This window comes from Antedon bifida, chromosome 9 (assembly GCF_963402885.1).
Source record: "Antedon bifida chromosome 9, ecAntBifi1.1, whole genome shotgun sequence".
NCBI classification, from domain to species: Eukaryota; Metazoa; Echinodermata; class Crinoidea; order Comatulida; family Antedonidae; genus Antedon; species Antedon bifida.
In genome coordinates, this window is record NC_136234.1 from 10744335 (window position 1) to 11011032 (window position 266698).

The 266698-nt window shown below is 31.5% G+C and overlaps 9 protein-coding genes and 2 non-coding genes across 16 annotated transcripts; 8 read left to right on the forward strand and 3 right to left on the reverse strand.

The window, feature by feature from the left end:
• Window positions 1-11365: 11365 nt before the first annotated feature.
• LOC144852943 (protein bark beetle-like) lies at window positions 11366-25682 on the forward strand. Its single transcript, XM_078710997.1, has 8 exons — window positions 11366-13535; window positions 14389-16749; window positions 18740-19561; window positions 23085-23257; window positions 23850-24047; window positions 24735-24981; window positions 25258-25443; window positions 25675-25682. Exons 1-8 carry the CDS (start codon window positions 11366-11368, stop codon window positions 25680-25682), a joined length of 6165 nt encoding a protein of 2054 aa, XP_078567123.1.
• Window positions 25683-29166: 3484 nt separating this feature from the next.
• On the forward strand, window positions 29167-30341 carry LOC144852944 (uncharacterized). The gene is made up of 3 exons (XM_078710999.1): window positions 29167-29278; window positions 29447-29723; window positions 30113-30341. Exons 1-3 carry the CDS (start codon window positions 29167-29169, stop codon window positions 30339-30341), a joined length of 618 nt encoding a protein of 205 aa, XP_078567125.1.
• Window positions 30342-30729: 388 nt separating this feature from the next.
• LOC144852066 (uncharacterized) lies at window positions 30730-31788 on the forward strand. The gene is made up of 3 exons (XM_078709759.1): window positions 30730-30871; window positions 31125-31268; window positions 31668-31788. The coding sequence occupies exons 1-3, from the start codon at window positions 30788-30790 to the stop codon at window positions 31773-31775; spliced, it is 336 nt and encodes a 111-aa protein (XP_078565885.1). The 5' UTR covers window positions 30730-30787; the 3' UTR covers window positions 31776-31788.
• Window position 31789: 1 nt separating this feature from the next.
• LOC144852945 (uncharacterized) lies at window positions 31790-41116 on the forward strand. Its single transcript, XM_078711000.1, has 16 exons — window positions 31790-31863; window positions 32373-32512; window positions 32742-32942; window positions 33180-33334; window positions 33781-33910; window positions 34042-34131; window positions 34574-34666; window positions 35054-35143; window positions 35417-35569; window positions 36224-36485; window positions 36861-37030; window positions 37148-38425; window positions 38667-38765; window positions 39020-39159; window positions 39292-39496; window positions 39779-41116. The coding sequence occupies exons 1-16, from the start codon at window positions 31790-31792 to the stop codon at window positions 40006-40008; spliced, it is 3510 nt and encodes a 1169-aa protein (XP_078567126.1). The 3' UTR covers window positions 40009-41116.
• Window positions 41117-41399: 283 nt separating this feature from the next.
• LOC144851919 (protection of telomeres protein 1-like) lies at window positions 41400-55087 on the forward strand. The gene is made up of 16 exons (XM_078709580.1): window positions 41400-41455; window positions 41954-42073; window positions 43505-43651; window positions 44010-44126; window positions 44757-44846; window positions 45508-45610; window positions 46073-46209; window positions 46676-46816; window positions 47611-47777; window positions 48485-48614; window positions 49315-49463; window positions 50098-50255; window positions 51345-51501; window positions 52480-52670; window positions 53501-53589; window positions 54679-55087. Exons 2-16 carry the CDS (start codon window positions 41957-41959, stop codon window positions 54937-54939), a joined length of 2154 nt encoding a protein of 717 aa, XP_078565706.1. The 5' UTR covers window positions 41400-41455; window positions 41954-41956; the 3' UTR covers window positions 54940-55087.
• Window positions 55088-59967: 4880 nt separating this feature from the next.
• Window positions 59968-68818, reverse strand: LOC144851639 (selenoprotein N-like). The gene is made up of 10 exons (XM_078709202.1): window positions 68425-68818; window positions 67926-68051; window positions 67110-67444; window positions 66219-66370; window positions 65343-65443; window positions 64119-64265; window positions 63501-63606; window positions 63017-63188; window positions 61482-61592; window positions 59968-60611 (listed from the first exon to the last, which is right to left on the reverse strand). The coding sequence occupies exons 1-10, from the start codon at window positions 68728-68730 to the stop codon at window positions 60533-60535; spliced, it is 1635 nt and encodes a 544-aa protein (XP_078565328.1). The 5' UTR covers window positions 68731-68818; the 3' UTR covers window positions 59968-60532.
• Window positions 68819-68940: 122 nt separating this feature from the next.
• On the forward strand, window positions 68941-79621 carry LOC144851507 (AP-5 complex subunit mu-1-like). Its single transcript, XM_078709012.1, has 12 exons — window positions 68941-69081; window positions 69570-69696; window positions 71417-71518; window positions 71615-71685; window positions 71847-71925; window positions 72063-72200; window positions 73044-73181; window positions 74029-74152; window positions 74719-74965; window positions 75816-76032; window positions 76391-76487; window positions 77617-79621. Exons 1-12 carry the CDS (start codon window positions 69014-69016, stop codon window positions 77700-77702), a joined length of 1494 nt encoding a protein of 497 aa, XP_078565138.1. The 5' UTR covers window positions 68941-69013; the 3' UTR covers window positions 77703-79621.
• Window positions 79622-93999: 14378 nt separating this feature from the next.
• Window positions 94000-216864, forward strand: LOC144852479 (neurexin-1a-like). 6 transcript variants are annotated; one of them, XM_078710297.1, is made up of 21 exons: window positions 94000-94065; window positions 114110-114937; window positions 125946-125981; window positions 139191-139205; window positions 156407-156439; window positions 161380-161675; window positions 164102-164251; window positions 177710-177886; window positions 178732-178779; window positions 180892-181131; window positions 186450-186822; window positions 189758-189775; window positions 194671-195000; window positions 206603-207364; window positions 207456-207575; window positions 207931-208109; window positions 208333-208510; window positions 208939-209100; window positions 209479-209603; window positions 210778-210874; window positions 211899-216864. In XM_078710297.1, exons 2-21 carry the CDS (start codon window positions 114205-114207, stop codon window positions 212465-212467), a joined length of 4641 nt encoding a protein of 1546 aa, XP_078566423.1. In that variant the 5' UTR covers window positions 94000-94065; window positions 114110-114204; the 3' UTR covers window positions 212468-216864. The 6 variants fall into 6 exon arrangements, with proteins under 6 accessions (XP_078566423.1, XP_078566424.1, XP_078566427.1 ...); XM_078710298.1 differs by lacking the exon at window positions 189758-189775; XM_078710301.1 differs by lacking the exon at window positions 178732-178779.
• On the reverse strand, window positions 105004-105075 carry Trnad-auc (transfer RNA aspartic acid (anticodon AUC)). The gene has a single exon. It is a non-coding gene; the product is annotated as a tRNA-Asp (tRNA).
• A 636-nt stretch (window positions 216865-217500) lies between the features above and the next one.
• Trnay-gua (transfer RNA tyrosine (anticodon GUA)) lies at window positions 217501-217588 on the reverse strand. Its single transcript is given in 2 exon segments — window positions 217501-217536; window positions 217552-217588. It is a non-coding gene; the product is annotated as a tRNA-Tyr (tRNA).
• Window positions 217589-217845: 257 nt separating this feature from the next.
• On the forward strand, window positions 217846-231157 carry LOC144851520 (serologically defined colon cancer antigen 8 homolog). The gene is made up of 17 exons (XM_078709029.1): window positions 217846-217897; window positions 218909-219174; window positions 219446-219586; window positions 219996-220115; window positions 220490-220594; window positions 220957-221021; window positions 221794-221988; window positions 222503-222641; window positions 223662-223814; window positions 224054-224188; window positions 225016-225132; window positions 225875-226003; window positions 226395-226527; window positions 227078-227195; window positions 227601-227775; window positions 228012-228128; window positions 229190-231157. Exons 2-17 carry the CDS (start codon window positions 219172-219174, stop codon window positions 229283-229285), a joined length of 1941 nt encoding a protein of 646 aa, XP_078565155.1. The 5' UTR covers window positions 217846-217897; window positions 218909-219171; the 3' UTR covers window positions 229286-231157.
• The last annotated feature ends 35541 nt before the right edge of the window (window positions 231158-266698 follow it).

Below are 266698 nucleotides of genomic sequence, written 5' to 3' on the forward strand. Positions count from 1 at the left end.
ACTCTAAGCCAAAAATGTTTGTGCCGGCTATACGTCAAAGGTCGAAATTAGGGTTTATTGACAGTTTTATGATTTTTATTACATTAGAACAAATATAAAAATATACTTTGCGAGTAATTTGATACCACAATTATCACTTTCTAACCAGTGGTTGCTGAGATATTCATATGGCCAATTCTTGACCAGTAGTCAAGAAAAGGGGTTTTCGTCCACTTTTAGAAATTTTTGTTTTTTGAGTAGTTTGCCACAAAAACTATTCAAATTCACCAAAGTAGTTACCGAGTTACGCTAAGTCTTAACTTTGACCATATTGACCTTTTGGCCCCTGTACTGACCAAGCATTCTAATTTTTTTTGGCCAACAGCAAAACATTGATTTGTATATGATAGGAAGCAAAAAAAAAACATAGTTTGCTAGAGGGTGCAGGTAAACCCTTTCTGGATCCCTAACTGTTAGGGTTGAGGGATGGGGAAGAGTATGGGTACAAAGAGGACCCATTTTAAAATATATTCTTTATTCACTCAGTAACGAAATATTTGTTTTCATGTTTTACAAACAATATACCACTAAACTCAGTAAAACATTTGCGATAATAATACTTTATAGAAACTGTCATAATCGATTGAAATAGTAAAGTACATGTAACGATACACCACTACGACGTTTATATTTTTAATATTTTTTATATTTAAATTATTAATTAATACAAACGTTGAAAAGCAGCTATCATTATTAACATTTATTTGTATATGTGTTTATACAGTACCCACACTCACAGTAAGAAATTTGCGCTTCAAATTGCGACCAAAAATGGTTTATGTATTTATTGTCAAATTGTGTTATACACTACTTAAACTAACTACAGTATTGCAATACCTAAAGGTTATAAGTTTATACCTCAAGAGCCCATTAATTTACCTATTGTGTTATACCAAATAATTATGGTGACTGAGAGATTGGAATGTTCCATTCATCGACAAGCAATATCTTTTTGTTTGAGATCTGGGGTTTCTTTTATGGGCCAATACATTTAAAGGTGTCTAGTATATTGTGAACAATTTTTAAAATAACTATTTCGCACGTGAGGAAAGCTGAAAAATTACAATTGTCGATTGGCTGCCAATTGTAATTTCACTTTTAAAGATTTTTAAGACACAATATCTTCGTAACTAATTGACATACCCTATCTATGTTTTTCTATTTGAGAGGGCTGTTGTTGTTTATCCCAGAAGACTTGTTCCTCCACCACCAGAACTAGGAGCGAGTCGGCCTCGAACCCTTGCCTATGTTGTTGGCTCTTTAGGTACGGTAAACGGCTCCCATGCCTTAACCGCTCGGCCATTTGATTCGCTTAAATTATAGATTTTTGAGCAGTTATATCTTGATAATCAACTCTCACTATGTATTTATATTCATGCAATGGGTATCCTAGTGAATTAGTGACACACAAGTGAGGTTTTTATATAGAAAGATGCGCTGCACTAGCTGAGAATTTGCTAATTTTATAGATAATTTTGATGTTTTATTTGTTTTTGAGGTGTACGTAGGCCTACATGATTTCTTAGAAAGTGACTTGCCATAATAATATTTATATTCATGCAATGGGTATGCTAGTAGGTTATTGACACCCGAGTAAATTTTCAACACAAAAATAAATGATTATGCAATAACAATATTGTAACTTAAATATTGCATTTTTGGGGGGTTTTAGTGCCAATTTATGCCAGGAGCTTCCATAAAAACAACTCCTTTTTTCTGTTAAACACCAGATAAGTAGGCATACCAGCCCATGTTATATCATGGAGGTTTCCTCTATGGTTATATTGATATCATGAATGTAACTCTTGTGGAGAGAATTATTATTGTTGATAATGATTGGCATATATACACACAATATACAACAAATACCTTGTGTACATGTACCTTATGGTACATGTATTTTCATTTATTTATTTCTTTTGTTTCTTTGGATTTGTTTCCCAATATACAGTGTATATAATCCTACTCTTCTCTATCTACGCCATATCAACATAATTAGTAGTCAAGTAGAAAAGTTGTCAATTTTCAGGCGCGGCATGTAATAATAAATACTATGTGGAATGTCCTTAATATACAGTATGTACATACTAGGTTATTAAATATTGTGCTGTTTGAATAAAATTTGATCAGCAGAGATTCAGCAATATTTGCAGTAAGTATTTTACATTCAGCCAGTTGATGGTAATGGAGTTCATGACAAATTCAAGATGACGACAATTGTTTTGAAGTTGGATGTATAGATATTTGAAATAGTAGCAGTTGCTCCATCATATACCATGTGTTTATCCTGAATGAATATGCTTCAACTACATTTGAAACAAATAATAATTATAATTTAAACATTCTTCTGTACGTATTTCTAATTTGGATGTATACAGATTTATTAATTTGTTTGTACTGGTTAATAATTATTATTCGTTTATACGGATTACTAGTAATTCATTGGATGGGATATTTAGGAATCTAATTGAACCTCGTCTGGTATTTTTAATAAAGTAAAATCTTATTTTATTTATGAAGCTATAATTAAGTTATTATGTTCTTCTTTGTCACCCTTTGAATTAACTTGAAGATTACTTTAAAAATCGTTCACAATGCGTTGCTTTAAAAGGTACTGGATGGTACACAAGTACCTATGGCTATTCCCCGGGGCTTGAAACGCGGGTCTATTATTTATTTTTTAACGATTATCCCGAGACCTGCAATGTTTTCAAAACCATAGTGTATGTCGATGATGACACAACATTTTCAGATAATAAAGTAATACAATCTGATGACATACAAAACATTGAAATTGTATACCTTGTTTTTGTAATGAAAAGGACCATTGTACTTCGGGTTTAGCAATATTTACAAAATACTGAACCAGTTTTAAAGAACTCAATCATTTCCGGATTGTTATACCGGATTCCCACAAAATGTTGAAATTGAAATTCTACTGTAAATATGTAAACAACCTATTGCCTACTTATTCTTAAACTTATTTAAAGTTCATTCTCACACTAGAATAGGCCTACAAAAAATAAAAAATCATATATGCGCATAAAGTGTGGTCTTTTTGTGTGCAGATGCACCTTTCTGAGGTATAATGTATTACCTACTACAAATTGTATTGGTTTTTGTAGCTTGGACAATTCTTATAATATTATACAAAATAGTAAATATTTATGAGTACGATGGAACAAATAACAAATGACGTGATAGAAGAAATTCTATTTTCACAAGGCGATAGCCGAGTAAAAAATAGAATTTCATATTTCACCGAATGGAATTATTTGTACCATTCTACGAATATAAAAACATTAATTTTTTTTTCTAAAGAAATTGTAGTTAATCTTCCATTATTCTGATTTTGTTGAGTTGGGAAGGAGAAATCGCGCCATGCGCGTCGCTGCTCTCGTTCGCAAAACAGACGGTGCTGCTATTGTTTTTTACACAGATTTTGTTCGTACACGTACACTATAAAAGTACTATTACACGATCGTTAAATAGTACGTTCTATTGTACGCAATGTGACCCACAATCGTCCAATCAAATGACAGGAATTTATTTAGATGTTGAGTAGATAATGTTATTTAACAAGCTGACCAAGTCTAGATTTGATTATATATATTTTGAGGGTTCCATTTTTTTTACAAAAATCATGATTATTTATTTGATTCCGTATTTTAAAATTAATTAGTTAAATTAGGTAAAATAAAAACGTGCATAGTCAGCTGAAAGATTAGAAAATATGACATTGAACAGAAAATTAGGATACGAAAGAAAGTAACAAAAGCGTTTAAATATAACTTCAGTCTACAAATCTTGGAGTGCACTAAAAGTCGGTTGATCTCTATCGGTGAGAAGCTGTGTACTATTTTAGTTTAAATGTCAAACCGGTCATATCTAAGCAATGCACCAGGCTTTGAAATATTTTGTTTAGTTATGAACCTTTAAGCAATTTAAATATCTAGGGATGAACTGTATTTTATATCCCTGTATTCCCTTAATTGTTGTGCAACGATGTGTATCTTGATCGCTATGTTTACTTTTACTGGTATATATAGTATTATTACAACTCTAGAATATTAGTGGCACTGTGTGAATTGACTCAAGATCTTGGTTAACTGCAGTACCCGTTGCAGAAATATATGTCTATATAGCCTTATAATATGTATACTGATTTGACGTTCGGCTTGTTGAAACTTAATTGATAATGGAGACACTTAATCACAATTTGTTTTCAATTGTTATCTTTTCATTCTGTTTAAACTTGTCATTTGGTGAAAAATTCATCAATGGACGTATTTCAGAAGATGTAGAGTTTATATCTTCTGATAGTCCTGTATTTGTAACTGACAACCTGTACGTAGAGAGCAATGCTACTGTAACCATTCAAGCAGGTGTCCATATGTTCTTCGCAGAAGGAAAGGGCATATTTATAAATGGAACTTTGATCAGTAATGGAACAGAAGACAATCATGTTATACTGACCAGTTATGGAAATTCAACATTTCTAAAAGAGATGTGGCACCGCAAGTGGTCACACGTACGGCTGGTAGATGGGGATAATAAACATCAGGGCCGTGTAGTAGTCTATAAAGAGGGTAGATGGGGCAGAGCGTGTGTAGGCTACGGTTATGCAAATGCAGCTTTGGTAATTTGTCGTCAACTAGGATATGAAAGTGGATACCACAACTACAGGTTAGATTCAGGACAGGAACCAGTTAATTTGTATGATCTTTACTGTAATTCCAATGAGAAAACCATTTTTGATTGTCCACGAAACAATGGAAGTAGATGTAGTAGTAAGTTAACTGTATTTAATATTTCTATTACTTTGTAGTAAAATATACATTCATAACTTATTTAGTTTTAAAATTACGCTAATTTTCATTTCATTTTTAGCTCATTTGAAAGTTGTTTGTTCTATGAATAGTCCTCATAACTTGACATTCACTAATACTTCGTACTGGGCTGGTTTAAATTGGCTTAAAAGCGAAGTAGTTCAAGCCAAACGAAGCTTCCTACGATACACAGATTTGTCATATGCTGGCGTAGATGTAAATGGTGAAGCTGGTAATCCGGCAATTTATGCAAATTCGATACGCTTTCCACAGTTATCCAATGTTAATATCATTGAGTGTGAAGGATCAGGAATACGTTTTTCTAGTGTTGCCTCAGACATTGACATCAACCAAGTTGTTGTTAAAGGCAATCGTGGTTATGGAATGGAAATGTCTACTCTAGGACCAATTTCAATACAAAATTCAACGTTTGAGGACAATGCTTTTGATGGACTTGCTATGTTTAATGTTGATCATGGTAGTCCACATTTTAGCAACCTGTGTAACAACAGTATAGGGCCTACATTTCTTGATCCTTTCGAAACAAGATACTATCTTGATGACCGTGTGTATTTGACAACATGTCGACAGGTAATTTTTTTTCATTTTCTTTAAAAAATGTTTAAAAATAACAATTAGAACACATGTTTTCCAAATTATTAGCATGAACTGTAAAGGTTTCTAGAAATGTATGTGGATATTCCATGTTAAATTTCTTGATATTTTAGATACGCCAGATTGTACAGCAATACAATATCAAACCACAAGAATATTGCAGGATCGTTTGTCAGACTTAGATTGATATACAGAAAAAGTGTTTAAAACAATTGATAAAAAGACTAAGTAACGTAAAAAAAAAAATATATATATATATAGGTGGCCAAATCTGTTTCTGTGATGGTAAAAAAACACTCCATCGATCCTAAGATTGGACCTCATTTGGCACAGGTCAATCCAGTTCCAGGCAGATTTTATTTCCTACCTAAAATCCACAAAGCAGGCAATCCTGGTAGACCCATTATTTCGGGCAATGGCACTGCTACAGAGAAAATTTCTGAATATGTGGATGATTTACTTAGACCATATGTGACTGATCTCCCTTCATACATTCAGGACTCCACGGACTTTATCCGCAAAATTAACCAAATTCAAAATTTACCTAATAATTCTGTTCTGGCTACATTAGATGTTTCATCATTGTATACTAATATCCCTCACGAAGAAGGAGCCGACGCATGTATTTTAAATTACATACAAATTCCAGGCAAAACGCCTACTAAAGCTCATTTACGAGAACTGGTCATGTTGATTTTAACCAACAACAATTTTATTTTTGGAAATGACTATTACCTTCAAATTCATGGCACAGCGATGGGCACAAAAATGGCGCCATCTTTTGCAAATTTATTTATGGGACAATTTGAGGCCAATTTTCTGTCCCTTGTTTGGTTTAGATACATTGACGACATCTTCATGATCTGGACCCATGGTGAAGATAATTTGGAATCTTTTCTTCTCAATATTAATGCAGCCCACCCAACTATCAAATTTACAGCTACCAAATCCACTAGTAGCGTTGATTTTTTGGACACTATAGTGACCATAGAAAATGGTACACTCAAAACCGACCTATTCCGTAAACCCACGGATAAAAATATGTACCTGCTCCCTAGCAGTTGTCTCCCCCGACACTGTACTAAAAACATACCGTACAGTCAAGCATTACGTATCAGACATATCTGTTCTTCAGATTTAGATTTTCAGAATCGTACCGAAGAACTAACCGGACATCTCCGGAATAGAAATTATAAGAAGGAATACATCGAAACTGCTATAAAGAAAGCAAAAGATATTCCTCGATGTCAAACACTGACGTACAAACCACGTCAGCCAAAAACATCGACCAGAGTGCCATTGGTCACAACCTACCACCCTAGGTTGCCTCCATTACGGGCTATTATTGAAAAACATATGCCCATTCTACAGTCCACAGAACGTCTCAGGACTGTTTTTCCGGAACCACCCATTATTGCATTTCGTAGACCTCCCAACCTTCGTGATATATTAGTCAGATCCAAATTTAAGAGTGAAATTAACTCTCATGACAGCCAAAATTTGGGCAGTCACCTTTGCGGCAAATCTTGCAAAACTTGTTTATTGGTTGATTCTACTGAAAAATTTCAGAGTAACCAAACTGGCCGCATTTTTCGGATAAGACAATCAATTAATTGTCTAACCAAAAACGTCATTTATCTCATATACTGTAATATTTGTGGCAAACAGTACGTCGGAGAAACAAAAAAACACTCTCCGTATGAGAATGACACAACATAGATCAGCTATCAAAACATTAAAGCTTGATCAACCTGTAGCCGAACATTTTAATTCAGCTGGTCACTCGATTGCAAATTTCAGAGTTATTGCAATAGACCACGATATCAAATGGAGCGACAAAACTCGCAAAGACAAAGAAAACCACTGGGAATTACTACTTAAAACCACAAAACCTTTTGGACTTAACATTAGGAACATACTCCCAGATCGGTAAAATTATTCCATTGACTACCAAAATTTAAGTTTCAATATTTACCACCATTTTAGCTTTTTTTAGTTCCATTCCAAAATTGTTTATATCTCTACCAAGCTACCTTCTTTGTTTTCTAGTCTTATTCAGTCTCCACCCACTATTCAACACGCTGTTTCTATTGTTATATTTCTTTTATTCCTGTCCACCCAGGCAGCACTTGCCAACTCATATGCTATGACTTTATCCAAATTCCCTCACTTGCACTGATGAAGGGCTAGTGTTGCCCGAAAGCTCTGGTAACTTTTCTGGCTGTTTACTTTATCGTTTTGATTTAGCTTTTCGCTTTTTTTTTGTATCTCCATTGAGATCCAGCCACTGATACCCACAGCATTGTCATTTTTTCAGTAATTTGCCTTTGGATTTATATATATATAAATCCAAAGGCAAATTACTGAAAAAATGACAATGATGGCTGGATCTCAATGGAGATACAAAAAAAAAGCGAAAAGCTAAATCAAAACGATAAAGTAAAACAGCAAGAAAAGTTAGCAGAGCTTTCGGGCAACACTAGCCCTTCATCAGTGGAAGTGAATATATATATGTATTTATTTAAACGTTGGTGTAATTGTTAAAATTTAACCTGCCTCGAGTCTAAATCACTGCATACAAAAAATATACAAGTATATATTAACTTTATTCAATACATTTTTATCTTATTTTCAACAATATTGAGGTCTTGTTTAAAATATTAATATAATAAATAGCCTATAACAATTGTTTGTATTTCTAGTTGTTTTATGCTGCTGCAGAGCATGGGTACTTGCTGAAAGTAAAACTCATGGGATACTACGGAAATACTAGGCTGAATAGTTTGATCATTTATAATGGCAATGATACCTCAACCGCTGTAAGACATTTATTCACTAAACGAGGAGAGGTATTAACGTTTACAGACATCATGATGGTTACTGTATCTATCGACTGCAGCTATCGCTGTAGATGGGCTAATAATTTCAATATAGTGATTTGGAGTGAGCGTGAGTAGATTTTACTTCATTCAGTTATTATTGTTGTCGTTTCCAGTATCTGCAGTGAGAAATTAATCATTTAAAAATGAATGATAAATTGTTATTTTACAATGAACGAACTTAACCATGTTGTCTACTTCCTTTTTATATACATTATTTTAGTAAATTATATAATATTGCATCGTAAACCGAAACAATTTTTAGGAATTTATAAAAGCAGTTTCAGCGTTAAGGCCAATTTACAAAGACGAGACGTAACGGAAATAAAAGTTATATAATCTATTTTTTCCTTATGGCGATTTACAAAACAAACTAGATTTAATTCGTCACTATGACGAATTATAGGTTATATGCATTGATTTAAATACAGATAATTGATTTTTAAAGATATATTGATTAATTGATTTAGTCAGAATCTTTAATTATTTATAATAAAGAGTAAAGGTTCTAATAATGAAAGTGAATCTAAACATGAATACCTTAACTGGGCTAAAGTTAAGGCCGCTGATATTGACTATTATGCTTCAGTTACTGAATATTTACAGTTGTACTGATGCACTAACATGTAATAATGTTAATTGTAGCAATCAGTGTCATCGTCTTGCTATTGATGACCTGTACAACGATATTGTTGCTTGTCTCAAACGTGCATCTAGTGAATGTTTGAAGACCTCTAGGTCTAAGTCGTATAATATTGTGCCGGGCTGGAATGATTATGTTTCTTATCAGCATTCTGTTGCTCGTGAAGCCTTTTTATTATGGAGAAATGGGCGCCTGTTTCATTCTATGAAAATGTCTCTTTCTCGTTTTAAGAATTTAACTGTGTGGTTAACACGACTCATAAAGCTTTAGAACACTGTCCGCCTGAGATTGGTTTTAATGTCACTCCGGATCTTGTATCTAATTGCATTGATAAACTCTGTGTAAGGAAACCACCTGGACTTGATGGTTTGGGTGGTGAACATCTTAAATACGCTAGTAAACGACTTAATATCTTTATTGAGTATATGCTTTAAGGCTATGCTGTGTCATGGTCATGTAACTAAAGATCTTGCCGGTTGATATTACTAATAAGAACAACTAAAGGCCTATTGTTTTAGCATCTGTATTATCTAAGGTTTTTTAATCTATTTTGATCAGTCACTGCGTTAACTCATTGGAATCCAACGACTACCAATTTGCATTTAAAGCAAAACACTAAAACTAAACTTGTATAAGGCCACTGATATTGACTATTATGCTTCTATATCAAAACATGCCATTGACAACTATCATAGAAATGGTAGCCCAGTTTTTGCCTGCTTTCTAGATGCCAGTTTGATCGAGTCAATCACTGGACTCTTTATAGTAAACTCATTAAAAATGGTAGAAATCTTTGTATTGTCAATTTTCTCAAATGTTGGTATGAGAAATAGCGTTTTGTTATACGTTGGGGTAACTCTGTTTCAAATCCATTTACAGTATCCAATGGAGTTAGCCAGAGTGGGGTTATGTCCCCTCTCCTTCACAACATATATATTGGTACTCTTAACTCTAGACTAAATGGTTTGATTCAGGGTTGCCAATGTAGTAATATTATTTTGAATCATCTTAGTTATGCGGATGACCTTGTTTTACTTGCTCCCCCAGTTGCTGGTCTCTAGCAACTGGTACGTGTTTAAGAAGGGTTTTCTCAAGAGAATGATGTTATATTTAATGATCAACAATCTTTTTGTATACGTTTCTGTCCTCGTACTTGTAAACTTGAATGTAATTCCATTACTAAACTTTTGGTACAAAATTCCTTTATGTTGAAAAAGGTACCTATGTTGGTCATATTCTTATGTGTGATTGCAGTGATGAGGCCGACATTCAAAGTCAGTACAGGTCTTTGTGTATTAGAAACAACTCACTCAATCGTAAATTTATGAAATGCTCTACTAATGTTAAATGTTGCCTCTTTTGATCTTATTGTATTAATCTATATTTAGCTGCCCTTTGATGTGACTATCGTATGAAGACTATTAGATCTTAATGCATGCTACAATAATGCTCTGCGCCGTATACTGAATGTCTCTAGAAGCAGTAGTGCCAGTATGTTTATTGAACATGGTGTCCCTTCCTTTAATGAGTATATGCGAAAATCTATCTATGGTTTCATGCAACGTATGTTGAATAGTTGTAATACTCAATTGTTGCTTTTGTTTTCAAACATATGCTTCATAACTCAAAACTGTATTCTAGATGGAGAAGTATCATAATTTAACTTAGAGTTTGCGAATTTTCTTTTTCTTTTTCTGTTTGTACGTGTGTTGATATGGATGAATTTTTCGAAATAAAAGAAATTGAATTGAAATTGAAAATGAAAAAATGAAAAAGGCTAAAAAACAAAAGGAATGTTGTAGATATGCTTTAAATTGAAGTGCCTAGTCATGGTAAACATTTGAGAGAAATATATTTTTTACATCTGCCATCAAATCTTTGATTATACAGACAACGGCTCTTAACGCAATCCACAAGATAATTTGTTCTTCAACTCAAATCATGGTCTTGACAGAAAAAAGGTGCCCTTTCTTGTGTGTTTTTTTTTGCGTGTTAGTCTTGTTAATTTCTGACTATAGACTAAATTCCTTTTATCTAAAAATGTCATAGTTCTCTGGTAGTTGTACTGTACATTACCTCGAGTTGCAAACAATAAACACTTTGAACGTCTGGATTATTCCAGTACCTACCGGTACCAATGCACCTGCAGGAGTAGAAATTTCAATCCTTCTAAATATTTAATCTTAATATTAGTATTATCTATTATACGATCAGCTAAAGTATACAAAGTGAGGCAATGATTTTAAATCAGTTTTTTTTTTATTCCAGCTATACAAGAATCACCGGAAATAAGCAATTCAGACTTTGTCAAAAACTACGGGAATGGACTGACAGTTCACACGTATATGCCGGAATTAAGCATGGACAATATAAAAGTGATGTCTAACAATGGAAATGGAATTAGCATCAACCAAGTTGACAACATAGTTATTAATACATCGTATGTTTCTGAAAATACTATGAATGGTTTGTTTATAAAATTAGGTGATCTTAAGATATACAATAGTTTGTTTGATGGAAACTCTGATTCTGGATTGGTTGTTGACGATAATCGCCTCAATACTTTGCACATTAAAGGAAATTCGTTCTCTTATAATAACGGATGTGGAATTGTTATCACTGGTACAGATCTAAGCTTGTATATCTATGAAAATTTAGTTAAATTTAATTGGAAAGGTGCATTCCACTTTGGGAGAGACATATCTTTACAGCAGAATATCATCATCTCGGGTAATGATATATCATTTAACACAGGATCTTTTCTTGTACATCTAGAAGATGCAAATAATCGGTACATCAAGAATACTATAACAGTAACTGATAACATGTTTAGAAACAATACATGTGAACGAGTGGTTTCTCTTGCTGCATCATCATATTATCATAATAACGACTATACTTTGATTTTTGAGGGAAACGTTATGACTAACAATCAACCCAAATTGAGATATCCAAACTCTGTGTGGCCGTCATCTGTCTTGTTCCTACTCGACTCAAAAGTGTTGATGAAAACCAATACATTTGACAATCCTGATTTCATGTACGAAGTGGTTGCTGCTGGTCAAGAAGAGCTATCAACAACGGCCATTAACGCTAGCCTGTCTTGGTGGGGATCTGACAACTGTTCTGTTATCAAGTCTCGTATTCTTGACGGAGAAACACGACCATCATACCCAAAGCTTATAATTTCGCCTTATCGTGTTGAAAATGATACCGGTACCGTTGCTGTACTTGCATATCAAGACTGTAGGCGTATTGGTATATTTCAGTCAGGTCGACCGATAGGTGGCAGCATATATGGTAACGTGACTCTACATTCTGTCGATAGTCCGTACATTGTTAATAATGATATCTTAATACATTCAGAAGGTGTATTGATAATTGAAGCCGGTGTAACTTTATTTTTTGACTACTATACTGGAATATTAGTTCGTGGAACACTTTTAGCCAAAGGCAACTACACAGATAGGATCAGAATGTCGCCAATTTATAAAAATACTTCTATTCGATTAGCTAATGGAAAAAATCAATGGGAAGGTGTGTTAGAAGTGTCGAAAGATGGTTATTGGGGTTCCGTTTGCTATTTGTATAGTACATATATTGTTGCTAGTATAGCTTGTCAGCAGCTTGGATTCACAGATGTTCTTGAGTATCGTCGAGTCACTTCTACAAAAATGACCGTTTTAAATCAGTTTGATGGATGCAATGAACACATCCATACAAGTATTTTAGACTGCGGGTTCAACGATCCATCTTATGTATGCCCATCGAGATATAAACTGTATTTGATATGTAATCCTGGAAAATGGAGTGGTATAAAATACACACTTTCTAACAAGCAAAGTTTGCTGGAATTTGCCAGTATTAGGCAAACTGGAGGTGATCTTGAAAAACTTAATATATATTCCAATGCTGCAATTGAAGTTCACTTTAATCATCATCATTTTGAGAATCTTCACCTTTCTAATGTGCATAGAGGCTTCACAGTTTACATAGATAACCCATTCATCGATGGTGATCGAACTACCAATACCGACATTATTTGTTCAATGCCTGGATACGGAGTTACAATGTATTCCTATTCCTACCACTACTCTCATGGATCTATTGACTGTAGTGGAGGTGTTTACGTGTCAACACTGCCGTCGGATGATTTAAATTCTATCAAACATTATACTGATCAACAACATGTTCTTAGTTTCTTAGAATCTCATGAATCGGTGTTTGTTGGAGACATTCTCTATTTAAATGTCTCATTTTCAGATGGTTACCAGGAAATCACACATTCCCGTAACTTTACCGTGCATGATGGACACACAATTGGTATCGTCTCTTATGATTACATTTCGTCTTATGATTCTTTGTCTTTCATCGATACCTCAAATGGAAAGACCCTCCTCGAGTTGGACTCATCTAGAAATTTGCAGGAACGAATTCAAACATTCTCAAATAAACTCACTATTACTTTTAAGTCATATTCAAATAATAATCTTGATGTAAACATTGGAATCGTTCTTCAGCCTCTAAATGGTACGTATTCATTTTGCTTCATATTATAAGTTCAGTCTCAATTGGCTTTTTTAAAATTTTAAGCAATATAATAAACGAAACCATATTAACACGTGTTGGGAGAATTGTGTAATAAATCGGATGTATTATAGATAAACACGTGCACTTATATCGAGTATGTTACGTCGCAGTTGTAAAGTTTGTACTTTGTAATAAAGTAATCGGACTTTGTTATACATTTGTCGAACTTTGTAATAAAGTTGTTGAACTTTGTAGTAAAGTTGTCAAACTTTTAAGGCATTTGTCGCACTGTGTGATAACGTTGTCGACTTTGTAATAACGTTGTCCCACTTTGTAATAACGTTACCACCCTTTGTAATAAAGTTGTCGCACATTGTAATAACGTTATTGCACTTTACGGTAATAATAGTTTATTTTTGTAAGAAAATTGTCGCACGTTGTAATCAATTTGTCGCACTTTGTAATAGCGCTTTCGCACCTTGTGATAATTGTCTATTTTTATAATAAAGTTGTCGCAATCATATAGATGAATAGATTTGTCGCATTTTGTAGTATATGTTACATGCAATTAGGTACAGTATTACAATGTTTGACGTAATAAATGTAATTGACTGTATACAAATATTACATAATATTTCTTTTTTCTAAAAACACACAGGTCAAGTAAAAAACATAACGGACAGTATAGTGTTGGATTCGATTAATTACCGGAACAACAAACAAATTGATCAGGAATACGCAATGCGAATACATTCAAGATCATATTTAAAAGTACTAAACTGTTCACTATTTGGGTACATTAATAGAGGCGAAATTGTATATTTAACCAAAGGAAGTTACGTTTTGTTTGAAGGATGTAGCATTTCTTCGTTTAATGCTAATACTAGACCTGATGGTGTTAGGATTCGTGGTACATTTGAATCAATTACGTTATCTAACTGTGAATTCAGAAACATTAATAGAGGTATATACCATACTCATCAATTAAGTTTAAAAAGGTTAGATATCATTAACTGTTCATTTGTTACGGTTTATACTCCCATAAATATAAATGACGGGACTCTAAACATTGAAGTGTATAAATCAACATTTGAAGACTTTACTTACGGATTGAGTATCGGATATTTTGATAACATACTTATTGATGAATGTGACTTTCAAAATGGAGATCGGGGTGTATACATTTCATCCAGTTATCAAATTGAACACAATAATCATTCAATAATCCTGCAAAACAGTCACTTTCGAAGTGTAAAACGACCAGTTTATACAAATATTGCTATTGATGCAGGCCAACCATTTGTATACGAAGAGATCTATCTAAGTGTAAGCAAATGCGTTATCGAAGATAGTGATCACTTTCTGGAAACATATATATTTTCTGAAACAATGAAGATCGAAATAGATATAAAAAACAATAAGATAGTGCACAATAAAAATGTTATCTCAATAACGATGAATAACTTCATTGATAACACTTATATTGTTAATATTGCGAACAATAGCATATTAAACAACACTGCTGAAAACGCTATTATTTCTATTGGACAACACTATCCAGCTTTCACATCGTCATCAATACAATTTAATTTCACGGACAATATTTTTCAACATAATTTAGTAAGTAGCAACATCATAAATGGTCTATCATGTGCCTTGGAACTTGGTGTTCGTACGGCATCTTTATCTGGGAATGTGTTCGATAACGTTGATATTGATATGGAAGTCTGTAGCGTGCATGTCTTTACTGACCCAGCTCATTATATTGATGCACGGTTTAACCAATGGGGAGATTTTGGAGAAGCCAATAATATACGCCGCATAATCTTTGACAATGAAGATTGGAACAACCTTGTGTACATCAAGACGAATAATGAGGATTCGGAAGATAGTCTGTTGGGTAAATGTAATTCCTCTAGCATCGGTGGACGAATTAATGGCAAATGTCACCTGAAACTAGCAAATAGTCCTTATCTGGTTCAATCTGACATCACAGTTCTGCCAAATGCAGAGTTAATAATAGATCCTGGTGTAAAATTGCTTTTTAAAGAAGATAATGGAATTACAATTCTTGGAAAACTATCAGCAGTAGGTACTGTTTACAACAAGATAACATTTGATTCAATACAATTACCTGCTTTAGGGTCAATAGATAGGGAAACGATACGTCTAATTGAGGGCAATAGCCGAACCAACGGACGACTTCAAGTATATGTGAATGGTGAGTGGAAATATGTTTGGCCTGGATTTTTTGGAGTCACTGATGGCCAGGTTGCTTGTCGACAACTCGGTTTTATCTTTAAACATATCCGTTATGTCCATTATAATGCAAATTCTGAGGTCAGTTGGCGATATGATCTTCAATGTAATGGACAGGAGTTGGGTTTATTTGACTGTCCACGCTACTACTACAGCAACAACTACTACTTTTATGATGATTACACCGTATGGTTGGATTGTAAGAACTCATTTTGGGGAAATATTCAATTTTATATGGATTCAAATTCTGAACCATCTGTCATGAAACATGTTAATATATTCAATACCGGGCGGCTACATAATGTTGATGGTGTTTCTTCGATATATGCGTTTGGACCCGTAATTCCATTCATAGAAGACGTCAATGTTGACAATTGCAACCTCTATGGACTTGTAATTGACAGTTCGACACCGATTGAATTGAAGAGAATTACCATAAAGAACTGTTGGTCAGGTGTTTTATCAAGAATTTTCTCAGATTTCAGTATTTTGGAGAGCTCTTTTGATCACATTTATTCATCTGGTCTAGTAATGTCTTCAAGAATAGAAAGTTTCTTCCCCGCGCAGTCATTTTCTCATCTTAGATGTGGTGGACATCATCTAGTTAATCATGGAGACCAGTTAATGCTTTATGAAAATGTATGTGGACAACAAGACTGTATTACTGTTTATGAATGTGTTCACAACTGTACAATTATTGTAACTATTCAACCAAAGGATTATTTCTATTTCCGCATTTACATTTATGATGGAACCTCTATTCATTCCAATCGTATCGGACTTGTATACCGCCGATATTTTAAGAGTAACGTGAGGACGACGTATATTCCAACTTCAAACGCTGTAACTATACAGATAAAGTATGTTTTACACAGTGAATCTTCGAGATACAATGGTTGTAGACAAATTAATTATTATCAACCCCTAGAAATGCACATCGTGATCTATCAAAAAGGTAAAGTACTATATTTCAATATTAGGCCTATATAATCATAATTGAATGTGTAAAGAATATGGAGCTGAAATAGGTACAAATGAAAAAAAAATTAATAATACTGAAATAATGAATAATAAAATAATAAATCATGAGACAGAACCGTAATAATCTTTTTTATGACCAATCAAATGAGTTTACTTATTCAGTAAAATGACAATGCATTATAATATGATACCACAAAAGTATGTACAAAAGTATTATACATACTCTAAAGCAATAATAAGTACTTATGCACGAATATATCTTGTGTCGTAACTGTGCTCTGTTATTTAACGCGAAATTCGCTGCTTCGCGTTCGGTGTGCACCGGCCTTAAGCGCCACCTCTCGTAAGCGGCCCGGCCACTTTTTTGTTACTACAAATTAGATTTTTTGTATGGTAAATTACCTTCCGTAAGCGGCCACCCGAAAAATTCGTATTGACTTTCCTGTGTTTTTTAGATGAGAAAACTACACAGATTTTGACCGACCGATTTGTCTGAAAATCATAAATAATACTAAGCCACATGATCATAAACAATATCATACAATTAGCTGGAGAATGTAGAGGCCCGTTGCGTGATTTTGGCCCTAGTATCGGCAGAACCTCCCGCAATCAGTCACCTCCCGTAAACGGCCGCTTACGGAAGGTTTAACTACTCAAATTCACGTTTCTAGTTAATTAAATTAAAAGGCATGTGTGACAAAACCAAATGATAAAAAGATACAGTACACTCATAAACAAAACGTTGTGACATTAGGTGACGTTTAGAGAGGAATCATGCTGTACAACATGTGCAGTAGTTACCATTAGTGTTCCGAAAATCTTATTTGCTTAATATGAGCTTTGAAAACAACTAAAACACTACTTTTAGGCCCTGTTCTCCCCCACCCCTCTATTTCAAAATTCTGGAGCAACCACTAGCCTATCTACGCCTTTCTGATGAATTATTATTTTGCTGTGCAGACTCGGTAGTATCTTTACTCCATGGTAGTAGGCCTACCAGATGTCTTAAATAATAATTGAATGCGTCCGTCACTTTGAACAAATCGGATTTCTCTTTATTGGACAGTTTCTCTTTTTTTTGACACAGCAGCAGCAAATTTTCCCACTTTGGAAAAGTTAGATTTCTCTATATTGGACAATTTCTCTATTTTGGTCACTGCACTTCTCCATTCTGGAAAAATTTCCTCATTTTAGACAAATAGAATTTCTATATATTGGACAGTTTCTCTATTTTGGACACTGCATTTCTCTATTCTGGAAAACATTTCTCCATTTTGGACAAATCGGATTTCTCTATATTGGAGAGTTTCTCTATTTTGGATACTGCACTTCTCTATTATTGACAAAATTTCCCCATTTTGAATAAATAAGATTTATTTATTATACTGTATGACTGATGACATCACACATAGTCCTTACGATCCTTGTGATTTAATTGGTCAAATTGAAGCAAATTTGCCAGGTAAAGCGAAAAACTTGTACTTGCTACTTGTACGCGACAAAATTACGATTCGATTTGACGCGTGGCGCTTCGCGTGTAAATTGTTCAGTGTACACCTGCCTTAATCAACCGTTCTCATTTCATTCATTCAGTTCACTTTATTCCGGAACTTCATCATCTATAGACATTACATATAGTTACCAAAGGTTTGACTCAGGAACAGTCCGCTTTTACATATTAGAAACTCGACATCTTTGGACACTAATGTTTTTAAAACATTTATAACCCGCCACAAGCAAATTATCGTTGAGATGGCTTTAAAAATGGAACGATTGATTGATTGATTGATTGATTGATTGATTGAATCCACAAACTAAACGTGAAAATACATTCACAATAGTACAACAAATAATTCAAAGCTACAATATAACAAATAAATGCATATTCATAATTTCCGAAATATTTTCTTTGTATGTACTTTTTTTAAAGATTTGTTTTAACTTATTGTATTTGAATGTCGTAGATTACCCGCAGTCGTCGGTAACTGTAGCAGACTCAACTGCAAACAGTGTCGTTGGATCTTTTCTCTCAATTGTGGACAATGAAATTAAAGATATAATTCCTGTTGATGTCAGCATATCGAGATGTCATTTTGAAAAATGTTCTCGAACAAACCACAGTGTTATAAGCGTTGGACACAAACATGGTAACTGTTCAATAACAGAAAGCTTTTTCAAAGAAAATTATGGTGCAGTAAACATTTTTCAAGGAGGAGCAGATGGTTTAGCAGTAGTTGTTGCACGCAACTATTTCTTATCAACAAAACAGAGTAGCATATTGTACATACAATCTCGTGCTGATTCCATAGAAATACGGGTGTTTGATAATCACTTTATTCACAACCGACCATCAGATCAAAATGATTTAATCATCCTTCAAGGAGGCAAAATTAGTATTATAAACAACGTATTTTATTATAACTACGGGAGACACTTGATATTCGTTAAAGGGGAAACTACAAATGGAAACCATGGAAGCCAATACTTGCATGGGAACATTATGATCTATAACACTGGACAACGCTCTGATGAAACTTTCACAATATTATTAGATAGTGTCAACACTGATATTTCTGGAAATTATATAGTCAATTTTGGAAACGAATTTGAAGTAGCTCTTACGGATCGAGTAACGGAAACGGTTGATGCTACCAACAACTATTGGGGAGTTCGTTCTCTGAATGAGGTGAAACGTAGAGTACGAGATAGAAAGAATATTATTGGTCACGCAGTTATTGATCAGGAACCGTTCCTTACTGAACCATCTGATGTAGCCTTCTTCAGTTGTAAGTTCATTTTTATTATTTTTATTTCATTTTTTATTTTGTTATGTGTTAGGTAACCGCTGAAAAATACTTCGTTTTGTGCATTCAACACGACCACATGTAACATGAAGCAAACATTTTCTGCGAGTACGAGTTTGTATATTTAACTTAAACAAAGCAACAAGAGGACAATCATTAACAGAATTGAAAGAGTTGTATAAAAATACCATATCAACAACAACTCTACGATTTTAAAGATAAATAAGAGAAACATTATAATTAAGACAAGTGCGAGTAAGGAATCTAATAAATTTGATCTGAACAGTAGAGATACGCTGAGATTGTGTAAAAGAAATTGAATTATAAATGACTGAACAGTATTCCAGGTGGGGGCGCACGACTGAACGGTACAATGATGTTAATGCTCGCCATTGCCCATGAATCTACAATTTCTCCACAACAAACCCAGCATTCTATTTGCCTTAGATTCAACATAATTAACATGTAAACAAAAATTTAACTTACTATCAATCACAACTCCTAAATCCCTTTGGAAATTAACACAATCTAATTCCTGATCATTGAACTTATATTTGGTTAAAATCGGCTTCCTCTTCAGGGTGATACATAAAGATTTACATTTGCTTATCTTTAAAGAAAGTTTCCATGTCTCAGCCCATCTCGCAAGAGAATTCAGATCCTCTTGCAGTAGAAGAGCATCGTCAGTTGAAGAGATCGATTACTTTAAACAACTTAAGGTCATCAGCAAACAGAAGTGATTGTGACTTAATTAATTAGCACATTTGTAAAGGGGACATAAAATAAATACCAACATTGTGTTTTGGTAGGACTAATTGAAACCGGTTATTTCTTTTTGACTAAGAATATTAAGGATGAGTATGAAGGTTAAAAGTAAGCAAAGAATACTTTTCTTACTGCAGTTTCATTTTAGAAATGTCATTTTTAAATACAAACTAATCTATCAATATTTTTACTTTTAAAAGCAAATTGTCAGCCGGGCTATACAACAGAAGGAAACAAGTGCTTCAGTTACAAACCGGCTGCCGTCGATTTTGAAATGGCGAAGTTCATTTGCTTTGTATGTATACATTATTTGTATTATATTAACTGTCGAACTAATATTATTATGTTATCTCCTTGGATCTATGTGATGAGTTCGATATAAAGCGGCAATACAGATCTTTCTTCAACAAATTGAGTATGTGTTCTATCAATGAGAAATGTGTTTTATTTAGAACATATTGTGTAAATATGTATTGTGCTACATTATGGTGCAACTATAATCAGGTACCTTGCGATCTCTCCAGGTATGATACAATAATGGTTTAAGAATGTTGTTACAAAGGCTTCAACATTGCAGTGCCAGCCTTGTGTTTACGGAATGTAGAATTCCTTCTTTTTATAAATTGTTAAGAAAATCAATATATGGCCTGATGGGTAGACTAAATGCAAGCGAAAATGTTTTAGTCTCAACGACTATAAGCAACGTCTTAGTTAAGTCGAAGATGCTCTCCAGGTGGAATGCCATCCTGAGATGAGTAGATATAGTAATTAGTCTTGTTTTTTTTTATTTCATTTAAATGTAATTTTTACTTTCTATGGACCAGAGATTCCGAAATAAAAGATTGAATGAATATTAGGAAACAGCATGGGAATTGCTGTAATATAATTCAGATTTAGATTTGCTAATACAGCCTTCCAGATATTTGACTGTATGAAATTGATTTTGCTTTCGCTTATGATTTTAAAGTTTATTTAGGGAATCTTATTTTTATCTAATTTTATTCCTAAAAAGTAGCCTATTTTTACCTTATTTATCGTTTTTTCTGTTTTGATGCCTTTCTTTTTCTAATAAATGTTTATGAACACATTTTTTTCACGCTAGGTCCATTAAATCTAGTTTATAATATAAAAATAATGAATGTTTATTGTGGTAAGAATATTTTATGAATTAAAACATTGACTGCTCTATTTTTAACGAGGCGGAGCCGAGTTTAAAATAGAGCATGGAACAAATTTTATGTTATATAACAAATTATAATTTATTACACGGATATAAAACATTTATTACTTTTCTATAACACACCTACTTTTAACACGAGGCTAGGCCAAGGCCTAAACCATTTAAAAATGCCACGCTTCATTTTTTTACGCGAAGCAAAACAGTTAAAGACGGCGAACACTATACAGTACTATACAGGTTGACTTTTAAACGCGGTTAGTCAACTGAATAGTAGCCCTGTTTCGCTCATTTGTTTCTCATTGCAACAAGAAGAAACGCGCAGCAACACAAAATTCAATGACCTTATACCACAAATTGCATGATTTATTCAATGGAGTGTTATATTATATTATTATTAAATATTTATATTATTATATCATGTGATCCACAATCACCCATAAAGATATATTATTATCTTTTGCTTGTTAGGATAACCGTTTGTTCTGCTATATGCATAATCATATTAAAATATACACAGGCCATTATTTTTTATTTACTAAAAGTTGTATAATTGAAATTGTCGGTGAATATTATTTCACAGTCAGAAAGAAATACAATGTACCAACTAGCTTGCATTAATTGTATTGGACGAGCCAAAATATCAGATGTCGAAGAATTAAAAAGATATTTAATCATGAAAAACAGTGGATATTTTGACACAAGTCGAATTTGGATAGTGGATCATAATTTATATAAAAAGGTAACACAAAAACGATTTAAACACGTAATATATAGTTGTGACATACAATGTAAAACCTGCAGTGTACTCTTGCGTCACTTTAGCTGATTGGGAGACAATACTCCACTCAATTCGATGATCCATGGCAGGTATAAGATGCCGTGCTGTTTTCCAATATATCCATTATTTCTATAATATTAAAATTCTCTACAATTATATTTTTTATGTTTTGCGGGGACAATACATCTTATCCAATTATCTTGTATTTGGTGCAATTTCCTTAAACTTATTATTACTTCTCGGTATTTTTACAACGAAACAGTAAGTGCATACATGTTATTTTTGCAGTAGGGTTCTAAAAAAGTCCCGAGTGTAATCTCTGGTTAAAATGTTCAACTTAAATATCATTAGTGGGGTAAAATGAACCAAAAACAGCATATTACTCAATCTATTTTAATGGTTCATTTACAAATGGCGGCCAACATGTTTTCTTTCTATAATATTTTGTTTTAATTTAATAGAATTGGCCTTCATATAAATTATAATGTGCGACCTATATAATATGAACCAGGTTGTGATCAGTATTATACATTTTATTTAGTGTCGGTATTTGGAAGTAGATTATACCAGTGGTAAACACAATACCGGAACAGCTAATTGTGGTGAACGATACCCGACTGTCTGCGAACGGGAAATAAGTAAGATAAACAAATTACATGTTTCATTTACTTATACCATAATTATAAATAATAATTTATTTATTATTATATATAATAATAATTATAAATTGAAATAATATTGTTCTTACGTTAAATTATTAAAGACAAATGTTTCAACTTTAGTGAATCGATGTCCCAATCAATGTATGGGTAACGGACTGTGCGGAAGAAAATCATGTTTCTGTGACTTAGGGTGGACAGGTAGAGATTGCTCTCAATTTACGTGTCCAGCTGGTTGTGGAAACCATGGCACCTGCCAGGGACCAAATGTATGCCAATGTAAAAGTGGCTGGCAGGTAAAGTATCAAATTCATATTAAATAATAAGCATATCAAAATAATTTACAAACAAATAATATTCGTAAACAGACTAAACCTTGGATAACAATCTCTAATCAACTCCAAATCTCTAACGAATTTAGTAATTGTTTTTCTGAAATTGGTCATAAATTGGCTCAAATAATGAATGCAAATCATGTTTCGTTTTCAACATCTTTCTCCAACAAACCTAAATTCTAAAATTATAACTAACTAACGACGGCTTAACTCTGCTACATATATTATGCTGCTGATTCATACATAATTTAATTGTGATGCCTATAATTCATATGACTAGTATTAATTCTGGTATTCTTTCATTTTCTGGTTCTAATTCTTATGACTGGTATTACTGATGATGATCAATTATAAGACTAGTATTACGTTTGATGCCGATTTGTGTAACTGATATTACTTCTGATGTTATCATATGACTGGTATTACTTCTGATGCTCATTTATAAAACTAGTATTACTTTTGATGCCAATTTGTGTGACTGATATTACTACTTAATGGTATTACTTCTGGTGCTCATTATATGACTGGTATTACTTTTGTCCTTGTTTTTAAGGGGTCAAGATGTACTTCTAGTTACTGCATCCGGTTTAAAGATTGTAAATCTTGTGCACAAGTTGAAGGATGTGGTTGGTGTGATTCCACCCTCAACTGTCTGCCAGGAACACACATAGGGCCAGATGACGCAGTTACGTGTGACGCATGGTTTCATAATTATTGTTTCACCACTGGGATATGTTCAAGTAATATTGAGGTACACCTTTTATTTTGATAAACATAATTTTGATTTAAATGTTTATTATTTTAATATTTATATTTATTAAAATTCACAGCTTATGCAAACTAAAATTTATCTTATATCAAGGGCTTCGTGAACACAGTTATTCATTATTATTATTTATAAAAAAAATACATTTTTGATAACCCAGTAATATACCAGTTATTAAAAAAACCTTTTATAACAACACACTGGTTACTGTCTTGATATCGACAGACATTGAATTGTGAACAAACTCACTGCAACTATGGAAGAGTAAGTTCTACGTTGGGATCATGTCAGAGTTGTATGGATTTGAAGCTGTGTTTTATTAATAAGGTGAGTATAACTGGCATATATTTAGAGTCTCACCACACCACCACAAACAAATTGTATATAGTCTATTTAGTTTAGTAAATTTATTAGGTTAAAAATTATATGCATGTTTGTATAAAATTGTTTTTAAATTATTTGATAAAATGTTTCTAAAATGTATAAACTATTGGATAAAATTTATGGTAAGATAAACTGTTAAAAGCCCACAGTCATCATCTAACCATTATTAAAATGTTCATAAAATTCTATTCTTCACTAAAAATGCCTACTGTATGCAATGTCCACAATGAAACTGATGTGTATTCTAATATCTTGCTTTAAATACACAGTTTTATTCATTAAATTTAGCCTAATGGATGCCATGTCTGGTCTCCAGATAAATGCCCATTTAATTTGGTGAATCCAAACTATACTGACCCTGAAAGGAAGAATAACATTGACATTGACAGCAGAGTTGAATTAATAAACGTTGGTGTGAACTTAACAATTATTTATAAATGCCCAGTAAGAATGCAAGAACATGTGCTGATGATAACTAACAAGAGACTGGATCATATAGATGTTTTTGATGTTCTTGTTTCTAACCAAGCGCAGGGTATATTTCATACTGTAACATCGGTACAACACTTGTGTAAGTATTTCATCAACTGTCTTTTCTTACGATTTTTGACATGTAGGCGTAAGTCAATAATGTGTATGTTTTCATTATCAATATCTTTTTTGTGGGGTCTCTCTTTGACCATTCTTTTTTTATATATAACATACATTTGAATGAAATAATTATTTAAAAAAATAAGGCATGCAATAAATATGTTTTGTTTCACAAGTTTTTTCTCTTGAACCTACATAACATTCCAATTATGCATTTTAGGGAAACATAGTATGATTAAAGCAAGATTAGCAAGGCTGGATGAAGTGTTTTCGTATGCAAATTTTCAAGACGTGTTGGATGTCACTCCAATACCTGATTTAAGTGATATACCTGATCAATCGTTTTGGGTTGACGTCATCAATAATCGAGCATCATATTCAAATGAAGACATTGTCATACTCAAAGGTTCTTACGAAATTTCCCATTGGGCCTATTGTATTAATGTATATCAATAATGTATATCACACACAGTCACTTGATCAAAACTGCTCCCTCTGGGAGACCAGTCTTTGACTAAAGAGGTCAGCCAGTATAAATATATAACACATTTTGTTTAATTACTATTTTATAAGAAACTCTTCAATTTAAGAGGAGCTAGTTTTGAAATAACTCAATGATTTAAATTTTAATCTTTAGATCTATGAAAAGTTAAACTGTAATTTAATAGTAACATATAATTATTATATGTATTCCATTCTTTTCCTAATTCTAGATGTACCATTTTATAAATGCCTTGGAAGTGTAAATGTACCTGAAATAAGTAGTCTCCATTCAACAGTTGTTGTATTGACTCTAGAAGACGCAAGATCCTACAGTATATCCGTTGGCACGGTGCTTGTTATCGATTCTATTGGAAACTGCATCGAATCTGTTGTCAATATTGTTGAAGAACAAAATGCTACTTTTGTTGAAACCATGATTGTGGATTGCAGTAATCAATCAACATGGAAAGAAATGTAATTTTCTTTTTGTTTAGTATATCTAAGTGTTTAACTTGATTTATTCAATTTTGACAAAAATTAACAATACAAACAATACACAGTATGACAAGGATTGTCAGAAGCGACCTAAATAGTATGAAAGCTTTCCTTTAACAGAAATACAAATAAATAAATATGATATATGTAATAATTATTATCATCATTAGTAATATTAATGATTTCTTGCAGCTTGATAGCAACTCCTTCTGCCGTTATTTATGAAAAGTCAATCATTGAATGCAGCGGCGGTGAATATGACACGGGAGGACTTTTTATAATTGATGAAAATATAGAAATAGAAGAAATTGATAATGGCACTACAATTACTGGACGTGAAACAAGTGGTCTGGTTGGCAAGGTTTGTGCCTAATTCCCAAGACATAATATTATCATATAATCATATATAAAGACATATACATCTTTAGTAGGCGAATAGAAGGTACCTTTTATGAATTATTCTGATTTTTATAAGTATTAATTGTTATAGGTTACACATTATAAAGTTCAAGATCATCTAGTGTTTATAGAACTTCTTGTCATACGAGATCATCAGGAATTTGGTGATGTCATAAAAAATGTTACAGAAAACCGGCGGAACTCGTCAATTGACATACGTCTTACTGAACCAATATCATACAACGTAAGTGCTTTTAAAGACGTGTTTTTCATTTTCATCCCTTCTATTGGTTTTTTTTTAAAAGAAGGTTTTACCATAGAAAGTTCAGCCTGAGCAACTTGAATTTATCTTTCCAGTAAGAGATGGGAACCACAGTTATGTGGTTGCAAAATGCTGTTTTGTTTGAAATGTTGTTTTCTATATCTTTTTGATATAATTTTAAAAACGAAAAGAGCTTTATATTTTATGGCTGAGAATTGCCAATTGTGGCATTAAAAAAAACACATTATCATAGAACACGCAGTTTATTAAAACAAATTAAAAGCTGCCAAGTCCAAATGTCGTGATTATTATATTATCATCCATATATATGTATTAGTATTATTGCTGCGTCACGCTTCATTGCTTGTCAATTACAACGCCTACAATTCAAACGCCTGACGACTTAGGCTAAGTTTACAGCTCCTACTTTCTGCGGGTGAAATCAATTATTGCAGGCGATAATGTACACTGCAGTCCGTGGGAGGTCTTTTGTTATTCAATGCACTTCGCAATTTCTAGTCTTTGATTATATTATTTAATATATTTTAAATTATTTTATTTAGGATGGAAACACTTCCTATGAAACTAAGCCAGATTTTACATTCAATCCAACTTTGCGACTAATGTTTCAAAAAGATGTAGCAACATTTAATCGGCTGGATGTGATGTATGAGGGAGCTATTGAGACAGGTATTCTTATGAAAATCAACGCCGGAAACCGGTAAGTGTACTAACCAGCCAATCTATATGAATACTATAGTAAATGTAGGCCTACAGGGTTTGGAAGTAACATTTTGGAGAAAATCTGCTGAAAAAAAGTATCTGAAAACCCGTGAATTAAGCGTGGTTCCTATTAGAATGCAAGCCGTAACTAATACAAATGGCAGATCGAAAGCGATGAATTATTTGAACTGTCGCTGTTGTGATTGGTCAATTCGCTTAAGTTGCGACTTATTTCCTTGTGTTGTTTCCTAGTGGGAACCAAGCTTTTATAGGATAATCTTTCATAATGAAACTTACAGCAATTATAAACAAAGTAAGCCTACTCTATAAGTAGTCTTAAGCAAAAAAAACAAATGCATTTTTTCACATTAAATCTGTGAGTTTTACAATAACAATTAACTGTAGGCCTATGCCGTATTTGTAATTTGTAGATCTGGTTATGCAGCTGAAACTGAATTTGTTGATAAAAGACTTGGTTCGTACTACGTTTCTTTGGGAAATGTAAAAATTCCTTTATCTGTTGATATCCAAGCCAAGTATTCTTTATCAGTTGACTTACCTGTAAGTACATTTAATAATAATAATACAAATTACGATAATATTTATATTGTTTTTTTAAATTTAGGGTGACTTGTGTTTACTATATTATATTTTACAATATTTTACAGTACAAAATCTTGTTGAGTCTTGGAAGTTAATTGTTAATTCTTAATATTTTTAAGGCTTCACTAGAAACAACTTTCGGTGTTACCTCTCAGGGGTACATAAGCATTGGTTCTGGTATCAGACCACAAGAAGATAGATTGGTTGTTCTCCCAATTGCGGTTTGTATAACTAATAATAATATAACTAACGTAACCAAATTTAACCATTAAACAGTAGAAAATGTTAAGAAATCTTAGACTTTAAAAACTGTCATTTTTTTGTTTTGAAAGTTGAAAATCTAATTCAGTCATGTTTTTCTGTCTGTCCGTAAACTCTCTATTTTTAACTATTGGTTAAATAATGGTGTTAAATTTAACTAAATTAAACCTTTTGTTTGTTTACATACTGCCAACGGGTTATTTCTATCATTCATTCAATGTTTTAAACGTTATACGTAAGGGTCATAATTTCAAATTTAAAATGAAAATTTCAATCTTAAAACTTCAGCATCTATTTTCCTGTTTTCAATCATAATATGTCTGTCTGGTGTCCTCATTGTTTGCAAAAAGGTGTATCCTTTGATTATGTTTTTTATGTATGCATATTCAACAATAATCTGATATTAATTACCCTAAGTCCAAAGGATAGACGGACAGTCAGACAGATAATCATAGACACAAAACTAGGTTCAATATCAATAAAGTTGAGGACATGAACACAGCTTTCATGTGGAAATTAAAGACTTTATAGTTGTTAAAAAATGAGAATTGACGAATGGACGAACATTACATTATTGGTTGATTTTTGTTACGTTAGTTGTTAATGTAATTGTTACATTATTGGTTGATTTTTGTTACGTTAGTAGTTTATGTTACGTTAGTGGGTGAAACAGTTAAATAAAAACATTTTTCTTCCGTTTGGTAGCCTATTAGAGGGTAAATAAAGATTAGATTTTTGACCCATCATTCTTAATTTTCACACATTATTTATGTCGTAACATAATGCGTAAGAATATGATAATATTAATTGCTAATCGTTATGTCCTAATTATAGGTAGGTAATTCTGACGTGAGATCGACAAGAGTGGTACATTTAAAACAGATGCAAGAAAAGAATGTTACAATGTCAGTAAATACCACATTGACACCAACAATAGTGTTCACATTTCCAGCTGAACGTGTGATGCCATTATGCAAAAATAAATCTTCCCTGCCTGATTGGCTTGCTAATTTTGGTATGAAAATCTTGGTCTCTCACTCTTCTCTGATGTTTACAGAATCGTCTATATTTACCTACGCACATGCAACATTTTATTTATGTAATATAAAATTGTTTTTTTTAGGTTTAGTACAATGAGGATATATTATAGTGCTCCTTAATCTGTTAATTACTTATAATTTAGTTGGAATTGGTGAGACTAGATGTACCAATAACGCAGAAGAAGAGGAATTATCGTCTGCTTTTCAATTTTCTGCTACCTTCGAAATTCAGACAAACTACACAATTCTGATGTGTGATGATGTTTGTATTGAAGATTATAATCGAACTTTGAATCTACCTAACGCTGATATACTATATGGTGGTCTTACAAACATCGATATGGTCACAATTTATGACCAAGTTGACCTGCCACAAACTACATACAAATCAAAAACCAAAGATATGATGGTTAACACACGGTAACATGCTTATTATTATTCTATTTCAAAGATTCTTTCCATTCTCTAAGCATAATATATCTTTTTTTTGCCAAAATGGCTCGAGGACATTCTTTAGAATAAGAAATATAAATGTTGTGTATAATTACTGATCAACTGGTCCCAGTTCCTAATAGTCACACTTTCAATATCTCACTTTCCATCAAATATTTCTTCCCAATTGTTCTCAATTCCCAACTTTCTAATTGATTTCACTTCTCGGTTAGTCTCACTTCTCAACTAATCTAACTTTGTTCGACAGGTCACTGTCCAGCCGACCTTTCTCACTTGTATCAATTCTAAACTCCAACAATTCCAAGCTGCATCATTGATTAGTTGTAATTCACTTGTTCATTATTTTTTTCCTGCAGAGTTTGCCGAGCACAACCTTCTCTCAGTGTACCTTGTTGTGTTGCAAAAGACAGTACTGAAATACATGAATATTGTCCTGATGGCAAAACAGTCTTTCGACATAACGCTACATTAGAGTGCCCATGTACATGTCCCGATGCTACTCTGAGAAATATGTCTCTTGATGGATCCTGTCCGGTACGTTTGAACATGCACATTGTACAGCATACCTTACAATCTTACTGCTAAATAATTTATTGCATACCTATCATTGCTAAAATTAATACCGCCTCTATGACGGAATAACTAATTTTGCAACGTTTTCTATTATTATAACCCACTTTAAACAATAATACAGAATCTCCAAGAATGGGACAATTAAATATGGTAGAATCTAAATATGAGGGCAATTTAATTTTGTAGAATTATTAAAATTGAGAACAATGATTTTTATGATTGGATAAAAGAATTTAACACACTTTTTTTTTATCAGTGTGCATGTGAATGTGTTGATGGTTCATATGACATCATCGCACCAGATGGTAGTTGCCCATGTGAATGCACATGTCCTGACTGTCAGACTTACAATATTGGTTCAAACGGTTGTCCTTGTCCACCGATGCATGAGATATGCCCGCCATGTTTGGTTGGCGAAGTTCAACTTATTAAGAATTGTCTTTGTCAACGTGTACCAGATGACAAATGTGGAATTCCACCAACGTGTGTGGTTGGACGCCGAGGTGACCAATGTGGTAGACTGGATTGCCAACCATGCCAAGGTACTGTAATCTGTGGTTTCATTCAAATCAATCAATCTGTAGTTTATTCCATCATTAAAAATATAAAAACAATATACATAATAAATACATTACATTAAGTAGTAATTGAGATAATGGCTTTCGTTACTTCAAAGCTTATTAGGAACGTTTAAGTGTGAAGAGCATTGGACATACAGCAACACATTGAATCATTGTGTTTAATTTGGTCAAAAGAAGAAAAATACGCAAAATAATTGTAGGTCATTTTTCTCAGGCTGCTCTGGGAATGGTGTGTGTACTTCAGTACCAAATAGCTGTCAATCACAATGTCAGTGTAATCCGGCTTGGATGGGAGAATGCTGTGATACCAGAAGACCAGCTAGAACCGGTGGAGATCCGCATCTTGTTACATTGGACGGTAAAAACTTAAATTAGTATACCCGCTGAAAAGTATGTTCTGTTTCACTGCCTGTGTATCATGTTTACAAAGTTGTTGTAGCAAGCCAGGTTTGGTTTTAACTGATGAGAATTTGCTGTTTTCTGTTACTGCCAGTCATTCAATAAATCGTTCTAGTTCATAGCGCTATTTCAATGATCATTGCTCATTTCTGCTTCTATAAAGGTTAGGTGGTGTGCCTAATAATATCATTCCATCTTGTTTTGAGGATTTCTACTGCTTGATGCCTGAGATCTTGTTTGGGCTGATACTCATAGTCTTTCTTGAAAGGTGTCCAGTATTTGTGAGGCAATGCTAGAAAATTGAACCATTTTAAGATATTTAGTTTATATTTATCCTGTTGGTATCTGTTTATGGTAGGTCTGGAGTACGATTACTATGGAAACGGTGAGTTCTGGTTATGTAGAAGCATGGATAATGATTTTGGTATACAAGCAAGATTCTATGAAAGCCACAGATCTTCATTAACTGGAGGAATTTCCATGAAATTGAAGAACGATGTTTTGACAATTACTACACCACTTGTTGCAGATTTTGAAACATTTCCAATTCTTAGGTAGGTGATTTTTTCAACTATAATATACCGTACCAAAATAAAAATATGAGAAATTAACTAATAAAAATAATTGCTAATTGAATAACATAAGATGTGCGTGTACTAGGTTATGATGGTGAAACCATCTGAAAATCAGGGATATGTTTCTCCTTTCTTACTTTTCTCATCGTCAGCTGTTTAGCTTTGTACAGCCAAGAATGGCATTAAGACGGTTTACTGTCGAATAGTATAAAAGTAAATGAAAAGACTCCAAGACACTTATAACATCAGAATTAACAGTTTTTTTCACAACTTGACATTTTGACTTTGACGATCTTTTAATTGTTTAATTAACATAATAGTAGTGAATTTAGAGCAATTTTTACCAAGACTAAATACTGTCATAATTTTGTAACCTCTGTTGCAAATTTTCCAAAGTAAACATAATTTACTATTCACAATGTTCAGACCTCACCTACAATAAAACTTAAATTTAATAGTTTTATTTGTTATTGTTTATTTCAATCTAGACTAAATGGTGAATTACTGGATATTAGTACTAAGCAGAAAATACAACTAGCAAATTCAACAGTACTATTGGATGTACAGCTAAGAAACAGCAGTAATTCCTCAAGTCCTGTAATGATTTTAGCATTCGAATACCAATCAGGTGAAAATATCACTTAATAGTCATTTTGTTTTAACTAATTGTTTCACTTTTAAAAATGTTGGAAAATCCCGACCATGTACAGACAGCAGCAAGTACACCTTCAAACAAGGACCACAATTTCTTATGGAGGATTTTTCCATTTTGTAGTTTTAACTCTGTCAAAATGAAGGAACATGCCCACCTACCGCTACACTGTGAATAAGAAGAATATCTTGTGTCTTTCTTTCAGGTGTGTCAGTGGGCATCGAAGCACAGTTTAGCGAGACAATCAAGAGACTATATTTCAACACATTACTCACTCTCACAGCCAGCTTCATTGGAAAGACGGAAAGCCTTTGTGGGTTTATGGATGATGAGACAGACAACGATTTTCTTGGTTCGGATGGTGTCCTCTATCATTTGAATAATGTCACTAAATTTGTTGACACATGTAAGATGCATTAAATTTTAATGCAGCTTTAAGCAAATTGGCCTACATAACAATAGTTTTTGTGATTCCATAATATCGAATACACTGATAGGCCTACTATGTCAGTAGGCCTATCATAATTATTACAATTTGTAGTAAAATGGTGTAACTTTAAATCATACCATAATACAGTATTAAAGATGACTTACCTAGAATTACAAAAAAAACACCCTTTTCTCTTAAATTTTAAAATTATAGGGAAAATTGAGAGTTCTCATTCAAATGGTGGACTATATGGCTCTTGGTCGTGGAATTCATCCAATTTTCATTCTCAAGATGAGTTAGATAGTTCTTACACAAGGATATATGAACCAATTTATAGTCCAGATGACCTTGAGCAAGATATTTTAGAGGTGGGTCTATTCTTAACCATTTAGTAAATTTAAGAATTGCTATATCTTAAATGTGTTATTCTTGCTATTTGATACAGAAACGTCAATCTTGTTGCATTTCACAGAGTAAGATTTGGTAAAAGATAAAAATTGAAACAAGGCACCAATGAGGAAATTGTATGAAATATGAATGACACGTTGTAATATACAAATGTTTCGATTATCCTAAAACCAACCTGTAGGGTGCAAACCTTTTGTTTTACATTCGTTAATTGGAGATAATGTTTTAATTTGTTTAAATATTATTTGACTGTAAATGAAAGAGTTAATTGTGACAAATTGATTAACGTACTTACCAGACTCAATTCATAAACAATTATTTGCGATAAATGTGATTTATTAATTATCATTATACAATTAGGAAGTGTACAAATAGTAAAATGAGTTTCTATAACTTACTAACACAGATGGCAAGGGGCGTATGTTCTAAAACTTTACAAGACATCAATGAAAATGCTGCTCTTTTTAAGTCCTGTGTCTACGACGTTGCTGTTACAAATGATATATCATTCTCAAACCAGCAGTCACTACAAACTGGTAATATCAAGCCTATGATTTTTTTAAAATTTAAAACATAATTTATTTATAGATATGATAGGCTTAAATTACACAGAACAATGTGTATATTGTACGAATGATTAGATTAAATTGTATTTGTCTGTTTATAGGATGTCCACAGCAATGTTCAGGACGTGGAATATGCATCAATAACGTGTGTGAATGTTTAGCAGAATGGTCCGGAGAAAACTGTAAAAACGGTAAGCAACAGGACTGGCATTTATCAATCTTTTGAAGTTTTCATTATCAAACCCATTCATTTTAAGTTGTTCGCTTAGGTTATTTTGAAAACTAACTAAAGCAAAATTTGTTTCGTAAGTGTTCTCGATGTACTTGTATAAAGTAAAGATTTCGTCAGAGTACGGCAAAACATCTGACCAGTTAAAGCTAAATCGTTAACTTAAAACAAAGTTAAGTTGATTATTTTGCTAAGCAAAGAAATATCTTACCACAAGAAAAGAATGAAAATAAAGTTAATGACAACGATAACAGTAAATGAAAATTATTTAAATACACCTTTCAGGTTTATATGTCTTCTGTGATGTTTCTATGTCCACAAAATAAGATTGTATACTCATAATACTCATCAATGTTACAATAGCTGGAACATAAAATACTTTTTTTACGTTTTTATTTTTTTAGGAACATGTGTTTTGAATTGTGTAAACGGAGAGTGCGTATCTGGATTTTGTAGATGTAATGTTGGCTGGGAAGGTGATACGTGTGAAGAAAGAGGTACACATCATATTTTAATGCAGTGACGGCAGGCCTAATCATCAAACTGAATTGTAAAAAAATGAATGTTTAAATATTTTATAGTCAATTCAAGAAAAAAAATGAGGGCAATCATAACACAATAACCTTAAAATAGGAACATTGAAATTATTCAAGAAGTGTGTTAAATACAGGATCAATTATTCTAATTTTAATTAACAAGATCAACTTTTAATTCTAAAATTATTGGACTCGGATATTTGTGCTGTGAACGGACTATGTTTCAGCCTGTTTTAATTAGTAGTAGCTCCATTTGTCGGATGTACATCTTGTACATACAATTTCTGAAATTATGTTTTTGGTTTGGTCCCATGTTGATAAAAATATTAACGTTCCTTTTTCTTTTAGCCACTTGCTATAGTGTTAATAACTGTACAGACGAGAAGCACGGCGAATGCCTTACAACGGATGTATGTTTATGTCAAAAAGGTTTTATTGGTAAGCTTGTGCTCTTTCAATTCTGATATATTTATCATTTGTATTTACTACGTATACAAACATTAAGTCTCCAATTGAATAAATTTGAATTTAACTAAAAAGTGGTATCAATTAGCTGTGCAAATCGTCACAAGAGTCAATTCTCTTCAAGTATGTTCAAGCGAATGGAATTGGTGGGAGTATGTTTTGAAAAAGGGAATGTACTTTGCTGATCGATTGCTTAATTGAATCGTCAATTGGTTTATTTATTAAAAGCAAAAATGTTATTTTCAGGTGATGATTGCAGTATTATTCCAACATGTTATGCGGTGTCTAATTGCTCAAATAACGGAGTCTGTGTGGACTTTGATGTCTGTGACTGCGAGGAACAATGGACGTCTTCAGCATGTGATGTACTCTCTTGTCACAACGTTGACGGATGCTCTGGTAAGATCCTCAGAATCTTGTATTGTTGAACAGCACCCGGTTCTCGGTACTGTATCTAGGTTTCTCCATTATCAAAACCTTCCTGGTCCCACAAATAATACCAGATTGTCAGTGCTGTATCTCAATATACAACAATATTTGCCAAACATCGTAATACAGCATCTTTTCGTCTAGTATCATACAAAATAACCTAACTCTTACTTACCTTACACAATTGTGCACTTTTAATTGTCTGTCTACTTTTCTAATCATAACAACAATAGACACCAAAACATTTAGACTGTGTTTCCTCAGCTAAAAAAAAAAGAAATTATCGGTTAATGTTTAAACCAATAAAGTGCGCATGATCAGTTATTACCAAAACAGTCAGATGTCAATCACAACGCAACAATTTGTCTTCCAGGTCAAGCTTAAAAATTATCACATTTATCTGATAATTATCCGATTTGAATGAGATAATTATCGGTTAATTTTTCTCGAGTGGAATCTGTTAAACCCCGTTTCCATATGCAGTTTATCGGTTCATTTTTATCGGTTAATTTTTGGATGCGGAACACGGCCGTATATATAACAAAATAATAGTGACATTGGTACATTTTTAAATGTTCCTTAATTAACTGCCTATACTAAGTATCTTTATTATAATGATTTTAGGGAATGGTGTATGTGCCAGTTTTGATGTTTGCATGTGTAATAGCGGATGGACTGGCGAATCTTGTGCTTTGCCTGATTGTTCTAAACTGAACGACTGTAGTAACCAGGGGGAATGTACTGGACCAAATGAGTGTAGTTGTTATGTGGGGTATCAAGGAGATAATTGCACCGAATCAATTGACTGTATCGAATTAAACAACTGCAGTGGGAACGGAGTTTGTATTGAGGACAGCTCTTTGGATAATGGAACATTCTTTTGCGAGTAAGTTTAGCACAGGTAGCTGAGAGGTTGATTCAGAGCGTGTGGATAGCATAAGAAAGCGAACTGAAGTGATGTGGTCTCTTAATAATGTTAGCTCAGCTGTGCACCACCCCACCTTCCCTTTCCTTAAATCAAACTCTGATTCCCAGAGAGTAGACATAGTAGGTGTATTTAAAAAAAAAGAATCTAATTTTTGGTCGAGCCAAAAAGAGAAATACCATTTGATGCATACAACTTGCTGTGACTTAAACATCACAAAGTTATCATCAGTCGATTAACTGATACTCATTGGTTTGTAGTTCCAGTCAGTAAATTGAATGTACATGTGTCCAGTGGAATTTAAATTGAAAGATTGTTTCTTGTTTTCGTTTTCAGGTGTTTTAGTGGATATTCAGGCGTGAATTGCTCTGTGTTTTCATGTGAACAGATCAATAATTGTTCTGGACATGGGACTTGTATTGAATTCGACCTTTGTCAATGTGATATCAATTATACTGGCATTAATTGCTCTCTTCCTTCTTGTGAACATCTTGCTTTTTGTTCTGGTAAGTTTGAAACAAAAACACTTGGACTAATTGTTCATATGTACAATAACAATATGGGATATTGAGTTTTCAGAGCATTTTGAACAATAATTTATATTAATTTTATATTCATTGAAGGTAATGGTGTATGTATATCACATGACAAATGTGAGTGCTACTCTTCTTGGTCAGGTGACAAATGCGACATTGCATTTTGTAATGATGACTGCAATGGACGTGGAGATTGCGTTGCTGAAGAAACGTGTGAATGTTATATAGGTTATGAAGGTGATAGATGCCAAGAAGTTCAACAAGAAAATCTAAACCAACCTGTATTTGATGACGATGAGTTGAATGTCACGTTTTTTGAAAATCTTCCTATTGGAACTTTTCTGTTAGCTGTGCATGCGCGGGATAACGATACTGGGAAGAACGGAATTGTATCATATCGATTACTTCAGTCAGAGTACTCAAACCTTTTCTTGATAGATCAAGAAAGTGGAAATTTACTTACTGCTTGGGATTTTGATTATGAAACGCAAACCTCGGATATCTCACTCACAATAATTGCGGAAGATAATGGGTTCCCGCCGATGAGTGCATATGCTAATGTGAATTTAACGCTACTTGATCAAAATGATAACTGCCCTGTATTTCTAGATGATTATCCAGATATAACTATTCCTCTAAACATCAGTAATGCAACTGTCATTAGTAACATTTCAGTCGTAGACATGGATAGTGACGAAAATGGCTATGTTACGTTATCAATGAAGGTCGAAGGTGATGTGTCAAATTCTATTTTTACGTTATTGGACACTGGTGAAATATTGGTCACTGGCGATCTTCAGTCAGGACGATATGTTATCAAATTAATTGCATCAGACAATGCCCTTCAGCCGTGTAAAACTAATCAAGACTTTGCTGTTTACGTTCCATTTGTTCCAAATTATGATTCAACCACGCCGGTGTACACAACAGAAGATTCCAAAACAACTACCCTTGAAGATAATATTATCACAACACGTTATGTAACAACTGAACAAGAGCGTGAAATTACAACATCACAAGGAATTACAGTTAAAGATGTTGTGACAACACGTGACGTAACAACTGAGCAACAGCACAAAATTAAAACTTTGAGAGGAACTACAGGTAAAGACGATGTCACAACACTTGACATAACTGAACAGCAGCATAACATTATATCTACAAAAGGACCTGCGCTTAATGACATCACAACCTCACACTCAACAACTGCTGATACTAGGCCTATTACTTCACAGAGTCATCTAACCAAAATTCAACAAGAGCATACTTCCAGAGACGTGACAACCGATACGCCATCACCAAATCCAGAAGCTAAACTGGTTTCAACCGCTGAGAACAGTCGTTCGACACCAGATCTGACAGAAGGTAAGATTGTTCGAATTAGCAATCTTATCCGCTTATAGGAGTTGAATGTGTTTCAAATCGGGGTTGGTCGGGTTATAAAGCAATGGCAACCCGATTGGTTGTGAACAGATGAATTTCTATTACAGTATACTTTTTTTCTTGATTAATGATTAATCAGCTACTGTATATAGGCCTAATTCTCAATATTTAAGGTTGTGTTGTGTATTTAGCAATAGTTTGGAATATGTTGTGTTTTTTTCAGGTGACTGCACAACTGATGCTGATTGCAACAATGGCGCCAGTTGCTACATCGGTGTTTGTGCTTGTGTTTGCCCATATAGTGGCACAACATGTGATCAAGGTATAATAATAAATTGATTATAATGTCACCACTCCAACCTGATACATGGGCTCCTTAGATTCGTATTTATAATGCACAATAATGTAACAACCGTTTCAAAGTTTGCAATATCACAATCATAATTTTCCTTATTAATATATAATATGCGATGACCAGCATCATAAATTATATATTTTTATGCTCATCCATATTAAACCAAATTCTTAATTATCATATGCTACTAATCGTTTCAATATTCTAATATTATACTTTAGTTGGACAGTGTTTTGAGACGTCTATACGGGTAATTTACCTCCGATCCGTATTTGGTGATACTGAAGCCCAGTTTTCATATGAATTAGAAGATCCTTCTTCTGAGATGTTTCAAGATACATACACAGTGGCTAAGGATACTGTAAGTATCAGTGAGTCAAGGAATAGTGATTAAGGTAGATGCGGCCAAATCCATAGCCGGCTTTTTCAAATTCATATCTCCTCCGTTCTCAGAAGTTTTCTAGATTGTTATGTTTTTTTCTTTTTCACAAAGATGGAAACTGTTGCTGCAAACTCTGATGTTGTAAAAGAGATCAAAATCATTCGGTTTAAACAGGGAAGTCTACTTATGGACATGAGCTTAATAGCTGTATCTGGACAATCTGAAGAACAGATTAAGGACGAGTTCACACAGGCGCTTATGGCTACAGATAATGAAAATATTACGTTTGATCTTAAAACCATACAGGTTAAAGAAAGTATGTTTGAATTTTGTGTAACTTTCTTCTTTCTTTTTTTATATTATGTATTACTCGATTATTGCAATTTCATTTTGGCTTTGAATATTCTACTGTAGAGTGGAATGGTTAATGTTACATACATAATGTAAATTTGTTACATTTTACATAATGTAAAACAGGTTTTGGGTTTGTCGCACGTTCTCCTGCTTTATTTTTGGTTTAAGTGTGCATGCAAGAAATAATAAGTTAACTTCTTATCATAATATATTTTAATTATTGACAAACTATGTTTTTTTACAGTAAGTAATGAAGAAGAAGAATCAAATGTTTGGATTATTATCTTTATCGTGGCTTGCATTACATTTTTGAGTATTTTCATAATTTGCATAGCTGTTTGCACTATGTTCATTTTGAAAATGCAAGCCAGAAAAAATCAGTTGCGAGATATGACCATATCAAGACAGGGTTTCATCTACAGAGGAAAACACAAAGTGGAAAGTGATAATCTAAGAAAGCAGTGTAAAAAATAATAAGGTTTTCATAAGATCTCAAAAGGATGTCATTCAACGAGTAGGCATAATATTAGCTTAGGAAAATTTAAATAAGTACTGTGTACCTACTGTACCTATTTTTCTGAGACATTGACTATTTTATACGAGTTGACGTTACGTTACATAATTATTAGTAAATAGTTAAATATTATTATTAATTCACTTTTTATACCGTAAATCTTTTAATATTAACCCACACTCTAATAGTAACCCCCTTCTAATAGTAACCCACCTTATAAGTCAATCTATAATAATAACACACTACTCACTACTCTAATAGTAACCCATGGGGATTACTATTAGAGTCACAAAAACTGATGCAGCCGTAAAAATAAGGAGATAATGCATGTTGTGGGAGTGGGGGGAGGATTGAGTGTTTTTGAGTTTATAAAATAAAATTAGAGTTCAACCAAATTTGTTTATTACTGTTTTATTATTTTTCTATGAGTTGCTGACCGGAAAAGTTGGAAGTGGGTTATTATTTTCAGTTGCCTAACTTAAGATTAGTAATAATAACCCACTCTAATAGTAACCCCCCTTCCGATAACCCACCCTAAAAACTAATCAAAGAATAATAACCCAGGGTTACAATTAGAAGATTTACGGTATTTAATTATAGTATAGAAAGTAACACTAAACTTTGGAAAGGGTTGTTCCGATCAGTAGCCTAGACTATAAAATACTCATTAATTTGGCGTTATCTTTATTATTAGTGTACATACATCATCAATGTTGTACTACTAACCCGTTTTAAACGCATGCGAAAGGTTTAATGAAGCAGTTTAGTTTGATTATTTTACTGTGATTGATGTGTTTTTTTTTCTTGTGTATTATTTATTCAGAAAAAAAAAGAAAATTAATTTCTTTAACTTGTTAATATTTTACTTTAAACATGTTCTTTTAATGTTTAGCTTGGTTTAATATAATCATCAGAAAGTATAAAGGAAGAAAGTTCATTAGTGTTATTTGTTATGGTTGAATTGTTTTTGAATCTTGCTTTTATGTATACACAGTTGTACCATGGAGGTATAAAAATAGATATTTTTATACCTCCATGGTTGTACGGTATCAGGAAGTAGCCCATAATGTGCGGTAAATTGTAAAATAATTGACTAATGTTTTGCAACCTATATAATAAAAAAATAAATAAAAATTATAGTTTGGAATATTTATTACTGTTTCAGCCTCTAAGAAGTTAACCTCATTTTGGTATTCATTTAGCCAGCCCGAATTAAATTATTGGCAGTTTGACAGATTTTTTTCCCAGAAGAATACAGAGGAGGTCGAGTCTTAAATTCGCCGTTGGTGGCGTTTATCTAGATTGTTTTCAGATCGTTGATTTTTGCCAGTTTTGTGATGGGGGAGCGATATGGCGGTGAAGTTAAAATAATGTTTTAAAAAGTTGACACTTGAAGTTGTGGCAAATGTATGAAGTAATTTTTCAACCTAAATAGCATAATAGTAGATCATATATCATTTATATTTGCACTGTGCAGTGTACTAAGCCTAGCTAGGTCAGGTAGTAGTAGTAGTAGTAGTAGGCTAGGCCTAGGCCTAGGCCTAATTAAGGCCTACTACCTAGGTACACTGCAGTTAGTAGTAAGTAGGCCTAGGCCTAGCCAAAGCCTACTTTAACCAGCCTAGAACTAGGGCCTAGGCCTAGCTGGCCTAGCACTATGCGAGGCCTAGGGCCTATACTTAGTTAATATATAGTAGTAGGCCTAGCTAGGCCTATTTATAAGGCTTGTTGGGTAGGAGGTAGACACCCGTCGTTGGGCGTTGGGAAGATCCACAATGTGAATTAAGCCTAGCTAGGTAGGCTAGCCTAGGCCTAAAAGCTTTACTTTTAGGCCTACATAATCCATGGAGTAATGAATATTACTAAATATCCTCTGATCAACTAGGCTATCATTTTTTTTTTCAGAAAATGGCTAAGTTCAAGTTACTAGACAGTGATTCAGAGTTTGTCTTTCCTTCCCAAGCCAAACAAATATGTATTGGTGACATATCAAGTTTAACTTCTTTACAAAACATGTATATTAAGGTTGTATATCATAGGCCTAGATTAAATAGTACAAGGATATTTATTGACGGTGACATCAAACTATTTTTCCAACGCGCTAGCTAAGGCAATGCTGCCAATCAAACAAACACGCTCTTTGAACACTGTATCAAATTTTTTTATCATCTTAAAAACACATTTATTAATTTTAAAAATTACCTGAACAGTTTTTAAGTCAAAACTCACAAAATGCCCTAAATTAGTTTTTAAAAGAGCATGTTCTATCTATATCTATCTATTTGTTAGGGTTACATGTTTAAGGCACTCGTGCTTATTTTGTATCCCACACCATTATCATGCGTATTGTATTTGTGTATGTTTCATTTTGATCTACTTGGAATAAAAATGTCGATGAATGAACATATGACCTAAAAGTTTGAAATTAACTGCATCAGGATGGAGAAAAATAGTTGCTACTTTTCCTAGCTTGATCTTTTCATAAAAAATAGCAACGATCTAGAAATGCTTGATATTGGAAGTAATTGAATTGCCATCTCTCTAAAAGTCAAGAATTTATTTAAAATCAGTAAAGATATCTTTATATTACCGTATACTAAACAATCTATGTCAACATTCAAGTCATTCTGTAAACAATAACTGCCTGTGGCTAAGAAAATATCGAGGAGAAAGTGTGTCCAGCAAGCATCGAATACACTCGTTATATTCAGACAATTTTTCAAAGCCGGTTTTCATGAAAGACACTTATTAAGTGCCTTAACTTTGATTTTAATAACTTTTCAACCAGTTATATCAAAATAATTTTTTTTGTCTAGTTTCATAATTATGTAAAAACTCATTTTTGTAAATTCCGACTTATACTATCTTTTGCTAGGTGGTGCCACATATGTCAGGTGTTTTTTTTTTATCAATAGGACTATTTGAATTGGAATCGTGGTTCCTGATCTGGGATTGGCTGGCCAGTTGCGATCACTAACCATCCCACTCGTGCTCATTTTAAAAGTAGATGCCTTCCATAATTCATGTCAGCTTAACAGCATATACAGTACGCCGCTAAGAAGCCCTTGTTTATTTTGTAACAATGTGGGCATCTGCACTTTCTTGGTAAAAGAGATGGAATGTTTGATGTCAAACTGATGCATATCCTTGTGCTATTTTATCCATAGTTACTTCATTAAATAAATTATGTTTAGCAGATTCACAAATAAAATGAAACTAGTATACCCAGGCCCTCAAATGAGTTGGGTAACCAAGTGTTTTTGACACTTAACTGTCATACAGAAAGATGCTGTCCACGATAGTGACACTGTGTGTACTACCACAATTGGTGCAAGTCTCGAAGCCTTGTCTGTATTGTGACTATAGGGTATGTTTCCACTGTTGTAACTGCTCGGCCATTTAAATAATAGAAATAATGTATGTAGTAAGTTATTGATTGTTTAAATTTGAAAATAGGCAGTTGTGGAAACCAAGTACAACCTCGTCATCATGCCTAATTATAAAAGGTTAAAAGCTATTCTGCAAGATTGTAAAAGTAAAGATAAGATTACTGTATTTTTGTTTGGCGAGTATGCAGCACACTTTGAAAAGGTCAAGGTAAAGGTATGTATTTCAGAAATTTTCAAATTTTGTAATAACCAAAGAGTTTATATACAGTAAAGGCTAGAGAGTGAACTAAATGACAGCAAAGTACAGTAGGGTAGGAACTCTTCAAATGGCCACCTGTACAGTATATAAAATTATTTTATTTAGTATATAAAATAATCAGCTAAAATATTATAATGTAAATTAATGTTATAATTAAAGCAGATTTATGTTGATTGTGAAAATAGTCAAACTGAAAAAGGAAACAAGTTATTTATATGTTAATAGTATGTTATACTAGCTTTATTTATATGCTATGAATATAATTACGTATTTTTAAAACATGTTTTTATTAATATTTCATTTCTTGTTGCAGTGTGAAGTTGTTATCTTTAATGCAAAACTTGAGAAATCTACCACCTTCAAAACAGACAAGTTGCATGCCTTTCGCTTAAATATCAAGCCAACTGACGTACCATTGGCAGACATTCAGGTTTATTTTTTTACTTTTATGCAAATCTAGTCATAGATTCTTTTATCAAACCAATGGTAAATACGAAATTAGATGTTGTCAGTTTATAGAATACTACAGGGACATGTCCTCAAAGCTATAGAGCCGGATTTTTTATTTTCAAACCTGATGCAGCCATATGACGTCTCGAAGATGGTACCTTGCTGCCAAACAATTTTCGTCGTAATATAGCCGTGTTTGGTGTCATTTCAAAGGTCTTGACTTGGAGAATAAGAATATATACAGTAAAAACTATTTATGATATTGTGACGTCATTTCTGCTCCCAGAAATAACAAAAAAATCAATTTGAGATTTCATAATTTACCGTAATTATGCCATTTCCGGTCATGTGACGTAACTTTTCGGAATATAGCTGTATTTGGTAGCGAGGTTATTGATGTGTATGTGACGTTACATCCCGTCTTATGATGTCATTACAGCTTTTCTGATTCTTGGTTTTGAAGTGTAAAATTCTTTCTCTGTTGTGTTATATTTTCAGTTTCTTTTTTGTGCATTTAAGAAATTTCTTACATAAATTGCAACTTTTATAGGTTAAACGAGTCATGTTAAAACAAGACTAAACTAAAAACCTTTTACTTTACTTCTTTTAGGCAAGGCCTCCAAAACTGGTAATTCAGACTCAAAATGCTTCCACCAGTGCAGTAGTACCAAACACAACCATTCAAAAATCACCTGTTAAGGTTAGTACAGTCAAGGCAATCTGAACAACAGGATGTTGAGCTTCGGAGATCAAAGTGTTTATCTGTGGTTGCGACACAATCAGTTCCACTCCCCTAAATTTGAATTCCTCAATTCTTTGGTTAACAGACACCGCACCGCGGAGAATATGTATTAAGTAGTACAGTACCGTTGGTATTTGTCGCAACCAGACATAAGATCAAAGGACTGTTACAAGCTCCTACCTTGGTAAGGCGAGCTCAGCGTTTTGTTTTAGATTGCCTTGTAACAGTAGAACACAAGAAGGTAAAAGTGTTTCCTAAACATATACAGTACTGCTCATTCGTTTCTTAAGAAAATGTTCCCATTTTATTGTATCCCAAAGTTTTGTCAGACCAGCCTTAATATTGAAATTGTTTGTGACTTGGCATTTGTTCCCATAGTGTAGATTCTTTAAAAATGGAACTTTAGTAGAACTTTATTATATTAAAGCCTAATTATTTCACCCCCACCAGTCCCTTAATAATACAAAAAATTATGTGCCACACTTAATGCCTGTTTACCTAGAGGTTTAATTTTAATAGGGATGTTTCCTAAGCCAAAGGAGGGGTTCTACCTTATTTTTCACAGTTCATATAAAAGGGCCAACTTTCATTCAATTTCTACTTTATGAATATTTATCAGGAATACATATATACCCCACTGGCTGACCTACAGCAAGGAATGATTGCAAATGTGTATGGTGTTGTATCCTATTTCAAGCCACCGTTTAGGGCTAGAGGAACAGGTAATGTCAGCATTTTCATTTTACTTAACATAATGTGAAACTAACTTTACTGTATTTTGGAGAAAACAGTACAGTATGTTTATTTCTGCACACTTCTAAAAGGTTTGGATTTTGTTCTCCATCCAGACACCTTGTTTTAATTTTCATCTCATGGTTTGAGACATCAAGTATCATTTCACCATAATTTATGCATATTTTTTTCATATTCAACTAATCTTGCACACATTTTATGTCAATATTGGCATAGGCAAATTCCGTAACCATGTACGTCACATACGTATTACAAAGCCTGTGTTATGTTACATATGCTTTGGCCAGTGTAATGTATGTAACATGATCAAATTACTGATATCCATAACTTTAAAATCTTCATATTTATGTTTAATTATATAAAGGGCTCACTAACTGAAGCTATCTTTGATTTATTTTCTAATGTTACTGATACTTTATGATTACTTTTAGATTATTGTTTGTCAATGAGAATAATTGACCAATCACTTAGTAACGACGGCTTATCATGCACACTGTTTATGAGAGACAAAGAGTCCCTACCACATGTTCTTTCCATTGGTGATGTAGTACGTATGCATCGATTGAAGGTAAGCAGTAAAATTGTCTATCTTGGGCTCTGAATACATTTAACTTTATAAATAAATGTACTGTTAAAGTGAAGTTGTAGCTACTGTAGTTGTAGCTATGAATGAGTCAGTTAAAACAGTGTATCCGTAATCCTTAGCCTTTATAGCAATGGTTCGAGGCTCTGGTGGTAGAATGGTTTTCTTGGATAAAGACTACAAACCGCAGGTCCACTGTACACAAAATATGTGTGTGCACAAACTTACTATTTTTTTATTAGGGGTTATCCGGTGTACAGCCACTGTCATGAACAGAACAGGTTGTACCGTAGTTGTTAGCGCCGACATGAGGGGAAAAGAAAAGGTGTAACATACATCAAAGTCCACAGCTTATAACTGATCCCTGGCTTCTTAGTCCAAATCCTACATGCTTTGATAACAAGCTCTATGTAAGCATGTATTATTATAAATTATACTTTGTATTTTAAAGATTCAGATGTACAAAGATGCTTTACAGGCTGTTAAGCATCCAGGGTTTGCGTCACTAGTGTTCTCAGGTGAAAAGGGAACTGGTTATAAACCTAGGTCATCCACTCCATTGTACACCATGACAAAAGATGATGAAAAGAAGGTAAGATTAGGATGACTGTCAAGGGTGCATGTAATTAAACATTAGGGTTTAAAGACTTGATTGAATTTGGATGTACATGAGTGTTTCTATAGGCATGATTGGCCATGCCAATAGTCGATTTTTGGGTGTTGAGACTATTGACACAGCTTTGTTTTCTTTCTGCAAGGTTAGAAACAATGCGCGTATATGATCATGCCAGAAGAAAACTTTACATTAAGACAAAATAACAAATTACATGCGGTTGACCATACCAATAGTGTACATGATTTTTATTTTGTTAAAAAAAAATGTTAGTTTGGATACAAGGCCAGATAACGCCATAGCTAATAAAGCAGCCTCCACCTTAAATAATCACAAAGACAAACATGTACACAAGATGCTCTACACAAACAAAGTCTTATTATAAGTCTTTTTCTGTCATGAGAAAAAAATCCTGGCACCTGACAGAGTTGAACCCAGGACCCTGGGATTGGTAGCCGAGCATTTAAACCACCAAGATAGAGCTCCACTTAAGATGTAAATGTTTTTCTATAGTGCCTGTGTTGTTTTAAGCAAATGGGGGTACTAGATTTATGTATGTTTTCAATTATAAGCTCCTTCATTAGGGTCATGAATGTCCATGTTATTTATGTAAAACTTAAAGGGAATTAATTGCAGATCAACTCTATAAAAGAAACATTAACTCAAAATGGATGACAACAAAAATCAATGGTGGTACCTAAAGCAGAAATTGAAAAAATATACTTGACCAAGTATAGTTAACATCTTTGTAATTTTATCATGTAACATTTTAGGTGGATGAGTTACGACAATGGAAGAATGTAGGGGAAGAGGAGAGATGTCTATCGTCCATAAAAGGCAGTGAATATCTTGATATCAGTGTTCAAATAGTGGCCAAAGTGGCAATACCAAGTATCAATTGCATTGCTCTGAAAGTGTGGGATGGTTCATTATTTAACAGGTGATTTGTCTTCTGAAATAGAGTTCTGCGGTGTGACGTCACGATAGATGACGCTGCATGGTTGCTAGCCAACCAAAAAAATGTGTTCAACTCTACTATGTTGATAAACTAGATCTGTATTTCTATCAAAATATGTATCGTAGCTTGATTTTGTTTAACTGTAGTTGGAAGAATAAATAGATTATTAAAAACAAATATTTAGTGATCTTTTGAAATTTTAGTTTGTTTTTATTGAAAATTATTAAGTTTTAAAATGACTACTTCAATAAGCCTATTCCAAACCATTGGTGACCTTGGAGTCACTCAGGCAGGTTGAACGCATTTTTTGGTTGGCTAGCAACCACGCAGCACCACCTACCGTCATGACGTCAGCACTGCAGAACTATAACTATAACTGGCATCATGACGACAAAGTAGGCATTAACTTTAATATTATTTAAATAATAATATTCACTTTCACTGATGAAGGGCTAATGTTGCCAGAAAGCTCTGCAAATTTTCTGGCTCTTTTACTTTTGTTTTGATTTAGCTTTTTGTTTATTTTATTTTGTATCTCCATTGAGATCCAGTCACTGATACCCACTGTCATTTTTTCAGTAATTTGACTTTGGATTTAATAATAATATTTAATTATATATTTTTATACACAAGTTAATTACAAAACTTGTATGTAACTTTTAACATCATTCAACATTTATATTTTGTAGTTCTCTTCGTTGGGTAGACACAGATGAACATGACTTCACATGGGATACTGATTTAGCAGAAAAGGCTAAAGGCTATGTTGTTGATGTTTGGGTGTATGATGACCATGTGGAGTCTGTATCAAATGTTAAGGTGAATTCACATGATATATGAATTGTAGAAAGGTTAATGGTTATGTCACTGTTTGAGTGTATGATGACCATGTGGAGTCTGTATCAAATGTTAAGATGAGTTCGCATGGAATATGAATTGTAGAAATGTTAATGGTTATGTCACTGTTTGGGTGTATGATGACCATGTGGAGTCTGTATCATATGTTAAGGTGAGTTCGCATGGAATATGAATTGTAGAAAGGTTAATGGTTATGTCACTGTTTTGGAGTATGATGACCATGTGGAGTCTGTATCATATGTTAAGATGAGTTCGCATGGAATATGAATTGTAGAAAGGTTAATGGTTATGTCACTGTTTGGGTGTATTATGACCATGTGGAGACTGTATCAAATGTTAAGGTGAGTTCACATGGAATATGAATTGTAGAAAGGTTCAAATTTTAACGTGAGTTCGCATGGAGAATAGTAGAAAGGTTTGTCACTGTTTGAATATATGATGGCCATTTGGAGTCTATATCAAATCTTAAGGCAAGTTCACATGAAATATGAATTTAGTATAAACAAAATTTTGTTTTGAGTTGATATGAGTGAAATTGAATCTGTATCAAATCATAAAGCCAAGTTCGCATGGATAAAGAATGACTAGAACAAGTTAAAGATTAGTTTAATCTCCATCCGAACCTTAGACGAGTACACATGGGTTTTTTTTTATTTTTCAGGTTGGCCAATTTGTAACTATTAAGAATCTACATGTTGTAAACTTTGAAACAAATGACATTTATGAGATTGTTGTGCATGGAGGTACTAAATTTGGTAGAGGTGTCATCTCTATTCCAGAAGATCACCCTGCTGTATCAAGGATGAAAAGGTAAAACACCAAGTAAGAATTAAGAATAAGTAACATTTTAGAACTAGGTCTTCTGCTTCAGAGATCATACAGATCAGACTTAAAACCTGGAAAATCATGGTACCTGTAATTTATTTGAAAAATTTCCGGCCTGGGTAGCCATAGAAAATTTGGCTTTCAATAAAAGGTCATGGAAAAACTTTATTTATAAGATGAAAAAAAGTTCTTTGTATTGAACAGAATTTAAACTATAACTTTTTAACCTGTCATGTAAAAATTGTGTGAATTCTAAATAAAATCCTTCAAGTCTGTCAAAGTTGAGTTGTGATAAGTTGCGTTGAGTTTGAAATTATTAAAGTTCAGTCTATCGCAAATGAGTGCTTGACCACTCATTATTACAACTTTTAGGAAAATTGGAATTGGAATTTTTTTACGTTTTTGTCATAAACTATGCCAAGTATTTTACAAAAGTAATTACATTATCGGTGAAGGTTGTGTTAAGAAAATATTTGACTATTATAAAAGTGAAAATAAACTACTTAATAAGTGTTTTTTATTTGTTAAATATTTTTAGATTTTAGCAAAATTTTGAAGGCTTTTGTTTTTGAATCCGAAAATTCATTCAAGATGCAATTTCATTTCTTTTATTCTTTAGATTATTTAGCACAGCTGAACAGAGACGTCAAGAAAGTGGAATGAATCCCGACGGATTGAGTCTGAAGCAGAAAAAACAACAAGGCTTTGTAACCACTAGTAGTATGCAAGATCATGAAGCAGGCCAAAATGATGTTTGCATGCAGGAATCAGCAACCAGTATGTATGTCTAATGCTCATATAGATTACAATAATAATATCCTGGATTTATAAAGTGCCTAATGTTGTGAAACCTCTAAGCACTGTACATATTATCCCGGTGATTTTTTATTCAAACATGTATAGAAACATACTCCCATAATGCAGCTAGTAATCAGTGCAAATTTGTGTCTTGACATTACCAGGCACCCATTTGTACACTGGGGTGGAGAGAGGCAAAGGTAAGTATCTTCCCTAAGGATACAAGCAATGCAATGCAATCAGTAGTCTAATGTCCAACACACTGCGCCACACGCCCTTATACATACTGCGCCACATGCCCTTATTAAACCATTACTTGTAAAAACAATTAAAACCAGAGTGCTTAACCCTTACACTCCTGGAATTCACTCAAGTGGATTATTCTGGGTCTGAAGTAAATCGTATAAAAAAGCTAATATTCATTTTGTTGTTATTAATGATATTTTTTATGCTAAAAAATAAAGCCACCTTTTAAAACAAATGTTCTAATAGATACCAAGTTCATCTTTCATTTCGGTCAATCTTAGCCTCGTCATGCGTCATGTACAGGCGACTGAGAGCCATCTGATGGCAAATTGCAAGATACAATAAAATGTATTTGTCCTCATAAAAGAAAAAAGAAATGTTTGTTGTACAGCAATTTTGATTTTAAAGGATATGTATATCAACAAACAAATTAAAACACTTGTGTGCGTGGAAGTGAACTAATTTAAGCATAGTCTTAATTTGAACATTTGCCAAACTAGTTTGCTGAAGTTTTTGCTTAGCCAATCAAATCACAGTGTTTGTAGACATGTGTTGCTGCAGATGAAAAAATGAAAGCCTCCAGTAACAGTGAATGTTAGTGTTAAAGAACAAACAGTGCTTAACTCTTAGTTTGCCAATAACTGTAAAGGTTACTAGGTAGACTAGGCTTAGATGAGGCCAATTAGTTTCTAGACATACATTTACCAGTAGACATTTGATTTATTTGAGGAGTACACTGCATGTCTGAAAAAAATACAAGCATGTTTTTTATTTCTCCAATTTTTATATTTCATTTTCGTGTAACAACTTTTTCTTTTAAAGTAATTTCAGGTCACTATGAAATAAAAGTCAAGTCAATCAAGAATGTATTAGAGAAGAAAATTCCCAATTTATCTAAAATCCGTGCAAAAGTGATTAATTTTGAACCATCAGCAGTTAATGAATTTGTTCAATTAGTTTGCCCAAAGTGTAAGCAAAGGTTAGTGTATGTTGATAACCATTGTCTTTTTTCTTTTGCCTTGTGTTTTATGTTTCTATCGATACATCCATGTATTTTAAGCTACTATAAGGTCACAATGGGCAATGTAATTTCCAGAAATTAATTATTATTAATAAATATTGAGGTATCTTCAATAGAAAATAGAATAGTGTACAGACGAATTATTTCTTTTAAAAAAAGAAATTACCTTTATTGTATTTCTGATAACTATAACTGTTGATATTAAAATGCTTGTTTAGCATTACGTTGTAACAATGCTATTATCATATATCTCAATCCTCTACAGTATAGAAAAGGCTTCACCATATTGAGGACGTGTTACTCCATTGACTCAAAATGGCACCATCCATTTCAGCTCTATTCTATCCCACTCTATCTTTTACACATTCCGACAATAAAGAGATTCTTGTTTAATAGGTTCTTTGGTAGTAGTTGGGAATCAAAATTATTCTACTGCAGTATCTACATTTTTTACCTCAATGCATTTTGTAGAAGTTTATCAGGCAGTCATGGCAATAAACATTGTATGCCCACCAAAAAAGCATGCTAAATAATTGCATTGTTAAAAAGAGCAAACACTATGTAGTTACTGTAGTATCTGTAATAGAATAACTTTGATATGTTAGTTCTGTCACTATCAAATTGTATGTGATTACCATTTTTTTGTCACATAAAGATTTTTTTTATCACAACAGAGCTTAAAGTTCTACTGTATCTACACTATCAAAGAGCACAACTTAAAGCCCTGTCTACACTATCAAACTACTGTAGTTTGACAAAAAAAGTATGATTTGCCCACATGATGACATCATCACTACCATATTTGGACACATCACACTTTTTTTGTCATAACTAATTTGGTAGTGTAGACAGAGCTTTAAATTTAATATCTTGAATTTTATTTTTTTTACCTATCATGAGAATCATTTATAAACCTATAAGTTTTGATTGTTACAGAGCAAAATTTCCTACTGTTGAGAAAATTGAGCAAGGACAATTTAAAGAATGCCAAAAATCGATGTTGTTGATGTTGGCGGAGGGAAGGGTAGAAAACGAAGCAAGTACTTCTACACCCAAAAAGGCATCTGACCATCAGAATAAACAAATTAAATTTGAATGCCCGAAGTGTCCAAGAGAAAAAGAAGCTGGTAAATACCAAAATCAAGTCTTTAAAAAAAAGAGAATTAGATTAGATCAAATTTTGTCTTGCTTTAAGGGGATTTTTGAAGGCCTTTGTTTTGAAGTGACGAGTAATAAAATCAGTGGGATGAATGTTAAGAGCTGTGTATTATGCTTTGTTACATTCACTCTTGTGTCGTTTCCAGATAAAGCCATAATACTGTAAAACCTTGAAAAGAAGCCTATGGACTTCTTTTTTAGTACTCTTAAATGGGCTTCTTTTTGAGATGGCCGTTTTTTCTAAATTACTTTTGAACTTCTTTCTTCTAAGTGATTGCTGTAAATGTTGTGAATTGCTACTAGTTCTACAATAAAAGGATTTTTTAGATATTTCCTGCAAATTTTACATATTTGTGATCAAAATACCATTTTAAACTGTAAAATAAATTGATGATATTAACTTGATCATACATTATATCTGCATCAGTTTTCTTGCATTAAATAACTTTGTTCCTTTGATAATCAAAGAAAAGAAGCCCAGTCTTTTGTGAGGTTTTTTTTTTCATTATATTTATAATTATTACACAAGGCGCCTCAGATTAACAAATTAATACAACATTTTTAAACAAAAAATTAACAGAAACATCAATCAAATCTCCAGAATTAACAAGAAATAACAATAAAGCATTTTCACAATTCAAAAGAAGTTATAAATTATTTTCACGGGCAGTAAGGGCGCATACATAAAATAAGAAAGTGATTTTATCACATAATGTACTAGCATAAGGCTGTAGACCTTGCAGTGAACAAGAAGTGCCAATTTACCAACACTAGATATGTTTTTTTACATTTCATTCAGGTCCATTAATGCACTACAGTTACAGCTTCAAACTGATTCTTTATGATTGTAGTGACAAGATAGAAGTTAATGTAAAAAATGAAGCAGCTGTAAGTATTTGCATGATATATTTATATGCTTCTGCATCCTTGCCATTTTGATTGGTTGATATACTTATGTGCCATGAGTTACTTAAATACATCCTCATGATTAGGTGTTATATTGCAAGTATTTTTATGCCATGCTGATGACAAAAACCAAGTCTATATACTGTACACCACAACCAAATTCTGAGCACCATTATATTTTTCTTATAGGCTTTAGGGCCTACAGTATTATAGCCTTCGGAATTCAAAGCAAGTGTGTTATAACACAAATAAAGAAAGTTTTGTACATGTGTAGAGTAAAAAGAATATTTTTTGAGTTGAACTGGTCGACTTTACTCCACCTCGTTAAATAGACCAGTTAAAAGGTTTAGTTTTAAGCATGTTTTCCACTAGACAAATTTGAAAAAAAACATACAGCTTATATAGCTGATATTTTCCAAATCCCTTTCTGCAGGGTGACTTCTTATCTAGTTCCTTGAGTCTTTTGCTTCAGTGAAAATTGTATTTTTAACAGATCCTACTTTTCTCGCTATGCCTTATATAGGCAGTTATATTCAATAGGACGGAAGCATTAGGAAACTGTATCACACCGAACGAAACTTATATTTTACTACAGCTATAATAATAATTGGGTATTTTAAAACTAGAACTGTGCATGCACAAACCCCATAGCACGTCTATGTAATTGTAATATGTAGAAAGTAGTCTGTAAGACCTGTTCAATAAAAAATGTTTTCGTTTTGGCTGTCAATTTATCATTGTAAAACGATCCTTCCTCTATGGTAAATATTTTTGGCGAATGGTGTCTGTGTATAGATAAAGAATTGTTTGATTTAGAAAGTAGTTTGTCAGCGGCTGGGAAATTAAAATGTTTGTATACTGGAATGTTGGGGTATGTGGGTAATATGTACAGTACTAGTTTAGTTAATATTTTAAAAAAGACTTTTAAGGCCACCTTACCTTGTCACTTAGTTCGCTCTTTAACCTATATATAAACACTTTATTTAATCCATTCCTTGCAAATGAGTTGTATTTATACAAGGCACACTCGCTAACTTTCAATAAATTTGTGTTGTCTCTTAAATTTTTTAGGCAGCCTTCTTAAACCTAGATACATCTGTAAGTTTACAGAACTTGATAAGGAAAAAAGAAATGTTGGAAACAATCATGACACACTTATGTCCAATGAAGTTAAAATCTGCCAGTGAAGAGCATCTCAAGAGCATTATACAAGAAGATGAACGGCCATGGCTCGACTGTTGCATAAAAGGGAATTTGTTTAGAAAAAAGGGGAGTGTACAAATGCGCTATCAATTATGTGATACCTTACTTGTATTGGATGATTTTAATTGACATTGGGCCTCCATTTGGTATTTATTACACTACACAATTCCTTTTTAATAAAATAAAATTTTCACTTAATTAAATAAATTAAAATGATTTGGCCATCTAAATTTTACAAATTAAAACATTTTAATATTTTTACTGATAGTTATTTATTTTATTTATATTGGTTATCAATGTTTTTTACAATATAACCATCAGGTTTTATTATTTGGGGCATTCCACAGTATTTTTTTGTTACGGACGGGACATTTTTGAGAATATAACTAGACATATTTTAGAAATAAAAAAGAATACAAGATTCAAAGTAGAATAAATGTATACATATATGGCCAATGTTTATTATGAAAGTCAAAAAAAGAAAAAAGACTGTACAAAAAACAATTTTATTATGAAAATTGTATGCGTCGCGGATGGGACGGCAAATGGACATGACTTTTGAGAAGGTTTACGTATTGTAATATTTCTCCTCATTTAAAAGAGATTTTAAAATTTGTTTTGTATTATTATGTTGCCAGATAGTTGTTTTAGATAACTGAATGTTAATTATAAAAATTGAACTGAAAATTTATTAATAAATATGATTTATATGTTGTTACGGACGGGACATTTCTAACGTCGCGGACAGGACAACTTTGTCCACGTTAAAAAATTGTATAATTTTGCTATTAAAAAAATTTAAAAATAAGTTTTTAACATCAATGTAATCTTTTATTTACAAATCAAAATATAATTCAACCTTTGAAACACTGTTTAAAAGTTTATGTCAAGTGAAAATATTAAAATTCATAAATATGAAATATTATTTATAAAATTAATTATTCGAAGAGTTATAACGAGAAGCAATATTGTAAAATGTTATCAAAATATTTATTTACACTAATATAAAAGTTATGCTTGGCATATTAAACAAGACTTCAAGATATTAACACATTTAAGGCGAATCTTTAAAAATTGGCGTTGGCGTTTGATGTCTGAATTTGTTAGTGGATCCAAGTTGCATCTGAAATTTCCTTCTATCCTTGCTTGGATTTAATAACTGTAGGCCTACTTCTATTAAAATTCAATCTTAATTATTTAGTATCTGATTTATTTATAAAAGGTTCTTGGTTGCAAATTCACCAAAGAATGAAATCTACAAAGCGATGACCGCACCCAATACTCCCATTCATACTGGTCATGTTGTTTTGGATTTAGGTATTGTTCTTTTGTGGATTGTTATTTTAAATACAGACCACAATGTTTTGTGATTAATAAACAGTTAACACCTTTGTACAGTACTTTTCAGCCTACAGTACAAAAACACTTTTTAATTCTTACAATATTGTCATCACATCCATAAAAAAAATGTCCCATCCGTAACATTCAATAAATTTTGATGGTAATGTTTTTTTAATAAAAAAATACAAGTTTTAAAAAACTTGTTTAAATCTATTGCAATTTAATATCCTTAGGAGTTGAAAATTAAGATTTAAAATTAGGAATTAAATAACAATTTTAAAGCCATTACTTCAATAAACACAAGTGAGGAAAAACCCCCAATCGAAATGTCTCAGAAGTAACAATTATGAATTTTGAAATGCAAGTATGAAATTAATAAACAATTTTAATAAAATACTTTATTATGAATAATTGGAGCTTACTTTAAAAAAAAGTAACTGCAGTATATTTATGGGCAAAAATGTTAACAAGATGCATGGTTTTATTATGAAATAAAAAGGATTTAAATGATATGTGCCGTCCTTAACAAAAATGTCTGTCCCGTGCCTACGAAAAATGTCATCCATATATTTTTGAATATGATATTTTCACCAAAAGTTTCAAAATATTTGTTTATAATGTATTGCATATAGTTTTAAAAGGAGAAAACAAAATATTAAATTGTGGTATCAATACTTTTAACTGAAATGTAAAAAACACCATAAAACTACTATTAAAATTTTGCGGATGGGACAATTATGAATTTTGAAATGTACATATGAAATTTAATAAACAAAATATGTGTTATAAAATGCTTGAATATGTACAATAGGGACATAGAGTAACTATATCTGGCAAAAAAATATTTAAAAGATGCATGGTTTGTGAAATAAGTAGGATTTAAATGATACGTCCCGTCCGTAACAAAAATGTCCCGTCTGTAACAATATATTTTTGAAATATGATATTTTCATCAAAATCTAAAATTTTCAAAAAATTTGTTCATAATATAATGAGATATAGTCCTCAGGAGGAGAAAATGAAATATCAAGATTTTTGCATCATTACAAAAAACCGCCTAAAACGTCGCGGACGGGACATTTATGAATTTAAAATGGATGTATGAAATTAATAAAAAAAAAAATTTAAATTAAATACTTGATTATGTATTATTGAGACATAAATTATACTGTTATATCTGTTGAAAAAACAATATTAAGATGCATAGTTTATGAAATAAATAGGATTAAAAATGTCCCGTCCGTAACGCCAAATATGACTTTTTCATATTTAATATTCAATAACTTAAAAAATCAATATCAGAAAAATAAAAAAAATGTTATTTAATAAACTTCAACATGTCTACTTTGAGAAATGGCCAAAAGTTACATCAAAATCATTACAATATAACCATCAGGTTTTATTATTTGGGGCATTCCACAGTATTTTTTTGTTACGGACGGGACATTTTTGAGAATATAACTAGACATATTTTAGAAATAAAAAAGAATACAAGATTCAAAGTAGAATAAATGTATACATATATGGCCAATGTTTATTATGAAAGTCAAAAAAAGAAAAAAGACTGTACAAAAAAAATTTTATTATGAAAATTGTATGCGTCGCGGATGGGACGGCAAATGGACATGACTTTTGAGAAGGTTTACGTATTGTAATATTTCTCCTCATTTAAAAGAGATTTTAAAATTTGTTTTGTATTATTATGTTGCCAGATAGTTGTTTTAGATAACTGAATGTTAATTATAAAAATTGAACTGAAAATTTATTAATAAATATGATTTATATGTTGTTACGGACGGGACATTTCTAACGTCGCGGACAGGACAACTTAACTTAACTATTTAGTATCTGATTTATTTATAAAAGGTTCTTGGTTGCAAATTCACCAAAGAATGAAATCTACAAAGCGATGACCGCACCCAATACTCCCATTCATACTGGTCATGTTGTTTTGGATTTAGGTATTGTTCTTTTGTGGATTGTTATTTTAAATACAGACCACAATGTTTTGTGATTAATAAACAGTTAACACCTTTGTACAGTACTTTTCAGCCTACAGTACAAAAACACTTTTTAATTCTTACAATATTGTCATCACATCCATAAAAAAAATGTCCCATCCGTAACATTCAATAAATTTTGATGGTAATGTTTTTTTAATAAAAAAATACAAGTTTTAAAAAACTTGTTTAAATCTATTGCAATTTAATATCCTTAGGAGTTGAAAATTAAGATTTAAAATTAGGAATTAAATAACAATTTTAAAGCCATTACTTCAATAAACACAAGTGAGGAAAAACCCCCAATCGAAATGTCTCAGAAGTAACAATTATGAATTTTGAAATGCAAGTATGAAATTAATAAACAATTTTAATAAAATACTTTATTATGAATAATTGGAGCTTACTTTAAAAAAAAGTAACTGCAGTATATTTATGGGCAAAAATGTTAACAAGATGCATGGTTTTATTATGAAATAAAAAGGATTTAAATGATATGTGCCGTCCTTAACAAAAATGTCTGTCCCGTGCCTACGAAAAATGTCATCCATATATTTTTGAATATGATATTTTCACCAAAAGTTTCAAAATATTTGTTTATAATGTATTGCATATAGTTTTAAAAGGAGAAAACAAAATATTAAATTGTGGTATCAATACTTTTAACTGAAATGTAAAAAACACCATAAAACTACTATTAAAATTTTGCGGATGGGACAATTATGAATTTTGAAATGTACATATGAAATTTAATAAACAAAATATGTGTTATAAAATGCTTGAATATGTACAATAGGGACATAGAGTAACTATATCTGGCAAAAAAATATTTAAAAGATGCATGGTTTGTGAAATAAGTAGGATTTAAATGATACGTCCCGTCCGTAACAAAAATGTCCCGTCTGTAACAATATATTTTTGAAATATGATATTTTCATCAAAATCTAAAATTTTCAAAAAATTTGTTCATAATATAATGAGATATAGTCCTCAGGAGGAGAAAATGAAATATCAAGATTTTTGCATCATTACAAAAAACCGCCTAAAACGTCGCGGACGGGACATTTATGAATTTAAAATGGATGTATGAAATTAATAAACAAAAAAATTTAAATTAAATACTTGATTATGTATTATTGAGACATAAATTATACTGTTATATCTGTTGAAAAAACAATATTAAGATGCATAGTTTATGAAATAAATAGGATTAAAAATGTCCCGTCCGTAACGCCAAATATGACTTTTTCATATTTAATATTCAATAACTTAAAAAATCAATATCAGAAAAATAAAAAAAATGTTATTTAATAAACTTCAACATGTCTACTTTGAGAAATGGCCAAAAGTTACATCAAAATCAGTAAATGAAATTTTTAAACCCACGGACCAAATACTGTGGAATGCCCCATTTTATAATTAATTAATAATGGTAAATTTAAAACATAATCGTGCTGGACTAGACTCATAGACTAAATTCAGCAACTTTGCCAATTTGGTAGCCCCTGGCGAAATCACACATTCAGTTTAATGAATGTCCAGGAGGTTGTCTATGTAGTTGTTAGTTGCAGACCAGTGTGATCAGTGTTATGATAATCGAGAAGAAACCTGCATCAGCATTTATAAATTATATAGTTTACCAATTATATTAAATTCTGCCCTTGTGTTGTTTTTGTACATATCATTCTTCTTCCTTGCAATGAGTTCAAATATAGTTTAGTTTAATAGTATTAACCATAATTATTTTATATTTAAGTCTATTTAAATAAAACATCAGAAGTATTTTTCTATGAAAATATTTTATTTATTTTAATAGTATGTTTTCTAATAGAGTACATAGCAATCTTTTTAAATACAAATTTGCGTTAATCTATAGCAGAATATTATTTTACAAGAAAGCTATTTACCTTTTTGTCACAATATCAAACTATTTTCTGTATAAAATTATACGTTAAAAAACAGTCGTCATAAAACTATCAGATAAAAAGGTTCCTTGTTACTTAATATTCAAACTATATGATAGTTTTTATGATATTTTTGTAATTTTTTAATTATTAATCATGATTTTTAACAAGCAAAACATAGTTCTGTTTAGAATGTTGATTAACTAATAGCATAGCAAAGTAATAACAAGTTAACTATTCTAACCCGACTAACTTGATGAAAGTACAGCAATAACTTCTTCCAAACAATTCGTTCATAGATAACAAAAAATAAGACTAAACTATTTTGATTTTTTTGGTCTGAAAAGCGTTTTGCTTGAAAATGGTACAAAAATTGTGTCATTCAAATATTCAGTTCCATGACTATTGCCGTATATGAAACATTTACTTAAAACATTACTATAAAAGGTAAAAAATAAAATATTATAAATAAGCCGTTTATGAACTCATCCCAGCTTTGGCAAGACTTTCTCGTAAAAATTTATCGTAGGAACTGGTAAGTGGGTCTGTAAAAATGCTGGAAAAAAACAAAGAAATTAAATTAAAAGAATAGAAATAACAGCTGCGAGAAAATCATTTAAAGAAATTTATTGTCATTGTTCTTTTAAGATCATAGTTGACATCAAACAAATTCTTAATTCAAGTCTCTGTTCTAGTACTAGTATATTAGGGAGGTTTCGCAACGCTACGAATACGATAACAAAAACGGATACGTCGCATATTCGTTTTTGTAAGCCAGTAAAAATCTGTTTCGCATGGCAACGAAATATTGAGGGCGCCGTCCAAAATATGACTGCGTAAATTTGAGCGAAGCGCAGGTGGTACGTACGTGTTGCTTGGCTGCCTAGGCCTAGCGTAACATCAAAGAGAGTGAGGACTTAAAAAACTGCTATTTGTCAAAATTGACCTGGCATTTTAGTAAAATACTTTAGTAAATTACTTTCAATAAATCTATAATTATATTATAGTCATGAATCATTCCTGATTCAAATGCAAAATGTGCAAAATAGATCAAAAACTATACTCGTTTTGTAGTTACGAATATGAAATGGGGATCAGCTCCGTTTTTTTTATCATATTCGTAAGGTTGTTCAATTTGTTTGTATCAATATTTTTAATTTGTGCTTTAGTTTGTATTAAACATTATTTTAAAAAGGAAGCATCACAACCATTACGTGTACAGAATATGCTAATGCTTAACTTTTAACACTATTTGAATTTAATTAAGTCTTAAGTAATTTCAGGAAAGAGTAAAATTACATTTCCCTAGTAATTTATAAGAATTAAGAAGGAAGAAAAGGTCCCAATTGTCCAATTGTGTCAAAGTTTGAAATAGTTATATATGGTATCAACATTATTTGTAAAACTTGCTAGAATTCTTACTAACCTTAGAATATTTGATTCTGAATCACCACTGCTTTTGTCAAGTAAATCATTAGCATTGATATGATTTACAACTGTACCATTTGGAAACTGAACCAAGATTTCTACTGGAAAGCTACAAGAATTATAAATAAAGAAATCATGGTTGGTAACAACTGAAAATAGAAAATTCAGCAATTGACAAACCATTTATTAGATAAACTACATTTTTTAAGTGGTCGTATCCACCAATGACACTAAATAGATGCAAAGTGAGAACTGACTGACTGAGCACCAGAACCAACCAACCAAACTTTCAATTCAATTAATCAACATTTTGAGTTTTTTGTATGACTTTGCGATCGCTATATTTGAGCAGGATTCATCTCATTGATGATTGTTAATATCAATGATAGAAAGAAATAATATAAAGGTAAAGGTTTAATTGTGCAAGTTACAGAACCACTCCGGTTTATCCACCATCCATCACTGCTGGATGTAGATTATTGTATATGTAAAGCAGACTTGGCATACTTAATGTAAAGGCTCATGCACTGAACTATGTGCCGTTTAGCAACGTGATGATAAAGGCATATCTTTGGTAAGTACTGTATTCCTAATAGTACTTACTATTTTGTTGGTTAGTTATTAATTATATGAATATGATTTCTTTGTTTTACTGTACCTAGGTCTGTAAGGTGTGTATCAGGTTCTACTATGGGCCCTTGGTTAACTAAAAGTGATAAATCCTACTTCCAGATCTCCCAATAATTGCAGGAGTTCTCCATCTCTTACTAAAGGTGCAAATTCTCTTGAATTGTTTTAGATACAAAAACAAATCCTAATACTGCATAAATTTACAATTTAGGTCTGACTAAATATGAAAAATGTGTTGGCTGTTCCATTTACAAAACACACAATCAACATCTGTATACACCATTCTTGGAAAGTGTCTGGTATATTTGATCTGAGTTGACTGGTTTTTTAAGCATCAGAGTTCTCAACTTCCTATAAACACTGGAAGCAGTCCTTTTTGTGGTGTGGGTTGTTGATTTGTTCATAATTATTGTGTTTTGTCAGGGGTTTCCCATAATTTAAGGCCAAATTATAATTTTAATAGTAATTATTTTCATAGTACTTGAAAACACTGCCTTTATGTTTGGTAAATGCTAACTAAAGTTTCCTGATATTTCATTTTTCCAAGATGAGACCTCTGGAATACTGTAATCAGATTTGTATTACTATATCTGGAGTTGTCACTAAGAGATAAGAAGGTGAAAGTACTGCAGTGTTTCTTGGTTCAATTGTAAGTACTGTAGTCGCTATTTTATTTATTGTCTTAAGGTTAATAATAAAAATATTTGGATTTTGGAATGTAATGGTGATGGTACACTATACAGTAGGCCTATCTATGAATTACATTAGTGGTTACCCAAATTCAAGTATTTACAGTATACTGTATATAATTTGAAATTTCTTCTGGGACAAGCGTGGCAAAGCTTCTCCCTCACTGGTGCTACACTTGAATTGAATGCTACTGTTATTAGTCAGTATACTTACGTGTAAGCATCTAAAGAGAGTGATGCAAATTGACCAGCTGCCTGGTCAGCAGCATTCTTCTGCAAATTCTTCAATTCATCAACTAACGACCAAGAGCTAATGAAATTATCCTGAAGGAGTTGCAGTACGGGCGAACTCTCGAGAGCACTCTCTCGAAGAGTCCGCCCCGAACCTACAAATAAAACACATGATATAACAATTACAGGAGCTTCAAACAATTATTTTTCTTTCCACTGGGCTACAGTGGTGTACAGTTGCTATAGATTTACGCAGAAAAAACATTCTTATATGCTAAACATGTGAATATTTCACCAGCCCAATACATAGCCACATAGGATGTTAGATTTCTGAATCGAGGATTTTGGTATAACAGTGCATATTTGATATACTGTAGCAGTAGTGCATTTTACCTTGCTGATTTTGGGACCATACCTTGCCCGACACCACAAGATTAAAAGTCAATATTTGTAACTATATTTCATACCTCAGCAGGATTGATCATCTAATGCTCCCCACAAGAGCAGTGAATGCACAAGTTTTTTTTCACTTTCTGCTTTTCTAAATGCTTCTTCAAATGGAAAATAGGAAACCTAAACAGATCAAATTTGTGTATTAACATATTTTCTTGCAAGAATCCAAGTCGAGTTGTACATTGTAAGGTTTGTACATATCAAGTAAAGTGTAGTCTCCCCATACCGACCACTCTTTGTACAGTTTTCTGTGAATGTTGATTTGCATTTTTCCTAGGCCAGCCAAGTTGGGCTTAGCGTTACATACTCATAGAGGTGTATTTTGTCCTCCAACATGATGAAAAATGAAGATTAATAAAACTATTACTACTATAAGATTATTTAGTAGTTTAAATCAAGTTAATCACTTCTATAGGTAAAAAAGAACTAGAATAATGATTTTACTTATACAAATACAAAAATGGTTACATTTTATCAAAAATTCATTGTCTGACAGACAATTTGACTATTTTTTCGTTTAGATTACAGGTTTTCAGGGGGCGGGGGGTCAAAATGAATAACTATTCTTATGTGACATTAAAATTGCATTTTCAGGGGACATTATACCTTTAACATTAAAAAAAGAACTGTACCTTTTTAAATGGATAAAGTTTAACCTCTAATGTTTTTAAAGCTTCTTCTTGTGTAACCTCCTCATCCCAAATTATTTTTTCTAACGGCTGTTTCTGACTCAGGTCAGGCTGATTCAAGATGTTTCCCTGCTCATCATAAAGTGTTATCTAAAATAGCAATCCGGGTTAACAGAAGAGTCAATTTAAACAGAGGAGTGGTAACGGTAAGTGGAAACCTGCATGCTTGCCCCACATAGAACCTGTATCTGTCCTAAGCTTTCTGCTCAACCGCCCATCCGCTTCGTGTTTTGAAATGATCATAAAAAAGAACATAGATTCAATTTTTTTTCTCGCTTACCACTCATCTTTAAATTGCTTTTTAATCTACACTATGTAGTTCATACAATCATGCATGGTGGCTTAGTTTCCGAAATGCCCACATCAGCTAATTCCGTGATGAGGTTTATCCAACTTTTAATATCACTTCTACTATTTTTGTGTTTTAAAGTCTTTGTTCATTTTTATTTTAGTTTCATTAGGTGTCAATTTAGTGTTGTGGGCAGTGTCTTTCTTGATCATGATATATTAAAGAGAAATTAAATGCAGTTTAACATCCCCTATTGAAATATATTGCTTAGACGTCTGTTTCAGTCACAGAGACAATCATATAATAAACCCTGATACTGTTCACTAATTTGAACAAAGATAGTGAACAATGTAGAATTTTAGGATAACATTTTGCTAAAAAAAAATGGGTCTAATTTCAAGATATGGCAGGTTTTGTTTCTAAGCTGAATCTGGTGCTTTTACCAAACTTTTTAACATCATTTGAGAGAAACTCAACAGTTCATAAAACACAACTTTCAGTAGATAAAAATTTTATTATATTTATTTATACCACCATGTTGATAAAAAAAGTACTGTTTTTGTTTATTTCATTGGTCGGAAATTTGTCATTAAAATACTATTGATGATGTACTTTATAATGTCTTATCTGATTATCATATAGTCATTATAAAAGTCTGCAAATATTGCACTGACTTTTTGTACTGTTTATGTTTTATCATTGGGTATAAAATTTGTCATTTAATACTATTAATGTTATGATTTACAATGTCTTATCTGATTGTCATAGTCATTATGAAAGTAAGCAAATATTGTATTAAATTTTTGTTTGAATTTCAGAAATGTAAATAATGTTTTACAGTGTATAGGGAAGTGATTCTAGAACCAAAATCGTAATACCTGCTCTGAAGCCATATCTGCATTTAGTTCCATCTGTGGCATAAAGCCAATGTCAACTTCCATGTTTTCGGTCTCACTTGGACCATTCAACCATTCCATATCTGCATAAAAGATATATCTTGGGAAATTTATGGGATATTGTCACATGTTACAATTCTATATAGGAAATTAGGTTAATGTTAGAGTAAAAACAATATCACATGTGTTTGTTAATGTATTTATGAACTTGCCTGTGATACTGTACTACACAAATTGACATTGCATAGATAAACTAGGAGAATAAGCTGGTAAGAGTATATTTTCTTTAAGGATTAACCTAGTTCAATACTCCACCAATCAATTCACTCTATACATATTATAAATATTTCCTCAATTGGTTGTACCTACTACAATATAAGGAAACAAATGTTTCTATAATTATCACCAAAACTGAAAAACATATATTTAAGTATACAGCACCTCACTTGGCGACAACATATTATTACAGTATATTACCCTTACTTTGGTTACACAACACAGCATCACTTTAGCTTGGACTCAACGCAAGGATGTAAGCTTGCCACAAGTAATTGGACAAATTACGACGCAATGGATCAATGTCATAATACTTGCGTTGCTCATACATTGTTGCTTTACTCATACACTGTTGCGTTTATTGTTGCGTGTATATACAGTCGACTTTCCCAAAACCATACTTTTCTTAAGGTCCAAAAGGTCCCAAAATCGTTTTTAACATTAAAAACACATTCCTAATACCAGGCTTTCTGTAAAACCAGACATATTAGGCCAGCCCAAAGTCTTTGGGATATTTATGTTGCATCCCAATAAAAACCAAGCACATAAGAAACTTATAATCGCAACAAAAGAAAGACCTACCAACATTAAGGCTCTTATTTGTTGGCACATATAGATTAAACGATCTGACATGGGTGGCATCTTTTCGCATTATGATGTTGCCCGTAAATTGTGCGGGTGTAAACCAAAATGGATTGGATGGAGGCACATTTAACTGAAACTCGGCATGTATTCTGAAAAAAATGTGAAAATAAAAACAATTTTAATGGATGTACATAACTATTTTTTTTAAATGAAATCAAGGTCTTTTCTAACTAAACTATCAACATGTCTCAAAAGTTTCAAAACAATGCAAAATCAATATCCTCATAATATATACATTGGGTTAATTTATTTGTTTAAATATTTGTATATTAAAAACTACACAATGGATTGAAATGACACTTTCTTTCACTCATAGTTTCCTCTCTAAATTTTGAAACAAATCTGATTTATTTCTTTTCAGTGCTCACCGCTTTAACATTCATTGTTTGCCAATCTTAGTATGTTTTTCTCGAAAGAAAAAAACATTTTTTTTATGCAGGCCTAAGTTTGTGCAAGTTGGTGGCTGACAAGAACCGTGTAATCTATTTCCCATCACAATATCTTTAAACAAGGTGTCAAAAGTGTAGTTTCTAAACTGGGTTTACAATATTTAAAATACAGAGTTGAGTTGGCCACATTCTTGCATTGCAGAACCTGGGCTACCGCACTACAGCTCACTCATTTCATTTCATTCACATTTATTTGGAACAGTTCAAGAAAAAAAAACAATTTACATGCATTTACAATAAGTTAAATGGTAACAATCGTTAGGAGCTTAAACTTACAGTATAATATTGGAAAAAAATCTTTTAAAATCAGTACTGTGATACTGAAAGTGTTGTATAAAACAGAAATAAAACAAAAATACAGTAAAATGAAAGTAAATACCTAAAGACAACATCAACATAGAAAGCATTCTGGGCCCTGATAAGAGCTACGGCCCCTTGTGGTGCAAACCTTGAACGTACAAATGGCTTTTCATGGAACATTGACATTAACTTGTAAACGATCACCTCTTTTCCTTTTACTTTTGGGGGATAGAAACGATTACTTGATATCTGTGTAGTTAACATGTTTAAGTTTGAAGAAATCACTGTGTATGCTTCTCCTACTGGCAAAACTTGATCTGGTAGAAATGCTTTGAACTTTGACACTGGAAAGCCTTCTATTGGTTTTGCTGCAACCTTCCAGTTGTTTAAGCCGATTAATGAATCTGCATTCATCTTCAAAAACAAATTTCAAATGCCAATGAATCACATAATTTAAATTTAATGAACTCAAACTATTGACATATGTTGTTTGGAATTGGAGGTGAAAAGAAGGGCCTCGCACACCAAGATTTTTTCATTTCTTATGTTTTCATTTTATAGTATTGAGGAGAAATCTCTATTAACAGGACACTTTCTTGTGAAATGAACAAGAAGCAATGGGTAAATTTTAAAACTATCGCAAATCCTGTTGAGGGGACAAGTCTATTAAGGGAACACTATTTGCTTGGTCCTGAAGGTGTCCCTCTAATAGGATTTCTGCTGTCTTGTAGGGGGAAGACAAGGAATAAATACAAACATAAACATTTTTGACAAATTAATAAAATCCGTAATACAAAATAAATATATTAATATAACATTGTCATTAGGTTTATTTCAAATTCATTGAAAATATCAGATCATGTTTACAGTTACAAATATGAATATATAGACTTACAGAATGTAAATCTTTACGTTTGGACATAGTTTCCTGAAGTAAAGGTTTAAAGAAAGATTGGATAGTGAGCACCTCTTCGTTTGGATCCACTTCCTCCTCTTCTATTGAAAACGGTTCATTTGCTTCCTGTAGAAATTACATATTTATATTGGTTATCGCATTCAGGAGCTGAGCCAGGGGGAGCACTGGGGGGCGCACACTCACTTTTTGACAATGACAGGAAATCTATATAGGATTAACTTGTTTAAATCCTTGATCCGCCTGGTCAGTGGTATAGTCTTTTCTTGCTTAGTTGTGCAGATTGTTAAAGTATCGTTTAATCAATTTACATACAAGTTACTATCCAAGGTAAGGAAGTGACTATAGACACAGTCAACTGTATTAATAGACTTCACTCATAGTTGTGTGGGTTTATTTAGGCCTAATATAGATTGTAAATGCGCTACTGTCGTTAATTAATAATAATTATTTAATATTAATAAGTTTTCTCTCTTCTTACCATTTCAACAAGCCTGCCAATGATGGGTTCAAACTCAAATATATCAATGTACCCATCTCCATCGCGATCAAACGATTTAAACATTTGTAAAGCATTGTCACCAAAGTGTGTACTGAAAATTTCCTCCATCTCTTCCACCATTCGCCGGTGTCTTTCGCGTAGGAAAACCCCTACCGAAACTGCCACGATCACAACTAAACAGGCTACAAATAAACCACAACCTGGCCTACGCTTTTGGGAAATTTCTGTATCATTTTTTCCCTTGTTCACTTTATCAGTGTCTACTTTATTCGTTGATTTGACCATTTCACTGAAATGTTAGTCTCTTTACTGATAAAATACTACATTTTACAGTTAAAAAGTAAGTAAGTTTCACTAGCGCACTTCCTCTTTGCTCACTTTTGTTGATGTTTACGGCGTATAAAGGTCAAAGGTTAAGTTGAGTTCGCCCATCCAGAACGACGACTGACCTGGATAATTTTGTCAACAACTAGCCTGCTTTCCAAATTTCAAAGTCTTTGTTGTTGTTGGTAGAGACCTACTCACACTCTAGCCTAGCCTAGCTAGCTAGGCCTCCTTCCTTGCAAACATGAGTATTCGTGCAGTTTGGGTTGTGCCCCTTCCAGGGTTCAGTTCAGAAAAGGTTATATTTTCAAGGTACAAACAAACTATAATAGGCCTAGGCCTAGCCTAGCCTACATACAATTTTTATTTTAGAATAAATTTCATTGTTTTGTTAGGAGAAAACAATTGAACTTCTATCTAGCCTAGGCCTAGAGCCTACTAGGCCTAACTAATAGTAATACTCTAATATTAGTAATTTATAGTTTTGTAAATTTATGTTCATCCTCAAATTGAAGAAATTTGGATTAGATCTTCTACGAACCCACAGAAGCCACAGTGCAGCACCTACCATAAACACCATGCATAACATGAACATTGTTTTGTGACAATTTGTGTATTACTATTAGTTCTTATTAGGCCCTTTTAGTAAAAATGTTGGATCCAAATAAAACACACACACATGCTCCAGAAGACATAAAGGTGACATACCCTGACTTCCGTAGCACGATCATTAGTTTGTATTAGTTCTTACCAGGCCCTTCCTTATAGTAACAATGTTTTTTTAATTTTATTTAACTCAGAACTTTTACCACAGTTGAGCGTAGAGCTAAAGTTTTTGACGATGAAGACCATGTACCTATTCCAAATGAGATAGACTTTTACAATGCCTTGATGGACCAGCTTGGGCTACGCCAGCCACAACAACAGGTTAGTTAAGCCTGGTTTCCTTTCGACGCTTACGCTTGAATGAACGCCCTTGCATCACGTTTATTACGTCTCTTGCAAAAGTTGACCAAGTCAACTTTCGCAAGAGACTTAAGCACAATCGTGACAAGCAACCAATGAGCGACAAGAGTTATGACGTAATGTGTATGACCTTATAGTGAAATAAATCCATACAATAACAACATTTGTATGTATTTACTACTGTAATTTTAGCCCACTTTACGATGTTGTACATACTTTACAAAATGCACAGTAGTTTCAATATAATAATGTTCTAATCAGCGAGTTTACAACTCATATCAAAATATAATACTCTTATTTATGGACGTGCAATAAACAATCAGCATTTCAAAGAAACCGACATTCTTCTGTTCTCTTTGTCGGTAGAAACGTCGCGAAAATGAACATTTGCAACAAGATAAGCTTTCTCTTCTTCAATTCTTTCTGAATCTGTTCTCTTCTTTGTCGTCTTCTTCGCAACATCCTATAGCAGGTTATCATCTTTGCTAGATCTTTACTAATCATCTTTTATGACCAGCCTAGGCCTAGGCTATCTACTGAAAATAATATGTTGGTGTGCTGCACTGACACTGCTGCTGCTACAGGTACAATAACAACATTCAACATTTCGCGCGAAAAATGATAAAACCCGCTCAAAAAGAAACACCAATCAGAGATGTTGTTTTAAATACGTCAGAAATCTGACCGACTTAAGAAAAAAATGTCAACTTTCATAACAACACTAAAATCGACGTAAGCATACGACGTGTGTTTCACAGCAAAAAAACACTCAAATCGACGTAAGCATACGACGTGTGTTTCACAGCCAAAATTTCAACTTTCGGGAGCAGCATAACTACAGATGTTTCTCTGCAGCCCGACACGATCTTGACTAAGGTCAACGACGTCAAGAAACGCATGAAACGCAAGAATCGTTGCAAAATTTGACTTCTTACGTCGACAGGAAACCAGGCTTTAGCTGTACATGATCATGTAATTGTTAACCAGTCATATGGATACTGTTGCAGTTTTATGTTGGCAGAGATCTCTGTGCTGACACCAGAATAAAGAAACATGGTTCTGGTGGTAGAACAAGTCTTCTCAGATAAGGACTATAAACCGTATGTCCAGTGTACACATCTAGCTCATGTGCACTGTAAAGAACCTCTACATTCTATGAGACGAGTAGGGGTTAACCAGGTGTACTAGTACACACACAGCCACTGTCACCCACACATACTGGGCACTGTGGGAGAACAGTAGGTTACTACTGAACAGGCTTCCCAGTATAAAGAATAAAGAAATAAAATAAATCAATAAATACCCGATAGTAAACATTTGTGGCATTCATAACACACCACATTTTCTGTTTTTGTTTTGTCTTTACAAACCAAGAGACAAAATTTGAGGTTGTGAACAGAATCCCATGTATGTTTTTTCCATCATCCAGTCAAACATCAGCTTAAAACTTTGTGTTCATTAATATTATTAGTATCCAAGCTTGAGGATGAAGGATTCGTATTGTGTCGGCCTATATACAAAATATGTATATTTATTTACAGATTCCTGAACTTAAAATCAATACACCTGTGCAGCCATTATAACCATGTCAGATTTTATAAAAATTATTAAAATTTATTTTTAGTAATCCTTAAACTGAAACTAAAATGACTAATCTTTTTTAACTGTTTGTTTTTGACAGTTTGTTGAATCTAGAGATTCTTGTAGTAAAGAATTCCAAAAACCTGTCTTTGAATTGAAGACCAAAGATGGTGCTCTTTGGCCTGTCATCGTCTTTGAACAGGTTTGTTGAAATATATTTTACAACCTTCTGCAAAAATGAGGAACCAATGTGGACAACAAAATGTAGTAATAAGTATCATTCTTTTTTTTTTATTAGAATAGTTTACTGTTCTGTTGCTTGTCATTGGTAGAACAAGGCTGTAAATCACGACCACCACTCATTAACATGTAAGTATGCTGTTGAGTAAAGATGACAACATTTATTATGACTTTTGGTGAAATCATAAAATAAATTTTAATAAAAATAATAACAGAAAATTTGGCTATATAATCAATCAATCAAATGGCAAGGATACACCGTATTATAAATAGAATTGTTACTTTTGCAGCCCAGGATTATCTCAAGGATTTTCTTTACTAGTGAACATGGCAGATTTTCTTGGCCCTGTGCCAAGAGATGCAGATAAAGTGAGTACAATATAATTAGTACAATACATACATACAAAACTGACACGATAATTGATTTGTTCCTGGTGTGGGACTCAGAATAGTCTGATTTTGTTTACAAAAGAAAGAAAATGTATCCAATAATTATGTGCTTTTAGTTTTCAGCTCAAATTCAAGATCTGTTTGTATATATGACTCAGGCAGCACCATTTGGTACACCTATAAACACTAACCCTGCCACAGTTAGAGCGGTACTACTAAGCAAACAGATACCACAAGTACCAAGCCAAAGCAGGGTATGTCTGTATTTATGTATGTCAGTTTGAAGCCTAGTTATTGTATATGTCGTTATTTTCATCGCAGATAAAAAAAAAAAAAAGATATATAGAAACAATAATTTACTGGTACAATGTTTGAATTTATTTGGAATAAACTTTGAATTAAATTTGGTAAAACATCTCAGTTTATATTGTACAGTACTCACTTTATCTGCATCTCTTGGCACAGGGCCAAGAAAATCCTTAAGATAATCCTGGGCTGAAAAAGTAACAATTTTATTTATAATACGGTGTATCCTTGCCATTTGATTGGTTGGTTATATAGCCAAATTTTCTGTTGTTTTATCTTGAATTTGAAGCCTAGCCCTCTTAAATTGGATACATTTAGCACTTTAATACTTCAACATGGTTGCCCTTAGTAATGTAAGCTACTGGCATCATCAAATTCATTTTTTTCCTATTAGCACGGTTAATTGTACATCTAAAGCTCTGTCAACATTATTAAACCTAATGTGGAAAAAAAATGAGATGTACCCATATATGGTTATGATGATCATATCACTACCATATTTGGGCATATCACACTTTTTTTTTCAAACTAGTTTAATTGTGTATACAGAGCCTAATACCTTGCTTTTTATTGGAAAGGTTGACTGTACTGCACCTTATTAATTCTGTTAAAAGAATTAGGCACACAGTCAACCGTGCACACAGTCAACCGTGCCCATAGAAAAGTTTACATTAGATGCGCAGTCAACCGTGGAAAATGAATTAAAAACAAAGCTATACTACCTGATAATGATTTAAACCATGTTTAATTATAGTCATTACATTTATAATGCTCTGCTTTTCATTCCATAGCAACCTGCATGGAAACCTGTTCTGTCAAAGGTGAAGCCACAGCTACAGTTCACAATATCTGAACAGATCCGTGCTGTGCAGTATGATTCAAATAATGTCAAAGATGTATGGGATGTCTATGGTACAGTTACTTGTAAGGTCAGGTTAACAATGTTTGTGGCAATGCACCTATATACAGTAGCTAGATGTTTCAGTCTATTTCATGCCTAGCTTACCTGGATAAACAACATTGGCAAATTCTCTCTGAGAAGAGAGCTACAACTCGATTATATAAACACATTTATGAAACACCCCTGTTAGATAATGGTACATTCTATGAACCCTGCCCTCACGTGGGAACATCCCAACACACTACCATCATCATTTCTTATAGACTACCAACACCACACCACACCTTGTATGTAAGAGAATTTGAGACCAGATACATATTGGTATAACCTTTGGAAAGGTCCAGTGTACAGAATGCATGTGTAAAGGGTCTTTCACACCTGTTCCAGGTTCCAGTCTGGCACTGGTAAATAAAAGAAAAACATCAATTTTTTGTTTTTCACAACACTTCACATGGCTGTGGGCCAAACAATATGTGCTTAACAGCATGAAAACGTTCAATTTGATTTTCTGGTGCCATGCCGGAACAGATGTGAAAGACCATTAAGTGATTGATTTGGAGATCAATGATCGATCCAGGATTTTAAAATATGGGGACACAAAGGCCTAAAAGTTGTGAAATGAACATAAATTTTTACCAGCAAAAAAAGTGTAGACCAACCGATTTAGATTATAATCATATTTATAGATAGGAATAATATACAGAAAATTCTAACATGATAGAGTAGACATGCTTAAAAACAGAAACAGAAAATTAAAGGTAGGGGTTGGGTTAACTTGGGATTATACTCGGCCAATTTTGGTTCATGCAAATGACATTAATGAATGGAAAATATATGTTTCCACTGATGAATGAATAAAAAGTGTTTCTCCTCAGGCTGAGCTTGAAGGTATGATACCAGATGTAAGCATGGCATTATCAGTGCCTTCTGATGCTACTCCATTAGATCATCTGATTGTGAATCCATGTGTTCACCAGGCAGATGCACAAATAGATGGAGGTAAGGGTGCAATCATTATATCTGGAGTTCAGGGGCTGATAAAGTTTAATGGTAAAACAACAAATGCTTTTATTTGGCATTTAATATCAAAAACTTTGTTCAAATGTATATATTATAATATAATATATGTTGATCTCTGTTGTGTGTGCGTACAATTGAGAACTAGTGTTGTTCTACCTTACCACATTGAGATTCGCTATCCAATCAAATTTTAACCATACTATGAAAGCCTCAGTGGTCTAATGTTTGATACTCGCCCTGTAAGCGAGAGGTCGCAGGTTTCAAATCCCACCAGAGACACAACTAAAAATATGGAACTTTCGCCGATGAGCTATGCTCAACGCGATTATGAGATCATGTTCCGAATATGAGCACTGTTTCTATAATTTGACAGTGTAATGCTTATATATCTGCATAATGAAACACAAGATTCTGGGCTTCAAACCGTGATTGGGTTTTTCTCATTCTCACAGATTTTCTCATCTTAATAATTTCAAGTATTTCATTGGGTAGTTTCGGTTTCTCTATGCCTATAAACTTACTATAGTTTATTTTGTTGCATACAGGTATTAAATTTAGTGGTAGACGAGGGAGCACAGCCCCTTTGATGAGAAAGATTAGATTTACCCCTCCTCTGGAAATGTTCACTCTATGTCACTACACCTCGTCTTCTATCCCTCAACTGCCTATTCAAGCATACTATCAAATGAAAGGAGACCAGCAATCTGTTAAGATTCTAATACAACTTAAACTATGTAGTACAGTTAAGAACATGTTTGAGTATTGTGAAGTACAAATTCCATTTTTTAATAGGTAAGTACGGTACCAGTTAGAATGTTCATATTCTTGTACTAGTAAATGTATGACTTTGATTGATAATGTATTAAATAGCTATGCACAACTAGTTCTCAAGGGATATATATATTATTTGTCATCTTTCTATAATAATTTTATTTTAATTATGAACATTTTGTCTCTCTGTTAATAGCATGGACCTTTAGATGTCTACTATGTCAACTGCTATTTTATTATATGTGCATGCACAAGTCGACTGCCAATTTTGAGAACTTGTTCAGTGGAATTTTTCTGTTCATTAGTACATGAGTACGCATAACATTGCAAAAGTTTAACAAAAACCTGGCGGATAACGATCTCGCGGTGATTTTCTGAGAATGTAGAAAAATACATTTCAGTTAAATCGTATTTACAAACTTGGAATTATCGATTTTTATTGGTTATTTTGAATTAAGAGTTTAATGTTACATGTTATGGCATGGGTCTTATCACCCAGCAGCCTTTGTACAGACAATTAAGGATCTAGGTTAGGCCTAAGCTGCACACTTGTGTGTGTTTTTCCACCGCTGCTCTACGGATGAGTGCTATTAGAGATTCAGATTAGAAGGTCAGATCCCAAGGTCATTACATCATACATTTACTGGCATGTCAACGTAAATGTCCACTTAGTATAAACTTTCATATATCTGTCAGTAAGTAACAGTTGACTACGGCCTGAGTCCTTAATAAGTACTTATTCAGAGCAAGTTGTATTTATTACTATGTGTATAGTATTGAAACTCCAGCAGCATAGCTTTAAAACTGTAAAAAAAAAGTTCGTATTTGTTTTTTCCTTTCTCAGTTGATAATGTAATGTTTTTTATTATAGAGGTTTAATTCAAAAGGTTGATGCAGTTCAAAGTATAGGAAGCATTATTACAAGTAGTGATAAGAGACGAATTGGCTGGAACATTGGACAGAAATTCCCATCACGATTATTAGAAGTGTCTTTACAGGCCACGGTAGAATTTGGGGATGTGAGTGAAATTCAAGGCTCCAATGTTTTTGATGATCCATTCTGTGTTGATCTGAATTCATATGCACAGGTAAGAAATAGTTATTACAATCATAGCTGTGCGAATCGAAGCTATTACCACATTACAAATACATTATTTATATTTTTGAAAAATATTTCCTTCTGGATTATATTATGTAGATATATAAAAAAGATAATTCAATAGATTACGTAGTATGTGTGATGTTTCGGCAATGACTAGTTGTTAATTGTTGCTGACAGTAGCATTGCTAGATGTTGTGCAGCGCCATCTATCAGGTTACGGTTAGCATATCAAAACGATTTGTACCACAGTATATGCACTAATTACAATTTGTTACTAGAGTACCATGTGGTTTTTTTTGTATAGTGTAGTAATATAATACAACATTTTGATTCATTTTATTTAGATATTCTTTAAAATTCTTGATTACACTCATAGTCGATGTGACATTGACCAACGATCAGTACAAGTTCACCCCTCAGCAAAGGTCAAATTAAAGACAGGTAAGTCATTGCTGTCTTTGACACAATATTCACATATAATCACACATATTCTACTGTAAGACCACTAAGTCCTTGGGCCAAGTTTATTTTTCGTATAAAAAGATATATATTTCACACATTTATAAATTTACAGAGAGAAACTATAAACCACCCAATCACTTTATGGAAATTAAATAACATTTGTAAAAATGAGAAAAATCCACCCAACCGAGATTTGAAGTCGGAATCTTCAACTTGATAAGATTAAAATATAACATTCTCAAGCTTTTTCCTAGAAAAATGAAATAGGATGAAACCAATTCTGATTCCCTAGTCTATTATGCTAAAAAATATCTCTTCGAAACTTTTGTAGTGTTGAGAATTGTTGGGCACAACAGGTCAAACACTTACTTTTTTCTACTGGTTTTGGTTATATATGGTTACAACAATATGTTAATAGTAAAGGTTTATTTTTGAGAGAATTTAAGTTGCGCTTATGTGATATTGAAAAACAAAAAGGCATTCAAAAATTTAGTTTACATAATAAGTTAAGGCTCTTTTCTCCACTGCAACTGTAATGGAATAATGTATGCATATACATGATGATAGACATAGATACAAAAAAAATAATTCAACAGTTATAATCAATTTGGGCGCTCACATGATGGGCCGAAAGCAATACATGTGTTACTAGTCACGATTGCGATACTGTATAATGTAATATCCTACAGTGGACTGACATATTGACATTGATGTTGTGTGCATTGTATTAAGAAGAAAATCTTTCAGCTCTGAATTGACTAATATGCAATTATTACTGTGTGTCAATGATTAATTTTCAAAGAAAATATTTCTCTGAAAAATTTGTATTTTATTTTATCAAAATCGGAAAAAACAGAAAGTTAATCTTCTTCATTTTTAAATATACAGAATATTACTGAAACATTCACTGCTTATATTTAAATGCTAACATTTTACCTCACAAACCATAATTCTTCATCATTAAAGTTACTCTTTGGAGTTGATAATACTGTATTGTGTAATTGTATTTGTGTATGGTATTGAAACAGCGTTGTGTCATCATTTTAGATTTATTATATTCATGTAATCCCTATTATTGATTCATTGATTTATCTTTGTTTGGTTTCAGTACGTGAATTTTTCTCATCTGATTACAAGGTTTGGAATTGTCATGGTGATGCTCAGTCAGCATTTATGCCAACTCAGTTGCCATAGTAACTATATTGGAAAGAAGTTTAGCCAATCAGTGATCTAGAAATGCAGTTGATTGCCATAATGATTTTCAATGATGTAATGATGAAATGTTTAATACAACTCATCAGTGAGATTGTGATTAATAATCAAAAGTGGTTGGAATTTACATGATAATGTGCATTCAGCCAACTCATTTGTCAAAACAATGATGATGTAATGAAGAATTATGTATGCTATAGATCAGTGAATAGGTCATTCAGCATTCATGATATCTCATACAATGATAATGCATTTATATATGCAGCCATCTTTTGCATTATACAATGTTAAGCTCTGTCAACACTAGTAACACTTTATGTGTCAAAAAATGTCATATGACTACCATATTTGGGCACATCACACTTTTTTGTCTAACTAGTTTGATAGTGTAGACAGAACTTTGGGTCAAATAATGGTAATTCCAAACAAAGAAACAGAACACATATTGAATTTTGTTATAACTGAGTTACCTACATGTATAGCTCTGGTATTTCACATTATACATGCAACCTAGCAGATCTCTTGCTTTTATTACAAAAGCCAATGACAATTTGGGCTGGCCTTCTTTCAATGATGAACTCTTTAGTGCTGATCATTCGGTTAAGCACTGACAACGATCGTCAAATTTCTGTCCTATCATTTTTCCATGGTACGTTATGCACCTACATGTTCAGAGAATCAGGATTCGAATCCAAAGAGGGAGATTTTTATTCAGCAATGATGATGTTTTAATCTGTACAACTTTGCTGAAATTGACCAAATAGATGATACAGCATATAGCACAACACATTAGATATATCATACATTTGATTCTTTTTGCATTTTTGCAGATTAATTTAAAGTTTGGGACAACTTGGAAATAAATCCTATCTAGGGTAATCCCAGATGTCACTAGACATGATTTTATAATTTTATTGTAATATTTATTGAATTGAATCATTGTGGTATAAATAAAAATACATCATTTTTTCTTATATTGCACAGTTATCTACAAATTCGTGCCCAGTTTGTGTCAATACATTAAGCTGAATTTCTGTCTAGAACCTAAGACTAAACAACCTCATACAAACCAATTTCACGATTTATTATGGACACAATATGATGAGTAATTAACTACTTTATAACTTAGCTAGTAAAGAATATATTAATTCATCCAATTTATTATGGACATAACCTGACTAGTTAAAGAATATTAACTATAACTTACTTGTCAATTGTAAATTAACCTGTCCAATTTATTACGGACATAGAATAGTAGTTATAACCAGGCTATAACTTATCAAATAGAGAATTAGAACCAATAAGTGCAATCAAATGAGTTGCTCCTAATTTTCAGATTTCGTGGTTCTAAAAAATACAATCTTTTCTTTTACAAATCATTGATAAATTGGTCGAAAATTCAAAACCAGGAACAGGAGTTCTCAGCTGTATCATTGTTAATATTATTATATTATATATATTTTTATTAAATGTTGTAATTATATATATTATTATTATTCATATAGATAAATAAATGAAACTTGGAATAGATAATTTTTGTAGTTTTAATACAGTTCACTTTATGATATTGATTTCACTTATAAAATTGGTTACTTGGTATTTTCTCTTCTAAAGAATCTCGAACAATGTGCTTCCAGTTTACCATTTTTCCTTTTAAATTAAATGTTTTATTTTTTGGGTAAATGTCCATTATTTATTTTATTAAAATAATAATAATATCCAACCGTCTTGGTACTGTAATTGCGAATGCCCTAAAATAACTCTTGGCCTATTCTACTTTTTTCTCTCCAAAAGTTTAGTAGTGCGCCACCATATAACCAGACTGTTCTATTTTAAAGTGTAATTAAATTATATTTTAAATAGATGGTAATAAATTAGAAGAGCCAATTTGACGAGTTTTATTCAGCAAAATTACAATTAAGTGAATAATAAATAGAATTTAGAGTTTTACACATTTTTAATCTGATTATAAATGTAAACTCAATTGGAGATTTTTTGACATGCGCTCATAAAATAATGGAATCGGCCATGAACTAAGTTTGTTTATTTTCTGTGTTGAAACGGTTAAGCAAGACCGGCTTTGAAAGTGAGATCCTGTCATATGTAGGAACATGTTAACGTGAGAGCGCTTTTCATTGAGAAATCGGAATTTATAAATCTGTGCCTCTTTTTAATCACAATTAAAGCAGGTATGTTAAGCACTTTTTTGTTCTAATAGCTTAAAAAGTAATATGCATGGATAGGTATGCAGACAGTGATGGTCGGCATTTTCAGGTCAGCCAGCCAGTCGTGTCCCAGGACAGCGGAAAATAAACACTCGACACTACGATAGCATGTGGAATGCAATGTGTTTAAACCAGCTTAGACTAACTGCTTCAACATCACTGCATATGTGCTAATTTATATTCTCTAGTTGTGAGATTTCTGTAATAGTCAAAATATATGGTACTCGATCTAAATTACCTGCATAATATAAATACTAACTAAGCTCGCTTGAAGCAAAAACGAACTGAACGATGTTTTTAAAAATCATCTGCTGCATCCTCTTGCGAATATACATATATAGTACTGCTGTGCTTTTTATAGTATTATTCGCCAAAAAGGAAATACATTATTACGGTAATGTATCAAAGAAAGATGCGAAAATGCTTAATAATTTTAATCAATTGTGATAACGATGCATTTAAAATGTTCTTTTAGAAGGGTTTTATTATTATTTAACAACACACAGAGTTGAATTTATTCTTACTATTATCAATTACACACAAATTGATCCCAGAGCAATATCACATCATCATACGATCATTATCATCATCATCGTCATTATTCTTTCTGTAAAATCTAGCTGCAAGGCAATGTAATAAATCATGGTAATAGTTTTTGTGGCAGTAAATGCCATGTATACAGAATTGCATTAGATTTGTGTAGACTTTATGTAGGATTTCCTACCTAGATTTCAATGTGCCGCAGGTAATACTAAAATCACTGGATCGGATGGCTAATGTAGAATTTATTTACCACAGCGGCGACGATAGGTCTTCCTCGATGAGAAGTCCTAGTTTATTACATAGGGGCATAATTTTATAAAATACTAAAGGATTAAATACATGAAAGACATGAAATATGCAACATACTGTAGAAATGTTTTTAGGGTTTTTGAGAATGTTTCCCTCGCATCATTTTTCAGAAAATTAAAATATAGAAATAGTATTTGTCAATTAGATATTATTACATGAATGGTTCTGATCTGAGCTCTCTAATATTAATGAGCAACTTCAATCTTTTAAATTGATTGGTATGCCTTGTTAGCACATCCAATAATAGCTGTACCAGGTGTCTTGTAGGTCAATAGTATTAATTATTTCTACAGTAATTAACCCATCTTATGTTTATATACAGTATTTCTTAAATTAAAGACCCCTTCCCTGCAATTTTGGACGTTTTTTGGAAAACAATACATACATATCACTTTAAAAACATTAAACCATGTCATTCCTTGTCTTAAATGTACGTTTTATGGTAAATTATGATAAAAAGTGAGAAACAATGCACTACCTAAGTGGCTCGCGGCGATCGACCTCTCGTGGACGGTCTTAGGCCTAGCCTAGCTATGCTTAGTTTTGTAGGCCTAGCTGGTAAACATCGGTAACGTACGAACATCGTACGCTAGCTATATACCTAGCCTGACGTTGTATAGTTGCTGCATTAATTATCTTTCTATTTTTGCCAGACTCCATTGATACAAGTTGGGGAAAACCCGGTATTTTCGCTGAAAAGTTAGGTGTCTTCCATTTGTTTTGGCCTCACGATCGATCGAAAAGTGGGCGAATTACAGGTGAAAAACAAAAATATCAATCCGCGCGCAATGCATTTTGAGATTTATAGCTATAATTATTAGAATCGACTTATTTTTCACATTTTTAACCGTTTAAAGACGAAAAAAGTTATCGCAATAGGACCATATAGTATTATTTTTACATTAAATATAGTTTGTGATCTTAAATTAGATCTAAAAAACGTAGGGAAGGGGGCTTTAAGTAATTCATTATTGACTACTGTATATAAAATATGTATCCATGCCGTTCGATTTCTTGATTTTTTATCATATGCCATGCACTATTTTCTCCCATTTCACTATACTACTTCGTAGTCACCTTTTTGATTTAAAACAAATTTATTTACCATCTTTAAAAGGATATCCTTCAATAAAAATGAAATGATATTAAAGGGTCCTTAAGATTATAGGCCTAAATATTGCGCACCAGAAAAACCCACCTGTGGAGTGCGCCTCTGTGGCCAAATTCCGTTGACAATTAATTTGACATGAGGCAGCTAATTAATGGAATACAGTAAAAGTTTACGGTAGAACATAGGTGTATTATAGATTAATAATAAATATTTAAGTCTTCATGGGAAGAATATTTTCATTTGGCTCTACCTCATTGAATAGAAAAGACAATCTTTCAACTCGTAAAAATAGTCTGTATTGTTTTGACCTCTCGTAAAATAAAAGTATGTGCTGTGAACATTTTGACCAAATCTAGTAGATAATTGTGCATATTTTAACCGATTTAGTGCTTAACATTAATACTAATCAAATATTAGCATAATTTGGCAAAATTTAGCATAGTTTTATGATAATTTTAAAACATTTTTTTTTATTTCAAAAGCAGATTTAAAAAGAAAAAACTAAATTTTAAACGAAGTATCATCCTTTGTTAAAATCCTTAATAAACTCATATTAATTCATAATGCATAATGAGTATACATGAGGAAAATACAACTTGGGATTATGAATTACAGTATAACACGGTGTTATTATTTAATGTATAACTGCAAGGTCTTTTGGGGTTGACCTCGGCCCGTAAGACTTGCTAAAATAAAAACGTGTTCAAATTTGTGTTCAAATTTAGGATGTTGTATTAAACATAGCCTTATAGACATTCATTATTTTTATTATTATTTCATACATATTATCTCATAACTCATCTTGGTGCTTATTGGATTATTTATGAACTTCATTAAACATTTATGATATACATTTAATATTGTAAAACATAACAAATTATGATTAATGTTGCTAAAATAAACAAACATGGAATTGCTAATGCATCTTTGTGTGACAGTTGTATATTCTTCAGCAGTTTGGTTCAGTAAAATCAACAAATACACATTTACTCTCTGCCAAATATTTGAGATTCATGTCTACTTATAAAATTCTACAGTAGTGTGTTTATCTTGGATAAGACAAAAATATATAAACACAGTTTAGATGTTACATGAACTCTTAGTAAGCAATTATCAGAATTGACATTAAATAAATTATGTATACACTGTGTAAAACATGATAGTATTATTTTATTACCACTAGTACTGATGGTCTCAATTTGCATTAATGATATTTTTGATTGAACGCTTACAAGACGTAGATAGCGTGTATTCTATATGGCTTTCAGAGAGGTCCAGCTTCACAAATCCCAAGTTGATCATTCTTGTCCAGCAAGACAGAAGCCCCTACTTTTGCTTACGTGCAAGTGGCGCCTATATACTCATCTGTGAAATACAGTTATGTGATAAACGTTAAAATGAAAATAAAACCAAGTCATTTCAATTGTAAATTATTTAGAAATGTGCGCATTCATTTTCAATCAGTTATAAACCTTTAAACATCCATAATCATATGCAGTGTCAGTGTTGTGTGTTACTCCCATTTCGGCTTGTTTGAAATACACTAACTAATCAATATATTATTGACAAATTGTACGTAATTGGGGACACATCTAAAGTAGCGTCATGCATATATTTTAATTGTTATTAATTTATACACCTTCATAATGAATGAATAATTATTTACAAAGAAATGTATATTAGCTACCAAGCAACATGTTTTGACTGATAAATTGCAGGTTGGAATAGTATATAGCATTTATGTTTTAATCAAATTTTTGTATTTGTAATGAATCCTGAAATAAAGTAATACATTAAGCATTCAGAATCTAAATGTGAAATGCGACAGAGGGCGTGCAATTTAATATTTTAGCCCATATTGAAGATACAGATATTAACTCAAGGTTTTAATAAGCTTTGTGACATCACCAATATATTGATTTTCCTAATAATCGATAGTCATTGTTTGCTGGTATAATATTATTTAACTTGTTTAATCATCACCTTTTTTAGTATGCCCTATAGTCTAAATGTTAAGTTTAATAATAAATAAATGTCTAATGAATTATTCACATGAATATGAATATTTACAATAAGTCTTTGGGACATCCATACTTTATTAAGGGCACACCCCTATTAAAAATTGACATTTTTCATAACATATGAAGGTAAATTATATATTTTAACACTACAACTATCCCTCATTAAGAAGACACCTCTATTAAGGGGACACTTTTTTGGATCCTGAATGTGTCCTACTGTATGAGTTCTACTTAGTGTGTTTTCAATTCTTGAACAGTATGCATTTCTGATCTGACATGCCATTTCATACATTTCCCCATCCGTGCTAAATTCAGATTTTTCTTTTTACATTCTGTTGATAACATTTAAAATATCTGCTGTGTTTTATCTGTTACAATTTGTCATAAATGTAAAACATTACATAAAATCACAAAAAATGAGGAAAATATAAATATTTCAACTATAACATCGATTATTATGTGCCATCTATCATTTTTCTATGTGTGGTAAGAAAATTAAATTTTCAAAGCACAGTGCTATAAAATATCATACGCTGAATATTTTGACGCCTGAATGTTTATGTAACAATTATAGAAAATGTCACTGTAGCAGTGTAATTTCCCAGGTGGCCATTTGTAGGTGGAAACAGAGGCTATCGAGGTGTAGATGCACATTGACTAATCTACACCATGTGAATACAAACAACTAAAGGCCTAACAGTTAGTTACTTGAAATAAATATGTTAAAAGAGAATTTTGTTTTTCACAATGTTTTATATTACAACTCAAGGTAACCAATCACTATTGATATTTGCATCAATTTTTTATCATCCGATCAATCAATTTATGATAATCCCTCCTAGCCATCAGGCGTGCTTGTTATATTAATAGTTGTCTGATACAGATGGAATTGTGAAAGTAACTATAGGTGATTAAAACAGGTAATATGAAATTGATTTTCGAGTAGTGTTCAGATTAGCATTGATACTGGTTAATCCACTGACAGACTATTGTTATTTCTATTTATATTAAATCCTTAATCCATCATATTGACATTCACTTGATACGGCTAATTATTCCTACTTGTGAAAACAGTGGTGGATTTAACATAGCCTATACGGCCTTATACCATGTTGAGACACCGGTCCTCATCTGATTACGAATGTTGAGCAACTTTCGGCCCGGTTACGGCTTGGATGCGAGACCATCGGGTGCTATTTAGACAAAAGGAGCTGCATGTCCCATCAGACTTTGAAATCAGCACTGGTGACTCTTATGGTAGCCCCCAGCATCTAGTATCTGCCTGAGACGTATTGGCTCGGCCTTTCCTCTGGTAAAGCCAAGCAATGGACAAGAGAATCCATTGATCAATGATAGGACCAACTTAGGTGCTTTAAACAGTCCTGGCTTAGTTTCATCCATCATACAGATGAATGTAAGACTATAATTGACATTGTCGTTCGCGACAGACCTCAGCCATAAATTTAAAAAAATATTCTCCGCACAAATACCTCTGACCATAATCATCTTGAATTAGTTTATCTTATCATAAATCAAATTTCACACAATTTATTAATTTAATAATTATGAATGTATATTGTTAAATGCTCATAATATTAAATAGTGTTTTATGTTTGATAATAGGCCTTTTTAATTTGTTTTATACTTGCGCTATATTACATCCTCCCCTTCCTGCTTACTGAATTCTGTAGTGTATAGTAGTTGAGATAAGAAAATCTTCTTATGCGGAATGTTACAGCTAATACAAACTTTTGTTTTCTTTTCATTAACTTTATATGAAAATCTTTGGTACATTTGACTTCCAACTCTTTTCACCTTTCAACATGATGACATTCACATTTTCATGTGAATAAAAAAAAACTGGTATGTCAATTACAACATAAATTTGTTTCCAATATAGGTGAAAAGATACTGGGTCAATTTATTAGCAACTTTTTGCCATTGAGCAACAGAAACATCCTATTTTGGGAATTTATGGTTGAATGTACACGTAGTTGCCTAAACTTCAGAATGCATCTCATAATGACGGAGATTTGCGATTGATGAATTAATAGAATTGTCAGCATGAAATATTAGTACATCCACATCTAAATATCATTGGCAAATTATAGATTATATTATCTTTCTTCTACACGCTTCTACCTCCAGGCGATTTCTATGAACATTTTCAAATAATATATTAAAACTATTGACCGGCATACTTTCACGATTGAGCATGAAAAACGTGTCTCATTTAATGAGAGTTAACAAAATACTGAACAGTATCAGTACATTTTTTTAGTATTGGTTTTTTTTAAACAGAATTATAATAATGATACACACCTAACTGTATTCTTGCCATTTGATTGGTTGATTATGTATCACATGCCATGCATTATTGGATCCATCCTCATGATTGCGGTGTAAATTGCACTTTGAGGGTTTTTGTAAAGAATTTTGCTGTTGCAACCAACTTTAGTGTGCAGCCAAATTCCAAGCACTGTAGTTTTTAAATTGGCATAGGCCCTAGTTTTCAACATTCAATGTAAGTAATTTTATAAACAAATGGAGTCTGGTTGAAGAATGGTTATGATTTCTTGGTTTTTGCAGCAAGATTTATTAGTATAAATTGGCTTTCAACTGGTATTTTAAAATGGTGTACAAAATTATAAACACTAAATAAACACTTGTCTAGTAGTGGTAGGCTAGACATACATTAACAATGAGCAAACAGAGGGTATACTTTGTCAATTGAATTGATAAAAGTACAATGTATTTGACTTTTGTTGTATTTACCTACAGTAGATATGATTAGATACTACATTTGATATGATCAATTAGGGGTCTACTGTATATCTCATTGAATTCTTCAGATTTATTTTTAAATTCTGAGAGCATATAATAAAAAATAATATAATATAGAAATGAATAGTCTAATATTTGTTGTTTATTTGTTTGTTTAATTAGTGAGTACCAGTCGTCGTATCACCAATCACAATACTAAACAAGTGAGATTTCCCTTAAATCCTAAGAATTTTCCTTAAATCGAAAGAAAAATTGGATTTACACTAAAGTTCACTAAGTATTCACAAAGGTTTTAAATTTAAGTGAAATCCAATAACTTGGTCTATTTTCCCCTTAAATTTAAATTTAATTTTTTAATTTGTGCTTGTGAATAAAAATCCTCATAATGAAACAGTGAGTATACCTTCCGAACATCTGATGCAAGAGTCGCCATCTCTTGCTTTCTTTCTGACTCAAATCCCATCTTTTTTCTCTAATTTAATTTTTTATTCATTTCTTTTTGGTTTTATAATACACATTTGCATTTGCACATGGTTGTTAGACGGACGGTTAGAGAGATGTTTCACTGTATAATGTGTATCACATTACATTTAAATTACTAGGAGTTGACCAATAAAAAGTGACAGTTTGAATAATCTATCACTTGTGATTGGTTAAATCACTTACATTACATTATCTCCTTGTGTATCTATTGGAAACCAAGCATTACATTGAACATATTGACTATTATGGTAAACTTATATTATATAAGAACGAAATCTTCAATTTTGAGGATGTGTAACTGTAATGAATGTGCTCCATGTGTGAAGTACTTTGTAATTTTAATTACTGCTATAAAAACTAATTTTGTAAATATTTTGGAGTCATTATTCATAATTTTGTAGACAAATGATAAAGTTGTAAACTGAAATAGCATAAATATAGGTCACTGTGGCATATTCCGATAGAGCGTTTCTCAATTTGATTAAACTTTAATAAGTTATAAAACCATGAATGTAGATTGAATATGTATACTAAGAATTATAAATTATTTCATATAGAATATGCAACGATTTTGTAAGATTTATTTGAGAAAATTTCCATACACACAATACACAATTTTGAAATTAAAAATGATTATGTGTAAAGTGGGTTTGGTTTTTCCCTCTACCGTGTAATTGCTTCTGAAAGGTCTGCCTAAGCTAGGAAAAAGCTGATAATAGACGCATGATTTCCTTTTCTATGAAAATAAAACACAACTCCATGTCCCACCCACCACCCACTCTAAAAAACCCGAAAACATTTTATGTCCGGTTAATGCTATCACTTTATAAAGCAATTACTTAGGCTAGTTAGGGTATGATTGATTTATCCCCTGAATCTATGGCTTATCCAGTGACATTGAGTACGTAAATGCACGTGAATATGCTGATAATCCAGTATATTATGTACATTAATTATTATTAACTATTACTGTATACCAGCTAAAATCATGTAATACACAGACTTTGAGTTAAATTTAAAATGCATTTACTGTTTTCTAATCTTTAAAGTTTTATTAAAATTTATGAAATGTGATTGCAACTTGCTTATAGTTTTAAGTGTAAAGTATACCCGTTGGTGACATGTGCAGAATGTGAACGAAACTATAATGAATTCCATGACGTAGAGTTTTATGTGAAAGATTATTTCTCTGTTTTTAGACAACTTGCATTTATTAGTCTACTTGAATATGATGTACTTCATGGGATTATCTCAATGAATTCCAATTCTCACTAAATCATGATTTATTTCTAACCTTGTTTGATACAAAATATTGCTTTAGGACATCAAGGAATTTCATAGAATAATTGAATATAAATTCTACGATATTTTTTGTATAATTTATCACAATATTCCACAATGTAAACCATACACTAAATTTATTTTTGTTATACTTATATAATATATATATAATAATAATATTTTATTATATTGAGGTTCCGACTTCAGTTTTTGGCCATTGGCCCATGGTTTCCTCTTGGACTCGATCATTTTCCAAATTTTAATAAATAAATAAATGGTGTATAATTGAAGTAATAATGATAAATAAATAAAAGTTAGATAAAGCTGAAAAAAGAGGAACAACATTTGACTTCATCATTATTTGTCTGTTAATTATTTATGACAAACTATTTTTAATTAGAATAATAATAAATAAATCTTTATTTTGTAAAGGCTCACTCACAAGGCCATATGCAATAAATACAATGCAAAATTAAATCTGAATAATGACCACACTATCAAAATAACTAAAGGAAGGAATAGATAACATGACTAAGTACATTTTCACATTTTAAAAACTTACCACATGAAGTTTAAAATAAAGTTAGGCAGAAATAAATGTTTTCAAGTTATTGAAAAATAATCAGCATTTGTTTATGTTTAGATAAATGTCATTTTCACTATACTTTCCTTTATGACATTTTGAAGTGACCATTACAATTTTGTACTGATGACTGTGACTGTGTAACAATATTCAATGAATACTGACATGACACATTTTACTGCTTGAAATTATATCATTCAAAATGATGGAATACTGTGTAATGTTGCATTTGACATTTATTTTGAACATTAGATTAATTTTTAAAATTACTAGTAATTTATACCAAACATTTTAATTTACTGATTAGTAATAATGCTTGGCTACAGAACATTGTGTTGCTCAATTGATTGATGACGACTGGTAAAATCTGAGAATATCAATAATTTTACTCAATTCACCTCGTATTCCCGTTTAGTTTTAACAAATCTTAACGTAGACCTGTGGTTAGCATGCGAATAAGAATAGTTTACATCATACATGAACCTTAGAATTATTATTATGTACAATAAATTGTGGCCCATTCAAAAGGTCATTTAGGACTATTGCATTGATCATGTGGTTGACCTATGTGTGTATCATTCAGAAACCTAATGGATGTTGTCAATACGAAAAATTCCCTACCATTTCCCACATCATATATCCACCTTTTTTCACTTGATTCCATAATACAGCATCACATGTGTTTGACATGTATAGCATAACATAACCCTTAACCTTACATGATACAGGCACAACATACATGAGATGTATTATAGAATTTTCCTATGATACTGGGAAAATATTTTCATATGAGAATATACAATGAAAATCGGGTACTTTCTTTGACAAAGTAACACAATTTATAACACAATAAAATTAAAAGTTTAATGTGTTTTAAAACTGTTTTTCTTGTGGCTGAAAACAAAATGACATTATTTATTTTAATGCATAACATTCATTTAACACTTTTATTAAAGCATTTACTCCATAAAAGTAGTGTTAATTGGAAATTAATTGCTGACTTTACTCTGGTAATGACTCTTTATACTCTGATAAGCCTTTGATTAATAGCATGGCTTTGTACAACATTTAACCTTTGCAGGACTTTAGCTGGATGCATACATAGTTTCAAACAGAGAGATTCAAAATCTGTGACAGACTTTACCAATTAACTAGGGGGTGGTGAAGGAAGGAAAATATAGTAGTTGGACTGGTTTAATGGCAGTCTGAAAATAGCGGTCAATTAGTAGTAGGTGTTGGAATGGAATTTAACTTGTTATCACTGTGCAACTTGTAGCTGCAACTCAAAATAACGGTTATATGATGATTTCACGTTTGACAGCCTGAGCGCATTGTATTTTGGGTAATATTTACGTTCGTCGATGAATACGTTATTATACATCTGTTTGGATTCATGGATTAGGTCATATGTCATTATGATGTTTTTGTTTTGCAATACAAACAGAACAACATCTGTAGTTTTATATAACAGACAATATACATATTCACCACCCACTCAATCCTTGGAAGTAAATCGGCGTCATATACACACGATAGGATTTATTAATAATAAATATAAATTGTTAAAACATCATTGAATCAGAAATAATATGACAGATTTCCATAAAATGAATATTGAGCTGGCTGCAGCTAGTGCTACTGCACTAAACACTGTATAATATTATTGAACAGGTACATACACTTTCACCAGTGCAGTTGGTAAGGTTTCCAATTTTTTAGGCCGTTGACAACTCTGTGGCCAACACAGGGATTGTTTCACTTTTTTGCGACCATCACACCACTTTATAATGCTTGTGGCTACAGCACCACTTCAGGCTTTTTTAACTTTATTATCATAACACATAACATTAGCTGGCAAAAAAGGCGGAACAAAATGTGTTAAGACAAACTAATGTACGTGCACACAGTTATTTGAAGAGTTCATACCTTGTAATATTTTGGGGTTTTTTTAACTGTAAATAATACACTGTTTCTTTTTATGGAGTAAAATAAGATGAACAGCAGACTACTGTATACATTGGTTTATTCGCATATCTACCAACCCTATCAATTGACGCAGAAATCTAACAGTTTATTTCATGCCTAGCATACCAGGATAAACCTGACAAAAAGCCTATGTGCTCTTCTGAGGGAGAGTTATGATGCTAAAAAGTTTCTTGAATATCCCTTTATTATAATGAACAAATTTAATCAATTCCTTACTTCCTAGTATGTAATTAATATGTAATTACTTAAAAATAGAAAATCAAAGTCTAGAGTATATTATACAAACTCTGGTTTTAGTAAATATTTTTGTTGGTATTGCCAGGACCTGTATCTGCAGCTGCAATATACTGGTTTTTTAATTAACAAATAAAGTTGTTACAAAAACCGCATTTCTGCTAAATGTTAAACGTTTAAATCAATGTCGTTGATTATCATCATTACCCAAAACATGGTGTACTGTAGTTGACCAAAGTTCAACAGCAGCCATAATAATCATAAACATCTTGATTTTGCAATAATTGGGTGGCTTTCCAACAAGTCAGTTATTTGAAATTTTTCTATGCGTAATATCAGGGACAAATTACAATCAATTTTTCCATTGTCGCTCGCTGTGACGAAGGATTGGCCGATGCAAGCATGCGTTAGTCACGATCGCGATATTACTAAACAGTGACATATGTTATGTGCGTTTATAAAAGGGGAAACCCGAGCTGCGCTGATTTTTTCTTGCCATTGGTTGGTGGATCCGATCAGTTCAATTTGTACCCTCCAAAAAAAGAAATTTTTAAATAAAACAAATTTCAGAATCAGCATGAAAATAATGTTGAATGACAGATTAACAAACAAAAGTGTAACAATACAATCTAATGATGCATCGTTTACCGTACCGGAAGTTAGTATCGGTTGCATTAACCGCAAAATATGACCGTTTTGCTGATTCCTAGTGCGCTATGGGAGTGTCATTTCCGGCCAGCTAGAGATGCCATTTATCATGAATTTTTACATGCGAGAGTACTATTTCCGGCCATCTAGGAGTGCCAGTGAACTAAATTCGTGTCTGTCCAGCATTTCAAATGTCTCAGGTTGGTAACATGTTACACCCTATAATTTAAACGTGTTTGCTCTTTGCTGAAACAGACGCATAGGCCTACAGTCAAATTTAAGCTTTGGTAGATATAAAGCTAGAGCCGCTTAAATTATTATAATCAACTTCACATTTTTACCGTTTAAAGACGAAAAAATTATCACAATAGGCCCATATAGTATTTAATTTTACTTATTAAAATGTAGTTTGTAACGTTAAATTAGATAAAAAAAATTGTAGGCAAACATGTCTTTAAATACAGTATATTAGGAATATTGCAATACCAAAATAGTTATTATTTCATAGTAGTACAGTAAATGACAAGTATCTAAATGATCTATTCCATGTCTAACGTACCAAAGATATACTCTGAAATGGTCAAATGGACTTATAAATAGTTTGAAATGACACTTTAGAGATTTTATGGTTGACTACACAGCTCAGTGAATACCACTAGCTTTACTGCGCATATTCATACACAAACTAATTTGCCTCAGAATATGATAGCAAATCCTCTGATAGTTTGGTTTATAAATACATTGTGTGAAACAAACGTTATGAATGAATGAATATTATTGTTTAATTAAATGTTGCATAATTTGAATCTTTTTCTCTAAGACAATGTTAATATACAGTTACTGCAATTTGATTGCATATAAATATTGCATAGGCAAATCAGCTAATTCTAGAAATGCTTATGCTCTCAAAAAAATGTCTTCTCAAATATGTTTAATGTATTATTACAATAATGCGATTGTTGGACTTTTTGGATCAGAAAATTCTGGTTTTAGAAGAGTTTTGTTTTAAAAGCTGTATCTATTTTGTATATAGAACATATCACATACAGCATCAGTTAGTTAATTTAAAATGAGTGTAAAATAATAATTTGTAAGAATATTTCTTATTAAAAACGTCATGTCATTCAAGTGGACTAATTTATGCCAACAAATAGTTTGCTTTTTGAACTCTCGTGCAATGATGTGGTTGAACAACTTACAGCTAAAATGCATCATTTTAAACTAAAAGCACGATGAAGAAAATCAATATATGTAAAAAAAAATGATGTAGAATTCAAAATGCATCAGTCATCCAGACGACTACATGTTTACGATGAAATTTGATGTATGTACTGCATAGTGATAAATGTGAAATCTTATTTTCAAGGCCTAGTGCAGAAATTGTATGAAATTACAGATAGTAGGTAGCTGATGCCGCCGCCATAGATGATTCATTTGATATTGATTTATTTTATGCAACTAGGCTTAGCCAATATTATCTTTTCTGTGGACACGTTTTCTTGGTTGTTAATTGTATGCTGGAAATATGAATCACGCAGATAAGGGGGTTTACACAGAGGTGGGTAGGGATAAATGGTTTGAATTGAAGGGTACTTTTAGTTGTCTTCTCTTCTGAAATAACCGTCCTCTACTACTACTACTACTCATTTGGTAGTCATTGGCATGCTGTTGAAATATAATTATGTCACAGTCTGAAGAGTATGAAATAAATCTAAACTATTCATCTTTCAATATAATTTGTATCAAGGTATGAAATTAGCTGACTACCTTACAATATCATTTAATTTTTTAAATACTTCATTATTTAATTTTCAGTGTCCTAATTTAGATACATTATTATGTTTGATGATGAAATCATAACTTAAAAAGGGAGGAGCACCCATCATCAATTATCTATAGGACCCCCTGTTTATGAATGTAGTTGAGTCTCATATTGGGCACCAAAATCAACACATTTTGAATATTCTATACCATATTTTTATAGACTGTAATGGTGATACGATAAATGTGTATTTATGACTGGTTTACTACTTAAAATGTTGATTTGATCTACTTTATTTTTTCTTATAGATAATTGATTTTTGGAAAATCTTAAAGAATCATTTGAAGATTCTCTGCGGTCGTGTTTCATCAATGTGTAAGTACAGTATTAAACTTAAATAACATGACTATAAACATCCTGCAGTATTGTGTCTTCTGACAGCAACAGACTCGCACACTTTTCACCTGGACCTCTTCCAGACAGGAGTACAAATACTATAATATTACCTTATATAGCCATACTTTTAATACTGTGATAATTTCTACAGTATGTGCGAAAAGGACTTTATGCATTTGAATACCTCAATATTACTGTACTGTACCTTGTGTTTAGTGGGGTCTAGATAATACACACTGGCTGTTCAATACTGCAATATTGGCATTCAAATACTGCAATATTACTAAACTTGTGTGTCAAGTGGTCTATAGGTACACTGGTTTGCTTTACCTCAATATCGCCATAATTTCTAGTAGAAAATGACGTAAATGCTGAATTTACACTAGCCGAATTTGTTCGCACAAATCGACAGCGTCATCTTATACGATGCATTCCCGCGAACAAATTTGCATACTGGAAAATCGACTTTATACATTAAAATTTTGCAATATTACTGTACCTTTTTGATGGAGGCAATACACTGGTTTATATGTAAGACACTGATTTGCTTTACTGTAATATTGCGATAATGTCTGTGTGTGAAAAGGACTTAAACATAGCCATTTATTATATTTTATTTTCATTGAAAGTGTGTCATTAAATGCTTCCTTTAAGATACTATTCAAACTAGGATATAACTGATGACAGTAATTATTCAATGTGCATAGTTATAATGAATATTTATGGTTATTTTACTCAGTTGCTTAAACAATGTCTACATAACAGTGTAATCGATTATAAGACTAACTTATATTATACGCAATAGTGGAGAAATATAATAGAGTGGTTATTGTGAAGTTTTTATTGTATTCGATATTAGATTATAATAACATTATTTGAGTCAAGTATGTAATTATAGACGGCAGTAAATATTGATTTGCATACTAATTACCTGTATTTATGTGGATCTCAATTGCTTTTATTTCTAGTACTTTAATATACATCTTGATCTAGTATTCAAATTAAACAAGAAATTATGTTTTCTTATATTACACAGTATTTTTTATAGGTAAACTAAACAAAGAAAAGTTCTTCGATTGTATGTAATTATTGATTGAAAGTAATTAACATTTTTGTTATTAAATAAAAAAAAGTGACTAAACTCTGTCCATCATACAGTAGTTCATCATGTGACGCTTTAATTAAAAAAAAAACTAATAGGTATTGTCATTCTGACTGTACTGTAGCACCAGGGATGTCGAATTTGAGATTTTTTGGTGTAGTGAGAGCACTAACAACCCGGGGGTCACTTGTACAGTATACAAACCAAAGGGGGATGGGGGGAGGGGCGGTGCACCAGCCACTTTGAGACATGAGACACTTGCGCTACTTGTTTTACTGATAAAAACTATGGAATTGAACTACCAAGGCCATGCCAGAAAGAGTGCAATATTTATACTGGTTCCCAGCAAAAGGGGAATTGTTAAATGGTGCACCTCCCCATATTTTCCCACACTTGTGCTACCAGACACACGAAAATATTCCTCGTAAATGCTGTACCTCCCCGTATGGAATATTTAAGTGTGACCTTCCCCAAGGACTAACAATGGCACCAGTCAGCCTTATGAAAATGTCATGTATTTACAGTATATTATACTCTCCAATTCCAGATATATTTGGACTGTCAAATGAAGACATGGTATGTTTATGAAGTTAGCGTTAAGTTGGGTTAGGATTAAGATTAGTGTTAGTGTATTCCTGACTCGGCCATAGTGTTCCAGACCTTTAGATGATTGGAATAAATAAAGCACTGGTTAAAGGTTTCATTTAATTAATAATGAACATAGTTCAGATAGTTGAAATAAAAACTAATTCAGTAGTTCACTTGGCTTGTCCACAGCTTTTCAAGCACACAAATCACGACAAACGATGAGCTCATTAAATTATGCATTTGAGTGTATTTATTTTTGTTGTACCTGTACCTCCCAACACCACCTTATTGTTCAGTCTTTAGCATGTTTAATTAGTAACCTACCTAAATAATTGTTATAGTTTGGGATAAAAACCTTTAATTCAGTAAAACTTGAAGAAGTGTAATATCTCCCTCTATTTCTAAATGTTGTAGATTCTCCTCTTGTCTCAAAACTGACTGTCAACGTCAAAACTCATGAATATAACCTATAAATTTGACAATTTTGTATCTATTATTAGTAGTATCCTGTTTTTTAAATGTAGTGCCTATTGCAAAGTGAGTTAATACATACAGATGTCGCTATATAGGTTAATATTATGATGTTAATAGTGCCAACATACCGTCAAAATTCGCTAGTTTAAATGAAGTTCTGAATAGAATATTTTTGTAGTCAATATTTCTATCATCTGTATTTTTTCACTATTGTTGTGATTTTCATCTTGTAGTGATTTAGTAAAATGTTATTGCAACACCTTCTAGACCATTATTATGGTATTTTATACAAAAGTAACACAACATGTATTAAACCTGTTTAAATTATAAGCCCTTTTCACACAGACCTGCAAGACAATATTGCAGTAATCATTACTGCAATTCTGTCTGTGGTACTTCTAAGATTTTTTTGATGGAGGAGGATATAGAGAGACCTGTTGAACCAACAAATGTGAAAACACCCACAAATGTGAAAGCACATCACCCACAAATGTGAAAATGCATCACCCACAAATGTGAAAACACATCACCCGAAAATGTGAAAACAATCAATGGTCCTTTAATAGAGAGAAAGAGGTTGTGGTCCCTTAAAAGAGGTGGTCACTTACAAGAGGTGTGGTTCTTAAGAGAGGTGGTCGCTAACGAGAGGTGGTCGATTATGAGAAGTGGTCCCTTATGAGAGGAGGTGACCCCTTACGAGAACGAGAGGTGGTTGTGATTATTTCAACATGGTAATTTGTCAAATTTAAATATAGGAAATATTTCTGTCTATAGATTCAACATTACATGATTCTTCCAAATGTCCCAACTGATTTAGATTTTAACGACAAGAACAATGTTATTTGTTTTCAATTTTCTTGCATCATCTCTATGTTTTTGATATTCCAACTGCGATAACATTGGAGTTGATCTTTGGTTTTAACACTATGGAAAACCTCTATCCATACTTCATGGGGCCCCAAAGTGTCACCTTTATTCTCTGTATTGTATTCCTGAAATACACAGTTTTGTTCACATAGGCAAGGCAGTAAATATGTAGATACAGTATGTAGATATTCAGTATGATTAATAGTAATGGAATATTTATGATAACGCTTGCATCACCTCATTTCTGATGATAAAAAAATATAAATAAATACAGATTATTGATGAGAGGTTTATGGACTTGCAAAGCAGAAATTTAACTTTGTACAACACTTGCTGTAATATAAAATATCATATAGTTTATATCATATAATCAATTTATCAGACAATTTATTGTAGTTGCAAGTTACTTGATCAATCATTCATGTGTAGAATTGAAACAGCCTGTGTAAACATATTTAACAGCTTTTCTCTAGACATTAAACATCATTTTGGCACTGTAAATCAATTTTAATAATTCAATTTTAATCCAAACTGAATTTGTTTTATTAGAGGTTTTAAATTCACAACCATAAAGAAATTCTAAACTGCCCAGTGATATACTGAAAATGGTGACTGTGAGATAAGAAAAAGCCTCTCAAACCGTAGTACGAACCTGGAATCTTCTTCTTGATATGCAGACATCTCGCAGCTCAACTGATTTTCCTCTTTTGATAAAGGCAGGGCTATTGTTGGTTTATCCAGGTAAACTAGGCACACACATTAACAACACGTTTACCGCTGGATTAATAAATGGATAAGAATAGTGAAAGTTGTTAAAATGCTAGTGTACCTTATGTAATTCTATTCTATTTCATGCTTTGCTTACCTGGATAAATCTACCATGACCCTTCTCTCTCTCTCTCTTAGTCCATGAGATTTAGACTTTTAACTCACACAAATTGCAAGAAAAGGTTTTTTTGATGAAATGTGTTCTTTAGACCCTACTGAACACATTTATCAACGTTAGGACATTTTTCGACAACGGGAAGTAGCCTAATTTGCATAATTAAAAATGGCGGCCATTTTTAATAACGTACTCTGTATCTTGGAAACCGCTAGTCACAGATACTTAATTATGGTGTTAAAATTGTTAGAATATATGTTTTTATATTCACTTTAATGAAAAAGTTTGTCCAAAAATGAATGGAAGTGCTATTTCTAACATTATTGACCTTTGACCTTGATTTATCATATCTCAGCAACCACTAATCGGAGATATACAAATTAGGGCTTAAATTGTTCAGAAACTACACATTTATATCCAGTCTAATGGCATGTTTTTACAAAAAATGGCGGATTCTAACATTATTGACCTTTGACCTTGATGTATCATATCTTAGCAAACACTAATCTGAGAGACACACAATATGGCTCAAACTGTTCAGAAACTACATATTTATATTTAGTCTAATGGCATGTTTTTACAAAAAATGGCCGATTCTAACATTATTGACCTTTGAACTTTGCACTACATAAAATCGCATAACTTTGAAAATATTGTACATATGAAATTATTTTTAGTGTCAAATTGTTCAGAACATACATGTTTCTATAGAGTCCAATGACACATTATGTCCAATAATGACCTATTGTATGGTTATTAACATTTGAACTATATTTAAAAATGATTTTTAAACCCGGAATCTTCTTCATGTAGGCATTCATTAGAACATGTGATTTGGCACTACTTGTTTAGAATATGGTGGTAATTTAAAGTACATGTAACCAGTTGATTTAATTTAGTTACTGAAAATATTCACTTAAAAAAAAAAATATTAGACTATGTATACATACATTATAGGTTTGGATTATTAATAAATTTTAAATTAGGTCTTACATCTTACTCAGGAGAAAGTTGATGTTGACACTATTAACAGAGCTAGCCAACAAAGATGTAGGTTTTTTTATGATATATTGTACATACTTTAAATAGGCCATGCCATTTTGCAGGTTTATTAAAGTTTTTTTCAAGTTAGTAATTTATTTTTTGATCAAATTAAATTGGCATTACATAGCATATTCAAAAAAACAAATTTCTAAAGATTATTTAGTTTATATTTTGTTAAGGATAGCATCACTCTTCAGGGCATTCTTTTAGGTTGAAACATAGTCTTATTTATTAAGAAGGCCTTTTCTACTACTAGACGCATTGTTGACAACTGGAATTTTAAAAGATCGATATTAATGCAACATATTTAGTTTAGTTTAATTAATTGGCTATCGAGACTCATAGTTAGGCTGACCACCACTTGCAATATTTTCGCCGTATACAGTAAAAACCTCTTGTCATTCAGCTTCAGCTGCGAAGACGATAAGAAATAAAATAAACAAACGTGTAAACTTGTAGGCAGTTTATGGATGAATGCAATAGTTTATGCTTATAAAAAATGTAATGTACCATGGCCTACTTTAAACTAAACATAATAAGTCAACGTTGCAACTCTTACATTTTAGAGTGCCAAATCAAATGTTCTAATGGATGTCCACATGAAGAAGATTCCGGGTTTAAATCCTTTTCAAATATAGTTCAAATGTTATTAACCATACAATAGGCCATTATTGGACAAAATGTGTCATTGAACTCTATAGAAACATGTATGTTCTGAACAATTTGACACTAAAAATAATTTCATATGTACAATATTTTCAAAGTTATGCGATTTTATGTAGTGCAAAGTTCAAAGGTCAATAATGTTATAATCGGCCATTTTTTGTAAAAACATGCCATTAGACTAAATATAAATATGTAGTTTCTGAACAGTTTGAGCCATATTGTGTGTCTCTCAGATTAGTGTTTGCTAAGATATGATACATCAAGGTCAAAGGTCAATAATGTTAGAATCCGCCATTTTTTGTAAAAACATGCCATTAGACTGGATATAAATGTGTAGTTTCTGAACAATTTAAGCCCTAATTTGTATATCTCCGATTAGTGGTTGCTGAGATATGATAAATCAAGGTCAAAGGTCAATAATGTTAGAAATAGCACTTCCATTCATTTTTGGACAAACTTTTTCATTAAAGTGAATATAAAAACATATATTCTAACAATTTTAACACCATAATTAAGTATCTGTGACTAGCGGTTTCCAAGATACAGAGTACGTTATTAAAAATGGCCGCCATTTTTAATTATGCAAATTAGGCTACTTCCCGTTGTCGAAAAATGTCCTAACGTTGATAAATGTGTTTAGTAGGGTCTAAAGAACACATTTCATCAAAAAAACCTTTTCTTGCAATTTGTGTGAGAAAAGGGTCATTTTTTAGCTAAATCCCATGGACTATCTCCAAAGAGAGGCTTCATTGGCAATATGTACTAAAAATGTTTAAGAAAGTATAGTGAAAGAATGTATACTGCTAGTGTACCTGATGTGATTGTATGAGTATTAAATAGTAATGATAATTTAATATCTTGGATTTGTATATACTGTAGTTCCTAATATTGTTAGACCTCAAAGCACTGTACAAACAAAATGAAAAATCATTTTCAAAAAAGAAACAAACCAGCCATGCCAAAAATATTGAAAATATCAAATATACGTTTTTTTATATCAAATTTTAAGTGGATTGTTGGAGATTATATTGAAGAGATACTTGTAGCATGATTGGATTACAACTGACAGGTGATAAATATGCTTATTATTTGAATCCCTGACATGAATCACAAATTCAAGTCTCTGAATAAAGTAAATTAAAAGTCCTCATTCTGGTTTCCATACATTCCTTGCTACATTAAGTGTATATTTACTTTTGAGGCAAGAAATGACTTTATAGTTTCTTAACAATCAGGTACAAATGTTTGCCCTTTGGTTATAATAAATCTATCTAAGGAGAAGTGTCATTTTGTGTGTAGTTATTTCTATGTACTAAATACTTTACTTTGATTGCTTTTTGAAAGAAATGATATTTACATTTAAAAGAATACAATATTATTAAACCGGTTTCCACCAGATACAGAGGAGCAGGGAGCTTAGTTTATTAGTCAGATATTTTGCCCTACTCTGACATAATTGTAATTGACTTTAAAGTAATTATCGGGTGGGACTCCAACTCACGACCTCTGCTCATACCTTAAATCTTGTGCTGATAGCTAAGATTAGATTCAAGCCCAAGGATGTACCAACGTGATAATCCCAAGTTTAAAAACAGTTCTAATTATTGTTTTTTCTTGACTGACAATGATGCTTTTTTTATTGATATTCTATAATTTAAGAAAAAATGATTTATTATCTATTATTTTCGTTTAACAATCAGTAGTAAACATTTTGTGTAACATCCTAAAAGTCCTAAACAGGGTAGAGGTGTTACTCTCTAGGGCCCTCTGTGACACACATACCCCAACATTCCAGTAAACAAACATTCTAATTTCCCAGCCACTGACAAACTACTCTCTAAATCAAACAATTCTTCATCTTTACACATCATTCATTTATTTTATTTACCATAGAGGAAGGATTGTTTTGATAAAAGATATATTGACAGCCAAAATTAAAACATTGTTTTATATTATTATTATTATTACTACTGTCTGCGTACATCTCATAGACTCTCTTCTCCCAGACGTGCTTTGGGGTTTGTGCATGCCCAGTCTGAGTTTCTAAATATAAGCTTCTGCTTGATAATTTTCAAGGTCTGAGGATTTTGCAAAGAGAAGATTATAGATAATTACCAAAAAATGAAAATAAAAACCACATCTAAGTTATCAACAATAAACTAAAAGGTGTACTAATCAACCTCAAGATCGAAAGTATAATACATCCAAGTAATTAATATTAAAATTCAAACATTAATTATGTCATCATTAAAAATGAAATATTTATGAAATTCAAGGTCATATATAATCAATACAAAAAGCGTGTACCAATCATGTTAATCTTATATTATTATATCAATTAATTTCAATCAATCAATTTATAGTAATCAACTTCAAGGATATTTGTTACTGTATAAAGTATATTTTCAATAGCAACACATGCTATATTTCTCTTAAAATCTGTTAGTGTAATAGTGTAATTGGACAATGTTCGCACCCATTGCGTAATGTCTAAAGGCTAAGTGGTATAATACTAATATTTATCCAACAACTGTAAACATAATGTAAGGAAGAATGAGGGGAAGGCTTTCTTGACATACTCTTAAATGTTTTCATTCATTTGAATTGTCATAAATTTCTGTTTTTATATATTTAATTGCCCTAGTTTCTGTGACATGTAATCAACTTTGAAGTGTGAGATTTAAAGAGAAAGTTAACATATAATTAAGGATATGTTCATACACAAAGTTAGAGTTTTGGATAAGTATTGAATTATTTCTTCAAACGTTACTTTTTTTCATATGTCAATGTTGAGTTTGTACACCGTTGTACATACATTGTGTTATCGATTATCCTGTTTTTGTCTTTTGTCTTAGTGAGACATGTATTAACTTCTAGGTACGGCCCAAGATAGTAATGCTCTCTTTTTTGTTTTTCTCTTTGCATTTGCATATTTTTTCATATGTTTCTTGGAATAGTAAGTGCACATTTATTGTAAAGACAAGCAAGTAAGCAAGTGGATACTTAACAGTAATGAACTGATTTCTGTCTAAAACATGTACAGTAGAATGCCTGCGAGATGCCTGTTTTTCTAATAACTGGCAATAATGTCTAGAACTAATAATACCTAGAACTTGTGTTTGGCAATATATGCTGCTATGAAACTCAAATGATTTTAATAACCTAAGGGCATTGTTTGATAAATGAATGATGATAGATATATATAGGATGCACAAGGCTTATTTCTGTCTTTTTTTGTTTTAACTATTTCTTTGCGAGTTATCCAATTCAATGAAAATTTAGATATTAGTTGAATTATTTCTATAGATATAAATATTTCCTATAAAATTATCTGATATACTGTAAATTATGAATCCAAAGACAAATTATTGAAAAAAAAATGATAATGCTGTGGCTGGATCTCAATACAGATATAAATAATAAATTAACCAATAATATCAAAATGATAAAGTAAAACAATTAAATTACTTGCGTTATATCCTAGTGGACATCAAGCTTACTTAAGTAATATCTTGTTACCAATGTACATTCTAAAGCTTAGTTCCCACTATTAGGATGCAACGTAACAATTTAGGCACCACAGAATTGAGTTGACCAATCACAAGTGACAGTTTAGGTGATCCATCGCATCATTATTGGTTAAATTACGTGCTTATGTCCTTGCAGTGCATCTAAGGGCCTGTTTCTGCTGCAACTGCTCAAAATACGGTATAAAAATACGGTATAAAATACGGTATTTTTTATACCGTATTTGTCAGTACCCCGTTTCTGCTAACAATACTTCTTGGGTGGTCGTGTTAAATGTCATCCTTTTTACCCAAATTGCCATTCATTTATTTGGTCGATAATTAAAAGTCGCAATAAAGGAAGTTTTACGCCTCACTTTCAACAGGCTAGCCCTAGTGATAGAGATGTTGTGAGAGCACAGAAAACATCGTAATGGGGACAAGTAATTCATTCCCTCCCCGAGTTATTGTCTTTTGCAATGTTGTACTGCTTTTGCAGGCTCTTCAGCTTTGAGTTTACTTGCTTTGGAGACAAGTCTATTCCGTACTCCTGCTTTATTTGTTTAGAAATGTCTTTATAAATGTGGTTGTCCCTTTTATTACCTTTTAGTTGGCCGGACATTTAACTTCCCCTCCTTCCCCACACCCCTTTTCCCCACACAGATTTATATAGTAAATACTGTGACGTCTTCGCTCCACATTTTCGCCGAATATATCTATACACGTGTGTAAATTACACAGCTCACAGCGACAGAAAATAAAAACACGATGTTGACCTCATGTCGCAGGTCAAAAAATATACGGTATTTTTTATTGGCAGCAGAAAAGGGTACAAAAAATACGGTATAAATTTGTAAATACCGTATTTTATCCACAAATTTTGTGGGGAAAATACGGTATACAAAATACGGTATTTTTTTTATAAGCGCAGTTTCTGCTGCCCAAAAAATACGGTATAAATACGGTATTCAAAAAATACCGTATAAAATACGGTATTTTCTTGGCAGCAGAAACAGGGCCTAAGTGAAAACCAAGCTTGCAGCATTAACTAAATTAAATATTTTGTAGATACTTTAGTGGAAAAATCTTGAAAATATTATTGAAGTTTCATTATTGAAAAACAATAAATCTTTTTAATAATATTTAACCCTTTTAGTTTGTGCACCCTAATTTATACTAAATTGATTGCACAATTCAAATAAGCACAAAAACAATAGATTTTACAATCCATAACTAATAAATTTTAGATTGTCAAAATTAAAAGCATGAGGTCCTTAAACAGTATGTTTCGCATTGTTTTACCAGTCAATAAATTACAAACAAATTTTATACAAGGCTAAAAAGTAGCATATAATGTGTTTATAATAACTATGTTAAACTGATTCGTAAATGTAAATAGGTCTATTAATGTGTGTATGGGTGTATATATTTGTAATGGATGTAATATAAGGTCAAAAGAAAAAAAGAAACGTACAAATTGTGAGTACTGATTTAAAATATAATAAAAGAAACAGCTACTTTTTAATACATTTCTTAATATAAAGTAAATTTAAATGATAAATAAGCATACTTTTACTCCATCGATTTTATGTACATGTATAGATATAGTGCCTTTTTAACTACTATACTGAATTTTATTGTTTTTATATTTTTACAAATATGTATGTATATTATATAAACACATTAGGCAATGAACATTAATTCGAAACCGCCCGGTGATATACTGAAATTTAATTAATTAATTTGAAACGATAAAGATGAGGAAATCTGTGAGAATGAGAAAAAGTCGCCCCAACCGAGACTCGAACTCGGACCGCCTGCTTGATATGCAGATGTCCTAACCATTAGACCACTGGGGCTTTCATGGTATTGTTCAAACTTGATTGGATAGCGACTCTTTAACACTCTCGGCGTGGTACGGCGGAACAGCACTAGTCCTCAGTTGTACGCACGCGCACCAGAGATCAAATTGATACGCCCTCATCTTTCAGTATTTTTATTCACGAGGCGGGATCTCCGAAGAGATACTTTTATTTATATAAACACATTAGGCAATGAACATTAATTCGAAACCGCCCGGTGATATACTGAAATTTAATTAATTAATTTGAAACGATAAAGATGAGGAAATCTGTGAGAATGAGAAAAAGTCTATTATATAATATATATTTGTAAAAGGAATGAATAAATGTGGGTGACCCCCACGAAAGAGAGAACAAAAAAAACCAAATTATTTGGTTTTTATTTTGTGAAAATATTTCCATATTGTAAAAGCCTTGATGTGTTGTGAATTTGATTTTTAAAATTAACATTTCAATATAGTGAATTCCCATGTGATTGCGACTGAAATATTAAAACCCACTTGTACAACCTGTTGTTGATACAACTAAAACTTGTAAATTTCACACTTACATATAATGAAGAATTTCTTTATGCTTCATATTAATTACTTAATAAAGAATTAATTACTATAAATTGTGTTGAACTTACAAGCACAATAACCTAATTAGTGTTACAAGTTTCTTTTGTATTTTAATTTTCTGCTTGGGCACTTTTCTTAGTAGGTATAATTGTCTGTGTGATTTGCTTTTAATTAAATATTTTTTTAACAATAGGTGTCAACTGCTTATTTAAGATGTTTATCTAAATTTGACATGTACCTTGTAATAATTGTCACACTTGCAATATCCAACTTGTTACAACACCTTTTGGAATGTTGTTTTCAAACTACCTTGCACAATGCGTTTATACAAAGCAACAGGTTTATTACAAGTGTGGAAAGTTTTTTTAAAAAGTGTGCCAGTACATTATTTACGAACTACTACTTCTAGTATGAAGATTGTTTTTTAGTTTCCGAGATATTGGCAATGCTGATATAAATTAAATATAAAATAAATTACTAAAAAAAGTGGCCAAGAGGGGCCGTAATTTGTTTACTTCATTCGCGTGGCTAAAAATGTTTGTTAATGTTTTAGGCACTATTTTTAAAGGAAGTTAGAATTTTCCAAGTTTTTACTTGATTGCATCATTATCCCTAGTAGTCTCTCTGAAAAGAAAGTTTTGATAAAAAGGCTTATTTATACCTATAAAATGCATATCAAATTCAATAAAAATATAAGTGGGCCGAATCGTCTCAGGGGCAAGTCTTCCCGCTACCAAAAGATTTTTCTATAGAGGGCAGATTTTACTATTGTGGATATTATCCTTGCCAATAGCTGGATAGGGTTAAGAAAGATTTAACCTCTGTTCTGAACAGATCCTAAATTTCAGTCTAACCCTTTAGGAGATACTTCATACAGGTATCTATAATTTGTACAGTATCATGGGAAAATTCTGTGATAGAGAAGATTTTTCACACGTGACACCAATATTATATCCCATACCCCATCCCTAACCTACAGTGTCTATTGAATCTTGAAATAGACATGTGTTAATATGTGACAATGTATTACAGAATTGAACCATGATACATTATTCAATATGTGAAGATACAGTACAAGAAATTGAATACATGAGTAGTATCAACAGCCACATTTTAAAGATTATTATGAACATAATTTGACCTTTGAATGGATACCAAATATACTTAGGAAGGATATGTGTATAGACAGGTACATTAGGGTAGTTTAATTATTAATACCTGTCACATGTTCTTTCAATAATATCGATTAAAATTATATGTTGTATGTTGTACATAAATTATAATGTTTGTCTTCAGATTTGTATGTTGAAACATATTATTTATAGTGTAAATTGTGCAATACGTTTCCTTTGGCATTTAACTGCTGTGTCCTTTCAACAATAAAGCAGCTTGTCTACAAAACGTACAGCTTGGCGGGAACACGATAATTAGTACATCTATCATCAAACTGCACTCTTTTGAACCCAAATAAAAATTAACATTTTTTTTCTTTACATTTTATTTTATATACAACTTGCTTTTAATATATGTGATAAGCAAGTGTTAGGATCAAGCTTTTATTAGAACTGTTTTAAGTCCTCTGAGAGAAAAACAGATCGAACGAAAGACTAGACTTGTAAAGTGCTAATTTCCCAGTACAAGAAATAAAGTGAACATTTTGCTTCTATATTTTAACCTTTTACTACGCAGTGTTAAACCCACCACAGTGATTATTTAGAAGAAAAAATAATAATTCTTTTAAAATAGAAGAGGTTGGTTTATGGGGAATAGATCAAAATTTGTAGTTTTCCATCAGCCATTGAATTTTCCGTTTTTCACCTATTATGAAAAGCCTATACTTTTTCTCCACAAAATGGAACATGGTTTTTTTAACAGAAATAATGATGAATACAATTATAGTGATGATGTACAATCCAGCTATACTGTATGTCCCATCCCGCTCTGGTGTTTTATAGAAAAGATATCATTCCATATGGCCGCATATATATTATATTATTGTATCTTTTTTCTGCAATGGATGTCAGAATACATAAATGTGAAATGGTGACTTTGGAAAAAGAAAGTTTTGTTCATTGTGATTTCCTCTCAATCCTGTCTCTAAAAGTGTATCTGATGCGATGATACTAAGATCTTTCCTAAAAGTGAGGCGAAAGTCCTGATTGTGGATATATCGCACTCAGACCACTTAGTTATCTCTAGCATATCCTCTTTGTGTTTGATTTAGAACTATGATCAATTCTTTATAAATGAATGTTAATTGAATTTAAACTAGCTATTACCAATTTATATAACTGGAAAGACTCGCTGCCACAGTGTAAGACATTGTCATGAATTTACAGGTTTTATTTACAGTTAATAGTTGTTGGGACTTAAGCCTCGATTGCACTGGACTGGAAAAGTCCAATCTGTACAATTCCCTTAGAGTTAAATTAACAAACACCATGACTTTTATCACTGCTCAGTAGAATACCATGGTCTGTACTGTAGGTAAAACTACCATGCTGCTTAAAAAGTCCAATCCAAACGTGGAACTCTGGTAAACACATGAACACACAAAGCGAGTTAAATTTTGGTAAAACTAACTGTAACAGCTATGAGCACTCACTGGCTAAATCCAGGAGCCCTGGAGCTTGTGGGGGCCACTGAGCAGTGTCCAGAGAAAAAAACAGGCATTAAAATATGTCGAAAACGCCTGTGGCCTACAGCATTAGAGGGCAACTTAGGGTTCCTAACAAGGGGCCTCAGCCCTCTGCATTATGCCACTGTTTGAAACTACCAAGTGCAATTTACCGATGCCCTTTGTAATTTACCATTTTATAAGTCCAGTGCGAACAAGCCTTTATTTATATATTTGTATAATTATGCCTACAATACTGCAAGGAATACCTTGTATATTCGCATCGTTTAAATGCTTTTTTTGCTGTGACCACCAAATTTTAATTTAGACTCAGGAAGTCGGAGAAATCAGAGTTGGCTGATTCCTGTATTTTTTGTGGGAGAGTTGCAATATTTGTTTTAATATGTTCTTCAAGTACTTTAACATGTATAACTACTTAAGTGATTATTATGCATATGTTTTTATAGTGTATGTCTTTATATGTGGTAGAAGTACTTATCATAAGTGTGTTTATGTATGGTATGATTGCATATTATGTGTCTTTATGATCATACTTAACATGCAATACTTTGATTCAGTCATGTTAACTGTAAAAGGCACAACAGCTGTTTTCTACAAAGTGTAAAATTGCTCTTTAGAGTATCATGAAATATTTTATGATTGCTTGCTTTTCTTGTAACATAAATGGATTTCTTCTTTACATTTCAACCCTTGAGAATCCTGCTAGCAGTTTATGTAGTATAAGGATGGCTATAAATGCTCATTGTCAAACAGGCAGCTTCCTGTACTGTACCATGTACTCCAACTCCAGCTCCAACATTCTGTTCCTACCTAATTTTCATGTTGACACTGTTTAACTATATTTAATTCCTTTTGTTTGATTTTTGCCCCGTTTAATCAACCCTCTTCTGAGAGGTAGTAAGCTTTGCAATATTTTTTCTTTCCTTTCTGTATTTGTTAATTCAATTCCTTTATGTACCTTGTAAATATGAGAGTGTTCCTCTGTGTCAAACGAGTGACACAATAAATTATTAAAACTTTATTCAATTTTGACAGAGTATATTTATTACAAATATTATAAAGTTTTATTAAAATAACTCCCTGATCTTATTTACAAATTTGTTTATAAATCTGATTTTTATCTAAATTCACACTATAGCTGTTTTGTGTTGATTCTATTGTTATAGCAATTTTAACATGAATTTAATTTCTTGGTAAAAGTATTATATTTTTGTATACATTCTCGTGCTGATACACATGCCAAAGTAGAGGGCTTGATGGCATATTTGGTGCACTGCCATTCTATCAGCTCTTTTCGTTTTGGACAAATGACTTTTACTGCACCGTTTGTTTGTGGCTCGACACGAAGAGATCCTTAGGAGAGATGATAGTACAGTCAATAATTCAAGTACTAAACACCCTTGAGCTGGGCTAATATGTCTGGTATTCTGAAAAGTCTAGTATTCTGAATATGTTTTTGGACCAAGTCTGGTATCAAGATATGGGATAGTTTCTGGTTTTCAGAGAGTCCAGTATTGGGAGAGTTAATTGTAATTGTATGTGTCGTCCACACATGTGTGCAATTCATCCCAGTTATGCAATAGACACAGGTTATTCCACAACCTATTGTATACCCGATGGCAAATATGCATGAAAAATGAAAAGTACAGTAAAATATTCATTTTCTTAAAATGTTTTCAATATTGTTTTTAAATTATTCATACTTTATTATGGCATTTGTGATGTTATTTATTAATGAGGATAAATTTGCAACTCTAAATAATTGTTTACGAGGTCTCTCGTACTTTGCTAAGAAACATTGACATGCTTGAATGCTTGCAACACAAGGTATTGCAAAACACTTAAAAATCGCCACGAAAATGTGCAGATTAATTAGCAGAAAAATAGCAGTGTCAGCTGGCAATAAACAGGTCGTATTAAAGGCAATTTGAAGCATTGTTTAGTGTGTAATATTTGACAATGATGGAGCACACCATTGGCAGTATCCTACTCTAAAATTGTGTATTAATCAAGAGGCTGTATAAAACTGCTTTTCTATTGGAAGCTCAAGGGTCAATATCCAATAGAAACCTTTTGGTTGTTATGCCACTACTTAACAACCTAAATGAAAAAAAATATTCCATGCTTTCCAATTTCAGAGATGTCAGATCATGTTTACCATGTTGTTCCTGATTATAGATGTAGCAAATAGGCAATAGTCTTGCACATGTTCCAATATCATAATAGTCTGTTTGAAGTCAGTTGCCACTAGCTTGCATACTTCTAGGAGGAGGGTACCATTTGGACTATAAGAAATGATCCTTGCATGCAAAGTGTAAGAATTTACCAAGAAATTCCCCATTGCATATTGCAAATTATTTTTTTCTAATACATTTTTTGGTCAAAATGATGGCCATGTTCGGTAAGTGCATCTTATGGTTATAACGAGTTGCCAAGTTCAAACCTTCAAATTATATGCGTATGTTGTAAACTGATTTTAAATAGTTGTTGACTTTTAATGGCAAAATACTGCAATTGGTTTTAACTGGAATTATTTTTAACTGATTGTTAAACTGGAATTTTCTCCAGTTACTGTTGTCGACTTTTTCTTCCTTCCTTCGAATTTCATTCATTACCACAGCTCAGCTAAAATGAATTAATCACTGTCTCTGCTTTGGAAAACATATATTATTTTCTATATAACTCAATCTATGTAGAATACAGTTTTAAACTGCATATTTTGTTGAATGCCTGAGGAAAGCGTACTTTTATATATTGCAAATGGGAAAGAAAAGTTGTACTACAGAGACAATTTAAGCCCTCGGAAATTTTTACTGGTTTACTATTCACTTAGAGTGTCTTTGATACAACGATTGGCTGTCATGTGTCGCCAAATGTTCATGTCTACGTACGCCATTATTATGCTACTCGGCGTCTATTATAAAGTATGATTTTTTAAGAAATTTGTCTTCTTTATTTTTCATAAAAGTGTTTTAAAAAATCAAATGCTTTTCTAATTTCTAAAGTTTGCCTTGAATAACCTAGTATATTTTTACGAATTTGAAATATAAACTTGTATTTTTTAATATGTCTACAATTTGTATTTTGTGATGATCCAACTTGATGTGTTGATAACCCAACTTGATGTGTTGATAACATACTGTAAATTTTAACACTATACAATAATGTAGGATATTGTGATTGGTCATTTTTTTTATAAATGCGTTAAGTAATGTTCAAGGTGTGTATTTTCATATTGCAATTTTTATGTAATATTGACAAAATGATTCAGACATTCATACGGAAATATATTTATATGATACACTGAATAAACATTCATGATGAAAAATGTATTATTAAGATAACACAAACAATTGAAACAAACAGTATAACCAACGGTCAAAGTTCAGTGTTTTGTCTTGCACAATTTTTCCTTTGCAATTCCTTATTTTTGTATCTAAGAAAATAACAGTTAATTGGTTTTGAACATATGAGGAGTTTTATGTAACTAAGTTGAAACTTGGCAATGTTTTCTTAGGGCTTGTTTCTGCTACATATCCTCAAAATACGGTATAAAAATATGGTATTACGGTATAATTTATACCGTATTTTGAGTATCCTGATTCTCCTAGAAGTACTATCTTGGTCGTGGTAAAATTCATCTTTTTTACCCAACCTGCCCTTTGATCCCCTAAAATGGGGACAAGTTATTCCTTCCTTGCCCAAATTAGAATGTGTTACTTTGGCGATGTTGTTGCTTCTGCTTTCACAGTCTCTTTTTGTTTTTTCATTGGCTTGTTTCAACGACAAATTATCTTTCTAAATCTGGCTGTCCTGTTTGTTCCCTTTTGATTTTCCCGAAAGCTTTTTTTCCCAACAGATTAATTGCACAAGTTGTGATGTTGTTCCTTACTTTCATTGATTATAGACTATCCATGTACAGAAAATCAAACATACACTATTTTTATTGGCAGCAGAAAAGGTACACAAATACGGTATAAATTTAAAAATACCGTACACATTGGGGCAAAATATACGGTATATTTTTGCAAAAATATACCGTATTTATACTGTATTTAGAAAATACCATATTATATATATGATATTTATTTGGCAGCAGAAACAGGACCTTAGACTTGGAAATTCAATTTTGTTTTAGCCAATATAAAATGTTTTTGTACAACCAAAACCATGCCTTTTATAGTATAATGAGGGAGTTAATGTGATTAGATGAGTCATTTTCATTGATATCTTCCAAATCACTATCATCTTAAATCAGAAAAGTCTGCATCGGTATATAAAAAATTGCCATTATCGTGTCAACACAAAAATGACGGATTTCAGTTTTACCACAGTGATGATGTGTGGGGTTAGGGTTAATCAAGCGTATCAGGAGTTGACAGCGCATGCATCTATCACTGATTACGTCAGGAAAAATTGATTATTTTGATCAGGAACTGTTTTTAACTATTTTTCTGACTCTAAATTTTCTGTCAAGAGAAAAGTAGACTGATCAAAAGAACGCTGTGACTAAATAACTTCTTTGTATAATAATAATAAATAAATAAATGAATTTGTCTGTCTTGTTTATTATCTTTAATTTTTTCATAAATTAAATAAAATCACTAAAATAGTCGTTCTTCATGATCATCATTTGATTGATCTTTTAAAAATAATATTTTCATCGAAGATGATACAAATGTTTATCCTATAATTCCAGAATGAAAACGTTTCTAATTCCTTTTGTCTTCTGTTAATCTGTTTGTTGTTTGTTTATTATATTGTCCCAAGTGTGAAAATGCCAATATCTTTTTTATTAGTCTTCTTTAGAGAGGGAAGTCCAGATCGGTGATATCACTGCTTTCTACTGGGGCCCTCTAGAATACATATCATTACCCCGCTCATTTTTTGGATCAAACATGTATGGAATTAAATCATGTGTCATTTGGTGATCTTACGATCAGTAGTAGTAGTTTAACATCCAACACACTGCACCACGCACCCTTGCTATCTGTAAGTGAGAATCATCAGTTCATGTTTGTATAGGCCTAACATTACCTCTAATTTTTAATGTGTTGCACAAAAGATTTCAACAGCCTTTAAAAAAAATATTTTGGCAAAAACAGAATGATTTAGTTAACTGTCTGTGTGTTATATAAATACATAATTATGTATTGCATTGATTCATTATCATGGCATCTATTTATACAACATGTGTGTTTATTGTCATCATAATGAGCAGTGCACATCCATTGATGAATCTAAGCACTTTGAATTTCAAATATCCTGTCACGATCGATTTTGAGCATCAGCTTCCAAAATAATGATATCGTTGTCAACAAAAACTTGCGTAAAAAACTGTTTGGTATAAATTTGTTCTTCCTCCTTTATTCTAAATTATGATTCATGTGAATATACTAATTTATACCCGGCATGGACCTATAAATTAAATTTATAGGTCTACCTAAGTGTATCTTTGTCATTTGATTGGTTGATTATGTATCACTTGCCATGCATTGTATCCACTTCCTCACGATTAGGGTTAAATTGCACATTTGGAATACTCCAGATTTAACGACAATCAGTTAGCATAACAAAGTATAAACTGCTACGTTGACCTATTCGTTTGGAAACTTTGAAGTTTTCAGACTTAAAAAGGGTCTTGTATTGGAAAAGTCAACTATATTCATTTATAGTATACTGATGTAATGTGTATCATGGTACAGTATTATGCTTTTACACATAGAGGGCCTCCTTTAGATAGAAAAGCATCTTAGAACAACAATATACATGTGTGTGTGTTCTTTTACATTTAGTGGTTAATTGTAAACGTCTTTTTTTTTTATTTTTCCAGTTCTATACTTCAGAAGATGATGTGATCGTACATACCTGATTGGAAATATTTTTTCTCCGCTTGTTTTTCAACTGAAAACTTTTAATTGTACAATAATGGCAATTCTTAATGATATGATCTGTAAGATCTTGATTTTCACATTAGCTGCATCTATAGCTACAGCATTAAGATATGTTGCTCCTCAACCAGGCGAGCAGAGCAGGACTTATGCACAATATCAACAATGGAATGCATTGAAATCTGGTGCATTAACATTAGAGTTTAAGACCTCACAGCCATCAGGTCTTCTCGCATACCTGGATGACGGCGGAGATCGCGACTATCTTGCATTACAATTGGAAAATGGACGCGCAAAGTTGAGTTTTACGCTTGCTAACCTTGAAATTCAATTTACAGTCGGTGAAAATCTTAATAACAGTAGCTGGCATACTGTCACGGTTTACCGTAATTATTCAAGTTGTAAGTTAAAGGTTGATTCACAATGGAAAGAGCGCGAGTCTACTGGTAGCGATTTTATGCTCACAACAAAGTCAGCTTTATATCTAGGAGGCCTGCCAACGACAAAGAATCCAGATGATGTAACAACTCCGCGATTTCTTGGAGTAAAACGCTTTGTTGGGAAAATCCGCAATGTCTTCTATAAGAATGACACTACTGGACGGTGGGTGACGCCCAAGTTGTTAGACTCAATAGGAGTGCAAGAATCTGGTTCGGATCAGTGTAGTACTATTAACCCCTGTCTTAATGATGGACGCTGTATTAGTTCTGATCGTGGAAGTGCCTGCAACTGCTCACTAACAAATTATTCAGGAGAAATATGTGCTGAAGGTAATTATACGTTTTTACATTTTAAAATCACAAATAAAACAATTTTACATTACTAGTCTATTTCGTGCCTAGCTTACCTGGATAAACCGACATTGGCCAGAGTAGCACCGGACAAGGCAACTAGTCGGAGGTGGGCAAGCAAGCCAACTGAAAGAAAGAGTCTCTACCACTGGGACGAGGTTCGAATATTGTACCAAGACGGGTCAGGCTAATGTCGGTTTATCAAGGTAAGCTAGCACTTATAGACTACCAACACCACTCTTGGTTTATGTAAAATTCTATATTAATATCTATTATTTTTATTAATATATTTTATTTACAGCGAGATTGTTAAATCATTTTTCCACTCGATTTTCACTAAATTTATGTTGATTTCTATCATCACACAAATATGCTTTACTTGTCTTCTCCTACTGTCCTTGTTATGTACCATGTATTAATGTTATTTTAATGTAAAGTATAAGGCAAATGAATTACATGATATTATTCACAAAATTGCATTGATAAAAGTTTAACCCATATTGAGTATTGATAAAATGGAAGAGATCAAAGGATTTTTGAAAGATTTCTGTTCACAGGATGCCATATATTGTGAAAACAAAATTAACCATTTTCTATTTTCAGTGATAATAATTGTAAAAGGTAGTGATAAAAGGTGCTGAAATATCCATTGAATTTATTATGTAAAACCATGGAGGTAATATTATGATGAATATTGCATTCAATGTAATTTCACAATCAGTTTCTTTTAGAGTTAAAATTCTGGTCTATCTGAATACCATTCCGGTTTAGCTTGTTCTACGTTCAAACACAAACAAATAAGGTACGCATCCAATGTAAACCAATAAGAGGCACTAATTGAATCTATCAGAGTTAATGTTCAAATTGGATGTACTTCTGAAACCTATCAGAGTTTATCATGGTTAAAAACACAGAGGTATGAAATAGAGGTATATACAAATTTTTACTGATCACATGCTAATATTGTCAACATAAAGTTTGACTTTAGATTGACTTAAGCATGCAGAGAACATGGCTAACTCTAGTTTTTGTAACCTTTCCTTCATTCCCAAACTGTATGCATTTTCTTTCCTCAAAAGTTTGGTTGAATAGACATACAGTTAGTTTACTAGCATATAGTATTGTTGATTCTATATATAAATAAAGCTTTATTGGTATATTTAATTTGTCGAGTATCAGAACAATCAATAGATTGTTGTGTTGCTTGTCATACAAATATTTGAATGTTGGTAAGACACACGAGTCTGGATATAACAACAGAAATTAGAAAACTCTCAATTAAGTGCATCATATATTTACAAATATGTTTAAGGATCCATAATATGCAAACATTAGCATTAACTTTAAATCACAAAAACGCTATGCCTATATGAAAAAACATTCAAGGACAAGTACACTTATACAATACTATCCCCCATCCCCCGCCCTATGAACATGACACTTTTAACTATACCTGCCCTGAACCGCCCTATAAAATTCCTGGCTACTATTTATATTATAATATAATATATTATTTATAATAATGTACACAAATAGCCCTTTTTTGGTTTACAGTTTATTAAAAATATGTATTTTGCCATAGAGGGCATAATACATTAAAGACACTAAAAGCTAATTATTATAATTTCTCCTCATCTTTTAATCTTCAACAATTCTACTTCATTCTCTAGAGTACTTGTGTTCAACTTAGGATTACAGTCAAAGTGATAATAATAATAATGTCATTAGTAGTGAATTTAGTTAAAGATTTGAAATAAGTGGTAATTAATAATTAGTGGATAAAATTGAATTTTAATTTCTTAATTCATCTGAGACAAGCTGGAATACAACAGATATAAAGTTAAAATGTTATATTATTTTTAATACTACTAAAATAATTTATTAAATAACAAATATAATACATTTACTGTTGAACATTAACTTAAAATAATGAGGAATGTTTTTTTTAAGTATGTCATTTATGATTGAAATTTCTATTATTCTGTTCAGCCAAAATTTTGTATTCTTATATTAAAAATTACATTTTTTTAGGTAAATTATTATTATTTATTTTAATTCCATATTAATGTAAAATAAAAATTATTATTTAATTGACTAATAACATTCTAATTAATTACATCTCAAACAATATTTTTTTAATGTACTAAAAAAACAACCCGCTTCAAATAAATTCCCTCCTCAATTAAACGTTGATAATAATTTGTGATAACATTTTGAATAAACGCCTCCACAAATTCCTTGTGATTATTTTTTTACGTCAAATAAATGCCCACACACAATACTGTGTTATAACACATCTATTTGTAGTAGTTTCATTGACTTGATCTAACAGTTTACAAAGCATTTTGATACAATTGGTACTGTGTTGTATCACTTAATGTTAATTGTAGTTATTTTATATCGAGAGGAGTTACCATTTTACACCCCAACAAACAAATGGCCCTCTAATAAATTTCCCTTCGTATAACCTTCCCTTTCAACAAACTCCCCTCCTAAAAACCTTTCTCAACAGTAAACGCTTCAGGGCTTTTAATAAAATTGAAATGGTAATTAAAAAACAAATTCAAGATTAATTTGAATAATAAATTTGATTAGAATTAAATGGGATGAGTTGGGATTTTGCAAGAGCTAAATTTGAATGAACATTGAGTATGTTCCACATGTTATTTAAAAGAATTAGAGTGCATTGTTTTCTTATACATTCTTTGCCACTGTACATCCGTAAATTCCAACATGCCTTCCACATAAAAAAGGGATAGTTTTATCATACGTATATATATATATATATAATCCAGCGTCACGTCCAATAGTACTTTATAATGTGACTGCGTATAGCTATTCCAAGGCTTAGTTAACTTGAAAATATCAAAATATATTAAATATGATTTTTTAAATCACAAATTTGCAACACTAGTTTCAAATTGCGCACTAACCGGTATATCACTGTTGTCTGACCTACATCTCTTGACGTTTTCCCTACGAGATACTTCCCACTTTGTCACATGATGTATTCTTGAACTTGTTATTGGCTGCTTTAATTAAATATTTCACTGGCAAAAAGTGAAAAAATGTGATTGCTATCTAAGCTAATTTATGTAATAAACTATAATGAATACTTTTTTACTAAAACCAAGAAATGTCATCTGTTCTATTAATAGAAGATCATTCTTTGTTAACTATACAGTATATTCCTAATTTTCTACTAATATTTTACCATTACTCTATGTGGAGACATATCCAGGATTTTTAGTCGCGTGCAACGCGACTCTACAGCTCACTATGTTGGTCGGTCGGTCGGTAAACACTAACTTGAGCACGCGACTGCAGCCATGTATATGGCCTTGTTGTAAAAGGAGGAGATAATGGGGTGTGTGGGGATCCACTTCAAGATTTAAAAAAAAACACAAACCAACAGTGGTGTTGGTAGTCCAGTGCTGCTACATAAACCAACACTAGATCCCTCTACAGTGATGGACTATTCCATGAACCACGTCTTCAACGACAAGCCCCAACGTAACGCCATCATCTTGTCTTTTTTTTAAACTTCTTGTCCCTTCTGAATTTTTCTTTGCTGTGCAATTAAAGGTATGTTTGAATTTTTATTCCCAAGATTTTTCCCTAAAATAAACTTTCACACACAAATATAGACATTGATTCTTGTTTTTTGTATGAATAATGCGATTTAAAATGTACTAAATGTTTTCACATAAACTATTGATAATTTAACAAAAAAGAAAATTTATAAAGCAAAAAAAAATGATAATGATTGTTGCATCCAAGGTTAATTGCCAATTACAGATGCATTATTGAGATTAACAATGTAAAGAGCTAATTTAATGTTTACGATTAATGTGAACATCACAAGGCCTTAATTATGATCAGAGATGGAAAAAACTAATATCTGAAAAGATTAGACTTTGTAAAAACTAGGTGACAGAGATGTATGTTGATGTAATGGGCCCTTTTATTTCATGGAAAACCATTAAACAAAATATAACTAATATAATAATAATAATCTATTATTACTTATTTTAATATTGAATATAGCTTATAATTGTCATTTTTGTTTATTGAATTGAATTTGTCTGTAATATTAGCGAGATTTAACTATTTGGATACAAAAGAGAACACCTATACAAATCATATTTAATGTTAGTTATATTATGATAGTTAAAATATAGTTAGCAGTATCACTGACTTGGTAATAAGTTACGCTAATCTAGATAAATAAATACTAAAACAAGTTTTTTAATAGAATTTTTTTTCAATTAAAGACTGTTTTCTATGTATTAAATAATTATAAAAAACAATAATATTGATACTTATCAATTAGGCACTATAAATGGTTTTCATATGAGATAAATTGACCAAGAGATAAATGATGGCCTACCTGTATTTTATTTGCTCCTAATTAGTTTTAATTTTGTGAAATTAATATTCTAGACCTTACAATTTATATTTAATTGGCGACAAGCCCTGTCATTGTTTATCCACCGTGACAAGTTCCTATGCTTGATATAAAAAAAAAGATATAAAAAAAACCCATTACCGTCGGCATAGCTTAAGAAACTTCTTACAAGATCTATGTACAACTGAGATGATTTTAGTGTTAATTTACATCTCAGCGGCCAAATAAATTGAACTTTTATAGCCCAGTTGGCACAACAGAGCTATATGTTATCTAACCCTGATAATTACATATTATGTAGTCTTCTAAAACAGTTGGTAAGGTCACAACAGTAGGCCTTATGTAGTATGAATGAATGTATATTGGCCAGAAGTATCAAACCATCAATCTATAGCTGTAGTCCAAATTATTTCAAACAGTTCTATCAAAACAAATAACTCGGTAGGTGGAAATTTGACATTAAATCTATTACAATGTGTTTTTTTAACATTATTTACAATTTAAAAAATAATTAAAGGTTTTTTATATTATATTACAGTATATAAAACACATTTCTGAATATAATAATAATAATGATTTTTTTTATTACTATTATTATTATTTAATTGAATTTTGTTGATTTCTCTTGATCTAAAATAAATTGTCACTACTGACGATGGTCTAATAAAGATCGAAATGATAATAATAAAATAAAATAATAATAATAAATTCTATCTCATTATTTGAAGTTTATTTTATACTATAATATTAAAAGTATAATAATATAATTTATTTATTATCAAAATCTTATCCATATTAAAACACATTATATAAATACATTTCAGAATGTAACAATATTAATACATGATACATTAAATTTGTACTTTTGTTAATTTCTCTTTATATCTAAAATAAAAGAGTATATAGAGGAACAATTAAATAATATTAATGAGAAAGGTATAAACTTCGCCTAAAATCAAAAGGTAGAACAAAAATATCATCACTTTATGCTATTACAATTTGTAATAACTTTAAGCCCTGAAAGTTACCATTTAACAAAATGATAGAACATATTTAAAAGGGAACAATTTTACATTAAGCAAAAAATTTATATTTGTTGTTTGCATTTATCGAGAAATATTAACGTTATATAATTTCATTCGGCTTGATTGCTGATAATAAAATCATGCAACAATAGTAAATTTAATATTTTTTCCGTGCGTGCATCTATAAATTTTGACGTTGGCTTATTTCATTTGACCTGGATTCTAGCATCCAACTAGTAATAATAAAATTGATTACCAAGAAAAACATTGATCCATCCTATCCCACAATGCCTGTGATTATTAGGCGTAAGATTAATTGAATTGAACCAACACTTAGCTGAAAATACAGTTCAAACTAAATTCATTGGAGAATATTGAAAGGTTTGACATGCCTGCAGCATCACCTTTGACCTCTAACAACCCACCTGACGTCATACTTCTCATCAGATTAGCAATATTAAATTGATATCATAAACAATTTGCTTCACTAATCAAGACAAAAATTTACGTTCACATATTTCTAGGTAATAAGTGATTTACTTGTGTTTTGCTCTACAGATTATTCCCATACAGTATTAACAGTTAATACTGTATCTCTTATATTAATTAAATTTCAATGCTGAATAGTGTATTGTACCACTTAATCTAATTTATTTCTCTAATGAATATCACAAAAACAAGTATTAAAGATGTATTGTCCCCCAAAAACATAAAAAATGAAGATTAATAAAATCAGATTTTGAATAGGCCATTTAATAGTTTTAACAAAGTTAATCACTAATGTACCTGTAAATTACCTATAATTGTATAGGCCTAACCCTTAAAATTATTTTTTAATTAAGAGATTATATTCCGACCCCATATTTTTTGATGGGCCTTTGATTATTATGTTAAATAAATATTACTATAGTTAGAATTAGAAATTCCTTGAAATTGGTGATTGCTAAGGAAAGTAAAAGTATTTATAGTCAATTATCTCTATATTGATGGATTTTAGTTTTTAATTCCTGATGAAGGTAAATAGCAAATTGATAGGTATTGGATTTTGCCATAGGGTGCAAAGGTTATTAAGCGTTATATGACCCTATTCAATAATTCCTTGGCATATAGTTCCCCTCACATGCATCTGACATATTATATGATATATTGAGTAGTATAAATCTAGTGTGAAATGTCACCTTTTGTTATCTTAATGTCATCATAACTTGCTCCTATTAATAAGCTATACTTTATTTATAGTCGTTCAATTAAGAAAAAGGAATCTCTGTTTGTAGAATATTGAGAAGTAATCTGAGAACTAGCTATATATTCTATGAAAATACCTTTAACATACTAACTGAAAAATGCTGGTAGCTTGGTTAACATGATTGCCTTCCAATCTCAAGGTCCGGGGTTCAATCCTGACCTAGTGCCAGGGCTGAACACACAACTCTGACAACTTCAATCCCTAAGCTTCAAATGAGACATACAATAAGTTATTATGGTTTATCCATCCTATAATTGTTGAGTTGCTCACTGTTGGAGGCCCATTCCAATACTGAATCTACCCTAAAAAAAGTTATTGTCATTCTAACACTGTATTCTATCACATGTACTGTAATAAACATGGTATAATAAAACTTAAACTTCAATCAATCACCTTGATCAATTTGACAAGACTTTTAATTTTCTCTTGTCTTGATGAATAGTACGGTATTAATTCTTATGTTTAAAGATGGGGTTTTAAGAGAAGCTATATAGCCTCTAACTAAACTGTTTCCTCTTTTCAATTACTTAGCAAAATGCTTGCAAAATATTTGCCAATTGGTCTGTAAGTTATTTTGCATAATAATATCCACAATTTCCAAGTTATCTTCCTAAATAATTTTTTTGGAAAATAAGTATACCAACAGACAGGTGGTAGGAACATTGGAATATTGGTTTTGTTGAGTTGAATTTGTTATCTTCCAAACAAATGGCTGAAATATTAAATGGCACATACTGTGTCACTCTTTGCATTTAACTAAGTATTGCACTCAGTTTGTGCTTAATTTTTTAATCAAATACACATTGAATTTGTATGTTCAAAGATATGCAGTATTTTTGTTATGGTTGTAGGATAATTTTCAAAGTGAAAGTCTGGTATAAAACCTGCCCTAAATTTGGCTGTTTCATTGGCATTATTGATATACTTTAATTGAGATATAAAGATATTCAAAACTAATAAATCATTGTATATTAAACAATATATCTTTAACTATGATGGAATTCATTGTTGCCCAATAGATGAATATACAAATGAGAAAGTGATTTTATAAATGGCAGGTATAAAATTTGCCCTAAATTTGGCTGTTTCAACTTACATATTGGCATTATTGATATACTTTGATTGAGATATAAAGATATTCAAAACTAATAACTAATCATATTATTTATACTGAACAATATATCTTTAACTGTATGATTGAATTCATTGTTGGTCAGTAGATAACTACAAAATGAGCAGAAAGTGATTTATAAATGAAAGTCGGGTATAAAAATCGCCCTAAATTTGGCTGTTTCAACTTACATATTGGCAATATTGATATACTTTGATTGAGATATAAAGATATTCACAACTAATAACTAATCATATTATACTGAACAATATATCTTTAACTATGATGGAATTCTTTGTTGCCCTGTAGATGTATTCACAATCGAGCTAATAGCAATTTGTAAAATAATATGTATGTATGCGATCGAAAAAGAAAATATAGTGTATAATCTTTTTCTCTTTTATCCATTTATCAGAGTTGGTGCCATCACAAACAAACCAAATAAAAAGTATTTCAAATTATTGTGTGATTGCTTACGGGACTCATACTCGCAGATTGAATTTTCAATTATGTATTACAGATTTTATTTTATTGAATTTGGCATAACACAAATTACAGAAAAATACAAACACACTATACAAAGGAAATAGATTGGATTGTCCTTTAGTAGACATATGGTATTTTGAAAGATATACTCTTGCCAGTTCAAACGTGTCTACATAAAAAGAACCAATTTTTTAACACGGTCTTGGTCGTCAAATACCGTTTTTTTTTATGTTTTAGTGGAGCAGTTTTTAGCTACTAAAAACAACAAAATCTTTATCATTAAAAACGGTTTCACAGAAATCTGTTCTTTTGAAATTTTTCAATAGAAACAGACCCTTAATTACTGTTAGAAGCTTTTACTTTACTGTCATATTTTAAGTAGGTGTATGTTATGCCTTTCCTTCAGGAGATTTGTGAAATGAATAAAAATAAAAATTGAACAGAAATATAAATATTATTATATGTTATATATATATATATATATATATATATATATATATGATTTTAAAAGACTCATTAATACATTTCATTTACTAATTATTAGCTGCACCTGTGGACTGGTATTTAAAATTGGCAACTAACAACTGGCTATTGATCATTGAGCAAATAGCTTTTTGACAGTTTTAGTATTTTGATTTTTGCATTAGTAATTATTGTTTTAGTGATTAATTGTTGTATAAAACAAAATACATATTAATCAACTAAGGACTTTATTTTATTATTTATTTATTTCTCTTAGTTTCTACTAAGTGTATCAAACAAATCTATCAAAGTGATTTAAATAATGTCCAAAATAGTTGTACAGTAATAAAAACGCTGAAATAAATCATCATCTTGCATCCTAGATTAGTTTAGAATTTGGACAAGACAGCGATATCACAGTGCCAGGCAGCTGGTGCCAGGCACAGTAAAACAAAGTTAAAGTTGTGAATGTTTTATTCTCCGCTAAATCCCCCACCCCCTCTGTTCTGTAAAGATGTAAATTTTGCATCAATAGCTATAAGACCCATTTCACACAGGAAATGGTACAATTACCACATTATTGCCTTCTGGGTGAAGAGTACAGTCTGGCTATATTATAAGGCTGGCTTGTTTTTTTTTCTAGCTTAGCCGTTGCTATAACCACATTTTGAAGTACAGACAAGAGAGTTTTCATTTTCAAGCCAAAATACATGATTGTTATTATAGATATGCTCATTTTTCGACAGTGGCAAGTACTGTATACACAAACAGTAAAAGGCGTCCTCAATAAATACTATTTTGCACTGAAAATCGTTATATTCCCAGCACGATAGTCTGATGTGAGTTATATACCAGTAAACGCCATTAATGATACATTACAAACTTCTAAAACAGCATTTTTCCAGGATGCCTTGGTGAATGATGAACCGATATCAACTACCGCACATAGAACCTCGGTTTAGTTTTGCAAAATGTAATGCTTTTTTGTTTATTAAAAAATGAATTCAATATACTGCTGTTAACATTCATATATACAGTCGTCCAGATTATAAGATGAACAATTTATTTAGCTTAGCAAAACATGAAAGCGAAGCTAAAAATATGTAGATCCACGCTTAAGATAAGTATCATATAACAGAATTACTAAAGGTTTATGAAGGTTGATGAAAATCGTGTTTCAGAAATAAAAACCGTCTTGTCCATATTAATAATATTCTAAAGATGATTGAATATCATTTAATCTATCTGCATTTATTTTATACTAGTTGCAATCGGTTTTTTTGCTCAAATTGACATCGTTCATTGAAAACTTTGATTGGTTGATTTATTCGTATCTTGTATAGGAACTGTTGATGTAATTTAATCCATACGTCAAAAGGGTTTTTCATTGCAGTTGTAAGAAAAGATTGTAGTGAGTAGTTGTATACTTAGACACCTTCATTATTGAATGAAATTAAAATTTCAATTAACCCAAAATCAGTTGAGGTCAAATATCTGTGTGTACAAGGGCCGGACCAGTGGGATATGTAGTATTAGGTGTGTTAATCCCCTTTTTTCCTTCATTTGTGTAAAGGAGACAGCGATATCACACCACCTTATGAAGTGAGGCACAGTAAAACAAATAAAAGCTGTATTATTATTTATTGTATTTATTTCTACATAAAATACAGTTTGTGACGTTAAATTAGATCAGAAAAAAAGGAAAAGGAAAGGGAGACCATAAAAGATTGTATCCCTTTAAATGCCTTTTCTTCAAGACTGTTATTAACTTTAAAGCGGTACTATTGACTGTAAGAAATGAGAAAAATATTCCTGAATAGATTCTTTTGATTAGAGGAATGTGCTGTGTTACACAGTGAGCAACTGTAATACATGATGTGCGACTAGGATTTGACTGCGTGTTCGAAAACCTGTAGTATCATGCTATCTATTCTGCGTCCAAATAAATTTCAGTATTATTGAATTGCCCTTTCTTTGCCCAAATTATGAATCTTTAATATTCATGCAATAGTGAAAATAATTTCATTTAAGGTGAAAGATTAAATATTCTATTTTCACCTCATGAAATTATTTCAGCCATTGCACTCATAAACATTGATTATTTGTATACTATTGAATTTATTTTTCAAACGAATCTGAACAAAAATGTTAATTTTGTCAGGATGTAAAACATATTTCAGCACCTTTTATCTTTTACTATTTTAGTAAATAGACTTTATTTGAACTTTACACTTTTTTTCTTAATGAAGACCACACTGCAAGAATGGTTTCATCGGAAGGCACAGGTAGATATTGTGTCTGTGTTTTTTGTGTTCACACTGTCAGCAGATTATTATAGTATTTTGCACACCATATTTCAAGTTATAGTTTGCGCAAAAATTCACATACAGTAGAACCCCTATTAATGGGATACCTTTGGGACAAAACAAATTGTTCCATTAATAGGAGTGTCCACTAAATTCTAGACTGGGAGAGGTAGAGATTAATGAATAACCTTCACTATGAACAGGCAAATACAGTAATTACTGTTTATTTGTGTATGTTCTTGTTTAAATTTAAAATTAAATTTTATTGATATTGAATAATATATGAGAATGATCCATGATATCCTTGTAAACATCTTATATTGGGTATATATTCCATTTTTTTGTTACGTTACGTAACATAACATAATTTTGGCTAAATTCAGACAGAAGGCTTTGGTAATTATTAATGTAATCAGACTATAATTCCATACTCTAATTTCCACAAAATTTCATAACCAAGCCCTCTGGGATTATACTCGGTATTAATTGTGAATTGAAAAAATAAAAGATACGTTTTTTAGAAAACAATCAAATTAAATAATCCTATACTATATTATGCCTATAGGTAAAAGTAAATTAATATATAAATTCATTTGTGCTTCTGAATTTACATGTGCACTTTCATATATAATTTGATTGGCTAAGTATTAAACTTGTACCTTTAAGCAATGTTTCCTTTATGCTAACAAATTTGATACTACTATCAAATTTCAATATTGGTCCTGAAAATCACTATTTAATAACACCCATCTATTTATCAATTACTGCATCAATATTCCTTCCATTTATCCAGAGTTAGCCTGCTACCTTTCTATAAAATGCTCTTTAGTCTGCTGGCAGTGGATGAACTCATGAACTAAAGCTACATTCACACTCAGTCTTGGGTTTGGTTCGGTAGCCTGAGAAAACTCTGGCCAACATTATGGCGATGCATTCATACACACACATACATTTTGTATGAGTGTAAACTGATCTTTGATCAGATTTTTTATCTAACTATTGAACAATAATCTGGGCTCAGTGTAAACGTAACTTAAACATGGTATTTTGTTTTGTAAAGCTTGGTTCCCACTAGGATGCAACACAAAGATGTGATCACAAGAAAAGTTATTTGACCAATCACAAGCAATGAATTATTAACTGGCGCTAGTCATTGGTCAATTTGCATTGCATCAATGTCCTGCATTGCATCCCTAGTGTGAACCAAGCTTAAAATACCACCTAATTTGTCAAATGATTTTGGTAGCCAAATTTAAAAAATGCATGTTGATTATTTATGATGTTGATATTTGTGATCTATTTTCAGTATACATTTTGTAATCCTATTTTTAGATTTGATATTATGCTGGTTACCAAAATCATATGAGCATCATTAGTATTATTTATTCATTCCAGTATTCACAGTATAAATAGTTTTTCATTTTCGTATTTACTAAACAATTTTGATTTCAGTTTTAATAGAAATATTTATTTTCACTGAATGCTGCCGTCTGTAAAATTGTCTTCACTTTCCGATCAATCAGTGTTTGTGTTTACTTAATAATATCATTTATCTTTTTTATCTTAATGTATATAATCCTCTCTTTCTCTCCCTCTATATATGGTTATTATATTTCTTGATATTATTCATATTTTTGTTGTATATATCTTTTTATTTATAGTGTTATATAATAAGAATCGTAATTGTATTTCTGTGTATTTTAAAATGTATATGTTGTACATATATGTCTGTTTTTATTACCAACGTAGTTCTAATCATATTTGAGCTACAAGTTTGCAGGGACATATATAATGATATATGTATTGTGTTCTTTTATATGTACATTGTAATTTTCATTTCCCAATAACTGATTTTCCAAATTACATAGCATATCCAGAATGAAATGCAATCATTCTCAAGAACGTGAATCAATTCTTGGAATGAAATATAGAAAGAAAAAAAAAATCTTAAATTCACTGCAGATATGAGACATGTTTCACAACAATATATTATTTTCTGAAATTGCTTTTTGATTTTAAAATTGTAAACATGAATTTGTTATACATGTGTAGCTATATCAGGATGGGAAAAAGTAAGTTTATGGTCCAAGAGAAGTTATAGTTATTTAGGCATGTTTTCCACTATAGTTAAATTTATTCAAATGAATAAAATGTTTCTGCAGAGAAAGCAATTTTGCTACCCTCTATTTTCTAAAATACTTAGTACTATAATAGGTTTTGTTCTGGATAGGAGACCCTCTAGAATATGGCGTCGGGTGCTGTATTGAATGAGAGTGTGGCCTAGTGTATTGGAAGTTGGATCGCAAGACAATTAGGCAAGACAATTTACTTATGTTTGCCTCTCTCCACCTAGGTGTACAAATTGGAATGGAAGTACATTAATACCGGTGTAATAATGTGAAAGCATCATTGAACATATGGAATTTGCGCTATATAAATGAATACATTACATTAATCTAACAAAAGTTAATTAACATTATTTGACTGTAATTAGAAAGTAATAATAAATGTTGTCTATTGTGCTAATGAACCTATTATTCTCAAAGCTAGGTTTCATTTTTATATAACATAATAGAGATAACATAATGGTTAGTTTGGATTCCTCCAAGTGAGTGCATCACAGAAAAAAAATATCAGTCCATGCGAGATACATGCTTGTGTTTTTAGAGGGCTGCTTAAATGATTAGAATCAAGCTATTTTTCAAATTTTTACCGTTTAATAATAATAATAAGATTTATACAGCGCACATATCCACTAAAGTGCTCAAGGCGCTTGTGAAAACCATGAAACATATTAACCTTAAACCTAAATACTATTGATAAATTTGACAAAAACCGAAAAAAAAAAACAAGACCAAATCGAACCCACATCACTGCTTCCGTTTACCAGCAATTTAAGGTGCATAGACCAGCCAGTACATAACTCACAGGTGTTCTCAGTGATGTGGGTATCTAGCTAAACAAATTAAACCTGTTTAAAGAGGAAAACAAATTTCCATATAGTATTTAATTTGACATGAAATGCAGGAAAAGTGTCTACTTTAAAAAATAGTATTCTATTGTTTTTTTAAACGCCAACAAAATTTAACTTTATAGAGGAGATATTAGCAATGTTTTTTCCACTTTACGACTACCTGTAAACCATTTACAAATTGTGTATGTGACATTAACTATTTTTTTAATACAATTTTTATTTCATCAACAGGAATAATTATACTTTCTATCATTTCACTATTAAAATGGTCAATAACCATAGTAATTAGCAATGTTTAGGTGCATAAATGAGTGTCCCACTTGTATGATATTGAGCTAGAAATACAAATTGCCCTTAAGACTTCAATTCTGTAGCAAAGTATTCCTCCGCGATTTATATGATCTTCATTGTATAAAAAAATAAGATGACCTAGCATATTTCTTTGATAATATCTTGCGGCATAAAATTTAAATTGCTATGTATTAGATGTTGTATCTGATTCACAGATGATTCATGGATATATATGTATGCTAAAAATGATGTGGATACAAGTCACATAATGAGCTCAATAACTCTCAATTATCAACAAATTTCTTTCTGGAATTTTAATAAGTGTAAATTTTCATGCAAATAGAAAAGGATGTGCTGTCAATCTAAACATTCAATGAAATAAAATGTTAACAACTTAAGAAATATGTTCTAGATACATTTATAATGAGAGTTACTCAAACTTATTGTATTTCGTTGACATTTATAAAACTTATGAAATTCGTATTCGAAATTCGAAACAAAATGTTAAAAAAAAATTACACCAAAAAAAAAAGTGTAAAAATATTTATTTGTTCTCTCCTTTAAATTTATTATTTTTTACTCCCATTGATTATGAGTGGCCAAGCGGTTCAGACACGCATGCACGGTGTACTTGCACAACACTTGTTGTGTAGTCCAGGTTGGTTTCATGTTTGACTTGTAGGAACCCTTACAGGCAATGAATTTTGTTGTATGTGTAAAAATCCACTGCATTTTTAAACGATTGTCACTGTATAAAGCCAATTCCAAATAGATTATCCATTATGGTAAAGGTTTGTTTGACAATAGAGAGGTTTCGCAATCTTTCGAATACGATAACGAAAACGGATACGTCACGCACACGTATTCGTTTTTCGTAAGCCAGTAAAAATCTGTTTCGCATGGCAACGAAATATTAAGGGCGCCGTCCAAAACATGACTGCGGTAAATTTGAGCGAAGTGCAGGTACGTGTTGCTTGGCTGCCTAGGCCTAGCGTAACATCAAAGCGAGTGAGGACTTTAAAAACTGCTATTTATCATATTTACCTGGCATTTTAGTAAATTACTTCAGTAAATTACTTTCAATAAATCTATAATTATATTATAATCATGAATCATTCCTGATTCAAATGCAAAATGTGAAAAATAGATCAAAAACTATACTCGTTTTGTAATTACGAATATGACTGGTGATATTCGTCAACACGAATACGCTTTACGAATATGAAATGGGGATCAGCTCAAAAGTTTCACAAATGTGTGACGTATCCGTTTTCGTTACCGTTTTCGTAAGGTTGCGAAACCTCCCTAATACCTTGCTTCATTTTTGCATCCGTTTATTGATAATTGTTGTTTCCAATAATTTCAAATTTGCAAAAACATTTTCATTTTTGTTGAATTTTCAGGTACAATTTGCGATATGCATTATTAAATCTTGAATAAACTTGTATAAAAGACAAGCAAACTCTCTTGGTAAAACAGTGTAGACTAAAGTGTTGAATTTTCAGGCACAATTTGCGATATGCATTAATAAATCTTGAATAAACTTGTATAAAAGACAAGCAAACTCTCTTGGTAAAACAGTGTAGACTAAACATCGTTAGTTTCATGTTTTGCCATGATCATTAAGGAGTTATCAAAACACATTAGTATGTTCTAGACTAATCACCCCTTGGGACCTAGTCTGATCATTGAAGGTTTAGTGTGTAACTTTCTAGGTTGAACAATTTTATTTTTTCACCAAATACAATTTAATTCATGTCACTTCAAAATTCATGTTTTAAAAAATCTTATCAACTTGTATCGAGTAAGTTTCAAGTTTACATTCACATCACCTATCATTTTAATAATCTGTTATAAGTCATTACAGTAGGGCCCAACAATCTAAGATACTTTATGGAGAACAAGAAAGACATAGTTGTAATTGTATTAAACTATTGTGGAGTAGTAGCTTTGCGTCAGGGATTTGAGTAATTGGTCAGATGTTTTTGCCCTACTCTGACGAAGAGTAAAAGAGAAGAAGAAAAACATAATTATTAAATTGCATTGTGTCTATCTAGTTTTTAAATATATTATTCTCCCGAAAAAAAATTTGCTTTGTTGTTTTTATTGCCATTTTATTGTCACATACTGTAATAGAATATTCACTTTAATTACATATTGGATCAATAACAATTATTACATGTTTTTGGTTGAATTTATAATTGTTTATTTTGTCTCTTTTTAAGTTGAAATTTTTTTTTTCAATTCTTTTTTGATTGTTCATATTTTCGGGGAAAATACATCTTTAAATATATATTATACAAATTTCATAATACCTCAATGACATTAAAATCTGTTGCAATGTTCATGCATTTCAATGCAACATAACAAGACTTTATGCAGATCATGATATTAAAGAGAATAAATTCATTGTGTCTAGCATTAATATTATATGGATTTAATTAATTCAATGACATTTCAACCAATGATTAATGGTTTTCTGAATAACCTGAAGGAAAAATGGAACGCAATATCAAGTTCCTCTTGAAACTTCTAAGGAATATTTAGTTTTTCAAAAGACAGCATGAGCTACTTTCATTTATATAAACAACAACAGTGCTAAAATGATGTTGTTAAATAATGGAAATCATATAATGTTAATGAATGAGAATGTGAATGTAGCTTTACAGAATAAGCATAATATAACGACATTCTTAACCATACTTTATCTCCTTTTGCATGGTGGCCACAAAAATCTTTTGATGTTATTTGTATTCTTTATTAAATGGAAATAATGATAAAAAATGTTTTCATAAATATTTAAATTATATATAATTATATAAATATACTGTATTTGGAAAAATAATTTGTAATTAACTTACATACCATGGCCAAAAAGATTGATCTACCCCCTGCAAATGTAGGTGTACTGGATTCTAGGAAACATCTCAAATAAATCGATAATTCTCAAATTTATAGATCAAAGTTAGATATTGATGTTTCTAGATGAGAAATAGAACTAGAAAACTCAAATCGTGAAATCTGGAATTTTGTAAATCTAGAAATGTCCGATATTTAAGTTTCTGGATCTAGAAGACTTATGAAATCCTTTTCGTGCCATCTAAGTATATATTTTACTATGTTGAAAGTTAATGTCCAAATTGTTTAGTTTTCGCTAATAAATATACTTAAATTGCATGAATATAGAGTTTTGTTAATGTTTAACTTGTTGTGAACAGTCCTTTTCAGAATTTAACAACAGGAATGTAGTTAATTTATCATATTAAATGTTTATAAAAAAATGCCCACCATTTTAATATTTTATTTAGAAATTTGATAATTTATTTCATTTATGTTCATTGTTTTGAAAAACATTTCCTTTGCTTTTTTTAAAAATTAGCTTTTTACCAATTTATGTCTAAAACCATCTGTATGAAGTTAGATATTAGCGTTACAGTATATGTTGATAAAGATATCAAGGGATTAGTAACCAGGAATTGTACATTATAGATCCTGTACTATAAAATATATTTCAGGTCATGGATGTAATACAGTTTCTCTCTGCATTGATTTTTATTGTTTATTGATTAATAAACCTCAAAAGCAAAGTGTATTAGTAGGATTATTATTGCAATGTAATATTGTTCATCTGTTTCAAGTTGAAAGCTCTCCGGATTACTCCTCTCCCCAGATTCTCATTTTCAAATACGCACATGGGTATTTCGTAACAATCAATAAAGGTTGAAAGTGTACTAAGTTGAGTTGTTAATTAATAGATACGAGACCGATGAAAGCTCCTGAATACGACTGATAATTCCCCAGTTGATTGGTGTCTCTAATTGATTTCCCTGCGGAACGTAAGATAGAGAGATGTCCGCCATAGTGATTCATGTATCAATAGCGATAATTATCGTCTCTGTAGATGAGTACAGGTGTCATGGACCTGTCATTGTTCTTTTTACATGTAATATCATCACCTCAGGTGTTTATATCTAATGTACATTTACCTTCGCTGGAATGATGGATTTTAATGACTACCTCCAGTATCAATTAATATATAAATATTAAATCAAAATATAACATTTCCATAAATGGCATGTTTGTGTTTTTATACCAGCGATTATTAAAAACTTTATTATAAATACAGTATTATGCAAATTTGTATAATTTATTTATATATTTCAAATATATTTATAAACGATGCTCCATAGAATAAATTAAATTTTCAATTTCATCCAAGGTTTCTCTTCTGGGACATTGTTCCTCTGATCTGTTTTTAACGACTATTATATAAATAATTAATATTTATAAGTTAACTGATAGACTTAGTTAAAAACCTTATGTTCTACTCGACAAGGTGGAGCCAAGTAAGAAAGTCAATCTTTCAATGAATGAAAATATTCTTCATATTCAGTAAATATTTATTATTATTATTTTCCGACATTATTGTAAAATGTAGTGTCCCCCAAAAACATAAACAATTAAGATTATTAAAATCAGACTTTGAATAGGCCAGTTTTAATAAAGGTATCTCTTCTATAGAAAAAATGAACAACAAATAATGATTTCACTTATAAAAAGACGAAATAAACAGTTAAATTTTACCAAGAAAATGAATAGCTATTATGTGACATTGAAATGGCATAAATGACAACAGGGGGACAATCTTAATGTTCTCTTTGAATTGAATATATAATTAAACTTTAATTACTTCAAAAGAAGATGTACCATCAAAATACAGCTTGAATCCAAGTCATAATGCTCCAGTATTATGCACTTGTACAATTTCCTCAGTGCAGTTAAACAGTAATTTAAGTTGGCTGATAATGATACCTTTTACATGTTTCCATTATCTATACATAGCAATTATCTATTGCTATGTAATCGCATACTGTTTAAATTAAATGCATCCAACTTGAGATCAGCAATATCTTATATTATTAAAACTGTGTGCACTTTGAAAGCTTTTATAAATAAACTAATAAAGCAACTTTAATGCATTTACTGTTCCCTCATTTCAATCAGGTTTAAAGCAGAAATTTTAAATTGTGTCTTAAAGAATAAGACTGTTGTAAAACAAAATATACTTTTTATTTCAACTATTAAAGGTTGAAGAACTAAAATTTAAGTGCACTATTTTTGTTTTGTTTATTTGTTCAACCAGCATAATATCATTAAAATAACATACACTCATATAAAAATGATAAATGCTTGGCAGTGACATTTTAAGCAAAATATATCATTGTAACAAACTCAAATGAGCCAGCTACCTCTCCTACTATAACAATAATTTTAAAATGTATTGAGCTGCAGCAGTTCTTTTAAAGAAAAACAAAACATAGTAAAAGTAATATTTTCTTGTACTTCAATGTGTTTTCTTCTCACTTTTTATGATGAAGATTCATGTGTACTCCAAAGTACCCATTGCATCCCTCGGTGCCCCAGTGCATTTTAAAGTTTTGTTCCAGTGTTCTGTCTATCTTAGCCCTTGTCATGATGCACTAAATTATATATAGTTTTTGGGTTTGATTCATCCTAAAGCAACCCAACCAAAGTACCTATTAAAATATAATAAGTGGGTCAAGAATAGATAAAATATAGCAGCTGAATGAACTTTTTCTGCTTAGTTGATATGAGAGGCTAATTAATCTGCTCGTATTCCCTGTAGACCGATAGTTAAAGAAAACAAACCTACCTAGCAATTCCTTAGGCATTTAATGATATTGATCTTTACATTGATTTCATAAATCTAGACCTGAAGACGAACAAATAAAGTTGGAATGACAGAATTATAATGGCGCGAACCTTAATGTACATATCAAAGAAAAAGAAATGATATAAAATTTGTCAGATAGGATTTAAAAGTATACAATTATTTTTTTATGCATTATTGTTTTAATTTTTTTATTTATTTACTATTTCAGATTTTTAATAAAGAGTTCTATCTTTTTACATATTTAATTTCAATTATAAATAGAATAGTACCCCTTTCACGTTGCCTAGAAAATCTGAGGAAGTGTACACACGCACTGGGACATCAGCAGCATTTTTATGGTGTGTGCGCGTGTGTGTGTGTAAACTCCATACTTTTGCTAGACGATATTTATCAGATATTCATATAGGACAGAAATTGGAAAACTAGGATAAATTTGGTGAAAACAACTTTTGTTATACGATAAGTGGATGGATCCTGAATTTGGGCCAATTCAGGCTCCTAATTTATATATATATATATGTTAATTTCATCAGTTTCTTTCTTGACATTCTTCTTTTAAGTCCTGAATTCAGCACTGTAGGCCATATAGCCAAACGCTCCATAATGAATCAAGAACTGCTTTTGAATGATCTAGATCGTAAATGGATTTTAAATCAGTGATTAATCTGTTTTTCATGGACCAAAACAAAAGTTGGTCAACAGCATTTAGTCAAGTTAGACTAATTGATTTAGATAGTTTTAGATGAACTTTATTTATGAATTACAATTACTTTGTTAAGTTGTAGATTGAACTCTAAAGTTCTTTTTATACAGGTTAGCACTTGCTGTTTGACACCATATGCTAGTTTTCTATTCTACTATTTCTCAAAAGAGTCCAAAACAAATAAAACTATAAAAGTTTTTTTGTACTTTACGAGGCAGGCATACAGATAAATAATAGCACAGTTGAAGATGCTGGTAAAATATATATTTTTAATAATATAAAGTATTTTAGATTAAATTTACAATAAAATTTTACACCATTTACAGTAAATTAATATTTGTTATTACTATATTCGGTTAGACTTTCAATTGATTCTATTTACAAGTTCTATGAAATAATAGTAGGTATTATAGCTATAAAATTTGCATCTAAGCTAATAAATAGGTCGCATATTTCAGAAAAAATTGATGCATGAATTTAAACAATTTATTTTATAGTATCGGTAAAGTTGAGCAATCCTTTGATCAACAGTAAAAAGAAAATGTACTGTAGAATACTGAATTAGACATGTGTTTGTGTATTGTCGCTTTTCTTTCAATACATAACATCATTTTACAGAACACATTGTTTATTGTATTTTTTGCTCATAAATGTGTAATTAATTGGAAAAATACCACAGATACCAGTAAAATATAAGAAACAAACATATGTATATATATATAAAACCTGACTCTCCAAAAACCGTAATCACTAACTACCAAAATCAACTTTCTTCCAAAACCCAACTTTCTACAAAAACATGACTCCCTCCTAAAATCAAACTCTCTCCGCCAAAACCTGGCCCTCTCATAATTCCAGACTTTCTCCCAAAACCTGACTCTCACCTAACCTCCTCCTATAACTCCCTATGACTTTCTCCTAAAAGTTGGCACTCTTTCCAAAACCTGACTATCTCCCAAAAACTCTAGGAAATTCAGAAAAATTTGGAAAACTCTTGCGAACCAGAATTTCCACAAAGTCTTATAGTTCCCATATTCATTGATATTGAGACTGCATTACAGTATGAGACAAAAAGCAGACATTTTAGTCTGGACCAATGGTGTCTGTGGTGGTATTGGAAGAGTTGTCTATTCCAACGTGACTAAAAATCCTTGATGAATATTGTTGTTGGTGCGTGAAATTGTAAGCTTAAACAATCAAGGGCAATCAATGTAACTGATAGCAGTTGGCAGAATAATGCCAATGATTGCTTATTGATTAACCTTCTATCATTCTTTTCATTTTGGGAGGTGTGAGAATCTTGATGATGTCATCACTATTTCATACTGAATATATTATATAATCATCAAAATCTAATTAGCTCAATAAAAAAATAATGATGAGAGTGACAATATAAGTAGAAAGACTGGTAGGCCTACCTAGATCATTAATACAGTATTCTTTTCATTAGTATGAAAGAGTTGTTATGTATTTAGTAATTTCTGTTACAAGTTTCAAAGATTAAAAAACTTTATTATCTAAATTGGCATACTAGAAATAGCTATCTAGAAACAAATTTAGCAAAATCTATTACTAGGAGTACATCATCAGTGGGTAGGGAACACAGGGACCAAGTTCTTCAAGTGAGTTGGAAAAGAATGATTAAAGAAAGGATGTGTGAACATCTTCTTCTGTAGACCATGAGAGACCAAACCAAAAACTGTTTTTTATTATTACAATAAAAATACAATACAATACAAATTGTTCTTATTCTGCAAAGCTCTTTCAATATATTAAAAGTACTAGTCTCCCAATAGGTTTAGATTTTAAAAAAAATAAAAACAATGCAAGTATAAACAAGAAACAAAAACAACAATTGTAAATTCAACTAGACTAAGTGCTTCTTGACTTTTGCGTATATGTTTTATTGTTCTCTACGTAGCTGGATAAGGCTGGCTCTAGCAAAATACACTATCTAAATGTGAATTATTATATCATTAAGAGTATACTGTAACTAATCCCGGCATCAAACATAGTGTTTTATATAATTAAAAATGTTCATCTGGTTTTGGATATCCATGAGTTAGTAGTTTGTTTTGAAGAAGCTGTCCGAGCAGGACAGCGAAACTGTCAAGCAGGTTAGTTTCGCAAACTTTTGGTTTTTCAAAACGAGCTACTAACGCATAGTGTTTTATAGTTATTTTTTAAATATTGCAGTCAATTTGAGATTTGTTTGTGCTATTGTAAGGACTTTACCGGAAGAGGTTTTAGAAAACATTTTATATACATATCTGTATACAATTCTTTATGTTACACCAGTAATTAGGTACTAACGTGTATGTACGTGTTTGTATTCATTTTTATATTTAATCAAGGAGCTTATTTCTCCATGATTTAATACTGTAATATATATAGTTGTGTACTTTTTTTTAACTCTGGTAATCAGATAACCTTTGACCTTTATTATGGAAATTCAGCAAAATCTTATTAAATTCCCATATGATTTCAAATTTGATTTTTATTGATGTGAATCTTTCTAGAAGATTAATTGTAGTATCTTGACATGTGTAACGTTTGAAATTTCTCTGTCAGTACATACATGAACGTTCTATCGTGGAGAATCGTTCTATCAATCCCATCTCCATATTGTTCTTTGCCAACATGTGTGTCAAATAATAATGCAAGAATCAATATCGCACGCTTACCTGAGTTTGATAAACTTGATCGCAAAGCCAACGTTAATTAAAACCTCATTAGCATACAAATCCACATCATAAAGTTTGCCCTAATGAGTATGTGAATAGGCAATGAAGGAGAACTGCAGAATTATGTTTGATATTAATGTAAGCCCATAAGGCCTATTCGTTTATTCTACTTATTAAATTCTATGAATAAATACATCTTTAATGTTTCTAGAAATCATGGATACTTTAATAATTAAAATAAAATTGTAAATTTTTAAATGTAATCGCCAAAAACAATTTGTAACATATATATTTTAGTAAAATGTTATATTTATATGCATATATCATTTTAAAATATGGGGTAAGTGCACCATTGAAAATAATAGTGTTTAGTATACCTTTTTTATATTTGTGTTATAATGTTTGTTTATTTATTTCTCTATTTGTGTTGTTTATCTTTGTTATCTCATCTTTTAAAAGTTTGTATTTTCATGTTTACATGATATTTGTTGGTAATGTTTTGATGGTCATTAATGTTTTTGTATGTATCAGATATTTGTAAAAAGTAGTTTTGTATTCATGAATTTTCGTATACAGTTAACCCTTCCTAAGCACACCCTTCTCATAACGGGAGAGTGTTAGAGTCGCTATGCAATCAAATTTTTCAGATTGCAAGGGAGAATAACAAACATTTAAGGCCTTTATGAAATGTTTTGGGAGTTTCTGGTTTCAAAATGGCTGAATTAATTTACTGTATTGACATCATTTCATTAACTATGATACCACACATTAATGAATGGTTAAATAACTTTAGTAATTCACTTTTAATAAAGATATCTTTTCTTTTTATTGCACGCTGCAGTTGAAACAGTATCAAGTAAGTATGGCATTTCATTATTTTTTTTGGATTGATATTTTGTTATCTATATTATCTTTCGTCAAATGTTACAAGATAATGATGATGAATAAGTATAGATAGTAAAGAGAATGAAGGTAATTGCAAGCAGACATTATAAAGAATGACTGATGAGACAAAAAATGAAAAGACTAAAAGTAATCATATTGTAGAGTTTCTTACAAAGGATTTAAAAAAAGTAATTATTTGATTATGAATATGCATGGTCATAAAATAATTTGTTTACGTTATGTTCTAAGGTGTAGATGAAAGAAATTAGTTTTTCATAAAGGTAATTCTTCTGAGTAGTTCTATCTTTTGATACAGTAGAACCCCTTTTAATGAAAAGACCTAATATAGTAAATTATAGTTTAAACCAATATCCATTTGGTCGTAGTGTTAAAGCATATTTTCCCAGGAGTTTTATGGGAAAGTGTCCGGGGAAAGTGTCTCCTTATGAGGAATGTCTTCTGTAGTGGTGTCTTTATTTATCTAAAAAAAATCAAGATATACTCATAACATGTAAATGTAAACTGTGTAATACCATAATACTAAAAGTTATCAACTAATCTATGTCTTATCCTTTAAGTCTTTTAATTTCCTTTGGTTGATACATAGAGACCATTAGACACCTGAATACCTTGCTATGCATGTTGTTTATGATAACATCGAATATCTAGCTAGTTCACTATCATCATTAAATGAAATTAATCAAATACTGCAAATGAAAATTGAACTTTTTGTTACTACAATATATCAAACCCTAGTAAGCCTTAGATAAAGTGTAGTTCATATTGTTTGGGAGTTCTGTATTCAAGAAAAACAATTTTCAATTCCGAAGTTAACTGCTTGTGTAGTTTGATGAAGATAGTTTAGAACTGTATCTTTTAAAGACGATTATACCACCTCATACAGATATTAAAGAATTAAGACTAAATTATTTTAATTGCATACCCAATATTAAATAATTTTTTAAATTTTAAAATTATATTCATAATTTATTTGCAAACAATTTATTAAAAATATATTTATTCAGTTGTTTGAAAGTTAATATTACAATATTGTTAAGTTTATACTCCTGATTAAAATGATGAACCACCATGATTGGCAAGTTGGGTATAGAAGGATAAATAAACGTTAAAAAATTTTAAACTAATATAGTGAGGTCTTGTCTTGCTGTTCCACTGTGGCAAAAACCTAATATTTAAATTATAAATATGGTAGACATAAATAAATATTATTGGGAAATTATTTTATTATGATTTTATACCCAATTTGGTTGAAGATGTCTGTAATTTCTTAGTACCAGTGTAAAATATTCTTTTTAAATGATTCAAGGTGGAAAGAAAGTTACATACTTATGAATTTTGATACCATTATCAGTGTAGTCAAAATGAATTCACATTTATCACATTAGAGAAAGATGTTAGCACATAAAATATGGATAATTGTAATTGTAAGATAGAATACATATACAATAATAACATTACATTATATAGCATTTGGAATATCATTTTGATATCTTTCTGAATTTCTTTAGTTTCTTTAAAAGAGGATATAAATTGTGTTGTGATCAGCGGTGTGTGGCAGGTTGCCAATCTCAATTTCAGATTGATGCTGATGTAGACTAGTTATCGATCGTTTCATATGTTATGTAGGTCGCACAAAGACAATTCATTCAAATGTTTACATGTAATAGTGGTATAGAAGGGATTGCTAGCAAAGTTAAACTTGCCACTAGCGATCATGAGCCTTATAGCTAGGATTTTTGGAAGCAGAGGTTGAGTTTGCAATTAAGATTTCACTGCTGTCACCTAACAAATCCATAAAAAAACTGATTTGAAAGCTGATACTGATTTCTCTATAGTTCATGTAAATTTAGGCTACCTCTGTATTTTAATTTAACTGTTGTCATAATAATATTTTGTAGTAGAAGGAACCTTTGACATGACATACAGTATACAAAAAAATAAGGAAACCTTTCCCGTAATGCACTACAAAAATATAATAAGAAGTTGTTGGAAATAAGGACCCGTTTCTACTGAGCATAAATACAGATTTCAATAGTGTATTTTCTTGCCAATACAAACTGATCCATAAACAGAATTGATTTTGAATAAGGTTTTAGAAATCCCAATTGATTCCACACTCAAACAAAACCAATATAAAAAAAACAATTAAAAATCGTTATCTTTATTATAAAAAATTACTAAAACCTGTTTAAAAAAAAAGTTTTTCAGTAGAAATAGGCAAGCACTAAATGAACCCTACAGCTGACACTGATTCTGTGGGTGCGGAGGAGGGAATTAAAAACTAGATTCTAACAGGTCTACATATACAGTGATTTGGGGCTTTGACATGTCTCTACCCCAGTGGCTATGTACAATACTAAATCTTTGGGAATTGTTTTATTGGATCTATTAATTATTTGATCTTCCTCTTTTTTATAGTCCGTAACTGTATTAGGTTTTTTTCCAATAGCGTTATAAAACTATGGTAACCCATTAAAAATTTCTCTAGGATATGTGATAATATATTATTAATTTGAATAATTGATCAAAATACTAGAAAATTAGTATGGACACTAATAATGCTTAGTCAATTTTGTTAAGCCATACAAAGATTCTACTTTACAAATTTAATCTCTTTAGATTTTCTTTATTCATTATTTTTTATCGATTTTAGATTTCTTGGTGACAAAGTGACAACTGACAGATAGACTGTTTCTTTTGAATGATACAATAGGACTATGAATATCAAATTCATTTATTTAACTTCTATTCATTTTTTATTGATTTTTTACCTTTGTCCGTCATTTTTTTTATCTAGGTAATCTTAAAATTTCTTGTAGCAATGTATTTATTTTGTCTGGTTTTGAATAAAAATCATTTTGTGAATTGTCACTATCGGTTTAAATGATGAATTCTATGACCCAGTTCAGTAGGAATACTATTTATTCCGAAAATCTTTTTGATTTGTTTAAGACAAATAGATTGATCCATTGTCATCTTTAATTTGTATAAAATAAAATATTTGTAAACTGCGGTAGCAATCAACGTACCCAGTTCTTAGTGTCTGGTGCCATTAGCATCTGAAAAAGAATATACAATTATTTAATCATAGGCCATCTTTTCTGTATTTTCTTCTGAAATTCAAAGCGACATTGTCAAAATGAATCCCTTTCCATAAGAGATGTGCGATAGTAATACAATAGAATTAAGGGGACAATATTGATACCAAACAAAGTGTCCCCTAAATAGTGGTGACCCCCTCAACAGAGGTTAATCATAGTGTTAAAAAACATATATTGCCCTTGGAAATTGTCCCCAGTGGCGTAATGTAGGGGAAAAGGCCCCTGGTTTACAAGCATTCTGGAGCCCCTAGGGTTAGCCAGTGAGCTGTCCAGAGGTTAACCAAAGTATGGGTTCTACGATATATATAATAATTGTAAAAGGCACTGGCTTATGTGTCAATTTGTCTTCTGCTAAATCACCTCTGAACTAAAATTTAGTGGTAAGATATGAAACAAGGTTCGCTATTACGTCTGCTTTATTTCAAAACAAAGATCAAAGTTATTGTTGCCTCTGTTCTGTAATGACTGAGATCCCTGTCACATAGGAAATTAGTACCTTTTGTGTATAATAGCGTCCAACCTACTGACACAGAAGCCATCCTTACCTAAATATTGCCACAATTTCTGTGTGAAAATGGAAGTAATGTTTATGTTGATTCTTTTATTGGAAAGAAAGACTGCCATTTTAGGCTTACTTTGGTGTTATACTGGTAATTACACATTTTTACTTAAGTTATCTTTAATTAATTAAACAATGTAGATCTTCAATAATGTTTGTAAGCCCAACTCATCATTTAGGTATTAAAATTCATAAGACATCATCTTAAAAAGAGAAAAAAGCACGATTTAATTTATTAGGTATTTTTAAATATTGATTTTGTATATTGTCTACATTAGAAAACGTCCATGTGCATATACTGCGAAAATGAACACGGCAGAGACGCCATAGTAAATAATGTTTTATTGATTTTGGCTGCGAGCATGTTATTTCTTTCTAATATTGGCACCAATTTTAACAACTATTGTTAGTTTTACATAGTAAAAGACAATAGCTTGGAAACAATGCTATCCCAGGTCAGGAAATTACCAAAATTGATTGCTATAGCATTTGCTAAATGAATCAAAAATTAAATTGCTTTTTTTAGCCTTTAGCCTTTGATAAGTAGTTGTAATATTCTTTTGTAGAATGATATGCTTAAGTAGATAGCTTAATGTTATATTATCTGCTTGATTAATCTTAGTTTTTAGGAAGAAGAAGAAAAACTTATAATTACTAAGATACTAAGAAATCTTTTCTTTCAGGATTTGTTCTCATGACAAAAAACAGCCACCTTTAAGAAGGGTAGTAAATTAATTTGTTTATGGTTATCAACAAAAATATTAGTATTTAAACTTGTATTTTTATTAATTATGTATTTAATTTGTAGTGTCCAATCAAAAATCTGTATAAAATTGTATTGAATAATATATATATCATTTAGAATGGGTATAAATATAATAATTAGGTTAATTTGTTCACAAAATCATTGGAATTTCTACTTAGTTCATTTAATATTTAACCTAAAACGTGTACGGAACTTTGTACTGTTTGTTCATTGGAAAAAAGATTTTCTGTAATGTACTATGATATTAGAGTATCAATCTGACAACCAGACATACTTTATCTAACATTACATGCAGGAGATCAGAAACCAAGTAAAATAATAGGCCAAAATGACACTGTTATTTTGTAGACCTATGGTTTTATAGGAAAGAAATACACCCATTTCCCATTTTCTCAAATACTGTAGTAATACTTTCTAATGAAAACCTGCGAGAAATGCATTTTAATTTCTTCTTTTACTTTAATTACTTTCTGCATTATGTCATATTTATTTACTATTTGATGATGTAATGTGGTTCTAAGAAAATGCCTTTTAGTGTTTCGAGACAATAATTAATACTTACCAACAATTTGTATTTATGAGTATCTTACTGAATACAATAACAAATTTATATATATATATTATTTATATTATAATTATTCTTTTTTTTTGGATTGTATAATCAAATCACACTTTTGCTTTATTACAATTAAGATAAACTTAATTCTCAAAGTCACCTAGCTACATAATTTTAATTACTTACTAAAATTAAGGCTATGGAATAAAATTGTTATTTTCCAAAAATGTGTGGCCTTTTGAAATTAGTACCCTACCTTATTTATTCGCGAAACGATTATTTGATAGCATTATAGTAAAAGTATACTTTAGTAATTTATATTGTAAACTGGATCAAGCATTGAATGATGTGTGCCACCAATATAAAGGTGATTCCTGTGAATAAATAAAAATCTGTGAGAATTATCACTGTAAAATAACAGCACTCAATGTGAACACTGGAATGTTGAATTAACTTCATAATTAACTGTCAATTGTTTATTTTGCTTAAACAAGCATTCCCTCCATTATCTATTGTGTTATGAAAATGGGCATTTGTTTAGATTGACAGAACTGAAGTTTATATAAAGCGCATGCTGAAATCCAAATACAATTTGCATCGTTAAGTTGGATGGTAATTAACAGCATAAATAATTATATGCAATTATGTTTTAATTGCTCTTTTGGGATTAGTAAGTTCAAGACCTTTAAGATCTGACTTTTCTGTCCTTGGATAAGATTCTTTATTTTCAATGCCTCATCCTTTAGATTGGATGTTAAGTGGTGCACAAAAAGTACATTTTTAAACAGTAAGGTTTTGTCTCATGGTGTGTTCTCTGTCATTGAAGTTGGCCTATAGTGGGCCCAATCCAAATTAAATAACCAAATTATTATTTAGGGTTTTACACGCTTAAATGGATTCAAGGCATCTGATTGGTTTAAAGTTAGGCAGTAGTAAAACTATAATGTAGGGGTGTCATTTAACTTCATTTGAATTGCTTCGACTGTGGCTCATGTATTCTCTCTCTCTCTCGTATAAAACGGTAAATAAATTTCCTTGAGCATCTTGGTTTTTAAAAATAATTATTGACCTCTTCTATGTTTAACTCAAACATATACTTGCAAGTTAAGAAGACGTTGATTACAATAGCAATATTGACAATTGAATATTGAAATTTATCAACGCAGAGTGTCACTTACCGATCATTTGTCATTTAGTGTCAATTTTCATTAATTAACAAGCCAACTGTTAATTAACACTGAATATTTGATTTGTAGCACGTAAAATCGAAGAATTTATGTTTGCTGAGATATTGAGTTAGATCATTGGTATATTTATTTTGTCGTATGGCATTCTTAGTTTACATATTTAATGGAAACAGGAGTGTTGCAATTTTGCAGTTTTAATCATCAATAATTTCACTCATAGAATACAGTTTCATTAGTGGTTTTTATAGTATATAACACTTCTATTAAAATTGAAACTTCTGTATAATTGAGGGATTATTTTTTAATTGTTGGTAATAAACTCACTCCAACCACTTTAACATGCACATTTGTTAAGAGGAAAACAAATTAAATTGGATGTCCTAAGTATTTTGTTGTTAAATATGCTATTTTAAATTTCACCATGAACAAGCAAAAAATAGTCCAATTTTCTGACAAGAAATGGTTTTTTGGGTTGAATTTAACCATTTATGTTGTCTTTCTATAAATCAAAGGTTTTTTTTAAACTACCCAATGGCCTATTCAAAGTTGGATTTTCGTTTTCAGGTTTTTAGGGGACAATATATCTTTAAGATTATTACTCCAAAATGGTGAATCAGCTACCCACAACAGTACATTGATATATGTACTTAATATTTCTATTTTACATTCTGATGCAGAAATAAATTAGTTGGAATATTAAATTAGGTATAACACTGGGACAATAATGACTGCTATTTCTGTTTGATTTCATGTGTGAATATTAATAATAGATTATTCCTAGTATATTTAAAGCCAACTGTACATGTCAGAAAGATAACACTAAATGCTAAACTAAGAAAAGTGAACTTTCATATCATAACTGTTTTGTAATGTTTTATAACATTAAATTTTCGAAAATTCATAGCCGATTAGCATAAATCAATAGATATATAGGTCGCCGGGTAGTCGTGTATGCCTGTAGGGTAAAAGAAAAATCTATATTTCCCGTAAATTTCTTCTCGAGTTTGAAATAAAGGCTTGCATATCAAAATGATTTTGAAAAGAAATTAATCATCATTTCATATGGTGTAATGAATATGTAAATGGGAAATAGAGATTGATTTGTATATAATAGGTATATAATATTTGTTGATACAATGCTGATGCCGTGGTTTTATATCATATTTCAATATTAATCAATGATAATCAATATATTTGAAAGAATTGGTATTTGATATGTGAATGATTTTTTTAAATAGTGTAAATTATTGTACTTCATTTGATTAAAATTTCTTGAGTACATAAATATAATTAATAGATATTTTCATCAAACTTCAACTCAATTCTTGAACATTTATTTAGATAACAAAAAACATGAAAAGTAAAGTATAAATGTGGATATAAAAAATATTACCATGGACGCTAGTTAGAAGTAAGTACTTATCTCACTAAAGGACCAGAACAGAGATTAAAAAACCATTAACCTAAAACTTAAATTGCTAATTAGAATTACTAATTTTAAACATTTATGGCTAGATAAATAATGGAAACATTATCTTCCAACAGAAGTTAAATAGGCTTTTTATTACAGTAATATGATGAAAGAATGAAAATAATAAGAACTAGGCTATGTGTATTGTATTATTGACATTTTAAAGTGCACACTAACTGGATTTGGTAATCATTTCATTAATTGTATTCATCTGAAATAAAAGAAAATAAAAAAATATCATTAAAAATATAGAATAAAATACATTAAAAGATGTCCCCCTGAAAAAATAATTTGTAACAAATGTTTTTTTAATATGCCATTTTAATGTAACATAGTAGTTATCCACTTTGACCAAAAATTGGATCGAAAAAAAAATGTAAAAATGTTAAAATTGGCTGCCAGCCAATGGGTTTTTGGATAAATTTAACCATTTATTTTGTCATTTTATAAGTGAAAACATTATTTTTTTTGTTTTTTTTCTACAGAGGTGATTAACTTGATTAAAATAACAAGTCTGATTTAAACAATCTTTGTTTTTGAGGGACAATACATCTTTAAAAAAAAAAGCTAAAAGCTTGTACGTTGCTGATGACCTAAAAAACAATTACTAAACAACCATAAAACAGTCAATACAATTTTAATCTAGTTAAAAAATACATATTGTTATAACACAGTTGTGGTGACTTTTGTATCGTCCTTTCCACTATAATCACACCAGATACTGATATATATAGGGTACATTCAGACTCATTGATTAATAGTTGAGATCTATTTGAATTTTTCTTGATTTGTCAGTGATTTTCATGCCAGTCAGTGATTTTCATGTGTGATAAACTAAACATACCCATGTCCTTGCTATTCTGTATATGAATTGTTGAACATGCCACATATTTTGAAAACAGTTTTAGATCATTGGTTGCAAGTTTTATCTGGTCATATGAAGAAAGTAGCTACCAATATGTAGACTTGTTGTTCCAGACAGATATTTAATGTGTTTTCAAATACATAAACAGTGCACGTTTCGAAAAGAACAACATACAATGTTCATTGTTTACTATGATAATATTTTTAATAATCTAGATTATAGTTTTGTATTATGATTTTGTATCTGTACAGTTTATCAAGGTAATGCATTATCCTTGACAGATTCTAGGTAGCCCAAAGGTTTAATAAAATTAATTTTTGTTATAATATCAAAACATGTCATGCAGCACTTTAAGTACTGTAGCATGACTATGAAATTTAAATTTTATAAATTTTGTGGTTTTTTTAAGAAGCTTTAATTGTAAATGTTTTTATTTTTATTTTATTTTTTTCTGTCCATTCAAAATTTAAAACATGACCTATGAGGGAAAAACAAGGGGTGGGACTAGCAGATGTTCCTGCACAAAAAGACCATGATGGTGATATTATTATATATTTTTTTTTTTGGAAATTTATTCTTGGTCAAACATTATAGTGTACAAGCCTGTAGCCAGAATTTTTACAGGTGATTTGTTTTTCCACAAGGGCAAAAATTGGCATGAGCTAGGCTAGGATATTTACTTTCACTGCTAAGCTTAAAAGAGGGCACTTGAGAAAATAGGAGGGTTTGGCGTAAAACCTATTGAATATGATTTTGTTTTTTTTTTGCAAAAACGAAACATTAAACAAACAAAAAAAATAAATTTAGGTTAGTATGATTAGAGCATCAGTGTTGGCCATGATTGGCTATGATTCATAAAAAATACTAATAAAAACGTTATTCTTATATAGCGCTTCATGCACAAAGCCTCAAAGTGCTTTTCACATTATTATCCCGGTCATTTTTGGATAAAAAACATGAATTGAAACAAACTCCCATAATTTTGCAGCTAATAATCAGTGCAGTTGTGTTTTGACAGGTACCCATTTGAGACAAACGTAAATTAAGTGTCTTGCCTAAGGATACAAGCAATGCAGCGAGCGTTGGACTTGAACACTTGATCTCACGATTAGTAGTCCAATGTCCAAAACACTGCGTCACACGCCCTAACATAAAAACCATGGTTCCACCAAGGATGTGGTTATTATATGATATACTGCACTGTACCTAAGATATCTATGACACAGCCCATAGAGTATGTTTACTGCATAAGGCTATTATTAATGAATTAGATTATGAAGAATTTAATGTGATCAATAAAATAGATTAGCGAGCAAAAAGGTCAAATCTTTGGCAGGCCATAATATACATCTATATGTGCGACATATACTGGTGCCTTCCGCTCATAAAGCTGTATTGAAGAATACATTTCACACTTATGTGCAGTCGTATGCTACTAGCACACACAAGGGAGCACTATAAGAAAAGGAAAATCCATATGTAAAGAGCAGGCAGAATTTAAATCTAAGACTATAGCACATTGTCTTAGTATGTTTCTGCAATATGTTGTATACATTATACAGAAAAAGTAATTCCGACAAAAAAAGATAATTAAACCGTTTTCTAAGTATACATATTTAACCAGAAAACCACTTAGCTTTATATATATTTAGGTATATAAAACATCTTAAAGTCATATTTTTTTATTTATTTTTCTGCAATATATTATATACATAATATAATTACAACCAAAAACAAAGAAATATACGTAATATATAAAATACATATTTAGAAAAGAAACTACTTACTGTAACTTTAAAATTAGGTATATGAAATATCTTAAAGTGTATTAAGCATAAATATTGTTTTTGTATTTAGTGATAATTTAGTAATAGTGATAACATTTAATAATTCCCTACAATTTTTGCTTTTGTAAAAATAATGCGTATATTACTTTAAAAACATTAAACCAGGTCATTCCATGTATTAAATGTATGTTTTATGGTAAATTGTGATAAAAATAGAGAAACAATGCACTACGTAATTAGCTCATGTCAAATTTCCTCTTGTAGACAGTCTTTTTTTATGCATAGCCTAGCATAGCTATAGGTTTGTAGGCCTACCAACAGTAAATGTACAAACATTATTATGCTAAATAATTAATGCTAGTTTTCGAAGGGTGTTACACTGTGACCCTAGCTTCTGCTTGGTGAAATACAATTTTATGATAATAGCATATGCACGAAATGTGACAAAAATTCTCAAAAATAATAAAATTGCAAAATTATATATTTAAAGGGTATCACTTGATAAAACCAAATGCACAACGTAAATCATATTAATTATACACATGCATAATTACTAAACAAAAAAATAAAGGTCACGCTCGCTCTGTTCGCATTTATTTTACTGAGCAAGTGGTGGTCATAGTTCAAATAACCATGCACTTTAAAACAAAGAACCAATATAATATTTTTGTTATTTAATACATTATGCAAAAAAAAGAAGAAAATCGACCCAAATAATATGTAAAAAAATGCAATTTCAGTGATGCACAAAAAACTAGTGAACTACATCTTTCTATAATGTAAATCATTATCATTAATGTAATGTTATTGCTGCAATTAAGTTGTATATCATCTCTAATGATATTCTCTAGATAACTTTATGATCTAATATCGTATACTACAGCTATATGGAATACTATGTTCTGAACACTGCAACTATGATACCAAACATCAGAAACCGTATTAATTCGGCTAGGTTCAATAACTACAAATGTGTGTGTTGCATATTTTTTCCATTTGTAAAATGATATAATGATTCTATGTTAACATTAGGACTTTCTATTTGATTAAAATCTAGAAAAGTATTTAAAGTTTCACAATATATTTATGCTATATATGTATTATATCATTTGTGTAACTCAATAATGAAAGAAAATGTTGAAGTCATTACAATGTACCATACACACATTTATTCTAGAAATGTATTACTTGATTCAAAAAGAGATACATAACCACGAAATATTGATTTATATAAAAGGATGAATAATAACACTAATATTAAAAATGAATAATAGTAATATAACATGTTAAAGATGTATTGTCCCCCTGAAAAATAATTTTTACATTTTGTTTGTTGAATATGCCATTTTATTGTCACATAATAGTTATCCACTTTGACCAAAAATTGGATCTAAACAAAATTTATTTACCTGAAAAAATTGTAATGTAAAGCAAAAAATGGTCAAATTGTGACCTTTGACCTTACAACACTCCAACAATTTTATTACAGGGTAAAAATATTCTCTTTCTAAATATTTAGTATTTTATAGCAAGCATTTGTGACCTTTGACCCTAGACTTTCGACACTCCAGGATTTTTACTATTGATAAAGTTTAAAGACCCCTTCCCTGCAATTTTGGACGTTTTTTTGAAAAATAATACATATATATCACTTTAAAAACATTAAACCATGTCATTCCTTGTCTTAAATGTACGTTTTATGGTAAATTATGATAAAAAGTGAGAAACAATGCACTACCTAAGTAGCTCGCGGCGATCGACCTCTCGTGGACGGTCTTAGGCCTAGCCTAGCTAGGCTTAGTTTTGTAGGCCTAGCTGGTAAACATCGGTAATGTACGAACATCGTACGCTAGCTATATACCTAGCCTGACGTTGTATAGTTGCTGCATTAATTGTCTTTCTATTTTTGCCAGACTCCGTTGATACAAATTGGGGAAAACCCGGTATTTTCGCTGAAAAGTTAGGAGTCTTCCATTTGTTTTGGCCTCACGATCGATCGAAAAGTGGGCGAATTACAGGTGAAAAACAAAAATATCAATCCGCGCGCAATGCATTTTGGGATTTATAGCGGGCCGCTATAATTATTAGAATCGACTTATTTTTCACATTTTAACCGTTTAAAGACGAAAAAATTATCGCAATAGGACCATATAGTATTATTTTTACATTAAATATAGTTTGTGATCTTAAATTAGATCTAAAAAACGTAGGGAAGGGGGCTTTAATTAAAATCAGCCTAGAATAAACATTTCCTTTTTCTAATGATTTAGTACAGAGCCACATATTTGTGACCTTTGACATACCAACTCTCCACTCCATCCTAATAATTCATACGAATACATTAAAAAAATTTTCATTTATAAATACCGGGAATAAGAAATGCCTTTAGCTGCTACAATATCTTTCTCAACCTACAACTTGACATATCTGATAGATATAAAAATCTGTGTTTCAAGATTTCTGAAAAGTTAAATCAGGTCAGATTTCAATACATAGAACCATTAGTAGTTAAATTATATTTGAATTGACATTAAGATAAATCTAGTGCTGTGCTAGTAGGTAATAAAGCATTTAGGATATTGGCTAAAAGATCTAATTTCTACATTTCTTATTGATACTGCTGGCAATTTTCATTGAAATCAATTCTTAGAATATTTTACAAGAAAACGCAAATTTGTTCAGGCAGTCAACTTTTGTGCGAGTTCAAAATTGGTCTGTACGTTTACGTTAATGACTGACAATGCATTACTAGAAATTATTATTGTTCTTTTTAAACTTAAATACATTTTTAATACAAATGTACTGATTTCCAAAGTCGTTCAGGGACTTTTGATCTGCATTTTGTAACTACTCTAGTTATTTGTATGCAGTATAACTCATCATGGAGTTACTTAATGGTGAGATGTTTTTCTGTACTCTAACAGTATGCATTCTCAGTGGTAAAGAGGTATGAATACAAGCTAGTAATCTGGAGGTTGAGGGTTGGAGTTTGATTCTGAGAATTACTTGCAAATTTGTTTGTGTTACTTTAGTATGAAATACAATTACTTTCAGAGTAGGGCAAATATCTGACCATTATTTGTATTCTTGACAACATCTTTCCTTTCCTCAAATTCCCTTTTCAAAATAGATTACAGCAACTAAAGTGATGGTAATGCTTTATTAGCTAGTTCATGACTTAGACTATTTTTGCAGAAAAAAATAATTCCACTGTTAAATCCAGGTTGATCGATGTATATAATACACAGATATTAAAAATTGACACAGATATACAATAGGCTCCTTTTTCATGGTTATTCCAGTTTATGGTCATATGTTTTTGTCCAACTCCGACATTATTCTCAGTATATTGAGAAAACTTTGCGAAGAAGTGTATGTAGTAAGTAGTTAGGTTAGTATATTTGTATACAATACTTCTTTTCTTGTGTTGGATCAACAAAAAAGAACATCACATTCCTAGTCACTGTAGTTAAGAAGTGCTTTAGTGAATTGAGGATTTATTTGTCAAACCTGTTTGGAAAACTTTTTCTTGTTTTAATTTCATTTTCATTACAACAATAAGACAAATATTTGCTTAGATTATTTTGAAAACTGACCTATAAGCAAGTAAAAAGAATAGTACAAAGTTAAGATAATTTTGTTACTAAACTTCATGGCCCTGTAAGTAATACCTATACGTCATAGGTTCATACTCAATTGCTGGAGATGAAATTTTATTATGAACATGTTCATATTTATCTGTCTATTCCTAATGATTGACACATCATTTTCATAATTCCTACACTGTGATATTACCATTTATTATGATTGATATAATTTCACAGTGTAAGGACAGCTTGGATTTTGAATATATTATGTTGCAAGAAAATATATATGATCTTTTACCAAGTCAGTAATGGTCTTATGATGTTTGTTGGAATGATAATTTCACAACAGGGTTTCTGCAACATTGAGATTTTACAAAATAATTTACTGTATATATCCGAGTATAATCTTATACGCGAGTATAATCCCACCTGCTATTTTATTCTAAATATGAACACATGAAAACTTCTGGTCAGTTGTTAAAGTTAAAGAAATCCAGGTTTAATCCCACACACTCATTTTCAACAATAGTCTCACAAGACTATAATCAGTCATACTATGCCGCTTTAGAACAAAACGAAAACCTTTCAAGCTGAAAAACTTTAAAAGAACATTTTTCTTCAAAACCAGATTAATTTGGGGATTGATCGTGGCTGGTTGTGTAATGACGTCATTATTGTCTACAGATAGTCAAATGTTTCCGCCATTCAGTGACCTTTTGATGTCAATTGCTTTGTAGCTAAAATAGAAACTATTTTTAAACCAATATTGATGATCAAGACTATAATCAAGTGGGGTTTGTAAAGCAGTAATTAAGATCAGTTCATTTTGTAGTTTTTTGGAAGGAACTATTTCTGTTGGAAAGTAAGTACTGTTCTTTCAAAATGTGGTTTTAAAACCATATTCTCTTGATCAATAGAACCTTTAGTATTTCAAAGAAAAATATGACATATTAGTTGATTGATAGTACCATGGATAAAATATTTCTTCATGATAGTATCACCTGATGAGCTTCAACAGTAACATTTCATTACATATAAGATCACTTCCTTTGTTACGATATTAATGGTACAAAATGCTGCTTATGCAGCACTTGTAATGCAATTGCAGACTTGCAGCAAGTGTTATTACCACTCTCATAACTTTGATCATTGGACAATAAACACGTTATTATTAGCCAGCCTGAAGCAAATGAGTTTCAACACGGAACTTGTCTTAATTCTCGCCCAATATCTGACATTTGCAATGAGAAAAGAAATCTCTTTGCAATTCACATACAACACATAAACATCACAGAGAATTTCTATAAAATCTGCAAAACTTATTTTTGACATTTTTGTAGTAAATAAATATAATTAATTTCATAATTATTTCTATGCATATGGGGTATTTTTAGACTAATATTCATTTCCAAATTAAATAAATTTAGATTTATATTCAGATTTTCTTTTCTTTATTCTGATATAGCACTGTAAACATATGCATTTTACTATTATTTAAAATAATTAGGATTTAAATTATCGTATTTTTATATTGTTATTTAAATTGATTGTGACCAAATAAATGAAAGAATGAATTGGGAAAGTAGGATTCATTTATCTATTATACAGTAAAACCTCTATTAAATGGACACATTTGGGACCTGACAAAGTTTACTCTTTTAAATGGAGGTATGCCTTGAAAAGGAGATTGCCATATTGTTAAAATATATTTTGCTCTTCTTTTGTTTTATGGGTTAATTGGAATGTCCCCTGAATAATAATAATACTTTAATTAAATAATGATGAAAAGATTGTTTTAGGCCTTGTTCTAGGTCTATTGGCTAGGTAGAACAATTAGCTTAATATACATCATGATCTTTAGTAGGTCTACTTACTTACTGCATTTTCACTGCTGTTCTATAGGCAAAAATGCACTTCAGGCAAAAAATGCACTGAACCTACTGGCTACAGGTTGAACTCAAAAAGTAGTTTTTAATTGAACCAAGAACATTGTTTTTATCTAGTAAACCTTTTCTTACACTTCAATTTTTTTTGTACTGACACAAAACATGTTTTGTAAACCATAGTCTTAATCGGATACTTTCATATGTTTTCCTAGACCATTGTGTTGATATTTTTACAATTTTTAATAGACTATGTATCATACTGATTTCTATATCTCTTTCTCATTGACGCTGTCAGACTTGTAGTCATGTGGCCTATATGTAATAGCAGAAGTCTTGTTGACAGAATATAAATGATAATCAAAAGGTCTAATAAGATGAACTTTAATTTGTAGATCTGGTGAAGTCCTCAAACTTATTATATGAGAGTAATTGTGGAATTTTATATTAGAAAACCAAATACTCGTAAAATATAGTAGTATAAAAATTGTATTATAATTTGTTGTAATTTCAGGTTTATTGTTTATTTATATTAATATCAATAAAGCAATAATTTTCTGTCAGTAAATATTACAATATGTTTAGTTACAGAAACAGTAGAATCTATATTGAGAAAAATCATCAGGTTCCAAATTGTCTTTTGAATAGAGGATCATTTGATGTATTTTATAAGCTGTCCCATTAGGGGGCTTGCGATTTGAGACAACCGGGGACTAACAACTAACCTAGGTCAGGCCAACTGATGTGTCGTTGGTAACCATCAAATCCTTGTCAAGGTGGGGAGCGTGGACACACTGCCAATATTCCTGCATGCGTGCCATGAGCTAACATGACATTTGTTCATCGCTCGTTGCAAAAATTGCAAAGCTCCCTATTTTTATTGTATTAATATGTTAATATTATGTTAATATGCTGGTTGAATAAATAAACAAAATGAAATGAAAGGATAGGGGTTGTCTGTGGTTGTAAAACATATATTGCTCCTCGTTCACTTTCACAGTGAATTGTCCCCTTAATAGAGGTTTTTTAAAGAAAAGAAAAAAAGATTGTGGGATTACTTGAATTAAAATAGGCTAGGCCATCTAGAGCCAGATACCTGGTAGCCTATACCAGATCATGATGTTGGGATCATGATTACACTGTCAAATGCTGTATACAGATATATGAATTATTATTTTCTTCCATAGCTATGAACTAATCCATTTTATATTGATCACTTCTTTTCTGAATTCAATTTACATGCTATTTTAATGATACTATTCCATGTTTCACTTATCATCTTATGTTTTTATTTCCATCATTTTCTGTTATTTTAATCATATTAGAATTAGAATCTATTATTTATGTTCTTATGTTTATTTTATTCACTTTCATTGCCGCTGTCGACAGTACCAAGCTGCCCATATGAGTCTCTTTGTGGACGTAAGCTTATTGATCTTAAACATCTTTTTTCATGTTTCAGCCTGCCTGGGTTATTTTTTTCTTTGTCACTTTTGTCCGCTAGAAAATCTAGGCTTCACATAACACAATGTTTTTAACATGCTTGCTAAAAATGCTTTTGGTTTATTATTTTAATGGTAATGGGTTCCATTTGTGGTGTTCTTTATTTTTTTCTTAAACGTATTCATTAAAAAATGTCATTTCATTTTGTGTCATGGTAAATTTATTGTAACTGTATTTTTCGGTGGTTGTAAAAGATGATGTAACACAGCGCCGATTGCTTATCTAAATATTTATCTTTTGCGCAATATCAAAGTTGTTTTTGTCTGCGGTTGCTATATCCATTTTGACATTTCATTAACTTGCTCATCATAATATATTTTTTACTGACCATAGCTGACATATATTTTTTTAACACGAAAGCTTTGAAATCTCTTTCTGTAATAAATCTAGTATTTTTTAGTCTCGTTTTAAATGTGGTTGAGGGTACGTTGTTGGCATATTTTAAATGTGTGCATGGGTATCATAATTTTTGGTTTTCCGCACTTTGTGGATAACCCTTTGACAAACGTTGTCACCAATAATACTGATAGTGTCAAGCTTAAATAAGGAATATACATAATTAAAGTGAGGCCCCAAAAAAAGGTTGCGTAACAGGTCCAAAATATAGGGTAGCCAGGTAGGTAGGTTGGTAGGTAGGTAAAAACTGTAATCATTCGCTTTTACTCAGTATTTTGAAGTATATTAAATGGTCTTTATTTTGGAAAACCAACTTGTTTGTTTTCAATTTTTTAATTTGTTTTCCTTTTAATAAATAAAATGTCTAGTATAAAGAAGAAATAAATCAAATAAATAACAAAGATAAGAATCAAAAGTAGGTATTTCACAATTGGTCTGAACTTTTGGCATCTATGCAAATAATGTGGTTGAAGGTTTTATGTGTATTTACATTAAAGGGTTGAAAGGAGTGTAATTAATTATGAGGGGGTTGAAAGTTGAAATACTCTTACATGACAATAGATATATGTATTTTATATACATGCAATCAATTTGTATAATTTGAACCACATTCACCCACTATATGTATGTTATATATATATACATATATGATCATGAAATACTCCATTAAATTTTGGAGGCAATCCAGACCATGATCTCAATTTTGGACCACTTTTTACGATTTTACTAATTTCACATCAATCATGGCATCAAATATTTCTTTAAATATTAATGAAAACTATTGACTATAGATACGTACTAATTTTGTTTTCAGAAATATGTTTTATATTCCTTGGGATTATTTTGTTTTCTCAAATTTTAAAATAATTTAGAAAAATTTTACTTATTTTTGCCAAAGATACAATGTCTATTTCATGCATGACTGGTTCCGTTTATTAAGACAGATTCATTCCGAGACAGTTATATATATTAACACCTAACAACATATTGTAACACACTGGGGACTTGGCCCATCTACATTATAAGCTTAAGACATAATAATTTAAATTTTAAGATAGCTTTCTTTTTTCTCCTGGGAAATAGAATAACAAAGTGGACATGTTGGTAAAATTTTATGTATAGTCTTAGTACATCAAATAATAATCTGAACAACATAAAAACAGAAAACTAACTTGAATTTGAAAAAGGATAGATTATTTATATTTCATAAACTCTAATTTTGCTTGAATATGTTTACATAATAGATATTAATAAAGTAGTGTAGACCTGGGTGATGCCATATTTACACATAATATGTTTTACAGAAGGGAAGACGGTGTCAATATTGTCTTGCATTCTGTGAAATGGAACAAATGTGGAATATAGCTGAAGTCGGGCACGTTCTTCAATGGTTTCCTACAGTATTTCAAAATTATTAGGTTCAGATGTCTTATTAATATCATCCGATCAAGGAGATATAAATATTTTATTTTATATACCTCCATGGTCTAACCCAATATTAGACATATTCGACTGTGCTGTTTTGAGCAGATAATCGGCAGCGAGCTCCACAAAATCCTCAGTTTATTACTGTGTAAGGTGTTTGCGAGTGACCTAACTGGCAATTTTTACTGTATCCTTTTAATAATGATTTAAAACTTGTATCATTATGCCAAATTTGATTCCTTTAACGGGTTGATTAAACTGTAACAAAAAATGCTACATTTAGGTTTTGTAAACTTCAGCAGATGAATGGCCTTTCAAGGTCTCTTCAAATCAATTATAACAAACCAATTGACAAATGAAAACAAAAGACTAATATAATGCATGGAAGAACGATAAAGGCTGCAACAATGAATTGACAAATACAAATTAGACATAATAAATATGTCAAAGACCATTGAACATTTGATAGCTCCTTTTGGCTGTTGTACTATAGTGGTGTAATATAATAGTGAGCTTTTGACCGACAACCAAATTATGTCATGTTAGTTCATTGTACGCATGCGAAAATATTGGGACCATTTTTACCTTGACACAGGTTTAATGGTTTGTAGGTCCAGGTAACGGCCAACGACATTGACTGACCTAGTTCGGTCATCGCAAATCGCAATGATAAAGTGACCCAGCCATATCACAGTGGCCTTGTCTAAATTTGCCCAGTCCATATTTAAAGTCCCATTCCCTACCTTTTGAAGATCTAATTTAAAAAAAAAAAAAATAAATACATGGTCCTCTTGCGATAACTTTTTTTGTCTTTAAATGTCAACATGCATTGCGCACGGATTGATATTTTCATTTTTCTTCTTTCAATCGATCCTGAGGCCAAAACAAATGGAAGACTCGTAATTTTCAGCAAAGATACAGGATTTCCCTCAATTTGTATTAACGGATTCTGGCAAAAACAGAAAGACAATTAATGCAGCAACTAGACAACGTCAGGCTAGGCATATAGCTAGCGTATAACATTTTTGTACATTTTATTTTTTAAGCACTGATATCTTTAATACCTAGTAAGAAGCAAATTGGAGATCCTGTTGCAAAAACTTATTTGTACAAGAATTTATGGACTGACATTTTAAAATAACATCTAAAATACATAATGTAGTCTTTCAATAGGGACTATGTCAAAATTATTTTACTGCAGTAACAACATTTTGCTTACTCTTTAACCTGTTTAGGCAATTATAATTTAGATAATAATTATGTTTTAGATAACCATAAACTGTTTATTGCAGTGACTGCCTCATAAACCTCTACATTGAAAGAAATTAAAAATCATATGTTATTGCACTAAATAATTTTGACATGATCCCTACATCTATTGATCAATTTTATTTGTAATTTCCAATGGTAATGTAATTTTGATCAATTCAAAGATTGCACAGTGTTAAAGGAAAATCCTAGTTTCCAGCCAAACTGTTCAGAAAGCTCAAATCACAATTTTGTATTTGATTAATATTGTCGATCTGCATAAAATAGATTTGCTTTCCAATCAAATTTCTATAATTGCACAGAAAACATAATCCAAATATTGTGATACTGTAAGTCGGGTCAGAGAGAAAGTTTATATTGCCCTTAGGAATAATTACTTTATTTAGATATCATGATAGTAACAAATATAAATTTTATATACACACCTTCTGATTGGCCGTATGTGGGCATGATATGTTTCAATCTGCATAAGAATCTTTCTATAGACAAATATTTCTATAAATAATTATGTTTGTCTTTATAATAAGTATTGGTCTAATACCATACAAACTTAGAAAGAAGCTCACTGGGCTTATTGTCTGCTTTTGTTGGGAAATATGTAAAATTGACATGGAATGTGTAAAAAATAACATAATTGAAGTAGCAATTCACGAAATCCTAAAAACCCATGGGCTTCTTTTCAAGGTTTTACAGTATACAATTCAACTTTATTTTACAAAATTTTTAATTAAGATTTAAGAAGTGAACTAATGAAAAACTATAATTTTATATTTTCTATGAATAACATACACTGCTTAGTATAGCCTAATTTTATTTTCATTTATTTGGTAAAAAGTTTCCAGTTGGTTGGTTTAGCATGGGGAATTTTCTACTTTCTATGGACATTTTTTTAATGTTCTTGATATTGTGTTGTCTTTTTTTTGGTCAAATACTAAATAGTTGTGAATTAACATAAATGCTAACATTTAATTTTCATTTTGCAGATAACTTTTTCTTGTTTTTGATGTTGTATTGTTTTTATTTTATGCCATTAAATTAAAGTGATTTTGTCCAGTTTAAGTACTAAACATTTCAAAGTTACAATTTTTACATTTTATTTGCTTATTTTTGATACAGATATTTATACTTTTATCAGTTAATGTAAAAGGTTTAGAATAATGTGATTTTTCTTATTTGTCATACTTGGTGAATAATGCTTTTCAAACAAGGTTGTTAATATTTTGCTGATGTCTTTATAGATGCCAATTTGTATTTATTATCCAATCACAGATCTTTATATGTCTATGATTAAAAGCATTTAGCCAACTCGAACAGGAGCGATTAACATTTTTTTTCATTTGAACAGGCCATCATTTGAATGTGTATGGTAATAAAAATGATATGAAATTAATATTTTTTAAATATATATATATATGTTTAGAATTATTTTCTATGCCTAATGTGTTTATATATATTATATATAACTTGTCGAAGAATATAAAATGTAATAGAAGAAGATGCACTTTTTTTAATGTGACAAACCAGCGTTCGTTACTTACAGTTTCGTTACTCGACATTCCTCGTATGTCATCTTCAGAGTGACAGTTGTTAAACAAACTGCACCATACGTTGGTTTGTCACATTTCCTAGTTGAATCTACAGATCAGATAAATATTTTCTCTCAAACAAATAATGGGTTTTTATTTACTGTCAATAAATAAATTGGTAGTTTGACAACAAAGAGTAATTAAGAATAATTTTAATTAACAGTTAATTAATTTAAATTTTAGCTAAAAAGACTGCTGCTGGAACATTTGATGGGGATGCATATTTTTACTACGACCTCAGCAATGATGGCATAGACAGCAGCAATGACGATATCACGTTTGAATTCCGAACACAGCATACAACAGGACTTATACTCGGTGCAAAACACCAATACGACTATTTGTATGTTGGGCTGTCAGACGGTCACTTGCATGTTAAGTACAATGTTGGAAGTGGGGCGTTTGATCGTAAGATGGGCTGGCAGTCTTTGGCTGATAACAGTTGGCATCGTGTCAACATTAGACGTACGTCACAAGAGGTAAGTGTAAAAAATAGTTTGTTTTTGTACATATAAAGTATAATAGAAACTAGGAACATTCCTATTAAGCCATTGCAAATAAATTAACATAAAAGTGCAAAGAGTGTGTTATATATCCCAAACAATTAACTCCCCCTCCTTTCAAGGACAATTAAACTGGTTGTAGTAATTGCTTGTGAGTGTGAGATATTCCTTGTAGTAATTGTCTGGATAGTAATTGTCTAGGGTTAGTTGTATCTTTCTAATCCGGGAGAACGATGTTAGGCCGGGAGACAAGTCCAAAATACAGGAGTCTCCCAGCCAAAATGGGAGTGTTGACATATGCTACTGTTTACAATTATTTTTTCATCATGTATGCTGTATATATGTTTTAAAGGTCTACTTTTGATGGTAAAGTAGTGCACTGTTCATTTGTGATAACAATCTCTGCCAAGGGCCATATCTCATGACTTATTACTGGTGATGCCATAAGTGTTGCAATTGTGAGTTTTATGAGATGAAATTAAAGATGTACAATCATTAAGAACGTTGTTCTACTCTTGATGGGTTTGACGCCTTATTGTCTACCGAATGCCTATAAATTTTTATATCTACCAATCAAGAAAATTGCATTTACATGCCAGGAGTATTTAGTTTTGAATAGGCTCTATTAAGTTTCGATACATGCAGTATGATGGTCATTTTAAATGCACTTTTTATTTTTAATGTACATGCATGGAGATTTAGTGTGAAAACATGTTTAACCACTTAAATAGTCTAGCATTACTCCAGAAGACAGTTGTAGTATAACAACCTATATGACGAGAAATTCTCAATTTTGACCTTATTTCCTTTTTGGAAATACAAAGTGTACTGCAAACCTAATACTGAATCAGTTAATGAGCTGTACTAATATTTGCTCAGAATTCAATTTAAAATATTGTGCACATATCTGGTAGAACTGGTAAGCATTTTGTATAGCCTACATCATTCAAAATAACATAACCATTAAAATAGTCTTTAAAAAGGAACTGGAGAAAGTATCTATTTGTTCTCCAAGGTCCTGTTTCTGCTGCGAAATAATTACCAATTAATAAATTTGTTTTAAAAAATGAGTTAAATGGCAGCGTGAAAATAACGGCTAAAAACACCCAAACAAGTGGCAGTTAGAACGCAATTTAACCATTTATTGCTGTGCAACTTATAGCAACAAGGCAAAATAGCAGAAACACAAGGAGACAGTCAAAGCAAGCTAGGCCAATCAAAGTACAAGACTACACGTATACATAATTAAATTTGCACCTGTAAATTCTGACAGCAGACAGTTTTACAGTTTTTTTTGGTCATTTTTTTTTAATGAGTGGTAATCAGGTTTTCGAAAGAACTTTAGTACATTATGATCGCCGATGCAAATCGGTCATTTATATATACAGTAAATTCAATAATTATTCTAATGATAACAATAATAATAGATAATACTAATAGAATGAACAATTTTGCAATTTTATTATTTTGATTTGTCATTGGAAAGCAATAACCGTAATCATTTATTTATGAAAATCACACGTTCAACCAACTACCTAGACTGGTCATGCCACAGATTCCTCTTGTTATCATCAATATCAGTGGTCCAAAAATTGGGGATTCAATTCTTGTCTAGTATCAAAATGTTTAAATACTATATATTACTATATTATATATTAATTGATGTACCATAGGTTCACTCATCCACATCTGTTATGTTTATATCATAAAGACTGGACATAAAACTGATTTCCTTAGTTCCACATTAGCTTGCAATAAAATCAATTTAAAAGTCAAATTGTTAAATTATAATACAGACTATTGTTTGACATCATTAACTGTATTTAAATAGCTAACTGGTCAATATCTGTCATCTGTGTTACTAGTCTGTATTCTAGAGGGCGCCACATTGTTCTGATTTGCACCAACTGTTTTTTGTAACTAAAGCCAAGTCCCAGTCTGGACTTTTATAAGGGGTTCTTTGTCAAGGGCATAGCTGGCAGTCTTAAGTTAACAAAAGATTTAAGATTCAAAATTAGAAATTTGATTTTCCTCCACATTATTTTACATATAAAAAACAGCATAATCGGCATATTAAAGTGATCAAACATATTATGTTGTACATAGGATTACAAATAAACATGTTCTTAAAAATTATTGTTATAAACTAATGCTATTAATTTAGGTGACATAACATAAATTTACTAGTAATTTGAAAGTATTTATAATTATGTTAAAGTACTATCATTGCCTTGAAAAAGGAAGGAATAGTTTCATACTTTTTCTGACCATTAACTTTTTTTTTTAATTTTCCTTAATTATTTTGTGTTTTTATTGAGATCTAATCACTAACTAGTGTTACCAACATCAATGTTGGTTTTCAGTAATTTACCTTTAATTTATATTTAATATTTTCTTTATAGGTGATAGTTACAATTAATGACACGTTGACAGAGAAAGGACAAACAGGAGGAGATTACTCAACATTAACAATAACGACAAGGTTCTACGTTGGTGGAATCGACAATACAGATTTTGGAGATGTGGACAACTTTAGGGGCAATATTAGACAGGTAGGTGATTTATACTCTGATTTCAGGTACAATGAGAATAATGTGTCCAGCCGGACTGGTCCCTAAATTTTGTGAATTGCAATGCAGAAGATTTATAAGTTTAATTCAACACTTTTTTTTTTTTATAATTTTGTAGGCCCTCGACCTCCACCCTATTATAAAACCCTGGATTGTTCACTGCATCATTTTATAAACCCTACAGGGCGTACTGATGCTAACAGGGGTAGACTGCATTCCACTTCTCCAAATCATTTAAACAATATGTTTATGCCGAATTTTTCTATTCACAATTACCCTACACGTTCTAGAACTAATATACACATACCTATCCACAACACCAATTATTTTCAAAACAGTATTAGATACTCCGGTCCATCAATGATGAACAGTTTACCACCCCCAATTACAAATGCTGTTTCAATTTCTTTATTTTCCAAAAAATTAAAACAACACCTAATGTTAAAGTATTAAAAAGACAACAATCGAATGTCGCAATTTGATTTATGCTGCTGAACATTGATCTACTGTGGTTTTTTAGTTTTATTTTCTGATTCTACAATTTGATTGATCTATTTTTTATCAGTTTATTTATTTATTTATTTATTTATTTATTTTATTTTATTTTATTTTATTTTATTTTTTTTTTAATTAATTAATTAATTTATTTATTTTTTATTTTTCCTTTTCTGTGCGTTTTTTTGTCTTGTTTGTTTCTCTTTATTTCCACTCTTATTCAATTATCCATTTTATTTGCATAGGCATACCCAGCACAAGATTTCCTCATCTTCTCGGGATTATGCCTTCCTCCATAGCCAATTTTCTTAAATTCACTTTTCTGTTGTTTATCCAACTAACATCTATTTCATTTTTTATATTCCTTACCATTTTTGTTTATTATTTTGTACTGTATTGCTATGGAGGAAAATAAATGTCTTTTGAAATGAAATGAAATGAAATGATTAGTATAATATTTGTAAATAATTTATATATAACATAGTTGCAATGAAACCTGATCACATTAGGCCTACTTGAAATTGAATTCAATACAGTTTTGATGAGTTATTAATATTAAAAATGAGAAATTGCCAATGTTTACACATTTACAAGGACAATTAACAAATTATCCTTGTAATTATTATGTAGCAATTTAGTTTGGTTTAGACTGATTAACTTGCTTGGCAATGAATTTCCATTATATATTGTGAATGAAAATCAAATTAATCTGTTTGAAATGTCCTTGAAAATAGAATAAGAACGTAAGCTAATATTTTCAACAGTTATTAAGCTTCTCACTGTTCCCCATAGGCTATTTAAAATTGCCTGTATTATTTGTGATATGTAATTTAGCCGAGGGGCTGTGATAAAACCCCCAGATCTCATCAATTTTGTGTGTGCATTTTAATATCAGATGGCTTAGTCTGTAAGAATACATACGTTTCATATAAGATATTTAGATATCTTGCAAACCTTGTGGTCAGATTATTTTTAATAAAAAAAAACTTATTGCTTTATTTAATTCCATATGAGTTGCTACACGAAATGTCTAAAGTTTGACAAAACTTGCCAGCCGGCACTAAATTGTGCAACTTGAAATGCAAAAGAGAGGACATCAAATTAAGCTCAGCCCTTCATTTCACCATTTTTAGGCTCTTAAAAATCCTGGATCCGCCACTGCATATACCCTTGTTTACATGAACGTAGTGCATATTAACCAAATTGAGTCCCTATATATGTTAAAGAAAAGAGAAATTTCTGTACATCACTGTTGTGCGAGTGGTACAGTAGACCAATCATTTTTTTAGTGGGCCTGACTAGCTATTGTTGTAAACCAGTTTCTTCCTGTTAACTTATTGTTACTTATTGATCGAGATGAAATTGTTTCATGAAAGGCAACCATATTACACCCAAAAAATAAACGCCTCCCTTGAATAAACGGCTTCCTCAAAAAATGCCCAAAAATATTACCGAACAATAAGTTCGGAATAAACGCCCCGGGGCGTTTATTCATATAAATATGGTACTTAATTACATTATATACATTAAATTATGAAATATTCATTAAGCAATAATAGCAACATACAAAAATGTTGTAATTGTATGTAAATAGATCTTCTATTTTCATGAAATAAGTGAGTTTACAATAGTTAATTTTGAATAACTGACCTAATTCTTTAATTGCAAATTGATCAAAGCTATATTTGAATTGTTAATTATCTTAGAAAACCGCATTAAATTTACATTCATGTATTTACATTGAAAACATTGATAAATTTTTGTTTTTACACTCTCATCTGTTTATTTTGATTTGAGAAATATGCATAGCCAAATAATATATCAGTAGACTTGGATGGTTAGGCCTAGGCCTATCTGCTGGTTTGACTAGCCTACAGTCCTAAGTCCCCTTATCTTGTGAAGAATGACTGTAAATAACTGATTAATGATTCCGTGGCCATATTATATTCACTTAGACCTTAGATTACCTTTCTTAAAATGTGAGAGCTTCCTACACCACTGTCTCAAATCTATCCCACAATGACGCAAAAATGTACATGTTTTAGACGAACAAGAGATTCTTATATCTTTGATATTAATTAAGCATTTTGAGATAAGAATAATTTACAATATTCTGCAATAAAGTACTAGTTTAATAATTGTATGTAAAATAGGAATTAGTTTAGCATTGGTATGCAGATGCATTATGAATCATAAAAGAAATCAGATATTTGAATTGTCTTTCAAAAACGTCATAAATAATAGTTTATGTCAAAATTATTCAGTTTGAAAACAAAGTGATTTAAATGCATTACTTTACCTTAGATTAATTGCTATGAAAATGGTAACATGATACTAATGTTTTAAGTTAATTTATCTGTGATCAATGAAGAATTAATTAACAAAATTATAAGACGCAAATGGAAAATTCAATTTAAGTGTTGGGTAGAGTAAAAGAATCAATTAAAGTCTAAATTTAATGTACTGTACTAACTCTAGTATAAGCCCACCCTGTGTTATATGGCCCCGTTTTGGGTAGTATTCATAGAACCATGTACGAACAAAAGCCTAGTTAACCAAGACCAAAATACAGTTAGAACATCTCATTTTGGCAAAATCTTTTCAGGTGCATCACCACTATGAAGGATTGAAAGAAACTTGTTGTTCAGTCCCAAATTTGTCCCTTTAATAGGGGTTCTAATACATAATGAAATATCTTCAGATTGATTGATTTGCAAATTTTAACCCCTTATTATTTATTTAGAAAATATAATTTTTAATTTTATTAATTTCATTCATACTTTAATAACTATACTTTATTACAGCACTGCTGAATACATGAAATCAAAGAGCTTGAAATTCAGACAGTTATCTGTCCCGATTCCTCTGTGTCTTATTAGTTTTGATCATTTCCATAGATTGTAACCACCTAGACTATAGTAAATATAGTAATCGGACGCTAGATCTAGCTATAATCATCTCGATTATAAGTCTATTTTAATTGAAAGATTAGACTAGTATAGTATAAATATTAAATCTATATACTTTGTTTAAATTTCAAATGTTTTAGCATGTCCATTAGGATATCAGCAAGGTTAACTGTGCATGTCAAGTTTTCCACTGAAAAAGGGCCATGTGTGTAAATTAGTCCCTTCTATCAGTTGCATATGCCAATGGTCAATAGTTAGTGTGTGGCTATTGGTATTGTCAAACCATTATGTCTCCAATCTTGCTTTATCTATACATTTATGTAGTAGTCATAATAATATTTTAATATGGGCATATACAATTAATTTTGTTTGGCGGATATAAACAAAACACAGTAATTAGATTTTCCTTGCAATTAAAAATATCATTTTAATAATGTATTGATATTTGTTATTAAAATAGAAAATGAATAGAAAACACCAGTGCTATAAGATGGTTTTTAATTACATACAGAAGATTGTAAAATTAATTTAACATAGGCCTTCAATAAAGCCAATGTCAACATTTTGGTGATGTTTGTCAATGTTTATTCAGTGCAGTACTTTCAATTCTATCTTCTGTATTAAGATAAATTGTTTTATTTGGCAGTTTTAACTTTCTAACATGATAAATGATGCTACATGTTTGTTAATATGCTGCTGTAGGCTTGCTTTTAGGTACCTTTTATTTTACATTAAGATTATTTCTACATATCAATTGGTATTTAAATTGAGTATGGTTGTCTGAAATTTGCATTATCTAACTATTTCTAATCTATTTTTTCTTATTATTATAATGTCTCCTTAACTTACCATCTTAAGTATAATAGTAGTATTTACATAACAACAAGTATATAGCATTAAAATTGAGTATGTGTGGTATAAATTGATCCTGGCAATTGTGCAGTGTTCAGTTCAGTGAATTAGTATGTTTGGTGTCTTGTTTAATATTAGTGAGTTGAGTGTTTTGAAGTTTGATGTTTAGATCAGTGACTTAAGTATATTAAGTGTGGTGTTTAGCTCAGTAATTATTAAGTATGTTTAAATTTGATGTTTAAATCAGTAAGTATGAGTGTGATGTTTAGCTTATGCATGAGTATGTTTTTTAGTATTTAGCTTAGTGAGTAAAGTGTGTTTAATGTGTGTGTTTAGCTTAGTGAGTATGTTTAATGTGGTATTTAGATCAGTTAAATGAGTATGGCAAATGTGGAGTTTAGTTCAGTCAATTTTTTAGTATGTTTAACTTTTCCCTGTGTGGTAAAATTTTCTTTGAAAAATTGGGAATTTCCATAATTCTGTGGTCATGTGACCTGACAGCCATTGCATTTTTCATCCATTTCTGAAAAAGGTACTTTTTTCTCCAATAAATTCGTATCAAATGTGGTTTTTTACACTAGATAATGAATTAAATTATCAAAAGTATGAAATATTTTCATAATTGTATACACAGAAATCAACAGGTGACAACATAACAAGTCAGTTAAAAAATGATTGTGAGAGGGTGAATGTATACGGTGGCTCTAAGGGATTTCATTGGAAGTTCTAGCCTATTAGAACATTTGATGTTTATAACATGTCATAAATTTTAATATTCCTAAAGATGATTTTTTAATTCAAATTAATTTACAACTTTTGCAATAATCTTGTCATTTGTCAGACAAACTTATTCATTTATTAGGTTTTAGGTTTAGAAAATGAATTTGTTAAAAACAAGCAGTGTGCAGAATATTATAAAACTTTATTGCTATCTTTAAAATAATGATAAAAAAAGAAAATTAACCGCACAACAAGTCAAAGATTTTAAAAACTGTGCTCGATTGTTTTAAAATGGTAGTTACTAGACCATTGGGCTTAGTATATGAAAAACATTCAGTATAGTATATGAAAAACATTAACCATTAAGAAATACTGAAATTGATTTAAAATTAATTATATTTTAAAAAGTTAATTATAAAGTCGGAGAGTGCCACTGGTATAAAACACAATATGTGTATATATAATACAAAAAACATAATTTCATCATTAAGCACACACAATGGCAAGATAGAACTTTGTATGATGAATAAATGAAAGAACAGAACAAATGTTTGGTAATATATATTGATGGAATAGATGCAGATTATAGGAATCATTTGTAAGGCTATTAAATTGCTAGATATGACATAAAAAGATGATGCTAATGAAAATGTACAATAGGCTGTGCAAAAATTGGATTATAAAATGTCATTAGTATTTCCAACAATATGAATTATGAATTCTAACCAAATACAATATTGACAGAAGAACACTTTACAGGGATTTTTATTGCTACTAAAATATGCATGAATCTTGTAAGTTTCATATTGTTGCTTCTACCTCTGTTATCATTATTATCTGAACTACTTCCTTCTTTCCATTATTAGCGTTTAAAAAAAAAAATTATGGCGCAGCACATAGACTGTTATGCAACAGAGTGTCAACCATGGTATTACATATTTAGAATAATATGTTACTTTATTCCTAAAACAATTTCCTAGGCTTCTAGAATGGGTAAAGTAAGATTATAAAAAGCATAATGAAAGAGACGAATATTCTGGTCCTAAGAAGCAAAACCAAACTATTTTTGCTGTAGCTGAAGGACTTTCCCCCAAACAATCCAGATCATCTTATAAACTACTTCCTCTGTGTCATCATCTTCAAACTACTTCCTCTGGGTTGTCATTTTCTAAACTACTTCATCTATGCCATCATCCTCTAAACTACTTCATATGTGCTGTCATAATTTAAACTACTTCATCTATGGCATCTTCTCTAACTCTAAACTACTTCCTCTGTGCCATCATTCTCTAAACTACTTCCTCTATGCCATCCTTCTCTAAACTGTTTCTTTCATGCCTAATTCTCTAAACTACTTCCTCTGTGCTAGCATTCACTAACTAAACTACTTCCTCTATGCCATCATCCTCTAAACTACTTCCTCTATGCCATCGTTCTCTAAACTATTTCCTCTATCCCATCATCCTCTAAACTATTTCCTCTATGCCATAATTCTCTAAACTACTTCCTCTATGCCATCATTCTCTAAACTACTTCCTCTATGCCATCGTTCTCTATAGTACTTCCTTCTTGTCATCATCCTCTAAACTATTTTCTCTATGATGAATCCTGAATTGTGACTGCCATAATAATTCTCTTATAATATCTTCATTATTCTGTAAGCATCTTCTTCCTTATCATAATTATCCTCCTTAACTACTCTCTCCTTGCCATTATCTTCCATGTTGCCATCCACTGTGCAACTTCTTCATTGTCATGACTATCTTGTGAACTAACTACTTCATTTCATTTATTTATTCGACCAAAACACAGATACAGAACAGAACAGAAACAGAGCACAATGGTCAGGGGCAACTAAAGCAAACAATTACTATAACTTTCTGATTATTTTGTGCACCGAAAAACCATTTAAATCAGTTGACTAAAATATCATCGTTTATACTTAAAATACAATGCGTCAAAAGTTCAAGATGCTACGGTAGTTGATCTGACATTAACAGCTGCAATTAAATAAATCTGTTGCGTTGCAGCAAAAAAATTATAAAAAAAAACAAAAAAAACTATAACTCAAAGAGTCAGTTGCCCCTCCCATGTTGTCATTATCCTAAGTCGTCATCACTCTCACCATATGAAATGTCAATGGCTCTTATGTAAGATCTTTTTTAGTAGATCTTTTTTAGTAGATTTGCTTTAGGAAAATTATACCAGGTGTTGTCCTCTGAATAGTCTGCATGTTGTATTATGGCCTATATATAATTTATTTTTCATTGACTTTTTTTTTTGCAATTGATTTGTTTTAAATGTCATCATACAATTTTGTTGTTTTAAACCAAATCCAATATTAACGGCAATGGAAGCATGTTAATAGTGAAATTGTTATTCAATGTTACGTTATACGTAAGGTGATTTGATCGTTCCATAGGGGAATATCAAAGGAGTATAGATATTATTTACGTTGCCTCTTTCCCTATGGACCTAATGTTGGCGCGTATTATATGCAGTAATGCATGCATAGATTATATGTGTTGTTGGAGTCTTAAGATGTCTCTTGTGGACGATAGGTGATAATATGCAAAACAACTGTTGTCGAAACCGCGGGTTACAAGACAGGTTTCAGAACAACCCATCGTTAGAATTATTCAAGATATATAATACTGACAGTGTAATTGTAGTATATGTATGTGACATTTATTTATTAAAATTATTCTTTTATAACGTCAACATTTTGGGATCTCTTTTTTTAAACCTCAAAATACAATGGTAGGACTAGAACAGACTCATCGCTCATTAATGCATTGCATTGCCATGATTAATTATTCAATATTTATTTATATGGCAAAGCATCATCAAATTGTACTTTCAATAGGTAATACCATACTATAGCGGTGGTCTGATAAGACTATGGCAAGCAAAAAAATGATTTTATACTATTGGAAATGTACTGTAGCTTGGTGATTCACTTGTCTTCCACTCCCAAGGTCCAGGGTTTTACTCCACTCTCTATAGCCTCAAATGAGACTTAATTGACGAGTTACTTGCTGTTGGATGTGTATAAAATAAAAAGTGTTTTTATAACTCCCCAACCAACTCCCCAGAAACATGAAGATTAATAAAATCATACTTTGAATAGGCCATTTTGCAGTATTAGTAAACATTTTCAATTTCATAGGCAAAAAATTAAAAAAACATTTATGATTTCGTTTAAAAGACATAATAAATGGTCAAATTCAATCAAAAACCAAGTTTGACTAGTTTTTTATTTAAATTACACTTTTTTAGGTAAAAGTGAATAAATATTATGTGAAATTAAAATGGTAAATTCAACCAAAAAACAGGTTACAGGGGAACAATAATATATCTATAAATCCTTTATAACATTAAAACAAATCTTACTGTAGGCCTATAGTATAGTATGTGAATTTATTTTTAATGCAAAATGTCTGAATCTATGATTTTATAGTATTGGCTATTAATGTTTGGCCATTTAATTATCATCCCAAGTTATGATTTGTTGATATAAATATATAGGCATAAATATTACCAAAATTTGTTTTTGTAAATATATATATATTTTTTTAATGCAAATTATACAGACCTCATTTCTGCTTATTTTGTGCACCGAAAAACCATTTAAATCAGTTGACTAAAATATCATCGTTTATACTTAAAATACAATGCGTCAAAAGTTCAAGATGCTACGGTAGTTGATCTGACATTAACAGCTGCAATTAAATAAATCTGTTGTGTTGCAGCAAAAAAATTACACTTTTTTTTTCTCTGGTTGAATGACATTATAACATGTCATTAATTGAATGGTAAACCATTATTTTTAAATGCCATTTTAATGGTTATTTTTAAATTTTTCTGATGTTTCTGTTTCCAAAAAAATGGAGGATATTTATTCATGCGCAGTTTCCTCAGCAGAAACAGAGCCTTGGATTAAAACCATAGAGTATCGCGGTATATCTTCTTCTGGTTTGCTCTTTTCCGTTTTGTTATTTCTATGTAATATGTCCCAGAGCTGTCCTCTCACCTCAACAGGTTGAAATGTAGTTTAAAACCTTCCCAGTTCAATTCTGGTTATTTTGATACCCCTTTTGTAATGGATACTTGCAACCATACACTATATCTCAATCATATACACTATCTTCCTCTTAATAGTAGATTTAATTTTTTTAAATAAAATAAATTTGAATTGAATTAAAGACTTTCCAGATTTCACAATATATTCTAGTCCTCACAATAGAATAAATTTGAATTTAATTAAAGTAAATTTTTCTTGACATTTCAGATTTATTCTTTATTTCTCACAAAAAAAAATATATAGTTTGAGATAGTTTGAGTTACTGGTAGCTTTTCTATTACTAAAAATAGTCAACAGAAAATTGAATTTATTTAAAATGTCAATATATGTAATGTTATTCCCACTGGAAATTCATGCTACAGGGTTGCTATGCTATTTACAGTAAAACACATTCATATAAAATTCACATAGGAGGAATAATTTGATTAACACCACTCTGGAAAACACTACTCAAAATCAAGCCAAGACGTAAGCACAAAATAATTTGTCGTCGTTAAGTGTGATATACCTTCATGCTGTCTTTCACTGATTCTCACGCAAGATTTGTGATACTGTATGTGTATCGATCTTTATTAGTGTGTTCAGAAAAACACAAAATATTTGTGAAGAAAACGAAGCCTAAGTCTACACTGTTACTGATTTATGTGTGGTGTACCATGAATTGAGATGTAGAAGATCAATATTCAACCCATTTAAGGTTTTTATTTTTATACAACTAAGATAATGCATCTATTGGTAATTGTTAAAGCATAAATTATTTGGTCAATTTTGCTCTTTGATAGATAGATATGAATATTCTGCTTAATCGCAATCCTGCCTATATGCTTATTAGTAAGTTCTTGATTGTGTATTATAATAGGTATTTGATATGTAATATAAACTACATCAATATATCATAATAAAGATTGTTTCCTATGCATGTAGGAATGTTGGTATGCGTGGGAGTATAATATACGTGCTTACGTGTTTACGTAAGTGCACTCAAAATTATCATTTTATGAAAGCAAGGATAAAGCTTTTAAGCATATTTTCTAAACTCTTACTATTGTAAATTTGTCCGATTATACCCATATATATTTTAGATGATGGATCACTTGAAAACAAACACAAGTTTTCATTGTAATTATACGTTCATTTTCTTAGTTATGTCGTAAAATAAAATAGTCTTTTCCAATGACAATACTATTTATAGAAAATTTTAATTTGTTCTGTACTGAAATTGAAATTTTTAACCTTGATTTATTTTAACGTCTTTGGTAAAAATACTGATCTCCCGGAGGGAAACTCGCAAAACGTTAAACATTGATTAGTTTCAATCAAGTACAGTTTGTTTGATTTAAACCAAATACAACAAAGTATACTGTCTTCTAGCCACTTATTATTATTATTCTTCTGTTCTTGGTCAATAACCACTTTATTCTTCTGTTCTTAAAAGACAATCATTGACCAATTATTCTTCTTCAGTTCTAAACAGACAGACTTCAGTAACCACTTATTTTTCTGTTCTTGAAAGATGTCAGTCAGTAGCCATTTATTCTTCCTCTGTTCTGGAAAGACAGTCAATGACCGCTTATTCTTCCTCTGTTCTGGAAAGACAGTCAGCAACCACTTATTCTTCCTCTATTCTGGAAAGACAGCCAGCAACCACTTATTCTTCCTCTGTTCTGGAAAGACAGTCAGCAACCACTTATTCTTCCTCTGTTCTGGAAAGACAGTCAATAAACCACTTATTCTTCAGTTCTTGAAAGACAGTTAGTGATCACTTGTTCTTCTGTTTTTGAAAGACATCAGTCAGTAACCACTCATTCTTCTCCTATTCTGGAAAGACAGTCAGTGACCACTTATTCTTCTGTTCTTGAAAGATGTCAGTCAGTAACCACTTATTCTTTCTCTGTTCTGGAAAGACAGTTAGTAACCACTTATTCTTCAGTTCTTTAAAGACAGTCAGTAACCACTTATTCTTTCTCTGTTCTGGAAAGACAGTCAGTAAACCACTTATTCTTCAGTTCTTGAAAGATAGTTAGTGACCACTTGTTCTTCTGTTCTTGAAAGACATCATCATAAGTGGTTCTTTTGTTTTTGAAAGACATCAGTCAGTAACCACTCATTCTTCTCCTATTCTGGAAAGACAGTCAGTGACCACTTATTCTTCTGTTCTTGAAAGATGTCAGTCAGTAACCACTTATTCTTTCTCTATTCTGGAAAGACAGTTAGTAACCACTTATTCTTCAGTTCTTTAAAGACAGTCAGTAACCACTTATTCTTTCTCTGTTCTGGAAAGACAGTCAGTAAACCACTTATTCTTCAGTTCTTGAAAGACAGTTAGTGACCACTTGTTCTTCTGTTCTTGAAAGACATCAGTCAGTAACCACTTATTCCTCCCCTGTTCTGGTAAGACAGTCAGTAATCACTTTATTCATCTTCTGTTCTTTAAAAAACAGCCATTAACCACTTATTCTTATGTTCTCCATCTTAATTTGTAGATTAAATAGCATCATAAACTCTTCTTATTACTCCAATTGTTTTTCTTCATGATATCTAATAGCCTAACATTGTTTTTTTCTTCCATGAGGTTGTTCTCTTCAATCCATTTCTCAATAAGAGAGAGAAATGATGATGATATTGTACAATAAAACATGATTCTCCAGCAACATTTTATAGTCAAATTAACATAAATGTGTACAAGAAAATGTCAGTGTCTTATTTCATTTAGCCTTCAGTATAATAGAATATGTCACAAGAGAGATTTAAAAATTTATTTTTTGAATAAGGAATGATATTATCTGTTTGTCTAGTATTAAGTGTTCATACTGTTTTAAAACTACCTTATATGACTATTTTGGCTATTTTATGTAAAATAGTAGGCCTATGGTAATTTATAATTAATATTCAGATGTTGTGTGTATTGAAGTATAACATCTTAATCTTAATTTTTCTGTATGTATGTAAATTAGCAATGAGTATCTTAGTCCAATGATACCGCAACTTTCCTCTAATCTCAATAAGGCATCCAAACATCTGTGTCATTTATGCAAATAAGTAAGTTTGGCCAAATTACCAGATGCGAATTTAATACATAAATAAGTTAATACCAATTGTACTGTATAAAGGCAAGTGTAATCATGGTCCAAAGTTAGATGTTGATACGCTGAAGAAGGACTTGCTTAAAGAGCTGACTACCTCTGTCACTGAAACATTGACTGTACAATCAGTTCAGCACTTCATTTTACCAGGTCCTTCCTGAATCTGCCACCTCTGTTTTTACTTTGTGTCTTTATGTACTTTATAAAATCTTTATATAAATAAATGTGTACAGAGAAGGAGTGTGTGTAAAGAGTAATAAGATTTGCACCTACCAACTTTTTAAAGGCGGTTCATCCAGACCCCACCTAAATTTCATAAATTACAACAAACGATAACAAATTAGTTCATCACTTTTACAATTTTAAGTCCTGAGTTCCCAATTTCAAAATTAAGTAGTTGTCCACATTATATCATATCTAAAATTGTCTTTATATAACACAGAAATATCGGCAAATTTGTGTTTTATTGATTACCTACTTATAAATTCAATTTATATAAAACATAATGTTACCTCTTTTTACAGCTTTTAATATTCCTTCATCATTTCTAACTAGTTTTTTTGGCGCCAGATATATAGACCATGTTGTTTACACGACACAGTTCCACTCAGCCCTAAGGACCCTTATTAATCATATTCTTTATTCATTTTATTGATTGACAAAGATTGTTTAGAAAATGTAATCGAATTAAGTAGTATATTTTTTTCCCATTGCAAATGATAATGAGAAAGGTTTAAAGCTGTTTTGAGTTTAAAAGGGAAATTACATACATAGTGGTTTTTAGTGTTCCTTTAGATAAAATACAGATAGGGATTATCTGAACTGAACAGAACTTGATTGTATCTCTTTTATATCAGAGGTACAGTCCCAACGAGATGTGAGCAACAATTATACAGTAAATTAAAAAAATATGAAGAAGAACAAATCACATAATATTTACAAAGTATGCTTTGTCATGACATGTGGTAAAGTATATGTGAAGTAAAAAGGAAAAAAATAAATAGATAACAAATTTAGTTAATGTTTGAGGGTGGTTATATAATCATGACATTTAGGAAGTTTTTCTGTGTCCTCATGAAATCCCAAACATGTATTGGCCATAATTATTGTAGGAATACTAAGTATTGTCCACTGAAAATGACAAATATGTTGTAAATCATTCATCCTCTTCAGAAAATTTAGATTATGCCCTCTATGAACTTGCAGGATTCACAGTGCAGCCCTAACCATGGCTGAGAAGGACCAGTATTCTGATATTCTAATAAAACAATTTATAAATCCATATTTTATATTTCAGCTTTTCTTCAGTGGCTCAAAGATAGAACTTGCACTGTTAGAACTTGCTGAAGCTAAGGATCCAAGGATAACGGTGATGGGTAATTTGGTTATTGGCATTGAGGATGTTGAAGAGTTGGACCCTATAACTTTCAGGACTCCTGAGTCAGTCTTGATTGTTCCAAAATGGGAAGCAGGTGTAAGTATACAGAACATGTACTAACAATTATTTCCTGATAATTAATTTATCTTATATTCCAGCACAGATCTGACAATTCAAGTATTATGGAACTTTCGTTTTCCAACTATCTAGGACCTTGAACTTACGTCATTTTAATTTCTTGAATTACACACTTTTACACAGTTTTGGTGTACTCTAGGCTAGACCAACGACATGACACAATATGCATAGATCAGAGGTCCTAGATCGTTGATAATGGAAAGCTAACACACATCAATACATTGTTGTATCTAGTAATTTAATACTAACATAGTAATTAAGTATGTAATTTATTATCATAATGTTATGCTAAGTAGCTATGATGTATGTCGTGGTTGTTTCCCACAGACAATACATTTTTGTTTTAAATATAAGCCTACTCCTTGATTTGCCACCTGCTTGACTCTCACACCTAGGTACCCCAGAGCCTATAAGACTAGCTTTCTTGGAACAGTTCTGAGATATTGGAGAGACGATAGCAGCATTTAGTGATGCTGAAAGCAAAATGAATTTAATGCTCCTTTTTGGTCAGTATTTCATTATGCGGATGATAGAGTGTGTATGATATTACGTCCTCTGTTATCAATTATGCAAAGGGGTATTTTGTTTGACGCCCATCAAAAATTTAATCTGTAGATGGTGGTCAACCTATATACCAAATTTGATGCTTTTGGAAGAAACATAAAATATCCCTAACAGACTCCACTATAAACATTGTGGATGCAGTTAATATGCATGTCTTACGATGAAATAAAAATGTTGAACCAATACAGACCTAAGACTCAGTATATTAAGGTTTTCATAAAAAAAACATGTTCTTACAGCAACGCTGCCGGGAATGTAGAGGTTTAAGTGATGATACTTTTGAGGAGGTGAATATAAATGGGGTGTGCATGAGGGAATAATTTTGCTAGAAAAGCAAATTCAATTTGTATGCAGGGTATGTTGAGTAAACAATTAACAAGCAATTAATACATTTTGGAGTGAGGTAATCATCATGGTAATGGGTACATTTGCATGATTACGTATGCTTGGCATGCAAGCAATAATAAAATGTAAACAGGTAATTTAAAAAAGGTTAATGTGTTAGGTCATAAAAAAGGTTGAACAGGTTAGCATGCAAGCTGGGTAATGGTAAACATTCAAAAAGGTTAACTGGTTTAGACAATTATTGGGGTAAACATGTGATATAAATCTAAACAGGTTTAGCCATAACAGAGGGATTAACAGGTTAACAAGCAACATGGTTATGGTAATAGAAGTGTAAACAGTTTAGCAAGGGTAACAGGTTAGGTAATAAAAAGAAAAGTCAAGGGTATAAAGTAATACAAAATAAGGTATAAAGTAATACAAAATAGGTATAAAGTAATACAAAATAGGTATAAAGTAATACAAAATAGGTATAAAGTAATACAAAATAGGTATAAAGTAATACAAAATAGGTATAAAGTAATACAAAATAGGTATAAAGTAATACAAAATAGGTATAAAGTAATACAAAATAGGTATAAAGTAATACAAAATAGGTATAAAGTAATACAAAATAGGTATAAAGTAATACAAAATAGGTATAAAGTAATACAAAGATAAACAGGTTGGTTTTTATGGTGCAAAATACACAAAGGTAGAACAGGTGAGAAAAATAAAAATAAATTGAAACAGGTTAGGTAATGAAAAGAATTGTATTGGGTTTTAAATTGTTTTTAGGTAAGCAAAAGGGTGAACAGGTTAGGTCAGGGAGATGGATCTCCCTGGTTAGGTTTAAAAAGAAATGTTTGTAGAGAATCTTAGTTAATATAAAAGAAAGTTTGTTCCATTTCATTGGGCATTATTCATCGGAAATAGAATAGCATTTAAACATTGACCTCAGGTTTCCTGGTGGATACCTATCTGAAACACATTAATGTGAAGATTCACTGTATCAAAGACACATCAGGTTTGGTCTGAACACATATCTCCAGTTCCAGTGATTGGAACTGTTACTATCAATCAAATGTAAATCTCCACAGTTGTGCTATGGTAGTTTGCATTATTGATGTTATATCAATATGGCTTTATTCAACCTGTTAACTGAGTTATTATAAAAGCATGTTGTTTAAATTTTCAAAAGGATGGGAAACCGACTAATAGATATGCTGTCATTTATACACACAAATATAAATTAAATATGAGTATCTTATCTTAAGTGTTTAAACTAAATAAATGATCCCATAGAATTTAAATTTCTTGTACTAAAAAATGAGTGGAGCGACAAAAATCTTCTTTCTGATGTGCAAATTTGTACACAGATCTGTGGGTATATATATTCAACAGCTTAATTATTATACAAATAATTAATGTTTTCATTCGTGCAATGGTAGCTTATGAAAGATACTTTCAATTGATAGAATGAAAACATTGATTTGTTTAATGAAACAATATTTGTTAAATGAATCAGTTTAGTAGCAACTGAGAGTTAGGGTTAGTCCATTATGTGTAACCAGAAATGCATGGCAAATTTAAATGATATATATAGTATAAAATACTTTTCATGTGATCTAAAAACCTTCAATCAAAGACCTTCTTACAGTAGGTGTAACGACATTAATATTTGAATAAATTACATAGCCTATTTAAACGTGTGATTGTCCGAAATGGAATCACATGACAACTAATTCCGAGGAACAAAATTTCTACCCGGGCAATATAACTAGAAAACAAAATAAAAATATAGTTTCCTCAGGAATGTCATATGTCCCACAGTGGGAAAGCCAGTCGACAAATCGTGTCAAATTTAGATCCAGAGAGGGCGTCCTTTTTTCCAATTTTGGGGATGTTAGAACACAATATTTGTAAATTTAGCTACTTATTATTTGGGACTTATATAAACAATCAATCTTTTTATTCATCAAAAGCAATACACATCAATAAAAAAAAAACATGGCCTAAATTATTATTTTATTAATTTGAGGTGTTTTGCAATTATAACTATTTTTTATTATTAGGGAAGAGGTTCGTTGTCATTCAGCTTCCGAACTATTGAACCTAATGGACTACTGATGTACAGTAGAGGAGCTGAAATCAATGGAGATTTCTTTGCTGTTGAGCTATTTGAAGGTCGATTATTTGTTATCATCAACTTAGGCGGTGGTATGACACGCTCCATGCCTTACATGAACCTGTTTAATGATGGTAGTTGGCACAATGTGGTTATAACAAGGATGGATGTCAGTACAAAAGTCCAGGTGAGTTCCTGACTATTTTTCGTACAAAGATGTTGTTTAATGATGGTAGTTGTTACAATATGGTTATAACAAAGATGGATGTCAGTACAAAAGTCCAGGCGAGTTCCTAACTATTTTTCGTACAAAGATGTCGTTTAATGATGGTAGTTGTTACAATATGGTTATAACAAAGATGGATGTCGGTACAAAAGTCCAGATGAGTTCCTAACTATCTTGCCTACAAAGAGGTTGTTTAATGATGGTAGTTGGCACAATTTAGGTATTACAAGAATGGATGTCAGTACAAAAGTCCAGGTGAGTTTCTAACTATCTTGACTACGAAGAGGTTGTTATAGTTGTCACAATATGGTTATAACAAAGATGGATGTCAGTACAAAAGTCCAGATAAGTTCCTAACTATCTTGCCTACAAAGAGGTTGTTTAATGATGGTAGTTAGCCATATTTAGGTATTACAAGAATGGATGCCAGTACAAAAGTCCAGGTGAGTTTCTAACTATCTTGACTACAAATAGGTTGTATAATGATGGTAGTTGGGACAATGTGATTATAAAAAGGATGGGAGTCCATGCAAAAGTTCTGGCAAGTTCCTACTATTAAGTAGTATTAACTATTATGCTTAAATAGTTTCCAAAGTCCACACATTTTGTACCAATAAAAACTGTTGGAAAATAATTTTCAGAAATGATGATGTGCAGTATTTTAAGGTATATTTTATCCTCTTCTCAATGAGAATCAATTTTCCCTATGTGTTGTGAAAAATGTTGGTACAGTATTGTTAATTTTAAAGGTTTTTAGAATTGCACATTTTTCTAATAACAAAGGATACTGTAGGAAAACGCTGTTCTAGTACAGTTGAATATTGTTATATTACAAATGATACAACTATACTAAAGAAGGCCAGTTTAGAGTAGACAAGTATGACAACCTATTTGTCTTGTCACAAATTCTGAGCAAAGCTCCAATTTGGCTGATCATTCATTGAAATTTCTTTATGATTTTCTATATTAAAATAATGGAATAGGAGTTACGCAATTGAATTTGGAAGATTAAGATATTTAACAATAATCTGCTATCTTAAATTATTTGCTATTGTACAGTAAGATTTTTAATAGATAAAACTAAAATTGAAATAAATAGCTACTGGAGGATATATTATGATATAAACTGGCAATTGAAAAAAAATGTTACTACTACTTTTACTTTTACAGTAGTTAACTAAATTAGGAAAACAAACACATAGGAGACATAAAATGTAATTTTTTAATGAAAGGAAATTTTCTAAATGTATTTTCTCTGACCCATTGATGGAGACCTCTGCTTCTAACAGATTGCCATCTCTCTTTACCTCTGTAGTAGGTTTTCCAGTTTACATAATCTTCCCCTTCTCACTTTGTTGATGCCTTCTTTTCATAGCAGATTTTGCTAGTTATACTTCTCTATTTGTTAGTGCCTATTCATCTCTTTTTTTGTCCTCTCATGCCATTTTGTCTTTTTTGTACATGTTGACTATTGTATACTGTGTAGGAGATAAGATAATATTATGCATCCAGGACTTTTGCTCCAGAGATGTTTCAGCCAAATTTCATATTTGTGTACCAGAAATTCATTTTAGTCAATTTAATGGTTTACCTCTTTAGTTTGGAGAGGGTACTGCCAGAATGTTGGTGCCCAATATCATCTTATGACCCTGTAATTCTGATAAAGCATTCTTAATGCAACATTGACAGACATGAGATTCTGGTAAAAGCAATAGGTCTGCTATAAATAAAATCACTAGATTTATAGCTTGCAACAACTCGTGTACCAAGCCTTTTATTGAAACTTTCATGTATCAATAGGGAGCCTGTAGTGAATTTTTACTTTGTGGCCAAAAATGGAAAGCTGCCTTTGGATTCTTATTGCCTGTTAGCATTGAAGATGATTAATAAAGATGATAGCAACGTATAATTTAGAAAAATATGTGTTTAGAAAAGCATGTGTTTTACAATGATTGTTTTGTATTTGTATTCAAATATTATCTATCCTATTCAACTTGGCTTGTGCTTGATAAAGCCCCGGTGTCAGAAGGATGTCCACCTATCTGGTAGAACAGCGATTAACAGATTTATTTGAAACAAAAAAGACCCATTAAAAAAAATATTCACTACACCACATCTAAACTTATCGTCCTACTTATAAACTGTAAACTTTTACTGACAGTAATATAAAGCTATGATAAATAAATTCTAAAAGTACTGACTTCTACTTTTTTTATCTTTAACTTTAGTGTTTTATATATAAATATTTTACAGCATACAACCAGTTTGTTTTATGTGTAGCTTAGTTTGGAACAATTTAATCTTTTCACCATGGTTTTTTTTATTGACCAAGCATTAGATGCAGTATCATGTATTTCTATTTTTAAGCATTAACAAATGTAATAATGTAAAGTCTAAAATTGTAATATTAAAACAAAATATGACAGTTGAAAATATATTCAAAGATTGTAGGTAAATGAACTATATTTAAAAATTGCTTAGATTATAATAATTACCTACAGTAATTACTTTTATATGTAAATTGAAAATTTAATCTGCTATCATTAACCTCTGTTTGTCAAAACTATAAATGAGAAATTCATACTAAAGATTTTCCCAATATGGTTGCTATAGTGTGAAGTTATTCGGATAGAAGACCACTTAAGCATTCAACAGAGAATGTATACCTTAAGATTGTATTGCAACACTGAAATATATCATTAATTTGCACGCTTTATTTTACTAGTTTTAGATCATCCGTGGACAATTTTTCCACCTTTGAATTTAAAGGTTTTTAAAATTTTCCACCTATGCTTCTAAATTTTGGAGTAGCATCTCCTTTGTTATGTTGGCTCCTAGTTCTTTTGTATTTAAGAAATGTCTTAAACTCACTTGTTTCCTAAGTTGCACACATAACTCTATTGTATGTGGACACGGCTTAAATAATAGGAAGCATTTTGATTTCAACGTATACTATTCTTTTCCTATCAAAAATGACAATTCACAATATACATTGTACAAATGTATATTCCTAAAAACACAATGGTTCTATAGCATACTGATACTATTATAGTTGTCAAGATATGTTACTTTCTTCATTATAGAAAGTGGTATCCTACATAGAAATTAAAACCTTCTATTACATGACCTTTTGAGATGTTGCGCCTTTACCCCACCTGTTCTGGAATCTCTATGGGTGTCTCTGTTTGATATGTTATCATTATTAAACAGTAGTAATTTTTAATCATACTACTATTATACTTCAAGGAAGGGGAAAGTATTTCATATAGCCTTTGATTTGCCTCTGACATATTACATATTGGAATGTGTATTGACTAATGAACAAGAGAGGGAGACTTTTCATTTCATAAATGTGAATTCTGAAATAATTATTATATTTGCAGTTTAATGAAATAAAAGTAACTACTAAACAACGTCCTATAAAAAAATGTTCTCTTTGAAACTTAAAGAACATTTTATTTCAAAATTATTACTAGTTTGTTTTCTTTTCTCAAACATTTACAACTTGCTTCCTGTTCTTGTGTGTGTATGTCTGTGATGACGGGTGGGGGCGGGGGAATTGAATTTATTTGTTGTGTGTGTGTTTTAATTGTTAGGTATTGCGGAGCGTATGTATGTATATATATATATTAATTGTTTTTCAATTGGATTTTCTTTGCATTTGATTCACACTACTTGGGTTTTTTTGCCTCTTTCAATTTTGTTTATAATTTCACCATATTATACAATTATGATTTATTATAATATTTCTCTGAAACAAAAAGAAAATCTTGTAAGAAGTATTAATGTGTTAATTTAAAAATTATTTGACTTGATTTAAAATGCAAAATATCGCATATTACAAATACAATACAAATATTTAAAAGAATAAACGTACAAACAAAAAAATCAATTACATACTTTGTATATAAAATGAAATTATACCTTATAAACTAATTGAATTGAATCTGACTTGAGAATAACATCAATCAGAGAGTAAAATAATTAGTATAATTAAATTGAATGAATAATTACTTAATCGGATATCATAATTGGTTAATTGAAATCTATTGGTTTTGTGTTTAAAAAATACAGTTTAATAAGATACTAAGGAGAAAACAGGATAGGAAAATGTTTACAGTTTTTAAATGATGAGTCTTGATCTATTTCATAAACTAAAAGCATCATTAATCATGTTGACTAACGACGAGTTTCAACTTGCTAATGTAAATCATCGGTTATTTTAGATATGACATTTTCAATATAATCATCATCATACAATATTCTTGACAAATGATTTTGGTAATTAGAGCATGTAAAGTTTGATTTTAAATGATTATTAAATATTTTAATTTAGAAAAACTAATATCAATAACATGGGGGCGTTTTCATGAAATTTCTCAATTTACTAGTAATAATAATAGTATTTAATATTTGGATCAACACTTTTTTAACAATGACACACATGCGTAGATGGTGCGTTCATACAAATTACAAAAAAAAAACACAATTACTTAAAAACTATACAAAAACAATGGAAAATAAAAACTGAAACATTTGTCCTATTTGATTAGCAACTAAAAACATGAAATTTGACTCAACATTATTACAAAACTTTTTTTAAACTAAAACTATACAAACTACTCATTTTGCAACAGCAATGGAAAGAAAACATACATTTTAAAATAAAATAGTTCAAATTTGTGATGAGAGTTATTTTTATGAAATAACGTGCTTCCTATTTAGAGCCCACACTAGTTATATCTGCCAAAATGTAGGGCTTTCCTAGAACAATCCATTTATTAATGTGGCCATATTATCAGGAATTGTCTGAAGCTAGCCTAATTTGGAAATACACAATTAAAATAATGTACCTAGTAATAGTATTGTGTATCCACTTGCATGATGGAAGGAAACAAGCGGAGTATGGTGATAAATTGGGATGTTTCAGGCCAAGAAAGTTAAGGCCCTGGACGTTTTGACCCAGTTGTCTGGAACATTTTAGGCCGAAAAAATGTAAATAGGCTGAGTCATAATTGGGAAATCTCAGGCTAACATCAACCTCAAATTTGACATGTATGAAAAACTACATATGATTATTTTTCTTCTCTGACAACCTTCTCTTAATTTGTGCCACTACTCAGAGGTGATAATATTCAAATATTTTTTTCTAAAAAATTCATTCATCTTGAATTGTGTTTTATTGTGTATTTTTATGATACAAAAGAATTTGTACTTTGATATATAAAATATCATAAAATATGTATTTATATTACAATGGAATATAAATTGTGTTATAGGTTGATGTGGCAGAATCAAAAACAATTGACAACAGAGATAATTCGAAGATCCTTAACCTGGAAGATGATTTATTCCTTGGTGGTGTGGACAACCGGGAAAATGCCAAGCCACTGCCAATGGAAGTATTTTCCATAACAAGGCAATCTGGATACGTTGGCTGTATGCGTAACCTTGTCCTGAACGGCCTAGCCTACAATATCGCTGGTGAGGTTCAACAACAAGGAGTAGAAGGAATTAAGCCTATGTGCAAGAGTATGTCTCCTATGTGTAGCAGTGGGTTGTGTCGCAACGGTGGCCAGTGCTCAGAAGGCTGGAATCGATTTATTTGTGATTGTTCCATGACTGATTATATTGGACATGTATGTGACGATAGTAAGTTCATATGATTTTATTATTTGCATTTTGCATGTTGAAATAATACTATCCTCGATTTTTTTCTACAATTTTTGATATATATTTAAAATTTGAATACATTCTAAAACTTTTTTTTTTATCAATATGAATAGTTTTATGTCTATGGTTTTATGTTTTTTCATGTTCTACACAATGTGTTTTAAAGTTAGTCCTACAGTATTTACCATTACTTCCCTGCTGTTTCTAGTTGAAAAAAGCACTTCAGAAAACATGGGGTTCTTTCAAACCCTTTAACCTGGCTTGATCAGTAACACAGGTAATGAATAAAATTAATTGTAAGTAATCAATGTAGATTATTTTTAATAAAAAGATAAATTAAATCAATCAATTTATTAGATTATATCAATTAACTTTCATTATTTTACATAAAACTCAATTTGATAATTGAGCATGATAATTATCACTCGTTTATTAGAAGTAAAATTGAAAATTAGGAAAAATAATACCATCACTAGTTTGGCAATGAAACAATTAAAAAACCCATATAGATTTAGATTATATATTTATAATTGTTAATAAAAATACAAGTACAAAATAGTTTAAACTAATCAACAGTGATTAACCAATAATTAGCGCTTTATCCCCATTGGATGAGGTTTATAATATAAAGCCTTGTTCACACTGGACTTCGAAAATTTTAATTAAAAATATTAAAAAACACAATATTTACATGATATATTTACCATGGTTCTACCAAAATTTAACTGTATCTTTAGAATTTTTAGTTAAGTATGATTAGTGTTTATGAAACTGTGGAAAGTTCCAATTGGCAGGCAGTCTATAGGACTTTGGAGGAAATTGTAGCCAACGTTCAAATTAAGCCCTGTTTTTACTTGGTTTCTCTCAGTCCAGTAAAATCAAGGCTTACCCCTCTGAGTCATCTCACATCTCCTACAATTAAACAGGTCATAAAAATGATATTAAAAAAAAAAAAAAATTTGTACATCGTACGAAGATACAACATTGACACTACAGTATTTATTTTTACAGTTATTTGTTGTTTTATGGGAATTTTATTGTTTAATTTAGCTTCAAATTATTTTATTGAAAAATATTTTTGTCCTCATGTTTTCAAGTCAGTGTTCATATGACGTATTTATTTCATCTTTGTTTGACATCTACATTTGTATACTTATGCATGTTCTTCTTTCATACTTGGAGTTTGATAGATTTGCCAAGCATTCACTTTTGATCAGTTGCGTTCTGCATCATATAGAGTTCTATTTATTAGATATGCCATACCATTTTCATTATTTTATCCCATGATCTTTGATGGAACAAGTGACAGTTACATGTTGTGTTTTAGGATCAATAAAAAAAATCACAACACAAATAACAAGAAAACTGTTTTTAAGATTTACAGTGATTTTTGAAATTAGACTAATATTATTTTCTTTATATTTGTTAGAACTTTCGTTTAAAACAAATCAATACATTTTTTATGAAACATTTAAAATAAATGTTAGCAAAAAAGAGAACCCAGATTTTCTAATTGCCAAAAAATGTTACCAAACCAAGATTGATGAGGCAATAAATAAAATAAAATCATTTTTGATGATTTATTGCAAAATTAGGATCTGTAACTTTTAAAAAGCTATTACACATTAAATCTAATATATATTCATTATGAATTATATTTTATTTAAAAAAATTGCATTAGACTTAAATATCAAAATTTCACATATCAAATAAAGAACACATTATTTTACATTATATTCAGCCAATTCTTTGCAGTATCATGTCTAGAGGCCCAACCATTATACCTAACTTTTAAATGTTAATTTACAAAAAACAAGCAACCTTTCTGAAAAACAGCCAAACAGGTGGCTTGTAAAACATTGACATAAAGCTTTTGAAAAAGAGGCTACTGTATAGATACATTATCCCATATGGGACGAAGCTTGCTGTCAGAAGATGCGATACTGCATGGATTTATAGATGCAAAGACATGATAAAAGTGTTATTTATTTTAGGATAGATTATACAGAAATTTTTTTAATTTTTATAATTTTATTATTATATATTGTATACATAACCCAAAATCAAATTTTATCAACTATAAGGTCACCCAATATCTGAAATTGCTTGATCCCATTGCTAAATATAGTCGTGTTAGTAATGTTGTTTTCAAAGTAAAGCGAATTATAATTCTAGGCTTTGAGAACTCTGATTTTCCCTTGTTCCATCGAAAATATCATGGGTTAAACTTTTTTCCAATTATAACAAATTGTATCATTATCATTTTATTACTCAGAATTATCTAATTCTTTGCATTTTGTGGAATAGAATAAATCATAATAAGCTTAATTCAGTGGCACATATAATATGGTACTTTATACAAATTTTGATAAATTTGTTTAGTGCTTCTTATAATGTTCTACCTTAAATATTCATAGAGAGTGCTTATATTTGACGGTAATCTAATAAAAAAAAAAAATTCAGATTCAATCTGTACCTGCTACATATTAGGCCTAAAAAGGTTGTTATGCTGCCAAGCACATCAATTGGAAAACCAGGGTCTATTAGTCGTTTTTTTTGTTTGTTTTTACGACATACATATGTTACGGTGCACTACCGGGATTGTTACAAAAATTCTTTGCAAGGCCAAGATTTGAAATTTTAAAAAATAGAGGTGTTATACAAAATTCAATTGAATGCAATTTCAACCAAAAAAAACGTAATGCTTAAATCCAGAAGTTAAATCCTAGATTTTATCAAATTTTGGGTTGCTGGGCTTGGGAAGCATAGCAATAGTAGGCCTTTAAGGTGAGGTAAGAAGTACTTATGAAGCCATTGAATTACGTTTACATTTTGGTTGCTTCTTCTCTTTGTCTGCTTTACTCTATTTGCACTCATTTTTTCTGCCATTCTTTGTGAATTCATCTCATAAAAGTTCCTGCATGGGGACCAGGTAGGTGTACACTATCACAACAATAACATGTCCTTATTTTTTAATACTAACTATATACTAAATATAGAGATATCAGGTTATTTATATACAATAATTTAATTAGATATGAGCAAAATATTAACATTATGATCTGAGCAAAATATTAATATTATGTATGATTACTAACTACCAATTATTTGGGGATTTTTTAAAGGATTTGTTGATGCATGATGTTATAAGCATCAGTACTAACAACCAACACATTTATTTATTATACAAGAAAAAGAATAACAGAATGTATTCATTTTAAAAGATAGCAAATAAATGTATAATAATACCATTGCACAAACACATTTCTAACATTAAAATATAATAATGTCTATGAATATATATTAATATATTTTGTTTTGTTTGTTAACATATAATATTGTGATAACAGTGAATAGCTGTGTTTACATGCACTATAATTACCTATGTTCTATGCACGCTTAAGCTGATCCAAATCATATCTTAGTTACGTCGGCTTGTGTGAACAGTTAACTCTCTTATGATATAACTCTGTTGGTTAATTCAATGCAGCATCAACTCTGATAGTTGTCAGATATATAACATGAGACAATCACGTTGGAGCTATATCGGACGTTTAACCTGTGTAATTTTTTGTTTTTTAACACAAAAAAACCTAAACTGCAAAGCAATTCTGAAACCGAAAATTAATCCCAAATAATGAAAAGAGCGTGTAAACATATCTATGTGAAAAAAACAAAGTTAACAAACAATGCATGCTAAATTACTATTACTTTATATTATCAACATTGTATGTATGCAAGACTCTGTACATAACATCTCTTATGTACTGATTCAGATAGGTGGACTAATATGTTGCGCTAATAGAGAATGACAATTTTTGTTTAACAAAGAGAGACTTATGTGATATTAAATCATTATATATATTTATTTATGTGCATACCCAAAGGAAGCTGTATAAATCTGCATTAATGTTAACAAACTTTAAAAGTGTTTTAGGTTAATACTTCTAATATTACAGATTGTAAGTCTTATTTGGCCATGTTTTTTTGTTGTATTTTCTTTTGTATGTTGATTATTCATAAACGAGAGAGGTAAACAGCTTCAAGAAAAAATATGAAGGCTGACCTACATTTAAAATGCAAAATAGTAAACCATTACAGTTTTCCAAAATGTATATATTATTTTTAACCAAAATAGATATTTTAATACAGTAACAAATATGCTTTTCGAAGGGAAATTAGAATAAAATAAGTTTGTGCAAGTGCATTCTTTGTACTAGTAAAAGTTAGGTTTGCGGTACACCATGTATTTCCAAAAGGTAATAATGAAATTCTCTATGATACTGTAATAAAGTAGTTAATATTGAAAAGTATTATTATTGGTAACTTAAGAGCGAGGTGCAGAGCAGACTAGTAGTGATACCAAAAAGTTACAGATTTGTAGTGTAACTTGGTGGTTAACATGCTTCCAGTCCCAAGTTCCAGAGTTGTAACTCATAACGATTTCTTCACTATATCCTTTGTGACTTGAGACTTTGTTTATTAGTTTATCCATACTTTAGTTAGCGAGTAAACTTGCTGTTGGATGTATACAAAAAGGAGGGTGGATTTTAGAAAGCGAAGAGTCAACAGTATCGTGAGTAGAGCTAAATCAAGTGGATTAAAACAAAGAAAAGTTGCAAACTATGTGAGTTTTCCTGATTTTGGAAATGTATACTGACAATCCATGTATGCTCAGTTCTAGCTGGGTAGAATTGTGATACGTAGATATCATGAGCAATCACACTAGACTTCTCTGCACAGTGTGTGAATCAGTAGGTCATCTATTAGTGTTTCTGATGTAATTTTTTTGTGTAAATTCTCTTCTTCAAAATTATCTATAGCATTTTTCTCCAATCCCTACAATTTTGGGAATATAACTCAATAAAGTAAAATATTAAATTATTAACCAAAAACATATTGAAAGTTGTTTGGTCTCTGGTCCATTCTATAGTTACCAATAGATAGAATCTCTTTTTTTATTTATCAATTTTTTATTTTTATTTTACAAGAGACAGCTGCATCTTGTATTCAATTAAATTAAAGTCTTCAATTAGAAAGCGTCAAACTATGCAGAAATCCATTTGGCAACGAACAACTTAAACTTAGTAGTTAAATAATATATTACATATGAAAGTGAATTGTCATAAAATGTTTTACAACTTCAAGCATTCGTAGATAAAGTAGAATTCTGTTGAGTAATTCATACTTGTTAAAGACGGTTTGGGATTTATGAAATTGCACAACTATCTATATGTAATATAGAATTTTGTTACAACATCAGAGTGTGTTAAAATGTAAAGTAGCGTAATGCAATATCATGGAAATGTATGCATAAAGAACATTGGCAGTAGAAAGTAAGATTTTAGCAGTGAAAATTAAGTATAATATTTCTAAATCTTTTGTAATGATCGTAACAGAATATCGGCGGCAACAACAGCCATGTCACTGTACAATAGAAGTATCCTATATTGACTGATGTACGCATTTCACGAGATAATACATTTATAGAATGGTTAGAATGTACCGATTCAATTAATATTCAAAAGGATATTCTAGAAAAGTCTACACATATGTGAATTCTTGAATTCATAATGCCTGAAACCAAGTTTAAAGTTACCTGTTTTCTTATTTTATGTTTTTTTTTCTTTTTTTACAATGAAAAGCAACACCACAAGAAAGAAAAATTTAATGTAAAAAAGATATAGGAATATAAGAATTAATTAATTTTTCTAGCTTTCAACATTTCTCCCAAGCCAAGGCCATAGCCACCATTATATTGGTAAGTTTCCAACCTTTGGCAACCATGTGGCCCACACAGAGATTGTCCCAATTTCTTGCGATTACCAAACTACCTTATTTCTCATTGCTGCACTGCAAGTGAGCCCTTGAAATAAATGGTGAGGAATTCCTCCCTTTTCACCGTAAGATGTTCGGCCCAACACAATTGCTTGTACTTTTTACTCCTTCCCCTTTGCAAAATGCTATTTTTCCTTTTAGTTTCGGTATTATGTGTAAACTTTCTTATTTTACAACCAAATTAAATTTACAAATCTGAATTTAATCGCTTGATGAAATAAAAATATTAAAGTTAATTTGTTTCTCGATTACATTTTATTTAAAATATAAATTCTAATTTGATTTTAATTGCAGTAGTAATGTGATCGGGCATTTTTTAATACATCATACAGTTATATTAAGTTTCCTCATTAAGAACGGGTTTAAAAGAAGGCATGAACACTTGTGTATTTAATATTATGTTTCAATTTTGACAAAACTAATAAGTATTGGATGTCTGCGTTTATGAGGCGTCTTAGGGTAATTATATAGGACATACTTTATAACAAACTTATACCCTTTTCACATCTGCAAAAAGTAACAATTTGTAACCAAGTTTTGCATAGAGTAAAGGCAATTTTAATAGAGAATAACAAACCAGCGAGAGGCTTGCACTGATATTTAATTGATCAATTAGGCTAACAATACTGGTTCCATTTACACAATTACACAATGACAATACTTTCTTTTAAGATTTCACAAGGTTCGCGAATATGTGTATACGAACAGAAAGAATAAATTGTGAGATCAAAATATGTTATTAGTTTAAAAGTTGTAAACTATAACAGTTTATGCAATGTGAAACGATATTTAAGGAGGGTTTGTTGAATTTATCTTTGAAATAGATGATAATGTTTGTAAATCTTGATAGAAACCAAGCTACAGCTCTAGTGCTACAATATTATATAGGATAAACACAAATAAGGATTTTTGTTTACATTTTATTATTCAAATATCAGAATAGTTTAATATTTGTTATAACAATTACTTTTCATTATTCTAAGGTTTGATATACTGTAGGTATTTCTGTAAGATTTCTAGATTCAGTTATCTTTTTGTGAAGTATATATATAAATATAGTATAGTTTTTTTGCTGCAAAAGCTCCAGTTGACCACAGGATAAGAATTTGTCTTTACATATCTTAAATTATTCTTTGTTTCTTGGCTAAACGTCTTTTATGCAACTATTAAGATGTATTATTATTATTACTTGTTCAATGTTACTTTGTACCCAAGGGAACTTAAAGACATTTCAGTCATCATCGTCATCAATTGTGAGAAATTACGGTACATTTACAGTTTATAGGTAACCACTGAAAAAAAAAATATACATGACTATAAATTGTTAGATGGTTTGCTTTCATTTATAATGTAACATACTGAACATGATTAAAACTGATGGTTTGATGAGTATCAAATCAACGTATATTATAGAAAATAACTTTTGTCATGCAACGCATTTTTCTAGTTCAAGTTGCTGTCATGTTTGATGTTTGAAATAAAAGACTGGTTAAATTGTGCCATGTTATAAAAGTAATATATTTAAGTGTTACTGACAGTTTTTGTATCCAATAATAAGTGTATGTGGAATTGTAGATATACAATTGCAAAATGTAAAAGGTTGTTACGTGGATAATAAGATAATAATCCATAGTAGTAATATATTAATCACTAATTATGTACCGTATGACTAAAAAATGTACTGTATGATTCGACAATGTACTGTATGACTCTACAATAAATTGTATGACTCTACAAAGTACTGTATGATGCTACAATGATGCTGCATTATACAGTACAAGTCTTCAATGTACTGTATGACTCTACAATATATTGTATGACCCTACAAAGTACTGTATGATGCTACAATGATGCTGCATTATACTGTACAAGTCTTCAATGTACTGTATGACTCTACAATATATTGTATGACTATACAAAGTACTGTATGACTCTACAAAGTACTATATTATTATTCATTATTAATTATAATTCTTTTTTTTCTAACAGATGCAACAGTCTTGTCCTTCAATGGCAACCAGACTTTTCTGGTGGATCATCGCAAAGAACGGCAGACTAAATCGGAAGATATCACGATACGATTTCAAACGTATCGACCTTCGAGTGCCCTTCTCACAATGTACTCTAACAACGCTGTGGATGTACTGAAACTTGAACTTGACAAAAGCAGAATTTTGTTCAGCATCAACTTTGGAACTGGAGTTGATACATTCCCTATTGGAGAAGATCTTGCAGATGGTGAATGGCATACTGTCAAACTTCAACGCAAGCAAGAGGAGTTAACTGTTATCTTGGATGGAGGAGCTGAGCAGGTCAAAGGTAACTTTTTCTAAGTGCCATTTTATTTGTTTCAAAAGGTTATATGAACATTATTTTTATTTAATTAAGTTGTTTTTGTTCCCTAACAAAACAATAATAATTATTTGGCACAAAACATTAACTTGATATGTGTTTAATCTCTTGATTTTTTTTTAGATTTCTATTGAAGGGCAAAATAGTTATGGGTTTAATACTGTTTTACAGATTAATTAAAACTTCTATTTGGACATTGGTTAAATGTGGGATTTGAAAAATTAAATTATTCTATAATTTGGAATTAATTGATTAGAAACTTTAGAGTCCTTATAAATTCAAAAGATATTTGTTTGGTTTTTTTCGAGCACCAATCTGTAAAATAGTTATCACCTTTTACTATTTGCCTGTCAACAACATATTTTTCCAATTCTAGAAATCTGCACTTTATCTGAACTTTTAACTTACCTAGCTTTTAGTGAACATTGTGTCAAAAGCAATAGTTCCTTGCTATATCTGGATTACTTGACACAAACAAACCTTGCTTTACCGCTTTTGTAACACTCGCTTTTTACATTTCCCCAGTCATTTTCCCTAATTTAGTATCATTGTATAATAGCTTTTATACTGGTGATTGCTTTTCTTTTAGATAGATGTTCAACTGATCTCAATAATCTATGTTCTTTGTCAAACAGACATTATGTCAACTTGAAAAACATTAAATCAGTGTACATTCAATCATTTTACAAATGTAACAACATTGTAACATTTCTTACGATTTCCATGGATTACTAACATTTCTGTAGTCTGTCTGCTTCTTTTTTTTAAACCTGAACTCTTTTACCTAATCCAAGTGTTAGTGAGTTGCACAGAGTCTGTATTGTTAACACACTATGCTTTTCACATTTCTACACAGACCTAATCAGATCTAGCGATGCAGGTATGTAATGTGTAACAGATTTAACAATGTAAATATAATGTTCACACAACTTTTTATTTTGTATATAATCTTTTTTAGGATTATACAGTTGAAGATCCAAATTTAAAATTGACAAGAAATATTTATGACTACAAATTGATAAAATAAATATTGCCCTATTTAAATATTAATAAATCATAAAGGAATTCATGGATAAAGTTTTGTGAACATTTAATCGATATGCTATAGACTTTCACATGCAAAATGTCTATTGGAAGCTCGCTCCCTCTCCCAAAATTTAACCCTAAATTCTTCTCAGACCTTTCGTTCTTAAATAGCTTGATAAGAGGGTTGTGGTAGCAGGGTCCATGTAATCCTGCCAATCCATGAGTGGAAAGAAGGTGACTGGTTGGCTGGGCTTTGGTTATCTTTGAGGGTACTATTTTCTATCTACTGTACTTTATTTCTCAGAAGATGTTTTGTTTTCTGGAAATTTGATATATATATTTTGGCATTGACAAATGAAAAATAAATGATTTCTAGATTTTTAAAATACTAAAATTAAAAACTTGATACAATTTGTTTTAATTCATAACACATTTTATATACATTTATATGATTTAAGAAATTCTTTTAAAAAAAGAAAAATAATTATACTAAATTGTAATATAAAATGTATTTGAGTGTTTTGTTTTTTTCCGGATACCTACTAAAATGGTCTATAAATTTAAAAATACATTTGAAATTGTATTTTTATTAGCTCTAAAAAGCCAATTCATAGTTTTATATTCCAAAAAAATAAAAACTGGAAGTTCTAAAAATAACTAATACTGTAAATACGCATTTTTGATGAGGTATTACAATTTCACCAACAAAAACAAAATGTAAAAAAGGGTTAATATGCAGAATATTTTTTTTTACACTTGGAATTTAATTTTTTTACTAAATAAAAAAGAAATTATTTACTTCTCTTCATTCTGACTTCTGACAACTTATGCTCTCTTATGGGTTTTCAATGAAAAATACTTGTATATATGTATATATTGTCTAAATGTATAATATATTGTTTACTACACAAAAATATAATTATAATGAATGGCACAAAATATTATAACTTTTAATTTTAACTCTCACAAAATCACAAAGTGTAATAAGGAAAACAATAGAAACTACTTTGTTTATTAGTTTCTTTGTTTTCTATTGGTGTAATTTAACTGTGTGAATGTTGTTATTACCATGCAAAATAAGTGTGAATCCTTAAATGCTCAATATGGTGTGGCTAAACTTGACTCAATTTCATGTTGCTTTCTCTATTCCACAGATTTTTCTTAATACCAATTGTTGTATATTCATCATTTATACCTCAGGCTAATACTTGGTTTCCACTAGAGATGCAATGCATGAACATATGCGGAACTCCAGCTAGTTGACCAATGACGAGTGACAGTGTGAATAATTAATTGCTTGTGATTGGTCAAATTACTTTGTGGATACGTCCTTGTGTTGTGTCTCTAGTAGGAACCAAGCATTAAGGAAACATTTACTATATTAATTAAAATTTTCTCCTACATGAAGTGCAAACCTTAAATATATATTGGCTTAAGTGAATTAATTACGTATTAGTTAAGAAAATACCTCACTTAAGTGTGATTGGTTTTCAGCAACTGTTGGGTGTATTTCCTAAAATTTTAATAATATCCTTATAAGCAATGTTGTTGTTATGTACATGCAATATAATCAGGACAAATTTCAATGGCTTAATTTACATAAAACAAAAAAGATATCCAAGGGAATAATTTACAAATGATTACAAAATGATTCTAATATTGAGCAATCAAGCATTCACACTTGACTTGGCAACTGGCCTTGTCGGGCAACTGGCCTTGTCGGGTTACTTGCCTCATACTTTCATCTACCATTAGCAAAACTCATCTCATTCTCTCTGTTGCGCTATTCACTGTATCATTGTGTAGAAATAGAACTGTCTATTCTAACTTTAGAGGGTGCTGTTAATAAATCCATGCTTTTCTTGTAGCCAATTTCATACCATTCAAATGTTTTCTCTATCATAACTAACTGTAGATATTATTTTAGATTTCTTGATCATGTTTTTTTTATAGCTTTTTTTGATGTTGTAAATAATATTGGATTATAATATATTATAATGCTATAATTAAAAGAATAAGTTGAATGACTAGAATAGAAAATGTGATTATTCTGTATATAAACCAAAAGTGTCTATTTTACTTTTTATACAGATGGTAATCGAACATTTTTTCTCACATGTTTTATTTAATTTTTAAATTTAATAAGTAATAGGTGTTAACTTTAAATTAAGGTATATTTTAAGATATTTTTATGTTCTGTATTATAAATAATTTAATACAGTATATTACAAATATAGGTCTTTCTCCAATCAAATCTTGTTGTTCACTTTGATTTCTGATTGGATTGAATTAGTACAATTTACAACATATCTAAAATGATATTTACCACAAAAAAAAAAAAAAAACAAAAAACAAAAAGGAACTGAAATGCATTGTAATTGGAGGAAACCTGTATTACTTTTGTAATATTCTTTCTAAGTGAGGCCTTCTAAATGGAAGGGCTTCTCCATCATTGGAATAATCTTGACAGAATATAACTCTCCCTAATTTTCATTCTACTAATTTTTCACCAGCCATGAATCTTACAAGTGGAGGTGAGTAGCAAACCACTGATCATCAACTGTGGACGAAAAAAAACACCAACAAATTCTTTTTTCCTTTGCCTCCCTCGTCGAATATAAATTTTTGTTGTATAAATGGCTGCTATACACAAGAGAATTTAGCTGAAAACAGATTTGTTATGCTTCGTGAGAAGTAGCCTTGAAAATAAGAAATGTGTGAACAGTTTTAATGGTCTTTTATATTATAAAGCTGTGAAATTGAACATCTATTTTCTTTAGGCCTGCTCTAAGAGCTATGATTAGGGTATGTGGTGTTGATGCCTGAACAATTCTCTAAAAATTGCTCTTCTTTTGGGTGTTTCGGTCCATGAATGAATCAAATTCAAAGACCATAAGTGCATTCATTTTTAATTATAGCAGAATGCCATTAAACAGACCAATGAATTGGTATAATTTTGTCATATGGTGTAGTGGCTGAAAATCATTTACAAGAGCATGGCACAGGGGCTCAGGTCACATGATCAGAAAGAAACATGGCTCAGTAGGAATACATCTGTTTTACAGTGAGATTCTCTTGTGTTCATTGAACTTACTCTTCTGTAATTTCCTACCTTATAGATATATTAACTTTCACACAGCATTTTTAATCAATTATGTGTTGCATCGAAACTGTTGCTTAGCAACTGTTTCAATCAACCTAGACAGGTGTGCCATGTTGGCAATATGAAAGTGAAAAATGTCATCATGTCATTTTTTTTTTTAAATACATGTATTGCTTATCAAAATATTATTTTCTTCGGTAGTGTTATTAGTTTTCTCATTTTGTTAGGGTGGACTCATTTTTTTCCGTTTATTTTTATTTGCATCTACTTTTGTTTGATTTTCTGGGATGGAACAAACTGCATGACGTTTTTTTTTTAAATTTCAGTTAGTTGTATGTATAAATGCTTTAATTTCATAATATTTTATTCACAGTTTTGTATATCTAACCTCAAGACATTCTAACAAAATTTGTTTGTCATTTTCATTTGTAATTAAAACACTTTCTGTTACAATTCAACCAGTTATGTTACTGAAAACAAAGTGTATTTTTACCCAAAAAAGGTGATTATATAACATTTTTCAATACTTTAAAGATACATACTTATTAATGGTAGACATTTAGAGCAATGACAATCGTTCGAATTGAATCACAGATATATAAAAAAATAAATTGAATCACAGATATACAAAATATTAACAAATAAAAGATAAAAAATTAAAATTTCATTGAAAAAGTCACAAAAGAAAAAACAAATTAAAAATGGTATTTATTTGGTTTTGATTTTAATTTTGTAAACAAAATTCATTTAATATTGGTGTTTATTATATCTGGAAGATTATCCTATGCCTTGTTTCACATTTACAAAAATTATAGTAATTATAGTAAGCAACTCTTCCACCAGTATCGCTGGTGGGACAGCATTTCTTAGCAGAATATTTGGTCTGGATCAGATCAGATCTGGTTGGTCAATAGGATTACCACCATACTTTGAATTGGCCATTTACATACAGTTCAATTTACATGCATCATGATGAAAAGTCCAAATTAATTGGCATTGAAATGCAGTATTTTTTATCTCACACTTACTTTACTGAAAATAATAAAATTTGTTCAATAAAATTACAGTAAGTAAACTATATAAATAAATGTTAAAATTCCATTGTTTTTTTAGTTTAAATCCACAAGTTGTCAAATATTAAACTTACTCTAATATTAATTTTAAAATTCTTGTAAATTTATAGACAAGTCAATACATTTTCTTTTACAGGTTTCTGTAACATTTTCAACTAATAAATAATCAGTTAACTGAGACTGCAAAATGTATACATAGCCTGTAGCAAGAAAATCTAATAATTCATAATAATTTGACATGAGATCACTTTAGATTTATTACGATAACGCATTTTATGAATCTTGGCACATGCATAATACGCGAGTACTACAAACGGTTGTGATTATAATACCCAATAAATTTATATCCTAATTATATTATAAATCATTTAGTTCATTTAATATTATTTTATTCATTTGAAACAAAAACTTTTTGAAATAGTAATGAATAATACTTTTACTTGATTTCTATCATACTGTACTTTGTTAGTACGCCATTTTCTTGATCAATTTTTGTTCTTTCACCTTCAATCACCAAAGAGCAAATTTGTTTACAGTAACAAAAGTTAAAAAATAATTTACCAATTAAAATAGAAATATAACCTAAACAGATCTTTTAATTAAGCTGCCGTGTTATGCAAAAGCTCACAAACAAACAGACAGACTTACTTATTGGGTTAATTCATCATAAATGTGAAACTTCCTTGCAAGGTAATAAGATATTAAAATACATATAAAATATTTGCAAAAACATACAAATTATTTAGCATTTATTTACTAAATTTACTAAATTAAAAAGTTCTCTTGAATTCAGAAAAAAATAGTTTACTTGTTTTAATTGCAAAACATCTTTTAAGGTATTAAAATACATATAAAAACTTATGAAATATTACAAAATTATATTACTAAAGTAAAATTTTCTCTTGACTGAAATTCAGGAAAAAATTGTTTATTTGTTTAATTACAAAACATCTTTTTGATTTCAGTAACATAACTTGTGTCAGAAACTTTATTTGTGTTAAATAAACATGTCAACCAATTTGAATATTAAATATGTTTTGTTTCATGGGATACGATCTCTAACTTGCAGATCATTTTCACAATTTACTGATATATATATACTCTCAATAAGAGAAGCAAATTCAGTTTGAAAAGCAGTGTTATTATAACTGTTGGAATGTTTACCATTATCTCAGTATAACGTTCCTATAATTGAATCCTGTGAAATTGCGGCTTTATAGAAACAAAACATGTTTATTTTCATACAGTTAATTTTCAGATTAGATTGATGTACTAAAAAACGTGAGCAGTTGTGCCAGCTTCTGCTCTGTTCATCACTATATGATATTAATGATGTATCACTCGTTCGTAATATTTCACTTTATCTCACTCGCCCTTTTCATTCTAATTTTAGCCGAGCACAGAAAATGACTATTTGCACACTAACAAACATGTATTAACCCAGATATCAACACTTGTCAAATATTATTAACAATTATGTTGTTGGCAACAATTAATGGAATGTTAATTTATTGTTAAATGAACATTTTGTTATTAAGGGCTATGTTCACACATGGCGTGTTAACGTACAATGCTGACAACAAGGTTAAATTATAAGCCCCAGAGAAAAACAAGTGTTCAGACACAGGGCAATGGTTATAATTATTTATTTTTTACTCCACGATGGAAGTTATAAAATGTACTGTTTTCCACTAAGACACAACATTTGTCAGCATTCTATGTTAAAACATCGTAATCCCATTGGTGTGAACAGAACCTTAATATTTGTCTCAGATTGGTCAAAACCTAAAAGTAGTAATCGCTTTTATTGTGAAGGGAATGATAAAGTGTTTAGGCACACCATTATTAACCTACTAGTGTTATGTTCATTTTATGATGTTTAACGTTTACTGGTTGTATCAGTTGGTTATAGATAGTGTTGGTTCTCTTTGACCAATTAAATATAAAGCAAAAGTAAGGTACCAAGTTCTACTGAAACTGTAAGTTAGCTCAAAGCAGCAAGAGCATAAAAAAGTTCCAACCCCGATTAAATGGTGTTCATCTGGGCCTTAGCCACTAGGTGGTAAGATTTCAACCTGACCATTTTTGAACAGGCATTGAAAACAGCGTGTCCCGCATAGAGGATTGTTCCCTTTTTTCGACCACTGCATCATACCATTTTCGGGGCTATTACACTGGCCCTGGTGTGTAGCATAAAATAGTAACTTCCATCTCCTATTTCTTTGCTCTATGCTAAAAGGAACAAACGCTGTACTGTAGTTTTTTTTTAGTATAATCACATTTATTTGGCTTAATTATGACAATCATCAAAAGGCTAAAAATGCCTCAAGCCTCCAGTGTTGGAGGGCAACTCGGCGTCCTTAAACCAGGGGCCTCAGGCCTTGTGTTACGCCACTGCTCTGGAAGATTTCACCAGGAAGGAAAACCTGGTGAGGTTGTTCCTGGAGAACTTTCTTTTATAGGAAGACAATATTTAACATAAAATAAGTAAGAATTTAACTCTAACTAAATTAATCCTTGTATATAATAACAGGCTGTCTACTTTTGTTGTATATATGCAAATCATGGTTTTGTAACTTGTCAGAACAATTTAAGAATTTCTTATATAACATTTTTAGTTAAATGACTCTCAACAGAAAAAAGACCTGATGACATTAACGTTTCCGCTCATAAATCCACAAATCCCCATAAAAGACTGTAGAACCATTTAACTTAAGTGAACTGGAATCCTACTGGACAAATGAGAACATTTACCCCTACAGTATAATTAGTTTCAAGGAAGAAAGCTGATGAATGCCAGAAAAAATAATGGGGAAAAAAATCAAAATTATATATTAAAATAATTCTATTTTGTACTGTATTTATAAACAGTGATTTCAAAATCATTAATCCTTTACATTGAAAGTAATACTTCTTAGGTTTTTTAAACTTTAAAATGCAAATTTGTCTTTATAAAAATATGAGAATTTAAATCTTTGAGTGATGTTAGCCATATTAATAACTAATTTATCTTATTATTCATGTTCTGTGGAGCCATTTGTAAGTCTAAGTCTTTAAAAACGATTAAAGTCTCTAAACATTGGATTTAGAAGGCAAGCATGTTGTGTGCATACAGACATGCTGTACAATAAATCAAGACCTGTGTTTAGCTGAGCGCTTGATGTATTAAGACAGACGTCTTATAGAGTTTTTAAAAAAATCTGATGATATGATAGTTGACTGGTAATAAATTTCTTTCTTTTTTTTCAAATTTGATGACAACCTAGAGTTAGACAAATACATTGGGTTTCATGAAGTTATATATATTGCAGTTAGGATAGGTTATTATTGTATCACCCAAGAACAGTATATTGACATTTGAAATCATTTTACTATTGATAATTTTAAGTACATTTGTGTCAGAGAGCTAGGTTATTTTGTCAGATGATTTATCCTACACTGACATAACTTACTAAATAAATTAGAGAACACAATTAAATTTGCAAGCAGTTCTCGGGTGGGATCACTTTGCAGTAGTTTCATTTTTAAATTATCGTCCTTTTTGTGCAGAAACTGTTGCTTCCTTGGCCTCAAATCTAACCATAATGTAGCTGTCAGCATAAGCCAATGTCAGAGTGTGGATGTCATGGGTTCAAGTCCCATCAAAGAATGTTGACAAATATAGTATAAAGTAATTTAATTTAGACAAATGCAAACATTTTACAAATTACTAGTAGATTTTAGACTGAATGGTTACTTCCACCTATGTTCTGCTTCAATGAATACAAATCTTATTATTATAGCCGCAAAACAGTAATCAACTTAATTTGTGGTGCCAAAAGTTGCACTAAGCAGGACCTTAGCGACCAGTATGGCTGGTAAGGATTCAGCCTAACCACTTTTTCACAGAGGCCTTTGACAACCAAGTGGCACCACTTTATTTCTTGTGGTTACATCACTGCTAAGAGTAAATAAATACCATGTCAAACTTATCCCAAAGATTAAGAATATATGTGCAGCGCATTGAGAGCTTGCTTATATGCTCTATATAAGAATGAACTATTGTATTATTATTATTTCAATGAATTCTAGGAATATTGCCCCTTTCTGTATTTCCTCAAGTCTGTATCATCCACTGTCCACTGTATTTTATGGACAAACATTAAACATTATTAATGCCATTAGAAGAACAGTTTAATATTTGTCAATGTTTGGCTAAATACTATGTCTAGACACTTCTCATAATTATCCCAACAAATGCATATAAATCATTACCGTATTTTCTAACTTTAGTAATCGGCACTTTAGTAATCAAATTTATCACCTGCTATAATACTAGTGAAAGGCATTTTGGAAGTGGTGAGAATTTAGGCCTTCATCCTCTAGTTATCGATAAAATTGTACATTGACATTTGTCAGAAAAGAACTCTGAATATAGTTCCACCACTGATGCAGTTGAACGCTCCCCATTGTCGCAAGCAAATTGGAAAAGTTGAACAGGGTTCAAGTTTGCTTATTTGCTGCGAAGAATCATACCCACTGATCAATCACATGTCAAGTTTAATCGATGTCACTAGAATATCAGCTATTAGGTTGTATATGCGGTGTAGAATAGTGAGGGTTTACATCCCTACATACTCTTGCAAGCTGACCGTTGACATGCATCAGTGAATATTACAGATATGTTTGACGATTTTATAGAAACCTGTCTTTATTCAAACAGTGTGCTTTTATTTGTAGAGGACAATTATTATTAAAACTATATAGCTTTTATATTTAAATTTGCAGGGATAGAGAAAATCTAATATACTGGAAATTAATATATATACATAACATTATATAATATTATGAAAAAACGATCGATGTTTGTATAAAATAAGAATATTAAATGGTCTCATAAGCTATTGTAGGTATAGAATTAAAAATCTCATCTCATCTCAGAGGGGCACAAGTTTAAGTGCTTATTTGGGATTGAATAATATTGTTTATGTCTACATTAGCTATGGTAGAAGTAAGATTCATGTCAATTTTATACTTTTGTGTCACACTTTCATAATTAATTTGCACTACATTGTATCATTACACAGCTTATTTCACTACTAACAACTTCATACATGCAATTTGTATATATTTACTATTAAGTGCAAAATATAAAAGTGTGTTTAATATTCACATTGAAATGCGGCTATTGCTTTAAAAAAAAACACACAATGAAATTGTTATTGCTTAAAAAATAATTTTTAATGTGTTGTATACATATTTTTATGTGAAAAAGTGGCATATCCAGAAATTGTGAAATAGGGGCCCAGGGTCTAACAATGTAAAATATATTTATAGTAAACTAATGTCCTAACTTTTGCATTGTAATTTAAAAAGATAGTTGTGAGGATATCCCCAGTGGGTTAGATCCCCATGTTTTGTATGCTACCTGTACAACAATAACAATAATTTAGAAAGAATTGAAACCAAAATTACAGGGTATATTAAGATGTGTATGTCAGCTACACTAGAACACAGTGTGAAATAAGATTTCATCAAAATAGTTAATGCAATTTTGCTGTTTTTACTGGCAAAAAATTGTACCCAATTATTATTCTCTGGTGTTTTCAAAGAATTATGTTTTGTACTGCCACATAATTTTCTATTATAAGTTTTAACATAGAAAAAATATGTGTTTTTTTGTATAACTCTCTTCAATTGTTGTTTAATTGACTTATAATTCGAGGACTAGTAGAGTTATCTTGAATTTTAGCCTTTAAACAATATATTTAGACATACACTTGTTACTCGAATGGTTTTCTGAAGTGTATATCTTTATTTGAAATATTTCATATAAAACATTCATGATCAGACAAAAAGTACATCTCAGGGTAAGGTGTGACAAATGTTGTATGTTTTATTCTTGAAATATTTATTATAGTATATATTTGTTTTGTTTTTTTGTTAATTTTTATGTGAAATATTTATTCTTTAAAGCATTTTTAAGTATTTGTTTTCATAATAATTTATAATTTGGCCATTTGAAGTTGTGGCATTAAATTAAATTCTCAAAAACATTCTTGAAAATATATAATATGTAATTTTTACATTTAAAAAAATTATAATTATATTATTAATGAAAATGATGTACCTTTATTTCATATTTTCTTTTGTGTAATTTTAGAATAAATGCATTGATTTTTAGTTGATTTTATGTTGTTTTAATTTCATTTCAGATTTCTTTCTGAAAATTTAAATGTTTTTTTATTATTTAATTTGTTTAAAACTTTTATTATTTAACCTTTTATTAGTTTACTTTACTGTAATATATGTGATTTTCATTAATACTCTGTATTGTATTTTTTTATATCTTAGGAATTGATCAACTATTTCACTATTTTTTCTTCAGAGCTTCTACGTGTATCAACAAAGATTCTTGACTTTAGGTTTATTGAGCTGGGAATGAACTCACGGCTTGACTCGAGTGATGCAAGGATTCCGTTTATTGGACTTATCGATCAGTTTGTGTTTAACAGTAGGGACTACATAGATTTGGCTAGTGGTGATCCCGTCGACGATATGGTCATCCGACGTACTGCATCTTTCAGTTCTTCTATCGACAGTCGGACAATACGAAATCCAATTACATTCAAGACTAAAAATTCCTACCTGATACTACCGTCACCGAATACATACCCAAGCCTCAGCATTTTCTTTCACTTTCGTACTATGGAACCTAATGGTTTGATGATGTTTAACCAAGGAGACAGCAAAGACTTCATTGCTGTTGAGATGTACAACGGATATCTTCATTATCTGTATAATTTCGGAGACCAACCGGTCACTTTGAGAGCAAACTCGCCAGGACCTCTAAATGATAATAAATGGCACGAAGTTTACATTTCAAGTAATATTGTGACACGTTTTAAAGTTGATAACTCGGTCAGAAGCAAGGTTTATTCTTCACCTTCTTTACGTCGATTAAATCTTATTGAAAACGTATATTTTGGCGGTGTTGAGAGGGCGAAGTACAATTCATTGCCAGAAAATATTCGATCAAGGGACGGATACCATGGCTGTTTTGCCTCACTAGAGTTCAATGGCCATTTCAAGGATATGTTTACTTATTCTTTATCTCCAATTCCAGATACAGTCGTCAGGGGTTGTAGTGGTAAATATTATTTTCTTCTGAAATATTACAATAAAGTGTTTATTTGTAAAGTGAGGAGGTTTAGCATTAAATCAAAATTGTTTCTTTTCAGCCCGAGTGGTAGAATGTACTGATGATCTTTGTCTGAACGGTGGTAAATGTATTGAAGGTTGGGAAAATGTTTACTGTGAATGTGATGCAACAAGTTACCAGGGAGATCGATGTCAAGAAGGTATAAAGGTTAAATAATATGACAATGCATGGCAATTACAAGCCTATTATTATGTTAAGCATCCATTTTCAAAATAAACTATTAATTTGATTTAATTAATATTCATTTTTTTGAGGGGGTACAATACATCTTTAAATGAAAAATATGAAAACGATTATGAAATTCCCAGTCCTGGACTATTAAAGAATACAGCTCTATAGATCCATTGACCTTACTGTAATTAATGTGAGCTACATGTGGTGGATTTTACACATTTCTACAGCAACATTCTTATACCTGAATAAATCCATAGATTTTACCCTTAATTTAACATTGATTAGGTTGATTTTGAAGTTTATAAAATTGTTATTTCCAGCTGGTACAACATACATGTTTGGAAGCTATGGTGGTCTTATTAGCCTTGAGTTTACATCTAGCGATTGGGAGTCGACAGAGGAAGATGCTATAACATTTGGGTTTGCAACCTACTCCGAAAATGCTGTGCTGATGAGGGTTGAAAGCGCAACTCAAACTGATTATATTGAGATAAATTTGGTAATGTCATTTGCTAGCTTCATAAACTACCATTGGCTCAATCTGATGTACTCTGTGAAAAACGTATGCGCATGTAGAAGTTTTTGCATAGGGGAAAATATGCTAGTGGACGATGTTGTACAGTTTTTGGTAGCAATCACCTATTAGAAAAATGTTATATATGTGCATCGTCTATTTCATGTCATTCTTAGTATATACATCATATTTTTTCTTTTTTTGACAGAGTGATGGTATTGTAGTTGCAGTATATAAGTTAGGTCCAGGATCAGAAAATATAATACCAACATCTGTAAATAAAAAATTCAATGACGGATCATTGCATGTTGTTCGATTCTATCGTAAAGGAGGAAACACAACACTTATCATGGACCAAATTGACAACTACAGTCACACAGTACCAGGTAAGTCATAAGTCATTTTTAATAGAAATGTTATTGGTGGTTTGTAATTTTATGGCAATAATTACTGTAGTAAATTCTTATATTGTTTTATTTTCATTACAAATTTCCAACAAAAATATGAGCTGCAATCAATTTTTATTCATACTAGAAAATAGATAATATTCTCTTTAGTAATATCAGTGCTGATATACTACTACTGTTACTACTAATACAATACTACAAACAATAGACTCACCTCAATACATAGTTCATCATACAGCCATTCCGAAAAATATAGAAGTTTTAGAATAAGGAAAATGTCTGTCTCAACCAAATATGTAAAAATATGTGTAAAGGTTTGTAAATCTTAGCACTCCCCCGTTTAAAAAAATCCTGGATCCGCTCCTGTGTATGGTATTTTTTATAATGTCATGCCATCACTTTTGCAGCATCTGATGCCACTGTGTTTGATGATCAAGCTAAGATATACATTGGAGGTCAGGTCTACAAAGAAGGACGCAGGAAACGACGACAAGTTGATACTGTTTTTGTTGGACTTTTATCAGGAGCACGATTGAACAAAATTAAACCATTGGAGTTGGCAGAATCAGGTATTATATCAGCATTTTGTTTTATCAGTCACATTTCTTTGGTATATCTTAACAGTATTTCCACATTAGCAGCCAGGGGCATTCATAGGGTTCGAAAAAAAACCTTTTCCCTAAAGTGTCCTTTTCAAACAAGATACCAGCAGTGAAAGTTCTAATAAATGGGCATAACTCCGCTCGTCACAGTTTTTTGGCCAATCCTGCACTACCTATAGCCAGCAGACAAATAATTTTTACCTAGGTAAGCCCAAATATCGTTTCTTCAGTTGGTTACCTTTTTCTCTATTTGTGGAAAAAAGAACCCCTGTAAAAATCCTGGCTTAGCCGTAATGGGCCTGAATATATAATTGTTAACAAAATGTTAAATGTTATTTCTTTTAGGTCACCCTAGAACTTCAATCCAGGGAAATGTTACTTTAATTGAAAATCCAACAGAGTTTCTGAAAAATTCTTTTATAATACCAACACCGGTGTCACTAGCAGGCAAGCAGATATCAACTACAAATGTAAGTTATAATCCTTATCAGAATAACCTATGGTTTTCCTAATATTCAAATATTTTGCAAGCTTAGGCTGAAACAATGAATGCAAATGATACGATTAGATGCGAACATAAGATTTGTAAGATACGATTGTAAAGGCAGTCCTTTACATTAAGTTGCGGAAGTCTGCTGGTATTCACAAAATGCAAGATTTCTCAACTAACTATAAATAAATAAAATTTAATCGATGTTTCAGAACCAACATGGAACCATTCTCAAGAACAAATAAATAAAATTAACAACTAAACAAAATACAAAGCACCAAAGGGTGACAGGAAATACATAAACAATTACAGTAGTAACAAAGACTGAAATATCCCTCCTCTCGTTATTAAGCAATTTTGCTTTGATTTGTTTAGAGACGGTTTCAACCCAAAGAATTTCTTTAATTAAGCAATCAAATTTAGATTTGCACTTAGACAATACTGTAATTGTAACTTTGATCTACATTTTTAACCAGCATAACAAAAAAAAACTGATATCATGATTACTTAGACGTTCTCCTATGATACCTTTATTGCGTTCATTAATGCGTTGATAAAGGTGCCGACAAGTATAGCTGACATAGCTTGCATCACACCACACCACATTGAAAAATTGTACACAACGCATTGGTTAACAAGTTTGGGTTTCCTTTCTGTTGATTTTAAGATTTTGACTGCCATGATTTCATAATTTAACTTACAACTAAGTTGTCTGAGTTGTTTAGTTTAGTTATTCTAAAACTACATTGACACTTATGTTCCATTTCATGGAATGGAAGATAGCGCTGTTCATTTAATTTTATATAACAAACCAGATGAATATTTACAATCCTGGCATTATACCTGTTGTTTGTTGATTCCCATGATGTTTTTAAATAATACTCCTAGTTCTGTATCTGTATTTAGTAAGCCCATTTGTAAAATAGAAAAGCAGAAGATAATTATCAAATCTGTCGATAAAGTTGGCTTTAGAAAAATTTCATCTAGCAATAGCAAAGACAAACATTAAATCGTTTTGCTTCATCAATTTTTATCATTTTTATTGATATTTTATGCAGATCTATTCACACTTTCATAACAAGATTATAAAGCCATCATCATTATTCTTGTTTTTAAATGGAAAAATATTCATCTTGTATCTTTTGAATTACCAGAATCCTGTGCAGAATTCACCTACGGTAACCACAGATATTTTTTTCTCAAATGTTGAATGTAACGATGATGAGGAATGTGAAACTACCAGTGGATCAGGTAAACAATACAATTACAATACGATCTTTGTATGAATTTCTTAAACTTTTATTTCAACTCTTTCATTTGTGTACTGTTGAGAAACATACCACTTAAAGCTCAGGTACAGGCATGAATTTTAAATATAATATCTGGTTAATTGTATCAAATATTTGTAACAGAAATCAAGACGAAAAAACATGAATTTCCCTTACTATGGTCAAATACAAAATTTGGCAAAATTCTGCCATAAAAACCAGGAAGACTTTTTTTCAGTAGTTAGGTAGTTTAACCTAATGTAATAACATGTCTAGTGACTCCCTAGAAGGTGAAAAAAGATGGTGGATATACGGTGGATAATTTTTGATATAGCATGAAAATAAAAATCTGAATTTGAATAAAAATACCATAAATGTAAAATTCAAGTTATATTACCTATATTTAGTCATCTGATAACATTTTTTACCACACCGTTTATTTTTCATAGCTTTTTAAAATGCCTCTCTATTTACAAAATTTGTGTACAAAAGAATAGAGATTTTACTGTGATAAGAAAGTGCTTATTTTCAACAAGCTCCTGTAACACAAATAAAATCCCAAAAATTATGAAACAAAGGGGAAACTATAGATTGATAATTATTGGAATGTATGATCAATAGACATTTTTTGCCCGCACCTGGCCTTTAAACCTTCCTAAATTTGAATAGAATGTATTTAATATTCAATATTTAATGTTTTATATTTGTTTATAGGTTAAATGGGAAGAATATTTTCATTCATTGAAAGCATAGGACTCTCTTTAATTCATCTAGTTTAATAGAATAATCAGTCTTTCGACTTTCTGAAAGATGCACTGGGTACTTTAAAGTGCACACGGGCCAGATGTGTACACTGAACTTGTTTTCTTGGCTTTGAATTGTGGCACCCTTCCTTTAATAGATCTACCACTTGACTTGACACTTGTCTCCTTTAACAGATCTACCACTCAACTTGACACTTGTTTTCTCATCAATTCCAAAAATGTATTTTTATTTTGTTTTTTTAGGAATGGAAGGCGTATTCGTACCAACAGGAAGTAAGGGTTCTGGTAAAATTTCCCCAGTTGAGGACACTTCTTCAGGCATTTTTGAACGAACAGCAACAACACAATCGGTTTTTATTTGTGCTGATGATGATGAAGATTGTGTAGAAGGGTCAGGTGCCACACAGGACCCATTCATTAATAAAAATCCAACCGATTCTATTATTACAGCTACAATTGTTATCAACGGCGAAAGATCAACTTCAGGAGGCGCCAAGGGAACCGGAAAAAGTCCTAGTCCTAGTCCAAGTGATCCTGATGTACAAGCTCAAACTAGTACATCTTTTATTGAGCAAACTGGAATGATCATAGGCATCGCCGCCGGTGGTGTTGTCATTATGCTCTTAGTCATATTATTATTATATAAATATCGAAATCGTAGCGAAGGCTCTTATAAAATTAATGAAAGTCGTAATTTTGATTTACAAACTGTACGGGCATCTCTCCTGCCTACACGTAACGGTACTATTCCAGCAAAAGCACCAAAATCACAACTTCCGCCAGGATATGCTTCTAAAGAATGGTACGTCTAGTGAATAGTCAACAAATTTAAATGTAAAATTTTAAAATCTGTAGTAAAAATTCCACTTTTTAAAAAATATGAAATATAGTATAATATAACTGATGTTTATAATTGTATAATCAACCAGATATATTTTATTTAATGTGGCTAAGATAATTTATATGGAGTATCATTAGCAGACATTAGGTATGAAGGTGTATATTTAAAGTTTTTTTTTAAAGTAACCCAATGTAAATTGAAATAATACAACTGTGAAAAGCTTTGTAAACATTTTTCTCCCATAACCAAATTCAGTAGAACCCCTATTAAGGGGACACTTTCAGGACCTAATTTCCTTCAGAGTGGTGTCCCTTGAATAGGGGTGTCCCAATAAAAGGATTGTACTGTAAACGGAAAAAGTGTATTAAAAATGCTTGTAAACGTTAAAGGTTATCTTTTTTTAGCTGATCTAATATATTTAAAAGTATTTAACATACGTTTATCATGTTAAGATAGCATTAATTTTGGGTGCTGTACAAAAAAAACATTACTAGAATCCTATTTTTAGGTTCCATTTGAAAGTACAGTTACTGTATGTGTGTGAGGATATCAGTTTAAATCCTGTAAAATGTTATTAATGAATTATTGTAATATATTATTGATTATAGTAGTAGATAGATCAAACAATGTGAATGTTATTAAAGGGTCTGTTCAGACCTGCGGAATTATGCTTTCGTATCAAACGCAGCGTACAGCTCCATACAGTATGTCTGAACCAGTAAAATTAGTGGAAGCTACCTCTTTCATTTGTTACGACAGCTCTACTGTAAGTACAAGATGACGCTTATGATACAATAGTCATGCATCAATGATTTTGACTTCCAATCAATCAAACTAACTCTTGCGTACCAGATATTTGACCCAATCTGTTTCACTTCAGTTTGTAAGGAAAGCGTTGAGTCGGTACACTTTGCTTGCAATACGAAAGCATAACTCTATGTATCTGAAAATAAAATTAGATTTGTCTACAGTGTCTAAAACAAGGTGACTCTTTGCTCACAAGCTGATGGGAAATTAACGTTCAGAAATTGAGAGAACATTCTGAAATAAAAATACTACTCATAAGTAAGTGATTACATTATAGAATTTGATTGTGGTAGGTAAGCAACATAAACTTGTTTTATCAACATTTTGATTCCCAACTGAAAAAACTCAGTTGATTAAAAGTAACAATGTTGAGAATATATCACTGGTGTTTGGAAGCAAAGGTGATTTGGACTGCAAGGGGATGACTGTTTACTGGGCTTTATTAAGTTTGTAAGCCTTTGTTCTCACAAAAAATGATCTGTTGTCTTGGACAAAAATATCCTAATTTACCTCAGTGAAAGCCCTACTGTATCTTGTCCAAGTACTGGAATTGGGGTAGCTACTGTAAGTGGCTACACAATTTTCAGTTTCAATTTCTATATTTTTGCAAACAGCCCAAGTATATACCGGATCATTACAATCAATAATGCTGATATGAATAATGAAAATAAAATGATGATGTCGTAAATGTAAATGCTAATGTCACTTTCTTGATTTATGAATGATCCACCTATTATACATAGTATTCAGTAATTTATATTTGAAGAAAATAGTTTATTCTGTGTACAGATGCAAGTATATGAGACAAAAATATAGGGCGAGTTTGATGGTTAATGTGTGTACAGTTTTAAGTTAATAGTATATTTTTGTGTGTAAATTTTACATCAGTGAAACTGATTTAAACTTGTCATTCATTTCAAGTTTAGCAGGACTAAGTATATATTTTGTTATCACATTTGTTATGGTAGTTAAAATTAATTTGAATAATATTAATAAATCATTTTTCTACAAAATATAATAATAATGGGATAAAACAGTGCTATTTACTGTAGTTAGGTAAATTAAATAATGGATTAATAATATTTACCCCGTGATTAAACAGAGTAATTTGTTAATGTGTTCATTGCTTTATTTCATATATAAATTGTGCACATTGAATATTTAGTAGGAAAAAAAAACAAACAAAAAATATTATTTTTGCAAATATAAAAGAAATGTTGAGATCATGGCGGCTAATTTGCTAGGAATTATTATTAGTTTGTTTATATATAAAGTTGTATTATACTTGTGCATAATGGTTGTCTCTATAAATTGGTTTTTATAATGATCACAGTTGCGATTGTGTTTCAGAATGATTGATTAGGTCATCTCATTGATCACAATTGTGTGCTGAAAAGTTCTATTCTGGAGTTGGTTTGTTAAGTACTGTTTATTTAAGATATCTTTTCACCAAGAAGAAGTTGGTAATAAATAAAATGAAAATGTAGGCACAAAATCTTTACCAGAACCTAAGGGAAGAGCTTAGATGATCTGACGGAATTTGAAAATTATGAAACATTTTTATCGACTCTGATGACATCGATATTTACCTAATTTTCTCATTATATAGTTCCTATATCAGGTCAGGCATTGTCATGCCAACCTGTGGGAAAATACCGTATGTAAAATAAGCACAATGTGCTTATTAAATTGTCAATTCTACTACTTTATCTCTTGTGTATATTTATAGATAATAATATATGAAATATAGATATTTATATACTTTTTGTTGGTTTGTTGCTACAGATAATATAAATATAATTTATGTTTGTTTATCATTTCAGTGTTTTTTTCCAACCATTTAGTAGTATCACACCTTTGTTAATGATTGTATCGTAGAGAATTTCATAGTTGTTATGGTGATTTAAGCTTGGTTTCAACTATGGCGCAATACAAGGATGTTCACTCAACGCACCAATCACAATACAGTAGTTTGGATAAAATCTGTACCTGATTGGTCGAATTACCTGAGTTTCTTGTACTTTCATGCATTGTGTCCTACAGTGAGAATCCAGCCATGTAAGCCTATAAGTTCAATTTAGAAACTTTCACTGAGAAAATATAAAACAACAATTAAATGTATTTTTTAATTTAATTTTTATTAGTTTTTGTCATTTATACCTTTTTTTAATCCAGTATTCATTCTTTTTAATTTGCGGAATGAAGATTAATTTAAATATCAAAATGTATTAAATTACAAGACAAAGAGGAGACCACTACACACTAGCAATCTCCAAGTTTGGCAAGAAAAGTTTGCCAGTGTACAAACAACAACACACAGAATTAGTTTGCAAAAGCTTAAGCTTCTTGACATGAACTAGTTTGCTGATGTTTGTGAATTTGCCAAATGAAGTAATTAATCTTTGTGGTGTAACAAAAAAGCCTTCAGTGACATAGACTGTGATTTTAAAGATCTCACGTCAAAGTAGGCATTAAAGTTTGAAATAATAAATGCAATTCTTTTTTATTTATAACTGTTGTCAACTACACTGATTATAAATAATTAAAATGTTTTATTAACAGAAATGATTAGAAATATAAAAAACTATATGTGCAATTTTACAATTTTGTTTCAACCTGACCTGACCACTTTTACACAAAGGCCTTTGACAACCCTGTGGCTTGCACAGAGATTGTTCAATTATTTTTTGCGTTCACAGCACCATTTTATTTCTCGTGGCTATGACACTACAATGTCTAACTTTGCACAATAAAAGTATGATTACTAATAGTAAATGTTTGCTTACTTAATGATAAACAGTTAAACATTGTGTTCTTAAATCAAATCATTTGTTCTTTACCCCTTGTTATTGTGATAGAAAATTATTTATTTCGCCACATTAACAAAATAAATAGCATGTCAAGATTTTTTTTTTAAACTGCTGTTATAAATGATAAATTCACAAACTATGTGCTGTTGTTGAAGCCCTCAATTTTTTATTTTTTTTTCAAACTTGAGAACATAAATTGTTACTTTTACAACCTATGTACTGTAAATACTAACTTATCTTTTAATGTGTAATATGCATATATACAACAGCTAGTATTTTGCCAAACACTAGTAGTATGTAAGAGTTTAGCCATTCAAGATCAATATATAACTAGCCTATTTTTAATAATTATAAATGGCTTAGATAGATTTAGAAACTATTATTGAAAATATAATTATCTTTATTATTTGTGTAAAAAAATGTTACAGAAATTAACGTTTGTTCTCTTATGATGCTGCTACTGTAGTAATACGTTTAGAGTCGCTAACTGATTTAATGAATTTTTATCATTCTTCATTTGTTCTTCAACTGCCTTTATTTACATGCTATTATTTTGGTGTGATTATGTATTAATTTATCCATGTAAAATGTGTAGAACTAATATTGTTTATTCTTGTGACCAATGTAAATGCCTTGGGTGTCGTGTGTTTCCATGACATTTTCCTTTTCTAAGTTTTTGTTTGTTTTTGTTGTTGTGAACAACTTGAAGAACTAGCAATAAGAATTAAATGTGATCAGTTAAACAATTTGATTCTGCCTTTCTTTTTTTTTATGTACGTGTGATTTGAGCATAAAGTTTGTTTAGCTTTAAAGTGACCACACTCCCCCAATGTTAAAAATGCACACATTTTTTCCAAAGACAAATTTCTTTTCACAATCCGAATTAAATAATCACATGCCCTTCTAAAATTGTAGTTAACATACTGTAACACCCAACTTGGAAAAATGAAATATTGGGAGCTTTTATTAAACTATAGAGGACACTATAATACTATATCACACCATAGAGGGCAGTGTGATAACTAAAAATATTGGAATGTGCAATACATGCCAAAGGAGAAAAATGCGTTGACAACTTATTATTTCAGTTATTAAACAATGTATGAATGGATTATAAACATTATACGAATTGCATTTTAGCGGGAGATGATTAAAATATTGGGAGCCTCCTGCCATTATCAGGAGAATTGGAAGGTTTGTATTAGAGAATGCACCTTCATGTTAAAGTGTGGCAACAAAAGGGTATGTCAATCAATTATTATAAATTTAATTATATAAAAAAAAGTGTTTTTATAAAAAAATAATTTAAATCTTAAAAAATTAAATTTTAATTATTCATACACATAAATAAAAAAAATGAATTTATGTAAACTGAAAAAAAAAAATGTCCCTCGAGCCGGATTTGAACCAGCGACCTAAGGATGTCTTTGTATAAACTCTACAGTCCTCCGCTCTACCAACTGAGCTATCGAGGGTTCTTTCATTGGTGAGTGACACTTAAGAATATGAATGTTGATCTTATATTGTAATTTAACAAACTAGTTTAATTTCTTGTACAGGTGGTTTATTCTGGCGAAACGCATATTGTTTCATATTTTAATCGACATTTTATTTTTACCAAATGTCTTTAAACAATAAACGACCGACTCCCACCGAAATAGTACTGTATTGTATCACTGTTGAGGGCAGCAGACGCGACGTCCCCAGTCTAGTCTAGTCCTAATCTTTGTCGTATGGTGAATTGGCACAAGCTCCTCTTTCAGATTATCAAAAAAGTCTTAGAGGTATAATAATTATGATGAGCAGAACTATTGTACTTTCGCACCTTTCTTAGTTAGGCCTAGGCCTAGGCTAGGTAGGCTATCTAAACTAAGGCTAGGCTAGGCCCTAGCTAGGCCTAGCTAGCCTAGCTAGGCCTAGCCTAGCTAGGCCTAGCCTAGCTAGGCCTAGCTAGGCTAGGCCTAGCTAGGCTAGCTAGGCCTAGCCTAGTAGCCTAGCTATAGCCCTAGGCCTACCCACAAGGAACATTTTCGCCAGTGTAGCGTAGCAAAAAGCTATACAAAACAACCTTATTGCTACACATTTTGAAAATTGTGTAGCAAAAAATACAATACAAAACTATGTTTCTCGACTTCAAAATCAGTTTGATTAGCAATATTGCTAAACAAAATTTTTAAATGAAAATTTTCCCTGACCCAGCCCGCGTGAGTGTTATAAAACACATAAAACATTCACCTGCCCTTCTGCGCGGCGATGGTTCGAAAGTACAGTAGTAGGCTAGTACTAGTAGTAGGGTGCGATCAATTCTGCCCACGTTACCATGCACAATACTAGGCCTAGGCTAGTCTATTTATGTCATTGCATTGATGCTAGGCCTATGTATTTTCTGAAAAATGTTATATGAACTGTGTATAGTAGGCCCTAGGCTAGTACAGTGTAAATTCTTTTCCTATAGGGCCTAGCTAGTAGTAGTAGTAGGCTAGTCCTAGGTCAATATTATTATCATTCTGTTACATTCCCCCACCAGTAACCTAGGCGAAAAGCAAACTCAAAAAAAGTTTTTGTATTTGTAAGCAAACTTGTCTGCGTTACTTGTTCTTGCGTCCTAAGAATTTGAAAGGAACAAATGTTATAGTTCCTTTCAATTTCTTACAGTTCTGTTCTTATACTATAGTTCTTGATTGAGCAAAACTACTGTAGTTATTTAGCGAAAAGATGTTTTATAGTAATTAAAATGTTTATTATCTATTTTTATTTTAAATCTCTTAAAAATGTGAACTTTGTTTTTGCAAAAGAGCGAGCTCATGGGTCTTTGGATAATCTGACCCAAGCATTTAGACTACCACATCCTGACCGCAGTCCAAAGAGGTCACCAGGTCATTCAGTAAACTTTCAAGGTCACTCTGAACTGAGGTCACACAACAGTATAGATTATGGCAGTGCTGCACACCGCTTGAAATTTTTACTGAAAGAAGAAGAGAGAAAGCTACATCCAAATACAGATTACAAATTAGCAAGTTTCCCTGGCAGCACTAGTATCAGGAACCAGCCTTTACAAATGGTCAGTTTTTAACTACATCTTACCCTTCTAACCTATTGAGGGCTCAATACTCCATGACTCAACATAGTGCCACCCATTGGCTCTGTTCTATCCCACAAAGTCTTTCGAATAGTTTCATGTTTCTTGACGAAAAGTAGATTCTTTTGTTATCGGTTGTTTTGTAAAAAACAAATAATTAGGTGCACATTCGACAGTGCCAATAAATAGCAACAATTCAGTAAGCATGGTTAACATAAAACGTTAAGGTGTATTTGATTTATTTCTAATGTAGCGTGACCTATCTTCACCATCTATATCACATCATGATATGCGAAATCCTGACACATTGCCGACATCTGATCAGCTCGTTCCTTTAATTAAAAACCAGAGTTCCTACATCCAGCAGTTGGAAGGTGATCTCAAATTTTGTAAGGTAAAGTATATCTGTTTGATTGTTTACTAATATTTAGTTTTATAAATTTAAAGAGTAGCTCCAGATTAACTAAATCCCCTTCCTAACAGAACACGATTCCAGTAATATACTCCCAGCCATGCTGTGTGAACGATCATAGATATATTTCTCTATCTTGATGTGTGAGAGCATGATGTTCTGTAGTTAATTTAAACGTTGTTCAGCCAAGTGTATCAAGTAAACGGTGTATAGTAAAATAGATTTTTTTTACAGCCCTTTCATACTATAAAATGGTGTATGCCGGTTATATTCTGGTAAAGACAGTTTTTTGTAAATGGAATGGCCGATTTCGTTTTAAGGACTGCTAAAGTGATGTAATAAATAATAATTTAATTATTTACTGAAATCTTTATCTTGCTTGATACTTCAGGAAGAAATGCTTGTTCTAAAAGACAAAACCGACAATGTTTTATCTGAAAATATTAAATTACATGAAGAACTTAAGACTAACATGGTACAGCTTGCATTGGAACTTCAACAATTTCCGCAGGTAGAAAAGAATTAATTGCATACTTGTATCAAAAGAAACATATCGAAATACACATATCAAATATTACATTTTTAGAAATTCTTGGTTTTTAACATGTACACGTCTTCCTAGACTGATTTAAATATTAAAACGCATATGAAAAGTATCAACATATTTTATTATTATTAAATCGAAACACAGTCTAGTAAAAAGTTGGAAAAACTAATTGCCAAAATTTGATTTTATGCTCTGCAGTTAGTTTGGCTGAAAGGTTTAGAGTGTTGACATTTTGTGTTGATGGTATATATATTAAAAGTTTCCCAAACAGGCATATAAGAATGTGTTTAAAAAGATGATTAATTTGTTTTATGTTTTCGTTTTCTTGCTAAAATTAGGAGGCTGAAGATAAGTTATTTAAAGGAAGTAAACCAGATGCTAACAAAATCGATCCAGAAAAACCAATGAACAAAGACCTTTATGCTAAATGGGAGCAGGAACTGGTACAGTTTTTATTACTTCTATTAGTATTATATGACAATAATCACCCCTACTGAACTCTACTATTGTGAGGTGGAGAGTAAAATGTTACCTAGCCTATAAATAATTAGGATTCCTAATGTTTCTAAATTGCAGTAAATTCAAACTAAAAAACAAAGTTACGAATTCAAAAGCAGAATATACAAAAAACGCAGCCCGAATTTAAAATTCATAAATAAAAGTAGTATCTTAGGATAAAAAATTTATTTTAGACATATTGCATTATTAAGTGGCATAATGCATGTGGAGGTGTGTACTGTATCTTGTTTTTATATTTATCATTGCTCTTATTTATCATGTCATAGCTTGAGTTTTATCTTTATAGGAACAAGTGAAGCAGTTCCATGAAGCCAAGACCAAACGTTTAGAATCGCAACTAACATACACTAAGTGAGTTTGTAACATTTTTTCTAGTCTTACGATGTAGAGCACTTGGTACTGCCATGCTTGCTTCCTTTGTCCGATAACTTTATTCAAACCTTTTCTCTTCTGCTTTTTTTATCATCCAGTTTTGGGTTAAAATGAATAACAATTATATGACATTGAAATGTCATATTCAAAAAAGAAATTGTTTTTTAGGGGACAATACATCTCTAATTATTGCATTATTTAAATGAAGAATTACTGAAAAATGTCAATTCTCTGAGTATCAGTGGCTGAATTTCAAATAAAATCAGCAAAAAAGCTAAATAAAAACAATAAGTAAAACAACAAAAGAAGTTACTGAGGTTTTGGGTAACAAATGCTGTTTAATGCTAAATTTTAATGTTCAACATGTTCACTGATTAATATATTCTTCTACCTTTTGTGCCAAGTCAAATAGATGATGAAATGTTTTCTACTACCCCAAAAAGTTGGTCAATATTGTCTGTTTCACAATGGGTATAGGTCTGCCATGTTGTATCGCTTGAGATATGATATGGAACTATAAATCCATTTATTTGTATGCACACACACCAAGTTACATATATAAATACTGCAGACACAGAACAATAATTCTAAATATATTTATTCATAGCCTATTTTGATGATTTGGTTTCTCACTCCTGTGGACGATCAAAGTATAGTGATCAAAACATTGAGAAACCTAAATATTTCTTCTCAGAACTAAATATATGTGGTGTATTTCAAACTTTACATCAAGGTTTTTTTTTTGCTTCAGAAATGAGTTAAAAAAGCATGAAGAGCTTTGTGATGATTTAAGAAGTAAACTACGCATGTCAGAATCTCTAAGTCTTCTGGGTAAAGATGACACTCCTAAAAACGAAGGAATGTGTATACGATGTGCCCAACATGAAGCGGTCCTCGCTAGTACGCATATGGATAATAAAAGCAAAATACTGGATTCTTTAACACGGTAACTAATTACTTATTAATAGTATTGGTGCAAAAACAGTTCCAATATAATAATGTTCGCATATAATACTTAACATTTTTATGAAACTTCTGAATGTTTTTCAACAGCCTTAAGGCCACAGTTTTGATCTGAATCTCACCAAAGCATAATTTTGAAGTTGAAAGGAGGTCACAAACCCAGAAATACTATTTATATTTACTGCCTACAGGTCATACTTTTGATCCATATCTTGCCATAATGATCCAGCATCTATTGGTAGTTTACTTTTTAATGGGAATGTTCAAAGTGTATAGTAACAATCCACAACAAAATATTGTTTAGAATAATATTAACGTTAACAGCAAGATTTGAACCAGGGTTTCAACTATAGAAATTCACTTGTTAAGCAGTGCAATTAAGACTAATTGTTTTAGGAGAGATTTATGTAAGAAAATTATACTGTAGTACTTTCCCCCTCTAGCTTGTAGACTTTCCCCCTGTATTCTTCAATTTTTGTTTATTTTTTATTTATTAGAGAACGTGATGATCTGATGGATGTTGTAACCACAATGAAATCAAACATGGTAGAAATGAAACAGAAAGAGGCTGAAGCATACACACAAGTAAAACACAGTTTAGACATGTTACAGGAAGCTCAACTGGAAAAGACACAGGTAAGGAAACTGATAGTTAACTTATAAAGCTCTGTCTACACTATCAAACTATTCATTGCGAAGTTTGATGTGAAAGGGTATAATACAGCCAAAAAGAGATACTCTATAATTCATGTTAAGATGAGATCATTCTTTATCACAAAAGTAAAAAAGAAATATTTCTTACAAAACTCAGCTCGACTTTCTGACGTAACATTGTTAAATATTTTTCTTCCTTCATTAAATGGTGATTTTAATGATATTCTTTTTAATAAATTAAGAAACATCGTTTTGAAGACTATACTGCATAAATATTATCAGCAGATATTTTCATAGACTCTTCTCGTAGACATGCTTTGGAGTGTTCACATGCCCAGTCCAAATTCTGCATAATACAGTTTCCTAATGCTTCCATTCTCTGCACCATAACTTAAACCTGCAGCGTGAAAATGCATTTAATCATTCTCTTTATTTAAAATCGAATGAAGGTTACCAATGAAATATGAGAGTAGAAGTAAATCTGGTAGAATAATAATTCATTCGTACGTTTTATTTGTCAGTGATTAGTTCTGTTTGGGGATATTGTCTGTTGGGTTGGGGTGGGAATGTTGGTAGGGGAGATAGGGATAGAATAGAGAGGTTGGTGAGGAGGGCAGGGAGGATGGTTGGATGTGAATTACCTGTGGTGGACTCGGTCTATCATGAACGGTTGTGCAATATGTTTAGAGTGATATGGAATGATGTTAGTCATTCCCTTAACTCGGACATTGCCGACTGCCTTATGGAACGTAGTGGTAGACTGAGGCCGCCACCGGGATCCACTGAACGCCATCGTCTCTCCTTCCTCCCAAGGGGCATACAAGACTATAATGAAAGATATCATAGATAGGGGAATTTTTTACGATACACTATTTTTGTTATTATTATTTCCTTGTATCCTTGTAATAATTTTTTAAATAAATACATTTATTTTGTTAAAATAAAACAAAATCAAAACTACTGAGCAAGCTGTATGTAATAACGTTTTGGGTATTTTTTTAGGCATTAGTTCAAAGGGAACAATTGGCTGATGATGTGAGGAACAGTGAGCAGCGAATGGCTGATTTAGTAGCTGATCAACAAAACCGTTTGATGACTGAAAGAGAACTTGTAAGGAGGGAGTATGAACAACAATTGGAACAGCTTCAACAACAGGTATAATAGTGAATTAGAATGCCAAACAATGTAAAGTAAAACAATGATAAAAGTACAAATGCAACTGATTTCCACTCTAAATGAAACATAATAATTATGTTATAACGAGGTATTGTTATTAAATCGTTAATCAAACATTATCTCCACATTTTTCAGTTCATATTGATTTTTTAATCACATTTTCTTGTAATTTTAAGAGATTGAACTTGTTTTCAATCACATTTTCTTATTATTTTCAGATTGCTCAGGGAGTACAGAAAAATGCTGCAATACAGAACCAAATAGAGAAAGTAACAAGAGAGAAAGTGGCCTTAACAAATGAGTTAGAACAAGCCAAATCACAGATCATGCAACATTCCGTTTATATTACGCAGGTACGTTTCTGGATTTTGCGGATAAACTCAATTGGTACCAAAAAAAAAAAAGCAATTGTGTGCATACTATGTAATTGTTACCTCTTTGATGACTAAAATGACCCAGCAGATATTCTACTGATATTTGGCTTTATAATATATATATATATATAATAATGACGTTATCCAAATTCCTTCACTTGCACTGATGAAGGGCTAGTGTTGCCCAAAAGCTCTGCTAACTTTTCTGGCTGTTTTACTTATCGTTTTGATTTCGCTTTTTTTTTGTATCTCCTTTGAGATCCAGCCACTGATACCCACAGCATTGTAATTTTTTCAGTAATTTGCCTTTGGATTTATATATATAATAACAAATATTGCCTTTTTATTGGTGAAATATAAGATTTGATATCCCCTTGGAATTGATATTTTTCTCTCAGGATTTAATTTCCCTTAGCTTCGCTTCAAAGATATATAGTCCCTCGAGAAAAATATAATTTCCTTGTGGATGCCAAATCTTATATTTCACCTCTTAGCAAGCGTGTCTACATAATATTATAATCATAATCATTCTTGATTCACTACAAAAAGATGATATGATCAAATAGATAAAAACTATATTTTTTTTAATGAAATGGGAATCAGCTCAAAAGCTTAACAAATGTGTAACATATCTGTTTTCCTTATCGTATGCATAAGGTTGCAAAACCTTCCTAATAACTTATTTATACTTCAAGTGTATGGTGGTTAATAAAGGTAAATCCACAGCAGTTTTAAAAATCATGCTGCAATGTGTTCTTCAAATAAACAAATTACTACATTCAGAATGGAATGGGTTTATTTTATAGGCTTCTCATGATGCGAAAGTATCAACTACTTCATCAACAATACAAAGAGATGAAGCTATGAGACAATTGGACAAACTTAGACAAACTACCTCATTAGAAATTCAAGAACTTGTACAGGTAAGAAAATACTATGAATATTTATTATCAAATGGTTCATTACAAATATAAAGGATGAAGCTGATCATTATTATTTGTATATACTTCATTAATAATACAATGCTGTTCATTCCTTTATTTGACAACCATTATATGTTATTGAGGATTCGTACAGTTAAACCTCTGTGAGCGGCCACCTCTTGTAAGCGGCCACCTCCTTTAACGGCTGCACTTTCAAAAGCCTGTTTTCCTATCTAATTAGTGCATTGGGTAAGCGGCAACCTTTATACAAATACAATTTTTATACTTATTATGCTTTATATATTAGCTTTATTTCGAAGCGGTTTTAAAAACATTTTTGTGAAGAAACTTCCTGTGTTTTTTAGATGAGATGAGAAAACTACACTAAACTACTAAAACGTGTCTGAAAGTCATAAATAATACCAAACCACCTGATCATAAACAATAAAATACAATTAGTTGGCGAATTTAAAGGCCTGTTGCGTTGAGAACGGCAAAAAATATCGTGCATGGCCAATACAGTACATGATTTTGGCCCTCTATCGAAAGAACCTGGTTCCGAGGGTGGCCGCTTACAGGAGGTTCAACTGTAGGTTGTTACTGCATCACAATAAACACAAACAATTGCATGTTGTTATCTTCTGGCTCTTCCAATGTACGAAAGCAACTATAATGTCATAATGCTTATTACAATTACAGTATAATTAAATAAATAAATGTAGAAATTTGTTTTATGCTTCAGGAAAAGACTCGTTTAAAATCTGAGTTGGGAGATGTAAAGCGACGTATGGATGAGGCTGAAAAACAAGCTTTATTGAGCAAAGATGAAAGTATCAAGTTAACAGAGAGATGCAATACAGCAGAACGAGATGTAAGAAATAAACTAATGATATTGTATCTTATCAAGTCGATTTATTGAAAGAGAAATTTAGGATAGGTAGAAGAGTGCAATACATTTTTTTTTACCCAGCGAGCCAGAACCAGAATGTGCTAGCACATTAAAATCAAGCTGTAGTGCCAAGCTGTCTGTAATTGTTCTGTTCTGCATCCAATTGCATTACTGCCTAATTCTAGAATGGTTTAGGCATTGGCCTAGCCTCTCATTAAAAGGTTGGTGTGTTATAAAACAAATAATGAATGTTTTATATTCATGCAATAATACAAATAATTTCATTTGGTGAAAGATGAATGCTCTTTATGTAAAATTGTGTTTAAAATCACATATAAAAATGCAATATTCAATTCCTATTGTTTTTGTAAAGCTTATGCTAGTGAAGATGGCAAAAGATGGCATTGATCGTAGTCGTAACGATGAACTACGAACTTTAACCCGCCGCACTCAACAAAGAGAACAGGAGCTACAACAAGTTATACATGAGCAGGAGAATAGATATTGTAAGTTAAGAATCAACTCATCATCTTAGTTTAATCCATTTAGAAAATAAATAAAACTTAATTTATCCTGACTGAATTTTGAAGGCAAGCCATGCAAAGATATGGTTCTCCAATTATAACATGAAAAAGTAACAGCATATGATATAAAATCTAAATCTTGATTTTTTTCACAAAATTTGTTATTCCCATAATGATAATAATAATGATGATAATAGTACAAAATGTGAAAGCTTGAAAATTGAGTTCTTTCACATGTTTGTGATAATGGTATATAAATATATTTCGGTTGGGACTGCTTTTTCTCATTCTCACAGATTATTTGTCATTTCAAAATTAATTAATTTTTATTCAGTATATCACCGAGCGGTTTATAATTTATTTTGTGCCTGTTGATTTAAAAATAATTTTATAATACATATATTATGTTTCTTATTTTAGCATGTTTGTCATTCTGAAAGGCTATGGCATCTGGTTTAGAAATCAATCAAATGGCAAGGATACCTTTGTGTGTGTTATAATATTTTCAAATAATTTATAATTTTACTTTTAGCTTCTACAGTAACTGAACTTGAGAATGTGATATGTAGTCAAGGTTTGTTGATAAATAAACTAAGAGATGAAGGAACCAATCTAACAGACAAAGTACAAGAAGTCAGTGATAAATACAGGTAAAGATCACTACGTTAGAATATTTCACACTTGCAATTTGATTGGTTAATTACGTATCAGTTGGAATTAGCCCTACCTAACGGAAAAGTGATATGTAATGGTGATAATTAACGTGCATGTCCAGCTTTCTGTAAACATTTTGAAAATTGTTTCCATGCAGTGTTGTAAGTGATTGCGTTCGAAAAAACAACTAGTTGTGTCCGATGTTCCACTCCGCATTCATTATTTTGAATGGCCTAACATCCCGGCCTAGCATGTAAATATATATAAATTGAATAAAAGTAGGTGAATGAATGAATGTTTTGTACTCATTATTGGGAGTGGAGTTGTTTTTTAGTTCTTTTTTTTTCGCATACTGAAAAAGCTTTTTAAAAAACTGATTCCTATTGTTTTTCTTCTAATAGGTCTGAAATAAGGAGACTTAAACAAACAAACTCGGAACTGAGTCTACGTTGTGACCGTCTTTCTCAACAGCATGCCGAGATGGAAGTGCAATGTGTTGATCATGGACGTCTTCATAAACGTATGAAAAGCAGGTTAGAGCAGTTGGATGAACATGGCCAAAGGACTGGAAAACAGGTGCAAATTTTTGGTGAAATTTAACTGTTTATTTTGTCATTTTATTATTGTTAAATCATTAATTTTGTTTCGTTTTTTTGTATGGACGTGAACAACTTCCATTAAAACTGCAATATGGCCTATTAAATTTTTCATGATACTACTACTACTTGGAATTTGTTGTTTGTTTTAACTGATGACTTGATATTGGTATAAGTATTTTAACTTTGTATTTAAAGTATGTATTTGATTTCTAGATATACGAGTTACTACAAAAGCAAACTGGTTTGATGAAAGAAAGACATGCTCTTAGCCAAGAAGTTGAATTCCTAAGATCACAAATTCAGAAAGCCAGTCCCCAATCTATTTCATCTGTAAGTATCAAAAAGATAAACGAAAACTCTAATTTTTGGTGATGAATGATCATTTTTTAGCCATGCGAACAATGCGTCCACAGTTGACCCCTTGGCGAATCCCCGAATAACAAAGTTTTCGAAATAATAATTTATTTTTATATATTAAATAAACATTGGCTATATCAATAAATTATGTTATTAAATGGTAGTTCTTTTGCACGATCGTCATAGACGTTGGTTTTGCTCGTGTCTCAAATGGGCCTGATCGTCTTAAACCCGAAAGTCTGTGGACCCGATCATTTACAATTATTGCCATGGTAAGCTTCCTGAATGTCGGAATTTACGTCTGCAATTTCATGGGCTGTTGTGTAGACGGTTATCATTATAGACTAGGCTAGGCCAGTGATATGGAGAATTCAAGTCAAAGAAATATGCCTATTGCATAGGAACGTCTGTTTCCCCGGGGGTCTGGTTCCCCAACTTCTCGTTGTACCAGGCGTCTCTTTGTTATTTTAATTATGGATGTAGCAGAGGTAGATTGCACAGAGAGACAGACGTTACACGACAGAATAGAAAGTACCTTCGATGAACGCCATCTTATTGAAATCAAATATTTGTGCGTTATGCATTTTAGATGCTGCCTATTAAGTTTCATATTTTACCCTTCTTATTAAACTTTCTTTGTACGTGCAGTGCATGAGTAGAGTAAACAAAACAACCTTTGGGAAATGGTTGAATCTAACAGGGATTTAGCTAAACAGACACACGTGCGCATTGCAGACTATACAGTATTACTGCTGTGGTGTTGTGTAATAATCAGTAATTTCTCCTGACGGAAAAGCTTCCCCACGGCCATAATGAAGAAAGATGGAAAGTCGTGGTACTCTGTACTGTGGCCTATTAATAACAGATAATATTATCTGTACGTTCAATGATGATACGAGTGTTCGTTTGCTAGTTCTAAATTTACTTTAAATATAGTACACTCTTCCAAATTTTGCATGGATATACATAATTTTTATTTGCCATAGTTATTGAATAACTAAATAAATAAATTTAAATGCATTTTCATTTTGCAGATCACAAGAAACCTGTCAAAGGAAAACATTGGTGGTAGTGCTATTAGTGATCTAATGGAAAGCAATCATTCAGCTGCCATGACTGATGACTCATGATGCTATTACTAGAAACCCATGCAGAGGTATCAGAGCAACGGATGACTCGTGATGCTATTACTAGAAACTCATGCAGGAGGTATCACAGCAACGGATGACTTGTGATGCATTAATAGAAACCCATGCAGAGGTATCACAGCAACGGATGACTCGTGATGCTAATACTAGAAACCCATGCAGAGGTATCACAGCAACGGATGACTCGTGATGCTATTAATAGAAACCCATGCAGAAGTATCACAGCAACGGATGACTCGTGATGCTATTACTAGAAACTCATGCAGAGGTATCACAGCAACGGATGACTCGTGATGCTATTACAAGAAACTCATGCAGAGGTATCACAGCAACAGATGACTCGTGATGCTATTACTAGAAACTCATGCAGAGGTATCACAGCAACAGATGACTCGTGATGCTATTACTAGAAACTCATGCAGAGGTATCACAGCAACAGATGACTCGTGATGCTATTACTAGAAACTCATGCAGAGGTATCACAGCAACAGATGACTCGTGATGCTATTACAACCCAATACAGAGGTATCACAGTAACAGATGACTAATTATGCTATTACAACACCATATAGAGGTATAAGTATACGGCATTACCATTCTCGTCAGATCACCGAAGTTAAGCAACGTAGGGTTTGGTTAAAGCTTGGATCGGAGACCATCTGTTAATATCAAGTGCTGTATATGGAGCTGGGGTCTCATTAGGTATTTGAAAACAGCACTGCTGACTCTGACAGCCCCTGCATCTAATATCTGCCACAGAAGTATTGGCCCATGCCCTTTCTCTGGTCAAGGTGAGCACTGGATGAGAGAAGCAAGCCCTTGATCAATGTTAGGACCTTGCTTTAAACAGTCCTGGCTTGGTTTCATCCATCATTCAGATGAATGTAAAAGTAATGGACATTGTTGTTGGCGACAGACGTCCGGCACAATAGAGGTATCATAGCTCCAGCTTAAGTGAAGTAGAATATTAGCTTTTTTTTTTTTTTTATTGCCAATGCCCCAATAACTACTGCCAGGAGTAATTCAATACACAAAACCATTCTGAGAGTGTTGGGAGAGTCACCATCGAATCACATTTAGACCATAATACCCCAGTGGTCTAATGCTAGAATGTCTTCATATCAAGCAGGCGCTGCTGCGTTACAATCTAGGTTGGGGCAATTTTTTGTCAGTCTCACGGTTTATAACCGCAAACAGTCTTTAATTGGAACTGCTATATATCCAAGTTCATTCACAGTAAACTGTGGTTTTTATCTTTCGAGAGCGTAGACAGCTAATTATTAAATTGAGCTCGCATAACTGCTCTTTTTATGTTGGTTTGGTAATTTCATAAGAAGTTCTATATGTATCAATGATTTGAATTTAGATAAACAACTTAATAGCAATTTGGGTCACACTACCTCACGGGCGTTTGTTGCGTCGCAAAGCATTATGGGTTTAAAAGAAGTACAAATATATTCTGAATATTCATGAGCCATATCTACAGCTTGCTATGGTGTGTGTGTGTCCGTTCGGTTTGTGTACATTACTTGTTTGTATATAAACATATGTAGTATTAGACTAAACTTCTTAATTGGAAAGTTTGGAGATGGAGAAATCACTAATCTTGACATCATCAACCAGATATGACATATCATGCAAAGACTTGGTTTTGTCTTGAAAACTTTTTTGAAGATTGTTCTCTTAGGCTGTGAAGCAGGCACATTGTGTTGTGGCTCTTGCATGTCTGTGCACAAGTCATCAAGTGAATCACAGCCTTGTTCTGGTTGCACGTGTACTGACAAATTATGCTCATTATCTAGTGAAATGAATACACTGTCACGATAACTTGATGGTAAATTCTTCTAGTCCCAGTGATCATCCCAGTGATCAGCAAAAAAGTTTCCAAAGAAGTGTTTGCAAGGGTAATAATATATCTCCCATTGCTCACATGTGCATTTTGGAACTTGCAAATTGACCTCATGAAACTGGTTGTACTGAGAGGAGCTATGAACAGAAACAATTCCTTTTTCCAACACATAAAACATCAGTCTCTAGTAAATCACCTGAGCTCAATTTAGCTTTGAGACAATGCTTAATAAAATGTGGCGGTCGGTCATGGTAGAGGTATACAGGTACGGCTGAGTTATATTTCCTGTATGTGTGGCTAAGCTGTACTTTTCTTTGCTGATATTTTTTGTAACATTGAGGTATATAGGTCTCTACAAGCATCACCGGAATTCCAAACACTGACCTATCTGTCGATCGGGGTAAGAATTCATATTTGAAGGCCTTGTTTTGGGCTTCTACGCCATTGTTGGTGTTTAGTACTTGACGTTTGCGCATGAATCTCACCCAACAAAATGAACAAGAAAGCTAAATGTTGTGGACATGATGTTTGTCCTTATAAAGAGCTAACTCTTTTAGACTAACAACCGCACTATCCGCTTCAAATGTGTTAAGAACTCCTCCTGCTCTAAAGAATTCAGCCCATTCTTGCCTTTCCTTGCCCAACAAAGTCACAGATGTATGATATCACCCCTGGAAACTGTTCTTCTATGTCACCTATTTCCATCCATGAAAAATCTACCATAAAATACGTAGGTTGCCAAAGAGGATTCCATGTTTTAATAATGCCAATATCTTTGGTCTTCATGTTGAGTGAAGAACTCTGCAACAACCTTGTAATCGACATTTGTTTTAACACAAAGGAAGAACAACGGGATGGCATATTTGGTGATCTTGTATGTAGCATCCAAAAAGACAAGATCCGACTCATACATTTGAAGGACGTTTTTGCCATGGCTCCTGGTGCAAAAAATTAAAATCTTTGCTCTGCACCTATTTTGTCACCTTCGTTGGTTTGTTCCTTATGCAGCCTATAAAAAAAGTGTCTCTTGTGATTTTGCTACCCAATCTTCTTTTGAAGTGCCTCTTGGTCTTCCTTGCAATATTTCTGAGTGGCAATTGCTCATGGTTCCTGATGTCAATTTTTTTTGGATAATATTTACGAATATTTGACTTTGGCCGTTTAATCTGTAGGTGTTTCACAAAACAATTCGTTGTCAACAAATTCTGATATCCTACGATTGATTTCATCTGTACTAAATACATCCCTACCAACTATGCTCATGAATTTTATTGATTATTTGTTTGACAATACTTTGGTCCATTCCTGCAACCTCACCAACCAGATAATACTTGTGGATTGATGAAAGAGGTATGCGGATGTAGTGGCTCCTTCCTTCAATTCCGCTCCCTATACCAATGAAATTGGTAACAGACAGAATATGAGCTTTTTCCAGGCCACTTCTACTCCTAGAGCCTCTCTAAGAAAGTAGGCTGGCTCAATAGGCTAGGGGTGGTGTATTTATAATTTTATAGATATCCTAGGCATATACAATTATTAATTAAAGACCTTTATTACTATAGGCCTAGTAAATACCAGCCGCAATTTAAATGAACTGTGGGGTCGGGCCGGCCCTCCCTCTGTACTGTCACTGTACCTTGCCTATTATAGACCTAGAGCTAGCAATCATGGGATGAATTCAAAAGAAAATAAAACCTGATTTGATATATCGCTTGTTTCCTTTCTGGTGGTGTTCTTTTAGAACAAAATTGGTAGAGTTGATGGCCATATAGTCTTCCAAAAAAGTCGCCTTCATAATAACCATTAACATAACCATTTTCCAATCTATAAAATTGCAAATTCTGACCAAGATATTTCTCTTCATCCATCTTACCTCATAATCAGATCCATACAATAGTTTGTCGTCGTACATCATCATCATGTGGGTCACATTGCGTACTCCATGATTTATCATCATCGGGTACCCACCACCAACCATCATCAATCGTTTAAAAAGTGTCGTCGCCGCACGAGGAGAGACGGCGGCCGACCACATACATGATGTCATAAACAGCTATCAGCTCATGAATATTCAGAATATATTTGTACTTCCTTTAAACCCATAATGCTTTGCGATGCAACAAAAGCCTGTGAGGTAGTGTTACCCAAACAATTTGCCCTAAACAAATACATCGTGCACTTCTGAGCACATGGCTATATACATTGTCGTCCCAACAATCATTTAAAATGTGCCAATAAATCTTCAACATTGACATAAAAAATATAAGAGAACAACTGCAAAATAAGAACTGTATCGCACACAATCACCTGTATATTGAATTACAGAATGACAGCACAGTGCCTTCAATACATTGAAACTATTCGATCCAATGCATTACAGTAAACTAGGCCTAGGGAACTTCACAGACTTCATGTTAGGTTTAGGGTCTAGATTCTACAGGGAGGATCTTTTCAAGTCGAATTGGATATTTTGACACATGCTTGCAAACACATTTTTTTGCGTACACATACCATTTTTGTGCTATGCTGACACTTGACCAGAAGTTTATATCTATATATAAAGGCGAGCGAGCACAATGGAAAAACTTTGGTACTAATCTCCCCCTTATCCATCTCAGATGTACCGCGTAGATTTGATAACATTAGTTTTCAGTACTACGCTATTGTTCCATATTTCTATCTTAGGAAGATATTATAAAGGCTTTACATGAACTCCACTGACTAGAATTTGGTTCAATAATATCGTTTTGGAGCATATACTCAATCTCTTGTTTTAGATAGTTCTGCTGTATTAGATTGAGGTGATAAGGATGTTCTTTAAGCAGCTTAGCATCATCAACATCATTGATGTGTACAGGTACATCAGGATATGAACTGTTATGTTCAAGCACCAATTTTGTTAGTTCTGTCATTTCAGCATCCAAATTAGCAAGGACCTCAGAATGTTGAAGTCGCAAACAACTCTCAGTACTAAGATCATGGCCACCACCATTAATATTTTGGAAATTTAAGTTTAAGTCACTCTCTACCTTAGTGACAGGGGTGATAGAAATTAGTTCAGTCGCGCTTAGAACAGAAGTCAAGTTATCTTCAGAATTTGCTCATAGAACAGAAGTCAAGTTATCTTCATAAATAGTGCATATAGCAGAAGTCAAGTTATCTTCTGATATGACATTTTTTATGTTAGAGTCGCCAACCTGCTCAGCAATCAATTTCTCCTTAGTCAAAGATACACAAGGCATAATGCCAGTAAACTAAGTATCATCAGAGGGAGAATTAAACTCGGAGGCAAGGAATGTATCCCCTAAAATAACCTCATCAATTTGCTGGCTAATAGAATGCGTAATAGCGCACACAGGGAACATACTAGGATCTGGGGTGGTTTTGTCCTCTTTTACCATAGCCCCAGCTAAATCATTCCCTAAAACATTCCCTAAAACATAAATGGACCCCCAACTACTACAGGTCCGTTTATAAAATCGGACTTAATAAACAATATTGTGCAATGGTACGTTAAAGTACCCTAATTCAATCCCTTGCAAAACGACATCATCCCCAGTAGAGGATCTATCAGATAATGGCAAAATGCCTTCTAAAAGCAAGGATTGAGAAGCACCTGTATCCCTAAGGATCCTAACTGACTTGAGATTTAAATCATATCCAATTAAAGACACAAAACCATCGGACATGAATGGAGAGTACCCATCAATTTTTCTGTTTCTTGACCAAGACCAACCCAGAAGGTTTACTTTTTCCTTGATTTCGTTTTAAGGCAAAAAATTCGGACATAATGTGCCCTGGCTTTTTGCAATAATTGCAAGTAGTACTAGGAGATGGAAATTGTTGGTCAGATTTGTTGGAAGTGTGGGTTGGTTTAGGCGAAGTAGAAGAAGTATTACTTTGAGAACTAGCATTAGGCTGGACTTTGTTTCCAGAAGACATGACTGACTGTGACTGGGACTTTTGAATGAATGCTTGTTTATGCGTTAAGGCATAGTCATCAGCCAGTCGAGCAGCTTGACTTAAGGTCTCAGCTTTTTGCTCATCTAGATAAGTTCTCACATCAGGAGTAATACATGATTTAAACTCTTCTATCAAAATTAGTTGTCTAAGTGTATCATACTCTTTATTTGTTTGTTTAGATGCACACCAACGATCAAATAATCGATTGATTAGTTTGCCGTTTATTTCGGAATTGTTGCCTATAGGCCTCTGGGACTAATTCATACCCCTTTAAGATGAGTTCTTTAACTACATCATATGATGAACTTTGCTCAATTGATAAATCAGTATAAATTTCTCTAGCTTTACCAGTTAGTACACTTTGTAAAAGCAAAGTCCAGTGTTCTTTACTTTAGGTCATGTAAGATTTTTCGGCAATTTTCTCGAAATGTAATAAGAATTTATCTACAGTACTTCCTTCTCCTGAAAAGGTTGCACTAGTCTTATATGTTTAATTCCATTCTTTGAATTTCAATTTCTTTCATATTTTGTTAATATAAGTTAATAAACGACTCTTAATGTCATTCTTTCGCATAGAGGAATCAACGTCCTTTAGACCTAGGTGCGTAGCTAGTTTAAGTAAATCATCTTTTTTCAAACTATTAAATACCTCTTGTGTAGGGTCGGCAAAACATGTTTCTGGTTCAAAGACCATTGTAACAGTTACTAATTTCACAAACAAATATTTAAAAAATAATAAAAATTTAACTAGATATAAAACTATAAACCTATCGATTTAAGTTAAAGTTAAATTTAAAGTTCTTCCCGGATGACCCCCCTAATTTCTGTTACATGCAAGGCACAAACAGAAGATAGGCAATACAAAGGATAAGTTTATAAACTAATCTACGTTTTATTCTTTAAACAGAAAAGCAAAAAATAACAAAATCAATTAAAATGATTATAAAAATAAAGATTAATTAATAATATAAAATAATTATCAAAGTATAAGATGGTGGTAACACACAATCAAAATACATAAAGCAATTCAAGACTTACAAATATAGCTGAGCCTATAAGGCTAATATATATGTATACAGTACAATACTATGGTAAAGTGATAATAATATAATAGTATAACTATATCTCCTAACATATATAATTGAACTGTGATTTCACAATATAGCAAATATTTCACCTAATTAACTGTCCTGCTTGTTTATATTCTTGTTGTACAAAAATAACCTGCAATGCGACATGAAGTGTTCCTGCGTCATGTATGATAGCATGTCCTTAATACGTTTTAAACCAGCATTTGATTGCTCATCTGCATATTTAGTGATGCATATTGTGGATACAAATCTAAGTTGTATCCATGGGAGCAAGCTGAGAAAATAAAATAAATGAGAATTGGAATTTTAATAGGTTTTTTTTATTATTTATGGACATTAGATGTTACGTTTAAATTGAATTGGGATTAGTAAAAGAGTGACTGTACTATGAACTGTAACATGTGGCAAAACTACAACCAAAATACAGTATCTGTATTAACAGAATGTTCTTTGAGTAATTTGTAGACTGGTACTACTCCGATTCCTTCATTCGAATCTCGGCATTCAAACGCTTACGGTCAGCTTGTCGCTTTTCACATTCCAATTCAAGTTTAAACGCAAGCTTTTAATTTTAACAATGAATCCACATGCACCTCAGGTAGCCATTTGTCAATTGTTTAGCTTTTCTCATGAAAGGTTTAAAGGTTTAAATAATTCAAATGTCTCCCCTACCTCAAGAAGCTGAACTTTGTTTTAAAAATTTCCTATTACGAGAATTCTACAGATTGTTGATTTTAGGTTGTTAACACCTAATAGTAATTAGATAATAATATGTTATATTATTAACAGTTTATATAATTACACCTAATTTGAATTGTCAATTATATATTTTCTGTTGCTTTTTACCAATTCCATCACATGGGCTTTGCCATGACTGGTGGCAAAGAAGTGCCACTCGGCTTCTAACCCATGGTTCTTTTTGTGGTGACATAGTTTAAAAGATTCTTGTCATTTTTATACTGCAAACTATTTCAGACATTAAATCATTGTAGTCATTATAATTTGGAATAGCTGTAACAAGACACTTGGCATTTTTATGTTACTCAAAAATGCAAACTGAGTGCATACCTCTGATGTTAACAGTAATACACCACTTCAGCCTTTTCACAAAATCTTAAGAATCCAATTTCGTCATTTTCAAAAATTATCAAATTACCCACCCTACCCTTATTTCATGGAAAACACAACCAATCCACCCCTAGCGACATCAATTCATCTTTGTATGGTACGTTGGAATTTCGGCCAAAAGGATCGTAGAGCAAAGTGGGGAGCAATTTTGAATTTCGGCCAAAAAGATCTTAGAGGGAAGTGGTGAGCAACTCTTGAATTTCAGCCAAAAAGATTGTAGATGGAAGCGGTGAGCAACTCTTGAATTTCGCCGAAAAGGATCGCAGAGGAAAGCGGTGAGCAACTCTTGAATTTCGGCCAAATGAATCCTAGAGGGAAGCGGTGATCAACTCTTGAATTTCGGCCAAATGAATCCTAGAGGGAAGCGGTGAGCAACTCTTAACATTTTGGCCAATAGGATCGCAGAGGCAAGTGGTAAACAACTCTTGAATTTCGGCCAAATGAATCATAGAGGAAAGGGGTGAGCAAATCTTGAATTTTGACCAATAGGATCACAGAGGGAAGCGGTGAGCAACTCTTGAATTTCAGCCAAAAGGATCGTAGAGGAAAGCGGTGAACAACTCTTGAATTTCAGCCAAAACGATCACAGAGGGAAGCGGTGAGCAACCCTTGAATTGCGACCATAAGGATCGCAGAGCACGGGAAGCGGTGAACAAATCATGGAATGAATTCAAAAGAAAATAAACTCAAACCTGTTTTGATACATTGCTTGTTTCCCTTCTGGTGGTGTTCTTTTAGAACAAAATTGGTAGAGATGATTGCCATATAGCCTTCTAAAAATTGTTGAAGTCGCCTTCATAATAACCATTAACATAACCATTTTCCAATCTATTCAAGCAATTCTTTAATTTCAGCCAAAAGGATCACAGAGGAAAGCGGTGAACAACTCTTTAATTTCGGTCAAAAGGATCACAGAGAGAAGCGGTGAGCAACTCTTGAATTTTGACCAAAAGGATCGCAAAGTGACAAAGGTTTTGTAAAAAAATTCTCTATGTGCATTCAACTGTCCACTAATGTTAAACATAATATTGAGCCGATTTCCTCTATATCATAATAAGTAGACCTTTTGGAAGAGAAGCAGATTCCAAAGCATATGAAATTCCTTAAGATCACCTCTGAATTTGTTGAAGCCAAGAATAAAGTTGATGGCCAAATAATTTCTTTTCGAAATTTGTTTCGTATTCTTTTAACACACCTCTAACTGAACTTGAGATTGTGTCGAGCGGGTGTAAATGGCAATAAAATTTCTGGGAAACTCCGAAGGATTTGTGATTGCGCTCCCTCGGCTAATTTCAAAGGAAAATATAGCTTGTCTTGGTCCTCAAACGCAAACATTGACGAGGTGGATGGACTGTTGACCTCGGCATTGTCGACTGGCAGGATGGTGTCCCTGTGTAATGGATTTGGCTGGGGGATTTTTGAAAGAGAGGTGCCGGTAGGTTTGTCGTGATTGTTTGGCTTATCGGCTTTAATCTCGGCCACGGAAGTTACCAGGGTTTTGACGATGTGCTTCATGTCCTTTAATTCTTTATTTTATGTCAAGTTCAGGTGGCACGGTTGTAGTTTTGTTTCTTTTTTGGTGCTGTCTTTTCCGTCCTGACATGGTGTATCTGTAAGAAAATCTTTGTGTGTCTTCGAAAATCTTTGAATGTGTGTCGATGGATATCATCAAGTTGCAGGGGTGGGGGAGGGGTGTGCTGCAACCATGTTAAAGAAGATAGTTTGCATCCGAATCAGCGAGGTCATTCGATCTGAGGTCGATTATCAAAATATCTGGCTTTAATGTGGCCAATCGATTTACAAAATTAGTTTATCGTTTATCTTTAGGCTGGGCACCCCAAAGAACAGTATTATCATAGTAATGGCTGATTCGGAAGTCAGCCAAAGGCCGATGTGGTCCAAGTATGGAGCCGGAGGAATTGCCAAAGCCGTGATGGAATGCGAGGCTGTCGCTCAAACCATTTAAAAAATGGGGGTAAGATAAGGTGTGAGATAAATTCCAGTCAAAGTATATTGTGTGGGGACACAAAGCCAGTGTAGGAGGATAAATGGACTGGTAAAATGTTAAAGTTAAAATTATTTTACTTAGCGTGGTAATCTGTTGATAGCATGAGCTGAAGAGGATGAGATGCTCACGCTGTCAAAAGATGATTGCGAGGGCGCTCTGCAATCATGATTATTTATTCGATCTGTCAATCAATTAATCGAGGATAGAAATATGATTTAACTAAATAATTAGATTTTGTATTTCGAATCTGGTCATTAAATAATTTGGGATGTCAAAAAGTAGTTGTCGAGGAGGTTAATGTTGTTCCAATACTTGCATTTACGAGGTCAATGAGGGTTACCAAGTTTTGGGCCATCGTTGCTGCTTCGCCAGGATGCAACTGTCCTCTGAGAGAGTCCAAGGGTCGAGGCAAAGAATGACTTGCAAACTTGCACAGATGATCCATCCTCCAGCTTCAGCCTATACAGAAATTATGACTTTCTTCTAGAAACACCGGGCAAAACTTTCTTCTGTGTTTAATTTTATCCTGCAATTAACAAAATAAATTACCAATTGCTCTACTGCTTCCATTATCCAGAATAATTATAACTCATGCTGGCCACCAATGGTTTTTTGAAAAGTAATATTAGTGTACTATATGATATTTTCATTCATTTTCCTGACTATAGCCAAAATCCAGTTCCAAATTTTCTCAATTTGGACTAAAAGTCATGTAGTATTGAGACTGCAAACCACCACATACATATTAGACATTCCTCCAGCCGAAGACATTCTGGTTACCAATTTAACAAACTTTGAGGATCTGGTAAAACACTATGTGGTGTTTTCAAGTAGATATGCATACCTCTTGATTTTTCATTCTGGGTCAAGGTGTTGGGCGCTTGTGCCTGTCCAGGTGCAGACAAAGCTGCATACACAAGGGCTATCAACTCTTCTTTTCTACCAGAAACTTTCAATTTCTGTTGCCTAAGAAAGTCCTTTAGGGCTTCCACGTTAAAATGCTTAATCTCGTCGATCGATACGTTGCTCATTGTTGTTAAATGTATCGATTTTATTGGAATTAATTTTTTAATAATTAAGGGACGTAGTTCATTCTTCATCAAGTAACTGAATTTCGATTTCTGAGATAAATTGTTGAATTTTAAGTTTCACTTCAATTTGCTGTCGCTTAGGAAATGTTTTTGTCGTCTCTGCCATAGCACAAAAAAAATACATCTACATCGCTCTTTCCTGTTTTTTTGCTTTTTTGCAATTAGCTCCACTATGGCGTGATCAACAGCATCTGTTTTCGTTGGTCTTTTACTGCTGCTGCTGGATGGTGTAGTTTCATCTTCATTAAGATTAGAGGATGTTCTATATAAATTGATAATGAAAGTATACATTAGTAAAATATGTAAATCCAAAGTAGACTGATGATAGTTTGCATTTATGTACAGAATTGTCTTTCAGTATGTACAGTAGGTTACAGTCTAGTAATATAAACAATTAAATCAATCAGTGTACATAGAAAATCAATTTTTCTGTCCATGTGGTGTACAACTTATTGTTTCTAAAATAAATTTCCTGTACATGAATTAAATACGTTGAATACAGTAAAATGTGATAAAAAAAAACAGTGAATTAAAGAATATTGTATTTCATGATAATTGATATACTTCAGCATGTGAATATTTTGTTATTACGATAATTGTTTTTTTTTAAGTTATTCATTTAACTTAAAGTTACAGAAAGAAAACACATTTCAACTTACTCCCTAGATTTGAAAAGGGTCCAAAAACTCAAGAATGTTAGCATACTTGTATGCTTTTGTTTGTTTGGCCTCATCGCCACTTTTTTGTTTTTTACGCTTACTGTTCATGAAGGCGTCCCTGATGTTACCCCATTTTTTTGGGGCTTCATCACCTGCAAAGGAGACAAAATCCTAGTAGTAGTAGTTATTACTTTATAAATGGTTATGTTTCGCCATTGTCATGTAGCGTACTGTAGCAGGGCCTTCTAGGATACACATTCAGTAATATATATTATTATTATACCTAGGCATAGTTGGTAAATATAAACCCCACTGAATGTGTATCCTAGTAGGCCCTGCTACAGTACGCTACATGACAATGGCGAAATTTTTATAAAGTAAAGTAAACTTTTACATAAAACAAAAGAAATTTGAAAAGTTTTCGTTCTAGCACTACAATTTGGACTGAAAGTCATGTAGTAGTGCAGACTGCAAACCACCACAGATGACTGTTGTTTCTGACAAAAGTTTTGTAAAAAATTCTCTATGGGCATGAAACTGTCCACTAATGTTAAACATAATGTTGAGCTGATTTCCTCTATATTATAATAACAAGTAAACCTTTTGGAAGAGAAGCAGATTCCAAAGCATTAACCTCTGAATTTGTTGAAGCCAAGAATAAATTTGATGGCCAAATATTTTCTTTTCGAAATCTGTTTCTTATTCTTTTAACACACCTCTTACTGAACTTGAGATTGTGTCGAGCAGGTGTAAATGGCAATAAAGTTTGTTTAATTTCTTTCTCCAGTTTAGTTCTAATTATGGCACGAATGACAGAAGCCCATTTCAAATGTTGTTTATCATTTGTTCTCTAATCCAAATTCTGCTCCACAAAATTTGCAATAAACATTGTTTAAATCAATAGTTCAATGATAGGCCTTTTTTTCCCTCTTTTTCTATCTCTACTCGCAGTCAAGTGTTCTCTCACTCGTTGAGATGGGGTACACTTTAACTTAAGAAAGCAAAATCTATTGCCTTCATCAATTGGGTGATGTTAAACCTTCCTCCAGCCAGATGCAAAGTAACTGTAGGCTTTCTTGTCTTTGTAGGGCGACATTAGCCACTTACCAAGGTCGTCTACATTGTAGATATTTGCATGGTATTTGTCGATGTCTGTAGACATAGTTGAGAGGAAATTTAGTCACCGAAAACACTTCTGGTTACCAATTTAACAAACTTTGAGGATCTGGTAAAACACTATGTGGTGTTTTCAGTAGATCTGCAGCATACCTCTTTTGCTTTGATTTTTCATTCAGGTGCAGACAGAGCTGCATACACAAGGGCTACCAACTCTCTTTTCTATCTGAAACTTTCAATTTCCGTTGCCTAAGAAAGTTCTTTAGGGCTTCAATGTTCCAATGCTTAATCTTGTCGATCGATTTTGTTGCTCATTGATTTTATTTGAATAATAGTTCTTTGTTGCCAATCTTTATGAACAATTCCGCAGTAATAGAGGTCCAATTTTTGCCACGCGAACGATATAAACAAATCTGTTGACAAATACATGACACTTTTGGAAATAGGCATATTACGTTTTTCTTTTATTTTATAAATGAATATTTATGTCATTAATTTAAAATTAAAGTTAAGCATTATTTCTTACAGATTTGACCCTTTTCTGAGAAGGTTATAACATTAAAATATGGTTGTCATAAATGATTATTAAATTAAAAGAAATGAAAGAGACAAAACCAGAAGTAATTATCAATTGAAAACAAATCTGTTGGGAAGCCATAATGATATCATTATAATATTAAACTATTACAAAGTAACAAACACTTATTGCGGCATAGAGCGAATATGATGACAAAATAAATAATAAAAGCTAGCAAGTCACAGAACATGAAACTGTACAGCAAAATAAAATTTCATTATTAGCTATACTACCAATTCATTTTAATGATTGGTTCGTATGAAATAAACGAAACATGCACTTACGTTACGAATGCAAACAGTTGATCCATCCTCTGAGCCTATAGCCTGATGCATATACGCATAAGTATGTAGAATACAGTGTATATACAGTGTAGCATAGGTGAAATTGCGATACCCATTATGTTATCAAAATCAAACATGAAAAATCAAAATGTATATGGCCTTCAAATATACAACTAATTAATTTATACAAGCTAAATAAATAATCAAGCATGCTATTTACCTGTTTACACGCGCATCATTTACTAAAATTAAAGTTATATTTATTTAAATTTTATGTTTTGGACTAGATAGATAATTGCTTCTGTCACATGCACGGCTCAATAACACATATACAGAAAGAAGTAAGAACTGGAGTTACAGTATATACAATTTATTTACACAACGATAACCAAATAAAGTAACATAAAATATATATGAGTTTGGACAATTTAGGAGGTGGTGAACATTAAAGAACAAAAATGTAGTCTTACCCAGAATTGCACTATAAGAAGCCAAGTAACTTCCACAAATAAGGATGGAGTGAGTTGGTGGGAGAAAGCAGCAGAAGAACCACACAACAACTAACAATCTTTGGGTGTAGCTGCTATTTAAAGGGGGTAGTTAACTATTTTGCATATTATCATCAGCATCATAATTATCTAATCAGAATTCACTGGGTAACACAATTTAAAAATAGAAAGTGGTCTGATTCTGATAATTATACAACGTTGGTAAACATGGTCATCAATACATATGTCAAATTGATGACCCCGGGGAGGAGGGGGTGGGGGGGGGATAGATTCGGACATACCAAAGTCCTAAGTAAATAGAGAAGGGAGTAATTATTTCCACAGTGAAAGTGCACACAGCAATATATTCAATATGCAATAACAAGCGAGTACAGTAAACAGCTGTGTGACACTTCTTTCACCGCAACTAATCGCATATAATTGCTGGTGTTTCTATAAAAGAAAAAGTAAAAAATATTTATTATATTCCATATACTTTCAGGGTCGCATGGTCAAATACCATACTTGTCGTGTTCTGTATGCTGACATTAAAACAAGAACCATTAATAAACACTAAACAACATTAGTTTACTCTGTGACTTTATTCTCATTCTGTCTCAATGTCCATTTTATGTATCCCATCCTCTACATCTACCGCCCTCTAGAGTTTACTATAATTATGGTTTGTCACAATATGACAATACTCAGACCTACAAAAAGTTGTATTGGATAATAATTTAGGGTAATGTTTTACACAAAGATGTATATCTCCTGTACTTCTTTTCTCCATTTTTATATAAACAATATTGGGATTCGAAGCCTTGTGGCTGACAGTGGCAGATTGTGCACAGTATAAAATGTATATTGACTTGATTGAAACTGAAAATAGACTGAAGTACTAAAAAACAAAGTATGTATATAAAAAACAAAGTATGTATAAACTAAGCCTGGGTCACAGCAGGGGTGAAACCACAGGACACTGTAATTGGTTAATCTTAATTAAACAACCTTGCCTTAAAGTTGAAGTTCTTGGGGAACAATTGACTCTACCAATTCCGCAAACTCGGTCAAAAACATTGTAGATTGTTGTTTAAGGGCAAAATTTCTTTTTTACCACTTTGCTTGATTCTTTTCCACTGCTGTTCCTTGCAATGTTTAATGGAACGAATGTCCCCAAATCTAGGGTCATGGATATGTTTCACGTATTTCTATGCCGATGTTTTGGCGTCGTTTGTCTTATAATCGGTCTTTTTACTCTCAATAATATCTGCCTTCTCTTTAATCAACATAAATAGGTTCATTTGTTCCTCCCTGCTCCAATTCATGGTCCTTCTTTTGCCATCCATAGTGCGCGAAATGAAATTATATTCATTTTTACGTTTGCTATAGAAGGGACGCAGTATACGCTATTCTATTAGAACATTACACTTGCATAATTTAGAAGGAAACATCATGGACCACCTAGCTGCTGTAATTTTCCAGGGCTTAATCCAGGACTAGTTAGTCCAGGTTTCATGAATACCATATCAAAGATAGTCCAGGATTAAGGATAGTCCAGGACTAAAGATAGTCCCCTTTCATGAATATGGAACAAAAAGACCTTCGAGATGATAGTAACCATGGAAACAAGAAGGAAACACAACATTCTGGCCCCTAAATGCGGAATATTATATAGCATTTACACTTAAACAAATTACAAAATGGGTTTGAATCAATTTATAAAATTATTAAACTATTAAAATTAATACATAAACATAATTTTGAAACATCATCGGAAATCTCGAGCAGTACTATCTATCGATTGGTCGTATAAGTGTTGATGATTCAACTTCACAGATCGCACAAAAGTTCATCATTTAAATTTGCATACGCTTCGATAATGCTACCAAGTGGCCAATTACTTCTGGGCATGTTCTCATCGAGCACCAGCACGATATCGTTAACTTGTATATTACGCTTAGTTTTGTTCCATTTTTTGACGTTCTTGTAGAGATGGTAAATATTCTTTGATCCAACGTCTTGTATGTATTGTACTTGACGCCATCTTTGATTACAGTATCTATCATTCTGAGTAATTTTAGCAGGCGAACTCTGGTTCACCTTTCTTACAGTCCTTATACATCTTTCCATACATCTCTGTGGTGTGAGCCAGCTGGAGGGTTGAATCTCCACTTGATGTAACGTAAGAATGTAACAAGAAATCATGAATGGTGTCTTGATTCCACTCTGCAATTGTTGTTCGTAACTCTTTCTCACCCTTCGAAATTGGCACCATTGTCAGAGCGAATTTCTTCCGGCATCCCTCTTCTTGCGATGAATCACCTTTATAAACGAGTTGGTGTTCAACGATTGTGCAACTTCCAAATTGACGGCTTTAATAGAAAGAAAATAAAAATTACACCATACCTTTTGACTTCTGATCTACCTCTCTTTACCACAAAAGGTCCGAAACAATCGACTCCAACATAAGTAAATGGCGGTTTAGCCGGAGTCACAGATCAATTGGCATCTTTTGACTTGCCACAAGAGCTTGCAACTTTCTGCACTTTAAAAATCTTCTGACTACAGCTTTTACACTGACTCTACCGTTCACTGGCCAAAACTTTTCTCAAAGTAACTTTTCTTTCGAATTTCTAGATTTTTCTCAAGATAACTCTTCTTTTAACGCTCGTTTCTGCAAATACTTAAAGATTGCCTTTTCCGACTTTCGCAACTCTTCTACTGTTATTGGCTCAACATTGATAGATACAATTCTTCCTTGACTATCCCTTCTAATCTGAGTTATTAGAAACAACCACCATTCATGAACCTGTAATGACATGCTGAACACACTTTCTGGCCAGGTTTTAAATTTATAACTTTTGCATTCAATGGTTTTCTGAAAGGTAATATTAGTGTCCTGACTATAGCCCAAATCCAGTTCCAATTTTTCTCAATTTGGACTAAAAGTCAAATCAATCAATCAATCAAAGTAACATTTATTTCTCTTCTTCTCTTTCATAGAATATAAAAATTAACAGTAAATATGATTAAAATAAGAGGGGCAACATACCAAAAAAGCGAAGCTTGTATAAGGCAGCCCAACCCCAGCCCATAGTGCAGACTGCAAACCACCACAGACGACTGTTGTTTCTGACAACATTTTTGTAAAACATTCTCTGCATCGGCATGAAACTGTCCTCTAATGTTAAACATAATAATAAGCCGATTTCCTCTATATCATAACAAGCAGACCTTTTGGAAGAGAAACAGATTCCAAAGTATTAACAAATTCTTTGAGATCACCTGAATTTGTTGACGCCAAGAATAAAGTTGATGGCCAAATTTTCTACTCCATACGCTACCCATATGTCTATATCAAGGCAAATCTTCCTTGCACATCTCTTTGTAAATGTTCTACTAGGTGAAAGATATACAGATAAACATGCAAAAATGATAAATAAACCGTTAAAGATATATTGTTCAAAGACACATAAAGATTTTGAATAGGCGACTTCCACAGATCTCCACTTGTCTACTAAAATTCAGATTCAGATAACATTTATTCAGATAATAATGAATGAACATACACAAAATAAAAAAAAGGATATTAAAGTGAACATAGATAAAGCAGTAATTGGAAGTCATATTATCATGGATCCCTTCTAGAAGTTTAAACTTGTCTCGCAGGGACCCACAAACAAAACAAAAAAATAAACAATAAACCTAGAGTATATAAGTATATAATTGAGGATAAAAATTGCAGTATAATAACATAACTAACATCAGCTTCTATATCAAATTTATTTAAAATTATATTTCTATATTTTCATTATATAAATGAAATAAGTACCGACATTGGTAAATGAAAAAAATTAATGGTTTTATGATATATGTAGGTTTTAGACACAATCTTGAAAATAACAGTTGTATAATTGGTTCATTATAGCCCTGTAATGTGAATTGCTTTTGCAGCCACTTTAGTTTTGGCAACTTAGGAAAATTCTCTCCTACTTATTTACTCCACTTTGCGTCTTCCTGTCTCTGAATCCAAATTACTACTTGCCATAAAAACATATATATTTGGATGGTGGCCATTTGAATGTTGGCCGCCATATTGGAACTGAGTGCCTGCATATTAGATAATATATACTGCATTAGTTTTACTGACCCAGACAATATTGATACAGTACCCAATGCAGCAAGTCTGAACATTTTCAGTTGGAGATAAGAATATTTCAGATAGCCTCCTGTTTCTTAAGTACATCAAAATACAACCAAGTGTTTACAACATAAATTCATCTGACTTCTAACCCTTAGGGTTTTTGAATAAAAACCACTTCCTCAATTTGGATTATATTGAATGTCTTCACATCTGTTTGGCAAGTTTCAAATCAAATTTATTGTACCAGGAATCTAATCAAAGTTATTGAACCTGTTGGTGACCCAAAATTCAAGGAATTCAATTTTCCCTTTTTCTGGAATTATAAACTATTTATAAAAAAAAAATCTAATACAAATATTAAGGCCTAGCCTACCTCAATTTTGTATTAGATAAAAAATAGTTATTTTCAACAACTTGCACAGCCAGCAATTAATAGACTTCCTTTCCAATCGTAGTAATCAAATAGCGCGCAACTATTCTTTCCACCTGAGATTTCACAAGGTTCATGTATGTGTGTGAAAACATGTAATAAGTCGGGAGATCAAACCTGGTTACAACTTGTTACAAGTTGTAATAATTTAGGCAGATGTAAAAAGGGTATAAGCCTACATTAGGCCTCTCATTGTACAAACTGCATTTTTAGTTAAAACGGAATGCAAACTTCTAGAAGGATTCAACATAAAAATGGCTTAAAATGAGTGCATGAGTAACTTTGTCTTTGCATACATCAATCTTCCCCTTGCTTGATCAAACACAAATCTCACTGTTAGAAAAAGACATACAAATGTCACCTGAAAAACTCCTGGTAGTAGTTATGACATTTTCTTGTAATCAAAGCCTGTTTAAATTTAGATGAGTTATTATTTACAATTTATACATGCGTTTGTTTTATATGCCCATGGCTGGTAATATAATATCATGTTTGCTATACTTTTCTACTATATTTTTCCACATGTTTAGTTTATAATAATATTTATTTTTAACTTATAAGTTTATAATGTAATAGTGTTTATTTAAATGCTTAATTTGAGAAACATTCCAATATATAAAACCTTGAATACACCTGTGTTTAATGTTGTAGGTCTTCTTTAAAATATTCTATCACCAGCTGGTATTTTAAAAAGACAATTATATCTTGGGGTTATATGCTGCTTTTGACACTTGTTCTAGCCAAATTGCCTATAGGCCCTAGTGCAATATGTTTACAATGTTTGTGAGTCCCTTGTTAATGCCTTTTATTACATTGTCGTTTCACCTGTTCTTGTACATACAATTTGTTGCCTGAGCTGTGTTTGTGATTTTATTGATTTCAGGTGCTATACTTTTAACACAATTATTAGTATTTCATGAAACATGTATTTCATTGATTTTTGTATTCAATAAAAAAAAATCTAACAAACGTAAAATAAAGGAAACTGTCTTTTTTTTTATGTATGAAAATTTCCTTTAACAGAAATACAAATATATTACTTATATTATATAACTATAATATTATATAACTAATTTATATAAAAAAAAAAAAAAAAAAGTTTTCTCTATAGTCGTATACATCGCAGTCAAACATATTTTACAGGTTTTTATTGATTCATAGTCCGTACAATGTAGAGTGTTGTCGGTACAAAAATTCACATTCATGGAACAAGAAAACAATCTCAAATCAAAACATTTATTGCACTTTATTTCAGTACTTTTTCTTAGTGTACTAGTTTTACGTAGAATTAAGACAGATTTACCCAAACACATTTAATATTGTATGTGTAAAAAGTATTCTACAGAAATTTACAATTCTAACATAACTTAGTGTAATATTATACAGGACATTAATTGTAAACGAAGAAAACTTTGCATTAAGAAGTATATTGCCATCCAAGAAGGGGTACATTATTAAGGAGACTCTAAAGCCCAGTTTCTGCTGCTATACAAAAAACAGTTTTAAAAGCATATTCACGCAATCATGATCTCAATTTGACCTCATATTAAAAGGTCACTGAATGGCGCAAACATTTGACTATGTGGATAATAATGACATCATTACACAAAACCAACCACAAATGATCACTAATGAAATAAAACCGTTTTATTTTTAGTACAAAATAAGGTGTCATAGTGACAGGACAATCAATAACTTGTATTATTAAAATCTTTCTTTAAAATAACCACTAAAAAATTGTTAATTCACAGTTTGTACATGTATAATCAACTGAAATGAATAACTTGCACATGCGCACATCATAAAAATGACGTCGTTGGGTATCGCTTGACATATTTAAATAGAAAGGTTCTTAATAACACCCATGGTCAACTTTCCCTACACCCGGTCAACTGATTTAATCCAATTTATATACAGTAAATATAACTTTTTCAATATTTTACCAGACAACCAAAATGTCTTGTTTTGATAAAGTACATTGAAAAGATGTCCTTTTTATAGCAAATCCAGTTACAAACAATATAGGGAATTTGTAAGATTTTTAAAAATACAGACCCATGTCCTTGCAGTACTGTTATTTCAGATCAGTTTGAAATTTTAAAAAGAACATTCCACGAAAGTTTGAGCTTCAGCCGACAATTAAATTTTATTTCTTTTCTTTATAGTTCAGTAAACAGTGGATACTGTATACCAGGTTTGTGTACATTGTTTATTTTGAATGAAAAATACTAACAATCAGGCCCCAATAATACAAGTTTAAAAAGAATCGGGTGATCCTGTCACAACTAAATAATTACTCATTATTGTTACATATTCTTAAAATGCAAATGATTGAAAATGCTAATTAACATTTTAAAATGGATACAACGTTATATCATGGAAGTAAAATTTACCTCCATGGTTATATCAGAACAGTGTTCCAATCTCATCCCTTAATCTACAAAAATGCAACTTTGACACTTAATTATTGGAAAGACATGAAGATCAATACTGTAATAATTCATATAAAAATCTATATTATTGTTTACATAAAATCTGCAGACGCAGCTAAAATACAAGTAAAACAAGTATAGCACCAATGAATACTACTTTAAAAAGGTGTACAAAGTTATGTACATAAAAACATTGATCATCAAAAGCTACACATTTTTTTGTGTTGGCCATACATACCAGTTGGATTCAAACTTTAAAAACCATGCGGCCGATTTCAATACCACAGTATTCAAGTCCTAACACAGTTTTAGTGTTCTCTTACTGATGAGTCAAGTAGGAACAACATTAAATTTCTTATCCAGGAATTTTACAAGAATGGCCTTAAAATATGTAATAGAAACTAAAAATATAAACTAATACATGAAAATACACAAGGTTGGCTCTATTAATTGATTATGATTATGGATTATTGACTATTTTGTCTGTGTATCTTTATCAGTATCTATATTTTTCTTCAAAATCACCCTTAACTGCCTTTATTACCACTCATTGTGAAAGAAGAAAGAAAGAAACCCAATTAACGAAATGATGTTTTCATCTTCATAATTATCTGTTTTTAACTCTGTACTGTTTGGTTAAACAATTCTTATTACCTCCTTCTTACACTGTGCTGCATGGATCTCCATTCTCATCCTGGTAAGTAGAGCCTAGCATACTAGGTTGAATTGTCTGTGTGCTAAATACTTCATCTGCACTCTCTTTCATCTGTGGCTCATCACCTTTGGCCTCGGCAATGTGCACAACTTTGTTTGTCTGGCCCCTTAAAATAAAAAAATAAAAAATGACATTATACCGTAGATATTAAGGAACAAAAATGTTATCAATTAAATGTCAAACGGTATATAAACTTAACAAGTAATTTGTATATATTCATATTGTGATTAGTTAAATAATATTGAGTGTTGAGAAAGTGTATGCTACCATGTGCAAAAGATCACATTTTTATGACAAAAGTAATTTTAAACAACTCAAATTAAAAACTAATGTTTGTTTAAATTTATGTAAAAAGAAATTATCTTTTGTTTTAACTTGTGAATATTCAATCAAAAAACATGTTTTCTTTAGTTTAGTCATTTTGCATTGATCATACTATGAAAACAGAGACGATAGTAGAAACAAACTACCAAAACCTCTACAAGGACCCTGTCCCTAGATTTCAGTTTATTATTCTGAAAAGTATCTCAGATGGTCAGCAACTGTCAATAGAATAGAAAATTAGGGTTAATGTATTCACATGCTTATCAAAACTGGTTGTTCTGCTTGCAGCAGCCAGAAACTGAAGCTTTGACACCATACTTAGAGCACATAAATTGATTCAGTACTTTCATTATTGATTCCCATGACCTCTTCCATTGTGTCTTCACCTTATTTTTAAAGGCCAGGTGCAGGCAAAAAATTTCTATTCCAATAATTATCAATCTATAGTTCCTCTATGTTTCATAATTTTGGGTATTTTATTTGTGTTACAGGAGCTTGTTGAAAATAAGCACTTTCTTATCAGTGGGAGGATAGTTCAAATTACACAGTAAAATCTCTTGTATTGTACACAAATGTTGTAAATAGAGAAACTATAAAAAATAAACAGTGTGGTAAAAAATGTTATCAGATGACTAAATATAACTTGAATTTTACATTTCTAGTATTTTTATTCAACTTCAGAACTTTATTTTTATGCTATAGCAAAAATTATCCACTGTAAATACATCATCTTTTTTCACCTTCTAGGGAGTCACCAGACATGTTATTACAATAGGTTTTCTACATAACTACTGAAAAAAGTGTTCCTGGTTTTTATAGAAAAATTTTGCCAAATTTTGTATTTGACCATTTTAAGGGAAATTTATGTTTTTTTGTCTTGATTTCTGTTACAATTTTTGATTTATGTACAATTAACCAGTTATTATATTTAAAATTCATGCCTGTACCTGAGCTTTAAGGAAGTATTTCCCAATTTGAAATTTTAAAAAAGATTAACTGTTGATCACAACATATTTTCCCATGTTGCTTTAAATGGACACCAAATATGGTTACATGGACATGGGTTCATATGGAATCGATTTAATATCAAAGGTGTTTTTCTTTGGACATTCTAATCCCCCAAAAAATGTTACTAACATACTCTGAAAAGTCAGTAGAACAATTAAAAATGTATTTAACCTTTATTTTAAGTAATAACATTTAGAAATTATTATGAAAAAAGTACAAACAGCCATAAAAAAAGAACAGCATGCACTAGATTCGGACATACCAAAGTCCTAAGTAAATAGAGAAGGGAGTAATTATTTCCACAGTGAAAGTGCACACAGCAATATATTCAATATGCAATAACAAGCGAGTACAGTAAACAGCTGTGTGACACTTCTTTCACCGCAACTAATCGCATATAATTGCTGGTGTTTCTATAAAAGAAAAAGTAAAAAATATTTATTATATTCCATATACTTTCAGGGTCGCATGGTCAAATACCATACTTGTCGTGTTCTGTATGCTGACATTAAAACAAGAACCATTAATAAACACTAAACAACATTAGTTTACTCTGTGACTTTATTCTCATTCTGTCTCAATGTCCATTTTATGTATCCCATCCTCTACATCTACCGCCCTCTAGAGTTTACTATAATTATGGTTTGTCACAATATGACAATACTCAGACCTACAAAAAGTTGTATTGGATAATAATTTAGGGTAATGTTTTACACAAAGATGTATATCTCCTGTACTTCTTTTCTCCATTTTTATATAAACAATATTGGGATTCGAAGCCTTGTGGCTGACAGTGGCAGATTGTGCACAGTATAAAATGTATATTGACTTGATTGAAACTGAAAATAGACTGAAGTACTAAAAAACAAAGTATGTATATAAAAAACAAAGTATGTATAAACTAAGCCTGGGTCACAGCAGGGGTGAAACCACAGGACACTGTAATTGGTTAATCTTAATTAAACAACCTTGCCTTAAAGTTGAAGTTCTTGGGGAACAATTGACTCTACCAATTCCGCAAACTCGGTCAAAAACATTGTAGATTGTTGTTTAAGGGCAAAATTTCTTTTTTACCACTTTGCTTGATTCTTTTCCACTGCTGTTCCTTGCAATGTTTAATGGAACGAATGTCCCCAAATCTAGGGTCATGGATATGTTTCACGTATTTCTATGCCGATGTTTTGGCGTCGTTTGTCTTATAATCGGTCTTTTTACTCTCAATAATATCTGCCTTCTCTTTAATCAACATAAATAGGTTCATTTGTTCCTCCCTGCTCCAATTCATGGTCCTTCTTTTGCCATCCATAGTGCGCGAAATGAAATTATATTCATTTTTACGTTTGCTATAGAAGGGACGCAGTATACGCTATTCTATTAGAACATTACACTTGCATAATTTAGAAGGAAACATCATGGACCACCTAGCTGCTGTAATTTTCCAGGGCTTAATCCAGGACTAGTTAGTCCAGGTTTCATGAATACCATATCAAAGATAGTCCAGGATTAAGGATAGTCCAGGACTAAAGATAGTCCCCTTTCATGAATATGGAACAAAAAGACCTTCGAGATGATAGTAACCATGGAAACAAGAAGGAAACACAACATTCTGGCCCCTAAATGCGGAATATTATATAGCATTTACACTTAAACAAATTACAAAATGGGTTTGAATCAATTTATAAAATTATTAAACTATTAAAATTAATACATAAACATAATTTTGAAACATCATCGGAAATCTCGAGCAGTACTATCTATCGATTGGTCGTATAAGTGTTGATGATTCAACTTCACAGATCGCACAAAAGTTCATCATTTAAATTTGCATACGCTTCGATAATGCTACCAAGTGGCCAATTACTTCTGGGCATGTTCTCATCGAGCACCAGCACGATATCGTTAACTTGTATATTACGCTTAGTTTTGTTCCATTTTTTGACGTTCTTGTAGAGATGGTAAATATTCTTTGATCCAACGTCTTGTATGTATTGTACTTGACGCCATCTTTGATTACAGTATCTATCATTCTGAGTAATTTTAGCAGGCGAACTCTGGTTCACCTTTCTTACAGTCCTTATACATCTTTTCATACATCTCTGTGGTGTGAGCCAGCTGGAGGGTTGAATCTCCACTTGATGTAACGTAAGAATGTAACAAGAAATCATGAATGGTGTCTTGATTCCACTCTGCAATTGTTGTTCGTAACTCTTTCTCACCCTTCGAAATTGGCACCATTGTCAGAGCGAATTTCTTCCGGCATCCCTCTTCTTGCGATGAATCACCTTTATAAACGAGTTGGTGTTCAACGATTGTGCAACTTCCAAATTGACGGCTTTAATAGAAAGAAAATAAAAATTACACCATACCTTTTGACTTCTGATCTACCTCTCTTTACCACAAAAGGTCCGAAACAATCGACTCCAACATAAGTAAATGGCGGTTTAGCCGGAGTCACAGATCAATTGGCATCTTTTGACTTGCCACAAGAGCTTGCAACTTTCTGCACTTTAAAAATCTTCTGACTACAGCTTTTACACTGACTCTACCGTTCACTGGCCAAAACTTTTCTCAAAGTAACTTTTCTTTCGAATTTCTAGATTTTTCTCAAGATAACTCTTCTTTTAACGCTCGTTTCTGCAAATACTTAAAGATTGCCTTTTCCGACTTTCGCAACTCTTCTACTGTTATTGGCTCAACATTGATAGATACAATTCTTCCTTGACTATCCCTTCTAATCTGAGTTATTAGAAACAACCACCATTCATGAACCTGTAATGACATGCTGAACACACTTTCTGGCCAGGTTTTAAATTTATAACTTTTGCATTCAATGGTTTTCTGAAAGGTAATATTAGTGTCCTGACTATAGCCCAAATCCAGTTCCAATTTTTCTCAATTTGGACTAAAAGTCAAATCAATCAATCAATCAAAGTAACATTTATTTCTCTTCTTCTCTTTCATAGAATATAAAAATTAACAGTAAATATGATTAAAATAAGAGGGGCAACATACCAAAAAAGCGAAGCTTGTATAAGGCAGCCCAACCCCAGCCCATAGTGCAGACTGCAAACCACCACAGACGACTGTTGTTTCTGACAACATTTTTGTAAAACATTCTCTGCATCGGCATGAAACTGTCCTCTAATGTTAAACATAATAATAAGCCGATTTCCTCTATATCATAACAAGCAGACCTTTTGGAAGAGAAACAGATTCCAAAGTATTAACAAATTCTTTGAGATCACCTGAATTTGTTGACGCCAAGAATAAAGTTGATGGCCAAATTTTCTACTCCATACGCTACCCATATGTCTATATCAAGGCAAATCTTCCTTGCACATCTCTTTGTAAATGTTCTACTAGGTGAAAGATATACAGATAAACATGCAAAAATGATAAATAAACCGTTAAAGATATATTGTTCAAAGACACATAAAGATTTTGAATAGGCGACTTCCACAGATCTCCACTTGTCTACTAAAATTCAGATTCAGATAACATTTATTCAGATAATAATGAATGAACATACACAAAATAAAAAAAAGGATATTAAAGTGAACATAGATAAAGCAGTAATTGGAAGTCATATTATCATGGATCCCTTCTAGAAGTTTAAACTTGTCTCGCAGGGACCCACAAACAAAACAAAAAAATAAACAATAAACCTAGAGTATATAAGTATATAATTGAGGATAAAAATTGCAGTATAATAACATAACTAACATCAGCTTCTATATCAAATTTATTTAAAATTATATTTCTATATTTTCATTATATAAATGAAATAAGTACCGACATTGGTAAATGAAAAAAATTAATGGTTTTATGATATATGTAGGTTTTAGACACAATCTTGAAAATAACAGTTGTATAATTGGTTCATTATAGCCCTGTAATGTGAATTGCTTTTGCAGCCACTTTAGTTTTGGCAACTTAGGAAAATTCTCTCCTACTTATTTACTCCACTTTGCGTCTTCCTGTCTCTGAATCCAAATTACTACTTGCCATAAAAACATATATATTTGGATGGTGGCCATTTGAATGTTGGCCGCCATATTGGAACTGAGTGCCTGCATATTAGATAATATATACTGCATTAGTTTTACTGACCCAGACAATATTGATACAGTACCCAATGCAGCAAGTCTGAACATTTTCAGTTGGAGATAAGAATATTTCAGATAGCCTCCTGTTTCTTAAGTACATCAAAATACAACCAAGTGTTTACAACATAAATTCATCTGACTTCTAACCCTTAGGGTTTTTGAATAAAAACCACTTCCTCAATTTGGATTATATTGAATGTCTTCACATCTGTTTGGCAAGTTTCAAATCAAATTTATTGTACCAGGAATCTAATCAAAGTTATTGAACCTGTTGGTGACCCAAAATTCAAGGAATTCAATTTTCCCTTTTTCTGGAATTATAAACTATTTATAAAAAAAAAATCTAATACAAATATTAAGGCCTAGCCTACCTCAATTTTGTATTAGATAAAAAATAGTTATTTTCAACAACTTGCACAGCCAGCAATTAATAGACTTCCTTTCCAATCGTAGTAATCAAATAGCGCGCAACTATTCTTTCCACCTGAGATTTCACAAGGTTCATGTATGTGTGTGAAAACATGTAATAAGTCGGGAGATCAAACCTGGTTACAACTTGTTACAAGTTGTAATAATTTAGGCAGATGTAAAAAGGGTATAAGCCTACATTAGGCCTCTCATTGTACAAACTGCATTTTTAGTTAAAACGGAATGCAAACTTCTAGAAGGATTCAACATAAAAATGGCTTAAAATGAGTGCATGAGTAACTTTGTCTTTGCATACATCAATCTTCCCCTTGCTTGATCAAACACAAATCTCACTGTTAGAAAAAGACATACAAATGTCACCTGAAAAACTCCTGGTAGTAGTTATGACATTTTCTTGTAATCAAAGCCTGTTTAAATTTAGATGAGTTATTATTTACAATTTATACATGCGTTTGTTTTATATGCCCATGGCTGGTAATATAATATCATGTTTGCTATACTTTTCTACTATATTTTTCCACATGTTTAGTTTATAATAATATTTATTTTTAACTTATAAGTTTATAATGTAATAGTGTTTATTTAAATGCTTAATTTGAGAAACATTCCAATATATAAAACCTTGAATACACCTGTGTTTAATGTTGTAGGTCTTCTTTAAAATATTCTATCACCAGCTGGTATTTTAAAAAGACAATTATATCTTGGGGTTATATGCTGCTTTTGACACTTGTTCTAGCCAAATTGCCTATAGGCCCTAGTGCAATATGTTTACAATGTTTGTGAGTCCCTTGTTAATGCCTTTTATTACATTGTCGTTTCACCTGTTCTTGTACATACAATTTGTTGCCTGAGCTGTGTTTGTGATTTTATTGATTTCAGGTGCTATACTTTTAACACAATTATTAGTATTTCATGAAACATGTATTTCATTGATTTTTGTATTCAATAAAAAAAAATCTAACAAACGTAAAATAAAGGAAACTGTCTTTTTTTTTATGTATGAAAATTTCCTTTAACAGAAATACAAATATATTACTTATATTATATAACTATAATATTATATAACTAATTTATATAAAAAAAAAAAAAAAAAAGTTTTCTCTATAGTCGTATACATCGCAGTCAAACATATTTTACAGGTTTTTATTGATTCATAGTCCGTACAATGTAGAGTGTTGTCGGTACAAAAATTCACATTCATGGAACAAGAAAACAATCTCAAATCAAAACATTTATTGCACTTTATTTCAGTACTTTTTCTTAGTGTACTAGTTTTACGTAGAATTAAGACAGATTTACCCAAACACATTTAATATTGTATGTGTAAAAAGTATTCTACAGAAATTTACAATTCTAACATAACTTAGTGTAATATTATACAGGACATTAATTGTAAACGAAGAAAACTTTGCATTAAGAAGTATATTGCCATCCAAGAAGGGGTACATTATTAAGGAGACTCTAAAGCCCAGTTTCTGCTGCTATACAAAAAACAGTTTTAAAAGCATATTCACGCAATCATGATCTCAATTTGACCTCATATTAAAAGGTCACTGAATGGCGCAAACATTTGACTATGTGGATAATAATGACATCATTACACAAAACCAACCACAAATGATCACTAATGAAATAAAACCGTTTTATTTTTAGTACAAAATAAGGTGTCATAGTGACAGGACAATCAATAACTTGTATTATTAAAATCTTTCTTTAAAATAACCACTAAAAAATTGTTAATTCACAGTTTGTACATGTATAATCAACTGAAATGAATAACTTGCACATGCGCACATCATAAAAATGACGTCGTTGGGTATCGCTTGACATATTTAAATAGAAAGGTTCTTAATAACACCCATGGTCAACTTTCCCTACACCCGGTCAACTGATTTAATCCAATTTATATACAGTAAATATAACTTTTTCAATATTTTACCAGACAACCAAAATGTCTTGTTTTGATAAAGTACATTGAAAAGATGTCCTTTTTATAGCAAATCCAGTTACAAACAATATAGGGAATTTGTAAGATTTTTAAAAATACAGACCCATGTCCTTGCAGTACTGTTATTTCAGATCAGTTTGAAATTTTAAAAAGAACATTCCACGAAAGTTTGAGCTTCAGCCGACAATTAAATTTTATTTCTTTTCTTTATAGTTCAGTAAACAGTGGATACTGTATACCAGGTTTGTGTACATTGTTTATTTTGAATGAAAAATACTAACAATCAGGCCCCAATAATACAAGTTTAAAAAGAATCGGGTGATCCTGTCACAACTAAATAATTACTCATTATTGTTACATATTCTTAAAATGCAAATGATTGAAAATGCTAATTAACATTTTAAAATGGATACAACGTTATATCATGGAAGTAAAATTTACCTCCATGGTTATATCAGAACAGTGTTCCAATCTCATCCCTTAATCTACAAAAATGCAACTTTGACACTTAATTATTGGAAAGACATGAAGATCAATACTGTAATAATTCATATAAAAATCTATATTATTGTTTACATAAAATCTGCAGACGCAGCTAAAATACAAGTAAAACAAGTATAGCACCAATGAATACTACTTTAAAAAGGTGTACAAAGTTATGTACATAAAAACATTGATCATCAAAAGCTACACATTTTTTTGTGTTGGCCATACATACCAGTTGGATTCAAACTTTAAAAACCATGCGGCCGATTTCAATACCACAGTATTCAAGTCCTAACACAGTTTTAGTGTTCTCTTACTGATGAGTCAAGTAGGAACAACATTAAATTTCTTATCCAGGAATTTTACAAGAATGGCCTTAAAATATGTAATAGAAACTAAAAATATAAACTAATACATGAAAATACACAAGGTTGGCTCTATTAATTGATTATGATTATGGATTATTGACTATTTTGTCTGTGTATCTTTATCAGTATCTATATTTTTCTTCAAAATCACCCTTAACTGCCTTTATTACCACTCATTGTGAAAGAAGAAAGAAAGAAACCCAATTAACGAAATGATGTTTTCATCTTCATAATTATCTGTTTTTAACTCTGTACTGTTTGGTTAAACAATTCTTATTACCTCCTTCTTACACTGTGCTGCATGGATCTCCATTCTCATCCTGGTAAGTAGAGCCTAGCATACTAGGTTGAATTGTCTGTGTGCTAAATACTTCATCTGCACTCTCTTTCATCTGTGGCTCATCACCTTTGGCCTCGGCAATGTGCACAACTTTGTTTGTCTGGCCCCTTAAAATAAAAAAATAAAAAATGACATTATACCGTAGATATTAAGGAACAAAAATGTTATCAATTAAATGTCAAACGGTATATAAACTTAACAAGTAATTTGTATATATTCATATTGTGATTAGTTAAATAATATTGAGTGTTGAGAAAGTGTATGCTACCATGTGCAAAAGATCACATTTTTATGACAAAAGTAATTTTAAACAACTCAAATTAAAAACTAATGTTTGTTTAAATTTATGTAAAAAGAAATTATCTTTTGTTTTAACTTGTGAATATTCAATCAAAAAACATGTTTTCTTTAGTTTAGTCATTTTGCATTGATCATACTATGAAAACAGAGACGATAGTAGAAACAAACTACCAAAACCTCTACAAGGACCCTGTCCCTAGATTTCAGTTTATTATTCTGAAAAGTATCTCAGATGGTCAGCAACTGTCAATAGAATAGAAAATTAGGGTTAATGTATTCACATGCTTATCAAAACTGGTTGTTCTGCTTGCAGCAGCCAGAAACTGAAGCTTTGACACCATACTTAGAGCACATAAATTGATTCAGTACTTTCATTATTGATTCCCATGACCTCTTCCATTGTGTCTTCACCTTATTTTTAAAGGCCAGGTGCAGGCAAAAAATTTCTATTCCAATAATTATCAATCTATAGTTCCTCTATGTTTCATAATTTTGGGTATTTTATTTGTGTTACAGGAGCTTGTTGAAAATAAGCACTTTCTTATCAGTGGGAGGATAGTTCAAATTACACAGTAAAATCTCTTGTATTGTACACAAATGTTGTAAATAGAGAAACTATAAAAAATAAACAGTGTGGTAAAAAATGTTATCAGATGACTAAATATAACTTGAATTTTACATTTCTAGTATTTTTATTCAACTTCAGAACTTTATTTTTATGCTATAGCAAAAATTATCCACTGTAAATACATCATCTTTTTTCACCTTCTAGGGAGTCACCAGACATGTTATTACAATAGGTTTTCTACATAACTACTGAAAAAAGTGTTCCTGGTTTTTATAGAAAAATTTTGCCAAATTTTGTATTTGACCATTTTAAGGGAAATTTATGTTTTTTTGTCTTGATTTCTGTTACAATTTTTGATTTATGTACAATTAACCAGTTATTATATTTAAAATTCATGCCTGTACCTGAGCTTTAAGGAAGTATTTCCCAATTTGAAATTTTAAAAAAGATTAACTGTTGATCACAACATATTTTCCCATGTTGCTTTAAATGGACACCAAATATGGTTACATGGACATGGGTTCATATGGAATCGATTTAATATCAAAGGTGTTTTTCTTTGGACATTCTAATCCCCCAAAAAATGTTACTAACATACTCTGAAAAGTCAGTAGAACAATTAAAAATGTATTTAACCTTTATTTTAAGTAATAACATTTAGAAATTATTATGAAAAAAGTACAAACAGCCATAAAAAAAGAACAGCATGCACTAGATTCGGACATACCAAAGTCCTAAGTAAATAGAGAAGGGAGTAATTATTTCCACAGTGAAAGTGCACACAGCAATATATTCAATATGCAATAACAAGCGAGTACAGTAAACAGCTGTGTGACACTTCTTTCACCGCAACTAATCGCATATAATTGCTGGTGTTTCTATAAAAGAAAAAGTAAAAAATATTTATTATATTCCATATACTTTCAGGGTCGCATGGTCAAATACCATACTTGTCGTGTTCTGTATGCTGACATTAAAACAAGAACCATTAATAAACACTAAACAACATTAGTTTACTCTGTGACTTTATTCTCATTCTGTCTCAATGTCCATTTTATGTATCCCATCCTCTACATCTACCGCCCTCTAGAGTTTACTATAATTATGGTTTGTCACAATATGACAATACTCAGACCTACAAAAAGTTGTATTGGATAATAATTTAGGGTAATGTTTTACACAAAGATGTATATCTCCTGTACTTCTTTTCTCCATTTTTATATAAACAATATTGGGATTCGAAGCCTTGTGGCTGACAGTGGCAGATTGTGCACAGTATAAAATGTATATTGACTTGATTGAAACTGAAAATAGACTGAAGTACTAAAAAACAAAGTATGTATATAAAAAACAAAGTATGTATAAACTAAGCCTGGGTCACAGCAGGGGTGAAACCACAGGACACTGTAATTGGTTAATCTTAATTAAACAACCTTGCCTTAAAGTTGAAGTTCTTGGGGAACAATTGACTCTACCAATTCCGCAAACTCGGTCAAAAACATTGTAGATTGTTGTTTAAGGGCAAAATTTCTTTTTTACCACTTTGCTTGATTCTTTTCCACTGCTGTTCCTTGCAATGTTTAATGGAACGAATGTCCCCAAATCTAGGGTCATGGATATGTTTCACGTATTTCTATGCCGATGTTTTGGCGTCGTTTGTCTTATAATCGGTCTTTTTACTCTCAATAATATCTGCCTTCTCTTTAATCAACATAAATAGGTTCATTTGTTCCTCCCTGCTCCAATTCATGGTCCTTCTTTTGCCATCCATAGTGCGCGAAATGAAATTATATTCATTTTTACGTTTGCTATAGAAGGGACGCAGTATACGCTATTCTATTAGAACATTACACTTGCATAATTTAGAAGGAAACATCATGGACCACCTAGCTGCTGTAATTTTCCAGGGCTTAATCCAGGACTAGTTAGTCCAGGTTTCATGAATACCATATCAAAGATAGTCCAGGATTAAGGATAGTCCAGGACTAAAGATAGTCCCCTTTCATGAATATGGAACAAAAAGACCTTCGAGATGATAGTAACCATGGAAACAAGAAGGAAACACAACATTCTGGCCCCTAAATGCGGAATATTATATAGCATTTACACTTAAACAAATTACAAAATGGGTTTGAATCAATTTATAAAATTATTAAACTATTAAAATTAATACATAAACATAATTTTGAAACATCATCGGAAATCTCGAGCAGTACTATCTATCGATTGGTCGTATAAGTGTTGATGATTCAACTTCACAGATCGCACAAAAGTTCATCATTTAAATTTGCATACGCTTCGATAATGCTACCAAGTGGCCAATTACTTCTGGGCATGTTCTCATCGAGCACCAGCACGATATCGTTAACTTGTATATTACGCTTAGTTTTGTTCCATTTTTTGACGTTCTTGTAGAGATGGTAAATATTCTTTGATCCAACGTCTTGTATGTATTGTACTTGACGCCATCTTTGATTACAGTATCTATCATTCTGAGTAATTTTAGCAGGCGAACTCTGGTTCACCTTTCTTACAGTCCTTATACATCTTTTCATACATCTCTGTGGTGTGAGCCAGCTGGAGGGTTGAATCTCCACTTGATGTAACGTAAGAATGTAACAAGAAATCATGAATGGTGTCTTGATTCCACTCTGCAATTGTTGTTCGTAACTCTTTCTCACCCTTCGAAATTGGCACCATTGTCAGAGCGAATTTCTTCCGGCATCCCTCTTCTTGCGATGAATCACCTTTATAAACGAGTTGGTGTTCAACGATTGTGCAACTTCCAAATTGACGGCTTTAATAGAAAGAAAATAAAAATTACACCATACCTTTTGACTTCTGATCTACCTCTCTTTACCACAAAAGGTCCGAAACAATCGACTCCAACATAAGTAAATGGCGGTTTAGCCGGAGTCACAGATCAATTGGCATCTTTTGACTTGCCACAAGAGCTTGCAACTTTCTGCACTTTAAAAATCTTCTGACTACAGCTTTTACACTGACTCTACCGTTCACTGGCCAAAACTTTTCTCAAAGTAACTTTTCTTTCGAATTTCTAGATTTTTCTCAAGATAACTCTTCTTTTAACGCTCGTTTCTGCAAATACTTAAAGATTGCCTTTTCCGACTTTCGCAACTCTTCTACTGTTATTGGCTCAACATTGATAGATACAATTCTTCCTTGACTATCCCTTCTAATCTGAGTTATTAGAAACAACCACCATTCATGAACCTGTAATGACATGCTGAACACACTTTCTGGCCAGGTTTTAAATTTATAACTTTTGCATTCAATGGTTTTCTGAAAGGTAATATTAGTGTCCTGACTATAGCCCAAATCCAGTTCCAATTTTTCTCAATTTGGACTAAAAGTCAAATCAATCAATCAATCAAAGTAACATTTATTTCTCTTCTTCTCTTTCATAGAATATAAAAATTAACAGTAAATATGATTAAAATAAGAGGGGCAACATACCAAAAAAGCGAAGCTTGTATAAGGCAGCCCAACCCCAGCCCATAGTGCAGACTGCAAACCACCACAGACGACTGTTGTTTCTGACAACATTTTTGTAAAACATTCTCTGCATCGGCATGAAACTGTCCTCTAATGTTAAACATAATAATAAGCCGATTTCCTCTATATCATAACAAGCAGACCTTTTGGAAGAGAAACAGATTCCAAAGTATTAACAAATTCTTTGAGATCACCTGAATTTGTTGACGCCAAGAATAAAGTTGATGGCCAAATTTTCTACTCCATACGCTACCCATATGTCTATATCAAGGCAAATCTTCCTTGCACATCTCTTTGTAAATGTTCTACTAGGTGAAAGATATACAGATAAACATGCAAAAATGATAAATAAACCGTTAAAGATATATTGTTCAAAGACACATAAAGATTTTGAATAGGCGACTTCCACAGATCTCCACTTGTCTACTAAAATTCAGATTCAGATAACATTTATTCAGATAATAATGAATGAACATACACAAAATAAAAAAAAGGATATTAAAGTGAACATAGATAAAGCAGTAATTGGAAGTCATATTATCATGGATCCCTTCTAGAAGTTTAAACTTGTCTCGCAGGGACCCACAAACAAAACAAAAAAATAAACAATAAACCTAGAGTATATAAGTATATAATTGAGGATAAAAATTGCAGTATAATAACATAACTAACATCAGCTTCTATATCAAATTTATTTAAAATTATATTTCTATATTTTCATTATATAAATGAAATAAGTACCGACATTGGTAAATGAAAAAAATTAATGGTTTTATGATATATGTAGGTTTTAGACACAATCTTGAAAATAACAGTTGTATAATTGGTTCATTATAGCCCTGTAATGTGAATTGCTTTTGCAGCCACTTTAGTTTTGGCAACTTAGGAAAATTCTCTCCTACTTATTTACTCCACTTTGCGTCTTCCTGTCTCTGAATCCAAATTACTACTTGCCATAAAAACATATATATTTGGATGGTGGCCATTTGAATGTTGGCCGCCATATTGGAACTGAGTGCCTGCATATTAGATAATATATACTGCATTAGTTTTACTGACCCAGACAATATTGATACAGTACCCAATGCAGCAAGTCTGAACATTTTCAGTTGGAGATAAGAATATTTCAGATAGCCTCCTGTTTCTTAAGTACATCAAAATACAACCAAGTGTTTACAACATAAATTCATCTGACTTCTAACCCTTAGGGTTTTTGAATAAAAACCACTTCCTCAATTTGGATTATATTGAATGTCTTCACATCTGTTTGGCAAGTTTCAAATCAAATTTATTGTACCAGGAATCTAATCAAAGTTATTGAACCTGTTGGTGACCCAAAATTCAAGGAATTCAATTTTCCCTTTTTCTGGAATTATAAACTATTTATAAAAAAAAAATCTAATACAAATATTAAGGCCTAGCCTACCTCAATTTTGTATTAGATAAAAAATAGTTATTTTCAACAACTTGCACAGCCAGCAATTAATAGACTTCCTTTCCAATCGTAGTAATCAAATAGCGCGCAACTATTCTTTCCACCTGAGATTTCACAAGGTTCATGTATGTGTGTGAAAACATGTAATAAGTCGGGAGATCAAACCTGGTTACAACTTGTTACAAGTTGTAATAATTTAGGCAGATGTAAAAAGGGTATAAGCCTACATTAGGCCTCTCATTGTACAAACTGCATTTTTAGTTAAAACGGAATGCAAACTTCTAGAAGGATTCAACATAAAAATGGCTTAAAATGAGTGCATGAGTAACTTTGTCTTTGCATACATCAATCTTCCCCTTGCTTGATCAAACACAAATCTCACTGTTAGAAAAAGACATACAAATGTCACCTGAAAAACTCCTGGTAGTAGTTATGACATTTTCTTGTAATCAAAGCCTGTTTAAATTTAGATGAGTTATTATTTACAATTTATACATGCGTTTGTTTTATATGCCCATGGCTGGTAATATAATATCATGTTTGCTATACTTTTCTACTATATTTTTCCACATGTTTAGTTTATAATAAT

Excerpts from the sequence above, each read along its gene's own strand:
- LOC144852943 (XM_078710997.1), top strand. The coding sequence starts at position 11,366 with ATGGACAATATAAAAGTGATGTCTAACAATGGAAATGGAATTAGCATC. Across the intron at positions 23,258-23,849 it reads AATGTAAAAGTGGCTGGCAG|GGGTCAAGATGTACTTCTAG; the intron begins GTAAAGTATCAA and ends CTTGTTTTTAAG. Across the intron at positions 24,048-24,734 it reads TATGTTCAAGTAATATTGAG|CCTAATGGATGCCATGTCTG; the intron begins GTACACCTTTTA and ends CATTAAATTTAG.
- LOC144852944 (XM_078710999.1), top strand. The coding sequence starts at position 29,167 with ATGTCAGTAAATACCACATTGACACCAACAATAGTGTTCACATTTCCA. Across the intron at positions 29,279-29,446 it reads TGATTGGCTTGCTAATTTTG|TTGGAATTGGTGAGACTAGA; the intron begins GTATGAAAATCT and ends CTTATAATTTAG. Across the intron at positions 29,724-30,112 it reads GATATGATGGTTAACACACG|AGTTTGCCGAGCACAACCTT; the intron begins GTAACATGCTTA and ends TTTTTCCTGCAG.
- LOC144852066 (XM_078709759.1), top strand. The coding sequence starts at position 30,788 with ATGACAAATGTGGAATTCCACCAACGTGTGTGGTTGGACGCCGAGGTG. Across the intron at positions 30,872-31,124 it reads GGATTGCCAACCATGCCAAG|GCTGCTCTGGGAATGGTGTG; the intron begins GTACTGTAATCT and ends CATTTTTCTCAG. Across the intron at positions 31,269-31,667 it reads GCATCTTGTTACATTGGACG|GTCTGGAGTACGATTACTAT; the intron begins GTAAAAACTTAA and ends TGTTTATGGTAG.
- LOC144852945 (XM_078711000.1), top strand. The coding sequence starts at position 31,790 with ATGAAATTGAAGAACGATGTTTTGACAATTACTACACCACTTGTTGCA. Across the intron at positions 32,943-33,179 it reads CACTAAATTTGTTGACACAT|GGAAAATTGAGAGTTCTCAT; the intron begins GTAAGATGCATT and ends TTAAAATTATAG. Across the intron at positions 39,160-39,291 it reads ACACAGTGGCTAAGGATACT|ATGGAAACTGTTGCTGCAAA; the intron begins GTAAGTATCAGT and ends TTTTTCACAAAG.
- LOC144851919 (XM_078709580.1), top strand. The coding sequence starts at position 41,957 with ATGGCTAAGTTCAAGTTACTAGACAGTGATTCAGAGTTTGTCTTTCCT. Across the intron at positions 47,778-48,484 it reads GATGGTTCATTATTTAACAG|TTCTCTTCGTTGGGTAGACA; the intron begins GTGATTTGTCTT and ends TATATTTTGTAG. Across the intron at positions 53,590-54,678 it reads ATGTAAAAAATGAAGCAGCT|GCAGCCTTCTTAAACCTAGA; the intron begins GTAAGTATTTGC and ends TAAATTTTTTAG.
- LOC144851507 (XM_078709012.1), top strand. The coding sequence starts at position 69,014 with ATGAGTATTCGTGCAGTTTGGGTTGTGCCCCTTCCAGGGTTCAGTTCA. Across the intron at positions 69,082-69,569 it reads GAAAAGGTTATATTTTCAAG|AACTTTTACCACAGTTGAGC; the intron begins GTACAAACAAAC and ends TATTTAACTCAG. Across the intron at positions 71,519-71,614 it reads CTGTCATCGTCTTTGAACAG|AATAGTTTACTGTTCTGTTG; the intron begins GTTTGTTGAAAT and ends TTTTTTTATTAG.
- LOC144852479 (XM_078710297.1), top strand. The coding sequence starts at position 114,205 with ATGGCAATTCTTAATGATATGATCTGTAAGATCTTGATTTTCACATTA. Across the intron at positions 195,001-206,602 it reads AGGAGCTGAGCAGGTCAAAG|AGCTTCTACGTGTATCAACA; the intron begins GTAACTTTTTCT and ends TTTTTTCTTCAG. Across the intron at positions 208,511-208,938 it reads CTACAGTCACACAGTACCAG|CATCTGATGCCACTGTGTTT; the intron begins GTAAGTCATAAG and ends TCACTTTTGCAG.
- LOC144851520 (XM_078709029.1), top strand. Across the intron at positions 221,989-222,502 it reads ATACTGGATTCTTTAACACG|AGAACGTGATGATCTGATGG; the intron begins GTAACTAATTAC and ends TTTATTTATTAG. Across the intron at positions 226,004-226,394 it reads GCAATACAGCAGAACGAGAT|CTTATGCTAGTGAAGATGGC; the intron begins GTAAGAAATAAA and ends GTTTTTGTAAAG.